This window comes from Larus michahellis, chromosome 10 (assembly GCF_964199755.1).
Source record: "Larus michahellis chromosome 10, bLarMic1.1, whole genome shotgun sequence".
NCBI classification, from domain to species: domain Eukaryota; kingdom Metazoa; phylum Chordata; class Aves; order Charadriiformes; family Laridae; genus Larus; species Larus michahellis.
In genome coordinates this window covers 24,531,803-24,815,887 of record NC_133905.1, presented here as the reverse complement: position 1 = coordinate 24,815,887, position 284,085 = coordinate 24,531,803, and the positions used below count along the sequence as shown (strand labels likewise).

The window sequence follows — 284,085 nt, the reverse complement described above, 5'->3', positions numbered from 1 at the left end:
GGTGAGCGAGTCTTGCTGATCACTCCTTGAACCTCTAGTTGACGAATCAGCTCATGGATGGGAATCAGAGAGTCTCGGTTAGTGCGATATTGCCGCCGATGCACCGTCGTGGTAGCAATTGGCACCTGCTGTTCTTCGACCCTCAACAACCCCACAACAGCAGAGTCCTCTGAGAGACCAGGCAAGGTAGACAACTGTTTAACTTCCTCCGTCTCCAAGGCAGCTATGCCAAAAGCCCAACGGTACCCTTTTGGGTCCTTAAAATACCCTCTCCTGAGGTAATCTATACCAAGGATGCATGGAGCCTCTGGGCCAGTCACAATGGGATGCTTTTGCCACTCATTCCCAGTTAGGCTCACTTCCGCCTCCAGTACAGTCAACTCTTGGGATCCCCCTGTCACCCCAGAAATACAAATGGGTTCTGCCCCTCTATAGCTTGATGGTATTAAAGTACACTGTGCACCCGTGTCCACTAGAGCCTTATACTCCTGTGGGTCTGATGTGCCAGGCCATCGAATCCACACCATCCAATAAACCCGGTTGTCCCTTTCCTCCACCTGGCCAGAGGCAGGGCCCCTCTAATACTGGTCATAGTGTCCATTACTCACTTCTTGCATAAATGACTTGGAAGTTCCTTCAAGAGGATCAGAAGCAAGATCAGGCCTTCTGCTCTGTCTGGGGAACTGCCCACTGGAAACTGGGGCGGCACTTTTCCTGGACGGATCCCCTTTTGTGGTTGTCCTTCCTTGCAACTCCTGTACCCGTGTCCGCAGGGTCGAAGTAGGTTGTCCATCCCACTTCCTCATGTCCTCTCCGTGGTCACGCAGGTAGAACCACAGGGTGCCTCATGGTGTGTACCCTCTGTACTCTCTCTCTTGAGTGGGGAAATGCCTGCTTCTAATAGCTGAGATGCTGGCCCGTACAGGTGGGGAGTAGGACATATTCTCTTCAAGTTGCTGGACCTTCCGTGACAGTTTCTCCACAGCTGAGACAAGGGGGGAAGAGAGACTTTCTTCATATCTCCGGAGCCGGCCAGCTACCTCATCCACCGTTGGTCCCTCTTCACCTTTCCATTCCATTACTGCCAGGGAGTTGGCATATGACGATGGTGCGCTCCGTACAAACTTCCGCCACATGGGCCTTGTGCATCGCACCTCATCAGGGTCTGTGGGTAAGTCTGCATTGTCAAAGTCATAATAAATCATCTCCCGCACGGTTAATTCTCTCAGGTACTGGATACCTCTTTCCATGGTAGTCTACTTGCTTGGTTGACATACAACATCCTCACTGAAGGGGTACCTCTCCCTCACGCCTGACAGGAGTCGTTTCCAGAGGCTGAGGGCTTGGGTCTTCTCCCCTATTGCCTTGTCAATACCGCCTTCCCTAGACAGGGATCCCAGCTGCCTGGCCTCCCTACCCTCTAATTCCAGGCTACTGGCCCCGTTATCCCAGCACCGGAGCAGCCAGGTGACAATGTGCTCGCCTGAAAGTCGGCTAAAATCTTTTCGCATATCCCGCAGCTCACTCAAGGATAGGGATCGAGTAATTATCTCTGGTTCTGCCTCTTCCTCCTGCTCTCGTGATGGCCCTGGTTCATCATCATCTCTTACTAAGCGAACTGATTTCTTTGTGTACTTCTTCTTCTGTATGGGGGCAACTGATACTGGCACAGGTTGGTTCCCTGGTTCAGCGGCAGTGGCTGCCACAGGGGTTGGAGTAACTGCAGTGTCTACCACAGGGGTTGGAGTAACTGCAGTGGCTGCCACAGGGGTTGGAGTAACTGCAGTGGCTGCCACAGGGGTTGCAGTAGCCGCAGTGGCTGCCGCAGGGGTTGCAGTAGCCGCAGTGTCCGTCGCAGGGGTTGCAGCAGCCACAGTGGCTGCTGGTCTGGTCTCCATCTCTTCCCCCTGAGGGTGCTGCATAATTCTGAGCAGTGCCTGGTAGATGCTGGCCAGGGCCCAGCACAGCGCGGTGAGTTGTGCCTCTCTAGAATAGCCACAGCATTTTCCCTTCAAATATTCTACCACTTTATCAGGGTCCTGTAATTGTTCAGGGGTGAAGTCCCAGACCATTGGAGGTGAGTAGTTCTCTAGGTACCTGCCCATGTTCTCCCACATGCCATGCCACCCCTGACTACCCAGCCTCGGAGCAGATCTCCGGGTGGCAGTCTTAAATAGCTGTTTAACCTTAAACAGGACGTGGAACACATTCAGCAGACATAACAATAGGACCAGGCTGGTTTGAGTATCCCAAGGATATTCAAAATTCTCAAAAGCTGCCATACCTGACCCGAAGGAGAAAAGGGAGGCAAAAGAGCTGGGGAAAGTGTCCCCCCCCGTTTCCCCCACAGACTGGGTGTAATTATTAATAAATTCTGAGAGACGATGCCCAAGGTACAGACAGGACAGCAACATCACATAAAAGCCCCAAAGTAACTGTCTAACAAGTGATGTTATCATCTCATAAGCCGATATTGCACAGGACAACAAAATGATAATCCTCATCCCTCTCCCAGAAGTAACAAAAATCATCGGAAGGAGTACCTAAGACATATAGGAATTCACATAACACAGCCATGAGAACAAACCAAGCAACATGGTGACCAGCGACTATTTGCCTAATACAATAAACGCATAAAACACATTCGTTTTTTCAAGCTCTAGTTGAATTCTGTCGTTATCTCAACCCTTCGAGCCCCACGTTGGGCGCCAAAAAGGACTGTCGTGGTTTAGCCTCAGACGGCAACAAAGAACCACGTGCCACTCGCTCGGGCCTTCCTAATACAGGAAGAATCAGAAGAAAAGGCAAGACTCCTGGGTTGAGACAAAGGCAGTTTAACAGAACAGCAAAGGGAACAAGCAAACAACAACAATAACACGGACAGAGGCATATACAAACACGATTACGGGACCGCCGCTCCCCGCCGCTCACTGACTTCCTGCCCCCTCCCCCGGCAGCTCAGGGTGGGCATGGCTCACATGGCATGGAATACCAGGGAAAATTAACCCTATCCCCGCCGGAACCAGGACACCACCTATGTTCGAAAAACCCAAAGCCCTGCCTGTAACACCAGTCCCGGAGCCACAAGTTGATCTGTTGCCTCTTCCTATCAATTTCTTTATTCACAGTTGCCACTGGTGGGATAGAAGAGAAGACAACTTGTGTTCCTGACCCCTTGAGCTGCTGCCCTAAGGCTCTAAAATCTCTTTTAATTGATTTCGGCCTCCTCCTACCCATTTCATCACTACCCACCTGAAATACTAACAGGGGGTAATAATCAGTGGGGTTTACTAGGTCTGGGAGTTTGTTCGTCACATCCCTGACCCGTGCCCCAGGGAGGCAACAGACTTCCCTGTGTAGCGGGTCAGGGCGGCATATTGGTCCCTCTGCCCCCCTCAGCAGAGAGTCACCCACAACTATGACCTTTCTCCTTTTCCTTTTGGAGCTAGTAGTGAAGTTGGGTCCGCTGTGACGTGTACTTTCTGTCTTCTCTAGTCTTGGTGTGCCATCCTCCTCTCCATCGGCCAGTTCCTCCTGCAGGACCCCATACCTGTTCTGCAGGGGTAACTGGGAAGCTGGGAGAGGTTGGGAGGGGACTCGCCTGCTTCCTCGAGCAGGGACCTGTTTCCATTCCCCCTCTTCTCTGAGATCCTCTCCTGTTGCTTGGTGAGAAGAGGGGAGAGGGTCCTCCGATTTACACAGGGCCTCAACCTGTTCCCCTACTCTCAGGGAGTGGGCCCACCAGTCAATTTCTCTTTCACACTCCCTGATGCTCCTCAGCCTCTCCACTTCATCCTTCAGCTGGGCCACCAGGCTGAGCAGATCATTCACCTGTTCACATCTTATACAGGTGTTGTCTCCGCTACCCTCCATTGCCAGCGCCAGGCTCCGGCACTCTCTGCGCCCAGAGGCCTGCACGCCCATGTGTTTGCGTGGGGCCTCGGTCTGGGTGCCCACAGCTTTCCTAAACATAGCCTTCGATCTGGTAGCAACCACAGCTGAGTCCCCAGGAGCGACTGACCTTACCATGTACGCCAGTAGAGGCACTGGGCCCGGCCGGTACACACACCAGCTCTGGTTGCTCCCTCTGTGCTCTGTGGGCAGGGACTAGTCCTCCCTGACGCCTTTTATCCCCTGGAGGCGGGATAAACCGGGGGTGGTGGTGGCTCTGCCCAGGCTCGCTCAGCAGCACCGCCCCCCAGCTGACAGCCCCCAGGACAAGCAGAGGCCTTGTCCCGGCTTCATAAAAAGCCCCAAAAAGAGCTTCTCGTCGGCCTTTTTCGCTACAGATCCCTTCCCCAGCGCAGTCTTACCTGCCCTGAAGCTGGTCTCCGCGGCAATGACCTTGTGCTGCACAGGTACTCAACCCTGGTCTTGGCCAGCTGTGGCGTGGACCTCTCTTGCCGGTGAGACCCTGCCACCTGGGGCTGGGCTGGTGTTGGCTTGCCCCCTTACCAGCTCTGCTGCTGGCCACCGCTGGCGGCATGGGCACCTCAGCCTGCTGCTCCATCTGCAGGTCACTGCAGGCAACAGGGCTCTGCTGGCCTGTTGGCCATCGTACCTCCCCTGGGGCCTGGACAGGCATCTCCTGCCATACCTTGTGCTGCACAGACCCGTGCACCTGATTTCCCAGTGGCGCCATTGCTCTGGGTGCTGCAGCAGCACACAGCAGCCACAGGGAGCAGGGAGAGAAGACGAATAGCCATGAGGGTGCCCAGGTGCCCGCCGGTAGAGAGGCTGGGGGCAGCCCTGCTGCCGACCCTGTGGCTACCAGGGGCTTGCTGCTGTGCCCTGGTGGCCTGAAATACATGTGTGTGTGTGTGTCCCTGAGGAGCTGGTGCCTCCCTGGGTTCCCTTAGGGCAATCCAGTGCTCAAGAACCTCTGGGAGGAGCTGCTAGAGGGGCTCCAGCTGTCCCCCCCAGCCTCTGGGAACCCCTGGAGCCTTCCTGGGTGCCCACTGGGGATTGGGGAGTGATGACTGGTGCTGAGGGATGTGCGTGGGGATGTAAGTACCTGTGCAGGGCTGTGTGCAAGGGGAGGTGTGCGTCAGGTCAGCGTTCAAGAGGCATGTGGATTTTATAAGGAAGCGTGTGCTTTGAGGGGGACATGCATGCAGTGCAAGTGCTGAGTGTGTTCTGCTGGGGGGGGCGTGTGTTTCAGGGTACAAGTGTTCAACACATGGGTGTGCTGGAATGTGGCTGTTGAGGGACATAACTGTTTAGCATAAATAAGTAAATTTTAAGTAGAATAAATCATTTAGGATTATAATTTGGTGTGATTTGTGGTGATTGCTTAGCTCTAATTAGCATGAGTAGCTAGATTTGCTGAAACCTTTAGTCCATAAGAAATCTATTCTTGGTACTTTTCCTAGCAGATGGCACAATGTTGTTTAATTTTTAGCATGGGAAAGTACTGGATATCATACTGATGTTTCTCTCAGGTCCAGGACTTTTCAGTTCCCCATGTTCTGCCAACAAGGCAAGGTGCCCAAGGAATGTAAACCAGAAGATACGGAGGCTCCAACCCTTGACATAAACTGCAAACAGAAGGTAAGAGCCTGCCTGGACACAGAGGAGGAGCCCAATCTGATGTTAGAAGACCCCAGACCAAAAATCACCATTAAAGACACATGGCCAGCACATAAAGGGTGCGTGAGGGGCAGGTGTGCGGATCACAATGCAGGCGTCATTGCCCAGGGATTTCTTTGTGCAGGGTCCTTCTCTTCACAGGCACCCAGCCCAGGCTATTCTTGCTGCTGTACCTTCCAATTAAATCAATTATGTTATGAGATCCGACGCCTGAGACTCTGCTGCGGGACATTGAGGGTCGAGCCTGAAGAAGGAGGAAGCACCTGGGAGTAAGTGTGTGTGTGTGTGCGCAACACCATGAATGGTGTGTGAGTGCTCAGGCAACAGCTTCTCCTTACACAGTGGATGTGTGTTTCTGCTGCTGTTGCATGTGTTTCTGTGCTTGCATGCGTGCGCGAGCGTGTTGCATGGACAAGGTGTGCGCCTGGGCATGCAGGGGGCTCTGCCCACGCCGCACGGGCAGCAGGAGTGGCACCGGTGGTGGTGGGGGTCCGGCAGCAGGTAGGGTCCGGCCGGTGCCCCACGGAGGGCAGGGCAGGGGTGGGCGACGAGGGGAGCAGCTCCGGGGGCCGGGCATCCCCACGGGACGGCAGCAGCCATACCTGCCACAGAACAGGGCAGCGCTCGGGCTGCCCAACCCTGCCCGGTGCCGGGGAGGGGGCTGTGGCCAGGCAGGGAGCAGGCGGGGTGGGTGCCGGGCAGGATGCTGGAGCGGGGGCAGTGGCTCCCGGTCCATTCCCCCGAGCTGGCCAAGTGAGTGGGGGCTCTGCCTTGTCCCCTCGCAGAGCGAATGAGGCGCCCGATGGCAGCTTTGCTGCACCAGCGGGGAAGTGGAGGCACTCTACAGCAATGGCAGCAGCAGAACCAGCTGGCTCCCAAGCCCACTGAAACGGGGAGTTCAAACTGCCCGCTGCCTCTCCTCTCCCTGCTCCTGTCTGGCCAGACCAGCAGGGTCTGTGCTGTCCCCCCAGCACTGCTGTGTCTGTCCCCGTACCCTGACTCCTCCTGCCCTTCTTGGCCTTCCCTTGACACAGGAGCTGGCTACGCTGGCTCGCAGGCACCCTTGCCTTGACCTGCTGCCTGCCCCCACCAAGACTCAGTGTTGGTCCTTTCATCACCCCCACCAGACCTGTACTGAGAACCATTCTGCCCGCCAATCCTTTACCAAACCCTCATTAGAAAAATCAGGTCTCTTGAGTCCCAGCTTTGCCACTGACTGGGTCCTCATCCCTGGGAATATTACCTCCTCCATCACACTGCCTGTGCCCATGCTAACCCTGAGTAGCAGATGTGGGAGAGGAACCCTGTTGCCCATGCTCTTCGTTTTTCTTCTGCTGAGAGCAGATAGTCAAGGCTTATTCAGAGCCACGCGAAACTCAGAAGCACTGTCATAAATATGTTCACACAATGGTAGGGTGTGAAATGGTTGCAAAATGCTTCCAAGAAACAACAGAGGCGCAGGGGTGAGTGGCAGCTTCCTAAGAAGTTGTCTAATAGGGACTTGGAGACATCCCACTCTGCCAGAGATGCTCTGAATGACTCTGTGAGTCTCTGAGCATCTCAGTGCCCCAGCATCAGTGTCACAGTTTGTATATGTCACTTAAGAAACCCTGCTTTCACTCTGTGCCTATTCTATTGCTGTCCTGTCTGCAGGCAGGACTGTGCACAGAGGTGTGGATCAGAGCTAACCCAGCAGAGATAAAGATTTGTTTCTCTAATGCATCCATGAGTTCCCTGATCCACCTCGTCATGCTCACCATATCTCAACTGCCATCTGTAAAGGGGACTGAAGTACTACTTTGCCTTCATGTAGGCGGATCATGAACCACGGCTGACCAGTAAGAACCTCAAAGCTGTGGCAAGGGTACAATTACCAACCTACCACCACATCCTTCCTGGCACTCTGCTCCACATTTCCCCGTGAAATCCCCTCTGCTTCAGGATGGGTATGTGCTACGGGAGCAATCCACACGTTCATAAATGAGGTGCGGTGACCTTTGGGGTTCCAGAGAGCAGAGTCTAGCTCCCAGGCAGCAGCATGAGTTTCCTGCTGGCCGGACAGAGGAGAAACTGCCATGCCAAGTCAGGTATTTGACTTGTACCAACTGTTGTTGGGCGGGCCAACCAAAAGACCACAGCTTGCTTCCTAAATTTTATGAGCCTTTAGCACTCACCTCTGGGGATACTTGCAACTGTACAGGAATGGTCTCATTACAGCTGTGGCAGTGTTGAACAAGGCTCAGTGTGATTCCAGGCAGCTTGCTGGCATTCCCAAATCTGCACTGATACCAGGACCACTTGCAGGCAGGGACCCATGCTCACGTGTCCCTTGCAGTGTTTCCGCTTCAGGCACTCCCTTTGCCAGTGCTTCCCAGGGAGCAATTGCTAATTCCCCAACCTAAAAGAGAATACCAAAGCTATAGGTTGGTTCTTTCACAGACTGCGATCTCCATATTCTTGGTGAGCTGGCCTTGAGCCACACATCCCTACAAACACTGCAGGGGGGGGAAGAACACAAACCATGTGTTTATTCAAGGGAAGCTGTGCCTGTATATTGTGATATTCCCCCAGCTCCAGACCTCAAAAACATGCAGACACATTTCTATGCCTGTGACAGAGAAATTAGCGTTGGAACACACAACCTCACCTTCTGCTTTCAGTTCAAATACTTATTTTGGGGGCAGGGAAATGATACAAGAAGCCCAAGTCCTGCAGAGAGCTGCCCTGTGAGACTTAGAAAGAGCATATGTGTCTGGGTCACTGAAACCAAAGCAGGAGTGGTCCCATCAGAGCTGTCCTCCTCAGAAAGACCCCACAACATGGAGCTGTGTAGTAGCTGTCACTGCCAAAAGCATTTCCAGCCCTACCCCTAGAGTGTGCACGCTTTATTCTAGAAGTAGGTACCAAAAGAGATGGGAGCAGGGGAGGGTTAAAACTCTGCATGTCAGTACTGGGGGAGCAAAAATTTTGGCTTGTCCAGCTGGTTGCTTTGGGGCTGAAGCCCCATTACTGGGAATGAATGTCACACCCCTCCTGTCATCAGTTGGACCAGTTGGGAGGCAGAGATCCCGACTCCTTTCTCCAACAGAGGAGGAAGCTGGGGACAGATCCATCCTCTCCTCTCCCCCAAAACCTCACCTCATCAGTCCAAGGCAGCATCTGAACACGGGCTGTGGATTCATTCCTTAATTCCAACCTATCCCTGCCCATCCTCCAGGCCTGCAGTGTCCAGAGGAACCTGCTGAAAGGCATGTAGGTCACAGAGCTGAAAATGGGGCTCTATGTCTCCAGCAAGCCAACAGGCCCATCAGCCAAGCTAAGAGGCTAAGCAGTGTTACTCCAGTCTCTCACATCTCTCTGTGTTGTCCCAGGTTCCATCCCACCACAACACAGCATGACGGAGCACAAGGACTTCGTGAGCTTGGCTGGTTACTGGAACTCCTCCAACAGTTATTAGTTCAGCCCTGCCAGTGTCATTGTCCCTGTGGATTTCTCCTTCCTCATCCTCCTAGGCACAGTGGGTAATAGCCTGGTGCAGGCAATGCTGCTGCACAGTGGGCAAATGGGCTACAACACTACCACCCTCTTCATCCTCAACCTCAGCCTGGATGACTTCTTCGTTGTCTTCTGCATGCCTTTCCAGGCGACCATCTACTCCTTTGAGGGCTTGGTCTTTGTCTCCTTCATCTGCAAGGCTGTCCACTTCTTCATCTACCTCGCCATGTGTGCTAGCAGCTTTACTCTGGCTGCCATCTCTGTGGACACGTAACAGTCTAAAGACCGTTTGGGGAAGGAGGGCAGTCTGAGAAGCTCGGCTGAGTGAGGGCATGGGAAGATTGTGGTCCATCACCATTAGGCAGATGGTTTAAACCCCAGTGGTATCGATCCATGCCAAAGTCAGTTTGGGGACCAGTTGTGTTTCCCTTGCCCTAAGAATCCCCAAGCAGCGCTTCCAGATCTCTCAAGTGCAAAAATGGTGCTGCTACTGTCTGTGCTTTCTGCAGGAAAGACCTGCCTTGTGGTTAGATCCCTTGAGACCCCAAGCTCAGCTCCCCACTGTGCCACAGACTCCCACTGAGAGTCACCTAGCTCTGTATTAGAGATGCCACTCAGATGGTAATAGCTGTCCTCAAGCCACCTTTTCAGAAAAGCATTGTGTGCGGGCAGCAAGGTGAACATAGGGCACCGTAAGAGAATCCACATAAATACCCAAGAGAGATCCCAGTCCTGCAGTAAGCACATCTCTCCTTCCCCAGGGGCTGTCAGCCCAGCACAAAACCTGTCACCTAGCAATTCCTGTTCCCCCACCACCCCCAGCCCTCCCACATCCTGCGCAGAAAGGTACCTGCACCATGAGCCAAGTCCCTTCTTGGGAGGTCATCCGGGCCACTCTGGCCCCAATTGATGCCACCTGCATCGTTCCCAAGGGCTCTGTAAGACGACTGTGTCAGCTGCCCCACTTCTGACTGAGCCCACACTTACAGTCCAGGACGAGGAAGAGGTCCCCACTGGGGTGAGCTCCAGCCTTGACTGCCACAGAGAACGTGTCCTGGCCCGTCTTGCTCCTTGTGCTTGCTTCCAAGGTACCAAAACATGATAGGGCCAAACAGCCTTCTGCAATGAGGAGGTTCACAGCACCGCAGGGAGAAGGAAACTTCAGTACCAGGGAATATGGGGGATGGATTAAATCCCAGCAAAAAGCATGGTTGGACTATCTTCCAGCTCCCTTCCACTTCATCCTGCTCCCAGGTACCACCTGCAGAAACAGGCACCTGGAATCAAACAGTGATCTGACACTTCAGCAATTTGGCAGTTCAACCACCCGGAATGCCAGCATCCCCTGGTAGGGATGAGGCGGGTTGTGTGGAATCCCCAACAAAAATATCCCAGTCCTCTGGGATTCCAGTGGTTACACGGTTTGGCTGCTGTCACAACAAAGACTGGAGATTTTTCATAGTCTAAGCCTCTTATTTCTCTGCACCTACATCATGTGAGTGCAGCCAGCTGAGAAGTGGGTACAGTATCGCAAAAATAGGACATTTTGGTGACATGCTAGTGCCTGTGTTCCCTCCCTTTCTGGTGGCACTTGTGTGCTGTAGTGCGGTGCTCCACCAAGAGGTGGCTGCATTTCAGCATGTCATGAAGTGATTCTTGCAGAGCTGCCGGCAGCTTTCAGGATGACAGGACCAGCAAGCAACAAGAGTTTTTCACACATGTGACCCTTCACACCAAGCATGTGTCTTCTCAGCCTGCTCTGCTGGCCTTACAGTGCATCAAATGAGCATCCTTCTGTGGTTGCTGGCAGGCTGAGGCTGCAGCAGTTGCTCTCCTGTCTGTGCCGACAGCTTCTCTCCATCCCCTATGCACAAGCACCAAGCCACCTTATCTCCTTGCTGACATCTACATCTTTGCCTTATCATGTTGCCTGAAGGTGAGGGACCAGAGCTGGCCATCACACCATATCTGACCACTGTTGCTGCAGGGACCAGAAAGACCATCACTGCGTGCTTTTGGGCTGGCCTGAGAAAGCAAACAGTACCAGAAGGCAATGTCCCAAGTGGTCCCTTTGGTAGCAAGGTGGATGCAGCCACAGCTCCAGTGAGCAAATTTACCCCCTTAGGTTTATGGCACATTTAAACTCTATGTTTAGGATTCATGCCCTATCATTTTAGGCATTCATGGAAAACACACATAGGTGTCATTTTGCTTGTTTGACCAGATCTGTCTAGTGTGCTTCAGAAATGCCCTTGGCTATCTGGCAACTCTGCCTGAGGTGGAGAGGAACCTACAGGGAACACAGAATCGTAGAATCATAGAATCTTCATGGTTGGAAAGGACCTTTGAGGTCATCGAGTCCAACCAAACAACCTACAATCTCTGCCACTAGAGCATGCCCTGAAGGGCCACATCTGGTCGTTTCTTAAACGCCTCTAGGGATGGTGACTCAACCCCCTCCCTGGGCAGGCTGTTCCAGTGCCTGACCACTCTGTCAGTAAAGTCATTCTTCCTAATAGCTAATCTAAACCTCCCCTGCCGCAGCTTCAGACCATTTCCTCTGGTCCTGTCATTATTCCCCTGGGAGAAGAGGCCAACACCCACCTCTCTACACCCTCCTTTCAGGTAGTTGTAGAGGGCAATGAGGTCTCCCCTCAGCCTCCTCTTCTCCAAACTAAACATGCCCAGCTCCCTCAGCCTCTCCTCACATGACCCCACCAGCCTGGTAGCTCTCCTCTGGACACGCTCCAGCACCTCAATGTCCCTCTTGTACAGCGGGGCCCAGAACTGAACACAGCCCTCGAGGTGAGGCCTCACCACTGCCCGGTACAGAGGCACCATCACTTCCCTGCTCCTGCTGGCCACGCTATTCCTGATACGAGCCAGAATGCTGTTGGCCACCTTGGCCACCTGGGCACACTGCTGGCTCATGTTAAGCTGGCCATCCACCAGCACCCCCAGGTCCTTTTCTGCTGGGCAGCTTTCAAGCTACTCTTCCCCAAGCTTGAACTGCTTTGAAGCAGGAAAAAGATGCTGGATCACCTGAAATGGCATCGGACAACTCTAGCCTAGGGTCACAGCTCCATTGCTAACAGATGAGATGTATGAGACCAACCCTTCAGCAATTTCTTCACAAGATTTTAGAGGGGGTTTGACTCATTTGCCCGTGCACTGGTGCCTCGCACCACTTGAGATGTCCTTTGGTGTCCAAGGTAAGTGTGCGGGACTGGCAGAAAGGACATGTGAAACCTGGTCTTCTGCAGTAATAAGTCAAGACCATGCTCATAATCCTTGGGTGTGACAAATGTCTGCCGTTAGGAAATGGTTTGTACCTTTACAGTTAATATTCAGAAATAGTGACTTGAGGGGATGAATCTGTTCCCCAAGCTTTGAAGACCATGCTAATATGCGATGACTTGTGTCCTTGAAGTGAATGTTTCTTCCACTAAAGTAGCTCGGCTATAATCACCTACAATAAAGACTATGTTGTTTGGACAGACAATTCACGGCTACCAAGGTTCCTTTGACTAATATTGGGACTGCTAAGTGTACTCACCTATGGCTGTTATATGGGGGGAGGGAGGGGGGGGGCGCAGCCCGTTGTTACAGTTTATACTAAGACTTCAGCTCAGCCATCTGAAAAGCTAAAAGAAATCTTTATACATTACACCCATACTGCAATGTAACGTGGGAGGCAATGGATGTATTTGAGAAATTGAGAGTACGGGGGAGGCAAAAAGTCTACGTTGCTCCTTGATGCTAATTTATCCCTTGGGGTGTCTTTAATAACTGTGAAATATCCAACTTCTGTGTTTGTTCAGCAAATTTTAACCAAGAAATATGAGAGAAGCAATTAAGCATTGTATACTACCAAACCCATTCAAATTTTAGTAAGTGCAACTAAGAGAAACAGGGCAAGTTGTATCATTATGTGAAATCACCCACAGCAAGTTGCTCCACACTGAGGTGCTCTCTCTATACGAACAGATGAAAGGCTTCATTCAAAAACAAAACCAGGGAGAGGTGGAAACTAAGAGATTCATCTTCTGTACCAATAGGCACATTTGCATCTTGCACGGGTCTGATCACCTAGGCTCCATCGACACTTAGTGAAGAGAAGCAGGCAGTTCTCAGGTATGATTCATGCCGTTCTTGGGAAAAATAACTTTGAAAGTGCAAGGCTTCTCAGCCTAAAATTTATCAGTCGATCAAAGCCGATTTGACTAGTCGGACAGTTTACTTAATGGGATATAAAACCAGTTTATAGTTTGGATCACTTAAACCACTGAGAAAAATGTCTCATTTCACAAAAAGGACAAAATAACTTAGCATCACTGGGGACAAAGAATGAGGTCTTCAACTGATGTGAAACTGGTATAGCTCCAGCAAAGAGCAAGTGGCCAAGACTGACAAATAAATCATTCTTCACGTACAAAACCTCCCCAGGCAGTCCTAGGGTAAAACCACTGTATGCTCTTGACATACGTCAATGGTGTGTCCATGGTGTCAAGGACAGGCTGTTCTGCAAGGGAAGGTGAGCTAGGAACTGAGGGTGACAGCAAGGGAGTAAGGTTGTTACATCACCAACAAGGAGCCAGGAAGTCAAACCAGCAAACTGGGGGTAAGAATCAGGTTTGGAAATGGTAACCAGCATCAGCCGGGAGTCCAGTGATCACCCAGCAAATCTGAGGTGACAATTCAGATCCACTCAAGCCAATGGGACAGGACTGGTGTCAGGAATGGAGAAGTACAAGACTTGCAGCAGACAGAGCTGAAGCATAGCTCCTGTGTAGCTCCTACACAGATGGGAGCCAAGGACAAGATTCTCGGTTAAAAGCAGTTCCCAAGTGGAGGTGAGGTTATGACCAGGTTTCTTAATGACATCTGTCATCAGCAAGCCATCCTAAAGCTTAATTTGAAAGATGGAAGTGCACTGCAGTCCCTCATAAATGTAACTTCTATCTTACTATGGTGAATATGCACCAACCCCAATAAAACCTCAGACAAACAGTCATCCAGTTCAAGCCATTGTAGCTGTACTGCTGTAAAGAATTGTATTGGTGCCATTTCTGGGTCTGCCAGGCCACCACAGCATCCCTACTTCTCCATGGAGCAGCTCCACAGAAGGGAAGGGGTTTCCTTGTCTCCCCATGTCTGACTCAGTGTCATGGGATGCTGTAGCTCAGCCCGCAGCAGCCCCATATGGGGCTTCCCCATGTCCCCACCACAGCTGGGGACATCTGAGATGAAGACGTGGCGCGGGGACACCTTGGAGGGGTCACATGGCACCCTGCCACATTTCAGAGGGAACATCTCTGCCCTGGTTGTGTTTGGAGGTAATCAGGGCGTCCCATCTCAAACTTCCCCTTGGCTTCCCGTTTCAGTTCTGCCTTTGACCACAACATGGGCACCCCCAGGAAAGGGGAAGAGAAACTGCAGGGCGAGGGGATGCACCAGGGGACAGCCGGGGACGAGCGGTGGGTAGGGGACATTGTGGGGGTGAGACCAGCTCTGGTCACCCCATTGACCCTCCAGTGCTGAACACTGGTCACAACGGGGACAGAGTAGGGGGATGGACTCCACCATTCCTGTTCCCATGGCCATGGGGGGACAGGGTTCCCCACCAAAGGTGGTGGTAAGGAAAGGGGAGAGCCAGGCTGCAGCCCAGCCCCAGGCCCCCTCCTGGGGCCGTTTGCGGGAGAGTTGGAGCTCCCCAGCACTGTGGGGTGCAGTTCCCAGGCCCCATGGCATGGATGGAGCTCCGTGGAAATGGGGAGGCTGTTCATCCGCAGCAGCCCTCTGAAATGGGCCTCGGGGTGAGGGGGACCGTGAACCAATCCCTGTCCCAACTTGGGGATCCTGCCTGGCCAAGTGCCACTGCTCCAAGTGTCTGATGACTGTCCGTGGAAAACAGACCCTTCCAGGCCCCGCAGCCCATCTCTCCCCTTGGGGACCATCACACTACAGCTGCTCCAGCCCATCCTCTTCCTGCATCCCCAGAGGAATTCCTGCAGTGGCCGCTTCCTCCAGCCCTGCCTGCACCCGTCCCCAACCCTGCAGCCCTGGGCCTGGAACTACTCGTCACCTCCTTCCTGGGGAGCCCCTTCCCCAGCATCAGGGCAGCGGTGCTGAGCAGTCGGGGGATATCACCAGCACTCCTCACTCTTCCCCCCCAGAGCCGTCCATGGCCACGGTCTTCGCCCGCACACCTGGCCCAGCTTTGCTCCTGCTGGTTTGACACATCACCAGCTAGCTTCTCCCTGCATCCCATCATGCGGGACGGCCGGGAGGTGGCATGGGGCCAACACACAGCCTGGGGGCATGGGGAGCCCAGGCATGTGGCCAGGCTGTGGGAATAGCGTTTGTCTCCTCTGCAGGAAAGACAGCCACGTAGGGGTGAACCTGCCCGGTTGAGTAGGCATCACAGAACGGATGGAGATGTCTGTGCTATGCAGGGCCAGACATGCCAGGCCCAAGTGGCAGCAAGAAACATTCCTGTCAGGGACAGTGGATGCTAATGGCCAGGTGGGACCTCCACCTGTAGTGGGGTTAGAAAAGTGGGGGCCCGCCACACTGCCCTGATTGTCAAGGTGCTGCTGCAGCCATGAGGGACCCCTCCTGCAGCCAGCGGGATGGACTTACTCCCACGCAAGTTCCCCAGTACTCACAGCCATACTCGGGGTGTCGCAGCCCAGCCCACCCCACGCAGGAGCCTTGGGTCCTCCCCAAAACCTCAGTACCAGCCTCATTGGCTGCCAGGGACAGCAGCACCAGTGGTGCTGCCCAAACAGAGCCACCCTGACAAGAAGTGTGTGGTCACATCTCTCACACCCCCTTCCTCCTGTCGCTGCACCCTCTACTGCATGCTTGGGACCTCGCTGCTGACACCATGCAGCCCCCTCACCGCTGCCTCCTCCTCCTTCTGCTCTACCTCCTCCTCTCTGGGACATGGGCAGACCTGGAGGGTAAGTGGGAGCCCTGGCTCATCCACATCTTCTCCCATGCCCCCATAGAACCCCATGGATGAGGGGCTTCCTGCTCCCCACCAGCCTTGGGCACTTGCCTCCTCACCCCTCCTTGTCCCCTGGTTTTAAACCTCCTCTCTGGTAGGGATGCAGCCACTGCAGCTGGGTGCAGGGGGTGGGAGCTGGGGCTGCCAAGGATGCAGGGGGCTTACTGTGGCCCACAGATCCCTGCAACCTCAAGGACCCGTCCCTCAGCCCCTCCACTTTCCCCAGCCCTCTCCTCTCACTCCCATCTCCCCCGGTCAACCTCTCTCTCATGTAGGAACCTTCACTGTCCGCCTGCTCCAAACGTCCACCTTCCAAAACACCTCCTTCGTGGACACAGAAGGGCTGGGGCTGCTGGAGGACATTGAGCTTGGTTCTATTGATAAGCACACCTGGACCATCCGCTTCCACCAGCCCTGGGTGCGCCCAGCCCTGCCCCGCAGTGACTGGGACACCATTCAGAACATGATCAGGATCTATTTGCAGAAGTTCAACCACCTGGTCAATGAAGGTGCCATGCAGAAGGATGTGCCCTGTGAGTACCTGATGTTCTCTGTGTCCCCTCTTCGAACAGTATCTGGGAAGCGGGGAAGGACCCAGCAGTGCTGGCACTGCACAGGAGATGCTGATCACGTCTGCAGGAAGGCAGTGCCAGCCCCTTATGCAAACTCTCCCTCCTCTCTGCTCCTCCAGACCCTTTCGTGGCCCAATGCGTGGCGGGCTGTGTGCTCTACCCCAACAGGACCTCCCGGGCCTTCGCCTATGTGGGCTACAATGGCCAGGACTTCCTCAGCTTCAACACGGACAATGTTACATGGCTGCTGTCCCAAGACACCGACCTGTCGCGCTACGTCCAGGCTGTTCTCCAGAACTATACTGCCTTTACTGAGATGGTGGAAGTCCTCTTCAACGATACCTGTGTTGACGACATGGAGGTGTTACTGGCCCATGGGAAGGCAGCTCTGGAGAGACAAGGTGAGACACCCCCCCTGACCCTGGCACGGCCACCGCAAAGCCCCCCACTCACTGGGGACAAAAGTGGTGCCCCACCAGGGCTCCCCCCACCCCTTTGCTCTCACACCCCAGAGATGCCCGTGGCCACGGTCTTCGCCCGCACACCCAGACCAGACCAGCTCCTGCTGGTTTGCCATGTCACCGGCTTCTACCCGCGGCCCATCAGCGTGGCCTGGCTGCGGGACGGCCAGGAGGTGCCACCAGGCCCGACGCTCAACACCAGCGCCATCCTGCCCAACGCCGACCTCACCTACCAGCTCCGCAGCATCCTGGCCGTGGCCCCCCGTGATGGGCACAGCTACGCCTGCCGCGTGCGGCACAGCAGCCTGGGCACGCGCAGCCTCCTCATCCCTTGGGGTAGGTGCCACCCACGGGGACAGGGATAGGACTCCTGAGCTGCCCTGCCCCACGGAATGGAGCAAAGCTGGGAAAGCTCATGGCAGCCTCTGCTTGTGTTTCTCAGGGAACTCGGAGGTGGTGCTGATCGCAGGGCTCGGGGCCGGGCTGCTGGCAGCTGTGGCTGCTATCACAGCGCTTTGGGTGTGGAGACGCAGGTGAGGCCCTTTCTGCCCCGTGGAGCTGCAGTGGGAGAGGAGGGGAGGAAATGCCCCAGGGGATGGCTGCACTTAGCAGCGAAGCTCCTGCTCCAACCCTGCCAGCTGCTGTCTGCACCCCATGAAACCTCTTGCATGGAGTACCTATGAGCAATCCCCCTCTCATTTCAGAAAGCACCAGCAGATGGAGGAATCGGAGTCCAGGAACTCCATCCTGAGCAAAGAAGCTTAGCCTGGAAGGGAGTCAACAGCCCCCGTTTCCTTCCACCACCCTCACAGGGACAAAAACTCTACCTTTTTCTGCTTCAGCAAAATTCTGGACACTGCTGAGTGCGAGATCAGCTCGACTCAGAGATGCAGGGGGGGAACCTGGGGGTATCCTGACCAGCTTCGATTTGCTAAGCAGACAAGGATGCAAGTCTGAGACCTTCTCACTCGTTACACATGATCACTTCTTACCTCGTGGCACTGTCCCATACACTCATGGAGGCTCTTTAGGGCACCCCAGTGCCCAGTTGCAATTTCTTCCAGTTCTGGTACAATAACACATTTATCCATAGGCAGTAAGCTGTGCCCTTCTACTGTCACTTTCTAGCGTTTTTTCCTAAAAGCTGCCTTTATTAACCATATTCCAGAACTTTTCCACACAGACTAACAACACCTGGCCACAAACCAGTGCTGAGTAACACTGAAGCTCTGATGTAATCTGTGGGAATTGCAGATGTGTATAAAATGAAATTAAAATGTTGATGTTTTCACTAAGAACGCGTGCCTTTCCTCAGGATTTGGATGGGCTTGGGGATATTTTGACCAGCTGCAAATGGAAGCTGGAGAACCACTGAATCATTTGGGCTAATTGCAGGAAACACCAAAGGAAAAAAAAGGATAAAAGAGTATTTGTGCATATACAAACACGTTCTTACATATTTCATGGAAATAAGCAACTGTGTACATGGGGGTAAAGTGCCCCCAAGCCTCCCAATTAAGGAGAAGAAGGAAGTGAATCTCCCATCAGAGACAGTGGAATTCAGACAGGCATAGGAAGGAAGTTAGTTCGTGCTCCCAATCAACCACACTCTTGAATGTTCTTCAAAAGGCTTGGTTTCACAGGACAACTTCCTGGCAAAGTTGCACGGGAAAAGTCTCTGGCAGCTACGTGTGAGCCAACTATCTACTGAGTCAGAAGAAAACCTGGCTGGCCTATGGCCACATCCACCACAACTCCGCTGGGGCGGCTTCTCCCCTGGCCAAACCCTATGACCCACAGTGCTGCAGGCAGGACTGGATTTCCCTGACGCTCAGAGTCAACCGCCGGCACTGCAGGGCTCAAGGGTCTCCCTGCAGGAGAAGGGATGCTGCATCTCTCCCAGACCTCGCTGAGCTAGGACAGACAGATGAATCTTTCAGCTGCAGGTAGGGCTCACCTCGGGGCTGGGAGCCCGCAGTCTCAGCATCAACAGGGCACATGGGGCAATTCGTCTCCCAGATGGAGGGAAACACCCTGCAGCACTCATGGGACGTGGCAGGATGAAGCTCACCCAACAAACCTGGAGAGCGGATGCAGCCGGTGAGCAAACATGGTAAGAAAAGGTGGTCATGTGTATGATCTCCCAAGAGAACCTACAATAACACTGTCACGGTTTGGTCTCAGATGGTGACAAAGAACCACGTGCCGCTCGCTCGAACTCCCCCCCTCCACGGGGAAGGATCAGAAGAAAAAGGCAAAACTCATGGGTTGAGACAAAGGCAGTTAAACACAACAGCAGAGGGAACAAGAAAACAACAACAATAACACGAATAGAGGAATGTACAAACACGAACCGCTCACCGACTGGACCCTGAACGCCCCAGCCCGCTCCCCCCGGCAGCTCACACTGGGCATGGCTCCCATGGGATGGAATACCTGTGTCCCTGCCAGAGCCTGGGGGGAATTAACCCTGTCCCTGCCGGAACCAGGACAAACACACACAAACACCCGGGCATTTCGAGAGGTCTGTTTATGCGTTTCGTCCCAGCCCTAGAGACACTGCAGCCCTGCCCACCCCACCCCAACTCACCCAGGCATGGCTCTGGGGGTGTGGAATTTGGATAACGAGGTGGAGTCTCTGTGCTCAAAGAGCAATTCAGACTGGCTTTGCTATCTCTTGTGCAGCCCAGGGGAGTGAAGCCTTGTCTGGCTCCCACAGGAAATACAAATAACGGTAGTCTCGGGGAGCCAGGACAGCCCTGCTTTTTGTCAGCAAAGACCATAAAATCAAGATAACAGAGACTTTGTGTAGTTCTTTGTTTCTCCGATAATTGACCTTTGCCTCATTACCTGTGGAATGCATATGAAAGTTGACACCCCTGTATATGCTAATGAAGATTTTAGAGATCACGCTAAACGTACATGACCACAGCACTCATCTCTCTACCCAAGGCATACTACAGATCACCTAGGGGAGGGAAACCTCATAATTTTGGGGATGAAAGGATGGAGAAAATGCCTGTTAAACTGGGAGAGACGAAACTTGATACCTGACACACCAGTCGACGGGCTGCGTTCTCTTCCTCCACCCCAGGCAGGGACGCCTTTCGGGGTAAGCGCTGCGCCCTTCACCCTCTGGGGAATGTTACCGCAGGTTGTTGTACTATCGTTATTTTTGCTAGCAATATCAACTTTAACTAATTAGCGCCGTTGTAGTCAGTGAATTCTTTAATGACGATCTCAAGTCTGTTTCTGTCGCTCTCAACAAAATAACTTATTATGATTACTTGTGAATCTGATTCAGTGGAAGTCCTTTGGTGGGACTCTGACAGACAGATATCGGAACTGTTATTATTTTTGCTACACTAATTTTGATTATTTTCAAATCTGACTCAGTGAAAGTCCTTTGATGGGACTCTGATAGCAAATCAGTGAAAGTCCTGGGAGTCTGTCAGACAAATATCAAAACTTTTAATGCGACAGGGGGTTACAGCCCTCACCCGAGGGGAGACCAGAGATTCATTGGGTATGTGAGGACCAATGGTCACATGAAGTGTTACTGCAAAGTGCTACAGTCATCTCGGGAGGGACAGTGAGGACCAGTGGTCACCTGTGAGGACTGTAAGAACCAATGTCACCTGACGGGACTGTGAGGACCAATGATCTGTGTGGACAAACAGTCCCCTGCCCCCTTTGGCCATCTGCTGACCAAAGGAAGTGACGATATCAAGGAGGAGAAAGTTGAGACCTCTGCTATAGCAAGGAAGAAAGTGCAAAAAGCCAACAAAAACATGAGGACAAGTACATTCAATAGAGATGAGGAAGAGCTAAAGAAGAACTTCTGGTCCACTGCAACAGTGGGAGATATCTGGAGAAAATTTGGAGTGGGTTGAACACATCATGAGCACCTGCAAAAACAGATGCTTGCTCCTGCCCCATCAGGTACTCAGCTACCAGTGACCCCCACATGCACCTGCAGAAGCCAGAGGCCTGCTAATGGCCTATCAGCTGCTCAGCAAGAAGTGACAGTCATCCTAGGGGGAACCGTGAGGACAAATGGTCACCTCATAAGACTGCATGGACAAATATCCCCCTACCCCTTCCCTCACTGGCCACGCCATGGCTGCGCTTTGTCATCCCACCAGATAAACACTCTCCTCTAACACCAGCACTGGTGGAACCGCTGGGAGGGATGTGGACATTGTGGTGGCATGGCCGGATATCCCCTGAGTGATGCCAAGGTGACCTGCTGGGGAAGTGGGACTGTTGGTGCCATTTCTGGGCCTGCCAAGCCACCAGAGCATCTCCACTTCTTCATGGGACAGCTCCATGGAAGGGAAGGGGTTCAGTGTTAGGAGGTTAGCGGAGCACGCCCCCTCAAACTTCCCCTTGGCTGTGGTTTCAGTTCTGCCTTTGACCACAACATGGGCACCCCAAGAAAGGGGAAGAGAAACTGCAGGGCGAGGGGATGCACCAGGGGACAGCCGGGGACGAGCGGTGGGTAGGGGACATTGTGGGGGTGAGACCAGCTCTGGTCACCCCGTTGACCCTCCAGTGCTGAACACTGGTCACAATGGGGACAGAGTAGGGGGAGGGACTCCACCATTCCTGTTCCCATGGCCATGGGGGGACAGGGTTCCCCACCAAAGGTGGTGGTAAGGAAAGGGGAGAGCCAGGCTGCAGCCCAGCCCCAGGCCCTCTCCTGGGGCCGTTTGCGGGAGAGTTGGAGCTCCCCAGCAGTGTTCCCGCAGCCATGGGCTCGGCAGGAACTGCTTGTCACCTCCTCCCTGGGGAGCCCCGTTGCAGGAGGAGCCTGAGCTGGAGGTGCTGGGGCAGAGCGAGGGGGAAAGCAGTTCTTCTCCCCACGTGGGGCTGAGAGGACAGCGGCTCTCTTTCTCCAGTCAGGGCTGAAACCCAAAAGCCACCATCACCTCCTTTGGAGCTGGTACATCCCACAAGAATGGGGATACGGACGAGGTACCATCGGTGGGGAGGGGGAGTCGGGGGACCCAGCTCAGGTCCTTGAGCAGCCGTTTTCTCCCAGTGTGATTCCTCCCTTTCTATGCCCTCTCCTCCTGGCCGGACTCTCCCCAGCCCCAGCCTTTCACAGCACTTCAGGCTCAAGACCTTATTTCAGCTTTCCTCCCTGCCACTCATCCCCAGCCCCCTGCCTGGGGCCTCTGGGGCCCTCCCTGACACATCTGCACTGGTTTCATTGGCGGAGAGCCACCGCCGTGGCTGCTGGGATGGGTTGACGCGTGGGACCCAACGGGTGCTTCCTCCTCCTGCAGTCACTGCTGCTGCTGCTGCTTCAGCCTTGCTGTGTGCACCATGCAGCCCCCTCACCTCCTCCTCTTCCTCTTTCTCACCCTTCTCCTCCCTGGGACGTGGGCAGACCCAGAGGGTAAGTGGGAGCACTGGCTCACCCCAACCGCTCTTGCCCCCCTGGCAGAGGACCCCACAGGTTCCTCAGGGGAGGCATGGCCAGGCCACAGTCCCCTGCTTGGGGGGGATGGTCCCCAGCATCAAAGGGCCACCCTCCCCTCCATGATGCAGCACCCAAAGGTGCCCTGTCCCTGCCCACCCTCTCTGTTCCTGCCTCCAGCTCCGGGCTTCATGCCCCACCGGCTCCAGCACAGAGGTTCAGGCACCCAAGCAGAAGTGGGACCAGGGGTCCCCAGCGAGGCCTGGGGTGTTGGGGTTCTCCCAAAGTTGCCTTCCTCCTACAAGGAGCCCGTGGGTGCTGGGGGGGGTCTCAGCTCCATGTGGTGCTGTGGGCCCCTTCCAGCATCCCCATTTGTTGGGGAACTGCACCTGCGAGAGGGCGTTTTGCATGATGCCATTGCACAGAGCATTTCCCCACAACCCCGTGAGACCTCAGGTTTCTTAGGGGAGAAGCAGCAGCAGACATTGAAATGCGGGATTGATCTCTGGGCTGGGCTACTCTCCTGCCCCTGTCAGGGTTTGGTCTCCTTGAGTTGCCGATGCTGCCGAATCTGGATGAAATGCCCTTTCTCCTCCTCTGTCCTCCATGTCCTCTGTGCCGTGTGCAGGTCTAGGTCCTGGCATGGGCGCTTCTTCTGGGGGAAGCATCACCCCAGATAAGCACTGAGGTGCCCACCACACAGACAGACAGCAGACGCCGGGCAGGACGGAGGCAGGGAGGGGACAAGCTGCCTGAAATGCTGTACGGCAGAGAAATACCTCACTGAAAGTAAAATAGAGAAGAACAAAGAGCATCGGGGACAGAGGAAGTTCAGACAGGAAAGCAACCCTGAGCGGGCGAGGAGGTGAGAGTCCAGAGAAGACATGCCTGAGTGCAGGCCGATGGGGATCCCTGGGGTGTGGGGTGAAGAGCGTAGAATCATAGAATGGTTTGGTTTAGAAGGGACCTTTAAAGGTCATCTAGCCCAATCTCCCTGCAGTGAGCAGGGACATCTTCAGGTTGCTCAGAGCCTTGTCCAGCCTGATCTTGAATGTTACCAGGGATGGGGCATCTACCACCTCTCTGGGCAACCTGGGCCAGTGCTTCACCACCCTCAGTGTAAAAAAATGTCTTCCTTATACCTAGTCTGAACCCCATTTCCCCTCCAGCCCCCGCACTCCTCTCCTCTTTCCTGCATCCCTTTCCATCCCCATCCTCTTTCCCAGCAGAGACACAGGTTCTCCAGTTGCTCCAGACCATCCTCTTCACCAATGTCAGCTCTGCTGAGGTGTTCGGGGTGACTCTCCTGGGGGATGTGCCCATCTATGCGCTGGATCCTGCCGACCGGAGCCTCCGCTTCCACTGGCCGTGGTCCCGACAGGCTGCAACCGAGGGTGATATGGGGAAGATAAAGTCACATTTAAAAGTCGCTCTGCGCAATATGGTCCGATACGTGCATGAAGTGGCGCAGAAGGTGCAACTGGACTGTGAGTACGGGGACAATCCAAGCCAGAGCCCCAGTCCCTTTCCCCGGGTTCCAGGTGTGCCCTCTTCCCCACCACGCTGGCATTTGTAGGGTCTCATAGGGTCCAACAGCTCCTGAAAGGGCAATGGGAAATGCTGTGGCTGACAGGGCACAGGGCTAGCGGGGGTGGGGAGAGCAGCGCACCAAAAACAACCCTCAGGGCTGCTGCCATCTGGCACAGGGGAACCCGTCTGCACACTGGGGAGCTGCGACCAAATTTATGGGGGCTGCAGGACCTGTACAGCGCAGATTAGGGAAAAGGAAAGTTGGGTGACTTTTGGGAAAGAGAAATATTTTGGGGGGCAACGTTCTGTTTGAGCAATTGCCCTGTGATAACTGGTCCCATATCCACTCCAGCCTTCCAAGGGGACTGAAGCCATGCAGGGTGTCCCGGGGCTCCCTGAAGCATGGCCCCATGCCCCGCTGCCCATTTCACCCTGCTGCCCATAGCACCCCCTCATGCGCCTCCAGTCAAATCCTGCCTTGTGCCACCCATGTTCCACACACTCACGGGATTTCTCCACCGGCTCTGCCTTTGGCAGACCCATTGGTGATACAGAGCCGTGCGGGCTGTGTGCTGCACCCCAATAGGACAAGCTGGGGTTTCATGGATGTTGGGGAGGGTGGCAGAGACCTCATAGCTTTTGAGGTGGAGAGGCAGCGCTGGGAGCCCCGGCAGATGTCCTCGCTAGCAGAGCTGATCAGCAAGTCCCTCAACAGCAAAAAGGCAGTCACGAGTCTCCTGGAGCACCTCCTCTCCATCTCCTGCCAGAGCCACATCCTCGCCCTGTGCAGGTACGGGAGGGCTGATCTGGAAAGACAAGGTGAGACACCCCCCCCGATCTTGTCACGGCCACCGCAAAGCCCCCCACTCACTGGGGACAAAAGTGGTGCCCCACCAGGGCTCCCCCCACCCCTTTGCTCTCACACCCCAGAGATGCCCGTGGCCACGGTCTTCGCCCGCACGCCCAGACCAGACCAGCTCCTGCTGGTTTGCCATGTCACCGGCTTCTACCCGCGGCCCATCAGCGTGGCCTGGCTGCGGGACGGCCAGGAGGTGCCACCAGGCCCGACGCTCAACACCAGCGCCATCCTGCCCAACGCCGACCTCACCTACCAGCTCCGCAGCGTCCTGGCCGTGGCCCCCCGTGATGGGCACAGCTACGCCTGCCGCGTGCGGCACCGCAGCCTGGGCACGCGCAGCCTCCTCATCCCTTGGGGTAGGTGCCACCCATGGGGATGGGGCACAGGGTGCAGGTAGCAGCCACTGGCCCTGCAAGGGGCAGCTCCTGCCTGGTGCTGCCACACTCACATGCCCACCCTCTTCTCTCCCTGTTCCAGAAAACCACAGTGGAGCTCCAACCACCAGCATCACCATCGCAGTGCTTCTTCTTGTGGCTGCAGCCTCTGCTGGGGGATTTTGGTGGTGGAAGCGCAGGTGAGGTCTCCCTCCCACCATCCCCTCTCAGGTTTCTGGGCAGATGGATCAGGCCAGGGACTGCAGCAGCAGCAGCTGATGCAGCAATGAATTCCCCGGCCCTGAGCGTGGCTCACTGTGGACCCCCTTGCAGAAAAGGTGATGAGACCACATGGGAGACCCAGGAATTCATGATTTGACGCCTGGCTGCCTCCCCACCAATGAGCTCCCTTGCCACCAGCTCTCCTGGCTCATCTCATCTCCCATCCCTGACCACCAGCACCTACAGGCGTTTGCTCTGGAAAACCACCGCATTAAACAGCTACAAACCTCCCTAGCTGCAAGTGGCTCCTGTGGTTCTCACCCTCCTTCCCCCTCAGGAGGTCCCCCCAGGAAGCACCGCCAGCGCACTGCAGAATCCCCACACTGCGGCCAGGAAGACTTTCCCTTTTCCTGGACACTGGCCCATGTCCCTGGCATGTCAGGAGAAGCAATGCCTCCCCCAGCCTCTCCCACCTCTCGGCATCTCCATGGCCAGTGTCCGTCCCTGGCAGAAGGGCAGTGACAACCTGGGGCCAGACCAGCGTGGGGCTGCTGAGTGGGATGGAGGATGGAGCAGTCCACAAACCAGGGAGAGATGGAGCGATTTGAGCTGTTTTGCTGAGGAGAAAGGGGAAGGGAGGACCCAAGTGACCTCTCCAATCCCCTGACACCAGGAGCCATTTCGAGCAGGTGCGAAGCCGCTCTGGCTCCAGTGCTGATCTCCCCCTCTGTCTGGGATGGGTTTGGATCAGGATCTCCTCCCCTCCTGACTCCTGCCCCCACACCCGACTCCTGCCCCTGCAAAAGCTGGAGGGATTGGGGGCCAGTCACCCTCCGAATAAGGGAGATCGCTCAGCAATTATCGTCATGAGCAAAACAGACTCAGCTTTAGGAAATTAATCAAATTTATTGCCAATCAAAATCAGGTACGATAATGAGAAATAAAATGTCTAAAAGCATCTTCCCCCAACCCCTCCCTTCTTCCTGGGCTGCACTTCACTCTTGACTTCTCTGCCTCCTACTCACAGGTGGCACAGCGTGATGGGGAATGGGGACTGCCATCAGTTTATTATGCATTGTCTCTGTTGCTCCTTCCTCCTCACCCTGCTCCAGCATGGGGTCCCACCCACAGGAGACAGTCCTTCACAAACTGCTCCAGCATGGGTCCTTCCCATTGGCTGCAGTTCTTCACAAACTGCTCCAGCGTGGGTGTTTTCTACAGGGTGCAGTCCCTCCGGGAACAGACTGCTCCAGCACGGGTCCCACATGGGGTCACAAGTCCTGCCAGGAGCCTGCTCCAGCATAGGCTCTCCACGGGATCACAGCCACCTTCAGGCACATCCACCTGCTCCAGCGCGGGGTGCTCCATGGGCACCATGGTCCTTCACCATGGGCTGCACAGGCACCACGCCTGGAGCATCTCCGCCTCCTCCTTCGTCGCTGACTTTGGTGTCTCCATAGTTTTTTCTGTCACATATTCTCACTTCTCTCTCCCAGCTGCTGTTGTGCAGCAGTTTTTACCCCTTCTTAAATATGCTATCGCAGAGGAACTACCAACATCGCTGACTGGCTCATCCTCGGCCAGCGGCGAGTGTGTCTTGCAGCTGTCTGGAACTGGTTCTGTTGGACATGGGGGCAGCTTCTGGCATCTTCTCCCAGAAGCCACCCCAGCAGGCTTCCTGCTACCAAAACCTTGCCGCATAAACCCAGTGCTCTCTGCCAGGGGTCTACAGAGTAAAGTCCTGGGCGGTACCATGGGAGAAGGCAAAGGCCACTATGGGCTGGACTCAGACTACATCTCCTTGGGTGCCAGGGTGCTGTTGTAGCTGGGAGGGATGCCCACTGCAGCTGACTTTGCACCCACGCAAATCCCCTGGCAGTCACAGCCACTGGCCAGAGCGTCCCAGCCCTCCACCAGCCACACCATCTCTCCCTGGGGAACACACCCAGCCAGGCCCTCCCCAAAACCTCAGCACCAGCCTCATTGGCTACAGGAGCCACGCAATGACACTGCCACTGCCAGAGCTGCACAGGCAGAGCAGCCCTGGGGAGAAGTAGGCAGTCACGGCTTCCGTGGCCCCTTCCTCCTCTTGCTTCATTTGCTCCTGCACACCTGCTGCCGGCACCATGCAGCCTCCTCGCCGCCTCCTCCTCCTCCTCCTCTTTCTCCTGCTTCTTCCTGCGATGTGGGCAGATCCAGAGGGTAAGTGAGAGCCCTGCCTCACCCCCACCTGCTCCCATTGCTGCACTGCGGGACCCCACAGAGCTGGCAGGGGGTGGGCACAGACAGGCCACTGGCCCCATCATCAGTGGGACAACCCCCACCCCACAGCACCCAAAGCTGCCCCATCCTTGCCCACCTGCTTGGCATTCCCTGCCCCACACCATCCTGCCCAGCCCAGCACCACCGGCACGGGAGTTCAGCCGCCTGAGCAGCCATGGGGCAAGGAGTCCCTAAGCCAGGCCTGGGGTGCCGGGGTGCCCCCAAAGATGCCTTCCTCCTGCAAGGAGCCTGCAGGCAGCAGGCGTTCTCAGCCCTTCACGGCACAACAGCCCTGCACTGGGCTCCAACCCCTTGAGCAGGTCCTGGGCATCGCCCTTTGCCTGCAGGAGCATTTCTCTTGCATTCAAAGGGTCCCTGAATCCTCTACATTCTCCCCCTGTGAAACAGCTGAAAGGTTCCTCCTGCAGCTACAACCAGCCCTGCACGCCCAGCCTGGGCTTGCCATTCCAGGGGCAGGCACTCCCCACACCCTGGCCAGGGGGGCACCCACTGCTCCAAAGCAGGCTTCATTCTGCCCTGCTTATTCTGCCAGATCCTCATTCAGCGCTGCAGCATCGAACTCAGTCCCCTGCCTCCTGTTAGGGTTCACCCTTGAGCATTTCCTGGGAGCCCTAAGCAGCGGTGAAATGCCCTTCCCTCCCAGCCCCCCAAGCCCCCGCAGCGTGTGCAGGTCTCCAGTGGATCCAGTTCCTGGCATGGGCACTCCTTGCCAGGGGAGGCATCAACCCAAACCGTCACCAAGGTTCCCCCTACCATCCCTGCCATGCGGCTAAGTGACAGCTTAGAGAGAGGGACAGACCCTGGGGAGGTGGGTGGCTAAAAAAAGGAAAGTAGAGGAGAAGCGGGGAGAGGCTGAGAGAGCCTGCCGAAGGAAACTGCAAACTGAGTAAAAACAGGGGATTTCCCCCGCCCTGCCCGTCTGCCCCATCTTGCCTTGCCTGTCCCCAGGGACACTATAAACCACCGTTCTTCCTAGGGCTGCCCACCAGCACTGGAACTGGCAGTCCCCGATCTCCTCCTTCATCCTCATGTACCCCAACGCTGCTTCCTCTCTCACCTCTCTCCACAGGCTCTTATAAACTCCACCTTTTCCAAACCTCCATCTTCCACAACACCAGCTTTGTGGACATTTCGGCCTGGGGCACTCTGGAGGACATTGTCTTTGTTACCCTGGAGAAATACACCTGGAACATCCTCTACCTATACCCATGGGTTTACCCATCCCTGCCTGCAGTAGAGTGGGAGAACCTCGAAAACCTGTTCAGGACCTATGTGCACAACTTCCCTCTGTCCCTGTCCAGTGACGCCAGGATGTTCCAGGCACCCTGTGAGTACCAGGTGCTCAGCACCTCCTCATCTATCGCAGGGAGCTGTGAGAATGAGCTCAGAGCCACCGCCAACGGCTTTCCAAAACCGGGGCTGCAGGAGGGAAGGGACTGGGGCTTCATCCTGCACCAGCAAAACCCCCGAACCACCCTGTCCTGTGCAGGGGTCACACGGGGCCATCCTGGGCCCCCACACAAACCTTGGCCGTGTTTAGCTTCACTTACACCCTCACACCAGCCGCACCTATTCCTCTCCAAGCACCCCAAATCCCACCGGAGAAGTCATCTGAGAAATGCAGTGGAGGGGCCTCTCCACTCCTGTCTGTGGGATGGGACACACAGAGCAAGCGCCTGGCCCTACAGGCTGGTGCAGTGCTGGATAACCAAGGGCAAGGTACCCTGCAGAGCGCCACAGTCCTCTTACTCGCCCAAACCCCACACCAACAACCCCTCTCAACAACACCCACCCCAACCCCGTGTCCTGTCACTCCCCCAGAGCAGTGCTCTGTGCTCGGCCAGGGCTCTCAACCCTGTTGTGGGCAGGGGGCAGCTTGAGGACAATGAGCTACAGGGTTAGGACAGGTTTCTCACACGCAGTTTCTACCGGGCGTAAAGCAGAGCAGTGACATGGGAGAATAGAATATAGAATACAGAATACAGAATATAGAACATAGAATGTAGACTAGTTCAGTTTAGTTCAGTTGGAAGGGACCTACAACGATCATCTAGTCCAACGGCCTGACCAATTCAGGGTTGACCAAAAGTTAATGCAAATTATTAAGGGCATTGTTCAAATGCCTCTTCAACACTGACGGGCTTGGGGCATCAACCACCTCTGTAAAGAAAAGTTTCCTCATGTCGAGTCTGAACCTACCCTGACGCAGTTTGAACCATTCTCATGCATCAAGTCCTTGGATCCCAAGGAGAAGAGATCAGCACCTCCCTCTCCACATCTCCTCCTCAGAAAGCTGTAGACATCAATGAGGTCGTCCCTCAGCCTTCTCTTCTCCAAACTAGACAAGCCCAGGGCCCTCAGCCACTCCTCATAGGATGGGCCTTCCAGCCCCTTCACCAGCTTTGTTGCCCTCCTCTGGGTGCATTCAAGGACCTTCACATCTCTCTTAAAGGGTGGGGCCCAGAACTGCACACAGTGCTCAAGGTGAGGCCGTACCAACACTAACTACAACATGGCAATCCCCTCTCTTGACCCGCTGGTTATACTGTGTTTGGTGCACCCCAGGATGTGGTTTGCCCTCTTGGGTCCTGCGGCTGGCTCAAACTGAACCTGCTCTTAGCCAGCACCCCCGGATACCTTTCTGCACTGTTGCTCAAAAAAGCATCGAATGCCCCCACTTTCTCTTCATCCCTGTTAGTCAGTTGACAATCTTCAACAAGTATCGGTCCAATATTTTCTTTAGACCTCTTGCTATTAATGCACTTTAAAAAAAACCCTTCTTCTTGCCTGACAGCCTGAAACACTGGCCAGTTTCAGCTGTAATTGAGCTTTGGCCTTTCGTGTCTTCTCCCTGGGGAGAATGACTTGGGGTGCAGAGGGAGTGGGAAAAGGGTTGTGCTCAAAGAAGCAGGTGCAATTTAGGGCTCCAGCTGCACTCATGATGACCATTGTTCCCCCCAGACCCCTTTGTGTTCCAGTGCACGGCCGGCTGCGACTTGTATCCCAATGGCTCCTATACCAAATTCTACCATGTCGCCTACAACGCCCATAACTTCCTCAGCTTCAATGCAGATAAGAGCCGCTGGGAGAGACAGCAGGAGAGCGAGCTGGCGGCACAAGTTGAGGGGCAGTTCAACAACTTCACCGTCTTCTCTGACACCCTGCAGCACCTTCTCAATGTCACCTGTGTTGACCACATGAAGAAATTCATCGAGTATGGGAAGGCATCTCTGGAGAGACAAGGTGAGACACCCCCCCTGACCCTGGCACGGCCACTGCAGAGCCCCCCACTCACTGGGGACAAAAGTGGTGCCCCACCAGGGCTCCCCCCACCCCTTTGCTCTCACACCCCAGAGATGCCCGTGGCCACGGTCTTCGCCCGCACACCCAGACCAGACCAGCTCCTGCTGGTTTGCCATGTCACCGGCTTCTACCCGCGGCCCATCAGCGTGGCCTGGCTGCGGGACGGCCAGGAGGTGCCACCAGGCCCGACGCTCAACACCAGCGCCATCCTGCCCAACGCCGACCTCACCTACCAGCTCCGCAGCGTCCTGGCCGTGGCCCCCCGTGATGGGCACAGCTACGCCTGCCGCGTGCGGCACCGCAGCCTGGGCACGCGCAGCCTCCTCATCCCTTGGGGTAGGTGCCACCCACGGGGATGGGGCACAGGGTGCAGACAGAGGCCCGTGACCCCATGCAGGTGCCTGGAGGATGGTGGGTCAGGCTCCTATGGCAGCTCCAGCCATAGCCTCCTGTGCACCTGTACCTCTCGCTCTCCTCTCTCCTCCAGGCAGCTCCAAGGTAGCTCTCAGTGTCGGCATCACCATTGTGGTCCTGCTGGCCATTGCTGCAGCCCTCGCTGGGGCCATCTGGCACTACAGGCGCAGGTGAGGTCTCCTCCTCGCACAGCTGCACCAGCCCCATCAGCTCCAGACCATGGCAGGTGGGAGCTGCCTGGCCAGGTCTGCCTGCTCTTGTCCAGCCTCACTCACCTCCTCCTCTCCTGCAGGAGCTGAGAGCACGGGACACACCACACCAGGGATTCCCCAGTGCCACACTGGCCCCCGACATCTCCCTGATAATAAATAGCTAATTAACACCACCATGCAATGTGGAAACTCCTGGTGTGCCATGCCCAGCGCCCGCAAGCACAGGGCATCACACAGCTCCTGACCACCCCAGGACAGATGGGAAGAGCCTCAGTGCAGCGCAGGGGCATGCCTGCGCTCCTCATCCAAGGGCGAACCACTGGAACAGCCCCCCCAACACCAGCAGGGTGTCCCTGGCCCCAGCCCCTAATCCTGGAGGGCATCAGGCTCCCCACGAGGCAGCAGGACTCAGACATTGCCGACGCAGGCTGGGGCAGGGATGCAGCAGGGCGAAGGAGCACCGTCTTCCCCCCACTCACCCTCCTGGGGGCACGTCAGCGCCTCTGCACCAGATCCCAGGCCCTGCTGACAGCAGGCGTGGGGCCAGCACACAGCCTGGGGGCACGGGGAGCCCAGGCACATGTCAGGCTGTGGGAACGGGGTTTGCCTCCCCCATGGGACATACCGCCACACTGGGGCAAATCCACCCAGTTCAGTGCTGGGGGCAGCAGCACGGAGGGGACAGAGATGTCTGTGCCACGCAGGGCCAGGCTCTCTGGGCACGAGTGGCAGCAAAGGACCTTCCCATCAGGGACAGCGGAGGCAGCCCGTAGCCAGGCAGCGACCCACCTGCACCGAGGGCAGGAAAGAGGGGCCGGGTCACCCGCACCGCCCCAGGTGCCAGGGTGCCGCCGTGGCCATGGGGGACCCCACCTCTAGCCAGGCGGATGGCCTTGCTCCCACCCTAATTCCCCGAGCACTTGTGGCCACAGGCCAGGGTTCTCCAGCCCGGCCTTCCCCTCCTGCTGTGTGACCCCACGGGCCAGGGACACCCCCTCACCCGCCCACCCAGGCACTCGCCCTCACCCCCCTCCTCACCCCGCTTCCAACCCCGCCCCCGTCCCTCCCCCCACCCTCAGCACCCTTCCCTCTCGCCCCCCCACCGCCGGTCCTGGCGCTGGCTGCCTTCCTCACCCCAAACCGCCCCTTCCCACTTCCCCTTCCACAGCCCCACCCGTCCCTCCTCTGTCCCCACGGGTCCCTTCCTCCTCCCCACAAGTCCCCGTGCCCCCACCCCATGGCGCGAAGCCCAGACGGGGACTGCGCCCGAGCGTCCCGCCAATGGCGACCCGTACTGCACCTGACGTCATCAGGCACCGGGCGGACGAGGGGTGAGTGTGGCGGGGGTGGGGAAGAGGGCTGCGGGAAGCCCCCCGGCCTGACCCAGACCCAGACCCACCCCCCGGATCCCTCCAGCAGCCCCCGGCTCCATCCAAACCCCAGCGCCCCACGACAAGCAACCCCAGGGCTTCCCCCTCTCCCTCCACCCCTTCACGCCCGCGTCCAGCCCTCAGCTTCCCCCAGCACTCCGGGGCCACGGATGATCCCCGGGGGTTTCCATCCCGGTCCTCCTTGTTGGCTCTCTGTGTGTTCCTCCGTCCCATAGCCCAGTATCCTCTGCCAGGCAGGGGTGAAGGCAGCAGGGATGACTGCACTGCCTTTAGGTCTGCGGGGACGCCTTCCTCCCTTCCCGAGGAGCCCTGGCTCCAGCACGGGGACACCCTCCTTCCCTGAGCAGGATGAGCACAGCCCACCCTGACTGACCACAGGGCTCTCCCGCCATGGAGGACAAGCACGGCAGGCACCATGTGGGAGATCCCGGGGGCGTGGGGCAATCATGTCAGCAGTCCCTGAAACAGGTGAGCAGAGCGACAGCAGGAGAAGCTCCATGCAATTGCTCACCCTTGGAGGACAGACCAGCAGCATCTGGTCCCTGGTGCTCGCACACGTGCTCAGCGAGCTTGACTGCGACATTGGCTTCTTCAAGCAAACGTTTGGACAGATTGTGCACGCCTTCATAATCAATAGGTGATAACTTAAACTTGACCTTCTTGAACATGCCCAGCACAAGGTCCTCCAGTGCTTCCAAAAGGATGTCCTAGGAATTCACCTCTCCTGCTGTCCCATGATGAAAAAAATACCCTGGAAAAAGGCAGGACTTTAAAAATTAATTCTCTCCCAAGACCGCAGAGCTGCTTTGAGCCCTTTCCTGCAGCCCCTGCTGTTGTCCCTACATGAGGGTTCTCCGCCTGCGGTGCAAGAGCCAATCCGCACACTGAGTCGAGATACTTGGTTTTGTTCCAGTTCTGCAGAATTGGGTGCCGGCCATTTAACAACAGCCAGCACACCTCACATTTCAAACCACCCAATAGTCATAACGATAAAATACAGCTGATTGGTCAATAATGATTCATTCGCCACTCCTAACTCTACATATGCATCTAGAGCTCATTTTTAAAACGTTTCGGGAGGTTACCTCATTAGCATGCTCATTATTCACAAAGGGGGATGTATTTTAGCATCATAATTACCCAAGGTTAGTTCTGAATACGCTCTTGGCTCAAATTTGGTCCAGAAGTTCTCATTTTGCTGTCTTCTGTCTAAGTCAGCAACTGCAAAAGAACACGTAAGACACATTTGTTCCGTTTCACAGCCTAGTCAAGGTTAAGTACATTCCTCGATGCCTCAACCATGTCCCCACCCAAACTTCTTGATCAACTTCTAACTTTGTTCTTTAGACATCACTGCCTCAGTGGAAGGGCTGACGCACGGAGTCAGGCTGTGATGGAGCTGCAGCAGCACCCCGCCATGCCATGCATATAAACCAGAGAGAGGAGCACCCAAGGAACCTCCGGGTCCTTCTGCAGGGACAGTCACTGTGGCAGGGCCGGGGCTGTACCCTCCATGGTTCTGGAGGCCGCGCTTAGCCCAGGAATAGCAGCGTGTCTCTAGGACCCTTACATACAGCATCTTTCCCAGCCAAGGGGCAGCAGCAGTGCTCAGGGAGCCTTGAACACAGCAGCATGCCAATCAGCCAGGAGAGCGGTGGAGATCAGAGACACGTGCCCAGAGCAGTCGGGCTCCAGTCGCGCACAGCATTCCCACTGACAGTACAACAGCCAGGCCCTGGGGTGCAGGCACACGGCTGTGTGCTCAACCTGCGTGCTCACTGGTGGAGCTCCATGGAGCAGTGGCTCCATCCCCAGGAGGCTGCAGCCCTCACCCAAAGCAGCATTCCTCCCTGGGGTAGCCCTGGGCATGCTGGCTCACAGCAGTGGAACCAGGCACGGCGCACCAGAGGGGCTTGGGGATGCACACCCCCAGCAGCGTTCATTTCCATCATGGGAGCACCAGCGGGATTCGGAGCCCTCGTACACAGAAGCTCTCCCATCCCTGCAAGGCAAGATGGCTCGAGGACTTTGCATTGCATATCGTTTTCCTCAACAACACTGCAACAGCAGGCCTCAGGAAGCCTCAGTGATCCCATCAGCATGAGACCAGTGGTGACTGAGGACCTGGGGACTGGCTTGTGCAGGTGATTGTGATGTCACTGGTGGGTGAGCAGCTGATAGGTCAGGTGTGGGAACTTGGCTTGTGAAGGTTCTTGTGGTGTCACTGGTGGGTGAGCAGCTGATAGGTCAGGTGTGGGAACTTGGCTTGTGAAGGTTCTTGTGGTGTCACTGGTGGGTGAGCAGCTGATAGGTCAGGTGTGGGAACTTGGCTTGTGAAGGTTCTTGTGATGTCACTGGTGGGTGAGCAGCTAAGAGGGCAGGAGCAAGCCCCTATCTCGTGTCATGCTTATGAGGTCACTGACGGATGAGTAGCTTTTAGAGCAGGAGCAGGCGCCTGGCTTTTGTAGATGCTTGTGAGTTCACCAGTGGCTGAGTAGATGATAAGAGCAGGCCCCGGCTTGGGCGGGTTCTTGCGAGGTCACTGGTGGCTGAGGAGCTTTGCAGGTTGGGAGAACTCTTGCATGTCCGCTTCCAGTCTGGCCACTTCTGCAGGTGCGGTAATTCTGCAGGAATCCCATTTCTTATACCAATGCTTGGGGAAATTTTTATTGTACCTCTTGCGGTGAATTAAACACACTTTTGTGCTTAAGTTTAGAAAGATTTAATGAGCAATGCATTGGACAGAGTCCTACCACCTTAAGCTGTTCCACAAGGAACAACCCTGCCTTAAAGACGCTTGTGTGCATGTCTCAGCACTTATCATGAGAGAAAGGCCTAACAAATGCAAAAAATACGCTGCCTTTTTCAAGCTGGTTCAGTGCAACATTGCTTTGGGCAGTATGCCTGTGGATCCCAGTTTGACGCTTCAAACCCACCTTGGGTCAAAGCTTATCCTACAGCAACCAAATTCTATTTTGTACTGTCCAATACCCTAAATGTGTAATTGTCATTGCAGACTTGCCGATCAGAGTGTTCCTTTCAAATCTGGAAAAATGCTTTTTGCATCAAAATTTATCATATTTTCAGGACTGAATTAAGGACTATCTCTCCTGAACTGGAAGGAATGCGGGGACTTGACTGGGGTAGTCCTGCACGACCCATTACAGGAGACAACACCAAGCAGCTGTGATTCTGGCTGGCTGTGGAGAGAAGCAAACGCTATGGATGCAGATGGGCTCGTAGAGATGGGCTGTGTCCTTGGAGGCAAGTCTCTGTCTCCAGGATGCTCTGCTGTCTGCTCAGAGTATGCAGGGAAGGACCTGATGGCTTTCCCTGCGCGGCATTTAGCTCTGATCGCTCTCCGTGTGGATTGTGTCTTGTCCTCAGCCAGGCGTGCAGTAGCTTTCAGATGAGGAATGGGACTATTCCAGGGCAAAGCGAACAGTCGGGATCCCAAGCCCGTGTCGTTCAAGACAATCAGGCGAAAATGTGCTCTTAGAGCTGTCCGCATTGTGGAATAAATACTAAATTGGCTAAAAATACAAAAGTACAGCATTGTTCACACATTAAGGAAAAGTATAAAATCAAGAGGCTTCTGAGGTAGAAAATAGCCACAGCTGGCATGAAGGACACAACATCTGTGGTTCCCTGATAAGCTACATGAGGTACGGGGCAGGATGGCATTATTCCGCGGCTTTACCTTATGATGTATAGCGGATACGGGAATGGGATGATACCATGAAACAGATAAGCTGCCAATTAGCTGCCCACTCGATACTCGGAGCCAACATTTTGTCAAATTTTGATGAAATGCTGTCCTTTGTGCGAACTTTGCTCATTATAATGTCATTATAATACCAAAACACACCTCCATCCCGAAGGCTACCCGCCTCCAAGGTGCGACCAGTCCTCCTTGAGTCTGCGCCCTGAATTTCTCGTAAACTATACCTTTAATTGTGAAGCGAGAGAAATTTACACCAATCATAGTAAAAGTATGTCTGACTAAAGTCACTCAAACTCCACCTTGAAGATAACAAATAGTATAAAAATAGCCCGAGGGAGGGGGGATACCCAGGGAAGACACCATCGCGAAGAATTCCATCGCTGATTTCCGGGATCAGTCGATGGGCTGAGCCTCTCTTCCCCCACATAGGGACGCCTTTGGGTAAGACTTCGATTATACCGAGTGTTTTCTTGGGGACTTAGAAATTTCTCTAGAGAATCTCTTTCCTACATTTAGAGCCAGGCTGTATCTTTTATAACTTTGTCGCGCGTTTTGTATATGTCACCATACTTTCATTTGCACGTGCTTTGCAGACAGTGTATTTATCACCGGCAATCCTAAGAACCTATATATCTATTGTTTAAATAAACCGCACTGTTTAAGTAGCTAGTCGTTTTGGTTTCTCACTGAACGCGACCAAAGACGGGAGAGTGGCCGCGCTAGTTCATGAGCACGACGAGACTGAAGGTGCAGTCCACTATTAGTGTATCCAAATCGTAACAGTTTAATACATATTAAACGCGATTGGACTGATAGTGGTGAACTGGGCATCACTCAGAACTTAAACCCAGCCGCACCCGGCCTCCCGCCTCGGTGAGGAGTGTTAGAACGCAAGGGGGTTTATCTTCTGCCAAAACCGCTTTGCCCCTTTTCACGCAACACGCATTGCTTACAATTTTGGTTCCAGTGCTCTCGTATAGTTCTAATCTTGCAATGTTTTTGCTGCAGCATAGACATTAAATCGAGAAAGAAGGTCTTCCTCACCTACGCGCAGCCCTTCCCCACAGCTCAAGGTGAACAAACAAACTGGTCGGAAGGCGCAGATGGGGTTCGAACCCCTGATCTTCAGTTTATGAACTGTCCTCTGCTTGGGGGAAAGAAGGAGCAAGGGGGGCGCTTTCAGAGTGATGGCGCTCGTCTCCTGGAATCACCGCTCTGCGTAATGGAGCCCTGCTTTCCTGGAGATGGCTGAACGCCTGCCTGCTGATGGGAAACAGTGAATTAATTCCTTATCTTGCTTTGCTTGCACATGCAGCTTTTGCTTTACCTATTAAACTGTCTTTACCTCAACCCATGAGTTTTTCCACTTTTCTCCTTCTGACGCTTCTCCCCATCCCCCTAGGTGGCAGTGAGCTAGCGGGTGCATAGGGCTGAGCTGCCGGCCGGGGCTAAAGCCAAACGGTGTCTGTCTCTGTCCTGTGTTTGGACTAGGAGTGCTTTAGAAAGGAGCTTTCTGCTGGGATCTGTGCAGCTCAGGATAGCTGCCTCTGTGACTACCACACAGGTTTCACTCTGTCAAGCCAAGCTGTGATACAAGGGCTTTGGTCTCCCCTGTGTCCCGAGCAAAGCCAGAAATAGCGTTACATGATCAAGCTCCGGTGGGACATAGAGGAAGCTTGTAAGGAAACCATTGTGTCCTGCTGCGTAGGCTTTGAACTAGCCCTGGTGAAAAAGCTGACCAGCAGATTGTCACGAGAGGACGCTCGGGATGCAAGGGCATGTATTTCCCAGAGCTCGCTTGCCTGGTGGGACGTGTGCTTTGGTGGTCCCATGCCAAAAGAACGTGGACTGCACAGCCAGGCATTTATAGATGTATCTCTTGTACTTCCCAGTGGAATAATCACCTAAGGCAGAGGAGACCGGCGCAGAAGCAGTGAAGTTCTGGCCTTTTTCTCAAGCCAAGGAGGCAATTTCACCAGGAGATGGCTCTCCTTAACAGCTGCAGGCAGCTGCCAGCTGTCTGAAAACATTACAGCTCTTTCCAGGGGTGAGCTGATTGTTTTGTACCCGCTAATGGAAGGCAAAAAGAAAGCATGTTTGTCTTGGCTGAATGAATGGCTGGAGAAATGTTACTCACGCGGACAGGGGCGATCTTGGTGTTTGTCTTCGGAAGTCTGCAGATGGGATATGCTGGAGCCACATCCTTCCCATTCCTGGTCACGGAGGGCTTCACACTGTCACGAGGACCCGGAGAGCAGATGTCTTCCGTGGGACGTTTTGCCCCTTTAACTTGTGTAAGTGGCGGCTTTGGTTTTGGAGGGACTGTGATTCAGGTAAGCTAGGAAGAAAAGCATGTGAAAGGACACCTGCATGCAACTGCATATTTAAAGCTCCTTTGTAACTGAAGGAGTTTGAATTTCCAGCCTCATGAAATTCCCTTCATGGGTGACTTTTTCCTCCATGAATAATATACGTGAGTTACACAGTGCCTTGTAGTGCCAAAGAGTAAAATGCTAAGCACGAAAGGTTTTGCAACTGCATTGCTAAATTATCTTGAAAAGAAAGTGGCTCTCCTGCCAGCAGGGTTCCTAAAACAACAATGGAGGCACTAAATAGTTAATGGTAATGTCAACAATATTTTATTGTGCTGAAGTATTCTAACCCCATAAGTAGCTGCTAAGCTGACTTGAAGCAAATGTAAAGAACGATTCTGTGATTATTTTCTTTTTTTCTTTTCCAGGAGTCCAGATAGGAAGATCCCCAGCAAATGCTGCACAGTCACTAGCTGTTATTGATAGGAAAACGGCACCTTCCTAGCCACGGCAAAGCAGAGCTTCATAATGAAATAAAGTCCGTGTGTGCCACAGAAGATCTCAAGTTGGAAGGGACCCATAAGGACCATCTAGTCCAACTCCCCACTCCTCGTAGGACTGCCTAAAACTAAACCACATGACTAAGTCTTGTCCAGACACCCGGTGAACTCTGACAGGCTTGGTGCCGTGACCACTTCCCTGGGAAGCCTGTCCCAGTGACTGACCACCCTCTCAGTGAAGAACTTTTTCCCAATGTCCAATCTGAACTTCCTCTGACAGAGCTCCTTTCCATTTCCTCGTGTCCTGTCGCTGGTCACCAGAGAGGAGATCAGCAGGAGATCAGCACCACCCCCTCCGCTGCCCTCCTTGAGGACGGTGTAGACTCTGATGAGGGCACCCCTCAGCCTTCTCTTCTCCAAGATGAACTACCCAAGTCACCTCGGCTGCTCCTTGGAAGTCTTGCCCTGCAGACCTTTCACCATCTTGGTGACCCTCCTCTGGACACACTCTGGTAGTTTGCTGCCCTTCTTATATTGAGGTGCCCAAAACTGCACCTCATACTCGAGGTGGGGCTGCATTAGTGCAGCGTAGAATGGGATGATCACCCGCCTCGACTGGCTCACGATATTGTGCTTGATGCACCCCAGGACACCGTTGGCCCCTTTGGCTGCCAGGGCACACTGTTGACTCCAATCCAACTTGCCATCAACCAAACCCCAGATCTCTTTCTGCGGGGCTGCTCTCCAGGCTCTTGTCCCCCAGTTTGTATGTGTAACCAGGATTACCCTTTTCCAGGTGGAGAATCCGGCACTTGCTCTTGTTAAATTTCATACAGCTGGTGATTGCCCAGCTGTCTAGTCTATCCAGATCTCTCTGTAAGGTCTCTCCACCCTCCAGGGATTCCACAGCTCCCCGTAGTTCAGTATGATTTGCAAACTGACTTAACCTACATTTGACTCCTGTATCCAGATCATTTACAAAAAAAAACATTAAAGAGCATTAAGGTGGTAGAAAATCTCTTCCTTACTAGGCACCACACACACCTTTCAGACACAGTTGTCAGTCATTTACACATTATGTAGTCATTCAATGATTCAAAAAAGAAAACATAGCTTAGAACGTAGTTTCATATAGCTCACGGCATATGTCTGGCCCTTGAGCTCCTCATACTGACTGAACTTTATACCCTCCTAATTGCTGACATTTGAAAATGTAATGTACTGATAGCCCATTTCTTTCTAATCTCACAATTTTAGATCATGATTTGTGTATTCTGAAAACCTATGTTGCTGCATTACTTTACTGAGCACATCCTACACTGTTTAAATTTCTACATTACAAAAATTAGAACTCATCAGAAATATGCAGCTCTCCTGCAGAAACCAACATCCATTATTTTTACTGGTAGGATACCCATGAACTAGAACATAGCTCTGGATAGGATTATTAATGCTTTGATGCAGAGGGAGTAAAAATCTCCTTGGCATTCATTTAAATGATCAGATAGCCCATAGTAGCAAAGCTACATCATTTGACAGTAGCATTAAAATCACCCAACTGATGTAATTGAAAATGTGCGGTAACTCCTTCAAGAAGAAAGAGTAGCAGTGGTCAACAGTTTCTACTGCTTTTTAAAAAGATATGTTTATGTGTGGATGTCGCGTTAAAAGGACTGTAGTTCTGATATTTGTCTGACGGAGTCCCAGGACTTTCACTGATTTGCTATCAGAGTCCCATCAAAGGACTTTCACTGAGTCAGATTTGAAAATAATCAAAATTAGTGTAGCAAAAATAATAACAGTTCCGATATCTGTCTGTCAGAGTCCCACCAAAGGACTTCCACTGAATCAGATTCACAAGTAATCATAATAAGTTATTTTGTTGAGAGCGACAGAAACAGACTTGAGATCGTCATTAAAGAATTCACTGACTACAACGGCGCTAATTAGTTAAAGTTGATATTGCTAGCAAAAATAACGATAGTACAACAACCTGCGGTAACATTCCCCAGAGGGTGAAGGGCGCAGCGCTTACCCCGAAAGGCGTCCCTGCCTGGGGTGGAGGAAGAGAACGCAGCCCGTCGACTGGTGTGTCAGGTATCAAGTTTCGTCTCTCCCAGTTTAACAGGCATTTTCTCCATCCTTTCATCCCCAAAATTATGAGGTTTCCCTCCCCTAGGTGATCTGTAGTATGCCTTGGGTAGAGAGATGAGTGCTGTGGTCATGTACGTTTAGCGTGATCTCTAAAATCTTCATTAGCATATACAGGGGTGTCAACTTTCATATGCATTCCACAGGTAATGAGGCAAAGGCCAATTATCGGAGAAACAAAGAACTACACAAAGTCTCTGTTATCTTGATTTTATGGTCTTTGCTGACAAAAAGCAGGGCTGTCCTGGCTCCCCGAGACTACCGTTATTTGTATTTCCTGTGGGAGCCAGACAAGGCTTCACTCCCCTGGGCTGCACAAGAGATAGCAAAGCCAGTCTGAATTGCTCTTTGAGCACAGAGACTCCACCTCGTTATCCAAATTCCACACCCCCAGAGCCATGCCTGGGTGAGTTGGGGTGGGGTGGGCAGGGCTGCAGTGTCTCTAGGGCTGGGACGAAACGCATAAACAGACCTCTCGAAATGCCCGGGTGTTTGTGTGTGTTTGTCCTGGTTCCGGCAGGGACAGGGTTAATTCCCCCCAGGCTCTGGCAGGGACACAGGTATTCCATCCCATGGGAGCCATGCCCAGTGTGAGCTGCCGGGGGGAGCGGGCTGGGGCGTTCAGGGTCCAGTCGGTGAGCGGTTCGTGTTTGTACATTCCTCTATTCGTGTTATTGTTGTTGTTTTCTTGTTCCCTCTGCTGTTGTGTTTAACTGCCTTTGTCTCAACCCATGAGTTTTGCCTTTTTCTTCTGATCCTTCCCCGTGGAGGGGGGGAGTTCGAGCGAGCGGCACGTGGTTCTTTGTCACCATCTGAGACCAAACCGTGACAGTGTTATTGTAGGTTCTCTTGGGAGATCATACACATGACCACCTTTTCTTACCATGTTTGCTCACCGGCTGCATCCGCTCTCCAGGTTTGTTGGGTGAGCTTCATCCTGCCACGTCCCATGAGTGCTGCAGGGTGTTTCCCTCCATCTGGGAGACGAATTGCCCCATGTGCCCTGTTGATGCTGAGACTGCGGGCTCCCAGCCCCGAGGTGAGCCCTACCTGCAGCTGAAAGGTTCATCTGTCTGTCCTAGCTCAGCGAGGTCTGGGAGAGATGCAGCATCCCTTCTCCTGCAGGGAGACCCTTGAGCCCTGCAGTGCCGGCGGTTGACTCTGAGCGTCAGGGAAATCCAGTCCTGCCTGCAGCACTGTGGGTCATAGGGTTTGGCCAGGGGAGAAGCCGCCCCAGCGGAGTTGTGGTGGATGTGGCCATAGGCCAGCCAGGTTTTCTTCTGACTCAGTAGATAGTTGGCTCACACGTAGCTGCCAGAGACTTTTCCCGTGCAACTTTGCCAGGAAGTTGTCCTGTGAAACCAAGCCTTTTGAAGAACATTCAAGAGTGTGGTTGATTGGGAGCACGAACTAACTTCCTTCCTATGCCTGTCTGAATTCCACTGTCTCTGATGGGAGATTCACTTCCTTCTTCTCCTTAATTGGGAGGCTTGGGGGCACTTTACCCCCATGTACACAGTTGCTTATTTCCATGAAATATGTAAGAACGTGTTTGTATATGCACAAATACTCTTTTATCCTTTTTTTTCCTTTGGTGTTTCCTGCAATTAGCCCAAATGATTCAGTGGTTCTCCAGCTTCCATTTGCAGCTGGTCAAAATATCCCCAAGCCCATCCAAATCCTGAGGAAAGGCACGCGTTCTTAGTGAAAACATCAACATTTTAATTTCATTTTATACACATCTGCAATTCCCACAGATTACATCAGAGCTTCAGTGTTACTCAGCACTGGTTTGTGGCCAGGTGTTGTTAGTCTGTGTGGAAAAGTTCTGGAATATGGTTAATAAAGGCAGCTTTTAGGAAAAAACGCTAGAAAGTGACAGTAGAAGGGCACAGCTTACTGCCTATGGATAAATGTGTTATTGTACCAGAACTGGAAGAAATTGCAACTGGGCACTGGGGTGCCCTAAAGAGCCTCCATGAGTGTATGGGACAGTGCCACGAGGTAAGAAGTGATCATGTGTAACGAGTGAGAAGGTCTCAGACTTGCATCCTTGTCTGCTTAGCAAATCGAAGCTGGTCAGGATACCCCCAGGTTCCCCCCCTGCATCTCTGAGTCGAGCTGATCTCGCACTCAGCAGTGTCCAGAATTTTGCTGAAGCAGAAAAAGGTAGAGTTTTTGTCCCTGTGAGGGTGGTGGAAGGAAACGGGGGCTGTTGACTCCCTTCCAGGCTAAGCTTCTTTGCTCAGGATGGAGTTCCTGGACTCCGATTCCTCCATCTGCTGGTGCTTTCTGAAATGAGAGGGGGATTGCTCATAGGTACTCCATGCAAGAGGTTTCATGGGGTGCAGACAGCTGCTGGCAGGGTTGGAGCAGGAGCTTCGCTGCTAAGTGCAGCCATCCCCTGGGGCATTTCCTCCCCTCCTCTCCCACTGCAGCTCCACGGGGCAGAAAGGGCCTCACCTGCGTCTCCACACCCAAAGCGCTGTGATAGCAGCCACAGCTGCCAGCAGCCCGGCCCCGAGCCCTGCGATCAGCACCACCTCCGAGTTCCCTGAGAAACACAAGCAGAGGCTGCCATGAGCTTTCCCAGCTTTGCTCCATTCCGTGGGGCAGGGCAGCTCAGGAGTCCTATCCCTGTCCCCGTGGGTGGCACCTACCCCAAGGGATGAGGAGGCTGCGCGTGCCCAGGCTGCTGTGCCGCACGCGGCAGGCGTAGCTGTGCCCATCACGGGGGGCCACGGCCAGGACGCTGCGGAGCTGGTAGGTGAGGTCGGCGTTGGGCAGGATGGCGCTGGTGTTGAGCGTCGGGCCTGGTGGCACCTCCTGGCCGTCCCGCAGCCAGGCCACGCTGATGGGCCGCGGGTAGAAGCCGGTGACATGGCAAACCAGCAGGAGCTGGTCTGGTCTGGGTGTGCGGGCGAAGACCGTGGCCACGGGCATCTCTGGGGTGTGAGAGCAAAGGGGTGGGGGAAGCCCTGGTGGGGCACCACTTTTGTCCCCAGTGAGTGGGGGGCTTTGCGGTGGCCGTGCCAGGCTCAGGGGGGGTGTCTCACCTTGTCTCTCCAGAGCTGCCTTCCCATGGGCCAGTAACACCTCCATGTCGTCAACACAGGTATCGTTGAAGAGGACTTCCACCATCTCAGTAAAGGCAGTATAGTTCTGGAGAACAGCCTGGACGTAGCGCGACAGGTCGGTGTCTTGGGACAGCAGCCATGTAACATTGTCCGTGTTGAAGCTGAGGAAGTCCTGGCCATTGTAGCCCACATAGGCGAAGGCCCGGGAGGTCCTGTTGGGGTAGAGCACACAGCCCGCCACGCATTGGGCACAGAGACTCCACCTCATTACCAAAATTCCACATTATCCACCCTGTGATTATAGTCACTTGAATTGAAATCCAAATCACACACTCATAAAACCAATTTTGGGGTTATCCCTTACATATATCGCTCTGGCACTTCAGGTCATGCTCTAGCGGCAGAGATTGTAGGGGTTTGGGGTTTTTTTGTATGGTTGGACTTGATGATCTCAAAGGTCCTTTCCAACCATGAAGATTCTATGATTACATGATTAGACTTCTCTTCCTCCACTTCAGGACTCACCTTCAATTCTGTCCTGCCAGAGATCATACACACCTGATGAATTAAACACGCGGGTCAACATAGATTTGACACAAGCCAATATCACACAAAAAACAATGACTGCAATGACTGCAATAATCACAGATTGCAATAAAGAAGCAAGCCATCCTGATAGTGAAAATCCCAGTCTGTGTAACAGCTTATTCAACCATGTTATTTCCATCCCTTGTCTCAGTCACGCGCTTTATGTGTTGTTCATCAAGATGTTTAGTCACATTTGGTATATGAACACATCAGGTGTCATTTACTAAGTCTGAATATCCACACACTCCATTTTCATGCAGTAATAGCAGATCTAATACCAGTCCGTTTTGCAATGTCGTTGCAGCTGTTAATTTAATTTTCCCAGTCCACTCGGGTCACACTAGCCAATGCCTTGATTTGTCCCATAAGTTTCTACAGCATCATGCGATTCTGGAAAGCCATTATCTGGGGTGTAAAGATGGATTCCAAAGTCCATCCAACTACAGTTCCTGTGTTCAGATACTGCCAAGGGTCTCCTGCTTCCCGTTTGATCCGGCCCCATAGAGGTGGCACAAGGGGTTGTTTTTGCCAGAGAGGACAGAGTGTCAACAATCCCAATATGTGTCGGTGTCATGGGCCTTCCACTGGAAAATCGGTAGTCCACATTCCATGACTACTAACCCAAACAGTGCGTCCCATAGAAGGCAATGTTAGCTTTTCAAAATTTATATGGGCATCCTTAACTGTCAAACGCGACCAGGTGTCTCTGATAGGAGTGGTATATTTACAGCAAATACAACCCGGGTGAAGGGCTCGAGCTATCGGGCCCAATTTCTGAATTTCACTCTCATTGCTAGGGCAATTGTAAACTTTGGTACAATTCCATTTATAGCATTTTGGTTTAATAGAACAAGAAATCTTAAAATCGGTCCCCTGCTCCCATCCCAATCAATGCACCAGTCAGTAGTCTGCATGTAATGCCAGTCACCTGTTTGGGGTTCTTCACATGTTTTGGGTAAGTGCATTCCCCAGGGAAATTTGTCACATGTCATTTTGATTGTTGCATGGGAATATTTACCTTCCCAGCAGGTTTCTTTCTGGCCAGCGTACAACCAGCTGAGAGAATATATTGTAGTGTTTCCAAACTTCATCTTGCCTACGCTAGTTTTTGTCATGGCCGTAAAGGTTCAATTTAGATGAAGGGTTAAAATTCCCCAGTCCAAAGGTGAAGCAGCGGACTTCGGTAGCGGCAAACACGTTAATCGACTGACATTATGTGTATGCCCAAAAGCACGGATCAGTTGCAATACAAGGTTTGAGGAAAAACTCCATCCACAGGTAGACAACAATAGAATACCCAAACTATAACGGTGGTTAAAATTTCAGTTGCCAAACTATTATCAACACAATGAAAGCAAGTCAGATTGTTACAGCTATTAGCAAGCCTTGAGGACACTCCAACTAGGTGTAGGATAGGCCGTGGTCCCAGGTGAAATTTGTTGTTGTCAGTGTTTCTGCAAAGTAAAACAAAAGAGAATGCTTGGTCATATTCTGATCAGCAAAGTTAAAAGGTAGGTACCACCCATCTGCTACTAATTCAGTGTATTTTCCCAGAACTGTCCTTTGCTTCCCAAGCCTAGAGATTCTTTGGAGTTGTTAACGCCATTGCCACTGTTCCAATCTGGGGCATTTTGACCATTACTGGTTGGCCCGCATAAAATCCTGTAGGATATTTCCCTGGTTTAGTATGTACTTTAGGGACAATGGTGTAGGCTGATACACAAAAAGCTTTCATCCTCGGGCATCCATCTGCACTCCACCAATTATTTAACTGATAGGTGGCATCAGACAATCATGAGCGCCACCCAGGTTCATAGGTTTTAGAGAACTGTTTGACCAACACATTTGTTCCCTCAGCAATACCATTAGCTTGGGGATAGTAGGGAGTACGGAATACCCCCCGATAGGGACGCCTTTGGGTAAGACTTAGATTATACCAAGTGTTTCTTCTGGGAACTTAGAAATTTCTCTAGAGAATCTCTGTCCTACATTTATAGCCAGGCTGTATCGTTTATAACTTTGTCACGCGTTTTGTATATTCAACAATATCTTTATTTTCACGTGCTTTGCAGACAGTGTATTTATCACCAGAAATCCTAAGAACCTGTATATCTGTTGTTTAAATAAACCGCACTGTTTCAGTAGCTGGTCATTTCAGTTTCTCACTGAACGTGACCAAAGACTGGAGAGTGGCCGTGCTGGTTCATGAGCGCGACTAGACTGAAGGCGCAGCCCACTATTAGTGTATCCAAATCGTAACAGTTTAATATATTAAACGTGACTGGACTGATAGTGGTGAACAGGGCATCACTCAGAACTTAAACCCAGCCGCACCCGGCCTCCCGCCTCGGTGAGGAGTGTTAGAACGCAAGGGGGTTTATTTTCTGCCAAAACCACTTTGTCCCTTTCACACAACATCCATATACGGTGTTATTAACTTCTTATTTTGCTGTAAAAGTCACAGGAAAAGAGAATTGGATTCATCACTCCCACGTTAAACAAATTCCTAAGGAACAGCACTTAAATGAACAACTCCCAGCAACCAAAAACCCCACCAATCCTTTGGGGAGATTAAAGCTTGGACCATTCTAATTCCCTAAGGAGGAACTAAAACAATTGTGCCAAAATGAGTGGTGACCTTAAGAACCATAGGTCAGCCCCAAGAGCCATATATTCCCTGGGGTTCTTCTATTGCTTAACACTTTTTAGTGATACTACAGTAGCTAGCTCTATTTTGGCTATTGACTCCATACAAACAATTGTGGACCAACTCAATTTTTCCTCCCCTAATGCCTCTGCTTGCAATCATTAGTTTCCCGCCTATACCCAGGCCCCTCAAAAGATTGGTGGGAAACACAGTTCAGCCACTGGGGACTTAACTCTTGGTTATCAAGCCTATTAGCCACTCTTATTAAGATTTTACTTCCTGTAGTTGTTACGCTTTTGTCATTCTGTTTATTTTCTCAATGTGTTCAGACTAGTCGGACAAACATAAGAGTATGCAAGGGTATAGATGTACCCTTCTTGATGACCCTGTATAAAGTAGGTATGTCTATAAAAACAAAAGGAGTCCTGTTGAGAATTGCTAGGATTAACAGCTTTGTGTAGCACTAGAAGCTAAAGCAGTTGAAGCCTTAGGCCACAAGAGCTGACCGAGAGCAAACTTTTTCATAAAACCTATGCTGCAAACGCAGAACTAGCTGCAACCGGCAGATGCGAGCAGAATGAAGCAATTCCAAGAGAAGCAGGTAATTTCAGAAAAAGGCCAGCCCAGTGATCAAGAAAACCGATAAGAAATCAATAGACCAATGACAAGCATTAAGTGACTGGACTTGGGGATTGCCTGATGGGTGGTACGGGTATGAATGGGGTGTGTGATCTGCAGTAGAGGTCCTTCTTTGAGGGCACCCAGATCAAGATGCTCTGCATGTCGGATAAGTAAACTATTTATTTACTCAGCAGATCGGTGACTCATCTTCTTCAAGCAGGAACCTAGGGCCGAGCCCTGTAGAGGTGAAAGAACATATAAGAGACAAAAGAATTCATGTCTTGGACGTGCAGGTAGCCAGAATGTCTACGTGTCAGCTGTTCATCCTTGGTTCCTTCCAAAACTGGTGGAGAACCAGTCAAGGACCTGCCCTGCCAAATGCAGTAGCCTAAAACAGAGCAGTGGAATGGCACACCTAGGTGTCAGTTTCTTTGGGCACCTTTTCTACACGTGCCTAGAAGGTGTCTCAAGTTAGATAAGGTGAATGCCAGTCTAAAATGTATGAATAACCGTATTTCTGAGATATCAAAGAGAAAACAAGATACGAACTGTTTATCCCAAAGGCTCGTATTGCAGGCATCTTACTTCTCTCTGATTCAGCTGTGTCTAGTTGGTCATATACATACATCCCTGGGTGGACTATCACCATGAATATGGCAAAGCACATACAGTCAAGAAAGGAAAACATACTTCATCTCTACCCAGAATTTTCTTCTAAAAAGCATGCACAACCCCTGATGCTATTGCCCTTACAGACCATAGGAAAGTCATGGAAAGTCCTAGCTCCCCAGCACAGTTTATCATCCTGGGACTTCCCAGCTCTCGAGACATACAACTTTCACTCTTCTTTCTCTTCTTAGTTTTTTATCTCATCAGTATAATAGCCAACATTATCATCATCGTGGCTTTACATCTAGTATGTCATCTCCAACACCCAGGTATTTTTCCCTGGGGTTGTCCTTCCTGCATATAACGTATACCTCAGTGTCGTGGTTTAGCCTCAGACAGCAACAAAGAACCACGTGCCGCTCGCTCGCCCCTTCCTAATACAGGAAGAATCGTAAGAAAAGGCAAGACTCTTGGGTTGAGACAAAGGCAGTTTAACAGGACAGTAAAGGGAACAGGCAAACAACAACAACAACACGGATAGGGGAATACACAAACGCGATTACGGAACCGCCGCTCCCCACCGCTCGCCGGCCGGACCCGGGACGCCCCCGCCCGCTTTTAAGCAGCAACTTCCTGCCCCCTCCCCCGGCAGCTCAGGGTGGGCGTGGCTCACATGGCATGGAATACCAGGAAAAATTAACCCTATCCCCACCGGAACCAGGACACTCAGTCACAGTCCCCAAGTTGCTCTCCATGCTAGTAAGTTGGAATCAGACTATCTGTTTTGCCATCTGAGTCTCGCAGTCTTATTTCTTCTTTATCCTTGGGATAGCTGAGCGTGTCCTACTTGCAGTGGTGGCCTGTGACAGATACATAGCCATCTGCTACTCCCTCAGGTTAATGTTACAAGTAGAAAAACAAGCACCCAGATCATCCTCCTTTGCTGGATTGGAGGCTGTCTGTCACCTTTGATGCCTGCTGTTTTACTGACTGATTTACCTTCTTGTGGCTCCAGTGTAGTTAACCACTTCTGTGATACGCTACCGCTGCTGCAATTGGCACGTGTGGGCAAGTATGTGATGAAAAAGATGATATCGATACTTTCTTCTCTGGTGACCTTTGGGCATCTTCCTCTCTGTTGCTATGTCTTAGGTCTATATTGTCATCACTGTCCTGAAGACCCCTTCTACTGAAACCTTCTCCACTTGCGTTTCCCATCTCATGATTCTCTCATTGCTTTGTGGGGCAGGAATTTTCATGTGTTTGCATCCAACAGCAAGGACTTCCTTGAATATGAAACACACTGAGACAGTGGTATACAGTGTGGCCATTCCCAGGTTGAATCCAATGATCTGCAGCCTGAGAAATCAAGATCTGAAGAAGGTTTTGAGGACAATCCTCATAAAAAGAAAGTTGGGAACTAGATCGTTTGTGTAGCCAATTAGAGAACAAAAGAAGAAACACTTCCTTAAATAAAGGGTAGATAACTTGTGTTTCTTATTCATTTGGTAGCAGGATTTTCCAGAACAGTGCTTTAATTTCCAGACAACCAGACAACATCAGATGAAAGTCCCCAAGGGGAAAGGACCACCATATTCTCCAGGCTTGAGGACAAGTTGTTATCACTCACTGCGTTAGACTGAACTGAAGTCTTGGTCGTTTTCAGTGGCATTCCTTTTTTTTTTTACCATTGCTACTTGAGCTACTTGAAGAGCCTCAGTCACCCTGCAACACAGATGGATTGGTCCTGAAATTTCTCCCCTTAGGTTTATGGCATGTTTAAAGCCCATGTTTAGGAATCACCCCCTATCATTTTAGGCATTCATGGAAAACACACATAGGTGTCATTTTGCTTGTTTGACCAGATCTGTCTAGTGTGCTTCAGAAATGCCCCTGGCTATCTGGCAACTCTGCCTGAGGTGGAGAGGAACCTACAGGGAACTTGAACTGCTTTGAAGCAGGAAAAAGATGCTGGATCACCTGAAATGGCATTGGACAACTCTAGCCTAGGGTCACAGCTCCATTGCTAACAGATGAGATGTATGAGACCAACCCTTCAGCAATTTCTTCACAAGATTTTAGAGGGGGTTTGACTCATTTGCCCGTGCACTGGTGCCTCGCACCACTTGAGATGTCCTTTGGTGTCCAAGGTAAGTGTGCGGGACTGGCAGAAAGGACATGTGAAACCTGGTCTTCTGCAGTAATAAGTCAAGACCATGCTCATAATCCTTGGGTGTGACAAATGTCTGCCGTTAGGAAATGGTTTGTACCTTTACAGTTAATATTCAGAAATAGTGACTTGAGGGGATGAATCTGTTCCCCAAGCTTTGAAGACCATGCTAATATGCGATGACTTGTGTCCTTGAAGTGAATGTTTCTTCCACTAAAGTAGCTCGGCTATAATCACCTACAATAAAGACTATGTTGTTTGGACAGACAATTCACGGCTACCAAGGTTCCTTTGACTAATATTGGGACTGCTAAGTGTACTCACCTATGGCTGTTATATGGGGGGAGGGAGGGGGGGGGCGCAGCCCGTTGTTACAGTTTATACTAAGACTTCAGCTCAGCCATCTGAAAAGCTAAAAGAAATCTTTATACATTACACCCATACTGCAATGTAACGTGGGAGGCAATGGATGTATTTGAGAAATTGAGAGTACGGGGGAGGCAAAAAGTCTACGTTGCTCCTTGATGCTAATTTATCCCTTGGGGTGTCTTTAATAACTGTGAAATATCCAACTTCTGTGTTTGTTCAGCAAATTTTAACCAAGAAATATGAGAGAAGCAATTAAGCATTGTATACTACCAAACCCATTCAAATTTTAGTAAGTGCAACTAAGAGAAACAGGGCAAGTTGTATCATTATGTGAAATCACCCACAGCAAGTTGCTCCACACTGAGGTGCTCTCTCTATACGAACAGATGAAAGGCTTCATTCAAAAACAAAACCAGGGAGAGGTGGAAACTAAGAGATTCATCTTCTGTACCAATAGGCACATTTGCATCTTGCACGGGTCTGATCACCTAGGCTCCATCGACACTTAGTGAAGAGAAGCAGGCAGTTCTCAGGTATGATTCATGCCGTTCTTGGGAAAAATAACTTTGAAAGTGCAAGGCTTCTCAGCCTAAAATTTATCAGTCGATCAAAGCCGATTTGACTAGTCGGACAGTTTACTTAATGGGATATAAAACCAGTTTATAGTTTGGATCACTTAAACCACTGAGAAAAATGTCTCATTTCACAAAAAGGACAAAATAACTTAGCATCACTGGGGACAAAGAATGAGGTCTTCAACTGATGTGAAACTGGTATAGCTCCAGCAAAGAGCAAGTGGCCAAGACTGACAAATAAATCATTCTTCACGTACAAAACCTCCCCAGGCAGTCCTAGGGTAAAACCACTGTATGCTCTTGACATACGTCAATGGTGTGTCCATGGTGTCAAGGACAGGCTGTTCTGCAAGGGAAGGTGAGCTAGGAACTGAGGGTGACAGCAAGGGAGTAAGGTTGTTACATCACCAACAAGGAGCCAGGAAGTCAAACCAGCAAACTGGGGGTAAGAATCAGGTTTGGAAATGGTAACCAGCATCAGCCGGGAGTCCAGTGATCACCCAGCAAATCTGAGGTGACAATTCAGATCCACTCAAGCCAATGGGACAGGACTGGTGTCAGGAATGGAGAAGTACAAGACTTGCAGCAGACAGAGCTGAAGCATAGCTCCTGTGTAGCTCCTACACAGATGGGAGCCAAGGACAAGATTCTCGGTTAAAAGCAGTTCCCAAGTGGAGGTGAGGTTATGACCAGGTTTCTTAATGACATCTGTCATCAGCAAGCCATCCTAAAGCTTAATTTGAAAGATGGAAGTGCACTGCAGTCCCTCATAAATGTAACTTCTATCTTACTATGGTGAATATGCACCAACCCCAATAAAACCTCAGACAAACAGTCATCCAGTTCAAGCCATTGTAGCTGTACTGCTGTAAAGAATTGTATTGGTGCCATTTCTGGGTCTGCCAGGCCACCACAGCATCCCTACTTCTCCATGGAGCAGCTCCACAGAAGGGAAGGGGTTTCCTTGTCTCCCCATGTCTGACTCAGTGTCATGGGATGCTGTAGCTCAGCCCGCAGCAGCCCCATATGGGGCTTCCCCATGTCCCCACCACAGCTGGGGACATCTGAGATGAAGACGTGGCGCGGGGACACCTTGGAGGGGTCACATGGCACCCTGCCACATTTCAGAGGGAACATCTCTGCCCTGGTTGTGTTTGGAGGTAATCAGGGCGTCCCATCTCAAACTTCCCCTTGGCTTCCCGTTTCAGTTCTGCCTTTGACCACAACATGGGCACCCCCAGGAAAGGGGAAGAGAAACTGCAGGGCGAGGGGATGCACCAGGGGACAGCCGGGGACGAGCGGTGGGTAGGGGACATTGTGGGGGTGAGACCAGCTCTGGTCACCCCATTGACCCTCCAGTGCTGAACACTGGTCACAATGGGGACAGAGTAGGGGGATGGACTCCACCATTCCTGTTCCCATGGCCATGGGGGGACAGGGTTCCCCACCAAAGGTGGTGGTAAGGAAAGGGGAGAGCCAGGCTGCAGCCCAGCCCCAGGCCCCCTCCTGGGGCCGTTTGCGGGAGAGTTGGAGCTCCCCAGCACTGTGGGGTGCAGTTCCCAGGCCCCATGGCATGGATGGAGCTCCGTGGAAATGGGGAGGCTGTTCATCCGCAGCAGCCCTCTGAAATGGGCCTCGGGGTGAGGGGGACCGTGGACCCATCCCTGTCCCAACTTGGTGATCCTGCCTGGCCAAGTGCCACTGCTCCAAGTGTCTGATGACTGTCCGTGGAAAACAGACCCTTCCAGGCCCCGCAGCCCATCTCTCCCCTTGGGGACCATCACACTACAGCTGCTCCAGCCCATCCTCTTCCTGCATCCCCAGAGGAATTCCTGCAGTGGCCGCTTCCTCCAGCCCTGCCTGCACCCGTCCCCAACCCTGCAGCCCTGGGCCTGGAACTACTCGTCACCTCCTTCCTGGGGAGCCCCTTCCCCAGCATCAGGGCAGCGGTGCTGAGCAGTCGGGGGATATCACCAGCACTCCTCACTCTTCCCCCCCAGAGCCGTCCATGGCCACGGTCTTCGCCCGCACACCTGGCCCAGCTTTGCTCCTGCTGGTTTGACACATCACCAGCTAGCTTCTCCCTGCATCCCATCATGCGGGACGGCCGGGAGGTGGCATGGGGCCAACACACAGCCTGGGGGCATGGGGAGCCCAGGCATGTGGCCAGGCTGTGGGAATGGCGTTTGTCTCCTCTGCAGGAAAGACAGCCACGTAGGGGTGAACCTAGCTGCAAGTGGCTCCTGTGGTTCTCACCCTCCTTCCCCCTCAGGAGGTCCCCCCAGGAAGCACCGCAGCGCACTGCAGAATCCCCACACTGCGGCCAGGAAGACTTTCCCTTTTCCTGGACACTGGCCCATGTCCCTGGCATGTCAGGAGAAGCAATGCCTCCCCCAGCCTCTCCCACCTCTCGGCATCTCCATGGCCAGTGTCCGTCCCTGGCAGAAGGGCAGTGACAACCTGGGGCCAGACCAGCGTGGGGCTGCTGAGTGGGATGGAGGATGGAGCAGTCCACAAACCAGGGAGAGATGGAGCGATTTGAGCTGTTTTGCTGAGGAGAAAGGGGAAGGGAGGACCCAAGTGACCTCTCCAATCCCCTGACACCAGGAGCCATTTCGAGCAGGTGCGAAGCCGCTCTGGCTCCAGTGCTGATCTCCCCCTCTGTCTGGGATGGGTTTGGATCAGGATCTCCTCCCCTCCTGACTCCTGCCCCCACACCCGACTCCTGCCCCTGCAAAAGCTGGAGGGATTGGGGGCCAGTCACCCTCCGAATAAGGGAGATCGCTCAGCAATTATCGTCATGAGCAAAACAGACTCAGCTTTAGGAAATTAATCAAATTTATTGCCAATCAAAATCAGGTACGATAATGAGAAATAAAATGTCTAAAAGCATCTTCCCCCAACCCCTCCCTTCTTCCTGGGCTGCACTTCACTCTTGACTTCTCTGCCTCCTACTCACAAGTGGCACAGCGTGATGGGGAATGGGGACTGCCATCAGTTTATTATGCATTGTCTCTGTTGCTCCTTCCTCCTCACCCTGCTCCAGCATGGGGTCCCACCCACAGGAGACAGTCCTTCACAAACTGCTCCAGCATGGGTCCTTCCCATTGGCTGCAGTTCTTCACAAACTGCTCCAGCGTGGGTGTTTTCTACAGGGTGCAGTCCCTCCGGGAACAGACTGCTCCAGCACGGGTCCCACATGGGGTCACAAGTCCTGCCAGGAGCCTGCTCCAGCATAGGCTCTCCACGGGATCACAGCCACCTTCAGGCACATCCACCTGCTCCAGCGCGGGGTGCTCCATGGGCACCATGGTCCTTCACCATGGGCTGCACAGGCACCACGCCTGGAGCATCTCCGCCTCCTCCTTCGTCGCTGACTTTGGTGTCTCCATAGTTTTTTCTGTCACATATTCTCACTTCTCTCTCCCAGCTGCTGTTGTGCAGCAGTTTTTACCCCTTCTTAAATATGCTATCGCAGAGGAACTACCAACATCGCTGACTGGCTCATCCTCGGCCAGCGGCGAGTGTGTCTTGCAGCCGTCTGGAACTGGTTCTGTTGGACATGGGGGCAGCTTCTGGCATCTTCTCCCAGAAGCCACCCCAGCAGGCTTCCTGCTACCAAAACCTTGCCGCATAAACCCAGTGCTCTCTGCCAGGGGTCTACAGAGTAAAGTCCTGGGCGGTACCATGGGAGAAGGCAAAGGCCACTATGGGCTGGACTCAGACTACATCTCCTTGGGTGCCAGGGTGCTGTTGTAGCCGGGAGGGATGCCCACTGCAGCTGACTTTGCACCCACGCAAATCCCCTGGCAGTCACAGCCACTGGCCAGAGCGTCCCAGCCCTCCACCAGCCACACCATCTCTCCCTGGGGAACACACCCAGCCAGGCCCTCCCCAAAACCTCAGCACCAGCCTCATTGGCTACAGGAGCCACGCAATGACACTGCCACTGCCAGAGCTGCACAGGCAGAGCAGCCCTGGGGAGAAGTAGGCGGTCACGGCTTCCGTGGCCCCTTCCTCCTCTTGCTTCATTTGCTCCTGCACACCTGCTGCCGGCACCATGCAGCCTCCTCGCCGCCTCCTCCTCCTCCTCCTCTTTCTCCTGCTTCTTCCTGCGATGTGGGCAGATCCAGAGGGTAAGTGAGAGCCCTGCCTCACCCCCACCTGCTCCCATTGCTGCACTGCGGGACCCCACAGAGCTGGCAGGGGGTGGGCACAGACAGGCCACTGGCCCCATCATCAGTGGGACAACCCCCACCCCACAGCACCCAAAGCTGCCCCATCCTTGCCCACCTGCTTGGCATTCCCTGCCCCACACCATCCTGCCCAGCCCAGCACCACCGGCACGGGAGTTCAGCCGCCTGAGCAGCCATGGGGCAAGGGGTCCCTAAGCCAGGCCTGGGGTGCCGGGGTGCCCCCAAAGATGCCTTCCTCCTGCAAGGAGCCTGCAGGCAGCAGGCGTTCTCAGCCCTTCACGGCACAACAGCCCTGCACTGGGCTCCAACCCCTTGAGCAGGTCCTGGGCATCGCCCTTTGCCTGCAGGAGCATTTCTCTTGCATTCAAAGGGTCCCTGAATCCTCTACATTCTCCCCCTGTGAAACAGCTGAAAGGTTCCTCCTGCAGCTACAACCAGCCCTGCACGCCCAGCCTGTGCTTGCCATTCCAGGGGCAGGCACTCCCCACACCCTGGCCAGGGGGGCACCCACTGCTCCAAAGCAGGCTTCACTCTGCCCTGCTAATTCTGCCAGATCCTCATTCAGCGCTGCAGCATCGAACTCAGTCCCCTGCCTCCTGTTAGGGTTCACCCTTGAGCCAGTCAGTCTGACCTCGGTGCCTGGGAAGGTCATGGAACAGATCCTCCTCAGTGCCATTGCACGGCACATGCAGGAGAACAGGGTGATCAGGCCCAGTCAGCATGGGTTTGTGAAAGGCAGGTCATGCCTATCAAACCTAATATCCTTCTATGATAAGGTGACCCACTTAGTGGATGAGGGAAAAGCTGTGGATGTTATCTACTTGGATTTTTGCAAAGCTTTTGACACTGTTTCCCACAGCATTCTCCTGGAGAAACTGGCTGCTCATGGCCTGGACAGGTGTACTCTTCGCTGGGTAAAAAACTGGCTGGATGGCCGTGCCCAGAGAGTGGTGGTAAATGGAGTTAAATCCAGTTGGTGTCCAGTCACAAGTGGTGTCCCCCAGGGTTCGGTGCTGGGGCCGGTTCTCTTTAATATCTTTATCAATGATCTGGATGAAGGGATTGAATGCACCCTCAGTAAGTTCACAGATGACACTAAACTGGGCGGGCGTGTTGATCTGCTTGAGGGTAGGTTGGCTCTGCAGAGGGATCTGGACAGGCTGGACCGATGGGCTGAGACCAATGGTATGAGGTTCAACAAGGCCAAGTGTCGGGTCCTGCACTTGGGTCACAACAACCCCATGCAGCGCTACAGGACTGGGGCAGAGTGGCTTGAAAGCAGCTCGACAGAAAAGGACTTGGGAGTGTTGGTTGACAGCCGGCTGAATATGAGCCAGCAGTGTGCCCAGGTGGCCAAGAAGGCCAACAGCATCCTAGCCTGTATCAGGAATAGTGTGGTGAGCCGGACTAGGGAAGTGATCATCCCCCTGTACTCGGCACTGGTGAGGCCCCACCTCGAGTACTGCGTTCAGTTTTGGGCCCCTCGCTACAGGAGGGACATTGAGGTGTTGGAGAGTGTCCAGAGAAGGGCTACAAAGCTGGTGAGGGGCCTGGAGGACAAACCTTATGAGGAACGACTGAGGGAGCTGGGGTTGTTTAGCCTGGAGAAGAGGAGGCTGAGGGGAGACCTTATCACCCTCTACAACTACCTGAAAGGAGGTTGTAGAGAGATGGGGGCTGACCTCTTCTCCCTGGTGACAAGTGATAGGACGAGGGGAAACGGGTTCAAGTTACGTCAGGGGAGGTTTAGATTAGATATTAGGAGACATTTTTTCACTGAAAGGGTTATTAAACATTGGAATAGGTTGCCCAGGGAGGTGGTGGATTCACCATCTCTGGAGGTGTTTAAAAAAAGAGTAGATGGGGCACTGAGGGACATGGTTTAGAAGTGGCTCTTGTCAGGGTAGGCTAAAGGTTGGACTCGATGACCTTAAGGGCCCTTCCAACCTCAACAATTCTATGATTCTATGATTCTATGATTTCCTGGGAGCCCTAAGCAGCGGTGAAATGCCCTTCCCTCCCAGCCCCCCAAGCCCCCGCAGCGTGTGCAGGTCTCCAGTGGATCCAGTTCCTGGCATGGGCACTCCTTGCCAGGGGAAGCATCAACCCAAACCGTCACCAAGGTTCCCCCTACCATCCCTGCCATGCGGCTAAGTGACAGCTTAGAGAGAGGGACAGACCCTGGGGAGGTGGGTGGCTAAAAAAAGGAAAGTAGAGGAGAAGCGGGGAGAGGCTGAGAGAGCCTGCCGAAGGAAACTGCAAACTGAGTAAAAACAGGGGATTTCCCCCGCCCTGCCCGTCTGCCCCATCTTGCCTTGCCTGTCCCCAGGGACACTATAAACCACCGTTCTTCCTAGGGCTGCCCACCAGCACTGGAACTGGCAGTCCCCGATCTCCTCCTTCATCCTCATGTACCCCAACGCTGCTTCCTCTCTCACCTCTCCCCACAGGCTCTTATAAACTCCACCTTTTCCAAACCTCCATCTTCCACAACACCAGCTTTGTGGACATTTCGGCCTGGGGCACTCTGGAGGACATTGTCTTTCTTACCTTTGAGAAATACACCTGGAACATCCTCTACCTATACCCATGGGTTTACCCATCCCTGCCTGCAGTAGAGTGGGAGAGCCTGCAAAATCTCTTCAGGACCTATGTGCACAACTTCCCTCTGTCCCTGTCCAGTGACGCCAGGATGTTCCAGGCACCCTGTGAGTACCAGGTGCTCAGCACCTCCTCATCTATCGCAGGGAGCTGTGAGAATGAGCTCAGAGCCACCGCCAACGGCTTTCCAAAACCGGGGCTGCAGGAGGGAAGGGACTGGGGCTTCATCCTGCACCAGCAAAACCCCCGAACCACCCTGTCCTGTGCAGGGGTCACACGGGGCCATCCTGGGCCCCCACACAAACCTTGGCCGTGTTTAGCTCCACTTACACCCTCACACCAGCCGCACCTATTCCTCTCCAAGCACCCCAAATCCCACCGGAGAAGTCATCTGAGAAATGCAGTGGAGGGGCCTCTCCACTCCTGTCTGTGGGATGGGACACACAGAGCAAGCGCCTGGCCCTACAGGCTGGTGCAGTGCTGGATAACCAAGGGCAAGGTACCCTGCAGAGCGCCACAGTCCTCTTACTCGCCCAAACCCCACACCAACAACCCCTCTCAACAACACCCACCCCAACCCCGTGTCCTGTCACTCCCCCAGAGCAGTGCTCTGTGCTCGGCCAGGGCTCTCAACCCTGTTGTGGGCAGGGGGCAGCTTGAGGACAATGAGCTACAGGGTTAGGACAGGTTTCTCACACGCAGTTTCTACCGGGCGTAAAGCAGAGCAGTGACATGGGAGAATAGAATATAGAATACAGAATACAGAACATAGAACATAGAATGTAGACTAGTTCAGTTTAGTTCAGTTGGAAGGGACCTACAACGATCATCTAGTCCAACGGCCTGACCAATTCAGGGTTGACCAAAAGTTAATGCAAATTATTAAGGGCATTGTTCAAATGCCTCTTCAACACTGACGGGCTTGGGGCATCAACCACCTCTGTAAAGAAAAGTTTCCTCATGTCGAGTCTGAACCTACCCTGACGCAGTTTGAACCATTCTCATGCATCAAGTCCCTGGATCCCAAGGAGAAGAGATCAGCACCTCCCTCTCCACATCTCCTCCTCAGAAAGCTGTAGACATCAATGAGGTCGTCCCTCAGCCTTCTCTTCTCCAAACTAGACAAGCCCAGGGCCCTCAGCCACTCCTCATAGGATGGGCCTTCCAGCCCCTTCACCAGCTTTGTTGCCCTCCTCTGGGTGCATTCAAGGACCTTCACATCTCTCTTAAAGGGTGGGGCCCAGAACTGCACACAGTGCTCAAGGTGAGGCCGTACCAACACTAACTACAACATGGCAATCCCCTCTCTTGACCCGCTGGTTATACTGTGTTTGGTGCACCCCAGGATGTGGTTTGCCCTCTTGGGTCCTGCGGCTGGCTCAAACTGAACCTGCTCTTAGCCAGCACCCCCGGATACCTTTCTGCACTGTTGCTCAAAAAAGCATCGAATGCCCCCACTTTCTCTTCATCCCTGTTAGTCAGTTGACAATCTTCAACAAGTATCGGTCCAATATTTTCTTTAGACCTCTTGCTATTAATGCACTTTAAAAAAAACCCTTCTTCTTGCCTGACAGCCTGAAACACTGGCCAGTTTCAGCTGTAATTGAGCTTTGGCCTTTCGTGTCTTCTCCCTGGGGAGAATGACTTGGGGTGCAGAGGGAGTGGGAAAAGGGTTGCACTCAAAGAAGCAGGTGCAATTTAGGGCTCCAGCTCCAGCTGCACTCATGATGACCATTGTTCCCCCCAGACCCCTTTGTGTTCCAGTGCATGGCCGGCTGCGACTTGTATCCCAATGGCTCCTATACCAAATTCTACCATGTCGCCTACAACGCCCATAACTTCCTCAGCTTCAATGCAGATAAGAGCCGCTGGGAGAGACAGCAGGAGAGCGAGCTGGCGGCACAAGTTGAGGGGCAGTTCAACAACTTCACCGTCTTCTCTGACACCCTGCAGCACCTTCTCAATGTCACCTGTGTTGACCACATGAAGAAATTCATCAAGTATGGGAAGGCATCTCTGGAGAGGCAAGGTGAGACACCCCCCCTGACCCTGGCATGGCCACCGCAAAGCCCCCTACTCACTGGGGACAAAAGTGGTGCCCCACCAGGGCTCCCCCCACCCCTTTGCTCTCACACCCCAGAGATGCCCGTGGCCACGGTCTTCGCCCGCACGCCCAGACCAGACCAGCTCCTGCTGGTTTGCCATGTCACCGGCTTCTACCCGCGACCCATCAGCGTGGCCTGGCTGCGGGACGGCCAGGAGGTGCCACCAGGCCCGACGCTCAACACCAGCGCCATCCTGCCCAACGCCGACCTCACCTACCAGCTCCGCAGCGTCCTGGCCGTGGCCCCCCGTGATGGGCACAGCTACGCCTGCCGCGTGCGGCACCGCAGCCTGGGCACGCGCAGCCTCCTCATCCCTTGGGGTAGGTGCCACCCACGGGGATGGGGCACAGGGTGCAGACAGAGGCCCGTGACCCCATGCAGGTGCCTGGAGGATGGTGGGTCAGGCTCCTATGGCAGCTCCAGCCATAGCCTCCTGTGCACCTGTACCTCTCGCTCTCCTCTCTCCTCCAGGCAGCTCCAAGGTAGCTCTCAGTGTCGGCATCACCATTGTGGTCCTGCTGGCCATTGCTGCAGCCCTCGCTGGGGCCATCTGGCACTACAGGCGCAGGTGAGGTCTCCTCCTCGCACAGCTGCACCAGCCCCATCAGCTCCAGACCATGGCAGGTGGGAGCTGCCTGGCCCGGTCTGCCTGCTCTTGTCCAGCCTCACTCACCTCCTCCTCTCCTGCAGGAGCTGAGAGCACGGGACACACCACACCAGGGATTCCCCAGTGCCACACTGGCCCCCGACATCTCCCTGATAATAAATAGCTAATTAACACCACCGTGCAATGTGGAAACTCCTGGTGTGCCATGCCCAGCGCCCGCAAGCACAGGGCATCACACAGCTCCTGACCACCCCAGGACAGATGGGAAGAGCCTCAGTGCAGCGCAGGGGCATGCCTGCGCTCCTCATCCAAGGGCGAACCACTGGAACAGCCCCCCCAACACCAGCAGGGTGTCCCTGGCCCCAGCCCCTAATCCTGGAGGGCATCAGGCTCCCCACGAGGCAGCAGGACTCAGACATTGCCGACGCAGGCTGGGGCAGGGATGCAGCAGGGCGAAGGAGCACCGTCTTCCCCCCACTCACCCTCCTGGGGGCACGTCAGCGCCTCTGCACCAGATCCCAGGCCCTGCTGACAGCAGGCGTGGGGCCAGCACACAGCCTGGGGGCACGAGGAGCCCAGGCACATGTCAGGCTGTGGGAACGGGGTTTGCCTCCCCCATGGGACATACCGCCACACTGGGGCAAATCCACCCAGTTCAGTGCTGGGGGCAGCAGCACGGAGGGGACAGAGATGTCTGTGCCACGCAGGGCCAGGCTCTCTGGGCACGAGTGGCAGCAAAGGACCTTCCCATCAGGGACAGCGGAGGCAGCCCGTAGCCAGGCAGCGACCCACCTGCACCGAGGGCAGGAAAGAGGGGCCGGGTCACCCGCACCGCCCCAGGTGCCAGGGTGCCGCCGTGGCCATGGGGGACCCCACCTCTAGCCAGGCGGATGGCCTTGCTCCCACCCTAATTCCCCGAGCACTTGTGGCCACAGGCCAGGGTTCTCCAGCCCGGCCTTCCCCTCCTGCTGTGTGACCCCACGGGCCAGGGACACCCCCTCACCCGCCCACCCAGGCACTCGCCCTCACCCCCCTCCTCACCCCGCTTCCAACCCCGCCCCCGTCCCTCCCCCCACCCTCAGCACCCTTCCCTCTCGCCCCCCCACCGCCGGTCCTGGCGCTGGCTGCCTTCCTCACCCCAAACCGCCCCTTCCCACTTCCCCTTCCACAGCCCCACCCGTCCCTCCTCTGTCCCCACGGGTCCCTTCCTCCTCCCCACAAGTCCCCGTGCCCCCACCCCATGGCGCGAAGCCCAGACGGGGACTGCGCCCGAGCGTCCCGCCAATGGCGACCCGTACTGCACCTGACGTCATCAGGCACCGGGCGGACGAGGGGTGAGTGTGGCGGGGGTGGGGAAGAGGGCTGCGGGAAGCCCCCCGGCCTGACCCAGACCCAGACCCACCCCCCGGATCCCTCCAGCAGCCCCCGGCTCCATCCAAACCCCAGCGCCCCACGACAAGCAACCCCAGGGCTTCCCCCTCTCCCTCCACCCCTTCACGCCCGCGTCCAGCCCTCAGCTTCCCCCAGCACTCCGGGGCCACGGATGATCCCCGGGGGTTTCCATCCCGGTCCTCCTTGTTGGCTCTCTGTGTGTTCCTCCGTCCCATAGCCCAGTATCCTCTGCCAGGCAGGGGTGAAGGCAGCAGGGATGACTGCACTGCCTTTAGGTCTGCGGGGACGCCTTCCTCCCTTCCCGAGGAGCCCTGGCTCCAGCACGGGGACACCCTCCTTCCCTGAGCAGGATGAGCACAGCCCACCCTGACTGACCACAGGGCTCTCCCGCCATGGAGGACAAGCACGGCAGGCACCATGTGGGAGATCCCGGGGGCGTGGGGCAATCATGTCAGCAGTCCCTGAAACAGGTGAGCAGAGCGACAGCAGGAGAAGCTCCATGCAATTGCTCACCCTTGGAGGACAGACCAGCAGCATCTGGTCCCTGGTGCTCGCACACGTGCTCAGCGAGCTTGACTGCGACATTGGCTTCTTCAAGCAAACGTTTGGACAGATTGTGCACGCCTTCATAATCAATAGGTGATAACTTAAACTTGACCTTCTTGAACATGCCCAGCACAAGGTCCTCCAGTGCTTCCAAAAGGATGTCCTAGGAATTCACCTCTCCTGCTGTCCCATGATGAAAAAAATACCCTGGAAAAAGGCAGGACTTTAAAAATTAATTCTCTCCCAAGACCGCAGAGCTGCTTTGAGCCCTTTCCTGCAGCCCCTGCTGTTGTCCCTACATGAGGGTTCTCCGCCTGCGGTGCAAGAGCCAATCCGCACACTGAGTCGAGATACTTGGTTTTGTTCCAGTTCTGCAGAATTGGGTGCCGGCCATTTAACAACAGCCAGCACACCTCACATTTCAAACCACCCAATAGTCATAACGATAAAATACAGCTGATTGGTCAATAATGATTCATTCGCCACTCCTAACTCTACATATGCATCTAGAGCTCATTTTTAAAACGTTTCGGGAGGTTACCTCATTAGCATGCTCATTATTCACAAAGGGGGATGTATTTTAGCATCATAATTACCCAAGGTTAGTTCTGAATACGCTCTTGGCTCAAATTTGGTCCAGAAGTTCTCATTTTGCTGTCTTCTGTCTAAGTCAGCAACTGCAAAAGAACACGTAAGACACATTTGTTCCGTTTCACAGCCTAGTCAAGGTTAAGTACATTCCTCGATGCCTCAACCATGTCCCCACCCAAACTTCTTGATCAACTTCTAACTTTGTTCTTTAGACATCACTGCCTCAGTGGAAGGGCTGACGCACGGAGTCAGGCTGTGATGGAGCTGCAGCAGCACCCCGCCATGCCATGCATATAAACCAGAGAGAGGAGCACCCAAGGAACCTCCGGGTCCTTCTGCAGGGACAGTCACTGTGGCAGGGCCGGGGCTGTACCCTCCATGGTTCTGGAGGCCGCGCTTAGCCCAGGAATAGCAGCGTGTCTCTAGGACCCTTACATACAGCATCTTTCCCAGCCAAGGGGCAGCAGCAGTGCTCAGGGAGCCTTGAACACAGCAGCATGCCAATCAGCCAGGAGAGCGGTGGAGATCAGAGACACGTGCCCAGAGCAGTCGGGCTCCAGTCGCGCACAGCATTCCCACTGACAGTACAACAGCCAGGCCCTGGGGTGCAGGCACACGGCTGTGTGCTCAACCTGCGTGCTCACTGGTGGAGCTCCATGGAGCAGTGGCTCCATCCCCAGGAGGCTGCAGCCCTCACCCAAAGCAGCATTCCTCCCTGGGGTAGCCCTGGGCATGCTGGCTCACAGCAGTGGAACCAGGCACGGCGCACCAGAGGGGCTTGGGGATGCACACCCCCAGCAGCGTTCATTTCCATCATGGGAGCACCAGCGGGATTCGGAGCCCTCGTACACAGAAGCTCTCCCATCCCTGCAAGGCAAGATGGCTCGAGGACTTTGCATTGCATATCGTTTTCCTCAACAACACTGCAACAGCAGGCCTCAGGAAGCCTCAGTGATCCCATCAGCATGAGACCAGTGGTGACTGAGGACCTGGGGACTGGCTTGTGCAGGTGATTGCGATGTCACTGGTGGGTGAGCAGCTGATAGGTCAGGTGTGGGAACTTGGCTTGTGAAGGTTCTTGTGGTGTCACTGGTGGGTGAGCAGCTGATAGGTCAGGTGTGGGAACTTGGCTTGTGAAGGTTCTTGTGATGTCACTGGTGGGTGAGCAGCTAAGAGGGCAGGAGCAAGCCCCTATCTCGTGTCATGCTTATGAGGTCACTGACGGATGAGTAGCTTTTAGAGCAGGAGCAGGCGCCTGGCTTTTGTAGATGCTTGTGAGTTCACCAGTGGCTGAGTAGATGATAAGAGCAGGCCCCGGCTTGGGCGGGTTCTTGCGAGGTCACTGGTGGCTGAGGAGCTTTGCAGGTTGGGAGAACTCTTGCATGTCCGCTTCCAGTCTGGCCACTTCTGCAGGTGCGGTAATTCTGCAGGAATCCCATTTCTTATACCAATGCTTGGGGAAATTTTTATTGTACCTCTTGCGGTGAATTAAACACACTTTTGTGCTTAAGTTTAGAAAGATTTAATGAGCAATGCATTGGACAGAGTCCTACCACCTTAAGCTGTTCCACAAGGAACAACCCTGCCTTAAAGACGCTTGTGTGCATGTCTCAGCACTTATCATGAGAGAAAGGCCTAACAAATGCAAAAAATACGCTGCCTTTTTCAAGCTGGTTCAGTGCAACATTGCTTTGGGCAGTATGCCTGTGGATCCCAGTTTGACGCTTCAAACCCACCTTGGGTCAAAGCTTATCCTACAGCAACCAAATTCTATTTTGTACTGTCCAATACCCTAAATGTGTAATTGTCATTGCAGACTTGCCGATCAGAGTGTTCCTTTCAAATCTGGAAAAATGCTTTTTGCATCAAAATTTATCATATTTTCAGGACTGAATTAAGGACTGTCTCTCCTGAACTGGAAGGAATGCGGGGACTTGACTGGGGTAGTCCTGCACGACCCATTACAGGAGACAACACCAAGCAGCTGTGATTCTGGCTGGCTGTGGAGAGAAGCAAACGCTATGGATGCAGATGGGCTCGTAGAGATGGGCTGTGTCCTTGGAGGCAAGTCTCTGTCTCCAGGATGCTCTGCTGTCTGCTCAGAGTATGCAGGGAAGGACCTGATGGCTTTCCCTGCGCGGCATTTAGCTCTGATCGCTCTCCGTGTGGATTGTGTCTTGTCCTCAGCCAGGCGTGCAGTAGCTTTCAGATGAGGAATGGGACTATTCCAGGGCAAAGCGAACAGTCGGGATCCCAAGCCCGTGTCGTTCAAGACAATCAGGCGAAAATGTGCTCTTAGAGCTGTCCGCATTGTGGAATAAATACTAAATTGGCTAAAAATACAAAAGTACAGCATTGTTCACACATTAAGGAAAAGTATAAAATCAAGAGGCTTCTGAGGTAGAAAATAGCCACAGCTGGCATGAAGGACACAACATCTGTGGTTCCCTGATAAGCTACATGAGGTACGGGGCAGGATGGCATTATTCCGCGGCTTTACCTTATGATGTATAGCGGATACGGGAATGGGATGATACCATGAAACAGATAAGCTGCCAATTAGCTGCCCACTCGATACTCGGAGCCAACATTTTGTCAAATTTTGATGAAATGCTGTCCTTTGTGCGAACTTTGCTCATTATAATGTCATTATAATACCAAAACACACCTCCATCCCGAAGGCTACCCGCCTCCAAGGTGCGACCAGTCCTCCTTGAGTCTGCGCCCTGAATTTCTCGTAAACTATACCTTTAATTGTGAAGCGAGAGAAATTTACACCAATCATAGTAAAAGTATGTCTGACTAAAGTCACTCAAACTCCACCTTGAAGATAACAAATAGTATAAAAATAGCCCGAGGGAGGGGGGATACCCAGGGAAGACACCATCGCGAAGAATTCCATCGCTGATTTCCGGGATCAGTCGATGGGCTGAGCCTCTCTTCCCCCACATAGGGACGCCTTTGGGTAAGACTTCGATTATACCGAGTGTTTTCTTGGGGACTTAGAAATTTCTCTAGAGAATCTCTTTCCTACATTTAGAGCCAGGCTGTATCTTTTATAACTTTGTCGCGCGTTTTGTATATGTCACCATACTTTCATTTGCACGTGCTTTGCAGACAGTGTATTTATCACCGGCAATCCTAAGAACCTATATATCTATTGTTTAAATAAACCGCACTGTTTAAGTAGCTAGTCGTTTTGGTTTCTCACTGAACGCGACCAAAGACGGGAGAGTGGCCGCGCTAGTTCATGAGCACGACGAGACTGAAGGTGCAGTCCACTATTAGTGTATCCAAATCGTAACAGTTTAATACATATTAAACGCGATTGGACTGATAGTGGTGAACTGGGCATCACTCAGAACTTAAACCCAGCCGCACCCGGCCTCCCGCCTCGGTGAGGAGTGTTAGAACGCAAGGGGGTTTATCTTCTGCCAAAACCGCTTTGCCCCTTTTCACGCAACACGCATTGCTTACAATTTTGGTTCCAGTGCTCTCGTATAGTTCTAATCTTGCAATGTTTTTGCTGCAGCATAGACATTAAATCGAGAAAGAAGGTCTTCCTCACCTACGCGCAGCCCTTCCCCACAGCTCAAGGTGAACAAACAAACTGGTCGGAAGGCGCAGATGGGGTTCGAACCCCTGATCTTCAGTTTATGAACTGTCCTCTGCTTGGGGGAAAGAAGGAGCAAGGGGGGCGCTTTCAGAGTGATGGCGCTCGTCTCCTGGAATCACCGCTCTGCGTAATGGAGCCCTGCTTTCCTGGAGATGGCTGAACGCCTGCCTGCTGATGGGAAACAGTGAATTAATTCCTTATCTTGCTTTGCTTGCACATGCAGCTTTTGCTTTACCTATTAAACTGTCTTTACCTCAACCCATGAGTTTTTCCACTTTTCTCCTTCTGACGCTTCTCCCCATCCCCCTAGGTGGCAGTGAGCTAGCGGGTGCATAGGGCTGAGCTGCCGGCCGGGGCTAAAGCCAAACGGTGTCTGTCTCTGTCCTGTGTTTGGACTAGGAGTGCTTTAGAAAGGAGCTTTCTGCTGGGATCTGTGCAGCTCAGGATAGCTGCGTCTGTGACTACCACACAGGTTTCACTCTGTCAAGCCAAGCTGTGATACAAGGGCTTTGGTCTCCCCTGTGTCCCGAGCAAAGCCAGAAATAGCGTTACATGATCAAGCTCCGGTGGGACATAGAGGAAGCTTGTAAGGAAACCATTGTGTCCTGCTGCGTAGGCTTTGAACTAGCCCTGGTGAAAAAGCTGACCAGCAGATTGTCACGAGAGGACGCTCGGGATGCAAGGGCATGTATTTCCCAGAGCTCGCTTGCCTGGTGGGACGTGTGCTTTGGTGGTCCCATGCCAAAAGAACGTGGACTGCACAGCCAGGCATTTATAGATGTATCTCTTGTACTTCCCAGTGGAATAATCACCTAAGGCAGAGGAGACCGGCGCAGAAGCAGTGAAGTTCTGGCCTTTTTCTCAAGCCAAGGAGGCAATTTCACCAGGAGATGGCTCTCCTTAACAGCTGCAGGCAGCTGCCAGCTGTCTGAAAACATTACAGCTCTTTCCAGGGGTGAGCTGATTGTTTTGTACCCGCTAATGGAAGGCAAAAAGAAAGCATGTTTGTCTTGGCTGAATGAATGGCTGGAGAAATGTTACTCACGCGGACAGGGGCGATCTTGGTGTTTGTCTTCGGAAGTCTGCAGATGGGATATGCTGGAGCCACATCCTTCCCATTCCTGGTCACGGAGGGCTTCACACTGTCACGAGGACCCGGAGAGCAGATGTCTTCCGTGGGACGTTTTGCCCCTTTAACTTGTGTAAGTGGCGGCTTTGGTTTTGGAGGGACTGTGATTCAGGTAAGCTAGGAAGAAAAGCATGTGAAAGGACACCTGCATGCAACTGCATATTTAAAGCTCCTTTGTAACTGAAGGAGTTTGAATTTCCAGCCTCATGAAATTCCCTTCATGGGTGACTTTTTCCTCCATGAATAATATACGTGAGTTACACAGTGCCTTGTAGTGCCAAAGAGTAAAATGCTAAGCACGAAAGGTTTTGCAACTGCATTGCTAAATTATCTTGAAAAGAAAGTGGCTCTCCTGCCAGCAGGGTTCCTGAAACAACAATGGAGGCACTAAATAGTTAATGGTAATGTCAACAATATTTTATTGTGCTGAAGTATTCTAACCCCATAAGTAGCAGCTAAGCTGACTTGAAGCAAATGTAAAGAACGATTCTGTGATTATTTTCGTTTTTTTCTTTTCCAGGAGTCCAGATAGGAAGATCCCCAGCAAATGCTGCACAGTCACTAGCTGTTATTGATAGGAAAACGGCACCTTCCTAGCCACGGCAAAGCAGAGCTTCATAATGAAATAAAGTCCGTGTGTGCCACAGAAGATCTCAAGTTGGAAGGGACCCATAAGGACCATCTAGTCCAACTCCCCACTCCTCGTAGGACTGCCTAAAACTAAACCACATGACTAAGTCTTGTCCAGACACCCGGTGAACTCTGACAGGCTTGGTGCCGTGACCACTTCCCTGGGAAGCCTGTCCCAGTGACTGACCACCCTCTCAGTGAAGAACTTTTTCCCAATGTCCAATCTGAACTTCCTCTGACAGAGCTCCTTTCCATTTCCTCGTGTCCTGTCGCTGGTCACCAGAGAGGAGATCAGCAGGAGATCAGCACCACCCCCTCCGCTGCCCTCCTTGAGGACGGTGTAGACTCTGATGAGGGCACCCCTCAGCCTTCTCTTCTCCAAGATGAACTACCCAAGTCACCTCGGCTGCTCCTTGGAAGTCTTGCCCTGCAGACCTTTCACCATCTTGGTGACCCTCCTCTGGACACACTCTGGTAGTTTGCTGCCCTTCTTATATTGAGGTGCCCAAAACTGCACCTCATACTCGAGGTGGGGCTGCATTAGTGCAGCGTAGAGTGGGATGATCACCTGCTTCGACTGGCTCACGATATTGTGCTTGATGCACCCCAGGACACCGTTGGCCCCTTTGGCTGCCAGGGCACACTGTTGACTCCAATCCAACTTGCCATCAACCCAAACCCCAGATCTCTTTCTGCGGGGCTGCTCTCCAGGCTCTTGTCCCCCAGTTTGTATGTGTAACCAGGATTACCCTTTTCCAGGTGGAGAATCCGGCACTTGCTCTTGTTAAATTTCATACAGCTGGTGATTGCCCAGCTGTCTAGTCTATCCAGATCTCTCTGTAAGGTCTCTCTACCCTCCAGGGATTCCACAGCTCCCCATAGTTTAGGATGATTTGCAAACTGACTTAACCTACATTTGACTCCTGTATCCAGATCATTTATAAAAACTTTAAAGACCACTGGCCCTAAAATGGACCCCTGGGGAACCCCACTGATGACTGGCTCCCAGGGTTAGGGTTTGGGTTAGGGTTACCTGATGTAACCCCATTTACTATAACTCTTTGAGCCCAACCCATCAGCCAATTGCTCACTCAATGTATTATGGACTTGTCTAGCCATGCACCGAACATTTTGTCCAGAAGGATACTGTGAGAGACAGTATCAAAAGCTTTGCTAAAATCCAAAAAACCTACGTTTTCTGGCTTCCATTGGTCAACGAGGTGTGTGACCTTGTCATAAAAAGGAAATTAAGTTCATTAAACAGGACTTTCCCTGCATGAACCCGTGCTCACTATGACCAATGACTGCGTTGTGTCTCAAGTGTTCTTCAATAACTCCCAAAATAACCTTCTCCATGACTTTACCAGGCACTGAAGTGGAACTGACAGGCCTGTAATTACCAGGGTCTTCCTTCTTTCCCTTTTTGAAAACTGGGACAACATTTGCCAGCTTCAAGTTGACTGGCACCTCTCCAGACTCCCAAGACCACTGAAAAATAAAGGAGAGAGGTCCCCCTATAACATCCGCCATCTCTTTCAGTACCCTGGGATGAATTCCATCGGGCACCATATGCAGCAATGCACACCCAGCTAAAGCAGCAAGTCTCGAACAAGTTCAGGGTCAGCTGAGAGTTTATCATCCCCCCAGTCACGGTCTTCCAATACAGGGCTCCACAGGTCCCAGGGCCCATCATTACTGTTAAAGACAGAGGCAAAGAAAGCATTAAACATCTCTGCTTTGTCTATGTCCCTAGGCACGTGAGGTGACCCCACACAACTTCATCAAGTAACAGACCAATGTTTTTTCTTATCTTCCTTTTGCTGTTAACATATTTTTAAAAGCCCTTTTTGTTTTCCTTCACAGTGCTGGCCAGCTTGAATTCTAATTGAGCTTTGGCTGCACAAATTTTCTCCCTACAGCAAAGTGACCAGCATTCATGGACCCCATTAACTTCAAAAGCATATTCCCAGGGGTCCTTACTAACCAGCTCCTTCAGCAGCCCCGAGTCTGCTCTCATATATCCAGGGACAAAGTTTTGCTGGCAGTTTTTCTCCCATCACCAACAATTTGAAACTTGGCTACTTCATGGTCACTGTGACCAAGACAGCCCCCAGTCACCACTTCCCCCATGGGTGCCTCGCTGTTTACAAACAACAAATCTAGGAGGGCACCTTTCCTAGTCAGCTCCCTTAATACCTGCACCAAGAAGTCATCTGCAATGTGCTTCAGGAATTTCCTGGGCCTGTTTGTGTCCGCAGTATGCTATTCCCAGTTGACAACTGGGAAGTTAAAATCACCCATAAGGACAAGGGCAGCTGATCTAGAGATATCCCTTAATTCCTTGTAGAATAATTCAACAGTGCTGTTGTCCTGTCTATGTGGTCGATAGTAGACTCCCACAACAACATCTGCTTTATTTGCTTTCCCCTTAATCCTTACCCAGAGACTCTCAACCATGTCATTGCCAACTGCAAGTGCCATACAATCCAACCCCTGCCTTACATCCAGCGCCACCTCCCCCGACGTTGCCTGCCTTGCCTATCCTCCCTGAAGAGCCTATAACCATCCAGCACAGCAACCCTGCCAGAGAACTCATCCCACCAGGTTTTGCTAATGCCAATGGTGTCATAGCTCCGTAACCAGGCCAACGCTTCTTGCTTCTCTTGTTTATTCCTCATGCTGCACACATTAGTATAGAGGCATTTCAAATGTGCTCTGGTGTAGTCAGCACATTGTGGACCAGGCTGAAGGCCCTCGCTAGCACACTGTCCCTCAAACATTGATGTGTCGCCCCCAGGCTTATCTCTAGCGAGCCTGGTTTTACCTCTTCCCTCCCTTCAAATCTAGTTTAAAGCTTTTTCAATGATCCCTGCTAACCCTTGTGCAAAGATTCTTTTCCCCCATTGAGAAAGGTGTACCCTGTCTGTAGCCTGCAGGCCTGCTGTCGTGTAGACATGATCAAAAAACCCAAAATTCTATCAGTGAGCCCAGTCATGGAGCCAGGGATTGATCAGCTGTATCTTCTTATTTCTTCCCTCTTTGTTCCCTGCAAATGGAAGGATAGAGGAAAAGACTACTTGTGCTCTTGATCCCTTAACCAGTCATTCCAAGGTCCTGAAATCTCTTTCGATTGCCCTCAGACTTATTGCAACACCATCACTGCTTACATGAAAAAGCAATAATGGATAATCATCTGAGGGCTGTGCCAGGGTAGGAAGTTTTCTCGTCACATCTTTAACCTGGGCCCCAGGGAGGCAGCAGACTTCCCTAAGAAGTGTGTCAGGCCAACATATGTATTATGTTTATACAACTTATGTTTCATATGTATTATGAAAGTAATTTTAATAATATGTAGTCAGGAAATTGAAACTTTACTCCTATTGCAAAGAAGAAGAAAACGATGAGGTGGGAGCAACGAGTTAAGTGCAAAGATGCAAGACAAGATTCATCCTGTGAAAGCCTTTGTTTAATTTCACACGCAAGGGAGTTATACAGTCAGGCCTGTCTTTAGCTGTCTGGAGAGCAATGGCTCTTGATCTTGAGCACCGAGGCTGACCCCAGCTCCCCACAGCAGAACTGAGCAGAGGCATTTCTGAGTTCCCCTGGTGCATCTGTCCTGAGCGCTGAACAGGGAAACTACCCAGCCTGGGTGCGGCAGTGGCGTTTTGAGTAGCAAGGTGTTAAGGGGTAGCTGAGGTTCCTCCTTCCTTCCTTCCTTCCTTCCTTCCTTCCTTCCTTCCTTCCTTCCTTCCTTCCTTCCTTCCTCCCTCCCTCCCTCCCTCCCTCCCTCCCTCCCTTCCTCTTTGTTGTCCGAACAGTCATGAAGTCTGACAACATATTATAAACAAAGCTTTATTGAGGGCAGTAAAAAAGAGGATCAACAATGCGCGCATTGTTGATCCTCTTTCTTACTGCCCTCAATAAAGCCACTCACCCAGTCACCAATAGTAAACACAAGATCACAAACGATGGCTGCAGTGGACTGCCAGGTACATAGAATCATAGAATCACAAAATGGTTTGGGTTGTAAGGGACCTTCAAAGATCACCTAGTTGAACGCCCCTGCCTTGGGCAGGGACATCTTCCACTAGACCAGGTTGCTCAAAGTCCCATCCAACCTGATCTTGAACACTTCCAATGATGGGAAGTGTGCGCTTCCACTGAGCCCAGGCTGCCACCAATTTTGACTTCTCTAATTAGTTCGTCTGTGTTGGTAACACAGATCCAGTTATGCTTCTTCTCTGGTTGGGCTGTCATATCAACTGGATTAAGAAAGTATCCTCGATGTATTCCCAAGGATCTCCTGGACTGCTTACAGCTTGCTGTGGTGCTTTTCCAGCAGATGTCAGGGGGATTAAAAACTCACCTTTTTAGAGGAACATGCCATAATTCCTTTTAGACTTTTCACAGGTGTTTCCTATTGGTTTCTAATACATCAGCAGCCCTTAGCTCTTTGTAACTACTCAAAACTCCATACCCTCCCCCCACTAAATCTAGTTTAAAGCTCCCCTTATAGGTCTGGCTGGCTTGTTGGCAAAGACCCTCTTGCCCCGCTTGGTCAAGTGAATCCCGTCAGCTCCCAACAGATCTGGCTTCTGAAAGGTAGATTCATGATCGTAGAAACCAAATTCTTGAGTATGGCACCAGCCATGCAGCTGAGCATTCACCTGTTCAATTTGTCTCTTCCTTCCTGATCCCCTTACTCTGACTAGGAGGATGGAGAATACCACCTATGCCCTGATCCTTTCAACATTGCTCTCTTTGAATGGTTTTAAGTTGCCTTGTTGCAGTGTCATTAAACCCTACATGGAACAGTAGGAGCAAATGATAATCTGTAGGGTTCACCAGGCTTGGAAGTGAACTGCGAATGTGAATGAGAGGTCTTTCTAGGCAGCAAACTTCTCTAGAAAAACTGTCTGGACAGCAAATGGGTGCTTTGTTGCCTCTCAGCAAGGAATCTGCAATTGCTAACACTTTAACATGCTTTTCTGGTAGCACTGGTTCTAATGCAGATGGGTGGATGGATCAACTTTGTACAGTCAGTTTTTCCTGGATCCTGTCCATTGCTCATGTGCTCTTCATTCTCCAACACCAGAGCATCCTACCTGTTACAGAGGGGCACTTCAGGGGGAGGGGGAAGGGTCTTTCTGTTCTGAGCAGAAACAAGGTACCTGTCTCCTCCATCTCATGAATTACTTGTGTCAGTCAGCTTGAGGTTGATTTCAGGTTTACCTTCCCCTTGCACAGCCTTAAGACTGTCACTCAGCCTGGGACAGTGAACAATACTGCGTATCAGTCTCCTGTTCGCATTCCCAGATATACTGCGTCGCCTGTTGAGCTTCTCTTGTAACGTAGCCACTTGTTTGAAGAATTCTTCTAGCTGGGCACACTTGCAGGTGTGACTGCTGCCTTCAGGTAGCAAAGGTAGAGAAGCTTTACAGAGAGATCTTGAGATATAAGAGCACTGAGCAATCATCAACCATATGGAATTTAACAAGGACAATCACTGGATTCTGCTCCTGGGACGGTATAAACCTGGATGTACATATAGACTGGAAGACAAGTAGCTGGAATGTAGCCCTGCAGAAAGGGATCTGGGGGTTTTGGTTGATGTTAAACTATGTGAGTCAACAATGTGCCCTGGCAGGCAAAAGGTCCAACTGTGTCTTGCGGTACATTAAGCATAGTACAGCTAACCATTTGGAAAAAGTGATTGTCCCACTCTACTCAGCATTGGTGCGGCCTCATCTTGAGTACTGTGTGCAGTTTTAGGGCTCCACAATATAAGAAGGATATAAAAATATTAGAATATGTCCAAAGGAGGGCAGCAAAGATGGCAAATGGACTAGAGGGCATGACTTAGGAGGAGTAACTGAGGATAGTAGGTCTGTTCAGAACAGAGCAGAGGAAACTGACAGGTGATCTCATTGCTCTCTACAACTTCCTTATGAGGGGGAGCAGAGAGGGAGGCGTTGATGTCTTCTCTCAGGGAATGGCTTAAAGCTGTATTGGAGAAGTTCAGATTGGCTATCAGGAAAAAGTTCTTCATTGAGAGGGTGGTCAAGCACTGGAACAAGCTCTCCAGGGAAGCGGTCATGGCCCCTAGCCTGTCCATGTTCAAGAAGTGTTTGGACAACACTCTTCAATACACTCTTCTTGTACATCGCCCTGTGTGGAGTCAGGAGTTGGACTTGGTGATCCTCGTGACTCCCTTCCAACTCAGGATATTCTATGATTCTATGACAAGCCTCCACAACAGCCAGGTGCCTGTTTTTGTGCTGTCATCTACTCAGCCACATATGGCATCACAAGAACCTGAACAAGCCAAGTTCTGGGTCCTGCCCAATCAGCTACCAGGGACATCACGAGCACCTGTACAAGACAGGTTTTCCTCCTGAGCTATCAGTTATCAGCAGCTTGTTCAAACGGTGAAATGCTGACACGAGCAGCAGCAGTTGAAGTGCTGAGAGGAGTGCAAGGCTTGTGAGCTTGCCAGGAGAGGTCTGAGGGTGTTTCTGTGCCCCTGAAACCCTTGGGCTGTGTGAGTGGGGAGGGACCAGGCAGCAGCAAAGATGACCAGCTGCTGGAGGACACCAAGATGCTGGGGAACTGCGGCTTCACCAACCAGACCACATGCTCCCAGTCTCTCATCACTGGTCATAATTCATCCACTCCCCCCAGGCACCTGACAGAAAGCTATGTCCTCTGCATCCTCTGTGGTATTATCAACCACTGGGTCCAGTGCAGCTACTGAGACAGAGCTCCCAAGGGAACATGCAGCCATCCAGATCTCCAGCTGCAGGTTGTGCCCAAGGTTTCTACTGGTGTAGAAACTGGGCAGTAGCAAGAACGTCTGTGGGAGACGTGCATCCATGTAGAAGAACTGCTGAGCTTGTTGGCCAAGCTGAGGTTGACTGGTGGAACCATACTCAGCCCTCATTGGAACAGAAATGTCAACTAGGCTTTACACATGACAAAGGAGATCCTGCACTCCACCAGGCAGAACGCAGTGAGCTGAGCAATAGTGGTGAATGGAAACAATTCTCTGCTCAGGGCAGTGGGAGAAGCTCCTCCTTGTCTACCTTGCCTTCCTAGGTGCCCTTATGCAACACATACAAGGCTCTAGAATTGGAAGGACAAGGACATGATGAGGTAGATGACAATCCATCTATGCTAGAGGAGTCACCGAGGTCAGGACAGCCTATCCCCTGCGTCATGACCTCCATGAAGTCAAAATGGCCAGTTTTTCCAACTGATCCTACCCTATCATCTGCACAGCTACCAGAAACACCACAGGCACCTGCAGAAGCCAAGTGCCTGCTCCTGCCCTATCATCTGTCTATTTGGGAACATGTGACATCACACGAACTTGAACCAGCCATGGAAAACAGGTGCAAAGTGGATGTAAAGTCTTACACTTTTTCTATAACTAGAGATCCAGCACGTATTTTAGGGACTTCTCTGGGTGTTGCTGCAAAGAAATGTCTCTTAGTGGCTGGCACGACAGGAAGGTCTGACTCTACCTCTACATCAACCATGTAGAGCACCAGCTTGTCAGGGCCTTCGCGCTTCCTTTATTGTGCTGGGCCCCCCCAGCCCCCTGGGGCCCCGCCGCTGGTTGGAGGAGCCTGTGCCTGGCTCCTGCCCACCGACACTGTGGGCAGCCACGGCTGCGCCCGGCTGTGGAGCTCAGCCAGTGCTGGTGCCTTGCAGAGTTTGCTGTTGGTATGAGCCAGACACTTGCAAGACAGCTCTATGTCACACTCTGTCACACACTTTTGTGTCGCACAGTGGCTTCATTTGGAGAGAAACGACTGATCCTCAAAGCTGTCAGTAGGGTTTCTGCCACTGCACTCCCAGCCCGTACCTCATGCAGAAGAGCCAGAGAAGTGGGTGCTGGGGACAAGGGAGCCATTTCAGTTTCAGCTTGCAGCTACAGGGTGGCCAGGGTCAGGCCAGGGAGTGCAGGGGCTGGGGACAGGCAGGGCATGCTGGCTTTCCTGGCATGAGCTGCAGCTGATGACATTGGGTCCAGCTCTCAGGGCTGCCAGGGCGGCTGGTCCGGCTGTCTAGGTGCGAGGGCCAGCCACTGCTGTCGATCAGGGTGACCAAAGCTGCGCAGAGAGCGCAGCTCTGCGCAGCTCCCTGTGGAGCGAGAAAGCTACTGAGACCCTTGGCTGTGGGTGGGATGCAGCGACTCTCTGGACTAGAAATGCTTTGTGGCTCTGAGTAGCCATCTAAGAAAGCAGTGGAGGGGAAAGCAGCAACTCGTTATTCTCTCCTCCTCCTCTGCCATTTCACTGCACAAGCAGCAAGAAAACCAGGAATGACACTGTGCCTGTCATACAGCGCCTTTGTACATCTTGGGGATGCGAAACCCTTGTGCTTCTCTTGCCGACCACATCTGGAGGAGCAACTTGGGGCGTTACTCAGTCCTGTGCACCACAGATAACCTCACAGCAGGTTTGATAGGGCCAGGAATTCTCTTTTTCCCTCTGTTAGCAGCTCTGCAACGCCTCCTGGCTTGCAGCAGAAGTAAAGAGAACTCCCCAAGCCAGTGCACATCAGTATGCTTGGGAGCCTCTCCTTCGCCTCTCAGCCTTCTTTACATGCTGGGATGTCCATAATCCAGTTTTCCCAGATAAGCACTGTCACCCCCATCATCTAGAGGCAAGCACAGATGAGAAACATTTCCATAGCATGTTAGGCTCCTTGTCTGTCTTAGTGAACTGTAGGCACTGGAAAGGGATTAGGTAACAACATGGGAGCCAGACATAGGTACGGCTTATCAGCCTTCTAGCTGCTTGTGAACAGAGACAGTGGGATCTTTCAGTGTGTATGTACCCATGCAGGAGGAACAGAACTGTAAAGCTCCCTGTGTGAAGCCAGAAAGGTACTTTGAGCTAAAACGACTTTTATGATCATTACATCTCTTGGTGAGACTATTTCTGTTTGCTCCGAGCAGCAGGTAAGCACTGAAACTTGTCTGAAAGCCTGCACTACAGGGCCCAAATGGAGGTATAATTTAAATAGATACTAAAAAACTAATGCTAGTAAAGGCTGCTGATTTGCTAATGTTGAAGATGAAGGCTCAGTGCAGAGGTTCATTACGAAGTACCAAAGAGGTTCATTCGAACAGCCGTGCTTGGAACACTCTGGAGCCAAGTCCCTGTTTCCTCTTTGCAGCATCTCCATCTTCACAAGGCTCTTAACTCACAGTAGTGCCTGGGGTGCGCTGTTATGCTGGGGTGTATCACCGGCGTCACAATGGTGAATGTTCATGTAAAGGATTGCTAGGGCTTTTTTCAACCGCATCGACAGCCCTGCAGAAAGAATAAAGGGCCAACATGGTGTAAAGAAACCCAGTAACTGTTTGCCCTTGCCCCCCTTACCCTCATGTTTGCGTTGATTCTACGACAAGGCAGGAGGCTTTGCGGTGCAGTGAAAACAGAGCTGGTAGTGCTAATTTCACCCAAGACCAGGACATTCTTGAAGCAGTAGAATGTCTGCTGTTTTGTTTTATCCATGAGAGGATTTTCAGATTCCGTTTTTGCTCTCGATTGACTGTACCTTGTGCCCTGACATGGATTTACTGGGATGTTGTGGAGTTGAAGCCTCCTCTCCAGCATGCCAAGCCCTCGGGTGGGAGAGAAGCAGCACAACCCCCAGTTAACAAACACGCAATGCACTAAAGGAGCTTCAGTGCCGTGCTCTAGGATTTGGGTCGTTTCCAGAGAAATTAACAAGTCAAACCAAAAGAAAAAAGGGAAAGGGCACAGATGCTCTCAGGGTATTTGAGATGCAGTTCATCAGACCCGTTCCATCAAAAGTGAAACCAAGTGTGAATCGGCATGATGATTCGGTATCATTTATTTCTGGTTTTGAAAACCCCAAAAAGACATCTGAGCAGTTTGTTTCTCTTTCCATATTTCTAAATAGATGCAGGGTAAGAGTGAGTCACTGACTAAAAATAAAGCCAAGCCTCTTATTTTTTCATATCCTGAAGTAGAAAGTGGGATGTGCTGCATTAATCAAGCCTTGATTGGAAGTCCTGTGTAGGTTGGGTGTACTGAAAAAGGGGACTTGATAAAGCTTCCCTTTCTTGGGCAATTTTCCCCCTCTTGGGAATTCTTCATCAAGAAACAGAAATGATACAAAACTGTCACAGGGAATATCTTTGATAGGCTCTTACTTTCTATGTACACATGTGTCAAATTGTGATTTGAGAAGGGTTCCTTGAGACAGTTCCTAACTTTGTGGGTACCTAGTTGTTGCGGTTTGGCCTCAGACGGTAACAAAGAACCACCTGCCGCTCTCTCGAGCTTCTTCCCCCACGGGGAAGAATCGGAAGGAAAAGGCAAAACTCGTGGGTTGAGACCAAGGCAGTTTAACACAACAGCAAAGGGAAGAAGAAAACAACAACAGTAACGCGGACAGAGGAATGTACAAGCACGATTACAGAACCACTGCTCACCGACCGGACCCAGGATGCCCCCACCTGCTCCAAGCGGTGGCGACTTCCAGCCCCCTCCCCCAGCAGCTCAGAGTGGGCATGGCTCACATGGGGTGGGATACCTGTGTCCCTGATGGAGCCTGTGGAAAATTTACCCTATCCCCACCGGAACCAGGACATTATCCACCCCTTATTCCATACCATCTATGCCATGCCCACATCTTACAGGTTCCAATAAATTGCCACCACTTTCCCCTGTCTTACATAATATATATATATTTATGTACATATATATTCATGCAGATATAATGCCCTTAGCCTATGGGCCATCCCTCTAAAACGTCTGTTGAGTTCATTTAATCCATGGCTTTGGGGTCCATCTGTTAGAACACGCTCTCAGGGCAGGTGAGATGGTGTGTGGTGCTGACTGTTCAATGCTGTATTTTCGGAGCTTGCGGCTGGTGTATCCAGTGTGGCTCATGCCCACAGTCCGTGGGCTGAAGATGTAGATCTCAAGGAAGTTGCTGGGCGCCAGCTGCTGAGGTCAGGTCTGATCCCATCACCGCTGTGCTTTACTCAGTTTTTCCTCAAAGTCCATCTGTCCTAAATTTGGGTGATTCTCACTGTAGTACAGCTGATAGCAATTATAGTAATGAGGACATACAGTGACAGGGTTACTTAGCAATTAACATCATACCATATGATTCGTTGGCTATTCTCGCCCAAAATCAGATCCCCATGAGGTACACATCGGACCTTCCCATCCTTCCACATCACCCACCAAGTGCACCGAGGTCCTTGGGAAAAGAAATCCCACAGATGGATTTGCCTTTGCCTGAGGCAGGACTAACCCCCACTGTCTTCCCTAACACGTTCTTCACGTGCACTACGGGGACTTTATCCCCTTCTATGGTACGTGGAAGTTTTGATTGGGTAGGGCCTGCCCGATTGGTAGATCCCCTGGGGTTAACTAGCCAGGTGGCCTTTGCTAAATGTGTATCCCAGTGTTTTAAAGTCCCACCACCCATTGCTCTCAGTGTAGTTTTTAACAATTCATGGTATCGTTCTGTCTTCCCAGAGGCTGGTGTGTGATAGGGGATGTGATACACCCACTCAATGCCATGCTCTTTGGCCCAGGTGTCTATGAGGCTGTTTCGGAAATGAGTCCCGCTGTCCGACTCAATTCTCTCTGGGGTGCCATGTCGCCACAGGACTTGCTTTTCAAGGCCCAGGATAGTGTTCCGGGCAGTGGCATGGGGCACAGGGTATGTTTCCAGCCATCCGGTGGTTGCTTCCACCATTGTGAGCATATAGCGCTTGCCTTGATGGGTTTGTGGCAGTGTGATATAATCAATCTGCCAGGCCTCCCCAGATTTATATTTCAGCCATCGCCCTCCATACCAAAGAGGCTTCAAACGCTTGGCTTGTCTGATTGCAGCGCATGTCTCACATTCATGGATGACCTGTGCAATAGTGTCCATGGTCAAGTCCACCCCTCGGTCACGAGCCCGTCTATATGTCGCATCTCTTCCTTGATGGCCTGAGGAGTCATGGGCCCACCAAGCCATGAAGAGTTCACCCTTATGTTGCCAGTCCAGATCCACCTGAGCCACTTCAATCCTAGCAGCCCGATCCACCTGCTGGTTGTTCTAATGTTCCTCAGTGTCCCGATTCTTGGGTATATGGGCATCTACATGGCGTACTTTCACAACCAGATTCTCTATCCGGGCAGCAATATCTTTCCACAGTTCAGCAGCCCAGATGGGTTTGCCCCTGCGCTGCCGGTTGCCCTGCTTCCACTGCTGTAGCCACCCCCACAGAGCATTTGCCACCATCCATAACTATCCAGCCTCTGAGCAGATCTCTGGGTGGTAGTCTTAAATAGTCGTTTAACCCTAAACAAGACCTGGAACACATTCAGGAGACATAACACTAGGAACATGCTGGTTTGAGCATTCAAGGATATTAAAAATTCTCAAAAGCTGTCACACCTGGCCCGAAGGAAAAAAGGGAGGCAAAAGAGCTGGGGAAAATGTTCCCTCCTGTTTCCCCCATAGACTAGGTGTGATTATTAATAAATGCTGAGAGATGATGCCCAAGGTACAGACAGGTCAGCAATACCACATAAACACCCCAAAATAAATGTCTGAGCAGTGATGTTATCATATCATAAGCTGATATCGCACAGGACAGCAAAATGATAATCCTGATCCCTCTCCCAGAGGTGATAAACAGCATCGCGGGGAGTACATAAATCGTATAGGAAATCACGTAACATAGCCACGAGAACAAACCGAGCAACATGGTGACCAGCAACTATTTACCTAGTACAATAAATGCACACAACAAATTTGTTTTTACAAGCTCTAGTTTGATTTTGTCATTATCTCAACCCTTCGAGCTCCACGTTGGGTGCCAAAAAGGATTGTCGTGGTTTGGCCTCAGACAGCAACAAAGAACCACGTGCCACTCTCTTGAGCTTCCCCCACCATGGGGAAGAATTGGAAGAAAAAGGCAAAACTCGTGAGTTGAGACAAAGGCAGTTTATCAGAACAGCAAAAGGGAACAAGAAAACAACAACAATAACACGAACAGAGGAAGGTACAAACGTGATTACGGAACCACCGCTCACCGACTGGGACCCAGGACGCCCCCAGCAGCTCCCAAGAGACAACTTCTAGCCCCCTCCCCCAGCAGCTCAGAGTGGGCATGGGTCCCATGGGATGGAATACCTGTGTCTCTGCCAGAGCCTGGGGAGGATTAACCCTGTTGCCACCCATTAGAGTTTTTTGGCCCTACTGGTCACGGCCTGCTGTCAAGAGCCATTAGAGTTAACAGAAATTGCAAAAGAGCAGAGGAGTTGACAGACTGTATGTCATCTGCCTCACAACCTGCAAAGCACCGTACTTGTGTACCGTCCACCAAGGCAGCTCAGGGGTCCTGTTGCCTGGATTTGCCTATACCATGGTAAGCCACAGCAAGCCTTCTAACTATTTGAGGAAACCAAGTATGAGTCCTGATTATCTGTGTCTTTTCTCCTCGCTTCCCTCAACGCTGTGCCACTATCAACCACATAAACAAAGCATCAAGATTAAACCAGCTTTGGGGAGAATCCTTCCTCAGTCCCTATGATCCCTCTCGCAAGGCGTCATACATAGGGGATGTTTGTGCACTAGCCACCATTTAACTGCACGCAGTGGTTTGTCTGTCATCTAGTGTCCAATAAAACATGCTGGTGAGATTAGTCTATTATAGCTGCCAAGTGACACTCAGGAGTCTGCAATTTTAAGAATGCTTCCGGCGTTTGGCTTTACCAGTTTCTACAGCGAGACCAGTATGACTTGCTTGTTTAACATGGACCCTATGACTTAGTGAGATGCTCCAACATCATCCGACTTCGTAATTTTGAAAGTATCACAGCATCACATGGCCTTATTTGGGGATGTTGTAACCTATTATGCTCTTTGTGGTCTGATCAGTAATAGATCCTTAACCTTAATACAGAGATAGATCTTATTAGGTCTTAATACAGAGCCTCTGCAGTTCGAGTTGTAATTAATCAATCACATTTTTCAGGTATGGAGGTCACTAATTCATTTTTAAGAAGGGTAGAAAGGAGGACCCTGGGAACTAACAATCTGTCGGACTCACCTCTGTGCCTGGGAAGATCATGGAACAGATCTTCTTAGAAGCTATGCTAAGGCATGTGGAGGGCAGGGAGGTGATTTGAGACAGCCAGCATGGCTTCATCAGGGGCAAGTCCTGCCTGACCAACCTCGTGGCCTTCTATGATGGATTGAATGCATCAGTGGACAAGGGAAGAACTAGGGATGTTGTCTATCTGGACTTCTGTAAGGTCTTTGTCACGATCACCCACAACATCCTTCTCTCTAAATTGGAGAGAGATGGATTTGATGGGTGGACTGTTCAGTGAATGAGAAATTGGTTGGATAGTTGCATCCACAGGGTAGTGGTCAATGTCTCAATGTCTGAATGGAGATCAGTGATGAGTGGTGTCTCTCAGAGGTCCGCACTGGGACCAGTACTGTTCAATATCTTCATCAATGACATAGACAGTGGGATCGAGTGCACCCTCAGCAAGTTTGCAGAGCTGGGTGAGTGATGGGGCTGATATGCCTGAGGGATGGGATGCCACCCAGAGGGACCTGGGCAAGCCCAAGAGGTGGGCCCATGTGAATCTCATGGTGTTCAACAAGGCCAAGTGCAGGGTCCTCCACCTGGGTCAGGGCAACTCCCAGTATCAATACAGGCTGGGGGGTGAAGACATTGAGAGCAGCCTGGCCAAGAAGGACTTGGGGGTACTGGAGGATGAAAAGCTGTACATGAGACGGCAATGTGCACTGGCAGCCCAGAAACCACCTGCATCCTGGGCTCATCCCCAGCAGCGTGGGCAGCAGGGTGAGGGGGGAGATTCTGCCCCTCTCCTCCGCTCTGGGGACACCCCACTGCAGGGCTGCCTCCAGCTCTGGGGCACCAACATCAGAAGGACACAGAGCTGCTGGAGCGGGACCAGAGGAGGCCATGAAGATGATCAGAGGGCGGGAGCCCCTCTGCTGTGAGGACAGGCTGAGAGAGCTGGGGGGGTTCAGCCTGGAGAAGAGAAGGCTCCAGAAAGACCTTATTGTAGCCTTCCAATATTTAAAGGGGGCTTATAAGAAAGATGGGGACAAAGATTTTAGCAGCATCTGTTGCAATAGGACAAGGGGTGGTGGTTTTAAACACAAAGAGGGTAGATTTAGAAAGACATTTTTTATGATGAGGGTGGTGAGACACTGGCCCAGGTTGCCCAGAGAGCAGGTCGATGCCCCATCCCTTGAAACATTCAAGGTCAGGTTGGATCGGGCTCTGAGCAACCCGATCTAGTCAAAGCTGTCCCTGCTTACTGCAGGGGTGTTGGACTAGCTGGCCTTTAAGTGTCCCTTCCAACCCAAACTATTCTATGATTCCATGTGTTTCTGTCTGTCTCTTGGCACAGCAGGACAGTGAGGCTGTAACCCAGCCTCAGGCAAATCACTGATGTTGGTGGTGCCAGTGGAGACCTGAGAAAAGAGTCTGAAACTGCTGGTGTTTCAAAACGCTGCACACAACTGGGTATCCTTATGCAAATATCTGAGATAATTTATTAAATATGGGCTTATAGTAAGGGCTCTAGAAAGCTATTTTTGCTTCAACACAGACTTCTGTTTTTCAACTAATGTAATGCAAATCTGTGACTGAAATAGGAGTCCAAATATTCTGTCCCTTGTTCTGTTTTTTCTAAGAGTCTGTGATTTCTAGCTACCTTTTTTTGTGCACCACTGCATCTTAGGGCTGGAAAGGGCCCAAGTGATCAAATTCCAACTGAGTCGGGAGAAACATGAGCTTCAAGAGGGCGTAAGTGACACACTCATAGGGCTAGACTTGGGTTCTGATCTCCTCCTCTGCAATAATTTCATACCAAAGACAGAAACCTGAATCAGCATATGCAAGAGTTCACCTCTTCTGTTATTTAAAAGTGTACAGGCAAGCAACGGCAGCACAGACCCCGCAGTGGAGATCTGCAGCAGAGCAGTAGCTTGGTCTTCACCTCCTTCTACTTCAGAAGAAAGGTCCAAGACACACCAGGGAGAGAGTAACGCACGTGCGCCATGTGAGAACTGAATGAAGGGCCATAGTTAAAGCACGCTATTGGGGAGGCACTAGCCAATTTTTGCCAAAACTGGTTTTGTCAGATAGATGACACTAGGCATATCTGCTAGATGTTTCGGTTCCTTGCTTACCTCTCCTTGATAAGATGCTCTCTCTTAAAATATCAAATCCTTAATATAAACCAAGCAATTTTAATGGATAGGCATTTTTATGATCCATAAAAGGGGTGACTATTTTGCTATCCATGTTTATGTATACATGCCTTTGAACAGAACCTATGGCCAGCTAGATAAACAGAAGTACATGCCACTTGATAATTAAAAAGAGAGAATCTTCTGCACTATCTTTGGTGCTTCCCTTTAACCACAGTTCCTGGGTTACTAACCTTGGCAAAATTTAATTAGAACAACACAATAGCCACAGAATAAGCTTATCAAAGGGCACGCGGGCATTATAAAGTGCCGTTCCCCTTTGTGAGTCACAGTCCCTATAAAACTTGCAAATAACTGTGCTACAGTGCTTAAAGATCAGCTTTGCATATCCTAAAAGAAGGAGCATTTTATATTAATTCAAGCTCGTGTGTTATATTGATATATATGTGAATATTATATATCCAAGCTCTTGTGGCTAACCAGGTTAATTCAAGCAACGGTTTAAGGCCATTGAGTTAATAATGATGGGTCATCTGCAATTACCATCTTGAATATTCCTGCTTAGAAAGACCTCAATTATGTCTGCTCAACTTCAGAATAACTAACTGAACAAAGCTAAAATCAGGGCTTGAACTGCTTCATTCTCTGCCCTTACACAGCAGCACATCAGCTCTGCAGCTAGTGCTGGGCTACTTAGGATTAGTCCAGCGCTTCTCCCTTTGACTCCAGCCAGCCATATGAGCAAACGCGAGTTGCTCTGTGTCTCGGTGGCTGTGCCTACAGGTCAGTGCTTTGACCACAAATAGAGAGCAAGGATCGAAAAGGAAGAAAAAAAGAGGTGGTTTGCTATTCTTATTTATGTTACAATAACACACAGACTTTTACTATTATTTGATGCGCTCAATATAAAGAAATAAAAGCTCCAGAACATTACGGGTTTTTCACTTGTAGCAATTGCATTTGTCACAAATTAATGTGACTGCTTTAAGCGTAGTGTCAGTGCAATTTAGGATGTTACAGGCAAACAGAGCTCTCTGAAAGCGTGCAGGCTGGCAGGGATGACTGAGGCCTTGATGTAGCAGACAAGATATAAAGAGACAAAGCATAAGATCTTCTTCTGGCAGGATCTGGGAAATAGGTGTTAGCTATGTTAGCTTATGTTCTTAGAACAAAGGTATTTATTTATAGAAAAAAAAAAGATACAGAACGGAAATTTAATATCAGGCATTCAGAAAGAAAATTACTTGCTGCAATTTTCTATGCTTAGTTGAATAGCTACAATCTCGCTCAGCCCATAAAGACGATGGCTGGAAAAAATCCACTTGAAACAATGGGAATTTTTGATGTATGTTTCACTGGGGCCAGGATGCGTCCCGGGGGAGGAGGGATGGGGAGATGTTTTGCTTATTTGTATTACTGTTTGCCCTTTCTCCTCCTTTCTGCTTTTACTTCTAAAGACCTTTAGCAAACAATCGAAATAAAAATGAGAAAAATAATCTAATATTGAAATTAATCGTCTATTTGGTTTACCAGGTTTATAACTGGTAGCACAACAATAAATGCTATTTGTGTTCAGCAGCCTCGTGGAGAAATGGAGCATAATCGTGAAGGGTTTTGGCTAAGCCTTTAAGGGTTTTAGGACATACACTATACATTAAAGGAGACAATATTTAAACAGGCCTATGGACATATGCCCAACACTCAGATTATCTGATAACAAAACCTTGCCACCAGTGAAAGATGCTGGTCCCCACCCCCTGAGCACGACCTGCCCGCAAGTGGCCTTATCAGGCACTGGGAATTACCGTTGTGTTCGACAGTTCGACAGTAGCTGGGCTTTACTGAAAGGTCCTGGATTTTAAACACTTCAAGTCATGTACTTTTGCGAAGTAATCATAGAAGAATTTTTCAATGTCTAGGCAAACACTGGCAAGGGAAGACCAGAGCGAATAACGAGGGGGGCGGATGCTAGCTGAATGCGTTGCTTGGGCTTAAGACCAGACTTGCCTGTACCTAGAGGTTGGAGCCAAATAATGGACAAATACACACTTTACTGAAGTCTGGATCTAATTAAAAGTCAATTGATCATTTCTGCTGTGAAAAAAAAAAATAGGTTTAGAGAATTTGTTTTGTATGTGATCCATTATTATCTCTCAAACCACTACTGCTTCCGATCAAGCAGAAATGGGATCTAAATATGTCATATTACCCAGCTGCTTACAACTTGAGCAAAAGTAAGTTAAAAATGTTGGGGAGCCTTATTATTCACTTTGCTCAGCCACGCTTTCTTCACTGGTATGGACAGTGGGTTTGTTCAGTCTGCACATGCAAAAGTGCATGAAAACCCACATGATAGTGGGTTTGTTCAGTCTACACAACTGCTGGAGAGGGGACAGCAAAGGGCTACCAAGATGCTGAGGGGACTGGAACACCTCTCTGATGAAGAAAGGCTGAGGGATTTGGGTCTCTTCAGTCTGGAAAAAAGATGGCTGAGGGGGGATCTTATCAACGCTTATAAATACTGAAAGGGTGGGTGTCAGGAGGATGGGGCCAGGCTCTTTTCAGTGGTGCCCAGGGACAGGACAAGAGGTAACGGGCACAAACTTGAGCATGGGAAGTTCCACCTAAACCTGAGGAGGAACTTCTTTGCTGTGAGGGTGGCAGAGCCCTGGCACAGGCTGCCCAGAGAGGTGGTGGAGTCTCCGTCTCTGGAGACATCCCAACCCCGCCTGGACGCGTTCCTGTGCCACCTGCTCTGGGTGACCCTGCTCTGGCAGGGGGTTGGACGGGATGATCTCCAAAGGGCCCTTCCAACCCTACAATTCTGTGATTCTGTGATTTTGGCAGGCGCTAGCAGATGGGAGTTAATGAGGTTTAACTGCTGTCAACCCTCCTGGCAATGGTCAAGTTTCATACTTCCAGTTCGGAACTTCTTACTGGTTCAGGACTCTGCTGTGCAGTGTGGATGGGCAGTGCCCCATAGTGGCCCTGCCTGTGGGGAGGGCAAGGTGAAACACTTCTGAAATAAAATTCTGAGTGACAAAATAGAAGACAAAGGGCAAAGGAATAATAATAATTTTAAAAAAACCCCATATTTTGATTAAAAAAACCCAGAACTTGGAACATTGCCTGACTGGAAGCAATTGAGGGACAAAAAGTCACGTCAAAAGCAATTTCAGGTATTTTCTGGAGAGTCCTGCTGGGATGAACTAATTCGGTGGCTCAGTTAATGCAGCATGCGATGAACAGAGGCAGCTGAAAAGGCAGAGCATATTCATTTCAGCTAATTCTATTATGGAAAGGGGAATAAGAGGTCTAATCTCCATCAGGATGGGAAGGGCAGCTGAGGGAACTCATCTGCCCTCATAAACACCTCCAGAAATTTTTTGGAGCACCCTAATGAAGCAGAGGAGCTCAGGACCAGAGGGAGAGCCTCAGCAGCTTTGTACCACACGTCTGTACGCCAGAGCAGAGATCCCCACACACCGGTCAGTCGAGAGCTGAGGATAGAGACACAAAATGACATAAAACTGAGGTTAGTTAAGGATGGAACAGCTACAGAGCTATATTAGCCAGGCACTGGGTGGCACATGACTTCCATTTGGTGAACAGTTCTTAGTGTAGGTTGGAAGGACAGAACTGACACACACACATTAGGGGTTTCTATGCCAACAGGCATGAGAAAAGATGTGGGCCTCAGCTTATGTACATGAAAGAAAAAAAATGAAAAAATGAAAAAAACCTTACAGCCCCATGAAACATTTTGCTTCCTACTGCCAAACGTATGAGACCTCCAGAGATGGAGAGGCAAAATTATTTATAGCTAGTTTTAGAAATACATGCATGACAGAGAGTAAGAACTAATACTAAGTTCAGAAAGGAACTGGTGTAATTTTTTTTCCTTGATTCAGATTTCAAGACAAGGCAAGGAAACAGGAAGAAGATGTTTGTAATTGTTGAGCCTATTTGAAAATGCCTGTCTCAAGAACATGATAACGTAATCTAACCATTTTGTAAGGTACAGAATGATCAGACCTCTGTGGGCCTTATTGTCATCACATCATTTCTCTCTTCCTCTGTCTTTCTGTATGGATGGATGTATGTGTCTATATATAAAGTGTGTGTATAAAAATATTGAAAATACAAGCCTTCCAATTTCATGCCAAAGCAAGAAAATGTTGCCTTTTGGGTGGGTTATCCTGCAATTCCCACATTTTTTGTGAAACATCTCTTGCTGGCAGGTACGGCAGGCAGAACTCTGAGACGCCACGGTACTAGCACGCCTGGGGGCTGACACCAGCAAAATAGCTGCGTATGAGCTCAAGGGAAAAACCTTTATTGTAAAACAAGTTAACCGATGGAGATTACAAACTGAAAAGACTAAAATGCACCCGACCTGTGAACTTCTTAACCCTCATTCAAACACTGGTTTCTGAACGCTTCCAAAACCTCACCAGTATCAGTTTATCAGCAGCTGCTGTGAACCGCAAGTTGCAGACCCAGGCATAAACTCCTCAGAGTTTGGAGGGGAGCATCCGAATGGGCATTTGGGCTCTGATCCAGCCAAACCCTGCAGCTGTACTAATGACCTTGAGAAAGGAGAAGCCCCAAACACTAATAATCAGGGTTTCCTAGGCCATCGGTTTCTCACAGATGGTCATTAATCCCCAGAAAACGCGTGCTGTGCCTCAATTGTTAATGCCTAATTAACCCCATAATGGCCACACCTCTGCCATAGCTACAGGTTTTCTGTTCCCCCTTAAATGTATTGAAGACCCTGATACTACTCAATCAAGGCATGTGCTTTCCAAGAGGCACAGCAGACTGTATCCTATCAATTACACTCCAATTACTGGGAAAAAAAGATCCCCATGGAGTATAGATATGTCAGATGACACTTTGTACTGCTGCAAGAAACGCATTAGCCATTAAAAACCTGCTGATCCCAGGACTGTATGTGCATTCCAGATCCCTACATACAATATTCCCTTGGAAATTATAGTGCAGAGGATGGCTGTCAGCTTTAGTAACTTTTCTTGCAAAATACCCTTTTCCCAGGACTTCCTTCAGCTGTTGCACGTTGTGTGACTTTCCTGAGAACGGTGGCTGTCGCTGAACCTATCAGAGCAGCAGTGAGCAGCCGTGACTAAACAGTTAATAATTTATTTTCTCTTCACTAGCAGCGGGTGACTCGAGTCTTACCTCCTGCATCCACGATGACGGTTGAGAATTACCAAATCCTCCCAGCTGTGGTGTACGGTAAAGGCATTGGTGCTTCATGACATCTTATTTTCAGCCCTGGGAGGGCAGGGGATATTTTAACCCACGTTTTAGAGAGAATCATAGAATCATAGAATCATAGAATCTTCATGGTTGGAAAGGACCTTCGAGATCATCGAGTCCAACCATACACACACAAAAAAACCCCGACAATCTCTGCCACTAGAGCATGCCCTGAAGGGCCACATCTGGTCGTTTCTTAAACACCTCTAGGGATGGTGACTCAACCACCTCCCTGGGCAGGCTGTTCCAGTGCCTGACCACTCTGTCAGTAAAGTCATTCTTCCTGATATCTAATCTAAACCTCCCCTGCCGCAACTTCAGACCATTTCCTCTGGTCCTGTCATTATTCCCCTGGGAGAAGAGGCCAACACCCACCTCTCGCCACCCTCCTTTCAGGTAGTTGTAGAGGGCAATGAGGTCTCCCCTCAGCCTCCTCTTCTCCAAGCTAAACATGCCCAGCTCCCTCAGCCTCTCCTCACATGACCTGGTCTCCAGACCCCTCACCAGCCTGGTAGCTCTCCCCTGGACACGCTCCAGCACCTCAATGTCCCTCTTGTACAGCAGGGCCCAGAACTGAACACAGCCCTCGAGGTGAGGCCTCACCACTGCCCAGTATAGAGGCACCATCACTTCCCTGCTCCTGCTGGCCACGCTGTTCCTGATACAGGCCAGGATGCTATTGGCCTTCTTGGCCACCTGAGCACACTGCTGGCTCATGTTAAGCTGGCCATCCACCAGCACCCCCAGGTCCTGTTCTGCTGGGCAGCTTTCCAGCCACTCTGCCCCAAGCCTGTAGTGTTGCTTGGGGTTGTTGTGACCGAAATCCAGGACCCGGCACTTGGCCTTATTAAACCTCCTAGAGTTGGCCTTGGCCCATGGATCCAGCCTGTCCAGGTCCCTCTGTAGAGCCTTCCTACCCTCCAGCAGATCAAATCTGCCACCTAGTTTGGTGTCGTCTGCGAACTTACTGAGGGTGCATTCAATCCCCTCATCCAGATCATTGATAAAGATATTAAACAAAATTGGCCCCAAAACTGAGCCCTGAGGGACACCACTGGTGACTGGCCACCAAGAGGATTTCACCCCATTGATCACAACTCTCTGGGCACGGCCAGCCAGACAGTTTTTAACCCAGTGAAGAGTACACTTGTCCATGCCATGATTCACCAGCTTCTCCAGGAGAATGCTGTGGGGGACAGTGTCAAAGGCCTTACCAAAGTCCAGACAGACAACATCCACAGCCTTCCCCGCATCCAGGAGGTGGGTCACATGGTCATAGAAAGAGATCAGGTTGGTTAAGCAGGACCTCCCCTTCCTAAACCCCTGCTGGCTGGCCCTGATCCCTTGGCTGCCCTGCACTTGCTGTGAGAGCTCATTCAAGATGATCCTCTCCATGATCTTTCCTGGTACCGAGGTCAGGCTGACAGGCCTGTAGTTTCCCAGATCCTCCTTCCGACCCTTCTTGTAATGGGTGTCACATTTGCCACCCTCCAGTCATCTGGTACCTGCCCTGTTGACCAGGATTGTTGATAAATGATGGAGAGAGGCTTGGGGAGCTTCCATTCCTCCCCATCCTCTCCTAGTTCCCCTCCTTCTGCCTGGTGACAAGAAGGCAGGTGATCCTCTGCCTCTCAGAGAAGGAGATAAAGCAGAGGGACATCTCAATCGTCTCTCATTTTGGATGCCCATGTCAAATAATCTCTGACCAGATTTTTCAGAACACGTTAATAGGATGTAGGTGACCCTCCCACTGCTCCTCATATGCTGGGGCGGGGAGTGACAGCCCATGCACCTCTGCCAGCAAGGTGTTAAGCTTCTCACCTGATGTCAGCTCCTCCAGACCCTCTTGTTAAACTTTTCTGTCTTGGGCTATTTCTCCAGCATCTCTTGAGCGATGCCTGCCTTATTCCTGGTCAGCAAAAGTGAGTCATCAGTCTCCCTCCCATGCTCACTGCAGTTGTTCATCAGAGTGGGAAGGGTTGTTTGCCTCCACAGTTTATGACAGAGAAGCAGAAATTGTGTCTCTCCAAGCTTCTTACTGTTTGGAGCAAACATATTTAAAGAAGGAGGGAGAGCTATCTTTGTGTCATTTGATTCCTACAGATCATCTGAACTTGGTTAATTCTCGCTTGGATTTTGGAAGCTCATCCATGCTGGCCAAATTACCACTCTCTTTATTGCCATCTCTATTTCATTGTTGTCTGGTCCTCTTGAAATCTTTCTGAGAGATCTCCTGAGCTGATGTTCTTTGCTTGCACGGGCTGTGTGCAGCACGACCTGGGAGCTGAAGTGCTGGGAAAAGATACAGGAGCTGTTTCAATCATGCTTTAAAATGACTTGTTCCAGATTTTTGCTTTTGTAAACAGCCTTCAAAATTTTAATAATCAACTCAAAATTTGACAAGAGATAATTCCTTTCTTAAAGATATGCTAAATATATACTGTTCCTATTTTTCCCACCAGTGGAGAAATTGGTGTAAAAATGCTCAAAACACCCAGCAAGTTACTCCAGCCAGCATGATCCCCATTTGTCCTCTCGGGCTTTCCTCGCTTATTTTGAAGGTAGAATAAGAAGCTCCTAAACTCTATGCTCAAGCCCACAGCAATTTTTGGGACCATCTTCATACATACCGGAGAAAGAAGGGTCAGGAATCTGCACGGAACCTGTTACTCCTTTGCCATTGCCATTTACCTCAGTTTAGCCATTTTTTGTTTTAAACCCTAGATGGTACCAGCCCACCCGTCTGAAACATTACTATGTTTATTTTAGCTTGCAGCGATCTGGCAGCTGGAATCACTCAGCCCCATGCACCCCATCACCTACCACCAGCTCAGACCCATAAACACGGTCCATACAGCTTGCTCGGGGTGTTTCCATGTTTATAGCTGGGACTGAGGTCTCTTTTTGCTGGGGGCAGCAGCTTGCCACCTGGAAGTTGGTTTTGCTTTGCCGTAGCCACTTCCTGGCTTTCACATACTGCTGGAAAGAGCAGTGACTGTCTGCAAAGGAAAGGGCAGCATTTGAAATGTCAGTGGTCAAAATGAAAGAGAGTAGCAGCTGTAGCAACTGTAATTTTGAGGGCTACATAGATAGATTTGAATAGCAGAGTAAAGCTGAAATATGAAGATATTTCTTTCTTTCTCTCTCTCACTCCACTCCCTCCCTTTCCCCTCTTCACCCCAAGCCACAGTAATCTGAGCGTTTTTGCTAATTCACCAGCTGATTCAGCTCTTTGCTTGGGAATTTCCCTTGCAGATGATAGAGGTCACCTTAAGAAAACTGTCACATTCACTCTGGTAAAAGGCATTTGAGAAGCAGAGGATGCAGACGTTAGCTCCCTTGAGGGACTGGGACGTGGGTATTTGGGGGTTTCATTTGGTTTTTTTCGTAATTTCTTTTGACAAGCTGTGTACCAGAGGCTTGAAACAGAAGAGGACTTCAGAAAGATATCCTGTACCTAGCAACAGCATGTTAAATTTAAATCCTCACGGCTGTGATAAACAGGGAAAGAACATCCAACTCATTCTTGCAATCTGCAGCTGACAGGCTGTTTCTCAGGAATTTACTGTGGTTGTTTTGTAGAAGAGATAGGAAAAACGTCTCTCCTCCTAAAACCCCTTCTGGGGATTTCCAGGTGATCAGGCAGTTCCTTCTTTCTCCAGAATGAGTTTTAACACTTTGGCAAATAGGTGGGTTTTTTTCTCTGACATTATACTGAATAGCATGGAATATTTTAAGTTCGTTTTTACCTAGCCTGTAGGTCATGAATTTTCCTTGATCTACTTGTTCATCTAAATTTTGAATTAGCTTCAGTGGAACTGGAATTAGGTTTGGAAACAATCTAGCTTAAGTTTAAAACGTATTCAAGCCTATCAGCCCTACCTAAACTCCATCTTAGTGTTCCTGGATGGATGGATCTGTGTTACAAGGCATCACATCCATGGCGACCTACGCTATCAAGTCGAACTTTTCGAATTTGGATATCCAGGTAGAAACCTGAGAGCTTTTCTCCCAGATGAGCTGACCCCCACCATACTGATGTAGAAGAATTGGATACCACCATTTAAAGGAACTTTTTATAAAACGGCGAGAAGTCAAAGACAGCCTGTGGCCCAGACCTTGGTACAAAATAGCATAGATCTGCCAGACTGTCCACTAGATGGAAGTGTTATCCGGTCCTTGTGCAGGGGATGTACAGGATCGCCCTTGCAAGGACAGAAATGTCACATGGACTTGAAAGGCCACAAAAATCCATGTGGAAGACCCTTGCGGTCCGCCTTTCCCTGCCACCTGCGCACTCAGCCCCAGTTTGAGCAGAGCCGAGTGAGGGGGACCTGCAGAGCACTTAAGGGTCCTTGTTTGCCTGCAGTTGGCAACCACAGGACTTTTTGTCCTGGTATTATAAGAGCTGCAGAGAGGCTCAGTAGTGCTGCCTGACAGAGAGGGCAGGGAATGACAACAGTCAGCAAAAACCAAACAGAAGACAGTATTTGTTTCAGCTTTTCTTGCCACAGTCATGACCTGAAATCCAAGAGACAGTTTTTTCCCTTTTATCTGTTTCTGCCATCCCCTCCCCAATTATTTCCTTATTCCTGCCTTCTTTGTTTTCTTGTCTTCCAAAAGATCAAGTACTGTATAAACATTATCTCCATCATTACAACCACCTCTGGGAACTGCCCAGTTGTCACAAGTGCCCTGCGCTCTCCTGGTGTGTTCTGCACTCCAACACTTAAATTATTTTTCATTTTTGATAATCCTGTCAGAAAAGCTCGGCTCTTTGAGCAATTGCTCTTACCATTGTTTCCTTGTTAATAACCTCCACACCCTCTTTTTCCTACGCTCTTGTCTCAGGTCCGATCACGCTTACCTTCAACTGGAAATGCCCTCAGGCTAGGGAGTGTGTGTAATTATGAAAGGGATGATTAAATCTCATTACTCTGAAGAAATTACTGTTAATAATGGTCTTAAGAATCCAGGTGAATGTGTATTGAATCAATGATGCTATAGGGAGAGGGAAGAATTACTACATGACCTCTTTGCCTTTACAAAATCAGTCTCAAATAAAGCTTATTTTTGTCCAAAACCTGGAAAAAGCCCTTATAATCTTATGCTGTCTTTATTCTAGGAAAGAAAAATCTCTGCTTGCGGCAAGCTGCTGCATCGCATTCTTTACTAGAGAAGAACTGCTAAAACTCTACTTGAAATAATAAAATATAAGTGTTGTGATTGGAAAAAAATGATAGGATCAAGAGCCATACCCATGTACAATTGACACCATCATCAGTCGAAGGCAGCCTTCTTGTTATAGCTACTATTTCCTTAGTCATTGGCAGAACACACGCAGCTGTCTGAAAGAGAAGCGTTAAGCAATGGGCCAAAAATGTTAGCAAAACACTTTCAAGGCTCACAACGTACTGGTAAAAGAGGCTTGTCTTCATTGCAGCTGGTAAGGATTAACTTCAGCGACTTTGCTCCGAAGTACCTTGCACCTACAAATATTTTTTTTTTCTTGGATTTATTTTTTTTCAATAACTAAGTATTTGGAGTAATCATTCGGCACTTGAACATATGATTAAGCCCATTTATGGTGACGCAAGACCTGCTGGCTTCCAACAAAGTAGGTGTGGAAGCATCTCCGTTCCAACGCAGCTGTTGCTCACAGGTCAGGTCCTCCCGCTTCCCTGCTGCTCTGCTGAGCCCCGTCTTTTCACCCGTGTTCCCTCTGTGATGACAGGTCTTCCCTCTCCCAGCGTGCAGCACCAGGGTTCGTCCTCTCTGACAGACTCCCTGTTTGCTTCCCCACCTTCTCATACTTTGGGTTACCCGGCAGTTTCAGGGAGACCTGTTCTGGCAGCTGGGGCTGGCTGGTCTCAGGGAGACAGGAACTGCCATCGCTCCACCTCTGTCTCCAAATAGATGTCATAACAAATACAGGATAGTGTGTGAGTGGGCTTTAGCTGGAATAACAGTGAAGCAAAGAAGCTCTGGCGCCAGCAACAAGAATGTTAACAGCACAAAAGGGTTTTAGGAGCATACGCAAGGCACGCGGTTACAGAAACAGGTGAGATCCCACCACCAGCTGCTACATTTTGTAGATTTCCTAATTACTGCCCAAACTCTCAGGCCACACAATTTGCACGAAAAAATGTTGTCATCTGTCTTTTTTTTTCCTCATTTTTCCTACTGTAACATCAGCACAATGAAAAGGGGGGCCGAAGTGCAGAGTGGGAAATGGCCGCCATGTCACAAGGAGAGATGTGACATGAGCTCCCAGGAGCACAGAGCTTTGAAAACCTGACTTTGTCCACGTACACAAGTCCAAAAGGTCTCACTGCACATAGCACGGTGCAGCAATCCTCTCCTGTGCTGCCCAAGCAAAGCACTGAGGATGTATTTCAAAATCCCATGGTGCTGCCAGGCTGCGGTGATCCCCAGGGAAAGCAGGCTGGGGCAGATGAGCCCCGCACGCCCAGCTGCTCCTGCTGATCCGGTGACAGGGAGACAGAAAACCTGCAAAAAATGAGCACACCCTGAGATATTTATATAGCCTAGGTATGGTAACAAAGCTGGGGTCATAAAGCGAAGTGTTTGAAGTGGGGATATGAGGAATGTAACCATACAGGAGAAAGAATTACAGCAGGAGTTGAACTAAGGGCTTTGATGGCAAAGCTCTAGTACAGGAGGTTGTGGTCATCTGCAAGTGTTTAATCTAAAGGTGGGGTTGGGCCTTTTAAAGGTTTACTGGACAGGCAAGCAGCATGCGGAAGTGGCAGGAAAAAAAAAAATACCTGAACAGAAGAGAAATTCAACCCCACAAGTACAGCTGCACAGGATCAGTCCCACTGGAAACATCATCTATCTGCCGGGAGTGGAGAAAGAGGAAAGGGCAACCTCAGAATATGTTTCTCAAAACACTCTGGTTCCACTCATTCTTAGTTTACGTAGAGTGTAAATAGTTCCGTAGAGTACAGACTCTTGAAGTAGGGGAACAAGGAGGCCACGCTATAAAGTCTCATTCAGATGTCTCCAAGGGTGCCTCACAAATCTCAGTTTTCTAATTGACCTTCTTAATTGTCACTCTAACCTCAGTTCTTCTCATTGGGAAATTACACTGTAGCCAGTGCCTGCTGCAGAACTAGGCTGGAAAAGTGGGGATAACGATCCCTTTCTTTTGATGTTTATTTTATCAATATTTGTGGAAATGTGGAAGTTTTGGTTCTGTCCAAGCTGAATCACTGGTGTAGAAAAATCTGTAACAGTGATGTGCAGACGTAGCTGTCTATAGCCAGCATGTATACTCCTGGGAGCTTGGGGTTGACAATGTATTTGCTTATTTACTGAAGCCGTAAAAACAAACAGACTCTTCATTTCACCCCACAAATGTTTTATTTGAGTGTAGAGTACGGCACATGGTAAGTGTTTGGACCACGTAATAAATACAGCTTATGTTCCCATTTTTATATTTTATCCTAACTTTCTGTATAAAAGCCGTGGGGTTTATATTTTTTCAATCGTCTCCTTCTACCTCATCCTTCATTATTTCCTTCAGAGCGACATTGGTTCCCAAACTGAAGATGTTCATGATTCAATTATCTCTTTTCTAAAGGGAATAAATGCAAACATCTCTATGCAAATTGCAACCTTCTGGCGGGTATCTTCTAAGTCAGCAGAAGAACACAAGATACCTAATTACAGGTCCTGTATAGGCTAGTTTGTTAAAATGTGTACAAATCTTCTAGAAGTAGGATCCTCCGGGCTTTGCCTTACCTTCCAAGACTTGAGTGGGGAATCCATTCCCCTTCCTCCTTCCCACACTGACACTTCAGTATTTCCTTTCTGTTTGCTTGTGCAGCAGCATCAGGATAACAGCCGCAGCCACATGAGTAAATGATTTAGGGGATATCTGGGCTTTATTCTGCTGGAAAGAAGCTGTGGAGAACAAGATATAGAAGCCATATGTGCCAGGCTCTGGATGATGCTCTCTTTCCTCTGTTTGCTCTTTCCTGTTAGGTCAACAGGCAGCAGAGTTGGCTGGCAAGAGCTGTTGAAGCAAGGTCACCTGTGATGTTCCAGCCTGGCGTGCCTCTTCGCTAATGGCCAGAGCTCATCTTGTGCGTGGGGGCAGGTTTGCTCATCTGAGGGGCCAGTTTGGGGTGGTGGGGTGGCAAGTTTCTACACAGTGCAAGCTGAAGAAATTAAACGTGCTCTCTGAGGGCGCCTTTAACGATGCCTTTAATGATCTCTAATCACAGTTGGGCAATTGGTAGAGAGGCCATTGCATGCTAGCAATTCTGCCTAAACAGGGGGAAGGAGCAAAGTGGGAGATGTTACCAGGAGAGGCTGGGAGTAGCTGCACCAAGCTATGGGAGACCTGATCTTCCAGTGTCCCCCCAGGTGCGACCTTCCAACCTGCCCTTCCATGTCCTGGAGCTAGGCGCAGGTCTTGTGTCCACAGGAGAGGCTAGAGGGGCGGCCCGTGCCCCAGAGACCCCCTGTCTGTACAATCCTCTATCCCTGGACCGGTCAGTCTCCTCCAGCCTCTTCAGGTATCTTCGTGCACAGCCATTTGGTGCGAGCCTTTCAGCCCACCGCACTCAGGGAGAAACAATCCTCCTCCCAGGGCACAGCATCTGCGCTGGTTACGTGCAAAGCTCTGTGAGAAGCTGTAAAACTGATGTGGTGTCCGAGGAATTGGAGCCGCAGTTAGCCTCTGTGGGGAGTGCCTGTGCTGGCCCCCTTCTTCTTTCTTTTGCACTTGTAGGAAAGAATATATTGAGTTCCTGCTCCTGATGCTGCAATCCATTAACTGCCTTCCATTTCACAGCCGGGTGCTATTTTCCTCAGGGAAAGTGCTGCAATAAACATGCTTCGAATAATGAAAGCTCTCTACCCCATTAATGGCTTTTTGAGTTATGCCTGGAGGGAGAGATTTTCAAAGGTACTGCATGAGGTCCTATTTCTCCCTCTGCTTTTGAAACCTTTCTCTGTTACTGTACAGGCTCCAGGGGTGTCTGGGTCACCCAGTACAAACAAGAGCAAGGTCTTGGCTTTGGCCAGCTTTCCCCTCAGGTAAGTGGGTTGCAGTGCCCGGGTGGGTGGGTTGCTGGTGAGCACCACCTTGAGTTACTACTGCTTGACTGTTTACACCAGACCAAAATCATAGTAGGTAAAAAATCTCTCTGTGTGGGGAATATGTTGTGCTGTAGAGAAGGGAAAGGAGGTATTTTTCCTTCTCCAGAATGCAGTTATCCAACTAGTAGAGAGGATAGCGGACATGTTATTTGAACGGATAGGGGATATAGTATTTGAAGTGTTCAATGAAATTAAATTTTAGTCTTGTCTTTGAAACAAGTCACTTTTTTTTTTTTTAATACAACACATTTATTGATGAGAAGAATATTCTAGAGATTAGAATGTGAAATTGTGATTTTCCTGGATCTCCTCCTGGCTGAGGGCATTGCGACTACCCGCCAAAAAGCAGTTTCAAAGCGTGTTCTCCATACCTGGCTTACGGGTGCATGTCCCTACATTCGCTGGATTTACTGCATCTCCCACTGGCTTTAGCACTGCTGAACATCCAGAGCAGACGTGGAAATTCCAAACACACAGCACCTAGAATCCAGAGCCATTCCCAGAAATTAATACATACCTCTACGTGAAAGGTGTTATACTTCATAGCTGTTACATGGCTATCCCTGCAGATATCAAGCCATATAAATAGTAGTTATCTATATCAAACATTCAAATAATCATTATGTAGTTCTGGGAATGTTATCTGAAGACTGTCACACAAAGGCAAGGCATACCTTTCAGCAGATCAATTGCTTTCAGGGCTTTTTTTACCTGCAGTTTGTATTTCATGGGACTGACTCACCTTTTCCACAAAAGACCAAATGTACTTACTGGCCACTCTCAAACCCAGATTTCCTATGTGGTATGAGGGACTCTTGCGTGCTTTTAAAGAAGAATAACGCCTTCCCTGTATAGGTACCTTATACGAAAGCAGAATGTACAGGACACGCTGTGAAGCACACAAGGGTTAGCATCCGCACAATAAAAAGCCGGTCCTGCAGTGACATTTCATTTGGGTGTGCGACGTAACAAAAGAAGGTACACTGAGGTATACAATTTCCTTTAGGCTGGTTTAGGTTTAAGTTAAATGTCGTGACGTATGTCCAGTTAATGTGCTTTTATCTGGTTATGTCGAACCAGGAGATGGTATCCCCTTCCTCACTGGACTAGCAATAGTTAAGGAGCAAAATAAAACATTTCTCCAGCCCTCCTGGCTCCTGCATGGTCATACAGACACTCAGGTAAGGAATTTTACTCATGTCAATAAGATCTTTGGAGTTATTCAAATACAGAACTGTTTGCAGAAGTTGGCCTGTGGTTTGCCTAAGCAGTGTTGCAGTTTGAGGCAGATAGTCGGGGTCAAAGCTCTGCTTTCTTTGTTCCTAGCTTTGCCCTCATTTCTGACATCTCCTTATTCCTAAATCCATGTTCAAAGCCCAACTTGATGATTCCAGTTGGTTTATTTAATTTTTCTTAATGTTTATTTCTTTGCACTGAATTATACTGTCAAGCATTGGAACAGGCTGCCCAGGGAAGCGGTGGAGTCGTCATCCCTGGAGGTATTTAAAAGATGGGTAGACGTGGCACTGAGGGACATAGTTTAGTGGTTCACTTGGCAGTGGCAGGTTTATGGTTGGACTCAATGATCTTAACGGTCTTTTCCAACGTAAATGATCCTATGCTTAGAATAAATTGCCATTTTAAAGATGTTACATAGCAGTACATAATCAGCTGGCCAAGTAAAACATTTGGTTTACTCTTTTCTCCGTAAGGATGACTTCAGGAAGCAATGTGACTTGCCCATCTGCAAAAGGTCTACCACAGTAGGAGTTTAATATTCAGTGCTAACAGGTAAAGATGGGGATGATGGATTTAGAAACATTGTAAGTGGCACTGCACTGTGCTGGGGACCATGCACCTTTGGGACAAAGAGAAGCTTTCCAGGTGACTGAAACCTGGTCCCTTGCGCTCAGCTGAGCAGGGGAACATGGGAAGTAAGAAGAGCTTGGAAAGATGGGAAAGAAACAGAGCAAAACATATGGGTAAAATACTGATAAATGCTGCACTCTTAAAAACTAATAGCCGCAGCGACGTAAAAAATACAGCTAGTTTCAGTGAAGTGACAAATATGGGGAGCATCTTTTTCAAATGTGACAGATCTGGGATATGTATGGGATATCCGCATGGAAGGGATGCTTAGATGGAAACAGGAGAATGCCGGTTATGTTCTTGGCATCGTGGGCTTTCCATTCTGGTAGCACTTTATCAGTGGACCTTCTAATTGTAATGATGTGCTACAATGACGATACAATTTGCATTTGTTAACCCCACAAGAATTGCAGTTATTCCAGTCAAGAACAGGACCAGTAACATTTCTTTTATTTGTGCTACGTGTTGAATGGTGTTACCTGTATAATAGTGTGAATTTCTTCACGACAGGGTGACAGAGGGTTGCGGTTCTTTGGACGTGGTTTCACATCAGGCAGTCTCCGGGTTCTAGCTCCTCCCCTCCGACTGCAAGTCTTTTTCCAGATATGGTGATGAAAGACATAGATAATGCTTTGGCCAGCTTACAGCCTTTCCTGACAGAAGAAGAAAGCAAAAGTCTAATTCTATTTTTGTTTGTATTTTTGCCCACCACTTTCTTTTTTTATGCGTTATTGGCAGCCCACCATCACATGGGGAGCTACCAAAAGAAACAGGGCATGTGCTCAGAAAAAAGCTCACCTCTTTCTGTGCACAGTCCTAGTGGCCAGTCTGGTGAGCTGACACTATGGATGGAGGCATCAACTCCCACTGACAGTGCTTAGGAAAAGCGGTGGTGCATCTGCTTTTACCTTTCATAGAATCATAGAATCATAGGGTTGGAAGGGACCTCTGGAGATCATCCCATCCAACCCCCTGCCAGAGCAGGGTCACCCAGAGCAGGTGGCACAGGAACGCGTCCAGGCAGGGTTGGAATGTCTCCAGAGACGGAGACTCCACCACCTCTCTGGGCAGCCTGTGCCAGGGCTCTGCCACCCTCACAGCAAAGAAGTTCCTCCTCAGGTTTAGGTGGAACTTCCCATGCTCAAGTTTGTGCCCGTTACCCCTTGTCCTGTCCCCGGGCACCACTGAAAAGAGCCTGGCCCCATCCTCCTGACACCCACCCTTTCGGTATTTATAAGGGTTGATAAGATCCCCCCTCAGTCGTCTTTTTTCCAGACTGAAGAGACCCAAATCCCTCAGCCTTTCTTCATCAGAGAGGTGTTCCAGTCCCCTCAGCATCTTGGTAGCCCTTTGCTGTCCCCTCTCCAGCAGTTCCCTGTCCCTCTTGACCCGGGGAGCCCAGAACTGGACACAGTGCTCCAGACGTGGCCTCCCCAGGGCAGAGCAGAGGGGGAGGATGACCTCCCTCCACCTGCTGGCCACACTCTTCTTGATGCCCCCCAGGATGCCATTGGCCTTCTTGGCCACAAGGGCCCATTGCTGGCTCATGGTCACCCTGTTGTCCACCAGGACTCCCAGGTCTCTTTCCACCGAGCTGCTCTCCAGCAGGTCCCCCCCAACCTGTCCTGGTGCAGGGGGTTATTCCTCCCCAGCTGCAGCACCCTACACTTGCCCTGGTTGAATTTCACAAGGTTCCTCTCTGCCCAACTCTCCAGCTTGTCCAGGTCTCTCTGGATGGCAGCACAGCCTTCTGGTGTGTCAGCCACCCCCCCCAGCTTTGTGTCATCGCCAAACTTGCTGAGGGGGCACTCTGTCCCCCCATCCAAGTCATTGATGAATACTTTCTGTGGACTTAGCTTTGCTTATAGCAGCAAAGAATTTGACCGTTGGGTACACGCACATGCCTTTGAAGTACTGCACCCCTGGGGTTTTGTCAGTGTCAATGTAGGCTCATTCTTTTTAAGCAAGTCTCTCTGTAGAAGGGACCTGCCTTGCTGTGCACCGGTAGTATCTCCGGTGAAGACAGTACAGCCACGTTTGTCTGTAAGCAGTGTTACAGCCACCTGCCACACAGCCTGTGAGCGTATACCCTGAACCAATACACCCCTGCGTCTGCTTTGCAGATACACAAAAGCCACTTTGGAAAATAGTTCAGACATATAAAACTGCTGTAGCTATAGAAAGTAGCCCATTAAGGCCTAGTTGTCTCAATGGTTACATTTAACAAGGCGCAATTAACTTGGCACTCCGTTTCCTTGTTTGACTGCACCCTCCCATGGGGTCTCTGAACCGAGCAGTGAAGCATTTTATTATATTTTAATTGTAGATTTTATAATACCCAGTGAAACACTGCCCATACCAACACATTAGTGTTAGCCCTTTTTATACATCTGATTTTTTTAGTTGCCTGGGGTTGCCTTCTTATGGATTTTGGAGTTTGATTGGGTTGGTTTTTTTTTTTGATAACAGATATTTTTAATCAGTTCTGGAAAGGCAGCATTATCTGAAGGCCAGAGCAGAGGGATAGACATCAAAGGACAAAGACTAAGGTATAAGTCTGTTTATTTCTAACCAGATGTATAAAATAGGAGCCTACTGTTACGATCTTAAAACCACACAGGATCTTAAAACCACAGGCTGAAGTTGAGCCCTGCCTCAGTTATCAGCTGCTGACATTGACCACAACGATACATTTTCCTTTCACAACATTTTTAATTAGAAATAAGAGGAATTTAACAGGCATTCAAGTTGTCGCAGACGTCAGTGAAATCTGTGAATTCCCAAAACACGTAAGTGGAAATAACGTTCTCCAAAACCCAGCACCTTTCTGTTCCATAACTCGTTAGCGCAGTGCTAAAGGCACAGACTAATTCAGCTGGGTTCTGGATCACACCCTGTTTCCCTTACGGTACCGCTGCCGGTGAGCTGGCTGGCTGGCAGCTTTGTCCCGGCACGCTGTGACCTCTCCGTGTGCTTCTGCTTCTTTCCAAAATGCACTAACTTTGCTCCGCTACCAGTCTACGCAACTTCACCAGCCTTGTGATTTTTCTTTGTTTAAACCTGATGCTCTTGTCAGCGAGGGCCCTTATAGGACAGAGGAAAATAACGTCAAGCTCAGACCAATTGTGAATTATTTAGTTGATCAGCTTTTAAATGAATGAAATGAATGCCACAGCTAGGTTTTGGGTGTTTGGGGTTTTTTTTAAGTTTTTCCTTAATCTAATCTAGAAAACTGGCACTGCGGAATGCTACGTTTAGAACAGGGCAAAGTGAACAGAGAAGGACCAACAGCCATTTCCCACTTTGTTGAGCTACTCAGCAGCGCAATGGGCATGTGAATGCATCAGCGCAAGATGTAAGTTACAGCTTAACTTCCCTGATGTGGGGAAAATGCTCTATTTTAAACTCATGCGTCATCTATTGAGTGACATTAAGTCATTCAAAATAGATCAAATTCTGGCCAAGAGGTGAGATGCCACAGAAGCGCGTTTCTTGGAAGCAGAGAGAAACTTTTGAAAGTGACTTTTACGTGAGCTTTGTCTTGAATCTAAAGCAGATCTGACGCACTTCCCAGAGGCTTGCTTTATATTAAGAAAACAGGCATTGCCAGGACGATATTCTAGCAGTGAGAAAATTATCCAGCTGCAGAAATGCTGCCTCACTGTTTCTCCCAGATTAGCTCTTCAGCGAAAATGATGGAGAAGGTGCCAGCAGCATCCTGGGACTCTGGCACGTTGCCGGGGTTTGCAGAAACACTCTTCAAAGGCACCAAAGCTGCTGTATCCCATTGGTGTTTTAAGAGCGTCCTCTCTGGGGCCAAACCCCCGACCCACTGATTTCAGGCACATCACATCAATTTGGAGTAATTCAACTGACTTCAGTGAAATTCCTGATGCGTGTAACAACGCAGCCAAAAAGCAGGCTCTGGCTGTGCCAGACTCGCTTCAGAGCTTATGAGAAGAGGGAAAACATACAAACGTCTTTTCTAACACTGGCGGAAGTAAGTAGAAATATTTCTTACTTGTACAGAGAAAAGCAAAATCTGTCCCTGCCAAAATACATGCCGCATTTCTGCGTGTCCATCTAATATATAACTATATTACGCCCCTGGAGGTGACCTTTGACACCTGAGGCCCTTCTGAGTTACAGTAGGAAAATGAAGAGGGGAAAAAAAAAAATGAGAGAGAGAAATAGCGTTGCAATGATCCACTTGGTTATACTGGTACACCCCGCTGTGCGGGCTCTAGTTTTGCTTCAGTTTAAACATGTGCCTAAATGATTTATCTAAAATGGAACAGGCTTGGTTTAAATCCAAATAAGGGCGTGTTTACCTCATCAAAAGAGAATGAGTAATGGCCGTTCGTTTACTGCTTGACGGTCAGATTTGCAAAGATGTTGTAAAAGGGAACATTTTCAGCAGTGTGAAGCATAAACATGGTCCTTTCCTGCAGCTCAGTTGAAGAGGTCAACCACTTGGGATGACTTGGCCCTTTCTGCAGACCTACAGGAGGGGCTTCCTCAGGTGAATGAGACCAAGGAAGGAAAACACTGAAGAGCGAGAGGATGCAGCATGGTCTAGAGAAGCTGTCAGTGGCTCTGAGGGAGGTGCTGGGCTTGCAGTACAGGCGGGAGGAGGAGGAAACGGAGATGTTTGAGGGGGGGGGAAATCCTCCCTTCCTCTCTGGCTTGTTCCCTCCTGGCAGAGTAAGGAAGTATCCTGAGCATCTGCTCCCTGCTGCGCCTCGCAGATGGTATGCCAGGCATACCATTATTTGGACCCTCCAGCCACACCTTCTTCGGAGCTCCTGGCAGTGGGCCAGGCGCTTATCAGGCTGCACATCTAACCGCTCGGGCCAAGGCGCAATCCCCGCCGTTGTTGTATGCTCTCAAATCCAGCCCAGGCATTCCATCAAACGTCCAAAGTCAAGGCACCTCTTTCTCCTGATGCTTAGACATCTCAAGAATTCAGTTTCGTGACAACCAGCTCTTAATTCCTCTTCTCATTTCTTGCATGCCCATGTTACCTCCAGCAGCTTTGTCAGCCAGTTCAGCCAGGAACTCACCAAACTCTTGAAAATAAATATTTACAAGCCACCTGAGCCTTTCAGGTTCTTATTTTGAAGCATGTTTAAGACCAGTCAATGCCATACCTTACCCAAACATCTAGCTAGTCACAAAGTGTTCTTGCCCCTAAAGTAATTCTTTTTTCTTAAATAGAAAACAAGAGTAGGAACTGGGGACCGCTTGTCAGGGTTTCTTACGGTTGTTTCACGGTCACTTTAAAGATTTTTGGTTCTGGTGTTTGCTATGGCTGAGCTGCACACAAATGCAGTGGATAAAAGGAGAATGAAACAATGTCGTGCTGTACCACCTCATTTGGGTACACTTCAACTAATCCAAAGGAAGATATAAAAATAAGGGCATTTTTAAAGATTCTCATGTCTGCAGTCATCCCAATTTTAGGCACAGGTTAGGTTGGCTTTCCACATTCATTCAGCAGGGTTTATCAGAAAATTCAGCTTGTTCCAAGCTGGTCGTGCCTGCAGATACCTGAACGTTTAGAAGCGTTGGATTAGAGTGCCTACACGCTTTGGGGGTTGGACTCAGGTTGAATAAAACTAGCATTGCAGGGCTTTGCCTTTGCTGCGATCTTTCAATCCGGGAAAAATTTTTCTATGGGTAAACTCCCACAAGGAGAAACACTACCCGACTTTATTTTAGTATTCGAGATGGCACCACCTTGTGCTCCGTGGTTAGCTTTAAAATCTCAGCAGGAAAAAAAAACCGACAGTCTGCCTTCTCCATCTATTGTGTAAGGCTTACAGCACCGTAAACACACTCGGCCGCGACACCTTCAGTCGGTGGGGTAACAGCTGAGCCTTTGCATTAGTGGCATTTGGGGGCAGTGAACAGTGCCGAAACGGGCAGCGGACCCTGGCTGTGCCCAGGAGGAGGCGATGGGCACAGGCCAGGCCGTGCTCATGCACTCATTGCGAGCTTTTATTACGCTGCATCGTTAGAGCGAACAGTGACGGGAACCTGAGCTGCGACAAGGCCACTCCAGTTTTCTGAAACTGTGCAGAAATGCTTTTGAAATAGCTATTGCCGTATTTATAATTGCTGCTGGATATTTGCCTTTGCGTCTTGGGCAGTTTATCAAAATAACAAAGCGTGCAACCTAGCAACAGATCTTACTTTTAAGAATGACCTAGAAAACAAGTAATTACCCAATGAAGTCACTTTCACTATGATGAGTTGATCAGCTCGTCTGTATTAATCCCCAAAACTGTTCAGGTCTCACAATTTACTCAGGATGTGAACCGAAGCTCTGTGTCCTGAGAGCAAGTACTTACGTGCAGATTTCAGCTTTGGAAAGGGAGGAGCACCAAAGGGCAGCTAATTTTGTTCAAGCCCGGGCTTGCAGAGAAAAACCTGAGCACAGTGAAGGCTCAGAAAGTATAAGGCAAAAGAAAACAAGCCAGTATTTATAAATTAAAAATATCTTATTGATGAATGAGTTGCAGATGGGTAAGATGAGCAATGCTACCTAGCAGAGGCAGACAAAAGAAAAACATAAAAGGCAACAGATTTGAGAAGAAATCCTAATACTTAAAAACAGTGTGTGGAGGTGAATCTGAGAGACAATGTTTTTATTTTCCTTGCTTTGGTTTAAAAAAGAATCAGGAAGTTTAAACCCCCTAAAAATGGTCTAGGTTGCACGGTGACAGTCATGGTGGTACAGCAGCATAAATAATAAATAGAGTGAAGACGCCTTTACACGAGGATTCAGCATTATGGAAACGGCCTCAAGTTGCGCCAGGGGAGGTTTGGGTTGGATATTAGGAAAATTTTTTTCACTGAAAGGGTTATCAAACATTGGAACAGGCTGCCCAGGGCAGTGGTGGAATGGCCATCCCTGGAGGTGTAGACATGCTACAGAGGGACATGGGTTAGTGGTGGTTTTGGCAGTGTTGGGTTAACGGTTAGACTCGATGATCTTGAAGTTCCCTTCCCACCTAGACAATTCTATGATTCTATAAATAGCATTACACTTTTTTTGTTTTCCACATTAATTTCATCTGAAAACAGTGAGTTGCAGCTACTGCCATTTTAATGTGGGCATTTCTCGATAAATGCATGGGGGGGACACTCTTTGAAAGCCACCAGAGCTTGAGCAGACAGGAGCAGGAGACAGCTCTGCCACAGCTGAGTGTGCCTGGAGCAGGATTTTAGGAGGTGAGGTCCAATCATAGAATCATAGGGTTGGAAGAGACCTCTGGAGATGATCCCATCCAACCCCCTGCCAGAGCAGGGTCACCCAGAGCAGGTGGCACAGGAACGCCTCCAGGCAGGGTTGGAATGTCTCCAGAGATGGAGACTCCACCACCTCTCTGGGCAGCCTGTGCCAGGGCTCTGCCACCCTCACAGCAAAGAAGTTCCTCCTCAGGTTTAGGTGGAACTTCCCATGCTCAAGTTTGTGCCCGTTACCCCTTGTCCTGTCCCCGGGCACCACTGAAAAGAGCCTGGCCCCATCCTCCTGACACCCACCCTTTCAGTATTTATAAGCGCTGATAAGATCCCCCCTCAGCCATCTTTTTTCCAGACTGAAGAGACCCAAATCCCTCAGCCTTTCTTCATCAGAGAGGGTTCCAGTCCCCTAATCCCCAGTGAAGGTCGCCTCCCAGGCCAATGGCTGCCTCTGCATCATACACCCTTCTGATGGGTTTCAAGGTATTCTGAGATGGTGCAAGATTCCCACCACAGAGCTGTGGTATGGTTTGAGTCGGAAGAGTTGTTAATTTACGCCTCATTTATGATATATTTTTCCGCCTTCCTAGTGCGTTGGCTACAGCATGTTAACTCCCAGGGACACCTGTGTTGAGGGATTAAAAGTAACTCTGAGGAAGTGTTACTGACTTTAAGATGCACCTTCTCCCTCTGAGGACACCTGTTAGAGGCACCTCTCAGTATCCAAAACCAAATCTGCATGATTCGTGATGAACTACCTACCTGGATTTTAACGATCCCTTTGGGGTGTAATACTAGAATTTGCCAACGTAGCACATTCCTTGAAAAAAAAAAGGTGAAAAAAACCCCTACGTTTCTAAAAGGAAAGCCGATGCGACTGCTGCGCCTGCCAGCCGTCCCTCTTCTCCATCAGTCCATGGTGGGGCCAGTGTAAGGCAGAGACGCTCCTGTGCCGCCAGCCTCCCAGTTCTCTTAGGGAGTAATGGAGGAGAAGCAGATTCCCACAGTTTCACACGAAATGCGGTTGCCTGAAGGTTTTGCAGTCCGGCGGCCGTTGGTCCAAACCGACAATGGTGTCTTTTGCACCAGCTGGAAATGATGCAAGATCACAGGCAGCCCCAGGTAGTGCCTAAAAGTAACAGGTGCTCAAAGGTAACGAGCTTTGGCATGTGCGGCTGACGTGGCTTCAGAGGAACACCGAAACCCGACACCGCGCCAATGCCAGCGTATTCATTACAGAGTGAGTATGTGAGTATTTTCTGGCTTAGGCCAACCAGATATGTGTCTGCTATTAGAAAAAGAACTTTCCCGCGGAATTCTGAAAATAAAAAGCTAAAGCGATTTCACATACAACAACGTAGGCTGAGGACATCGACCTGCGACTTCTTAGATCCAGGTGACTGAGTGTTGCATTGGTGCTCGTGGGACAAATACATCCCTGCACGTGAGGCACGGGGAGCTCCAGGCAGCGTCGAGGCCCTTCAGAAAAAATTGTCTGAGGCAGTTTCATGACTAAGAGGCAGTGTTCAGATATTACACAGTTTATTCAAGGGACAAGGGTTTATATCTACCAGGACAGAGTGTGATGAACACACGCAGAAGTTGAAAGTAGCTTGAAAAAACCCTGCAGCTGTGAGCAAATACGTCGCTTTATGTTCTAGACCTTGTGGGGCACTCAAACCTGTAATTGTTTTTATCATGTTTGGCATTTGCTTACCAGTTCATTACCAATTATTTTTGACACTGGAAGAAACCCTGAGCTGCATGTGCTGCCCTAAAGGAGAGTGAAGCAGCGGGGGAGCCAGGCCCCCATCTCCCCCGCCCTGGTGTAAAGCAGGGGCACATTCACACCGCCTTTATAGAGCTGCTTAGGAATTACAACGGTCCAACTAAGAGAGGCGTCAGCCTTCATTATGTTTTAGAAATTAATTCTACGCAACTTCTGTGCCTTTGCCACCACACTTGCCCAATGGTGTAACCTGTAGCAACAGCTGATTACATTTTCCTACCAGACTGACAACTCCTTTTTCAAGCGGTATGGTGAGGTTGCCCAAGTATTACCGTCTCACCATTATTTGTGCTGGCTGAACTTGCTGCGACGTTTCCTTCCTTCTATCGGGCAGTCCGGCAGTATGTGAGCACCCTGTGGGTGCTCATCCTCAGTGTTATGGTCTGATAAATCCACAACAATTTACTGTTGTTGAGACACTTATTCTGTCACCTGATGACCCCTCCCCACTCGAGAAGGGGAACTGGGGAAAAACAAGGAAACACAAGGATTGAAATATAAATAGATGTAATAGGATAAGACTAAATAATCAACATTCGTAATACTAAAGAGCCAGTATTGATCCTGATGCCAGTATAAAATACGCACGGACTGTTCCCAGCCCGTTCCATCAGCAGGAGCCGTGCACTCCCCGTGGGGACACCCAGTGTGGGACCCCGCGAGCGCTGGGGCTGCAGGAGGAAGGGAAGGGCTCGGGGCTCTGTCACCGGGGCAAGGAGTGCTCAGGGTGGCAGCCATCGAGGGAGAGAGAGAGAACTCCTCAGCAAACTTTCTAATTTATATTGAGTGTGCCGTTTGTGGTATGAAAGAACCCTGGTGGCCAGCCTGGGTCAAATGCCCGGGTCTCGCTGCTCCTCGTCCCTGCACCTCCAAGGCTTGAAAACACTGAGACCCTGAATCCCACATGCCACAGCTGGCTATAAAGTAAGTATTTTCACAAATTCAAACACTAGAGTCTTCTAAAAGTGCGGTTCTCCCAAGCATTAGAAGGGAAATCAAGAAGAGTCGCTCAAGCCAGGATGCTCGGGACGGCGCTGGGGAAGAGGGTCTGCTCCCCCCCGGCGGACTGAGCACTGCTCGAAGTGGGAACGGATGTCAAACACCAGAAACAAATGCGACGCTCGCAGCCCTGGCGCGGGCTCGACGCCAGTGCGTGGCACGTTAACCTTCCATTCCGTCCGTGCTGGTGGGGCCTACCACACCCTCCCTTCTGGCAACGGGAGCCATCCCGCCGCAGCCCCGTGACTTTGCCCCCACGCGTGGCTGCTGTCAGACCTCCCTGGCGCAGCCCTCGCCCTTCCATGCTCCGAGGCCTCCTGACTCCCGCCCGTCCGGGATGCGGGGTGTTTTTGACGCCGCGGCGGCTGAAGGCCGTACCAGCCCGACCCCCGGGCCCGCTCCCGCCCCGCCGCGCTGCCACCGCCGCCCGGCAGGGGCCGCTCTCTCCCCCCGCAGGCGCCCCCGCCGCCACCGCCCATCGCGGTGCATGCTGGGAGTTGTAGTCCAGCGGGCGGAGCGCCCCAGCCGGGCGGCGGCGGACGCGGACTACCGGCCCCAGCGTGCCGCGGGGCGCCGGGCCGGCCGTTCCTTTTGAATGATTTCACTACGGTCGGCGCTCGGGGCGAGTTCGGCGGCGGCGTGACGGGTTCGGCGGCGCGGCGCAGCGCAGCTCAGCGGGCGCGTCGCCCGTCGATGGCAGCACCAGCCGGCTCCGCCATGGCCGCCCGCCGGCCGCGCCGCTGTTAGGAGCGGCAGACGGGCTGCGCGTTCCCCCTTTCGCCCGGCCGGCTGGGACCCGGCGGCCGCCCCCGCCGACATGTCGCTGGCCATGGAGGAGGAGGAGTACGCCAGGCTGGTGATGGAGTCAGAGCCCGAGTGGCTGCGGAGCGAGATCAAGCGGCTCTTCCAGGAGCTGGGCGAGACCACCCGGGAGAAGATCCAGGCGGCGGAGTACGGGCTGGCCGTGCTGGAGGAGAAGCAGCAGCTGAAGCAGCAGTACGAGGAGCTGGAGCTGGAGTACGAGACCATCCGCACCGAGATGGAGCAGCTGAAGGAGGTGAGGCGGCGGTGGGGGGCCCGGCGGCAGGTGCCCGCCCTGCGGGCGGTTTGGGGACGGCGGGGGCGGGACAGATGGCCATCCCCGGAGCCCGGGGGTGGTGGGCTGCGGGGCCCCGGGGCTGCTGCGGGACGGCCGGAGGGTCAGCATTCCCCCCCCGCCCCCGCCGTTTCCTCGCAGAATTTGGAGGGGGTCGACCAGGCCTCGGCCTTGCTGCAGGCTGCCCGGTTAAAGCTTCCCTCTGCAGAATGACAGCTCTCGGGGGTGGGGGGCGGGAAGGAAAAAAAAAAAAATGGAGGCTTTTCTGCCCCAGCCCCTCTGCTGCGCCAGGGGGACGTGGGAGGGAAGCTGGCAGACGCTCTGTTTTCCCTTCCCGCCCCGCTTCCCCTCGGGCTCCGCAGCGGGGAGCGGAGCAGCCGGCCCCGGGCCGCAGCGGGGAGCGGAGCCTGCCGGGGAGCGGAGCCTGCCGGCCGCCCCTGGGGACAGCGGAGCGCGCCGCCGGCCCCGGGCACCGACCAAGCGATGCTGGGGGTCGGGGGGGGATCCGGGGTGCTGGGGGGGCCGCCACATGCCTGCTGTGGTGTGTGTAGGGAGAAACCTTGCGTTGGTGTCAATGGCTCCCTGATGCGGACCACCACCGAAAGGCTATTGCGGGCTTCAGCTCACACGGCTTTGTTTTGGTGCGTTTCCCTGTTCTTGGCCTTTTTGTTTTGTTTTTCTTTAAGGGGAACTTCAGATGTAATCTGTGCAGCGGAGCGAGGTTTGTCAAATCCTCTTTTCTTAGGTCAACTGGCGCATACGTCTTTCTCGTGCAAGACCTTCCCCAGGTCTCGACCACGGGAAAAGCGCTGCCTTGGGAAGAGTCCATGCGCAGGGCGGCACTGACTTGCCGGGATACTTGGACGCATGATTAGCTCTTCTGACGAGAGCATCGCTGATCCCCTGCCAGTCTACTGCATACTGTGTGTCCCAGGGGAACTTGCTTGCCTGCCTGTACCCTTGTTATTTTGGTGGCTGTTTCCGTGCAGGCAAACCCTGCGCTGCTTTTCAACTGATTTAGGCCTTGCCTTGATGGCAAAAGATCTGATGCAGCCTATAGAGGTGAATATGAATATACGTGGATTTATTTGTCCAGTGCAAACTGTATCCGGTGGGTCTTTGGTTTAGCTCATTCAGTTGGAAATGGACTTGAAGTAACATCAAAACGTGCTATTTCAAAGGGAAAGTAAATACTTGTAAATGGACTGGCACAAATTCAATTGAGTCTGTGGACACCCTCACTTCCTGTATCCCTTGTGTTTTTTGGTCTTGTAAACAAAGCTTTATTCTGCTTTTATTATGTTAAACAAGCATAAGCAAAAGAGGTTAATTACTTTAAATTACACGGCTCTGAACTTGTTAACTAAATATGCAACCTGAACTCGTGAACTGCTATAACTAAAGCCACTTGAGACCAACAGGGTTACGGCAGCGATGCTGTGTGAAAGTCAAGGGTACAAGCAGCCTTGAAAAGAAGGTGAGAGCCAATAGACTTGTGCTAAAGGGACAGAAAAGTCAGTAAACCCTTTTAGGGGGTGGGATGGGAGACACGGCCTCGAGGGGTGACGGGACTGGCCCAACCCCATTCAGCAAGCCAGCGCCTGACCCGTGAATGGAAGCCAGATTGCGTCAGTCACTGGTAGTGCTTTATTCACTGGGCTGCGCTGAGTACGCTTGGGCATTACATGTTTTGGCTTTCAGGTGGAAGAAGGCTTGAAGACAACTTTTTTTCATTCTTTTAGGGCTGCAACACTTCAGAAGATTGTAAAAGAGATTTAAAAAAAAAAAAAAGAAAATGGCAGGATCAACAATGATTCACTCCTTTTTGCTTTTAACTTTCTGAAGGATTTGCTTTGTGTGTACGTGTCCCGTTGTAATTAAGTCAAAACCTGTGAGGCAAACAATTCTGGGAATAGCTTGAGGACTCTGCTAGTTAGCCGACTAGCAGAGTAGGCTGGGGAAAATGGGGAAAAAGAATTGCTCCTCCAGCTTTCTCGTGATGCTTGTGGAGGAATCTGGTCTGCATTAGATCTTGTAAACCCCTAGCAGATGCATGAAGCATGCTCTCAGAGGAGGAGTTTGTCTTCTTTTTTGTTTATGCAACTCCTTGCTCTTCCCAGACACAGCTAGCGGAGCCTTGCGTACAAGGCTTGCCACATGTCAAGCTCCAATCTAAAGGGACTCCACCTTGGGTTACCTGAGGTTGTTCCTGGGGAAGGCATGGGATTGATGGTGGCATGTCTGACTCGAACAGGAGTGCTTTTCCATCTCTTGCTTCTGAACTATGACTTCACGCAGCCTTTTAAAATACAGCAATTCTAGCTTCTATAAATCTTGTTTTGTTATTCTCTACTACATCTGGAGACCTCAGTAGTGGCACAAGGCCACGTTATGCTGAGTGCTGTGTGGACACACTGCAGAGTTTCCTGTCCTGCTGGGTGTTGTAGGTTTGTGTAGGTTTTAATTTGTTTAATGTTATGAAGCACCCCATATCATGGTCTTGTTCATACCGTAGGTAAATGGGCTCCAAGCGTGGTAACTTTGTAATGCAGTCTGTTGAAAGTACAGGTTTTTCTGCTCCAATAATCAGATCTTCCGTAGCTTTCTGGCCAGGCTCTCCTACCTCCCTCCATCCCCGACTGTGGCAGAATTTCATAGCCTGAACCTCCGCAGTTTTATCCCTTCAGTAAGTGCAGATGGCATCCCCGGGGTGTACCCCATTTTGTAAAGGTGTCTGTGTACACCCAGTGTTTGCCATTCAGGTCCTCCTGGTGAAGCTGGGAAGCTGTCCTGTCCTTGCACTGCGGCTCCATGCCAGCCTCTCTTTACCCAGGGTCCTTGATAAATCGTCCATTTACTGGCTTGTGTGCTGACTTGATCTCATATCTTTTATGATAATTATTTGTGCTGCATTTCTTTTTTTGCTTTTGTTTGAGAGAACTAAATCTAAATACAAACCTCTCCCCAGGTACACTTATTGGTTATCTTGAATCTCACCTTTGCTTTTGTAAAAGGGAATTGATTTCAAACTTTTATAGATAAATAACACATTTTGTCCCTAGTTCAGAGAAAATAAGCTACTGGCTTTCTTGTGGTGAAGTACTACATCGCATTGTATACGTATAATTTTTATTGTTGTTTTTTCCCCTCTAGGAGATGAAGTAATAAAGAGTTGTTTCTGTAGGCTGTGTTCAACTAGTAAGTCTTCCTGCAAACCTTTGTCTGCAATGGCGCTAATTGTATAAATTGTAGGACTACCTACCTGTCTGAGCTGGGATTTCTGTACTTACGGGGAAGATATCTAGGATCAGCTCTTTGTGCGCTCCAGCTCCCAAAAGTGATTGTCTGGGGATTCGGTTACTGGCGTTCCCGATGATTTGTAGGGGAATGTGACATGGAAGGTTAGGTTAGAAAAGGGGTTATCTGGTTTACTTGCTACTTTCAAGTTGCTTTTGAGCTGTCAGTTAGATTTATAACTGTTGGTTCAGTTATGAAACCGGTGGCTCTCAAAAGCTCCTTTCTGTTTAGGTGGTTGTGTTGTATTGGTGGTTGTAGACTCGTGTTTAAATCCCTCAGAAAACATGGGTTATTATATTATGCACTATTTATTTCTGTAATAATGTAAAAGTATGCAAGTAGACTGTGGCTGTCATTAAAGTCTAAAAGCATGTGTCAGTACATCACAGTTAATGTGATGTATATGGTTTTTGAGGCGGGGGGAAGCTTACAAGGAAGCGTGGAAATGATCTGTACGTGCCTCTTGATTTCTTTGTAGGATAGCAATGGGTCTTGTTTCTTTTTTTTTTTTTTTCCTGCTTTTAAGGATCATATATTGACTTTATGCCGTGACGTGAATTCTCTCTAGAGGATTCCTAGATAGACTTGGAAGCTGTTGTTGAAAGAAAAACATTCAAATGACACCTTGCTGCTCCATTTCCTCTTTAAAGTGGGGCAGTACTGCGCAACTGAGGTGATACGTCCCGGGCTGGAGTATTTGTGCTGTTTATTTGAATGCGCTGCGCAGGTGGAGTGTACAGTATCTGTGATCACCGATGGAGGTTTTGCTTTGCCTAATTCACTTAAATACGTAACAGTTAATTGGATATGTGATACTTCATCCAGACTGGTCTAACATTTTAGCTGTGCACCTTCAAAAGTGAAGGAGGAATCGTACCCTTTCCTGTGCACCTTATATAAAACTGTATACCTTCGAGAGAGACGTATAAGGTGGTTAGTGAAGTAGCAGTGATTTTCCTCACTGGATTCATCTGCTTTCAAAGCACTTTACCAGTTGTGCTGCTGTCCTGCTGTGCTCACATTGTGTGTAGGAACATGGGAGCAAAGAGGGAAGAAATGGCTGGACTAAAGTCACCGAACAAGCTAGTGGCAAACTGGGATTAACTCCTCTGTGCTCCTAGTTCAGTGCTGGATTGACCAGGTCTTTCCATTTAATCCTAGTAAATAATGATATTCAGTAGTAATAACTCTAAGGCCTCAGGTACACCTCTGCAGCCTCCTGCTAACAAATATTCAGGTGTAGTACTGATTTCTGCTGCAGGGGAAGGACCTTAATGACACTTGAGATAACCTGTAACCTTCCAGCGCTGTTAAAACCAAAAGGTTTTGTGCACAAAATGAAGGAGATGTTTTTTTTAAACAGACCAGCTTAGGTGAAGTTTAATTCTGGTTATATGGTATGTAAATCTAGAATAAATATGATTACAAATTGATGTTGTGGAACTGATCCTGGTTTTGCCCATACTAATGGAAAATAGTTATATTTTTGTGAACCTGTCTTGTGGATTTAGTGGTGATTGTTAATTGGACTCCCACACCTGCCACGCTTGAAATCTAAGAAGAGAACAGAATTGTTGTCTCTAGTGTAAAATGAGTCTGAAAACTGTGGTTGGGGTAAGCAAAATACTCCTGTGTAAACTAAGCTTCTTATATTTTGATAAATCGTAGTTCATTTATGTTAAGAATAGAGCCACCTGTAACTTTGTGATGTCTGCAGTGGTAGAGACACTTAGTACTGTGTTTTGGAAAAGGTACTTTTCTTACAGATCCTTATTTTGGAAAAAACAAAGCCTGAAAAGTTAAACATTCCAGTTTTTCCTGCTATACTAGAAATAGTAACCTGTAAGGTTTCATGTTGCAAACTTCTTTTTCTTTGCCAGCGTTGCTTAAACTGCGTTTCTTAAAATTCATAAAAAAAACTAGTCTTAAAGTGATGACTTCAGATTATTTTCTTGTAAAATTGCTGAATTTTCTTGGGCTTTTTCTGATAAAATTCACTGTACCTTGTGTAATAGAACAGCCATGAATATTTGGATGAATAGTAAGGACCTTCTTGTGGAATTAAATTATTAAAAAAACCCTACGTTTCCAGAGTAGTGGTTTTCCTTAAACTGCTGTAGCCTCAGCTGAGAGCTGGGTTTTACTGAAACAGGATGTTTTATTTTTGTTTTGTGATGTTTGTCTGTACCTTGGCCCAGAATGACGGCTGTCCCTGACCCTCCAGCAAACATTAATTTTTAATAATTTCTAATTTTCTACATTAGATTAAACCCAAGGTTTCATTAAACGAAAGTTAGGCAGCAGTAGTGCCATTTACTACGTATTTTTCCCTGGAAGTATGGCAGCGCTGGGTGTTTGCTGTCCTGGTGGAGGGGGATACAGTGAACTGCACTGTGGAAGTGAGCCAAAACTTTCCTCTTTATTCGTTTTTCCTTTTTTTTGGTTTTTTTTTTGGTTTTTTTTTTTTTTGTTTGTTAGCAAATTTCTCTTTGTTTTCAAATGAGGTCAGTTCCCCGATTTGGGTCACCGGTGCGCTGCATGCGGTTGTGGTGGTACCGCCTCGCTGAGAGCCTGTTGGAGCAGCCGCAAATAGGTGATGAGAAGAGCATCTTAAGCCGGGCTTCTCGCTGCTGAGCTCAACGGAGAGACTGCTGCTGTGCAGCCCGCGTGGGTCCTTCTCGTCTGCCTGCTGGGAACTGGCCGTCCTGGGGATGCCGCAGTGGCGACAGCGTTATTGTCAGGCTGGCGTTATGGTAGGGGTCTGTACTGGGACGTAGTCTCTCCTGCAACACTCTTTGTCTTTACCCAAATAAACTGTTCCTCTTAGAGGCTGACATTTGGCATCCTTCAGCGTGCAGTCCCGGCCGAGGGCACTTTCGCGCCGAGGCTCTGCATGTGGGGTGGAGAGCGCGGCGGTGGGTTCCGCGGCAGGGGGCTGATGGTCTCGGCAGGAGGAACAGGACTCCTGCATGCCGGCAGCCTCTCTCTGCAGGTGCTGCAGGGGAAGGTTTCTTCAAAGCCGTATTGCTTAGGGCTCGGGTGAACCTGGAGGGCTTCTGACAGGCACCGCTACGTGGTTGCCGGCTGCGTCCTCCTGCCTCCCCGAAGCAGAAGTTTACGCAGCCCCTGAGGTGGAAACTAAAATCCTCACCCTGACTGGAAACTGGAAGTCTCAAACCTACAACCATCAGCGTTTTGTCGCATGGGGGTTTTTGTACAGCTCTGCTGTGGTGATACCTGCGGTTCACTCGTTTCAAATCACAATTCTTGCTTGCTATTTCAACATCGGCTGGAACAAACTCGCTAGTTTCAGGGGTGTTAATACCCAATTTATCCCTTTGAATTTAGGACCATTTTTCTTCTAATGTGAAAGAAAGTTCTAATGATTTGGAGAATTGCCTGGTTTCCCTAGGAGGGGGGCAAGTGTGTGGGAACAGCAGTTTTTAGGTCTGCGTGCTGCTCTGGAGTTAATGGATTCACCATTTCCTCTTTCGTTCTACTGTATGTGACGTTGTGACTAATCTGTAGCAGCGTGGGGCCATAAGATGACTTCCAGAGGGTGATGCATCCTCCAGGCATTCGTTTGCTTTCTTTCTTTGCTTTTGGCAGACTGCGGAGAATTGTTTGTTCAGATCTGGTAACCCAGCAACAGAGGAATATAACGTGGGTTTGAAATATGATCCACAAAAGCTTAGCAAAGGGAAGCGACATAAATAAACGTTGCCATCCAAATGAATGCAGGAGCCTCCATTTCAGAGAATAGCTGAAGTTTTAAGTGCAATAGCTGCAGAACTGTGACTTTTTTTCTTATTTTCCCCTTCTTCCAGCTCTTGCCTTCCTTCATCCCGCCTCCTGCTTTCCTTCCCTTCCTCTCTCCGGCTGTTTTCCCTGCTCCGGCTGAAATGCCCACCAGGCAGCGGAGCCTGCGTCCACATCCCAACTGGTGTCAGGCTCGTGCTGCAGACAGGCATCACTTTGGAGTGGGCAGACGGGACCTACCCGAAGAGTCGGCTAAAAGCCGTGCTCTGTCTTGCCCGTAAAGCAGATGGGTTTGCCACCAGGGTTCGGGGGAAGCAGGGACCCGCATAATGTCTAGAGGGTCCTTGAGTCATAAAACTGCTTGGCTCTGGGGTCTGTGTGCCTGAACATGGGCCTAATTGGGAATGTGTGGCCCAAACATAGTTGAAGCGTGGTGTGGGAATGGTTTCTCTGCAGTCCTGTGGCCACGTTCGGCACTGGGCTGGGCAGCGGCAGCGCCGTATCAGGACCTGTACAGCTCTCTCTGAAATTAATGGCATGTCTGGTGGTGTGCAGCGCTCCTGCTGCACAGCCTGGCCCCTGCGCTGTGCCGCACTCCTTTGTCTCTGTACGTCTTTTGTTTTCACCCCTTAATTGCTGCCTGGATTGCAGTCTGGATCTTAGCGAGCTTACGGAGTGGTGCTGTCGGCAGCGAGGCAGTATTAAGGTAAATTCATTAGAAGTCTCTCCACGTGTCCTGTCTGTCAGCGCTGCACAGAACTGGTCCTGCGGTTTAGCTCTGGCTCCAAGGCAGGGACGTGTGTTGACCTGATGGATGAATAACCTTATTTCTTCAATATTGCTACGAACGAAAAAGATGTTTGAACTGCCATCTAACCTGCCAAAGCCAAACAAGTTTAGTTGCTTCCTATGGACAAAGAGTTTGTTACATCTGCTTTTGGTCTCTTCCCAAGGCCAGAATCCTTTTTGTTTTCAAATGATCAAGGGATGATGTTTGTTTGGAGCTTGTTCTGTTGCATGAACAGATGACTCTGAAGTAGAAGGGCTTTTCTGGCACTCCCTGCACACAGGCTGTGTGTGTTCTGGGGGAGGGATCTGGTTGTGATGCCCAGCGCGCCGGGTATGGTGACCTGTGTAGTCCAGCCCAGCTCTCTCGCTCTTGCTGGAGCTCAGTAGCACGTGCCTGGCCAGGAGCAGTGAATGAAACTTTTCAACAGTAGGACGTCAGGAAGAAAACAGAGAGAATGCGTTTTCAAGCAGTCGGTATATAATTATTTTGTGGTTATCCCGGATGTCATTTGGAGGGGGTGTTCTGGCTTTGAAATGGGAGTTGGCTATTGTAGGGTGAACGTGGCTGTCCCTGAGAGGTGATGAGCAGAAGAAAGCGGTGTCATGTAGCACGTGCCCTCGGGTTTGGTACATGCTATCAAAAGAAGATCAAGATTATTTTGCCAATACATACTTCCCTAAATAAATTTTGGTCTCTGATTGAGCTGAAATCATTCAGCAGTGGTCCTGATCGAAACTTTTCGCTGGCAGGGTTTAATCTAGTAGCTTTCTGAGACCTGTACCTATGTGAATAAAGGCTCCAGTCTAACTCCTGTCTTAGTTCACTACGTTCAACAGCTGTGCAAGCAATCCCGCTTGGCTCTCTTTTGGTGATGCTTTCGTAAAGTGTTTGTTTTTAACCAAGAAGTGGTTAAAATCAAATATTCTCAGCTGTTTAAATCAGATAATCATTTTTCACATTAAATATTTCTCTTGAAATGAGGAACAGGGATTGATCGAGTAATTTCCAGCTCAAATTTTCTTCTGTCCCCTTCAAATCTATATAAATGTACATAATTTAACAGCTGTAATACCAATAACAGTGAGGGTTGACCTGTAACAAGAGGTGTCGTTTTTCCCTCCGTCAAATACCTATTCTTCCGTGTGGTTCCTTTTTCCCCTCCAACTTCTGTGGCTTCAATCTCTGGCATTTCTCATTGCAAAAGTCCATTTTACACATTTGGTAATGGTTTTCATTCTGTCATTTAGCAGTACTGGGATATTCTCCCACATCTTACAGCTGCGGTGGTAGGCAGAGGGTTTTAAAGGAGAATTTGCATTTTGAGTACGGCAGCATATTTAGCGTGACAAAATGTATAAGAAAATGCAAACCTTTGTGCCCCCTCTGAAGCGTTAGTGCCCTTACGAAGGCTTTGTCCTGACCTTGTTCTCTAGAAAAATACGCTGATTTTCTTTTCTTCCAATTATGATGGAATGATAAGCTTTGTGATCTTAAATAAATCTGACCGCTCTAGCTTTGGTTGGCCAGCTTTCTGGTCTTTTATAACAATATGGATGGTTGTTTTTAAATTTGAATGGCTAGTTGGTTTTTGAGGTGAATGAGACCCTGTCACGTAAAAATCTCTCTTATGTGTACGTACCAACTAAGCCTAATGTGAAAGTGGGATCTTTAGCATACTGTTTAGCTAGACGGAATCTGCATTTAAATAGTATAAATGACTTAACTCCAAGTCCGTGAAAACCAGAACATTTTGTTAAGTTGGAAAATCCCCTTGTTATGGCAGATTTATTAGGCGTTGCTTGTGTGTTTGTGGAGGCCTTTCTTTCCTGATGGGAAGGAGAATATGACTGACTTTTAATCTTTTATATATATATATCCTCTGACTTTTGTGTCATTAGTTTTTGGTAAGCGCTTCTGAATTTTTCAGTCTGCTTGTGTTAGGGTATAATGGTCTCTTCCTCCTGGTGTTTTTGTGATCAAAACCATTCCAGGTGGGCAGGAAGGTACTTACCTGTCCCCTCATCTCAACTGCAAAGGTTACAGTTACATTGAGCTGACGAGGGCAGAATTGTAATTTCCTTTTCCTAATTAGTAACATCCCTCTGATGAATCAGATGAAGTAATATCTGATTATTCAGTTGTGATGAGATCCTCTGGGATCTCATCCTGAGGTCCTGAGATGTCAGTGGAGCAGAGACCAGTCCAATATGACTTTGTTTCACAAGCGAGTTGTGGCAGTCCTGCCGGAACTAATTGAAGCAAGAGGGACATAAGAAAACATTAAGGCTTCTGTTCTGCCATGTGCTGGGGGGGACGTGCCGAGATCTGTGCCCGCCCTTGTGCAGCAAACTTGTTCAGGGGAGACAAACGAGAGAAAGCTGCCCCTCTAGCCTCAAATACAGTTTTTCATAGACAAAATCTTGGCTTTGCACACCTGCCTATTTATTGGCAGGGTTGCCAGTCTTAAATGCCAAGATATCAGGAATTGTGCCTTAAAAAAAAAAAAACAACCAGTCATGCCTATGGTTTTTTTTTTTTTGAAGTGAAGATAGCAGAAGGAGGAATTGAGAGTTGACTTGTTTCTTTTGTGCACCCATAGAGGCTAGAAAGTACCTGAACCGCCGTGGCATTTCACCCTTCCCTTCTCCCGAGGAGAGCAATTTCCGTGGCTCCAGTAGTTGTGTTTTAAATGCCAAATAATTTAAGACCTCTCATACTCATGAGACGGTTTTGTATTTGCATGTCTGAAGTGTTAACTGAGCATCTAACCTTGTACAGATGTTTGTACTCCTAAGCCCTTAATATAAACAAATGCATGCACAAAATCATGCCCTGAGCTCTGTAGCTGCTTTGAGTTTAATGTGAGTTAAGGCTTGTGCGCTCAAAGAGCCTTTGTTGCAACTTTTCTAAAAACAGCAGAAAAGTGTAGTCTGTGTTGTGCTCTAATTACTTACAAAATGGGAGATTTAATGGGAATGCAGACAGACCCTGAAACCTAATGACCACGACTGCAATGACCTTTCTTCCCCGCCAACAGGAAAATTATGTGCTGGCATTTCCTTGGAGCTGAGCCTCAGTGTTTGGTGGGAGAGCATGCACGCTGCAGCGGGGAAGTTCAGTGAGACACCCTCATAAATACTTGGATTTTGTTCTGCAGTTGCAGCACCAGATTTTTGTCTTGTTTTTCTCCCTCCTTTCTTTAAAATGGGTTGGGAATGTTTTATGGGCAGGAAATGGGAATGGCTGTTTTGTGAGCGCAGCTGTTTTAAATAAACTTAAACCAGTGGAAGGGTGTTGAACTCTCTCCTTTTGGAAATGGCCAAAAATTTCATGGAATTGGAGTTTTTGGAATAGCTCATTTGCTTTTTGAAACAGCAAACTCAGTTTTTAAACTGTCCTCTTGCATCCTTGGTTTACAGCATCACAAGTTTCCTGACTCCATCAATGAGGCTATTAAGGATGTTTTCCTCATTAAATTTGTGAGAAAGTAAATTGAAGGGAAGGGATTTTAGATTTTATGCTTTACTGCTGTTTAATGCTCTTTTATGCTGTTTAATCTGAAATTAATATTCTTTTCTTCTTTAATTCTGTTTAGGGTTTGAATTTCTAATTCTTGTTACCCTTGTTGAGAAAGGAAATACATCCTGAAATTCCAAAAGTCTGTTTTCAGGTAAAACTTAATGTGCTCAAGCAATTCTTGATAAAACTCCCTTAGCTACAGTCCATGAGATTAGTGCTTTCTTTCACCTTGGTGCTACAGTACAGGCAATTAAATACTGAATGGATGGACTTGGCTAATTTAATGTGAACTGCGTTGAGAAATCTCTTTGAAGACATCAAACCTAATTGTAAACACAAATTTCCCAATGACACGCAACTAACACAATGCAAATATCTGTATTACCTTGGAAGCTAATAAAGTATAGATGCGTACTGAGTATCTTGCAACAGGAGGCAGCTACTTGTATTTTTAGTCCTTACTTTCAGTGGGTACATATGCATACGTCTGGCAAATTCTAGCACTATGAGAAGACTGAAAAAGGTCAAATCTTTCTTTTTTGCATACATAGCTAAATACAAGAAGAAAAGACCTTAAATCTGCTGCTGTTTTTAAGAATGTATTTTGAAAGATGTTTATGATCTCTCACATTTTTTTATATATAATGAAAGGATGCGTAAATCATTCTCTTATGTAGATCTTGGCAGCTGCCAGTTAAGTAGGGGGAAAAGGTAAGGAGAGCAAAAATGAGATATGAGCTAGCAACTGAGCTTGTAACTGTAAATCCTTATTTATGCTGAGCATTATCAAAACATTCCCCATGACTACCCAAGCACTGTGTTCGACAGAAACCTCTTTCCTGGAGCTGTGGGGGTGGAGGACGTTGCAGCCCTGCCTGATGATTCCCTTCCCGATTCCCTTCGCCTTCCCTCAGTCTTCTAAAGTTTTGAAAAGGGTGTTGTGTCTGGTTTCCAAATAAACTTTCCTGGAGAGTTTAATTGGATCCGTGAAAGGATTTTTGAAGGCATTCCCAAAAGTGAGTTGGGCAGTTGTAGAGCTGCCTCTCTCATTTTCTGGCTCCTAGTCATTCAATGCTTGTCATTGCACGAAGGTTTGTCCCTTCTGTTCAGATCCATTCTGATTACAGGTGCGGAATTCAGTCTCCTAATTCAATATGCATCTTTTTGGTAATTCAGTTAGGTCTTAAAATTTCTTCGTGTTCAGAAGATAAAAGGAAATACATGGAAAAGTCAACAGATTTTTTTTTTTTTGGTATTTTTTTTTCCTCAACGGATGCTGCTTCTCTCACCCTCCTGCCTGTCCCTAGATGCATTGTGCGCTCAAGAGCCACTGTCGTCTTCATGAACTTGAAAGGGAATCTCTGAGGCTGGGGGTAATCTACGCTGGACAGGCGGGACGACTGGGTGGCGGCAGGTAGGTCTGTCTGAGCTCCACACAAGGAGAAACTGCAGTGGTTGATCGGACAGACGTCAGCCAGCTCCAGCTTCCCTCCGGCCGCCCCTCCTGTGTTCCTCTGTAAACCCAGGGGGCTTTGGTTTTGTTCTGTTACTGGTGCCGATTGTGAAATCACTGCAGTTGGAGAGCAGAGCACTTTACATAACGTTTTATAAAGTTTCTCCTTTTTCTCTTCGTGAAGGATTTTTTACTGAAAGGTCTTCAAAAGTGAAGGCTTAGAGTAAAATAAAAATTATTCGGAGTTTTATTTGAAACTTAACATTACTAATCTGTTACAAGCCAGCCATATTTTTCTTAAAATGTTACCAGTTACCATGTGTAACTGTTGCTTTCAGTTGTGTGGGTATGCCAGGTTTTGTCCTGCGTGGGTTTATTTGTATAATAAACATTACATGGTAATTTCTGTATTCACTACATTAGTGTTATAGCAATGCCAGGTGTACAAGTACGTGCACAGTTGGCTTAAAAAGAAAATAAGCCTTGTCCCAGGCTACTTTGTCTAAAGCACAGTCAGCAGGAAGGAATGTTGTTCTGCCCAGGGTCAGGTAATGTCCGGACGGCAGAGCTGTCTCTCTCTTGTGACTATCTCTAAATACCAGCCAACTTCAAATGAAAGTTTATCTTTGCAAGATAAGTAAGTTTGTCAGTGGTGGAGAGAGAGCTGATGGTGATCTTACAGCACATTTGCATGTTAATAACTTGGTGCTTCTGCGTCTTTTCTTGAGGAAGGGATGGTTTATCGGGGTGAGCATGCTGGGTGCCGCGATGGTGAGCAGCAGCGGCACAAGAAGGGGACATTCCACCAGGAAGCTGCCGTACGCCAGCACGAAGCTGACTGACGAACAGATGAGAGGCTGTACGTTCTGTGTGAGAATAAGAGAATAAGTGAGATTGACCTCGCGATGGCTGCAGGCTGGGGGGGATGGAACGGAGTCAGGCCATGCTGGTGAGGAGCATCCGCTGGTGGGAACGTGTCTGTGTGTCCACTGGACTCTTGTGGCTCTGGGGTGCAACTTGGGGGTTGGGATATCACATCTGCTCGCTCCCACCTGCAGCTTTGTTTGTGGCTTCGTTTCAGCCACACTTGACTCAGACATAATAGGTGAAATATAAGGCAGCTATTTTTGTAAGTTTCTTCTTTTAAGGGTAATTAGTACTTTTTTTTTTTTTTTTTTTTTTTGCATGAGTGCAGCCTATGTTCTCTACTGTGAGACCAATTCAGGAAGCTATTTAAAGGTCGGCTGAAGCCAAAATACCCAAATTAATCCCTGGGAAATGAGACCGCTTGCACTTAACTGGCTAAATTAGAGCAGTGTTTGGGGAGCAGGGGTGTTTTAAAACGTCGTGTCCCCCCCTCCGCCCCTTCCCCCCATGCTGGTTACAATGAAGTCTTGTTCTAAGATCCTTCAGTAATCATAGAAATATTTTAAGAGCACGTTTGAGTCACTTGGAACAAATCCAGCTGTGTAGCTGTTTAGCTCCAGCCTCTAGTGTATTTGTGTTGCTACAGAACAGTCCATAAAAAATAAAGACTGAACTACAGAACATACGTGAGTAACCACAGACACAATGTGCCATGTTTAACTTATTTTCTCTTTTGCTATTCTTTGCCCGTAACTTATGGAGCCTTCAACTTTGGAGGCATTCAAAACCCAACTGGACAATGTCCTGAGCAACCTGCTGTGGGTGGCCCTGCTTTAAGCAGGGAAGTTGGACTAGGTGATCTCCAGAGGTCCCTTCCAGCCTCAACTATTCTGTGACTCTGTTATTCTGCTGCTTTTTAAAATACATATATATGTGTGTGTGTGTGTGTGTGTTTTACATACTGTGCTTTATAGTATGCCCCATGGTTTGGGATACAGTTCTGAAGTTTGAACTCATTTTTATGATTTCCCCCTTCCAGCTATTTTTAGGCAGCGAATACTTGCTGAAGGATTGAGTAGCTGAATCTAGATTTTAGCAAGTGGAGCATGTGAGCTATGTTAGTTGTTTGACTGGATTTTGGGAGGGCTAAAGGAATGCTGTCTGCTGTGACACTTGCAGCATTACCTCTTAGGAAAGGAATGCAGAGATGTGTTGCCTTCTGTCAGTGTTGGGCCTTTCACAGGCTTCGTAGTTTCATTCCTGCATTTAGGTTTTTGCAGTGATCTTACTAATAGCTCTCATGTTCAGGAGTTTTGAAGCCCTCCTCTCATATGTTCTGTGTCATTCTACCCTCTATCCTTGCAAACTGCTATTTGATTCCTAGAACGGTGTGTATGAATCATGGTCACCTTTAACTTCTGTGGGGTTCTGGGATGGGAAAAATCCTGTATTCCAGGATTAATTGTGACTCAAGTGAGCCATGGTTGTCCTCCTGGGTCCCCAGTGGAGGTAAGCACAGTGGTGAACTGGAGGGAAACTGTACCTAGGACCGTCCACGGCCAGTAGAATCAGGCTTGAAGTATGTATTTTAGCTTGTGACTCCTCCTTTCTGAATTTTGGGAGGTTTTTAGGAAGATGAGAGAGTCTGTGAGGGCTGGGATGTAGGCTTTGCGTCAGGGCTGCTGGGACAGTGGACTCGAATGGTGAGCTGACCAGGAAGTTTGGAGGAAAACTTGCCCATCCAAATGTTCTTCATTTCAGTCTCTCATGGATATGTGGGAGGCTAGGGAAAGCATAGCTTTCCTGCCAGTTTCATGTTTGAGATACTCCCCACCCAAAGACTTACTAATAAATCAGCTTGATCTTATCCTCTGTGTGGAAGGAGGCAAGAAAGAGGAATGTCTCTAAAGATTCCTTGTCGCCTGCTCGTTTGACTTTGGAATCAGGTAGAAACCAAACAACAGGAGCACTGTAAGAAATGCGGTGACAGAGAACTGCTAATATCTGCAGATACATCTGCAAAGAATGAAAGCTGTGTAGATTTACACTAGCTACTGTACTGGTTTGTAGCTAGTTGTTCTAATCTAGCCTGTGTGGCCAAGTGCCCTAAAATATAAACAAGTTACTGGGACCGAAGCAAATAGACTCTTTTAACATGACACAATGCCTGTTAACATCAAAATTGGTCTGATGTTCCCTCTGACCCCCCCATTGTTAGGGTTTGCAGGGAGCATAGTAAGGCATTCATTCCTTTCATGCTCCTCAGCATGTGGGACTGCAGCTGGGGAACGTCTCTTGGAATTTGGCTTATCCAGGGAGCCTTTCGGGGCTGGTGAAGCCCCTGCAAGGTGTCTGTTTGCTTTTAAGGTTCTTGGCTCTGGGAACTGTGAGGACCGGCCTCAAAGAGCATTTATCGACCCGACCCTGTGGTCTGCCATGCCTTTTCTTCATCAGCGTGGTTGTGTATGTCCTTATCTTCACAACAGGCCTGTCCTGTACTGACTCACAATAGGCCTGAAATAGCATTATGGCTGACACTGTATTCCTATGTGTGCTTCACAAGGAATGTATTTTCTCGTCTTATTATCGTTGTTCTCTGGCAAGGTCATCTCCATAGAAAGTGATTAATTTTGATGAAAGTATTTCTCTTGCCCTGGGCTCCTCTGTTTGCTGCATAGTACCATGCTGTGTTAGTCATGTGTTCGCTTTGTCTTACTGCACATAATGTTAGGCTTTGTGTGAAGAACGTGGCCTTAATCTTCAGTGGGCACTGCTGTAAAAGGGAATAGAGCCTCCACGAGATATGGAGTTTATGCAGATCTCCGTTTTGTTCCATGGCGCTTGGTTCAGTGAGGTTCTAAATCCAGGTTTTACTTGTAAGAGATAGCCAGAGCTACCAAGAGCAGCCCAGTACTTGGTGTCGGTGGGCATGTGAATACTCTCCAGTTCACAGGCTTGGATTCTTTAACTCTTCCTCTTGTCTTTCAAGATAGGTCTTAATGCTGCCTTTATAACTGGTGTTCCAGCAGAGTAGTTACAGCGTTTTCCCATTGGATTTACTGATCCTAGTGTCTTGAAACTTCAGGACTATAGATTGTGTATATTTCTATCTTTCTTCGTGGAATGCAGAAAACCAGTCTAATAATGGAAAAGTTATGTTTGAGGAATTTGAATAACATCTGTGGAGAAAGCTAGAACTCCTCTTACTCCATTTATTTGGTTTTTCTTTAACTTTGAGGCCTTCGTGTGCCTGAAAATGGTGTCTCTTTATTATACAACAAAACAACTTGCTCAAATTCCAGCTCTAATTGTGAAACGAGCTCTTGGAGAGACAGAGAATTCTTCCTTGTAGTCTTAAAAATTAAACCTGATCTACTTCAGTATGTCACTGAGCGCAAGATGGGGTGCTCTGCTTCTCTCGGTTCGGTGTTGGGATCGTAGTTCGGTTTTGAATTAATCGTGCTTTAGGTGTTAGTCCTGTATAGATGCACCCAATGTTTTGTTTGAGAATGAACAGCAAGGGCAGCAGTGGTAGTGAATGCAAAGAAGTTTAATAATATCCAAGGAAATGGTGGGGTGGGTAGCATGCTATTAAGTGTGCCCTTAAGAAGAGCCACGTGTTTGATTCTGAAAGGCTGAAGAATGTAGCTTTAAAACTTATTTCGGTGTTGACTTTGCTCTTTACTACAGTCTCTTGCTTAGTCTTCTAAATCTAGGAAAATGTACTTTTCATCAATTACCTCTTTGTGACCAGGGTAGGGCAAACCTGAATGGAGATGTGCTACAGCAGCTCATGAAGCTGAACACTGAGGTGTAGTTAATGCACTCCATGGCTCTGTAAACATCACAGTGTATCTGCTGTGTCCCTGATGTGTGGCTGCATTAAATAAGTATTGCATATTTGGGGTCTGATTTCCTTCCAGGCCCACTCTCTGTCTACAGCACGCTACATCTTAAATGTAGTTAGATGCTTTCAATCATCTGTTGGCAGTAACTTCAGCGTCCGTGAGCTACGGAATTCCTTCACATTCGGTCCTGGGGAGAGTGGTAGGGCGATGAACTTCTTTTATCAGCGTGCCAAGATTGTGGTAGTTTGCAGTGATTTATTCAGTCAAATAATATTACACAAGCACCCTGAATATTTAACTGCAAAAATACATCCCTCATTAAAAAACAAAACCAAGCAAGTCAAAATCCCACTACTGTTTGTTCCTCTGAAGTGTCTTCCAAGGTATTTTTGAGTGCAGTGCCAGGCTACTTGGTGTTGAAGGGAACTTACATGTTTAGGGAATAATGTCCTGGGCAAATGACACAGTTATTCAAGTCAGGTATTGTTCTCACATAACCACTGTATTTCAAACTAGTATGTGCTTGCTCGCTGAAGCTGAAGTTTGGTCATCTGCTTTCTCCGCCGCAGCTGAAAGGTCAGAAATGGTCTGCTTGCATGTGTGAAAACTAGACAAAAACTGTAGTTCTTGCATACTGCTAAGTTTGAAGCAGCACTGTTCCTTGTCCTGGCTAGGGTGGTTTCCCTGTCCTATGTAAAGATTTAATCTGAAATAATGTCTTGAATAGACTTGTGTCTCTGGCAGTTGCTGGTTAGCTACATTTGGTCAATGTGTGATTTTTAAGGACTCTTACACAGCTCTGTTGGAGGCCATGCTTGTCGATCTTTACCTTGGGAGACCAGCACGGGAGACAAACTTTAGCCTTAGGCCAAGAAGTTGGAAGCGGTTACAGTGCAAAGTGGATGAGGACAGCTGGCTGCCCACTTGTATCTGAAGGGCAGTATGGTCGCGTCTCATCTTCCCCCTCCGACTTCCTCCTGCTCTTGGTTTTGTTCTTCCTCAGTTTCCTCCTGAACTCCATTGCAGCCTCTGCCCTGCAGGTTCCTTGATCTCCCTGTGCCATTGTCTTTACTGTCTTCTCTTATCTTTTCCCGTGGACACATGCTCTTTGCCTTCTCCTTATAAGATTGGCTTTCTCCCTTGAATCTAGTAGTTCTCATGGTTCCTCATCTAATCAGTCCTTTCCTGACAATTTTCTTCTCCAGCTCCCAGTCTCCTTGCTGAAGAGCCCCTTTCCCCCTTCCCTGCTTTCCAGGATGTTCATTCCCATGGCTCGGTCACTAGGCAGTAGCATCGTCTTTCAGGCCTGAGGCCTTCAGAAGTGCCAGGCGCTGCCAAGCACTCGTAAGAAGTGGAGGAGGAGGAGGTTTAATGTTGGCTTAAGGCCTTCTCTATGCATAGAAATTACTACCTTTCATTGAACTTTTAAAAATAAAGTTGGGTTGAGTTAAACTGTGCAGCAGGCTCCGGGATGTCCAATGCCAGCCTAAACTGGGATTATTCCAGTTTATTGTTCGAGCACAGCTGCAAGACAGGTGTTACTGCTGCAGCAAAATCTGTTTGAACAAGAGTTAGATTTTCCTGGACCCCGTTCTGGAAGAGCATTAGGATTGCCCCAAATTAGATAACATTTGTAACGGGCTCCCAGGTGGCTATGAGCTATTGGATCTTGGCAGGAATATGGCAACCCTACACCTGAGGCATGTTGTGCGTCTGCTCCGGCAGAGCTCTCGCTATCCAAAAATACAGCCCGGTGCCTGGCTCACCCTGTCACCAGGGAATGGCAGCGGCATGGCGAGCTGAGGTCTGTGGGGACATGCCCCTGACCTGGCCAGTCTGATGCCAAAATGGAAGAAATTGGCATCTCCCCTGGTATGTGGTCTCTGCCTGAACCAGTCGGGGCCCCGAGCTGAGCCCCTGCAGGCTGGGCCCTGTGCGTTATTTACATCCGAGCCCCTCTCAAGGCCGCCGCTCCTCCCCGTCCCTTGCGGCGCCTTCTCTGCCCCTCATCACCGCAGGCTCTGCCAGATTCACATGCCAATGAACGAGGGGTTTGTGTCTTCCTTCACACGCCATTGACCACAGAGCCACCAGCAGCTGCAGCGCCACCAGCTGCCCCTTGCCCTGCCAGCCCCCAGTGGCCAGCTGGGGACAGCCCGGGGTGGCCATCGTGCCTGGCCCAGTGGCTGGCTTGGGACATCCTGCCCAGCCAGGCTGGGGACAGCCAGGGGTGGCTGTCCTGCCTGGCCTGGTGGCCAGCTGGTGACAGCCCGGGATGGCGCTGAGCTTCTGGCTGTGGAGCTGTTGCTGGCTGGTTGGAAGCTTTGCAGGATAAACGCTTTTCATTGCTGCCTGTGTCTGCCAGCTCCTATTGCAATTAAAGGGTAATCTTTTCTAAATGGTGCTAAATTAAGGCTAAATCCCTCCCTCATGCCACATAAGAGGATGAATCCTCGGTTTTCTAAAAACAGCTTATTGTTTGGGCCACTGTCCAGCTGACCCGTACAACAATGGTCTGGATAATTCGTCTGTTGAGAGGACTCAAACTTTTTGGTCGGTCTGTCTGTGTAGATCGTAGTCAGACATTCCCTATGGGGGATTTGGAGAAGTAGAGGGGTTATTCACCATTTCCTTGTGCTGCATTTGCTTGGAAACTTGGGAGAAGTTTTTGTTTGCTGAAGTTCTTATCCTGGCTGCCGTGGCGGTGGGGAGATGGCTTTCCCCATGACCGGCCTGTGCCGGGCCCATGCTGGCAGCCGTCAGCTCGCTGCCCACTGGCTGTGCGGGGTGTGAGCCTCGTCTGTCAGAAAACAGCTTTGGCAGCATCGGTCAGGTTTTTTTAATCGAGGCAACTGTGTGTGTAAAACTGTAGCTTAAATGATGGTTGTTTGACACAAGGCCACTGCCAACACATAAATCAGTGAGGAGGGGGGTTAACTTTTGACCTCTCTTTTGGGTTTGCTGATCTGGATTAATAAACATGATATGCAACAAATTTCATCCTGGAGGAAAGGAGGAGACTGCCTTTTGATCACTTGGTAGCACTAGTCTTTTTTGCCTCTCTTTAGGTGTGAACTACTGTGTCTGCAATCAGAAGTTTATTTGCTTATAAATACATGGGCTTGTTTGTCAAAGGGTTCTTAAATAAGGAAATGCAGTTGAGTAATAAGGAGGGACGGGGCAAGAATGGGGGCAGAAATTGGTGCCCAACTCATCAGTGAACGTGCTGTTGTAAAACATCCAGAAGCTTGTTTTTATTCCATGTTTTAACACAGGTTCCTCAGGGAGAAGAAAATCATTTGGGGAATTTCAGTGATAGGATATGAAATCCTGCAGTATTATAAAGTATTATTATATAAAATCTTCTATTGTTATGTAAGATTTTCTCTTTTCCTTCCTGTTCGCTCTACAACCAGATGTATAAATGTCTGTAGTATTCCTACAAAGATCAGACCTGGTTTTGGCTTTCTCAGTGCGCATGCGGTCTCCAGGACTAGGTGACTCCTGAAGTGGTCTGATCTCACCAAAGTGTAAGAGTTGGTGGTTCTTGCTGGGGTGCTGGCAGGTGGGTTCAAAGGCATAACCTCAGGCGGGTGACCTTAGGCAGCTGAACCTTTATAGAGGTGTTTGGATTATAATTAATGGCAACGAAACCTGCATTACGTTCGTACTAAATGTGAGTTCAGAACGTGAGTAAAGATCACAGAATCACAGAATGGTTTGGGCTGGAAGGGACCTTAAAGATCATCTCATTAGAACCCCCTGCCCTGGGCAGGGACACCTCCCACCAGCCCAGGTCGCTCCAAGCCCCGTCCAACCTGGCCTTGAACCCCTCCAGGGATGGGGCAGCCGCAAATGATGTGTTTACTTGTTTAAAGATGGGGCTTCTATTAGCAGCCACCATCTGTAGGAAGTATTCGGAAAGCAGGCTGCACCCACGTGAAAGGCCTCTGGCTGGAGATACGGTAAAAATCTTTAATGGGCATCCCCTGTCTTGGAAAACAAAAACACAAACAAAACCGAAGAGCTGGCTCAACAGCAGCGCTGATCAAAAGTGGCCTTTGAATTAGTCCTTGCAGCAGTTAAAAAATGAAGCTCTCTCACACGTCCAAAGTCTTAAATGAAGTTTCCTGCATGCGTGTTTTTTTTTTTTTTTAAAGTTGATAATGACATTTGTTTCTTTTTAGCGGGAATGGAAGCCACTGAGAGCACTGCTGAGGAATGTAAACATTCCTCTGTCCTTCCTGCTGCTCAGCTTCACTGCAGTATCCTGCTCTGCTGCAGTCAGGGGTGTGATGAACTTGTGAGCAGAAGAAATAAAATTAGATTCATTCAGAGGAAGAAAAGTACTTCCTTTTTATTTTTAAACACTACTTTGCTGTCACTTCCTTAGTACTGCTTAAAAACCTGCTTAAAAACTTAGCCCTGACCTCTTTTTATTGGGTTTTTGTGTATGCGGTTATGTCCGGTGTTGTTTAATAAGCAATTTAGGATCTGCTGTTTGTGGTCAGGATTTTGCGTTTTTCATCAAGGCTGTATTTACTGTCTCCCGTGCAAACCACAGAGTTCTTCACACCTTTACACAGAAGACGTACAGTCATACCGGGTCAGCATGGGCAGTGCTTTGAGCCTAAGTGTACATTTGGAAACAGTTACCCATGGAGCAAGGCAGCAAAAATGAGATTCTTATCTCCTGAAATGATGAAACACACGTAATTATTTTTAAATTTGTCTGGAGGAGAGAGAAAATCAGTTGACTAGATGTATGTATGAAGTCTCAGTCTTCTTAGTTGGAAAATAATTCTTTAATGAAATACAAGATATATTTATGTTTTGACTTAGCTGTAAGCAGATGTATTTCACCATTTTAGGGCCTCCGACTGTGATGTGCTTTCAAGGACTCCGAAAATTCGCGGACTTAATTTACTGCCTTTTATTTCTGAATGTCTAGAGCTTTGGAATAAAGTAACAACATAGATTATTCAAGTTGCCCGTCTTTTGATAATCTTGAACGGATTGCTACAGCCTGATCCGCTCCTTTCCTTTGTAGTGTTTTCTGCAGTTTCTCGCTGTGTATACATCCATCGTGCTGTTTCAGCATCTTTGTTGCTCTTCCTTAGATTCTCTGGAGCACTAGTGCCATCTCAGGTTTCAGACCTTGGCTCTGGGCTCCCAAAACAGAGGTTTTCAAGACACTCTTCTTGAACTTGTTGTAATGCTTTATATATTTGTTGATTTCTAACTGTAGTTAAAATACCCTTTGCATGTAGTAAGTATCTGGGGAGCAATTCTCTGAAGAGTTTGGGAGTTCCATCTTTTCTGCGTTGAATCCTGAAAGTTTTGACGCATCTTTGAAGATTTATTTTTTGGTGTTTTGTGTTTGTCTTTTTGTTTGGTTGGGTTTTTGTCTGTTTGTTTTTTTTAACAGTTTGCTTTTCTGTTGTGCTTTACAGTTCAGCCAATAATTAAAAAACCTACATGAGTTTTCCTTTCATAGTTCTTTAATTAACAAAAAAAAAAAACCCCTTTGGCATTGCCAAAATGAGTCAGGCTCTTGTCCTGTTATCATTCGGTCATTTATTTTAAATAATTCTGGTCTCTTTTCAGTATCCTGTGATTGTGTACAACTAATTTGCAGTCTGAAGACAGCTTTTTCTTGACTCGTCCCTGTTGCTTGCTTGCTGCGGCATTGCCGGGAAGGACAGGCTGTTGGTTTGGTTTGCTTTGCTTTGCTTTTTTCCTGAAGGCCCATTTTGGGGTGTGTTTTTGTTTGTTTGTTTTAAATGACAATTCTTCTGGAATTTTTTTTTAAGTCAGGAACAGCCCGTGTTCAGAGGCTGTCTTGGGGTTTCTCAGGTTACATCCAATTTGGAGGATTTGGAGTTTATGCTGATTTTGGACACTGGCCTTGCTGTGATAAGGTAGCTAGACAAGGAGTCTCCCATTGCGTTTAGCAGCTTGGTCTCTCAAGTGGTGGGACTCATTCACTGCCTCCCCTTCCCTGGGCAACACTTAAATCTGTCCTGGTGGAACTGAGAAGCTTCAGTATGAGGAAAAAGTCTGTATTTTAAACTGTTCTTTTTGAAAATCTTGAAATATGTAACAGGCTTTCAGTTTTCTTAGAGCTGTAGTTCCTCTCGGGTAGAAGCTTAGACCATGCCTCCCATGTTAAAAAAGTCATTTACCATTCAGGCCTTGAACCTGATCAATTCTGGGCACCCCCAAATGTGGATGGGAACACGTAAATCCTTGTCTATGGCTGTCCTTAAATCACATTCCATAGTCAGCCACTTAGCAGTGGCAGTGGAAGTGGCACTGTTTGTCCAGGAGTCGGAACTGTGATGTCCTCATTGCCAACGGCATGATGTTTGGCACAGGAGCCCATCAGATGGAAGGTGTTCACTGTCTGACATGTGTGATCTGGCATTTAATCGGTTGAGGGCAAATCTGCAGTTTTGTCATCCATATAAACAAACTGTGCTGAGTGAACTCTGGAACTTACGATGCATGGACCATGCTGACTGGTCTCTTTTCTTTAAAAAAAAAAAATAAAATAAAAAATTAAAAAGGGAATTTGGAAAGCCATTGAGAAGATGCATTTCTTTTTTCCCACTGACATCTTTTGGTGGAAGGGGAAAGTATCTGAATGAACTAATTCTGCCTTGTAACTCATGCAGACACCGATGTTTGGCTGAGAAATTGGCCAGTTTTGAGGAATGGGATCTGTTGGGGTTTTTTCTTATCAGTTTTAATTATGGTGTTTAGTGCAATATGAGCAAAGACCGTTATTTGCAGCTGAAGTGCCAGAAATCACTTTTGTTATTTGCTATTTGTATTTATGGGACTGACCTTCAGGGAGACATGCCGTCATTTGTAAATATGGGGAAGAGCAACGCTGAAAAGCGGCTGCCAGGAATAATTGTAGCTCTGGTGATCTTTGTGCTGGCATGCAGCGTTTAATTCCTCTCGAAATCAAGATACTGTGGCCTTTGTCATGGAATTTCTACGAGTCTGTTGATTTTCATTTACCTTCTCCTTGTTTCCATGCTAACGTGTCTGTCACTTTTTTTTTTCTGCTCGTTTAACAGGGGCATTAAGACTGCGGAACTGATATTGAAGGGCTTTGTGCTTCTGATGTTCGCCAGCAGATTGCCATTGCACAAGGTTATTCCTGGTGTAGCTGTATTTCCTAAATAGAAATCAAATATCTATTAATAGAGTCTTTATTATTTTGTGCACCCTGCACCTTTGCTGTTCACCTGTATTTTTCCATTGTGTTTCCAACAACCTTATTCCCTCGCAGGTCAGGCAGGATACATAAAAAACCCGTAAGCTTTAATGTCTTAATGCAATCCATTTGGGTCGATGCCCTTGTGCTGCATCGTGAGGGAGGAGGCGGTATGGCAGGGGAGACTGCCTTTGGGCTATATTTGGCCGCTGACTGCACCGCGGTCGGCGCAGACTCTGCCGCAGGCATCCCGCCTGCAGAGCACGAGCTGGACGTTGTCTGCAGCCGGGGACTTGGCATGGCTTCGGCTTCGCTTTTGCAGTGGCTCTGTGCTAGCGAAGATCCCCTTTTCTTAACGATGGCAATTGCTTTTGCGCGTGCATGTTAGACTAAATAAAGCCTTGTGAGGAGACCCCTACACTTTCAGGGGCAACACAGAAGCTGAAAATTTGTAAGGCTGCCTGTGTTAAATTTAGATCTAATGGAAGAAAAATGAATTGGCCAGAGGGGCTGCAAGATTCTGTGAAGCAGCCTGGTTTCGGTCATTCGGAGAGTCCTAATTTAAGGAATGCTGAAAGTTTTAAACACAAGGGCCTTGCATAGCTGGAAGACTGACAAGGACTAAAGGATTGATGCTCTTAATGGGCATCTGTAATTCATAGCAGCAGGACCTCTGCCTGTGAGTGGTAATTTTTTATAACTCTAAGTAACACATGATGCTTATTAAAATCATTAAGAGCTGAAGAATGAAGACTTATTTTGATGAATTTTTTTTTAGCGCTGACCATAGAAGAAATTAGCATCTGTATTGAGTGAGTCTTCCTGGGTGTATTTAAGTTGTCTTACTAAAACCAGCAATGGCACAAAAAAGCGGCAAGAAATCAGTACTAGAATGGCATATTTGCAAATTTGTGAAAGATTTTAAATGTGTACTGAGTGCTTCTTTCTTTCTGTGATACAAACAGCAGTTAACTGGGTAGCATGTATGAAGACTAGGCATCTCTTCTGATATCAAAGAATCACGGAATAGCAGGGGTGGGAAGGGCCCTCTGGAGATGATCCCGTCCAACCCCCTGCCAGAGCAGGGTCACCCAGAGCAGGTGGCACAGGAACACGTCCAGGCGGGGTTGGAATGTCTCCAGAGACGGAGACTCCCCCACCTCTCTGGGCAGCCTGTGCCAGGGCTCTGCCACCCTCACAGTAAAGAAGTTCCTCCTCAGGTTTAGGTGGGACTTCCCATGCTCAAGTTTGTGCCCGTTACCCCTTGTCCTGTCCCCGGGCACCACTGAAAAGAGCCTGGCCCCATCCTCCTGACACCCCCCCTTTCGGTATTTATAAGGGTTGATAAGGTCCTCCCTCAGCCGTCTTTTTTCCAGACTGAAGAGACCCAAATCCCTCAGCCTTTCTTCATCAGAGAGGTGTTCCAGTCCCCTCAGCATCTTGGTAGCCCTTTGCTGTCCCCTCTCCAGCAGTTCCCTGTCCCTCTTGACCCGGGGAGCCCAGAACTGGACACAGTGCTCCAGACGTGGCCTCCCCAGGGCAGAGCAGAGGGGGAGGATGACCTCCCTCCACCTGCTGGCCACACTCTTCTTGATGCCCCCCAGGATGCCACTGGCCTTCTTGGGCACAAGGGCACATTGCTGGCTCATGGTCACCCTGTTGTCCGCCAGGACTCCCAGGTCTCTTTCCACCGAGCTGCTCTTCAGCAGGTCCCCCCCAACCTGTCCTGGTGCAGGGGGTTATTCCTCCCCAGGTGCAGCACCCTACACTTGCCCTGGTTGAATTTCATAAGGTTTCTCTCCGCCCAACTCTCCAGCTTGTCCAGGTCTCTCTGGATGGCGGCACGATCTTCTGGTGTGTCAGCCACCCCCCCACCCCAACTTTGTTTCATCAGCAAACTTGCTGAGGGGGCACTCTGTCCCTTCATCCAGGTCATTGATGAATATATTGAAGAGGACTGGACCCAGTACCAACCCCTGGGGAACACCACTATTTACGGACTGCCAACTAGACTCTGTGCCCCTAAGCACGACCCTCTGAGCTCTGTCTTTCAACTAGTTATCTATCCACCCCACTGTCCATTCATCCAACCTAAGCTTCCCTATGAGGATGCTGTGGGAGACCATGTCAAATGCCTTGCTGAAGTCAAGGTAGACAATGTCCAGTGCCCTCCCCTCATCTATCCATCCAGTCATGCCATCATAGAAGGCTATCAGGCTAGTCAGACATGATTTCCCCTTGGTGAATCCATGTTGAGTACTTCTGATAGCTTTCTTTTCCTCCACATGCCTTGAGATGACACCCAGAACGAGCTGTTCCATCATCTTTCCAGGGATGGAGGTGAGGCTGACGAGCCTGTAGTTCCCCGGCTCCTCCTTCTTGCCCCTTTTGAAGACTGGAGTGACATTGGCTTTCCTCCAGTCCTCAGGCACCTCGCCTGTTCTGCAGGACCTTTCAAAGATCATGGAGAGTGGCCCAGCAATGACATCTGCCAGCTCCCTCAGCACTCTCAGGTGTATCCCATCGGGACCCATGGACCTGTGGACATCTAATTGACCTAATTGATCTCTCACTTGATCCTCCTCAACCAAGGCGAAGTCTTCCTTCTATACTTGTTTTTATCAGTCCAAATCTTTACAATCTTCCACTTAACGTTCCTGTAAATGAAAGCAGAACTTAAGCCCTTGGTGTAAAAATTTAGGGCAGGAAGTGGGAACAGGAAAGACTTTGTCCTAAAGTTGCATTTTTGAGCCAGCAATTATGGGTGGAAATGGCAAGAATGGTATTTGTCAATAGTTAACTACAAAGGTCTTTAAATTGCTTCTGTAACTTCAGAGTTACTCAGTAGGCAGAAGAGAAATACCTTTCTCTCATACTGTGGCACAACTAGTTAACGTGTGGCTCTGGCATCCATTAGGAATTCACAAAGAAGGGAGGCAGACTAGCCATGCTTTAAAAAAAGACCTCAGGTTTTGTTTTGGAATGTCAAGGTGCTTAATGTCATGGATGCTTTTTGTTCAGGGTTCATGTGGAATTTTGTGTCTCCTTTTGATGCTGTTACGTATCAAGGTGTGGAAGTGTTGATGCCGACAAAATAAAAGAATGGGCTTGCGTTAATGTTGTTTTCATCAATGTATTAAAGTGTCTTGGTGTTCCCAGACAGTTCTGTCCAATTCTACAGAATTGCAGTTTTTTGTCATAACTGAAGAACTCAACGTCAGTGAGCAAAGCCCATTGCTAGAAGGTTGGATTGTTTGTGGTTGCCTGTGTGATAACAGGAATTGAGCCACCTCTTGTTATTTGGTGCCAAATGTGGACGTCTTCATTATTATGGATCCTGTGATAAAGTCTGAGCTCTGTATGCAAGGTAGGGGGGTACCTGATTATCATTCCTCAAGTAGTTGGAAAAGAGGTATGTGGAAATACAGTGATCGTGTGTCTACAAAACTAAGGAAAATGAATGTGAAACTGATGTAGTGTTTTTTTTTTTTTTTTTCTTTTTTAATTTATAGTACAGAATAAGTATTTACTTTCTAGCTATTCCAAGGAATGGCCCACGGGCATAAAAAGCAAGCTGGAATCTTTCTGATTATAGTAATTGCAGACATTCTCTAATTATTTAAACAATGTGGTGCTTGAAATAATCTACATAGGAGGTGCCAGAGCAGCCCGGGGTACTGTCAATCTGGGCTTTGGAGACTGTGGCCTTGCTCATAAGGTGAAAAACAAAAATTAACTTAAGTCACGAGAAGTATGAGAAATATTTAAATGCTTGAAGAGAAAGAGAGGGCATTCGCTTTGCTGCTGATGCAGTGTCATGAGAAATTGGTGATTCGGAACGCCTCAGGTGGCTACAGAGCAGTAACTGGGCCTGGGTGCCATCCCTTTGGGTACCGGGGATGCCGCTTCCACGCAGGTGTGGAACCCGTAATCGCTTCAGCACGTATGTGGTTGTGTTCAGGTCTGCCTTTTGTGCTACCCATTTTAGCAAAGCCTCTTGCTCTTTCTGTCTGCCGGCAAGAACAGTGTATGTTATTTCTTTATTTTGACAGGTGTTCTGCTCTGAAATAGGTGGCGACTGCGGCGACCCTGATGGGGCTGTGTGAAAACAGCCACCAGTGCGTTGGAGAGGTGCTGTGCTGGGCTGCTTCCTCCACACCAGCGTGGTTCGCTGCTGGGACCCGCGGGGAGCGATGGGGCTCGAGAGGAAGGAAGTCTGTGCTTCCTGTTTGCCGGTGTCTCAGCAACGCACTGGGACTTTGTTTCCTCCTGTAGTTTGCAGTTCTGTCTTCCCTAATCCTTCTCTCTCCTCCAGAAAGTGCCTCGTGGAGTCGTGTGCGTTGAAATGCATTTGTCCTCCTTTTTTTTTTTTTTTTTTTTAAGTCCCGGGAAAAGCCTGCCCTTGAACCGTTCCTGGCAGTGCTGTCCCTAGCAGCCAGCCGCCCATCCGAGCACGGTGGCAAGTCCCCCGGCAGCACTCCCTCGCGCGGGCTGAGCGCTGATTTGGCTGCATGTTTCAGGTGAAATGGCGCACGCCAGCGGCTTGGCCGCGTGTGCAAGCAGGGCTGGCAGTTCCTCACTAGCGTCTGGTTGTAGAAATTGTGTTACAAGGAGGAGGCTGGGGTTTTTTCACTCTCCCTTCTTGCTTTTTAACTCAAGCCTTGACATAAAGGCCCAAATGTGTCTGTGTATAATATTTTTTTTTTTTTTTAAACGACATACAACCATTATGGGCAATGGTAAGTAGATGTGCTGTGGGTCAGCGTGAAGCCTGGTGGATGTAGGCTGCAAGCAAAAAATGTGAAATGGAATCAAGAAACTCATCTGGAGTTTGCTGTAAATACATTATGTACTAGCTGGACACAAAAGATTATGCAACTGTAGTTGGATTAAATTCTCTGTGCCTTTGCGCAAGTTCCAAGCGTAAAATAAATTTGCTATTCAGGTTTAAGGAGTTCTTAATGAAAAGATAACAAGAAAAAGTCTGCTTTTGTAGTGCAGAAATTGCTACTAATGGTATATTTGACGATATGCCTTGTGCAGTCTTGTGTGCGTATGCCAGAATGATTGAAGACCACTATGACCAAGATGCCTGAGCAGGAGGTTTGGTTTTTAGAAAGCTCTCTGTGTACAAGGCAAATGAGCAACTGAGCTCACGTGGGCACAGGCAACTTTAACATATGTAGTAAGTGATTCCACAGTTATTATCATTCAGTCTCCTTTACTACTTCAGTGATTTAAAAGTGCGCTTAGGTATTTTAAATAATTAGCCTGAGGTTGATTTTTTTTTTTTTCTTTTATTTTCCCCCAAAGTGCCTCATGGCTTGGCTCATTCTGGCCCTGGCAGCTCACAGGTATTTACATCTGCTGGACTGTGTTTACACAATCGTATTTCTGACTCCTTGTGGACCAGGGTTTGTTCACGAAAGCCTCTATCATTGCCACATCAGAGGAAGCCACTATCCTGTTCAACGAGCAGCAGGGTGATGAGCTTTACATTAAATATGTTTTGCAGGATGCCACTTACTTCCTCTTGTTGTTTCTTGAGTGGGTGGCGCCCACTCAGCGGGCGAGCATTGCTCTTTGTCAGGAGGATTCCTCACGCAATGAGATGCTAATGGCCATTAACTACTATATTAAAAACACAAAAAAAAAAAAAAGGAAAAAAGTTACGTGAATATTACTGCAGAATTTCATGCTCACTGTTAGCTCGTGGTACGGATAAAAGATCATTTGCTGGGGAGTAAAGCTCTCCATAGTGCACCAAGTCTCAGTGCTGAAGAGAAGAGAATGAAGGCTTCTAATTCGGTACCCTGTGCGTGCGGGTGGTCCTTTGGTTACCAGTCATTAAAGAGTGAGTGGAAGCTGTGTCTTCTCATCCCTAAATGCTCAGACTTGCTCCCAGTTAAAACAGCAGTCTTCTCAGCTCTCCAGCTGCAAATGCTGGGTGTGGGCACAGGAGGTGAGAGGGGTTGAGTCTAATTTCTTGGGGCTGGGTGCTGCGCCAGGGAGCACTTCCCTCTACACTGACTCCAATTTTTGCTTGACGTTTTAGAAGTCTGCAATGAAATATTGGTTGCACAAGCAGGTTGTGTTCATATTCAATCAGTAATCTTTCTTGTGTGAGAATAAGGTGTTATACCTGGTATTTTATTTTTATGCTAACTTTATAGAAGAGTAGTTCTTAATACTGCAGCAGCATCTCTCCATTGTTAGGTTAGCCCATCGCGTTGGAGGACATCTATCAGGCTTTTATAGGAGCAGATGAGGAGCCTGATACCCTGAATTTCTGCAACGTCGGTTTGTTTCCTCACAGTTGCAGTCTATTACTTAACAGGCACCTAATGATAGGCAAGCTCTGCCGCAGAGTTGTGCTGCAGTCGTGTTCCAGAATGACTAATTCTGCTCCAACTCAAACCACAACATTTGATAGAAAGGCAATCTAGAATTATTTTGTGTATTAATTGGGCTTTCACTAAAAAAAGCACACACCATTATTTTAACAAAATCGAAGCCAGATTGTGGACTGGACTCTTTCCTGGAGTGTGCACAGATCTTCACTGTTGCATCCCCTCTTGGAAGATTTGGTGACCGTGTGTGGGGTGGGCTGGCATGATAGGAAGTGATGTGTTGTTTTGAAAAGCCTCATGACTTCCTGGTAGGTACGGGAGCGACAGTGAGCTGGTGGTTGTGAATCTGCTCTTGCTCCTTAGTCAAGGTCTGTGTTTGGCCCCTGGGGATATTGGAGTGTGGGAGAAAGAGCCTGCTCCCAAGCTTGTGGAAATGCGAGAGCTTTTGCAATGGGAAGGAACAAATGAGGAGCTGAGGTCTGTCCCTGTGGTTACACTGACACCCCCGTGGTGGCTGGCCGCAGTCTGAGCGTGGGCTGGGGCTCCCGAGGGAGCTGGTGTTGGTGCCGGGCTGGAGAGCAGAGCCTGCCATGGGGAGACTCGGACACTCCTGCTTCAACGGGGCCACACACGTTTGCACTGCACATGGCCCAGGCTGCAGTCAAACTGTTTGCAGATGTTCAAATATAAACAAAAAAGATTTTTTCTTTTTTAGGGGGGGTGTGTGTGGGGGGGGAGTAATTACACTGTTTCCATTTTGGTCTAATGTGAAGGACATAATCATAAAATCATAGAATCGTTTAGGTTGGAAAAGACCTTTGGGATCATCGAGTCCTGCTTTGTCAGATAAACATAACTTCTCCTAACTTTAAATACAGTTACACGTGTGACAACCAAGAGAACCGAGATCTCATTTTATTTTTCTTTTATCTACTTTGCAGAAGTTTTTAGTTGTAGCAAAAGTTCAACTGACTCTGTGGGAATAGCATCGTGGTACAGTACATTAGGCTAAACGTAAAAGAGCAAAAAGGCACATGCATGGGGGGGAACACTGGTGCTATGGTATTGAATATTACTTAATGCTTGTCCCCCTGCCAAGTTATGTTGTTAGGTTGAAGGTAAAGACAAGAAGCAATGCAATACTGTCAGCAGAGGTATCTCCGTGATGCATTTGCTCAGTTTCCAGGGATTTATTGATCAGGCGCTTGCTGGACAGCAATGGCTCTCTTTGTGTTTAACAGCACTTGATGAAAGATTTCTCTTGCATGAATTTTTATAACAAAGGCTGTGTGAGGCATGTGCTTAATAACCACCCACAGAACCACAGAATGGTAGGGTTGGAAGGAACCTCTGGAGATCACCTAGTCCGACGCCCCTGCCAGAGCAGGGTCATGACATGTATAATTTCAGTATGATTTTGTTGACTTTTAAGTAAAGAGCTAACATTTTAAGAAGGAATGGGCTTTTTCTAACATTTCTAGTGTCCGTTACAGCCTTGGAAAGTTCATCACATATCTTCTCAGGACTATTAATGGACTTCAGTTACTTACGCTTTGTGGTCAGCTGCCAGAGATCTACTGTAATGTTTATAGATCACTGATCTTGGTTTTCAGTTTTTAAAAATTATTTCATTGTACATAATACCTACATCAAATTTCTGCACTATTGTTGTTCTATGCGAGTCCTGACAATTGCTCAGCTCAAGTGCCTGTAGAAGAGCAACAGCCCAACCGGACAGTATTGTTCATAATCTGCTTGCAGGGCAAGATGAAGACCTGATATCCTACTTAACAGGATCAAACTGATGTTGTGAACTGACCTGTACAAGCAACGCATTCCGTCAAATTTAGCAGAAGGGTTTAAACATCAGCAATTGATGATAAAAATTCCCGCAATCGGGGAGTGAGTTTTAGCTGTGCTTTGGTTCCCCAGTGGGCAGTGAAGGGCACCCTTTGCACTCGTGAGTGGACGTTTATAGTCTCTTCTGCTCTCAAACTACTAAACAGAGCTGATGTTCAGCAGCATTAACTCCTTATCCCACACATCTCCATCCACGGCAGCATCTTTCATTTCTTTATGGCCTGGTCTTGAGCTGTGCAGATGTCTGCTGGCAGCAGACAAGACCATTGGTTCATTGATCTGTTATCATGCAGAGGAGAGAAAGATGCCTCAGGAGAGCTTTTTAAAATTTTTTTCCTTTATCCATCAGACTTGAAATTATCCTGAAAGGAGGGCTTTTTTGTGTTGACTTCTGTATTGCTCCCCTTCACATTCCTGCCCCCACATGCTCTCCTTTTCTTTATTTATAAGAAAGCACAAATGTATGCACACCAAAACCACCGTTCCTCTCTAACTTAAGCTCAGAAAAATGCATTTGGGGCCTTCTAATTTTCCTTCCCTGCTATGGATACAGTAATTTTTCTTAGGAAAAAAAACGACCAACCAACCGAAAAAAAAAAAAAAAAAACCCCAAAAAAAAAACCCCAAAAAACCCACCTTGGATGGATGCCCATTCCAGTTGCTGAGAACCACTAGCGCAGCTGCTGGTTAGCCACTTACTTGCAGGTGGGCTTTGAAGCCGGCCACTGGCCAGGTGGCTTTCCCAGGAAGATGTCTAATGGTGGAGGCAGCACCAGGTTCTGATCTGGTCATGGGGACATCGTCCCACAAACTGTCCCCAGGGCAGGACTCTGGGGGCTAGGAAAATGCTCCACGCTGTCATTAAGTGTATTTTTGATGTCAGTAGTCGCGTGTGCTTGTGAGTGACAGAGAACATATTTTGGGAAGGTATGAATACTGATTTCTAGCATGAGCAGCGAAACAAAACTAGTGTTTGCATCTTCAGGGACAGGGCGTTGTGGTGAGGGCGATGCTGGCAGGAGGGAACAGTAATGACTGAAATGCCTTGTGACTAGTGTCCTTTGGCTTTTAACCCCAAGCTCTCCAGTGCCTCCCCTTGGAAGTCAGAGCGGACAGTAATAAGCCCTGGCAGGGCTGGCTGTGCTCGCTGACGCCCAAGGGAGAGCGCGTGTGCGCTGAGCACGTTCTGGTGCCGCTAGTTGAAGGAGGGGAGGATGTGTGGTGTTCTCTGCTAACCGATACAAAGCCTTCTGGAGGGAAAAAAAAGCCTTCAATCTCTTTGAGCTGTTGTAAAGAACAACGGAAGGAAAACGCTTTCTCTGATTTTTTGATCTCGTGATTTTTACCCATCTTGATTAACTGTAGCTTTTTTAATTTTCTTGCTGGTTTGGGTTCTATTTAATTGTTGATGGATAACCCCCTTTTTCACTGGAAGCACAGCTAATGATAGCCTCCTAAAAGGGCAGTTTCTGCAAATCCTGCTTGATTTTCAGCAGAGAAGAAACCGAAACGCATCTACTAGAGTGCTCTCAACCTGCAAACAAGGACCTCTGTCGTGTGTTTGCTCTAGCGATGGTACGTACGTGATGCTGCTTTCCTGGAGCATGCACACACGCAGACATTGCTGTGCTTTTCAGACTTTATTGGGAAAGGCAAGGGATTATTTTCAATCAAGCTCTTTTATCACCTTTCCTCCCGTATTTATGCCTGCTTTTCTATTCAATGAGTTTGAAGCTAATTCCTCTTCTTTTTAACTTGCCTCTGGGAGGAACACATTGTGCATGTTCCAGGCGGCTTGTGATGGTGCATCATACACGGTAACGTGACTGTGATAACAAGCTTCAGCCCTTAAACGTCCCCGGGCGAGTGAAAGCAAGGGTTAATGCCTCATGTGGGTTCTTCGGCTGAGTAGAATTAGCTTCATCTAGTGGTGTTTCACTGCAGAGAAAAGGGCAGCATGGCATTTATTAAAGGCGGCCCCTCACTGCTTGACATCTCAGCATCACGTGCGGCTGGATGCACAGCCCGGAGAACGGGGAGAAATGTGCTTCTTGGCTGGGTGAACGCTGCTGTGGGACGTGCACCGACGATGGAGACTTCCCTCGAGCAGAAACGAGCACGAGGGATGCTTGCATCCAGTTTTCCCTGCACAATTCCTTTATGAGGTTAAAGGAGAAAAACACGCATGCTTTGGTGTGCAGGCCCCAGGCAGTCAGTGGTGCCCCGTCTCTCCCTTCCAACTGACCGTGCTTAATTAGGGCCCGCTGTGATGAGGCCTTCTGACTCCAGGGCGTTTGTGGTCGGGCAGGAGTTGCGTGGTTTGCTGCCAGCATGCTTTATCGTGTCGGATTGATCCTGTTTTCATTGTATTTTTCAAACCTCTCTTATGCTTTTGAAGATTACCTTTCGATCTCAGAAAAGCGGTCACTGAGGTAACTGTCTGAGGAATTAGGGAGGCTGGTGACTAGCAGAAATGCATTGGTTTTCATGAGCGTTGTGATGTTGTTTGCAGGACAGAAGATCAAATCGTAATGGAAAAAATACTCTCTCGTGTAACTGCTTTCCGTTTTGTCATCGGATTGTGTATGTAACAGTGTAAACGTGCTCCTTCTGTAGATGTTGATTCTGAAGAGATGGCCCTTGGCCAGTGATGTGATGATGTGGAAATACGTGGGAAATGCGAGTCGTGACCCAGGGTGCAAATCAGGAGTAAGCACAAGCTTCTCGCCTTCGTTATGAAGTCCACAAATAAGTGCTCTTCCTAGCAAACTGGGTTCACAACAAAGTTAAATGAAGAAAGCTTACTAATGCAAGGATTGCCTTTGAAAACTGCTGCCAAGCATAAAAGCGCTGGGGCGTTATCACGGATTAAGTTTGTCCTTCCTCCCGTGTTGTGTATGAATCTCTTCTTGAGACAAGGGCACTTTTGGACTAGAGCTTAGGTTGGTTTCATCTGCTCCTTCGTCCGCGAGAGTGCAAGAGGTGAAGTATAAACCCCAAACTTGGTTATTGGGTGCCTGCCCTCCTCTTTTGTAGATCTACTACTACGCTGTGCTTTACAGGGCATTGGGACTGTTGTTTCTGTACTCGAGGTCAGGAAACTGAAGCAAAAAGGGATGAAAACAGCAGTCCAAGTAGTCATACAAGAAACTTACTGAAGAGCTGGGAATTAAACCAGTCTCCTGGCGACATACAGCTTTTAATTCTTAACTTTCTTACTTAACAAAGACTGTCCGAAGGGAAGCCATTGCAAAAATTAGATTCCACATTTAGTATCAGCAAACATTTTATGGGCAAGGATGGTTTGGTTTTTGTTTGTTGTTTGGTTTTGGAGTTGTTTGTTGTTTTTTTTGTTTTTGTTTTTTTTTTTCTCAGGCGTGTTTCCTTTAATCTCTGGGAGGGATAAAATTGGGATGAGGACAGGAAAACTCTGATTTTTTTTTTTTTATTTTTTTTTTTTTTTGGGAGGACAGATGAAGCTTGTGAGTTTCCTCTGTGCCTGCAACTGACCAGGCTGGGAAAAAGGAGTCCCTAAACACAGCATGACCAGCATAGGAGAATTCTCCTCTCCATTCCTTTTTGCCCACTCTTTCTTTTTCTAGTGTAGATCTTTGTACCTGTGCTAATTTTGGGTTAGATTTGCGTTGGTGATCTTGTTTTATGGAAGTTGGTGTTGACCAGCCTTTTGACCTCTGAAGTGAAATCATCCTCCTGGCATCATTCTCTAATTCATTCTCTGTTCTTCAGCATCAGATTTGATGAACAAGGAAGACAAAAAAAAGACCCCCAAAAGCAATAGATAGGACTGAACTAGAGGGAGTGTGTGTAGGAAGAAAAATAGTTTTGGGGTTTTTTTTTGCTGGAACTCTTTATCAACCTATTTTGGAAAGGGCTTTTTTGGTTTGTATCCAAATTTGGATTGCCATGAACGTTGTATGTTTAGTTTAGGTTTAATTTAGTTTTATGGTGAGATCAGGCAACTCCTTCCCCCCTGTTTTTTCTTCTGAGATGTCTTTTTCTTCTTCTGAGATGTCTTTTTCTTCTTCTGAGATGTCTTTTTCTTCTTCTGAGATGTCTTTTTCTTCTTCTGAGATGTCTTTTTCTTCTTCTGAGATGTCTTTTTCTTCTTCTGAGATGTCTTTTTCTTCTTCTGAGATGTCTTTTTCTTCTTCTGAGATGTCTTTTTCTTCTTCTGAGATGTCTTTTTCTTCTTCTGAGATGTCTTTTTCTTCTTCTGAGATGTCTTTTTCTTCTTCTGAGATGTCTTTTTCTTCTTCTGAGATGTCTTTTTCTTCTTCTGAGATGTCTTTTTCTTCTTCTGAGATGTCTTTTTCTTCTTCTGAGATGTCTTTTTCTTCTTCTGAGATGTCTTTTTCTTCTTCTGAGATGTCTTTTTCTTCTTCTGAGATGTCTTTTTCTTCTTCTGAGATGTCTTTTTCTTCTTCTGAGATGTCTTTTTCTTCTTCTGAGATGTCTTTTTCTTCTTCTGAGATGTCTTTTTCTTCTTCTGAGATGTCTTTTTTTTTGAAGCGTATTGATTTAATTATGAAGAAACCTTTTTGATACTGTCTCACAGACACCTTGATATATCACCTTTTCTGCATGTTACGCACTGTTCAATGATGTGGTGACCAGGCATGAGCAGGATCACTAGATACTACTGTGCGATAAAGCGTGCCAGTAGGAATAAATTCTCAATGTGGGTATTTGCCTGTAGGGAGGCAGAGTAATGAAGCTGAAGGTTGTCTGGTCAGGAGACTTGGCAAGCTTTGGGTTTATTCCTTCTCTCATTGATTGATATTTAACCTTGGGTGAGGCATTTAACCTCCTTGTATCTCAAAAATGGGCTGTAACACTTCGTCCTTCCTGTGAGAGTTGAATTTCCAGCATGAGGAAGAGTGTAAAAATGTTACAGGTAACGTACAAAGCCTCGTTGCTTGTCACTACACTTCTTCCAGCATCTTCTAAGAGCGGCAGAAAGCAAGATGTATGTGTAAATCCTCACCTAGCGTTATGCGTGTATATTACAGTAGATGGAGACCCTTCTGTAGTTTAATGCAAGCATTGATCGTGCAGGTTTTCTCTCAGAAACCAGACCTGCGGTACTAAACTCTGCAGCATTAATTTGTTAGCTTGAGCTCATTTTTTTTTTTTTCTTCCCTGTGCCATCTCAGAGATGCTTAATGCTCCTGGTCTCTTACCTTGCATGAAATCCAAAAGCCTTTTCACGGAATCACGGAATCTTCAGAGTTGGAAGGGACCTCTAGAGATCATCTAGTCCAACTCCCCTGCTAGAGCAGGATTGCCTAAAGCACATCCCTCAGGGCTGCATCCAGGCGGGTCTTGAAAATCTCCAGAGAAGGGGACTCCACACCCTCCCTGGGCAGCCTGTTCTAGTGCTCTGTCACCCTCACTGTAAAGAAGTTTTTCCGTGTATTTGAACGGAACTTCCTATGTTCTAGCTTGTGCCCATTGCCCCTTGTCCTGTCACTGGGAACCATTGAAAAGAGCCTGGCTCCGTCCTCCTTAAACCCACCCTTTAGGTACTTGTAAACATTAATCAGGTCCCCCCTCAACCTTCTCTTCTCCAGGCTAAAGAGTCACAGCTCTTTCAGCCTTTCCTCATAAGGGAGGTGCTCCAGTCCCATAATCATTTCTTAAAATGTGTTTCATCACTTACCGCTCTGTTCAGCGTAGCGTTATACCTCACGCAATCCCTTACCGTCTCTGCACGGCTGTACACGTTGCAGGCGGAACGGTACCGTGTGACGAGTCAGCGACTGGTTTCTGATCTTATTCTTTGCAATAGCACAGAGCTGCCAGCTAGCAGCGCCTGCCTTATCCTGACAGATCATGGGGAAGCTCCCATGAATTATGCGGGATAGCCTGACCCGTTTGCGGGGCAGTCTGTTGGCCATTCCGGGCAGGCGAGTTGCTGGCTGTGGGATTGCCTTTGCCGTCAAGGATGATGGCTGCTCCAGGTGCCGGTCCTGCATGGTTTGCCTTACCAGCCTGCCTTTTGTGTCCCCCCACCAGGGAATGGTGGGGAAAGGGCTCCAGGCGTGTTTGGATTGCCTGCTCGCTAACGACCTGAAGGGGCAGTTCAGCTTGGTGGATCAGGGGTAGTTTAAAATAGCCGATGCGTGTTTTTCTCTGTGCTTGAGCAAGTGTTGCTCTATCCCTGTGATTCTAACGGGGCTGTTTTGTGGGACAACATGTTAAGCAGATGTTTTAAAAGACAGGGAGCAACCTTTCCCCCTCCTTAGTATGTTTTATCAGCGTACCGTAAAGGGGATAGGAGCTGCCTCAAATTTTAACTTGACAATGGGTTAACGGGATGGGACAGCCCAAGCGATTTCACCTTGGGTCAGTTGGGTCAAGAGTGTCCAGAAATAAATAAATAATTGCTGCTTCATATCTGATGTGTGGCCTTTATGAAAGAAAGGGATGGTTTTGGCATGGGCAGGTGTCCGTATCAGGAAAACTTTGAAATTAAGAAAGCAATCTGAATGTCTGAGACCAGCAGGGAATCAGCGCCAAAGGAGCACAGGTACAAGTGTCCAAAGAAATTTCTAGTTTCTTTCCTTGGAGAAAAAAAAAAAAAACAAAACATCTCAAAATTGTACTTTTCCAGTCCTGAAGTATCTAGCTGTTATCCTTTCTGCATAAAAAACAGTGAAAGAGTACGACTGGGTCATTTTGCAGTGCGATCTTCAGACTTTTTTGCTATATTTTTTGCATTGCGGGTTTGGTTGTGTTGTTCGCTGCTTTGTTTGGGTCTTTTTTTTTTTTCTTCCTCTCAAACAGCTGTCAGCCTGAACTTCTATACCTGGGGATGAATGTTTTATGAACAGACTTTGCGTTCACTGCTGCTGCCCGCCCTTGCTTAGCTCATGCTGTCTGACTCTGCCCGTGCTTATTAAGGTGGTCCCGGTTCGAACGCTTGGCCTGCTCATGGTGTCCAAGGTTTATTGCTGAATGAGGGAGCAGAAGGGCGAGAACTGGAATGGCTGAGAAAAATTTCCAGCTTGACTTCCCGGTGGGGCTGCTAGCCTTGCTGAGGAGAGAGTGGGCAGAAGAGCAGCTCCATCACACCTGAGCTGTGGTCCGCAGGGGAGGGTAGGCGAGGAGATAATGCTGCCGACGCTCCTCATGCTGGATCTTGTGTGCGTTTCTAAATCTCCTGATTCAAGAGCTGTCATGTTAACGCCTTTTCACATGAATTCACTTTGGAAGCAAACTGACTCTTTGCTGCTTCAGCAGTTTCCACCCTTGAAGCCAAACTCTCAGCTTCAGTAATCCCTTTGGAGCCTCTTGGTTCATGCCCGTAGGAGGATCCTACCTACCGAATCGTAAAAGCAATGGAAATGGAGCACTCCTGCCTGTGAACAAAAGCAGTCAAGTGCTGGTGATTTTAAGTGGAGTGTCTCCTGCCTTGCTCTGAGCCATTTCCACTGCCTTCATTCAGCCTGTGTTTTATCCCTCACATATTTTTTTTTTGTTGTTTTTTTTTTTTGGTGTATCGTGTCAAAGGAGTATTTATTGAGGGAGGAGAGGAGGCTACAGCCTCTTCCCAGCTGTGTCCGGCCAACATCTGGCCACTATCTCCTGTAACAGTATGTAGAGTTCCTGCTCAGTTATTGATTTAGGCACAATTGCATTTATCCCTCTGGACTGTGCAAGTTAATACAGTTTAAGCGTCTAGCTAACTAAGCTGACAGGCTAAATTAGACTTTTGTCATCAAATCCTTTCCTCCTAGGGGCAGTGCACTGAAGCAATATATTCTAAATATAGGCTCCAGTATATTTTTGCCATTCTAAAAAAAAAACAAAAACCCCAAACCAAACCTCTAAATCATCTGTGGAATGAATGTCTGTCTAGTCTGTGAGGGAGAACACTGCGATCTTTTAAGGCATTTGCATGTCTTCCTGCTGAACTTGAAATTTTGTTAAATCTTGCGTAAATCTGAGGGAAGCAAAGGAGCCCCGGAACCTGACCACGCCGCTGCTGGCCTGTCCCTCCTGGCTTGTCCTCTTCTGGCGCTGCCAGAGCATCCCTTCTGGTCTGCTGCGCCAGTCTGGGGTAGGGAAACTGGACGGCTGGCTTTGTATCTCTGAGGAGAACAAATAGGAGCCTGCACGAAATAACTCACGCAACACAAGACCCAGATGTCCTCTGAACCTTGTAGTGCGGTATCCAAACCTCACGTTTGGTTTTGGGAGGGTTTATTTTTGTTTGGTTGGTTGGTTTTTTTTGTTCTCTTAAAAAGTTCAGTCTTGTTCAGTTTCTTGAAAGCATCAACTCCTGTACAGCGCTTTTTTCTGGGGATGTGATGGCACAAAACGCCTCTCCTGTTTGGGCTGGAGCTTCCCCGGTGCTGCCGAGGGTTTAACAGCAGCGAGGTCTGCGAAATGAAGCAAGGCTCCAGGTAAAGGTACTGGAGCGGGTTAGAAGAAATGTGAAGGAGCTCGGTAGCCTTGCTGGTGTTAAGGACAGTGGGGCAGCGGAGCTGGCTGTTGCTGGAAGGAGCGATGAGCATCTTCTGGCCCTGGTTCGTGCCCCTCCATCCATCCATCCATCCATCCATCCATGCCCTCCGCCATGCCAGTGCTGCCGTCGGCCCTGGTCACCCAGCTGAAGGCGCTGGGAGCAGAGAGGGACCGAGTCTGTGGGAGCGCAGGATCAGGTCACGCTCAAAGGATTACGATGTTTATGGGAGCGCGTGAAAACGCTTGTGTCGCTGCAGCTTTTGGCTTCTGATACAAGTCTGGTGTGTTTGTTTAAGGACTTGGCTGAGAAGCTGTTAGAGCGCGGGTCTATTAACTGAACAGTGCATAAATGGCCACTTTACAAGAAAATTTAAAATGAAAATATGTGAATGCAATGCACAAGAGGAATGTAATACCACCTTTTATTAAATCTCTTCCTCCCTGTAAAGAGGCATCAGTCTCTTCAGACAGTGTTTTTGCACTTCGTTATTGCTATTTTACATCATTATGGTCATAAGGAATTTGCTATTATGAAAAACATGCAATGCTTGGTGAAGCCATGGAAAACATCTTTGATTTTGAATAATAATGAATAATAAGCAGAAAGAATTAGGAGCTGAACTGGTGGTAAAATTCTCTAATTCAGACAGACCATGCAGAAAAATGAACAAAAATTTAAATGGCTTTAAGTGCTCATTAATCTTCTCATGCATATTAACATATCCTGATTAGTTTAATGTTGATGAGACATATTGATGATTAAAATGAAGTTTCTAGGAGCAAAATACGAAAACGTGGGATTTTCATGAGGGAGGACTAGAATACTAGTATTACCTGGTGCCATTTGAAGCCTGCTTGCAAAGGTGCCGGCAGCTTGCCTGTCACTGGAGGAGGAACGCGCTTCAGAATAAGAGTGAGAGGCGCATTTAAATTCAGATTGCAAGCTGGTTTCAGAAAAGCCGCAGTCTGCGCTTCTGAAGGTGAAACTGCCCAATACAGATTAAATTCTCCCCAAAATCACAAAATGGGGGGGGGGGGAGGGGCAGGAGGGCTAGAGGCTGGGGAGAGGTGGGAGGCTTCTCGTGCAGATGGTGCCCTTGGGCGGCTGATGTCACCATGGGCCTGTTTGCAGGATGGGTGGCTTGATTCAAGCGTTTCTCCTCTCATGCTTTCTTGTGCCTGTTTTGCGGGATTTGGGGTATGAGACTTTAAGAGCAGCTGGTCACTGACCGAAAAAAAGCCACGGTTGCTGTTGAGGGTGGGAGGGGGTAAGGGAGTATGAATAAGTTGCCGTATTGAATCAGATCTGCCATCTCTTCAGTCCAGCGTGTTTCCGCTGATGGCCAGCAGCTGAAAAGAGGCATTAGGAAGATGCAGAATTATCCTACCAGCACGAGGTAGCAATCCCTAACGACTAGAGACCATCTTAAGCCCCGACGCCTGAACGTTAACAACTTTTCCAAAATGTTTTGACCTTTACTTCTGTGTCATGCAAAATGTTTATGTGCAAAAATGGCCAATGTCTTGCTGGTATTTTCATGCCAGTGGTCTGATTCTCTGTCCTGTAGCATTGCACTATGGTTTATTCTTTGTATTTTTATTGAAACACTTCTCTCTTCCTTTTTTTAATCAGTTAGGCATTTGGTAAAAACAAATCCCTAGTCACCCCAGAAAGGCACATAACTTTCATTCCAAGCTGGATATAAAAAGTTAATTGCTTTACTACAAATACCTTACTAACATCTTGACTATCCTTCAGTTGAAGGTTTTGTGGTTAAACGTTGACTTGAAGCTAGCATTTCTTTGTCTTTTCCATTGCAGTGATAGGTCTGTTTTCCCGGATTCGTTTTCAGTTACAGATAACTGGCAGGATTGAAGATTTGATCTTTGACTTCTTTTTTTAAGTCTCTTCTTGCTTTTTTGTTATCATACCAGGTTTGTGGAATAAGCAGCGAAACATCCTCAAAATTCAGTATCAATAGCAAGAAATGTCTACAAGAGACTTACGATTTTTATATGCTGTTGATCTTATCCAGAGCTTGTATATCGAACATTAATGCTGGCTGGGAATCTGTGATAAGCAGAGAGCATATTAACTCCGTCTGTCTTCCTAGCTCTCTCTTTCTGTGAATAAAGCAATCTGGTAGCAAAATACCCTACAGTACAACGAAGAAGGCTCAAACAGAGCAGTCTGGAGAACAAAGGAAGGTTCGCCACCTCTAGGTTTAGGCTCTCTATAGCGGGGAAAATTAAGTCTTGGCCTCTAAAATAGATACTCTTGAAAACTGCAGTACTAGAGTTTTGTCATGTCTAAAGCAAGCTGGACCTTGAAGTTGCTGCGTGGTTTGTAATCTGGATGCTGTTTGTAATGCGTGTCCGTGAAGGTTTTCTGAAAAACCAGGACTGCTGGAGGTAGCGCCCTGCCTGTCAGCAGGGGATGCCAGGGCAAGGCATCGTTACTATTATGCATTATAAAAAAAGGGAAATAAAAACTTTTATTACTACCAAAGGCATCCGGTTACTCAACATTTTGAAAAATGGTATGAATCCTAAAAGGACAGTGGTGTTTTGTCATGTCCCGAGCAGTTTCAGGTGACTTCATTTGCATGGCTCCTTCTGTGTCCCTGATCCTAGCGTGAAGGCTTTGGGTTAGATTTTTTTTTTTTTTTTTTTTTTTTTTTCCCCCCCCTATCTGAGATGACTTGGGGACAACGCTAGTGGTCTTTGGCACAGTCTTGTTTTCCTATTGACTGCTTCTCTGTTGTCTCTGCCCAGCTCGGAGCGTTGCAGCTGTAAAGCCGGCGTCTGTCCGCTGCTCCTAGCATTATGCTCAGAGTTTTATTTTCCCATTTCTTCCATATGTCTACAGATACATAAGCAGCTGCAACCGGTGACTCCTTTTACATCCCGTATTTGTAGTCAGTATTAGTGAACCCCTTGGCCCAGGCAACTCTAGTTCTGGACTGGCAATGCCACAGGCTTATTGCTTTGGGCAGGAAATTGTTAAGGGGACACAAAGTGGCACAAAAGTGCCTCTTTCTTTTATCCCATATGGAGGGTGGGCTGTGCACCCTCAGTTCTAACCAGGTTTGTGACTGATCAATGCACAGGTCAAAGACTAGCCGGATGGCCATCGTCTACCTTCTGGTACTGCTTCCTACTTGCTCTCTCCATTGTGATGCTGTCGCATGCAAAATCACCTCTCCTTTTGAGGCTTTTGGTAGCCAAATCCCACTGAAACATGTGTTTGTAAACCAATGAAGGTTTTTTGAAGTGCAAGGTTTTGCACGTGCGTTTGATTTTTAGTGACATCACCATATGATCCACCTCTGTCGCTGCGATGCAGGGTCACTTGCTTGCCCATAGCCCTCTGTCTCGTGAATTTATGTTTGGAGCCTGTAGGTCTCTGCCTCCGGAGCCCGGGACTCAGACCTTTCAGCTGAGCTGAATTATGCCTCTGCCCACCTGCTAATGCCATTGTGCTTGAATATTGCCACTTTGCTCTTTCTGATGTTCTTGATTCAAAAGTTAATTGATATTTTCTGTGTTGGTATTTTTCAAGCTTTCTTTATCCTTGATTAGAAACAGCAGCTTAATTTTTAGATCCGTGAAGCATCAGGAGCAAAAATACATTGTATTTTAGGTGGTGTTTTTTGGTTTTTTTTTTCCCCTTCCTGTCCCTTGGTGGATGTGTACAGCTTGGTTGGCAGGAGCGTCCTGCTTCTCAACACTGGGCATGTACTACACGTATGTGACTGTGGAGTACCTAAGGATTTTGTAAATACTGTAATGCAACACCCCCCAACCCACCACCCCCCATGCCCTCCCCCCGCCCAAGACCAAAAAACCCAACCCCGTCATTCAGGCTCTGCTCCGTGTCTGTTTCCACCAACTCAGAAATCGATGTGCTCCAAGGACTGCATGCAAGCAGGAGCTGTGCTCAGGGGAAAAAATGGGCGATTTACTTGAATTTTACCTTATTCCCCGTTTTCTTTGACCTTGAACTGCTTTCACTTAAGGAAGGAACTGGTGTGTAGTATGAAAATTTGGCAGCATACGTGTAATTCACTGGAAGATGTGCTACTGTCTCTGTTCACCGAGGCATCTGTCCTTCCCTCTATCTGCAGATGGAGAGGAAAATTTTAGAAACACTCAAAACTTGTGTTTATCGAAGAAAGGTTTGACGTTCTTGACATGCTGAAGAAGAGGTGTGGTAACCTCCCTGAACGTTGCACAGCAGGAGGATTTATTAAAATTGGGAGCTTCATCTCTCAAGCCCCCCCCAGCCTTAACCTGCCCAGGAGATGGTGGGGGTGATGCGCGGGTTGTCTCGGGCTCCCTACGAGGAGCTGGTTTTCAGTCAGGGGATGCAACTTGAGCACAGTGTTAGAGCCACTTGGAGCTGAAAATATCCTTGGCTGGCATTCATGTAGAAGTGCTAAAAGCAGTGGGCTGTTGTATGTGGGGTTTCATGTGCGCCCTCGTTAGGACTTTTGTAGACTAAGAAGGATGGATTTAAATTTGCAAGTGCTTTCACTTCATGAGGGCATGTAAATGCAAATTTTAAGCAGTTACAGAGTAGATGTTAAAATCACTAATAGTTTTAATGCTATCATTTATTTAGTAACTCTATGCTATTATTATTTAGTAACTCAGGACCGATTGGGGTGAGCAATTAGTACGTGAAAGTTTGGGGTTTTTTCAAAGAATAATCTATGTACGTCAGCGTTTTGACGAAAGAGCAGACAGCTTGTCTCAGAAAGGACGAAATGATCCTTTATGGTCCTGTGGATGAAGAGGCATTAGCAAGCTCAGTGGGGTTGTCTCCGAATGATAACTAATGCCCGGTGTTGGCCCTAGGCTGTGTGCAAACAGGTTAACCAAGTACCTGCACCTCTTTGAAAATCTGACCTTGGTTTCTGATGTGTGTTTTAGAATATGTGAGGTTTTTCTTTTGTTAGTTCTCAACTGTTTCTACCATAGCAACCAAAGAATGTGAGATAAGCTGACCAAAGGAGGAAAAAAAAAAAAAAAAAAAAAAAAAGGAAAAATAGCAGATTTTTTTTCTTTAAAAAGATCATTTAGGCTTGTGTTCAGGCTAAAGAATTACATCAGCAAAACATTTATTGGTGGGGGGATAAGTTTTTCATGCTTGTTGCAAGCCAAAGTCCTTTTTATTTTGTGTTGTTCGTTTGTTTGGTTTTTTTTAATCTGAAGGAGTCAAATTTTGCATGTTACTAGGATGACACATACTGTCCAAAAGCTGATTTGTATTGTGGAGTCCTGAGCTCCTTCAAGATTTTCCTTCCTCTTTCTTAATCCTCAAAATCATTGTCTTTCCCTGCTCCCCTGGTTCTTTAAATGGAAACCACTTTATTTCAGTTGTAGATGACAAATGGATTTGTAAGCCATTTATCTTATGAAACCCCTTCACTGAAATATTTTTGTTGGTCTCTGTTTTCTCGGATGTGTTCTTTCATGGTGCAGGAACCTCCCCATCATTTTGACGGAGCAAAAGGGAGATCTTATTTTACTGTTTGCTCTGTAACGTCTCAGGGGGCGGGGGGGGGGACTCCATCCTTGTCGGTGCATCTGCTTTAAGGAGCTCTGGGGCTTTTTCTTTGCTTTTCCATTCTTGCCGTGGTTCAGCGTGTGCCTCAGCTCACACACCGGGTAAGAAGACGGGTAGAGATGGAAGTGTAGTGCCTAGGGAGGCGTGAAGGTCTGGAATGGTCCCTGTGCAGCACGTGGACTAGCGTCAGATCTCTGCAGACCTTTAGGGACACCAGCTCTTTGCAGAAGTCGTAGAGGATTTGCTCTAGCTCAAAGACCTCTCCCCAGCATAATTTATTTTTTTTTGGGTAGTGTTTGGTAGTCCAAGAAGTGTGTTTCAGAGATTCTTCGCGTTTCATGTGAACATCTGCACATGAAGGAACTTTTTGAAAAAGATTAGGTAAAAGGTCAGGTTTAAAATCTTGTTAAGAAGTATTTGATGTGATGGGTTTCATCTAAAAACTGTTCGCTCATCTATAAGATGACTGGGATCAGATTCCTCCTGTAAAATACACAGATGAATCTCTGTAATCATCAAATGTAGAGGAAACTTTACCTTTTTCTGAGTCTGTCTTTTGAAAATTGGCACTTTAAACCCAGTTTGAAATGCAGTTTGATCCAGGGCTTCATCGGAGCTGGTTTGGGCCATTTTGTGTAACACCTCAGTTATTGGATGTGCCTCATCCTTTTGCTGTCCAAATTCCTTTTCCCATTTGTAAAATTACTGTGGAGAGTTTTGAATTCTTGAGATTTAAGGCAGCGTTGGCTTAAGACTAAGTTTGTAGAAATCTCCTTGATTTTTAGCAGTTAGATTTTCTGGGCTATTTAAGAATATGATGCGCGCGTTCTCTAATTGCTTTGAGTCTGCTGATGTAGGTAATGCCACAAGCAAGAAAGTTGATTCAATAGCATTTTGGTCGATGATATTTATTCTGGCAAACCTTCATCAGCTCATTTTGGTAAATTTCTCGCTGGCTTCAGGGGTGCCATAATTAGCCTTTGGGCAGCATTCCCTAGCGTATGTGTGGGAGGAAGGCTGAAGGACTACATGTACTGGCGTGGCTGGTAGGGGATGGCAGCTCGGCAAGCGAAAAACTGTCTGGGTTTCAGTTGATCTGCAGCTTCGCAGCAGCTGCGGCAGCAGGTTATTAGCAATAAGCAATAATTAGCATCTGAATGATTTGGTGCATTTCTCAGGGCTCAGCACGTGCTCCTTGCAGGGTGCGCTGCCCTCGTAAGGGCGAGAACCCTGGCTGGGAAGTGTTCCACGTTCACGTGATCCGGGGAGAAACAGCTATACAGAATTGGAGGCTGCGCGTGGAGGTGGAGGTTGGTTTTGGTTAGTTTCACATAGTGCTAAAGCCAAAGGAGGGCTTTCGATCGGTCTCTCGTGCAGCTTTCTGAAGAGATGGATCAAACCTGATCAAACCTTTGTCCAGCAGCGTATAAAGCGTTTTCCAATGTACCGATGAGCACATCTAGCTGGGGAAATAGCAGGATTGCGTTTTGGTTCATGAACTCTTTGATCTTGCTTTTGACCTGACCTTGGGAAATCTGGAAGAAGGGAACTTTGACAGTCCCTTAATGACTTGTTTTAATTCCTTGAGGCAGCTTTTCAGCAGAACACGATGCTTTGCAGCCCTTGTGTCCAGCAAGGTGTGTGCAAATGAGTTGTCAGAAACTCATTTATTTTGTGAAGAGACTATACTCCAATGGGCAGTTATTCTGCTATAACTGTGAATGCTTTTCTTCCCTATTTTGGTACCTTAGTAGATAGAGGTTTAGGAAGAGGAGGAAGAACAGAATAACTTTGACTTCTATTTCTGTGTTTTATATAACTGTTAAAGCAAAGGTGGATGTGGGACTTCTGGGTACGTGAAGGTTTATGGGTTTCATGCGTATCAGTAAGAAGTCAGTTTCCCTTTTTAATACCTTGATTTAAAACAGGCCTGGGTTGTAGCCGTGGAAAGTAATTGCATTGCCCCTGTAATTTTGCACAATTTTGTTAAATGTCCTGTTCCACACAGGCTGTTGCAGTTATGAAAATGGCTTGTAACATGAATGTATGACGTCCTTTCTAAGTACGTACAAGAAATAACGAAGCTTGATTGGAATGGAGGTGCTTTTTAAGTGGTCCCTTATAAATCGACCCAGATGGAATTGTTCCAGGCTGCCTGTCCTGATGACCGTGCCTGTTAAGGTGGTTTCTTGTGTTCTGTGTAGTGTCAGAGATGGTTTACTCACAGTTCTGTACCCATCTTCCTGACCCTTGACAGTAATACCGTCGAGGTAGTGGCAGGGTTTCTGCTGACGCTTCACAAGCTTGCTGGTTGAGAGCAAACGGAGAAATAACTGGGGCCCGCAAAGAATAGCAGCATCCTTCGGGGGTGACCCATGAGCTCACGTCCGCGGTTGGTCTGGGTGAGCTGGCACCTGCAGGTCTCGTTTGGCTGAGTTAGTCTTGCAATTTGGGACAAGCCATCATAAAAGGCAGTTTCTAAAAAGGGAGCCCGACTGTCTTAGGGCACGGAAAAAAACTCTCAAACATAAAAGTGAGGTTCACGGAATAACAACACACCTTCAGGTCTCCTAACAAAAATAGGTTCTCTTTTATGAAAATGTGGGAAACTTGTAAACTGACCAAAAACTGTCATGTGCGAGTATGATTTAAAACACGTAATTTATTGCTATACAATTTTATCAAGGCCAAAAATGCATAAAACCATGAAAAATAAGGTGGTATTTTACAAGGGTAACTAAATGTTAATAGCTCTTCTAAATTTACATTAAGCATTCTGCTTCAAGGCTTAAGGCAATCCCCAACTCTGGGAGATTACGGGGTTTCTTGCACCTTTCTCTGAAGCATCTGGCATTAGCCTCTATAGAAGACAGGATATTGGATTAAAAAAAAAGCCCAGTCTCATCCACTCTGCCAGTTTTTGTGTTCAAATACTCCCTGTCAACAGTGGTGTCTGCGAAATGATGACATTCTCTTCTCAGCTGTTAAAGAAAACCAAGGCCTAGCGCCTGCATCGAAAGTTTTAAGAGCAAATTAGTCGTTATTCTCAAGAATTTCTCCCTTAGCGGTACTGCTGAGCGCCTCGATTGAATCATGCTTGGGCTCTGCTGTCGGGCTGATGAGATGTGGCTTTGAGTATCCTGAGCTTCAGCGTGTGCTCTGCGTTGGCATCCCGCTGCTGAGAAATGGGTGCCACTTCCCTGGGCAAACGGATGCCCGCAGTCCCTTTCTCTGTGTCAGAGATTTGTAAAAAATGCAGGTCTAGAAAAGGTGGGTCTTAATTCTTCATGGAAAAAAGATAGCATATTTGAGAGGCTTGCGTGTTTTTTGCTATCCCTTTAACATTTATGGACATCTTAGGTATTAGGCTTTTAAGCTGCTTTGTTGAAACTCATTTGACAAGGACTTGCACAGATGGTGCTTTACTTTCTGTCTGAAATGTGACGCTTTTTCATTTCCCTTGGGTCATCTCAGTGAATCTGGCTAGAATTTTTTTTCCAATGGATATTTGTCTCCTGTATCTTTGACGTACTTGCTTATCTGAAATAAGATTTGATCTGATAGGAGCGATATGTGGGTGTCTTTCAACTGTAGGAAGAGCTAACACCTTCAATCATCTGTTTCAGCCTGGTGCATTCAATAATTACTGTACTATTAATGCATCTGCTGTAATATACAGAAGTAATAAAATACTGAAATCTGCTTCTCTTCAAAGCAGATTTTTTTTTTTCTGTGCCGACAGTATATTTCTGAGGAGCTAGCAAAAGATGATTAATTGAAAATGTAATGCACAACTAGACAAGGAGTTTTATGACATGCTGATCTGTCCTTGACCTGGCTTAACGCCTGGTATTAATGTTGGCTATGAAAATCTGCCGTATGGATATGGGCATCCCTAAAGATGCTGTGGCACCTGAAAGCTCCAAATATGTATGTATTGGGTTGTGGTGCGCGCACACGCAGCAGTTAAAAAGATATCATTCGTTAATCTCATTGACTTTGGTCCATCTGCCAGGCCTTGTGTTACAAATATATACCTACTTAAAATGTTAAACTCTGTACTTTATAACGTCTGTTAGCGAAAGCCACTGGCGGCTTTCTTAAATGCTGCAGCTGGGGTGTCGGGAAGGGCTGCTTGCGCGCGTGCTGGAGAGCAGTGCCGCGAGGAGCATTGCCTGGTAGAGTTTCAAGCAAAATGCAAACCTCCAAAAAGAAACGGGAGGAGGTAAAAAACGAGAACGTCGGGTCTAAACAGAGGCGCGCGATGCTGAAGAGGTTAGATTCCTGTGACCTGCCTCTAAGTCCTTTCGCTGGCGCGCTGCTAGAGGTGACGTCCCTAGACCAGGCGGCAGCGCTGGTTGGGCGAGCGTCCGCTGACCTACTTCAGCCGGAATGACCACGTTGGCTTAACCTGGTTCGGGAGTAGCCCTGCTAACCTCGCGTGCTTGTGGCTGCGGTGGGTTAGCAGGTTCGAGGGGGCAGTAATCTCCTGCAATGAGCAGGTGGTGATGTGTTCCTTTGGTGTAGCTGGATCACGAAGAGTAAGCACGCTCCCAGCTTAAGAAATGGAACAAGCTGCTGATACTAAATCTGTTTTCAGTGATTCATTTTTTGTGGAAGTAAGTCTGACCCGACTATAGAGACTGCGTGCACGCAAAAGTGTCTGCTCGTCTTGCCGGGTGTCTTGTTGAAAACCAAAGTCTTGCTTTAAGAGCAGACTCAAATAAATAAACTGTTGTTCCCTCCCACAAGGGTTTGTATGAGGTTCTATCCTGTGCACCGTCGCAAAACACTGTTTGGGTGCTGCGTGTTACTTTCAAAAGCCCCATGTGGCCGCTTGATAGTATTTAAAGGTCTCATCCCAGAAGAGGGGGGTGTAGGAAAAGGTTGCATTGGTTTGCATCAAAGAAATACGAGGGTAGATAGTTTCAACTCCTTAAAATGAAAGTTACTTATGCAAAATTCTGAGTTTAGTAATAAAAGACTTTTTTTCCTGACTCTCCTAGGCTTTTGGGCAGGCCCATACCAACCACAAGAAGGTAGCAGCAGATGGAGAAAGCAGAGAGGAGACCTTGATTCAGGAATCGGCTACCAAGGAGGAGTACTACATGAAGAAGGTTATGGAGCTGCAGACAGAACTGAAGCAGCTCAGAAATGTCCTTGCCAACACCCAGTCTGAAAATGAACGCCTTAATTCTGTTGCACAGGAACTGAAAGAGGTGAGTGAAGGCGCTCAGTGCGCGCCGCGGCGTGTATTGTGGTTATGTTGTCTTGTGCTGCGTAACCAAAATAAGGAAGATTCTTGAGCTGATCGTTAACCTGCTTAATACTGGCAGCTGCTAAGCTGGGTCGCCTCTCGGAGACTTCAGCAAGGCATTACATCCAGCCGAAGCCGTAATTCAGCAGTACGGTAAATCCAGCTTTCTGGTTCCATCCATTCAACCCAGCCTGTCGTGGCCACAAGAGTTCTGACCCAGTGCGAATTCACCCTGCCTTGTTGAAATACCTACTAGTTCTGCAGTGACCACGGCATTGTGTCCCCAGCTCGTTTGACAGACACGGGCCACGCTGGGGCTGTGCGTGCTGCGCATCAGTACTTCCAGTCCGGGAACTGCTGCCTTAAAAAGCAGAGGAACGTGTTTAGTCCAAGCACAGAGATGCTTTGGAGGTACTTTTTCTGCCTCACTCCCCATACAGATTTTCTTGTTGCACAATATTTGGGACATCATTTCCCCTTTTATTACTTTTTCCACCCTACGCTTCTAAGGATGCGTGAACATAACAAAACACTGAATTGCACAGAAGGAGTAATAGTGAAGTTTATAGGTTTTTTTCTCATTGAAACGATGGCTCTTACTTTTTCGTAGGTTGCTTAACTTACTATCTTGAAGTACCTTTGACTTTTTATTGTTTTGGTATTGAAACTACCTGTTTCTGAAGGGAAATAATCGCTGAGAAATTGCCCTTAAAAGCTTAATTACTTAAGAAATCTGTAGCTCAGGAGGAGTCTCTGTGGCACGGATGCAGAAAAGACTGTTTTGAGAGCTCAAACTCTTGCTTATATTCAGACTGGGTAAAAGATAGAGACTGTAAACCACAGTCGGACATGGTAAACAATCAGCGATTATTACTCATGAGCTTTCGTGCACCTTCCTGTGAAGCATTGGGTACTCGTCTTATGTGGCCCGGAGATAATCGACAGGCCTCCCCTGCCAGGAGAGGAGCCAGCTGAGATCCCACGTCTTAATCTCTGCATACTCCACATGACCACGGCTGAAAATCACAAGTGTTCCATTTAATTTCTTTAGGACGTAGTAACAAATGTGTGGATAATATTTGGTGGTAAAATTCATGAGGAAACGTGGGTTGGTTACTTCTGTGGAGAAGTGGGGTTCAATAGTACCCCTCTTTGGGGTATGACAGAGGAGATTTGTGGGGCAAACTGTCCCGGGTGATCAAACAGGCCAGTCAAGCTCTCGTTTAATTTCGTGGGTCCTGGCTGTGGGATACCAGGGCTGGAATCAGTCCATGTGCTCTGCTTGGGCAAGGAACCGGTCCCTGCAAGCGCACACACACACAACTCTTGCCTTCATTTCCTAACCTTTAAGACCAGCTTAAAAGAAAAGCTCCCCACCCCAGAGGCAGCATCATGTCCGTAACGGATTACAAACGCTCAAGAGCATGCTGAGTGGCAGATTTCAATCCAGCTCCCTGCGCCGCTGCAGCTGAAGGTGATTTTTCCTTCTAGATGATGCCATGTTGCGGCCACCTTTGCTGGGAGATGCATTTTGCTTTGTACAACCCTCTGCTGAGCTGTCGGTTTGCAAGGTTTTAGGGTGTTTTTTTCCTTGTGCTTTGTCCTTCCACCTTGGCCACGCTCCCTTTTGCACAAACGCACTTGTGTGAAATGGGCTCCAGTGAGAACTGAAGAGTGCAGGAAGGGGGGAAGTGGGTGACGTCGTGTTTCTTGGGAAGATTTTAATTTTTTCAACGATTTTTTTATTTTATTTTGGGGTCTCTTCCGCTGAACAGGGGAAGATGCATTTAGTTAGTTGACTAAAGGCTGATGATGATTCACTGGATGTGACTGATTTTTAAACTTTGAATGGAAACTGAACTCAGTGAAAGAAAAATAAAAATCAAAACCTAATGCGATAAATAACTGGAACCTTGGAGTTAGGGGTTTCTCTGCCTGTCACTCTGTGTCCTCTCAGTGTGTGTGTGTGTGCTTCTTTCCTTGCCTTTTTTTTAGCCTAGCTGTTCCTTCTGCTGCTGGCAAATTGTGGTGGGGTGAAGAGGTGAGGAGGAGAAAAAGAAATGGCATTAAAGCTTTAGTGTTAAAATGAAAACACCTGAACCATTTGGCCATTTGTGGCTTGGGATTCTTTTCCTCTGAAGATGTCTCTGTGTGTTTTGCGTTTTGGTTTGAATTGCCTGATAATTACTGGTAGGGAATAGTGAGGTGGGGTGTGTGAACAGAGATACCGGCCTTCCCCTGGCCCACGAAAAAGCCCAAGTCAACACGACCATCTTGAGGGACTTGGCTTTTCTTTTGTCGGTGCATCAGAAAGTGGCAGAAGTTCAAGTAGTTCCTGTGTCACCGTTGTCCGGGTAAGTGGAAACAGGAGGATACGCACAAGCCTCCTGTGATGATTTGTAGATCTAAGAAAATTTAACGTGAAAGCATTGTGTGAGAGAAATCAAGAGGAACGTGTTGTGTCCCTTGTAAGCTCGGGAGCAAGATGGAGCAGTGTGCTTTTCCCCAGTCCCTGCTGCCGCGCTTAGCTTTAGCCTGCCTCATGGTAAAAGTTTTACGTTGATGTTAGTCCAAGGAGACTCTGTGCTGTGAAGAATGCTGCAGCAGCCTGAAGGTGTTGGGGATGGGGGGGGAACGTGATCTACTGTTTTATACTGCAGAGATGGAGTAGAAATTCCTCCCTTTTCTCTGGCGGCTGAAGAAAGAAAAACTGCTGTGGCTCTTCTCCATCTTGTTGTAGAGAACGTTTGTAGGCAGATCTAGTCTTTGTAGTGTGTGTTTTGGAAGTCAGGTATTATTGCCTATCAAGAGAACTGACTTGCAAGACGTCAGGGGAACAGGAAACTTTACTTCCATTGCAACTGTTCTGAATTTGGTAAAGGTAAGAGGAAGGATGTGGGAAATGCTTGATTGTGTGTCCTCTGGCCAGGCAGAGGCTGCCTCCTGTCAAAACTAAAAGGACGTTTAAAAGATAAAAAAGAAAAAAAAAAAAAGTAAAAGGTCAGGAAATCAACTGAGGCTGCATCTCTGCTTTATTTTATTATTATTTTTGCTTGTCAGGGCTGGCTGCAAAAGTGTTTACCTGCTGTTTTGTATCTATCTGATAGGATACAGAGTTTTACTGTTGCTGGGGCTTTTTCGAAAAAAACTTGTTTGGCCCTTAATGGCGGCAGAAGGAAGATGGTTGAGTGTATCTGGCAGCAGCTCCTCTTGGGATGATGCTGGTAGCAGCGGTGGCGGTGGGTTGAAGCCAGACGTTGACCCGCATCAGTTGGCAGCACGCTCAAGACTGCGCGTTTAAGATGATGTCATTCCTTCCGTGTCTTCTCAGGACACTCACACAGACGCGATGAGCTGTATTTGGAAGGAGAAGAGTGACATTTGGTACACCTGGAGGTGCTGTAGCAGACACAAGTGGTTTTGACGCTTTCTGTTGCGTTATCTAACTTTGGCCTGTTGAGACAGGCTGACGGGGCGGTTACAGATTACAAGTTTTACTGCTGTCATTAGCTAGCTCAGCAGCTCCTGTGGCCTGGAAAAGCCACTGGAAGAAGTAATTGCTCCTGAGTAATCGGTAATTGCTGTTTCTTTTTAATCTTCTTTCATCTCTCCTATGTTTTAGCGGCACCAAAACAGATTTCATAGGGTGATGTGGCTGTGAAGTCATAAGCCAGCCGTGCTCAGTATAGAGAAGCTGAAAAATAAATAAGCAATTCTTTCCCAGGAAAGTAAAAGGTGTTCTGATTATCTAAACTAAAGAAAGAAATATAAAAGCACACACATTAAATTATATGTTAGTTAAGAAAAACAGTTGACGTGCATGGTGCAATATAATACGTACTGAATAACTTGTGGGGTTTTTAAAACACGCTACAGCAATGTATGAGTAATTTCATTCCTCCAAGGCTATACAATACAAGCTGGTTTTCTGAGGTTTGTTCTGAAGAAACTTTCTCGTTCTGCATTATCGGCTGATAGACTTCATCAAGAAAGTGTATGTCAATCTAAAGGATAACGAACAGCATGCGGTGACCCAGCCCTGTATGCACAGGGGACTTTCTCTTTTTCCTGTTGGGATTTTCAAGTCCGTCTCAAACACGGACACACAACTGTTTATTCTGGGGGGTTTTTTTGTTCGTCTGTTTTTAACCTTAGAGAAAAGGAATACCCAGCACAGAGGTCTCTGCGAAGATCTGTCATTTTTATCCCTCTGTCCTATTCTCTTGCCTGACGTTGGAGGAATGGTCATCGGTTTGTTTTTCAAGAATTTCAAGTGACTCTGACAACCCTCGTGCTCTGGTCCTGTTGATAATTTCCTTCCCTAAGTTTACGGCTTATGAAGTTCACCCATACTGTCAGAGTAAACCTTAAAAAACCAACCAGCCCTGACATCTTCATTCTTCAGTGGAGACCTAGACCTTGGTTCCTGGCTGTGGGCAGCTGAATGCTTCACTGAAGGACACACAGAAATTGCCGGCGCTCTGGTTAGAGCAGCTTCAAGTGGAAGCTGATCTTCAGTCACTGGAAACATAAGACGCACTGCGTTAGATCAGGCCACTTTGACCACGACTGCCTTACGCGTGCTGGAACGTCATCGCTTGCAGTCATCTCCCCGTGTCCTTGGACACAGCACTATTACAGATGCTTGTATCGGCTTTCTGGGCCTTGCAATTAAAAATACGTGAACCGAGGTGGAAGAGACATTCCCGGGAAGCCCAGGACACGGTCTGTTCACAATAGTTGACTGTTTTAATTGCTAGCAAGCATTTATTTTTCAGAGCCAGTGTTTTCACCATGTTAGGCCGTTGTTTGTTAGACGTGGCCCTATCCGCTCAGAGCAATGGTGGCTGGTAATTCTTCTGTGAATACACCGTAATCTGATTGCTGAAGTTCTTCACGTTTCCTTAACATTATCAGTGAAGGAAGAGTTTTCCTGAAGTTATGATTACAATTCTCTTTCCCACTAGGATTTACAGCTGAGATGCAGAATAGTCCATTGTGTTGCTTTCTCTTTCTCCCTCTTGGATGCTCTGGTAACCCCCACAGGAACATGCACAACACATCTCCCCTGCAGCCAAGGAAGGAAACCCTCTGTGTGCTGCTAAAACCTTTTTTTCTTTTTTTTTTTTTTAAATGGGTTTTTATTATGTTTCAAATGGATACAAACACAATGCTGTACTTCCTTGCCTTTCCTAAAAGCTGTATCAGGAGCCATGTTTAAAGAAGGCGTGGGTTTCGCTATAGCAGAGAATAAGTGGAAGCAACACTTTATTGTGCTCTATATTACAGCCTGCACACTACTGCTGAGTGTGTTCAAGTAGTTTATTACATTTTATTCTAGATTTGAAGTCCTGTGGTTCATGTAGTCTGACCTGTATTTCTGTGTCTAATCAAGATGGCTCTTTCTTCCCTTTTTAAATAAAATGCTTTTTTTGATGAAACAAAATTATATAAAATTCTCAATGTTATCGCCTTAGTATTTCTGGATATATTGCAACAAAGGTCAAAGAAACTTGAAGTAATGTTAGTTACATAGCAAAAATATGCACGTAGAACATACTTGTACACGCTTGTATGGTGTAGAGTAAACCACCTTCCCCATGCTGGTAGTGTCTCCTCTGTCATGCCGCACGTGTAGGTGAACAGCTCAGAGAAGGGAAAGTGCTGGGAGGTTTATTGTCTTTCATAAGAATAATCTTGGAAACGAAAGGAAGAAAAAATTGCTTGATCCCTAGAGGAGTTCTTTCCAAGCAGAAAGGCAGCAGAGGAGGATTTGCAGCTTTTGGAAGCAGAAGCATGAAGAATGGAAAAAAAAAAAAAGAAGTCAGAGATGTGAATGGCATTAAAATGGTGTCAAATGCAGAAAGCGGGGGGAAAAAGGCACGTTTTTCATGGAGAATATGACTTAGGAAGGAAGATGGCTTTAGTGCTAATATTTGGATTAATTGGAGCGAAGGAGGCTGAAGAGCTGTGAAAGTTGATGGTAGAATTGGTTGCTGTGGAGCAACAGAGCTTGGAGTTCTGGCAGTGTAAGGTTTGTGGTTGCGCTGAAGGAAGGTGTAAATACAGGCTTTTCTAGAAAGCTTGCCTCGAGGAGGTACAGAGAGTTGGAGACCCCGTGGAGGCAGAATGAGCTGAGAGAGAAACTCGTCGTGGTCACCAAAGGAATGGGAGCAAGACTGTTGATCCTAGCGAAAGACGCAAGAAGAAAATGGAGGGTTAGGGTAGGATGTTGATAAAGAGCAAGGAGCAAACTCCTTTCGTTTAAGGCACTAAACCAAAAAAAAGTCATGTCTTCATTGCGGAATATGATGAGCTTTGCGAGAAGGCCTCTGTAGCATGGCTTTGTGGGTGGCTTCAGCCTTATGTACCCAAGGAAGCTGCCTGGGTGCTGGGATTACTCCCAGAGGGAGCCGGCGAGGTGTATGTGGGGGCAGGCAGACCAGTTACACGAGTTGCTGGAGAAAAAAAAAATAATACAAGAAAGCAGAATTGTGTAAGAGAGCCGAGCGCTTTGCATAAACTTTTATAAAGCCAAATTGCAGGCTGGTGAGTTGTGGGGAAAAGGATATTTTGGTTTTTAAAAAAAAAAAAAAAAAAAAAAAAGTAAAAAGCAGAGTTTCCCCTGCTCTGGCTGATGAGTGTCAAAGTGTGACCACCTGAGGTGGCTGTGCTGGGGGTGGTGTGGTTGTCCTCTCCGCTGCAGGGTTGGTACGACTCATCCCTCCCTGCCAGTCCCGCACCACGTATGGGGAACGCTGCTGGCGGTGGGGGCATTTGCACGTTGTCTTTTCCGCCCTGAAAGCTTGTAGAAATGGATGTGAATTAGCGCTGAATGAGGGAGCGCGGCAGCAGCGTGACACGGCTTTCAGTGCAATGCTCGGGGATAAAGATGGTTCTCCCGCATTTCTTGTTCAAGGATCCCGTGGCAACCCTTAACTTCTAACGGAAAAGCCGCAGAGCACAAAGGCTTTTTCAGGGCTGATTACCTGTGGATTTTTAGGTCCCTTCTGGGCCCAGGTGTAGTGCTCAAATAATACCCCACAGCAGCGTATAGAAGATATTCCTTGATTCATTGCTGGTTTTTTTTCAGCTGTGCATATGGAAGCACATTTAAATCATGCTAAAATACACTGAGAGTTACCTCTGAAGTGAGCAGTGTGGCTGGAAATCTGCTGATAAACGTGCTCCCAATGTAAAAGTGGCTGTTTCCAGATGGGTAAAGCTCCGTTTCCAAAAGCCAGGCAGTGACGAGCCTCTGCCTCGAGGGTACTGAGCCCATCAGATTTACCGTGCGGGACTGGATTTCTTGTCCTCTAACGTGTTGAAAGAATTAGAAGGGTCACAGTGTGACTAGTATTGTGGGTTTTGGTTTGTTTTTTTTTTAAAAAAAAGGAAAAAAAAACAAAACAACAAAACAACCGTCTCTTGTCCAGTGCAGGAAGTTCAAAGGCGGCGATTAACAGTACGATAGCGGCGCGCCGCTGCGTGCTGGCTCAGCACATTGCGGATGGCTGCAGATGGCAGCTGGTTTCTTCCCACCTTTTTATTTTCATTGAAGTTGATTTTTTTATTTTTTATTTTTTTTTAATACCGACAGAGCGCATTTGTGTTTGTTTTGTTTTGGTTTTTTTGAAGAATGACGACAGATGAATATTTTTACAGAAAGGAAGTACTGCAGAGTGTTTGTATCCATTTGAAACATAACAGAAATCCATCCCAAAGAAGGCGAATTGTCATGGAAATTCAGCTGATGTGCTTTGCGCTTATTCAAGGAGGCATCTGCTCGTGATTTCTCTTTTGTTGTTGTGCACTGATATATTCAGAGGAAAGATGTTAACTACCGTGTTTCTCTTGCTGTGGTGGCAGCTGCCTAGAGACTCAATGGCCAAAAATCAATTAAGAATGAAAATGGGGGCGTTGAAAGTCACTATTTGAACTCTGTGTTTTTTCATTTTTTTAAAGAACTATTCAAATAAATCCGTGTTCTTCTGACAGTATAAAACTCTAAATATGATTCTCAAAGGTTCGGTTATTAGTTAAGATTCCACGAGATGCTGTTTTTGGGGGATGGATTAACCTTGTAGTACGCTTGCGGGGGGGATCTCTTCGTTGTTCCGTTGCAGTTAAATCGCTGGGTGCCTGGCGGTGCTGCAGGAATAGCAGGATGAGTCCCGTCAGGCACGGCTCCTCGCCACCCTCCTGACCACCTTTTGTCTACCCAGGGTTTCCGACTGGCATGAGCAGCAGAGGGAGAAAGTCTCTTCTGTGCATCTGTAATCTTTTAACAGATGTAAAATAAATACGCACGATTGAAAGAGTAGCTGGAAGGGCTCTAACTGGTGAAACAACGGCTTGAAGTTCCTTTGCAAGCTGTTAATTAAAGAGGGTTTGGGGTTTTTTTTTTGTTTTGTTTTGGTTGTTTTTGTGTTTTTTGTGTTTTTTTTCTTTGATGCTGAGTGAAAACTTGCACTTTGCCTGTAGTGTGATTTTTTTAAGACGCCGAAGCAGGCAGATTGCTTTGTGTCAGTGCTTGGCACCGCTTCTGTTAAAGCAGGTGGCCCTTGGCAGTCTGTCCAAGTAACATTTGTTTGGGTCAGATTGGTTGGTTTTGGGTGGGGTTTTTTTTGAAAATAGGGAAGAGCGTGTACTACAGTATGCCTCAAAGCAGTACTGTAATATGCTTGGGGAAAAAAAAATCTTTTTTTTTTTCTAGCTGGTAATTCTGTACTGATGCACTGACTCAGAACTGCACCCTGAGACAGATTTTCAAGGCACATACAGTGTGTTTTGAGAACGTGGCTTGTGACAAACCACCACTCGGGCAGAAGCACAAAGAGCCAGCCAGGGGATGCGCCTGTAGAATCAGAAATAACACATTGCTGTGCTGTTGCTGCTTTTGCAACTGTGTTAAAATTCTTTTTTTTTACCCTATGTTGCGATTTTCAAGTATAGGTTTGGTGTACTTTACTGCAATTCCTCTTTATCCCCCTTTTTTTAGGTGAAGTGGATTTGGGGTGGTAATGTATCGAGTCTCCCTGGCCAGCTCCCCATAAACGCCCACTGGAACATCTGGAGGTGAAGGAGGGGGTCCGGATTTTTTTTAAGTGACGTTGATTAGTATTCTCCCCGTTTTTTTGCTTAGTGAGCGTAGCTACCTCATTAACGCCTGCTACTTTTTTAGCATTTGATTGCCCAAAACGAGGTGTCCGCTAATCTAAAAGTTGAGCGGATGAGAGAAACCGGGGGCAGCTGGCATTTTCCTGAACCAAAGCTCCCTGTCCTCTGTCAGACTGGCCCTGGTCTGAGCTGTTCCTGACATAGCCAGGACTGAAGGGGAAATACCGAATGGAATAACCAGCTACAATGAAATCCAAGCTGCTTCTGCGTCGGGTAGCTTAGGTCTGGAAGCCAGAGAGGTATCCTCGGCTTTTCTTATCTGGGGTATCCCGACCCTCCGTTGCTGCGGAGATTGAAAAGGTGACGCATTTCAACCTGATAAATAACTGGTTCGGATCTGGTTTTTGAGAATAGCTAAGGAAGTTCGTGGTGTTACAGTTGTGTGGCCAATGTGAAAACAGTCAGCAGCTCTAGGAGCAATATTTGTTCGGACAAATGGCTAACTAGCAGTACAGGCACTGGCAACTGCTTCGGAGAGTGGGATGCCACCACTTCCACTGTCGTGGTATTTTGCCTTAGAAATGCAGTATCTAGAATGGAGACTTGCCCTTTTCGTGTCTTAATGGTGGCGTTGTATGTTCCGGTGGTTACTCTAACAGAGCTGTTCGACCTTCACAATTTCTCAGCCATTCGAGCTCAGAGGAACTTAGACAAAAGCTCTTGCGGGAGGAAAAGCTAGCATGGGGTCAATGAACACAGCTTTTTTCACGACAAAGGGACTCTTCTGTTCTGCTGTTGCCAGTTTTGTCTACATGTAGATTTCTTTGTACAGTATAATTTTAGTGTGATCTACCAAAACGGTTCTTAGGAAAATATTCTTTTTTTTTTTATATATAGAAAGAGGGCAGTGCATTACTTTTATTTGGCCAGAGATTGACTTTTTTTTTTCCTTGCTTTATGAAAATATAGGTCAATGGCCTTATAATAGGCACAGCGCATGCACTTGGAGTGCGAATGGTTGTGAACAAAACAGTATCTTGCTAATTACTGGTATAGAACTTCAGTGTACCGTATCCCGCATGCAGAACTCGGCCACTCTCTCCAAAGCGTGTCCTGCAAGGAAGGGGCTGCTGTGGTGTACATAAATTCAGAACAACTGACACAGTGGTGGCTTTGGCTTTTCAAAGCCTCTTGTAGCTGTAAGACAACAGTCAGGAGACAAAAGAAACCTCTGGAAATGGCATTTAGTCATTGTTTGACGAAGATCTAATTTGCTGTGTCCCCACATCTGTTTATTTCTGTAGAATCCAGGCTAGATGTAATGCAGTGTCTGGAGTACCGCTCTGAAAAGGGAAGCAGATTTCATCATTTGCTCATAATACATATGAAGTAGTCGTATTAGGTCATCAGAAGGTTATTAAAGTCTGTTCTGCTAAGTGGTAAACAAGGCTGCTGAAAGAAAATCTGAGCTCCTTGGGTCCTGTTGTAACCTGCGGTTTGTCTGTTTGAAAACAGAGATGCCGGCTGTGATACAGCAGGAGCTGGGGTTATGCCCCTGTGGATCTCCCTCTACTCCATTCTCGCTTTCCATCCCTCCTCGCCTGATCCTCTTCTCTCACCAGAGGTTCTACCTCTAGTTTAATGCAAGTTAACACGTGACAGCTTCATTAAAAAAAAAAGTTTCACTGGAGACACTTGCAGTTCACGCAGTCCGTGTGCAAGTGGGTGTGTTGTGTGTGAAGCGTTACTAGAAAATGTTGCTGGTGAATTGGAAAACGACTTTGAAGTGGGAATGCTGAGTGATCCCGGCTTGGCAGCATGAACCGTGCTAGAGCCTGAGGATGCCGGCGTGAGAGCTGTTCCTGCAGCCGGAGACGAGGACCTGGCTGAAGTTGGCTGTCGAGCGTCAGTGAAGACTGGCAGGGCTACGCCATTAGCAGAGCAGGACTATGCCGTGAGCAGGAGCCCGGGAAAAGGAAGAGCTATGATGCTTTTTATCCAGAATCTCAGTGTAGAGCTTACTGCGTCCGTTGGTTGCGTGGTTTCCTACAGCTGACGAGTGCTGGAGCCCCTCACTGCCCCGGGCAGCAGAGGGAAGGCTGCTGCGTCCAAGGACACGTGGCTGGACCTGGTGGGTGTTGCTGTGAGTTGGACCGGGGTTTGGTGTCACTCCGTGACTTGTGCCATGTAGTCTGGGCCTTTGGAGCTGCTAAGCATCTGCTTCACCTCTGCTGTACTCCAGAAGGAGTACTATGCCTGTAAAGGGAAAAATCTCGATTTTTTTTTTTTATTATTTTTACTTTTTTTTTAATCCAGCCTCCATAAGGCTCCCATATGATATTGTTCAATATTACAGCATTTTCCTTTATTCCATGACGTTTTCTGTTAATAAGTACCACTTTCATAATCTAAATGTAAGCAGAATCTTTCGTATACCTCCGCTAGTTGTAAAGCGGTATAATAGGTATCATTAATGTAGACAGATAACTCCTTCGAGATTTAGTTTGTTAAAATTGCTTGAAGGAGTGATGGAGCTCTAAGCCGGTGGTTTTGGGATGATTGTATCTCGGTAGGATTGGGTGGTGTAAACTAAGCACTTTCCACATCCAGGAGGTGGGGCACCTTGTGAAAATAGGCCACTAATGCTGGGAGTATAAATTCAGCCAAAGCTTTCATCTCGTGCTTTACATATAAATTAGTTATGGCCAAAGTCAGTTGGTAGGAGACCTCTAATCTTTGATAGCCATACTAACTCAACATTTTGTCAATTTTATTTTTACTGTAAATTCTTCTAAGTCTGACCAATTTGTGGCATCTAGTGCTGAAGTACCGCAGACTCGCTCGTGCCGCAGCGTGCTAGGGTTAAACTGCCCGAGAGAGGCTGTCGCCGCTGGAAACGGTTAATGGAAACTTTAACACAGGCCTCTAATATTAGAGTAAGAAATATGAGTAAGAAAATAAATGGGCCTTCAAAAGACCTTGTAACAGAGGAGGGCAGGCTTTAATTAACCAGAGAAACTTGTACTTAAGATGACTGAAAATATGTGGTTTGTGGACATTTCTGATGAAGCAAACTTAACATGGATTTGCAAAGGCACATAATAGAGTGAAACTGCAGTTTTGGACTGCAGGCATGAAGCACGGAGCACAGCGCAGAGTAGATCTTCTCTAATATCATTGAAGGGGGAGATTTTTGGTCATTAATTGTCACTGATTAATAGAAGGATGTTAAAATCAAGAAACAACAAAACAAGTAACAACAACAAAAAAAACCTAGACCAGGGAGAAAAGTGTTTAGAAGTTATCAGCGGGCTGGAAAAAGTGGTTTATAGAAATACTAAAACATTAGACTTGTTTTAGCTTGGTTAGGGACAAGCGAGGCTATTCAGGACATCGACTGCAGTGACGACGAGGAAAGGCGTAATGGGGTTAGACGGGGTTCCCGGGCACTTCCCCCCACGGGGGGCAGCTCCTGGCTGCGGCTGTCCCCAGGTCGTCTGGTGCCTGGGGACATCGGCCGCAGCTGCTCTGGGGGCTGTCCTGGCTTGGCCAGGGCTGGGGCACCCGCGGGCCCTCGGGGCCAGGGCTGGGGCAGCTCACGGGGTGGTTGACCACAGGCAGGGCCACCAGACAGTGAACTGTCACCTCACCGAAGACAGTCCCCGTCCGGACAAGGGCTATGGGATGTATTGTGAGCCGTGTTCCAGCAGCATGGCTGGTCTTGAGATGAGGAGTGTCTTCCTGAAACCAGAGATGTAGGCCAATTTCTAGACAGGGAAGTTGGTCCGTTTTGAGTTTGCTACCAAATTATCGCTGTGGATTGCGCGTGTTTGACCCTCCTAAGACACCTGTGCATTAAAGGAGTCCAGACTATATCCTTCAGTTGGGAAATGAAACCCTGAGAGCTTTCAAGGATCTGAAATCCATTTCAGCAAATTACTGTCTCAAAATTTGCTTTGTGATCTCTTGTTCTGTAACTCCTTAGAGCCACCACAGCTTTTCCAGGCAGAGCAATATCTCACTTGTAGGTTTTATTGCTGTTTTCTGCTAAGAAGTGCAGGTATTGGGGGTGAAAATATATCCGAAATACAAAAAACTATGTTTGATGTCACAGTATACTCTTGTTTAAAAAAAATTAAATGTGAATTAGAGCGAGGAATTGAAATCCATCTTTGGTACTACTTTATTCCGCTGAGAGTGCGCTACAGACAAAAACACAGAAGAGGCAGCAAAGGCTCTTTATGCTTTTTGTGTAAGTCTAGCTGGTTTATTGTTCATTTTGTTTTCCTGGAAGTGTGCTTCGTCTTTCCAGTCCCCTGCTAGTTTGCATCCATAGAGAGAATTACTGTACTTGGAGCTCGGTTTCAGGTACTCCTGAGGTATACCTGAGCTCAGCTGTCCCCCAGGGGACGGCATCCCTGTGCCCTCCCAAAGGTGGGGGAACAATGGGCATGACACTGGATGCAGAGGGCTGTTGTCTCCGTCACCGAGCTCTTTTCCTCCTTCTCCTTTCAGATTGAAGGAGATTTGCTGAAACAACCTTGAGCTTGTTTCGCTACCATCTGAAAATACAAACACAGCGCACAGAAAACCCTTCAAAACCTGCCAGTTGAGGCGGCAGGCGTGCGGCTGGCGCTGGGTGCAGTAGTGAGCGTCGCCTGTCTCTGCGGGCGGGGGGCTGGGAACACTTTGGGTTGCAGGGACCCTTCTTAGGGCTGGGCTTGGCTCCACCAGCCCTTCCGGAGGTCAAAGACGACAGCTACCGCAAAGCTTATTGTGAGGTCTTGGAAGGGTTAAATGTTTTCTTTGTGGCAGTGAAGGACGTGGAACAATGCCAGGCATTTAGATTTGAGATTTGAAAAGCAGCTGGAGTTTAACCTCTCTTAGCAAGCAATTCAGTGCAGGAAGGGGGAGACAGTAGTAATGTTACACAGTGCCATTCATAACGCTGTCGTCGAGTTTGGGTCAAAGTTTTCCATCCGGACTCCCAGGCTTGGCTGGAGCCTTGGTGCAGAGCCCAGGCCCACCCGGTGCTGCAGGAGGACAAGCCGGGGTCTCCTGAGGGGCAGCGTGTCTGGGAAGGCACAGAGCGAGCGGGGTCCCCTGTTCTGCTCCTGGAGCTCAAAAATGGCTCCGTTTTATAGGTGATGAGAAATGTGTGGAAACGAGACCATGAACAGTAACTGACTTATTCCAGTTTTAAAAAGGGTTATTTCGGATGAACTTAAAAAGTTATCCTCTGATCTCGGAGATTTGTCGGTGTCCCCAGCTTCTGATCCCGGGGCTCATTGCAGTCCTCCCAGCTGCTTCTACACCATGGGTCTCTTTGTTTCTGTGAGGGCATTGCACCACTGCTGCTGCCTGTGTGGGCTTGCGCCAGTGCCAGACACCTCGTGTTTAGAGCCCAGTGGGCTGCCGGGGAAAGGCCACCGGTTTGGGTGGGCAGCTAAAGCCTGCGGTCAGGGGGAGGTGAGTTTATCCTTGCCTGAATTATAAGGTTGCAGCTGGAGAGCATCACTGGAGCAGGGCTGGATGCTTACACAAGGAACTGAAACAGGAGTAGGAGAGACTCCCAGCCGTGTGTGCACAGGTGTAAACCCTCCCCATGACAAAGAAAGGGTTTGGAGGATGTGCTTGGGATTTGTTTCTTTAAAGCTTCAGAGCTGTGGGAGCATTATGTACAAACGATGATAAATAGCTAGTGCACCCTTTCTGCAGGGGGGTGAGTGTGCCGCGAGTTGTGCGCATACCGCTTCCTCCCTGTCATCTCTTATTTTTGGTCCCTGCGGGATGTTTGTCATGGAGTTGAACCTGACTGTGCTGGGGAACACTGGGCACGTCTCACCTGAATTAGAGAGCTTCAGATCTTGTCTCCTAGTCCAAAAAATAAAAAGTAAGATTGCAACTTCTGCTAGGAAAGAGAAATCAGGTCAGATTTGCTCAGTGGCTCCAAATGCATAAAATGAGCATACACCTGGCCCAGGTGTAGGAGAAACCTCGAAAGGGGTGAGGTGAGGAGCCTTTTTTAGTGTGTTCTTTTAGTGTGTGTTAGAGAACAACTCCAGGCGCTCCCCCGGCGCTGTGTCCTGGGGGCTGGCGTCATGCTGCTGAGCCGTGCCAGCGGCGCAGAGCTGCCAGAGTGGCGGCTGAGCGTGGGGGTTCAGGTTCCTGGGAGAGCGCCGGGGACGAGCGCTGCACTGGTGGGCTTGGGGCTTCCCTCCTGCTTTTGACTGCAGGCGCTGCTGATGGGGTTTGAGGTTTTTTTTTGTTGTTGTTCTTCTCCCTGCCTCATTCCCAGAGCGAAATCATATTTCGGAGGAACCTGGGAAGGGAGACTTTGACTGGGATATGAGTCAGGTCTCTCTTGGGGTTTTTTTGGCTCAGTAGTTTTTTCTGCATGAAAAGTGATTAAAACTTGACTTTGCTTTTGAAAACACACCGATGAAACACTATTTCTTCTGCTCCTAAGTGACCATAGTGCTCCGTCTCCCTCTTTCCTTCCCTGTTTGTATCTGCCTCTGTCTGCAGTCACACCAAGGCTTAGAAAGCTGAGCAGCTTTTCAGCAGATAGACCGTGTCACGGCATGACTTGCAACAAAAGAATGCAGAAGAGCCCAAACTGCAGTTTAGCATAATATCTACTTTATTTCTCTCCAGTGGGCTTGTGTGAACACGACACCAAAAGTACTTGCTATACAAATAAAGTCTGACTGGTGCAGACAGTGACTTTCTCAGCTGGTTGTGTGGTCTGTCTTTTGCGATGTTTCTTTTGAATGCGTTTGTCTTGTAGAATGCTGCTGAGAGCACACTAGTTTTTCTGTCGCTTATTAGAACCATTTTCTTAGTAATTTCACAAACAATGTTTGGAGAATAGGACACAGGCGCTGGATACAATTAGAAAAACCAAAGGTCTGTATCCACAGGACGGTCCGTTCCTGTTGTGCAGGGCCGGAGCCGTGTGTCTGTGGCTCATGAATGGAACCGAAGTATAAACGCTATGATAGTGACATTTGAGCGACTGGGTGACTGTCGTATGTCACTGAGCATAGGTGAATGCTGAACAAATGTCATAAACACGAGTTTTATGGTTTTACATATATAAAAAACAGCTACAGGTATAGCAGTGCCTGCCTCTCAGCTTTCACCAGACTTGTTTTCCTTTCCCGGCATTCACTGTGTGCGTATTAGGATATAGCCTGACTTTTGTAGAGGAGTTGTATGGGAAGTAAAACTGCTTCTTTTCCCAACTTGAGGTTGCCTGAGCCATGGTACCTACAGGTCTTTTATTTATAAATCTTTCCCCATACAAAGGAGCATCTTACGCTGCAGCAGCGCGTGTGCACACACGATATCGCAGGTGCAGGTGCAGATGAGGAAGCAGAGACAGGCCACCATGGTATTTCTCCTTTGCATAAATAAGTAAATACATGTTTTAATACTATTTTATGGGCAAATTTTTAAAAACAAGAAGCTCGTGTAGCTCCAACATCTGAGGAAGACGAGAGAGAGAAGGGCCTGGTCAGGAGGTGCTGCTGGGCCACGCATGGCTGCTGGGCCACCTGCCACCCCCGGGGCCTTTGTCCGATGCCGGGGGCTGCAGCCAGCCTTGTGACACAGGAGATCTTTGCTGCAGTACTGAATGATTATTTTTGGTTTCTTATGCAATCTTAATTTGGCGCTGTTCTAGGGGTGTTTTCTATCCCAGCCCTTAATTACGCAGTTATGTGATACTTTGCCACAGCACCCCACTCCTCGCATGTGCAAAGGAAACGCAATTAAAATCAGGTGGGCAGCTGGGAATTTCACACACAACTTGCAACTGCTGGTTTTTGTAGCCTAAATGACGTAACTTCTTAGCTGTGTTAATGTCTAGTGATTGACTTGAAATTTTCTTTTTGGGCCTAGAAAAACTTTATGGTCCGTATTTTGAGTAATTGGTGTCACCAGCGGTACCTGCGGTAGGTGGTGTGGCTTTGAGGTCGGCTCTTCTGGAGTGAGAGCTGTGGGTATGAGACATGTTCAGAAAAACACTGGCTGAAGCGCCTGCTTCAAAAAAGTGCTGAGGAAGGCACTAAGTTACGTAAATGTCCAAGGATTAGTCTTCCCAATTTTCATGCTGATATTTAATAAAATCTTGAAGAAATGACGTTTTATTGATTTTTTTGATGGACTTGGTAGTGTTAGGTTAACGGTTGGACTTGATGATCCTTAAGGGTTTTTTCTAACGTAAATGACTGTGATTTTCTCCTCCCCACAGAAACAGAATATTTATGAGTTGCAGTCCTTTCTGACTGCAGTGTGTTTCTTCCAGAGAGTCTGCATCCATTGTTGGATGCATTCCTTCCTATGAAGAACACAAGAGGGAATTATCATATGTAGAAATATTTATTGCATGAAGCATTAAATCTAATCCTAGAATTAGTAATAAATTTGGGCAAGCTAAGTTTTGACTCTGGATGATAACAATGTTGCGTAAAATTAGGTGTGAGCATGTTCACTGCAGCGGGGAACTCGAACTGAGCCGTGAGCTCAGGAGCTGGTGGAATTCAGGGTGACAGAAACTGTGCTAATGACACGCTTCGCTTGCACGACCAGCCTCTCACCGTGTCCAGGTTGTGCAATGCCTAAAAGAAAGGAGGGAATGACTGAGATACCTTGAGATTTTTTTAATTGATTATTTTAATTCTCAGGGTCAAGTTATACGTACCTTTATGTGCTGGGGTGTGCTAGAAAAGTAGGTGCTAAGGAGCAGACTTTTGGCATGGATGGAGGGCAGTAGTTGTGGTTTTGATAGGCAGGCAAGGGTGGATTCAAACTGCTCCTGAGGAAATCCCTGCCATTTCTAGGAGAAACCCCACGCAGAACTCTTTGAGGCAAAGCTGAGAGGATGAAAACGCTGAAGACAAGCTCTCTAGCAGCAGGAGCAGAGTAGTCAATGGCCTTCAGATCAGGTGAAATCACGGCCTTTTCCTGGGCAGGGTGGATGAGAGGCCTCTGCGTAGCAGCAATATTCTCTAGATTGAGAAGTTGAGGGGTTTTGTCAGGCAGATCACAGACATATAGAATGGTTTGGGTTGGAAGGGACCTTAAAGATCACCCAGTGCCACCCCCTGCCCTGGGCAGGGACACCTCCCACCAGCCCAGGTCACTCAAAGCCCTGTCCAACCTGGCCTTGAACACTCAATGGGATTTTATGGCCACAAATTCTCCACACAGTGGTAGTGATGTTTTATAAGTGCTGTATGATTCGCTTTGGGTGGAGACGAGGCCTCTCGAACAGCTGAGAGCCTGGCCAGGCATGCTCTTGTGTTCCAGCTCCCCCTTCTCCCCTGCGCCCGCGGTTGCCCAGGGCAGAGGAGGAAGGACAAAGCCACTGAAGAAGCAAGACCCAGAGAAAGGTTCAAACCCATCTGTAGCTCTGCTAGCTTTTTCTGTGTGCTTGAGGAGCTATAAAACACCACTCATGCAATCTGTGTGTGTCTGTCTTCCAATACATGGCTGCCACCTTCTTGATGGGTAATAGAAGAACCTGATGAAGGAAGGATGCAGTAGCTTCTCTTCCCTGCAGCAAAAGATTCCGCCTTTTGGTCAGTTAGATAGCACGGCACTCGACATAACCTTGCAGCTTGCAAGCATGCACGTTTATTTGACCAGAAAACGCTAAGAGCAAACTGAATGTACAGCTTGTTAAACAGCCAGTAAATCTAGGTTTTATCTTCCTTCCCCAGTCAGGAAACAAGGGAGCTATTTTTAAACCTGGCCTTCCTGTACACACTGAAATAGAATGACTTTTTCTTGTGCTAGACAGAGCATGACAATACTTTCACATTAAATGGGTTCTTACTGTTGCTCTGAATTAAACGGGCAGGATTGGACAGAAACCAAAAAAGCCCAGCTCCAATGATTTATCCAAGCATTGACCTCTGCAAAGAGACAGATTAGATCATCCAGGGAAGAAGAGGAGCAAAGCAACCTGAACGGTGGGGAGAGAAGCTTGCTGGTAGCTTTGTGGGAGGTCTTCCATTGCATTTCACTTACTCGGGAAGGGGGAAAATTACAGATAAGATCTCCGACTTCATATGAAACTCGGTGTGATGCAAGAGCCTTTTGCAGTTCCATCAAACAGTTTGGATTGTCTGACTGGAGGCCGTTTCTGCCAAAGGCAAGAGGTCTTCATTGCAGTTGTTAAGCAGAAGAAGTTAAGATGCGAATTCATGTCAGCCTGTAGCCTCCAGCTGCCTGCGGTGCATCTTCCCCTGTGGCCCTGGGTCTGTTAGAGCCAACGCTTGCTCAGGCGTGGAGTATGGGATGTAGCAACTCTTCATTTGCGTTGTTGCGCTGTAGTGTCTGGTTTCAGCAATTAACATTTATTTTAGCTTCTCAGTGTGCGGGGAAGTAGTAGTGCTCTTCTCTTCATTGCTAAAAATAAGCAGACAAGTTTATATAGTCTAATCTCCACCTGACATGTAAGGGAGCTATTATTTAAATTTATTGGCCTTAACACTTGCAAGTGATGCTGTGTTTGCGTTCAGGACGTGCCAGATTCAAGTCTTGGCATATGCTCCTGCCACAAACATCTCCTTTATCTCTTAGCTTTCTGTAGGTGCCTGCTGATACCTGTTGTGTTCCTGCCGCACGCTCACAAGAGGACTAAGACCGTACTTTATTCATTGCCAACGCTCTTGTTTCTATCCAGGAGCCGAGAACTCTAAGGGACTCTGTATACCAGAGGATGCAGCTTTCTTGGCTAGGCTGATGGATAGATGAAAACAGAAATAAGATACCAGAACCTGCCTAGCCGAATTGTTTAGCTGTCTCTTTCATGAACTCGCGTTTGTTTTGAGCTGATTTAGAACTGTTGGGAAAACCATCCTGTCACTTCACAGGTACAGCTGCTAAAATATCAGGATGCTATTTTTATAGGCAACTACACTGCCTATTTGACTATCTCTGAAGCTATTCCTACTAACGTTTTAGAACATTTTTTTTCCACTTTGTTTTAACTAAGTATTTAAGGATGTGGCTTGAAGGAAAATAATGTTGGGAAAAAAACAGAGCTAAGTACAGTGAGCCATTCACTTAGCTGGATATGTGTTAGCTCAATTTATTTAAGTGTCTATGTATATTCATGAAAGATCTAAAGGTCGTACTACTCCAATATATCGAGTCAACCACAGTTGCTATTTCTTTCTACCAGGGATCTTGGATTTCATTTGAGCCCTAACTCAGTGTCTCCCTCCAAAAGGATTCATTGGAACATAAATCAAAATTACTGCACTGGGCATAAAGAAAAGGTCTGTTGAAAAGCAACAGCAAATACATGTCCGAACAAGAATCTGTCTTTCTCTTGTGAAAAGGCCCTTCTTGTTTAAGTGTTCACAGATCCAGGCATTGACTTCTGATCTGGAAAACTCTTGTCTGTTGCTTTCAGCCGGTGAGACAACATTGGTGTGAATGCTGCTTTCCCTGCTTGCTCATTAACTTCTGAGTCAAAAATCTTACATTTGAGTTAATACGTCTCAGCGTTTGTAAGAGAAGCAAGAAAACAAAATCTAATTATTGTGTAAATGACTTGGTTTTCTGTAATTTCATTCTGTAATTTCATTCGGGAGGAGTTTCTGTTTGAATAGAATCTAATTGATTAGCACACGTAAGGAAAGATTAAATTTTGAAGTTTAATTGCAGCTGACCAAATCACCATGATTTTGGGGTTTGTTTGGTTTTCCAGGTCAATCAGAATGTGGAGATCCAAAGGGCCCGTCTGCGAGATGATATTAAAGAATATAAATTCCGAGAAGCACGTTTGCTGCAAGACTACACTGAGCTCGAAGAGGAAAACATCTGTCTCCAGAAACAAGTGTCCGTCCTGAAGCAAAATCAGGCAAGCTTTTAAAAATAGTAACCATTGCTTTGGCAGCACCAGTTAATTCCTGTGTTGTGGCGTTGTTCTGTCTCGTTTGAACATCTAATCACTTCTTTTCTATGTTTGTGCTGCTTTTAAGGCTACAAGCTCTATCTTTAAGTACCGAGAGTTGTCCCAAAACGTTTAAGACCTTTCTGACTGTTTATGCACAGTCATAAGACTTTATTGCTTCTGCTTTGACCTCCAGGTCCTTCCATTTTCTTCTCTCTCTTTGATGGAAATGAAATCTCTACCAGTCTGCTTTGTTATGTGGTTTAGTCTTTTTGCTACAGTAGTTCTTCAAAGCTTCTTTGCAATACTTTCCATCCATCCAGCTGTCCATCCTCTTCTACGGTATCTCTAACTAGGTCTATTTCTGAACGTATGTTTTTATTTCTACTTAGTGCTTACATTTATCTCTCCGGTTATGTACTGCTCCTTTCTTCTCACTACTTTCTTTAAACTTGGACTACTGTTACAGTAGCTCCATGCTGTCAGACCTGTGTGACTGCTTATCTGAAAAGTCATGTTTAATTGCGCACTCCCGGCTATTATCAGAAGTTTAGAAAACTGCACTTTTGTAAAAACTCAAGAATTTCCCTGAGTTATCATTTGCAGAGGTAATTGGATTAGACGTGGTCTTTGGCATGGCTCGCTCACCTTCATTTATCAATTGAGGACTTGCCAGTTTTATTCTCCAGGTACCTGCCAGCCTCATTGTATAAATAAAACTCAAGGTTCAATTGAGAAAATTGTATAACGTTCCTGAAATATCAGCTCTTGAGGAAAATAGCGGTGCTCATACCATCTCTTGCAGTGAGCACGTAGCAAAAGCTTATTAGGGTTTGCTTCAGATCTCCTTCAGTGTTTCGAACGAAAGCTGCACTGCCAGGCGAGGTATTTGGGATACTGGATGTATTTCATTTGTCTCCAGGTGAAACTCATTGGCCTCACTGATATGCCCAAAAGGGGGCTCCGGGTTGGACCTGTTCTCACCTGAATATATTTGGTCTAATTACACTGGTTTGGGTGCCCCGACATGCGGGTAGGGATGAAGGGACTATTTCACTCTAGATGCAAGCTGGAAGAGATAGTGAACTGGTAAAATCCAACCTGTGGAGTTGGCTACTTCTGGTTTTTACCTTTCTTTGTCTCATTCGTTGTATTCAGAGGAGCAAGTGACAGTTCCCAGCTCCATGTTCGCATTCTAAAATAACGATATTCAACAAGCCATTCTGGGCTGTGCCAAATTTAACCTCAGATGCTATCTTGTCAGTTGCTAGTAATTATTGACTACTGTGTTTGTATTCGGGAACCTTTGAAAATAGACCTTCGCAAAAAAAAAAAAAAAAAAAAACCCCAACCTTTGCAATCTGAACTATTTGAACTCAGGGGACATATATAGAACCAAGAGCTAATTCTTTTCATGGCAATGGATTATTTCATTTTCTACGATGTCCTAATCCTACGCGATGAGTTTTATTAAGCTTTAATTATCCCACTGACATAACTAGAAGAAGCCATCAAATTTTCCCAGGCTTAACTTGCAAAACTGAATTACAAAGCTTGTAATTGTGCAGAAATAATAAAACATTTTATTTTGGATGTAGAAGAGCAGAGTTTGGTAGCTAGGTGTATCCCAACAGTTTTAAGCGCAGTGGCATATTTCTAAGAGCAGTGCAGCGGTGTCAGAAGCATAGCTTTGCAATGCTGGCTTTTGGAAACGTTGAGCTTGAATTTGTGGGAAGATTGGCCAAGGAATTTGTTAATCAAACAGAGAAAGAGTTTGCATAATGTGCTAGGAAAGCCTGTTTTGTGATGCCTCTGTATCACACGCTGTATCTCCCACCTGGCTTAACTGAGCTAGAATAAATCAGCTCATTCAACAATTTGCTTAGAAATTTTATTCCGTGGCCTCTGTGAAGGTAAATTATGTAAACAGTGTTGGCAGTCATAGTGCCAAAGCTAGACTCCAGAACTGAAAAAAATTATTCTATTCTCACCATATTTGGTGAAATCAAACATTCAGAAGTAAAATTACTTGGTGCCTTGCAGGCAGACATTTTCATGAGAGGTTGTTTGGTTTTTTCCCCTCCATTTGTGTATCTCCAGGTGGAGTTCGAAGGCCTGAAACATGAAATCAAAAGGCTCGAAGAGGAAACAGAATTTCTCAACAGCCAGCTAGAAGATGCCATACGGCTGAAGGAAATCTCTGAACGCCAGCTTGAGGAGGCCTTAGAGACGCTGAAGACAGAGCGGGAGCAGAAGAACAATCTTCGTAAGGAGCTCTCTCACTACATGAACATCAATGACTCCATGTACAACAGCCACCTGAACATCTCTTTGGATGGACTGAAGTTCAGCGATGAAGCCACAGAGCCCAATAATGATGAAATCATGAATGGATTTGAACAGAACTGCCTCAGCAAACTCAGCAATGGCAAGAATAGTACATCAACGCCCAAGAAAAACGAAAGCTTCCCTCCAGCCCCAAGTCTGGTTTCAGATCTTCTGAGTGAATTAAACATTTCTGAAATCCAGAAGCTGAAACAACAGCTTGTACAGGTAAATGAGTTTCCTAAACAACTGTGCACTTCCAAATAGCTGCTAGAGTTTATTCAGGTTGTAATTGCAGTCTTCTTCCATATCTCATGTGACCATCATACAGTATGAACTATATTTGTAAAGGCTCTGATTGATTTAGAATTTGAGGATGTTAAATGTTTGTCAGTGGAAAACCATAGCTCTCTTTTTTTTGGGTTTTGGTTTTTTTTTTGGATGCAAAGAAGCTAGCAGTCATGTCCTGTGTTTGGAGGAAAGTTGCAGAGCATCTTCTGTGCAGTACATGCCGTGTCTACTTCCTTATGGCGCTAGTGAGAAAGACAGTATTTTGTTTAAAAATGGATAGTTACTCCAGTCATCTTCATGAAACGGAGTTTTGTACACCATAGCTCTTTTCTGTAATTAGTTGGAAGAACATGAAGTTTTAATCAGTACCAAGCATTTCTGTCTTACATTTGTGCTATTGGGAGGTTGGCGAGTTTGAAACAAGGTACATGTTTGTGTTGCATAGGAATGTTTTCAAGTTAGTTTGTCAAGCATTTTTAAGCGTTCTATAAGAAAAAGCCTTTGTGGGGGGAAAAAAAAATACTGTATTTTTTCAAAAGAAGACCTTTCAGAGAAGAAACTTTAAAAGTTTCAGTATTTCCGAGTCTTTCATGAAGCTCTAATCTTCTACCGTGGACTAGCTGTATGTTTTCTAATATTTACTTGATAATTTGCAAGATAACAGTAAACTTCAGCTTATCTTCAGCTGAAAGGATGTTTTCACAATGAGACCATCAGCTATGAAAGAATTGTGTAAAAATGTGCATTTTGGAGTGGAAATGAGAAAGAATTGGCAAGGAACGCTGCACTTGAGATAGTTTTAGAATAAATTAAATAGTCTTTTCCATAACGTGCAAGTGACTGGATTTCTGTAACCATATGGACCTTGGCTAAGTTGCCGTCTCATACAGTAAAACCATTTAAGTGATAGTTTCCTTTACATAGATATCTGTGTTCGTGCATTTCAGATGGAAAGAGAAAAGGTGAACTTGTTAACAACGCTACAGGAGTCTCAGAAACAGCTGGAAAATACACGGGGGGCCCTCTCAGAGCAGCATGAGAAAGTTGGCAGACTCACAGAAAACCTAAATGCAATGAAGAAGCTCCAGGTCAGCAAGGAACGTCAGTCTGCCCTTGACAATGAGAAGGACCGAGACAGTCATGAGGATGGAGACTATTATGAAGTTGACATCAATGGGCCAGAGATCCTGGAGTGCAAGTACAAAGTGGCTGTGGCAGAGATTACTGACCTAAAAGAAGAGCTTAAAAATCTTAAGGCCAAGTACAAAGAATGTGAGTCTAAGTATGAGGAAGAGAAGAGCAGATATGAGACTGAGAGCCAAGCTCTCACCGAAAAGATCACCTCGCTAGAAAAATCCAGTAGGCATGATAGAGAACAGGTGGCCAGATTGGAGAAGGAGCTGAAGAAAGTCAGTGATGTTGCCGGAGAAACACAGGGCAGCCTCAGTGTGGCCCAAGATGAACTAGTCACCTTCAGTGAAGAACTGGCCAATTTATACCACCACGTCTGCATGTGCAACAATGAAACTCCAAACAGAGTGATGCTGGATTACTACAAGGAAGGTAAAGGTGGACGCAGTAGCCCAGAGACCAAGGGAAGAAGGTCTCCCATTCTTCTTTCTAAAGGGCTGCTGACTATAGAGCTAGGAAAGGCAGAGAGCGGAAGCGGTGACAGCAGCCCATCTCCAGTGTCATCTTTGCCGTCTCCTGTGTCAGATCCTCGGAAGGAACCAATGAACATCTACAACTTGATCGCTATAATCCGGGATCAGATCAAACACCTGCAAGCTGCTGTGGACAGAACAACCGAATTGTCCAGACAACGTGTTGCCACTCAAGAACTTGGGCCAGTGGTGGACAAAGACAAGGAAGCTCTCATGGAAGAAATCCTGAAGCTGAAGTCCCTGCTGAGCACCAAGAGAGAACAGATAGCAACTCTGAGAACTGTGCTGAAGGCCAACAAACAGGTAACCAGGTCTTAGAGACGTGAAGGCTATGAGCTAATTCATAAACACGAGAGAATTTGGCTTTGAGGTCACCCTGCCTGTACCCTCAGCTCAGGGGGGCTTTTGTTGCTGATGCGTGTTTAGTCTAAGGCTGAAGCAAGTTGTTTCATTAGAGACACACAACTGTCCTACTGTATGGCTGAGTGCTGGGGCTTTAACTGGCGTTCGCTTGTCACGTACTCATGGGACATTTTATTACGCTTAAGATATCTTGAATCTACTACCTCTCTGAATTATTTCAGTTTATATTAAATGTAAGACAGCGAAAATGAAGAGGTAAATCTTATTTTCTACTTGAAAGAATTCTAGTAGTTGCCCTTAAAAGAGTTCTTAAACTTATATACTCTTCTCTCTCAAACTGCAAAATAAAAGAAAGCCTTCCAAGACGAGGATGTAGTATAAGAATGTGGTCAAAATAACAGGGGTGAAAGGTAAAATTAGTCTCTGGGGATTGGGCTCTCCCATGTGATACACATTAGCAACGCCGCAGATGGAAATAACTGCCATTAAGACACCACGTGACATCCTTCGTTGTCCCCTCTAAAGTTAAAAGTAATGCGAATTGAAGTTTTCTTCCAAAAAAAAAAAAAAAAGTAGTGTTTACGAAACATATACATACTTTTGAGTTTTCTTTTGCAAATTTTAATAAAGGTGTCCCGAAGTGTAAGATCAGCAAAACGCTGTAAGGGTTAGAGAACTGTGCAAGTGATTGATGAATGCCTTTAAATCTAGAGATGCTATATAGGCTATTTTGTTCTTTGTGTTGAGAATAACTTACGTAAAGTGTTTTCTTTCAGTAGTTGGAGACGGGTGTCACTAAATGTATATTCTGTAACTTCCTAGATCCTGCTGCGTGGTTAATGGGAGTGGGAGACCCATATGTCTGATTTGTTTCCAGTGTTCAAAAAAGAAATTTTATTTCATTTGTACAAGAAAAGTTGACCAGAATTTTAACGTTCCAGTTAAGTTAACGAAGTAAATGTTTCCGTATGTGAGTAGTGATTAGAAATCATTACTCTTAGCTCTTAGCCAGCCACTTTAAGAAGAATTTCATTAACTGGTACGTTTCTGTTCTTCTTGGTAAACAACAGACTGCAGAGGTAGCCCTTGCCAACTTAAAAAGCAAGTATGAAAATGAGAAAGCTATGGTTACGGAGACAATGATGAAGCTGCGAAATGAGCTGAAAGCTTTGAAGGAGGACGCTGCTACTTTCTCTTCCCTGAGAGCAATGTTTGCTACAAGGTAAAGAACACATGAACTCCGTAAAATGTCATTCCTTGTGCGTGGGAAGAGCTGAACAGCCTGCCCACGTGGAGGGCGGCGGGGTGGGGTGCCTTGTCCCAAGTTGGTTGCTTACAGTGTTTGGCTGCGATACGTTCCAACTGATGAGGAAAATGGCAGGGATGTAGTATGTTGCCACAAACCAAGAAGTTGTTGTGGTGGTATTTATTTAAATCATGTGCGAGATTATCTCTGGTGCTTTAGAAGCCATTAACTCTCTGAAGAGTGACACTTATCAATGCAAAAATGAGCGTTTGTTACACAATGAAGATGTGACTCTGCTTGACCTGTAAGGATCCAGAAAAAAGTAAAAGGTGTTGCAAGCATTATTATTCTTAGGTTGTCCATTGTGCAGTTGGCACCTGTCATTTCATTTCCTCGTGTGAGCTGATTTGGGTTGCGTATGTCTTTGGAACTTGCATCTGCTTCGTAGCTGTGCTTCGTGGTGTTAACAGACAAAAATACCTGCTGGCACGTCACGTGCCGGAGAAGTGATAAACGCTATTTCGATATGCATGTTGCTTACTGCTGCTGCTATTGATTTCTCCTTTGAGTCTATGCATTTCTTCTGAGGAAAGTTGAGGCAGCAACATCGTGTTAGACAATCCAGACCTGCTTCACAGCTAAGGAACGTTCTGTTGGCTCCTGCGTGGAGATAGCCCTGGAAAACAGGAAAAGAAAAAGCTATTATCTAAAAGTTGTCAGTTCTGGCTTGGTGGGATTCACAGGGGCAGCCCTGGCAATGTTCCTTTGCCTGTGTATTCCGTGTGTCGCTTGAAGAAGATGGAGAAGAGAGATTGTAAAGGATGCTGTTTAATGTAACCTAGACACTTGCTTTTAAGCTACCCCAACGGGACGGGGGAGTCCCCATGTGCCGTATGCTGCTTTGTTCTCGGCCTTCTCTGGACACTTCAAAACAAAAAAATCCCAGAAAAGGTTTTCTTTTTGTCATCTGCTAAAAAGTACCAGAGTAAGGAAGCATGAGGGTGCTTATGAGAATTCCTGAGGCTTTTCTGAATGGTCTTTTGTGAGGGTGGTTCTGCAGCAGCTCTCGCGTTCCTTGAGTAACCTTAGGCTTCCTGGTGATTCAGCCTTTCTCAGCAGCAACGGAGCGTGTGGGTAAGCGTGGAAAGGAGAAATGGATACCAAGGAATGCTAAAGGTTGAATTGTGGCAGCTCATTTATGCCAGAGAAAGGAATGCCCTGTACAGTGTGGATTTGTCCTACTTTCTTGCCTTTCTGTCTCCTTTTCTGGAGTGTAATTAATATGCAGAAATTGCAGTCGCTTTGTTAGTTGTAGGTAAGCCTGAAGCTGAGAGGAAAGGGAAAAAGCATACTGTTAACTTTCAGTTGTTTTTCCTAGATACAGATAGCTAGCTGTCTAAATTACATGTCGTGACAGTGTGTTTTCCTGCCTCAGTGAGGAAGTGAGAGAGTGACCGTGAGCTGGTTTGGCGAGGAGGAATTGTCAGCGGGGTGACTCTCTCTCTGCCTTTCTCTGCGTGTCTAGAGGTCAGTCTCGTCCTTTTACTGGGAAGGCAATAATGAGGATTCCTTGGCATGGGGAAATGGGAGGCAGAATAAAAGTTCTTCTGAAAGCAGCAGACTGAAGAGCTCCGACCTGGAGGAGCAGTTGTGGGTTGGAGGCAGGAGCGAGCCCTGGCTGGGGAGGCACAACAGACTCTCCTGCCTAAATGAGAAATGGTAATTTATGAACTTATGCTTTACTTAATAACTGTAGTGGGGGGAAAGAAAAAGGGGGGGGGAGGCCAAGAGGACTCAAAAAGATGAGGATGGAGTGAGTGGAGATGTGTCGCGCTGAGCCTTTCATCTTGTGAGCACTTTCATTCCTGACCGTGGCATGGCAGATAAGCAGCTGGGCCTTACACTTGGCATCTAGCCTGTGACAGTTGCGCAGAATGTGAAGAATTGCTTCTTTCTCCCAGCGTGCCCACTGTTTCAGATGCCGCAATCACTATCAGGACCTGTAGGTCTTGACAGTAGGGTACAGTCGCCCTTCTCCCCCTGATCCCCGGTCAGAGAGGATTAGCACCTTGGTGGCCGGCTGAGCACGTTCCTCGGTCAGGGGCTGCTTCGCCTCCATCTCTGTTTCAGGTGAGGTAGGTTTGGAAGGGGTGATCCTAGGTGCTTCGGTGAAGATAACCTCAAAAACTCTTTTGGAGTCTGATTTTTTTTTTTTTTTTAGGTGTGTTTCAAAATATCAGAAGAATGTAACCATGCAGTTTGTCTTCACCATCGCAAACAAGCTGCTGATGGAGCACCTCTCTACAGAGTTGTGTTTCTCCTCTGGCCAAGAGGTTTGCATCAGCAGAGACTAATGACGAGTGCTGGGGCCGTTACCTGGCTGTGGTTGTTTCGGTGTGGGATGAAGCAGACTGCTGCACGCAGCTCTGCGTTTTCCACGGGAAACTGCCCGTTTTGTAGGATGCAAGAGGGTTGAAGGCTGGGCGTGAATATAGTAACTGACCTAATTTCCTTTTTAAAGTAGGCTAATCCCACTAATTTGACAATGCTACCAGCTATTTTTAATAAGTAGTGAAAATACAATAAGACCTCAGCCTGGAGACAAAGGGAGGCTTGCAAAACACAGATGAACAGCTTCCAGCCCTGAGGGGCTGCTGCAGCACTCTAAGCAATGCTGTGCGCCTCAAATTATGCTGTCGTACAAAGGAATAAATCAAGATATGCATAATGTACTATAGACGCACATGCAGTAGCTGTCCTGTTAAAGTCCAGATTTTCTTAATCAACACACACATCCCTGTTGTATGCAGAAACAGACTGGAAGCCAGATTGAAATCTGCCCTGTAGAGCCGAAAAGGGAGTTTATCTGCTTAATTAGGCTGTAACAGGTATTTATGTAACACTGTATTACAATCAAACATTTTGATGTCTCATTAGTAAACTCCCTCTTCACCAGAAAAAAAAAAAAAAAAAGATGCAATCACTTCCCCATTTAATGTCCAAAGAGAAGCTGAACATCTTTTCTTGTTTTACTTTGCCAGGTAGGTTTGCGTTTGCTAACACGCAGTTTGGGGGCTGCAAAACGTAAATACAAGGCCTGACGATGGTGCAGCAAATGTTCATTAGGGTGCAGCCTTCAGCTTTATTCCAAGGTGTGAAGTGGTACTTCTTTCTCTTTATGGGTACCATCTGGCCCCTGTACTTTACCTGCTATGTGGAGCAACTGTTTGAAAGAGTATATCCCCAAAATAATCTTTCTCAAAATTCATCGTACAAAACGCACGACTGTGGTTACTGTTTTGAGGGGGTTATGAATGTCTTTACGTAGGAATTTAACAGATTCACATGATGAGATTGAACATTGTAAAGAAAGCAGTCATTTTTAATGTACACTTGCAACATTGAACTACAATAATATATGGGGTGGGGATGTTCTGTATTTTAAAGAATAAATCCTTGCAAATTGTCAAAAGAACACGCAGCTTCACACCAACCATTCACGTTAGAATTTTTACCTTGGACAGTTATAAACTAATAACTAGTTTGTTTTCAAATATAATCTTCAATGGAAATTTCCAAAAGGCAGAATAAGTCTTTAAAATGCAACGCTTACTCTCAGAGTTTGAACTGTCTCTGAGTTTTAATTGCATCTCTGTAACAAAAAAAAAAAGTATAAAGAGCACATATTTGCAGTTAACTCATTTCACTCAGGTCTTTGTTTAAGTATATAGAATCACAGAACGTGTTGGGTCGGAAGGGACCTCTAAAGGCCATCTAGTCCAACCCCTGCAGTGAGCAGGGACATCTGTAACTAGATCAGGTTGCTCAGAGCCTCATCCAGCCTGGCCTTGAATGTCTCCAGGGATGGGGCCTCCACCCCCTCTCTGGGCAACCTGGTCCAGTGCCTCACCACCCTCAGTGTAAAGAACTTCTTCCCAATGTCTCATCTAACCCTGCCCTGCTCTAGTTTAAACCATTGTCCCTCGTCCTATCGCTACCTGCCCTTGCCAACAGCCCCTCCTCAGCTTTCCTGTAGGCCCCCTTCAGGGACTGGACGGGGCTCTAAGGTCTCTCCGGAGCCTTCTCTTCTCCAGGCTGAACCCCCCCAGCTCTCTCAGCCCGTCCTCACAGCAGAGGGGCTCCGGCCCTTGGATCATCTTTGTGGCCTCCTCTGGACTTGCTCCAACAGGTCCATGTCCTTCTTGTGCTGAGGGCTCCAGAGCTGGACACAGTGTTCCAGGTGGGGTCTCAGGAGAGCGGAGTAGAGGGGCAGAATCCCCTCTCTGGATCTGCTGGCCACGGTTCTTCTGATGCAGCCCAGGATGCGATTGGCCTTCTGGGCTGCAAGCGCACGTTGTTGGCTCATGCCCAGCTTTTCATCCACCAGCACCCCCAAGTCCTTTTCCGCAGGGCTGCTCTCTATCACCTCATCCCCCAGCCTGTATTGGTAATGAGGGTTGTCCCGACCCAAGTGTAGGACCTTGCACTTGGCCTTAATATGAAGGCCATATGATATATGAATCAAGGGATCACTTTCGAAGTGTTTATTGAGTATTTATTGAGTTCGATGTGACCAACGCCCTATGTTAACAGCACCAAGTAAGGAAAAAGCAGTGAGTGAGAACAGGAGTTCCCAGTCTAGAGGTAGATACCACTGGTGGTATTCAGGTCGCTTCAAGGTGGTGCATAGGGAGAACAGAGAGCCAGGAGCTGCTACTATTTTTTCCTGGCAAAAATATTTAACCTCCAAAAATATTTTATGGTAGGCTTAATTTTTTTTTTAACTCTCATTTAGTGGGTTAAGAAAACTGAAAGATTTTATACACATATATATATATGTATATATATATATACACACACACACACAGAGAACAATAGAAATCCCTACTTAAGTGTGAGGAGGGGGGCTAGTGGAAAATTAGAGATAAATTAATTAATCTTCCTCTAAAATATTGTCAGAAGAAAGACTGACTCCTTTCTTTGCTAGACAAAGAGCCTCTGCCAAGTGCTTTGAGAGAACTTGAAGTGAATATGTCCCGTTTTCTAATTATTTGGGTGGGAGTAAAGCACGATTTCCTTGTCTTGTAGGTCATGCTATGTTTCTAGACTGCCTGTAAGCAATTTGTCATTCAAACTTGCAAGCGCATTGGAGCTCAGGTTTCTTAAAATTCATTTTGGGAGGGGAAAAATATTATATCAAAACATATGAGAAAAATCCAGCTTGGAATTTAAGCGCGAGGCTCGTTTAGCTTAATTTTTCAGTAAGGAAGGAGGGAGGTAGAAGACTGTAGGTTTCTGCTAGTTGTTTGGAGAACACTTCCGAATCTGCAATTTCCAGAGCACACCGCAAGGGATAATGAAGCACAGGTACGCAGATTCATCAACTGCCAATTCAAGGCAAAGTCCTTAAAGGATGGTTAGATGAAGAGCAGGACACCAATGTGGCCATCACTTCACAGCCAGGAAAAGAATGTACTAAGAAACGCTTGTCACGGATTCAGAGTTTAAACACAATTTTGCATTTTAAAAAGCAAAGGTTATTTTATTTTGTTATGCTACTCTGTTCCTTGCCTTTGATTTACTAGAATTTGAGTAAGCATCCTTCCAAAAATTCTACTAAATATAAAAAAGGGGAGAAGCCATACACAGTGAAAGCACAACATGGTTTTTCACCTTTCTCTTACCTCTGGTTTTTTTTTCCTGCTGTTTTTCTGTCTTTTGATATAGCCTGAAGTCTCTTGTCTCCTTAACCTGCATGTTAAGTACTACGTGCACTCGTGGGAAGACACTGTAATAGCTTCTCTCTAGAAGTACCTGCCGAGTGACAGGTTACAGGCAAACTCTTGCAGTGGAGGGAGCAAAGCCAGGCTAAAACCAGCCGAGCTGGCTCCTCGCTGCCTTGTTTGCTCAGGGTCAGGCAACAAAACCAAAAAACTAGATGAAGTTGCATTTTTCCTAATAAATCCTGAAAGACTTGAACAGGCTGAGATGTGACGTAGGCTACATCTTTACTCCTCTGATTAAAGACACACGTTTCTCAACTTTGCTCCTCATGTATTTTTGGTTTCTTTTCCAGAGCCTGAGAACAAGCAAGGATAGAAAGAGAACAGGCATTTCTCACCGCTCTAAAATAAACATAGAACAGTAATTAACAAATATAGCAGAAGCAGAAGGCTTTGAAAAGCAGAGAACAAATATGCCTGGATGTCAATCATGGCTATCCTCGTGTTCCAGTGTTTCATAAATTGTAAATAAAGGGAGAGACAAACTCTGCAACAAGTCAGCAAGGGGACAAGCGGCAAGCGTTAGAACATACTGGAAAGCCTGATGGCATGTAACAGGAGATTAAATTACACGATAGTGCTTGTGATAAAGAAACAAAATCATGATTACACACAAGAAACCAGCAGCTAGCTATTGTTCATTAATGGAGAAAAAGTGTTTCAATTGAATACACGTGTCAGTTCAGTCATACAAGCTCTGTCAGTTTTCCAAGTATCCAAAGCATTTGGGAAAATATTCTTGCGTTCATGGACATCAAAAGCCTGCAGAATATAAAGGAGTTGAAACTCATGCAAAGAACAGTGCAGTCCTTACGGGATTGAGAACTGTAGCCAAAGGGTCTTCATACTGGACTCCACACACTAGAAGTATTCGACTTCTCTAAAAATATCCCATAGGATAAATGCTCAGAAGAGCCAGACACAGAAAATGTGACTTTGAAAATTTCCAGAATGGGATTCCCAGACAGGAGTGGCGGTATTTGCCTCCTATTCCTGGTGCTAGATCTACAGGTGATGAATGATGTCTGGAGAGAGAAATGTCTGGGCTGCCAGCACTCACGTGAAAGCAGGGAGACGTCCAGGCAGGACGAAGGCATTTGACTCTCCTATGGACACGCTGAAAAAATGTCTTGGGCATAGTCATATTTTTAACACTGATGTGCCTGCTCTGGACTCTAAATGTGCCTGGCAGTTGGAATGTCTACTACAAGCAATGCTGGAATATTGAGGCTCAACCTTGGTGAAGGTGCCCCTTGTAGACAGATGCTGGGCCTGGGTTGCAACAACGAGTTCACACTCTTTTCCCAGATATTTTTCGCGGTAGCCGTGTCCACACCGGTTCCTGTGTGCTGTGTTTGAACGCCGGCCGTTAGGGAGAGTAAAGCACAGGAGGTGTTCCTGTGGTATAACAGCGGTGCTGGAGAAATACTCAGACTAAAGACAGTAACAGCTCTCGTTACGTAGCTTGTCTCCCCTTTTGGTTTTAATCAAAATGAAAAATGAGTTACTTCAGAATACCTCATATGGGAGACTGCTGCAGCAGCAGTTACTTGTATCTGTAGTCTTTTAGATAGGCAAGTCTTGGTTTCCTTCGGCATTAATAAGTGTCAGTGCCCCAAACCAAAGCACGTGCGCAGCTGCAGCGGTGTAGGGTAGAGAGGGCTGGAGAGTTCGGGATTAGATCCTCCACCCCTTGCCGTCCCCTTTGGTGAAGAACTGGGAAAAATGTCCTGCCTGTGTGACAGCTTTATGATTGCTCCTAATCTAGTGTCATAGGATTGTTAATTTCAACCTTGAAATACAAAAAAAAAGAGTTTTCTTTTGAATTCTAGGAAGAGGGAATTTGCTGTAGAAGTTCATGTTCGCTCTGTGAGAATTTTTACCAGTGGAAATTCAGAAGAGCTGTAGTGTCCAGCAGCGTGGGGCTGGCTGTTCCCTCTCAGTGCAGGAGGTAATTCTTCCCATATGTTTCAAACTACAGGAGAGATTCATGGTCTGATTACTTCCTTTAATAGCTCTTACTAATGGGCATTGATTACACAGGGCTGATTATAAACGTTCTGGAAAACTACAGCTAGTTATAAACTGTTCTCTGTTCTTAGTGAAAATCACGATTTATACAAATAAAGGCCACAGCATTAATTCCTTTCAAATATATGACTCAGATGAGCTTTTGGTGCAAGGTATTGAGGAAGCAATTACAAATTAGCTAGGGTTTCCCTAGATTCTCCCTTGAACTTGCTCATCTATAATGATAAACTGCCTAAATCTGGTGTGTCCTTTCTCCTGCCTTCTTCAGGATTTGTGCTTTATTTGGTTCTTCAGGAATTCTTGAAGAACACGGTACTGGAGTGTGGATCTGCCCAGTTTACAACCGTGCAAACCAAGGCAAGAAATGGGCTTAGATCACTTTCTAAAACTGCCTCCGGGACTCTAATGCGGCAAGGGCTTGGTCCTGCAGCCGGGGCCGTGCGAGCTCTGCTGCGGCCGCGCTTGCACAGGACACGGGGCAAACTCACCTGGCCTGGGGCTGGGGCTAAGCTTTTTAATACTGCCACCTCAACGGCTTTTTAAAAAGCAAGTGCATTTGTTTTTGTGGATATGTAAAAGCATCCAGCGCGAGTTCCTTCAGAGGAAACCAGCTCAGACAGATTGTGTGAGACAATCGTTATGACGTGGTTTCAGAAGGCATGCCTGTCTTCTGCTGGCAGTCCCCAGTAACAGCCTTCTGTGTTCTTCCACTTCAAAACACAAATGGCGTATGGTCTGGCTCTCAGTCCTGCCCTTGGTGCTGAGGAGCACAGCTCTGCGGTGCATCATGGGGCTCGTCTCTGGTTGCCATACAACACAGGTGGAAGACCACCGTGTGAGGGGGAATTCAGTAGCTTTATTCATAGAATCATGGGGTTGGAAGGGACCTCTGGAGATCATCCCCTCCCACCCCTGGCCAGAGCAGGGTCACCCAGAGCAGGTGGCACAGGAACGCATCCAGGCGGGGTTGGAATGTCTCCAGAGACGGAGACTCCACCACCTCTCTGGGCAGCCTGTGCCAGGGCTCTGCCACCCTCACAGCAAAGAAGTTCCTCCTCAGGTTTAGGTGGAACTTCCCATGCTCAAGTTTGTGCCCGTTACCCCTTGTCCTGTCCCCGGGCACCACGGAGAAGAGCCTGGCCCCATCCTCCTGACACCCACCCTTTCAGTATTTATAAGCGTTGATAAGGTCCTCCCTCAGTCGTCTTCTTTCCAGACTGAAGAGACCCAAATCCCTCAGCCTTTCTTCATCAGAGAGGTGTTCCAGTCCCCTCAGCATCTTGGTAGCCCTTTGCTGTCCCCTCTCCAGCAGTTCCCTGTCCCTCTTGAACCAGGGAGCCCGGAACTGGACACAGCGCTCCAGACGTGGCCTCCCCAGGGCAGAGCAGAGGGGGAGGATGACCTCCCTCCACCTGCTGGCCACGCTCTTCTTGATGCACCCCAGGATGCCATTGGCCTTCTTGGGCACAAGGGCACATTGCTGGCTCATGGTCACCCTGTTGTCTGCCAGGACTCCCAGGTCTCTTTCCACCGAGCTGCTCTCCAGCAGGTCCCCCCCAACCTGTCCTGGTGCAGGGGGTTATTCCTCCCCAGGTGCAGCACCCTGCACTTGCCCTGGTTGAATTTCATAAGGTTTCTCTCTGCCCAGATCTCCGGCCTCTCCAGGTCTCTCTATTCCTAACATAATTGTCGCTTTCTCTGTAGATCAGCTGGTTCTCACCAGGGGTTGGGGCAAAGGGAAGGTGGGGGGAAGGTGTTAAAATTCAGTCTTTAACACTAATCACTAATATAAAGATTCAGTTTGAAATAGCAGGTGGCTAATATCCCTTATAGCCGAACGCAGTCAGCGCTCATTTACATGTCGTTTTAACTGCTTCACTGCTAGTATGTTTCCCGGCTTTAACAAAGTGATTTTAATCCTCCATATTTTAATTTCTCACGTAGGTTGACAATTTACTCTCTCAAGGTGGAACTTAAAGTAGTTGATGCTTCTCTCAAGAGGCCTCCTTCAGTCACATCTGTCTCGCCTCTTGGAAGTTGTCACACGGTCCTGGCGCTGATTGCACAGGAGGGAGGACAAGTGTAATTACACCCACGAGCATTTGGTTACGTTAGGTGGTTTTTTTTCCCCGGAACACATCTTGATTCAGTAGTGAACTTAGCTATAGATGTTATTAAATATAGCACATGCTAAAGCCTAAATAAAACGGTACCCAGAAATAAGGCACAGCTGGTATTTGTGGGAAGCAGGGGTGTGCAACTCGAAAATGAGACAACCAGTTGTTATATTCTTCAATAATTTGGCTTCAGATAGTGTTTTAGAGGGTTTGGGTTGTATTTCTCATAATTCTATTTAACATTAAGGGTAATTATTTCGTCTGTGTAGATGTTTGTTGTAACTAGCGTTGTTTTTAAAAATCTAGTTGATGTTTCCTTAAGCTCCTCTTTCTGTTGTTGTTAATTACCAGTCCTAAGACAAGAGGCAACATCAAAGCCTTCTGTTCACCATCCTCTTAAAACTGTGGATGTGTAAATGTACAACAGGCTTATGCTAATTGATATTCTTCTTTAAAGCATGGAAGCTCAATTATTTTCTTTCAAAGGTGCTTTTAAAAGGGAGACGTCTTGTTTTCTGGCCTTCTAATGATTTTTGCATTGAACATTACAGCTGGGAAGTCGCTCAGCCCGTGGCAGATGAAATTGTGAGAGGAAAGGATTGTTATATCTGCAAAGCAGCGAAAATATAGATATACACACCACAAAAATACGCTGCCGTAGCTACTGCCAGTAGCTGTGCGTTCAGCTGAAGGAGTGCTAGGGCGCTGTGTCATCTCGTATGCTTAAGGGAGGCTAATTTTTTTATTTTTTTTTTTTTACTGAGAAAATCAAACTGGGAGATGGTGAACAGCAGGAGTGAAGGACAGAAGTAGGGTAGATCCCAGTTAGATCCCAGTCCAGCTGTGCACGCGATGGCTACAGTAAAGGCTATAGTCAATGCCTTGTAATTTCTAAGGACGTTCATTTGCTGTTTTAAACATTTGTGCTAGCAGAAAGCTGGATGAGATGATGACTTGCTACAATGACCTTTTGGAGTCAAAATCAGGGCTTTAATTATAGCTTGGCTCACGTGCAAACGACTTTACTGCCTTTTAGACTCTGACAAGCCTTCATCTGTGTTAGCAGCCAGCTGTCAGTTTTGGCACAACTGACCGTTTGATGGAGAGGCATTTGAGTGACACCAAAAACGTCCAGAGAAGAGGATTAAGGGATGTTAGCGAGACCCTGTGGGAAGCTCCTACTCTGCTTTACTGCGGTGGTTTTGTTTCCTTTTCATCATCTCTTTTGTTTCTGGATGGGGCAGGGGGAGCAGAGAGACCTGCCCCTCTTGCCTTGGCTGGCTTTGATTAGTCCTTCCCTGGGGGTAACCAGACCGCAACCACCCCTGGCACGGCTTCACTCAGCTGAAAACGTTAGAGCTAAACTAACTTCTTGTTCTGTACCCAAAAAAAAAAGTGGACGCATTTTGTTTTGCAAGAAAAGAACTGGGAAAAGCAGGGGGGAACCCAAAAACCTCCCTGTAATTTCACTTTGCCCCAATCTCTCGGCAGCGTAATACTGAGAATGAAACAAGGGTAATGGGGACAGGTCACCCCAGTGCCGGGTCACGTTTGGCTGAAGCGATCGCATTACATTCCTCAAGGAATTGGTAACGTTTTCCGGACATTCCCCTGGTTTGTGGAGCTCTGAAGGAATCAGGTTGGAGGCATGGGTAGAAAAGAAAGCAGCGAGGTAAACTGGCGGTAGAACCAGACTCGCGCGGCTCACGTAGTGGCCCTAAACTCGGAACCTTCTGGTTTGCTAAGCCACGTTGTGGTTGTAGTTCACATGGGTTTTATATGAATATTGCTGGGTTATGGCTTAATCGCCACGTGTATTCAAAAATAAAATTCTATTTTTTTTCCTTACCCTTCCCCCCGCCCCCAAGCAAATATAATTAGGAATATGGGCCTAATCCTGCTGTTGGAAGTCAGGGAGAGCAGAATTCAGGACTTGATAGTGTAAGCACAGCTGATGAATCTGCATGTGAATGCAGTTGTGTTCTGGGCAATCATTATTTAGTGATGATAAATGTCCCTTAAAGTCAGGGGCCTTTCCATTTTCATGTTAAAAGGAACTTCTCTGATAATGTTTTTGCGTCTCTGAAGAAGCTCCATTTTACAGATGTGGCCATTGTAAATGCCGGCTGGTACCTATGAATACTTCTTTTTCTACCCAAACACAGAATTGGTCTTCTATGTGCAGCAAATATGCATCTACATGTAAAGACGTTAATTTTTTAAATCGTTCAAGATGCAGTGTGCAAGTTTAAGTAGCTTCTGAGCTCAGTGACAGTGGCTGTAGGTGGGACAGCTTGCAGGCACATTCCCCCGCAGGCTTCCCAGTAACGCTCAGTTCCTTTGCTTAATTGTTTTTAAATTAATTTTGATGGTGAAAACAATTATGTAAAGGCCCCTTGCTATAGAAAAAACAGTAATGAAGTACTATTTGTAGAATTTTTACATCAGGAATCGGAGTAGGTTAAAGTAGAATTATGAAAGATGCTTATTTTTAACAAGGCTCTTCAGTCACCACTGGAAACTTGTTATTTGGACTCCGTGCGTAAAGTAACAAACTGCGAAGTTCAGGTGCTTCTCCAAAACGGTACCGATGGCCATTTCAGTAATGGCCATTTTACAGCGCTCCTGCTGTTCCCCTCGGGCTCCCGTTCCAGCCTAAAGCTTTACAGCCGTTGTGGTCTCTGTGTAAGCACGGACAAAAGTAACTTGACTGCACTGTGTCTGTTCCCTACGGAAGGACACCTCGCTAATCTTTGCACGTGCCTCCTTTGGTATCAGACTCCGTCCTTCTCTTAGCCGAGGATGCTGTTCGTTGTACTACATCTCGAAAGGCGTGATCGGAAGTGCCGAGTGTGGGGTTGTGAGAACCCCAGTGAAAAGTAATTGTGATTTTTCTACAGGTTTGGTTGAAGTTCCTATTTAAAAGAGTGTGTATGCAAGCACCTGCAAAGCTATCGCTCTGCTAATATCGGCCGGACACAAGGGATTCATGTTTTACAGGTGGAAATAGGATCGCTAAAGATTGATGTATTTCATTGCAGATGTGACGAATACGTCACACAGTTGGATGAAATGCAGCGGCAGCTCGCGGCGGCTGAGGACGAGAAGAAGACTCTGAACTCCTTGCTTCGGATGGCTATCCAGCAGAAACTGGCACTGACCCAGCGCTTGGAACATTTGGAGCTAGACCATGAGCAGTCCAAAAGGGTGCGCACAAAATCTGCTTCCAAAGCCAAGAGCAGTAACCCTAGCGTAAGTCACATTCGGTCCTGCGGAGACAGGCCTGAAGGATCTGTCCTTAACAACCAGGTTTTTTGTAGTGAGAAATACAAAATCTATTGTGACTAGGACAGGCGTGTAGAAAAATCGTATTATGCATCTTATTTTATGCTGTAACTGTCAGCGCAAATCCCCACTATCTAATGTCGCAGTGAGTTGACTTGTACTAGTATGTCGTTGAACCAGGTAATACAAATTGTATTATGGTGGTCTTAACTGTAACTCATTCGTAAGTACGGGGATGCTATTAACAAGTTAATAGTGGAAAGGAAATTAGCTTTTTCCACAATTAACATGTATGGGTTTTGCTGTTTATGGTAAGTGTTAAGAGAGTACACCTGGTATAGTATATCTGGTGCTACTAACTGTAGTTCGTATAGCACAAAGGTGATCCTTCCTCCAGGGTTGCAGCATGCTTCGATAAATGCTTTCACGGGCAGCAACAGAAAACCTTCCTTGTTATCGTGGCTTCAGAAGTGGTGAAAAGCAAATGTTAAAATTAGAGACGTGTCTTGAAAGTGCAGAGCATTTGGAAACTGGAACCAAAATTAATGAATCTGCCTGTCGTGGCAGGTATGAAGAAGTTGCTGTCACATCACCACTGACCAAAGTCCTAAGGCTTTTATAGGTGATAAAAGCTAGACAAAAAACTCGGTAGGGTACCTTCTTTACACTCTGCTTCCCTCTCTTCAGAGGGTGAACCAGAAAAAACTTGCACATTTATATTAAAAATATGCAATATTTAACCCCGTCTGATATAAAACTTAGAATTTTAAGAATTGGGATCCTACCTGGTAGACAGTTCCACTTTAAGAAGTTATGCTGTGGAAAAGCGTCACGTCCTGAAAGGATCTTTGTGGTCTCGTGTTGCTCCTTGCAAGCGTAACACTTTGGAAAGAACTTGTTTTCTATATTACTGTAACCAACACAACATGTATGTGTAGAATTAATGTGACTGTGCTCTAGTATTGTCAGTCACAGAAAAGTTTTTCTCAGCTTTCAGTATTAAGCTAAATAGGGTAGTATTTCAGAGCTCTGATCATTTTTTTTATTATTTTCTTTTTTAAAGACACAAAAGATATTGCATTCCTTATGCAAGCACATGTTTCACAGGGCTCTACATTATAGGCAGAGGAAACTGAACCAGATCATCCTGCTAATAATGACTTATAAGTAGCTTAGTATACGTATTAATCTTTAAAAACAAACCTTTTGTCTGCTACCAATCTTTTAAGGGGCCTTTTTAGCCGCTTAATTACAATGTGTTTGATAATATAAAAGTGTACTTCATAATTGGTGCCTATATAAGAGAAAAAGATTGAAAACGTCGTTTCTAAAATTGCGGAAGATCTGTGGAGCACAAGAAGGCACGCTTTTTTCTTTAAACCAGAGTTTCGAAGTGCCTCGCCTCAAGCTTTATTTTAATGTAAAGCCCTGTTCATTTTGTACTCCTTCAAATAATTTTGTATGCCTATAGTATTACTAAAAAGCAATGCGAGACTGCGCAGTTGTCTGCTCGATAGCGGTGTTTTATGAAGCCGTTCTAATACTCCTGGTGTGGTACCGCCTCATCTCACTGCCATTTCTTATAGATGGTCAGCAGCTTGCTTCCCGCGCATTGCCGCTCTGCCTATAAGTAGTCAGGAGATCTCACAGTGCTAATACGAGGTAATAAGGAGCACAGCTCGTTTTCCCGGTGAGGGGAAACCACCTGGGATTTTGGCTTCCCAGGTATTAGCGGGGGCGGGGGGGGGCGGGGTGCGTGTGGAGGGAAGAGGCTCCTAAATTCATACGGTGAGTCTTGAAGCAAATGGAGCTGTAGGAACCTTGCCGCGAAGCTGGGAAACATCAAAATGCCACAGTCCAGTGCCGGAATTGCATTGACCGATATTGAGAGGAAGGGAAAAAAAAAAACAAAACAAACCAAACCCAAGGGATTTCAGGCTTAACACGTTGCTCAAGCATCAGCGTGTGAGGAGGTTAAGCAAACAGCAATTCTGGCTTGAGAAACTAGGCCCTGTGCGTCTATTATTACTTTTTTTTAGAAAACACTGAATTCTCCTGAATTTGAGCTTTAATATTGCTAAATAGCAGGTTTGATATTTTAGAAGCAAGACACCTTTTAACTTTTTGCAACCCTGCTTTCACTTCTTTGCTGCACAATCTTCCAAAAGGCCTTTATTCTTCTCATTCCTGCATTAAGTGTAATTTAAAAATAACTTGTAAAAGCAGGCGTTTGAGTGCTAACTTTCTTTGCACCAATAGAAACGGTTACAATTTTGCTTCCGCTGTGGTAGGGAGCTTTAATACAGTTTTCACTGCTTCCATGTCTCTAATGGCAGTACTTTTGCAAAGTACTGATGGGAAAAAGGTAAATTGGAGAAACTAATTGAATGCGTTGTTATGGTTTTTTCACATTAACTGGAACTTTATAGAAAGATGTCCGTGTTAGCAGCCAGTGACTGTCACCGTCGGTCTTGCCTCACACTTTCAGTTCCAAGTATGAACAATTTTGCTGTTGGCCCCGTAGTCTTAGTAGTCGTTTCCATCTTCATTCGTTTCTGTGGATCTTTGAAACAAAACAAAAAAGCCAAGAAACCTGACTGCTGGTTGAGCTTGTCAAGGTTATGGTTTAACTTATTTTAGCACCTGTTCTAAAAAGAAATGACAAATGGTGGTAAGGTGACTTGATCCTGCTGTTTGTATTTTTAGATAATATTTCAGGTTGAGTCTTGTAATTGACGATTAACAATTTCTTGACATGTACGTTTGCTGTAAGTCTTTCATATCGCTTTCAATGGGTTGGGATAAAGCATGGAAAATTCCTTAAGCTGTCACCTACCTCTGGAAGCAGGCTCTTCTTCCGAGCACTTTTCTCCGCGTTGGCCTGCATGATCTCCTGACCCGCATGTTTCTGAAGAACCTAAAGCTTCATTGAAAATGTTTCTTGCACATTCGTTGTGGTTAACTTGTGCTCGAACGGCAAAGCTTCATTCAGTACTTGTAAGAAACTTTCTGCAAAGCTATTGCTTCCGGGCTAAACCCATAAAGCATCGTTTCACCGGCTTGGAAAGCGTCTATGAGCTAAAGCGGCTGCTTCTACCCCAGTAACCTAACAGACACCCTCAACCAACTAACCTGCTTTTGCAGCACGTTATTTAAGTTCTTTCATTGAGAAATAAACGCTGATTTTTCTTTTTTTTTTTTTTTCTAATGCTATTTTATTTTTCCATTTTTCAGCTGTAGAGTAGTCCCTGGAGAAGGCCTGTACAACAGTGCAACAGCATTTCTTAGCCTCTTTCATTGTGGTTAAAAGTGGTAGCCCATTGCACAAAGAATGAAACCACTGACCTGATCCTAACTTTTGAAAACACCTTTTCCTATATACTACCTGAAACTTTTGTGTCTGAAGCTCTAAAACAAACAAGCTTTACCTGTAAGTGCTGCTGCAGTAAGAAAACTTACAAGTGCTGAAGAAACCTACTTCAAATGTAATAATCGCCACATTAGTTCATGATCTACTAGAAATGTTCAGACGGGAGAATTTCTTATTTCATTGCATACGCTCATTTTTTTATGTCATTGTTAAACCTGTGCACTTTTGATATTTTTCTTTAGCTTCTTTAATTCCTTATGTAGAAGAGTTTATACAAATGCAGTAGTTTGTGCTCATAGTCTCTCTCCGATTTGGGCTTGTGATTTTTGGATTCTACGTCAGCGTGTGGCAGAGATTTTGGGGGGGGCTCTGGATTGTGATTAGAAAAGAGTTTCAACGAAAAACAGGAGCTCTGCTAAACTGTGTGCTGTGCTTCAGCAGCTTTTTTTTTTTTATTATTATTATAAAACGTTAAGCTTTATATGTTCAAATTACTGACTTTTTTTTTTTTAACTGCCATGTTCATTAAGAAATCCAGGGTATTCAAATTCTGGGGTTTTTTTCATATTGTATTATTATTCTTAGGAATAGTTCAATGTAACAAGAAGAAAACTTGACTTTGCTCTGGTTAAAACAGTAATAGGCACTTGAAAAATATTAAATAAGTAGTATTACCTATAAATTCCAGAATTCCTGGGTTTTAGGAAGTTGAAGTATTATTGATTAACAGAATTTTATACAACTATACCAGTTAAATTCCAAATTGGAATTGTTTTGTTACTTTTTCGTTTTATTGTGCCAAATTATGGTACATTTAGAAAGAAAAATTCTAAAGTTGTCAATGATAGGGTGTTATGTGTCAGCACCTTTCTGTCATTAATTATTGCCAGTAGTGCCTTTAAATCATTTTAAGGGAGACTCGTAGAATAGCTTAGTCTAAGTTCTGTGACTGAGGAGAAATGGAACGGCTGGTTTGGAATTTAGTCAAGACACGGAGCAATAAGTGCAAAGTGAACTCCCCTTTCGCACATTTTTAATGGGTAGTCTTACTATAGAGATTATATATTCAAGGAATTGTAAAAAATTCTGTTAGTCAATGATATTTCATCGTGCAAATCCTTGCAAATTCAGGGGTATAGAGAGAGAGAGAAAAAAAAAAAAAACAAAACAAAAAACACAAAAACAAACCAACAACAAACCTAAACAAACCCGAATACACTTTGGGAACCAAACGGACTCACGTTGAAGAAACGAGCAAGGTGTATTAACACAGTTGTGGTAACCGTACAGAGGGTGTATCAGGAATATTGATGTTATGTTAGCTTTGTATGGTGGTGGATGCAGTTAACCATAGTATTGTTTGCAAACGTGAACAACAAAACATTGGTGTCTTCTCTTGCATGTTGTATCTAATCATTGTAATTTCAGGAAACAGAAACGGAGAAGCGCATCAACAAGCCGTACCCATCTCTCTACCGTTTGTTGAGGCTCACGCGAATGATTAAATTGGTACTTGTTGGGGGGGAGCCTTTCCGCCCCTCAAAAAAAGTACAAATTGAAATAATATTGACAGCGGGGGGAAAAGATTTCTGTTTGCTGGAAAAAAAAGCATTATTATTCCTAGATGTGGGGACTTATATTTCCATCTTCTGTTACAGTATTGATTCATAAGAAATATTGTTGCATTTAAAATTACTACATTTGTATGTGGGTATTTATTTGAAATGATGTCGAAGTACTGTATTATGTTTCATGTGCATTACCTTTTAGTGGTGGATTGGTCTCCATTTAACATCGTATGCATGTATTCTTGCCAAGTAACCTTTACACAGATCCGGAAGGGGGGAAATCTTAAAGAGAAAATGTGGAAACTTCTTAAAGGTGTAACTGTGTGTTAATTGGATAACCTTAGGGAGGCACAGAGGGCCAAACGTTACTTCCAAATTAATAAAAAAGCGTTTAATGTAGGAAAGCAATCTGCCTGCGTAAAGGTAGTCACATTGGCAGTATCAATAAAAGAGAAAAGGAATCACGTTTTCTGCGTGTTGTTTTCGTGTTTTAAGAAGGTGCCGTTTTAATTAGTCTTCCTAAGCCATTTTAAGTGTGGGGCTACATAAATATTAATTTTTATCTGAGGGAAACGGAAAACTTAAAACCGCATTTGCTGCAGAACTAGACAGTTTATTATTTGAGCTCCTATTTGTGGAGCGCCATCCTCTGGGCTGTTCCACGAGATTTTCCCGGATTAGTTTTGGCCTCCATCGGACCGGTTTAATCTGTTTCACCAAGGAGCCGCGGGAACGCTTGCACCGGGACAGGAACGGGGAGGGCAGGACTAAAGCTTTTGGTGGCGGTAGTTGCAAGTCTTCGTGAAATTACAGCTTAATTTCTCATATACTCTCCAAAATGCATGAAGATGATGTTTATCTGTAGAACGAACAAACAAACTCACAAAGAAAACCCTGAAGGAGTGCGCTTAAAGTCTGAGGGCGAGGCGAAGGTTTGCCCCACCAATGCAAGGACATTCTTGGGTTGATGAATCAATGTTGTCCCCTGAAAATATCAACTATGGTTTTATACTACAGTTTAACAACTCTTACGCCCCCAGGTAGGATTGCTAGAACTGTTCCGCTCCTTGTTTGTACACCTGGCAGCAGTCGGTTGCGTTACACCAGCTAATCCCTTTGCGGTGTAACTGCAGAGCGACACGACAATTTCTAGTTAGGCACTGAAGATGCTGCTCGGATTGCGTGCAACAAACTAGCAAAGCGTATTCGCCAGGACGCTTGCGCGGACCGTATAGTTCCGCATTTGTTGTAACGGGGGCTTTATCTGCAGGGTGATCTAAGGGAGAAACATTTCATAAACAGAAATGCGTGCAAATGACAGACGAACAAGAACAGGCCTGTGGAAACAGCAAGACAGTGTGACTCCAAAATACGTTAGTAAGAAAATAAGAAAACAAGAGGAGGAGAATATTTAGCCTAAAAGCCTGTCTAGTGAGCGGCTATTAATTAAAAATATCAATTTCTTTGACTCTTTTTCTGTGTAGAAAAAAATGCAGTGCCTGGAGGGAATGTCGCCTGTGCCGTGTTGGGAGGGTGCGTCCCCGGCGACATTCCGTACGGCCGATGTTGCTGTCTTCAGTCTCCGGGCTAATCTGCCAGCTAACATAACGCTCCTGCTTGCCACGGCGTCAGGAGTTTAGTAGTGATCACTCGTTTCTTGCAAGTAAGGCTTGAAAACAAGCTACTAACTTTCCAGAGGAGGAAGAGGGCAGATTCCAGTAGACGTATTTAGATGCCTAAAGGTAAAGAGAAGTGGACCTGAAAGCCCCATGTGTCTAGTTTTGTGGGATGAAGGCAAAGAAAATTAAGACACGGGTGCTTTTCGGAGATCCCACTGGATAAGATGGTAAAATTGAGCGATGCAAATATTTACAGAAGTTGCAGTTTCAAAAATATACTACATCTTGTGATTTTTTAAAGGCTGATGAGGTACACGGACCTACAGGACCAGGAAAGGGTATTTTTCCACCCAGGACTTAGCAAGAACACTGAAAAACTATAAAGACCACTTCTGTGAGCTCAAAACCAAGCAAAGCAGCCAGTTAATATTATTTTGAGTATATGATTATTTTGAGTATTGTATTGAATGTTTATATAGAAAAGGTTCAAGCAAATATTCCTTAGTGGCTGCTGGGGAAAACACTCACATAGAAGCTCCTCAAAAGATGACTTCATCCTATTCCTTTCTTTTCTTCCAAGACGGTTGATGTCCTTTCCCAGTAAAGGAGGGGGGTTTGCTGCTTCTCGGTGCAAATTCCCCCAAGAAGGAGCTAGCACAGCTGCAGAGTGAACTTTTTTCCCCTTCTGTACGGAGCATGGTCCCTCCAAGGTAATCCCAGACCCGGTCTCTCCGATGTGGAGTCTGGGTCAGCCACCCTTCCCGCATCCCGCCCTGTGGCGCTGGGACGTGCCGCTCTTAACCACGTCATCAGGTTTGACAATTAGCAAGTGAAGTGTGGTAAAATGTCTGGGATTCACTAACTGTTTTTTAAAAAAGCCAATCAACAAAAAAGCTGGATCTCATTGGAGATACTAACGATGACTATTTCTGAAGTAACGATAATAGGACGAGTGGGGGGAGGGGGATGTAATGAAAGCTGATTTTTGCGATTTTGCTGGAGAAAACCTGAGAGGAAGTTTAAAATTTACTTAAAACCTAATTAATACTGATGTTTAACTAGGAGGATGTACGTAACGCAGTACTTGCCGATTAAGGCTACATACCCGAGGCAAAGCTTGCCCTCGCTGCGCACAGATGAGGTGACTTTAAGCTGGGGTGAAGTAGGCACACCCAGATTCCCACCATCCTGGCAAGTCAAGTGTCGAAGTTGGTTAACTAAACTGAAAATGACCTTATGGGTGGATCCCACAAGTGCTGCGGCTTTTTACTGAATGGGATGTTGGGTTAGAAGGACGCGCTGCGAAGGCCAAAAATGTACCTGCCCCGTTCTCTTCATGTTGCAAGCATTTTGAACAACTTCACATTTTTAAAATATCTCTGGGATTTTATTTTCAAAAACGTCAGCAGAGGGACCTTTGAGTTGTGACTGTCCTGTGCCGAAATACCGAAGGATGCTTAACAGGCAGGAGAACCTTTAAAACTTGATTATTTGTTAAACAGATCATACGTATTCAAAGAGCACAACTTTAAAAAATAAATTCTTGCTAGCACTTGCATAATCCATTATTCTCAATAACAATTATTTTTTTTTTTTGCTTTTTTGAAGCGGATTAATTCTGCTTTCCAAACAGTAACATATTTGAGGAATTACAAATCTCCATATTTAAGTGTAAGGAGAGAAGGAAAAAGAACTGTTCATTTTAGTATTTGCTGCTTCACGTTGCTTGACATTAAGAAAATATTTTCTCCTTTGTCTTCTCCTTGAAACCTTGCTGCCTATTTTTTACACAGAAATTTTAGGTTAAAACAGTATCCCAGTATTCAGGTGGTGCACGCTAACTCAAAACTAAGGAAAACGCTCGGTTTGGCCATTTCATAATCAGAAATATTTTTCCCTTAATTTCTGGTGATGAGGCTGTTCCTAACTAGGACAGTTGGTATACTTATTGCAAATCATATTGAGTAAACATTCAGGTAGCTTCTACTAATCCCAAACGTTATTATCTTATTTTCCTGGATGGCTTCCACCCTGGAATTCAAATTAATGCAGCTCAAGGCTTTATCAAGGGATAAAGAGTAAAGTATTTGATCCAGCGGCAGAACATTAGCTCCCTGTTATCGCCAGATGAACAATGAGCCTTTATTAAGCCAATTATTAAGTCTTCGGAGCATTAAGATCTCCCTTTAGAACAGCGACGTCGCTGTCGGGTTAACGCCCCGGTGCTGTTGACGGCTCGGCAAGGAGGGGTGTAGAGCGGGATCTTACCTGCATCTAAAGAAGAGCTTCAACTTGTGCCTTATTATGATGGGGAAAGCACTAATTCTTTTTAGCTGGTAGTCAGGTGGTTATTTAGTAACAGGTCTCAAAAATAAGGCTAGATTTTGTAAAAGCGAGTTCCTTGTCGTTTTCCATTTCTCCATAGGGACAGGATTCCCGGCTATCAGCTACCCCCAGTATGCACGCGCTTTTCACGCTTAGGGTGTTAAGTTGGTTCGGGTTTGGGGTTTTTTTGTTTGGTTTTTTTTTTTGGTTAGTGCAAATACTTGAGTCAAAGAGCAGAAAGCTCAAGGAGAACAGCCAAAGCGCAGGAACCTGCTGTCAGCGCGTCACCAGCAAGGTTTCCTCTGCGGGTACTGCCGGTGAGGTTAGCAGAGCTGTGCACCACCGCAGCCTCCCCTGCCGGAGGTTTGCTGTGCCTCAGATCTGTTGGCAAAACGTTGGTGTTTGCTCTTTCCTGACTCCAGCTGCTTCAACCTGAATAACCAGCCAGGGAACCGAGCGGGCTCAGCATAGCGTGCGTATCGCTGTCAGCGGCTCTGAAGGTGCTGCCGTGTTGCAGGATGAAGCAGCTGCCCAGGTGAGCTGAAGTAGCGCATCTGATGGTGCTCCGAGAGCTGGGCCAAAAGAAAACTGTGCCACCACTGTAAAGTGTCAGACCAAGCTCCCTGTCTTCCTTCTGTTCTCCATGACAAGGGAGTCTTGGGCCTTCAGATCTCTCCACGAACAAGAGCGCTGCTTTTCTCTGGCAGCTTCTTGTCCTGCTGTTGGGTCTGTGGAAACTGCTGAGCAGCCATTAGAACCATAGAATCATAGGGTTGGAAGGGCCCTCTGGAGATGATCCCATCCAACCCCCTGCCAGAGCAGGGTCACCCAGAGCAGGTGGCACAGGAACGCATCCAGGCGGGGTTGGGATGTCTCCAGAGACGGAGACTCCCCCACCTCTCTGGGCAGCCTGTGCCAGGGCTCTGCCACCCTCACAGCAAAGAAGTTCCTCCTCAGGTTTAGGTGGAACTTCCCACGCTCAAGTTTGTGCCCGTTACCCCTTGTCCTGTCCCCGGGCACCACTGAGAAGAGCCTGGTCCCATCCTCCTGACACCCACCCTTTCAGTATTTATAAGCGTTGATAAGATCCCCCCTCAGCCATCTTTTTTCCAGACTGAAGAGACCCAAATCCCTCAGCCTTTCTTCATCAGAGAGGTGTTCCAGTCCCCATAGCATCGTGGTAGCCATTACGTATCAATTTTGGTCTTTGCTGACATTACATTAGGAACCAGCAGACACAAGAATGAATCCAATTTTCAGGCACAGTGTAATTTGTTTTTCAGTTGCGGAAACAAAGCCATCTGAACTCTGCAGGACCTGCTGGGGGTTCTGCCGGGCGGTTCACTGGGGCTGGCACCTTCTGTTACGCTGCCGGCAATTCATCAGAGAGAGTGGCACCTTCTAGATGTCTCTGAATTGCACCTTTCTACGGGCTGCCAATGAAACTACATGCCTGACTTTGCATCACTGATAGTGGTTTTTAGGGTTTGTGGTTTTCTTAAGTTACCACTTTTAGGTACAGCACTAGAATGGTAGGGGAAGAGAAAATGTTGCATCCTCGACTTCTACCTTTTTTCCTTTATGCTATATGGATGAAAGCCTGGGCATATTTTTTTTCCTTTACATAACACAGGAATATATATATATATATATATATATATATATATCTTTTCTGATTGAATGTTTACCTTCTTCAAAAAAGAAGTTTGCTAAAAGTTTGTTCAGCCTTTAATTGGAACAATGAGGACGTGGAATAGCTGAGAACACTTCTTCCACAAGCTCAGTTATGCAGAGGCTTAAAGCGTATTTCATCAACTCAGTCAAATACGCAGTTAAGCTCTCGGTGATGTTCACAACCCCCCTAGTTATCAACTGTCCACAGCAGAACTGGAATCACAGCCCAGAGAAGGGCTTGTGGTTCTGTCTTTCTAATCTAGTTGCAGAAGCTGGTTGGGCAGTGGAAAATACATGCCTTTTTTGTCCCCCCTTTGTTTCTTATAACCCTTAGAGTCATTATTATCGTGAGGTTTCACGATTCCTCTTCTGACTTGAGTTCAGACTCTTCATTCTTCTTGGGAATGACTTTTTATTCTCACCTGGAAGGCTCTTCCCAGAGGTGTGGTTAGACTCACTTTTCCTGCTTCATCATATCTACGGAGCTCAGGAGTCTTCTGAGAAACCTGACAGAACATCTCCTAGCAAAAGAGCAACACATATATCTCCTTCCATTTCTCTATCATTAGTAGGAGGCGAAATTGTCGTTGCTGCTTCTCCCATCCCTCTGAAGGCCAGCTTTCACCAGTGTCCCATTTCAGAAGGGATGTTACTCCCACAGAGGCAGAAAAAAGCTAGCAAAAGCAGCCACTGGTCCAATCCCAAATATCTATTCCTACAAAAACTGATGCGTTTCAGTGGGGGTGAGGAGAAGGGGAATCACAGAATGGTTCGGGATGGAAGGGACCTTAAAGATCACCCAGTGGCACCCCCTGCCCTGGGCAGGGACACCTCCCACCAGCCCAGGTTGCTCCAAGCCCCGTCCAACCTGGCCTTGAACCCCTCCAGGGATGGGGCAGCCACAGCTTCTCTGGGCACCCTGGGCCAGGGGCTCACCGCCCTCACAGCCAAGAATTTCTTCCTGATATCTCGTCTAAATCTCCCCTCTTCCAGTTAAACCATTACCCCTCGTCCATCCCCATCTTTCCTGTAGCACTTTTAGGTACTGGAAAGGGCTCTAAGGTCTCCCCTGAGCCTCCTGCCCTGGAACTGGCAGGAGGAGAAACAAGAAAGTGTGGGGAAACTGTGTATGCATGAAGCTGATTTTTTAAAAAAACAGTGAAAAATGAGAGGTAGGTATGCAAGAACATAAAAGAGGCAGCAAGGAAAAAATGGCAGCAATGAGGTAGGATGGACTACGGAGCAACTCGAAGCAGCTGGATCTGCTGCGGGCAGGGATTGTTTGGCATAAAGCCTAGGAACAACTCAATTCCAAAAAAGCAGCTGGCAATTTAGTGTAGTCTGGTAGTACAGACTGCGCAGTGTGCATTTCCCCGTCTTAAAGGGATCGGCTAGCACATTTATTGGCCATCAGGGGCTAGGAAGAGGCATATGAGACTACAGGAAGAAGGCACAGTGCAAGAAAAGGAGGAGAATGTGTGGGAGAGGACGATGTTCCCTGGCACATTTCAGTGGTTTTGTGTGTGGTTTCAGACCCTCTCATGCAAGTCTCCTGGGCTGCAGCAATCCTCTTTGTTTAAGCTTCAGTTCATAGAATGATTTCCTATCAAAGTATACCAAGATATTTCTTCTAATTAATATCTGAGTCAGTCTCAGTACGGCTGTACTTAATGTCAATACCGAGCATAAGCAGATACATTTGACTAACCTCAGGGCAGGTTACTTTTAAACATGGTTTTAACTAAATTCTTTTCTAAGTTGTTTTAAGAGAACTAAGTTTGCTGCCCAGGCTACCTATGGAAAGCCAGTAGCCAAGACAGCGGCTGTGTCCGTACCAGCTTCCAAAGGTGAAATAGCCGAAACACTGTGATACCTTGTCCTAGTGATGGACACGCTCCTGGGGGGCGCTGCGGGCTCTGAACCTTCGGTACCCTCTGGAAATGGTGCGGAAAAGTCATGGATAGAGAGAAAGAGAAGGCCAGTTAGGCAGAGGCAAGAAAGCCGGGCAGCATAGGACAGGTCCACGGAGAGGGAGCCGCAAGGTTGTGTGGGTAAGGTGGCAGTGGGTCCCCGAGTGTTTTAGAACTTAATATTCACTGTGTGATAACCACGTAGTGCCCAGTTCTACCTTACTCATTTAGCGCCTGCATCTCTGCGACGGCCTCACTGGAAGTCCCTCCTTTAGCCCGCGGTCGTTGCGCGCAACTGACACGTGTAAGCGCAGATGCTGTTCTAAGTCTGCTGGGGTGGTCCGTGTCCAAAAAAAGCTTCCAGGTTTTGCGTGATGACAGACTACGAAGGCTCCCGACACAAATACACATATTCTGATGTGCAGTTGTTTCTACCGCACAGTCTAAAACTGGTTTTAAGCGTGGAGAAATCTTTTCCAAGACTAAAGGGCAGGCAAGAGTGCAAGTCCGTGCGAGGCAGTACACCTGTCCGTTGAAGACTTGACAGGAATTCTTGTCCTTTGACCTTTGCTGGCTGTGGTTTTCATTCTTAGTGCCCAGCAAATCAAGGCATACATTGGGACAGATGAGTTAAAATTTGTACCAGCAGATCAGTTTATGCAGCACGGCTGGAGGATCTGGCCAATAGGAAGGTGCCTCTTAAATCATATTCTTTACAAGTCTGGCCACCACTGACGATCTGAACTGTTTTTTCTTCCATGCGGCGTTTGCACGGAAAGCTCCACATTTCCAGTTCCGCCCCCTCCCGCTGACTACAGACCTGCTACATGCCTGGCCCAGCTCTCTTTGTAACCTCATCTCTGTGAAAATAAGATTGACTGTGGTCTGAGAGAAGGGAGGAGAATCCCCAATGGGAGGTAAATCTTGTTCACATCTTTCCAAAAACTCTTTTCCAGATATCGGGATACAAGGGGGAAAAAACAAACAAACAAACAAAAAAACTACAGAAGCCCAAATGCCAGTGCTTCAGTTTAGTGCCAGGGGCTGGTTTCGAGGTCTTGCCTCTATAACGTTATTATAAAAGTCATGAGCCATGAATAAGTTCACAGAAGCTCGCTGGGAGAAGGCGGGATGCCCTGTTCGTGCTTTCCTTCTCCCTGGCTTCCCGCAGCGTTGCAGGGAGTTGTTTCACCTTTGTTAGCTTTTTCGTTCCAGGTGCCGGTACGTTCCCGCGGAGAGCGCTGTCAAAGCTTTGTGTGGCGTTTGCAGATCCGCTCGTTGCGCTTGACCACCCGATGCCACTTGCCGCTCGCAGGCCCTGGGCTGCCGAAGGTTGGAGCGGTTCTGCCGAGCGAACAGGAGATGGCAGCTCGACACCGGTGGCGCGGGCGGCGCATGGCGTCCTCGGCTGCCAGCAGAGAAAGTGGGAGCCGGGAGCAAAGCAAAAATTGTCACGGTTCTTCCACGCTAAAGGATTTGCCTTCTGCCTCAAGAGTTCTCCTCCCTCCCCTCCCTCCCCTTACGCCACTTGGCTCTGCCAGTTGTTCCCCGTGGCTTCTCACAGCTCATCTTGAATGTATTTCTTGCTCTTCTGACACGTTGCTAGCTCGGCAGGTTTGGAACATAAAGCTTTATGAATGGTTACCATTGCTGCAACTGATTAGCCGAAGAATCACGTGACAGACAATAAATAGAACCACAAGTGTGAAGAAATTTTTCTACTTTTTTTTTTTTTTTTTTTTATCCCTCTGGTAACTCAGCTTGGTTCTTGAGTCTTTGCCATTTGTCAGCGTGCCACGTACATTTAGGCCTGTGCTGGACCTGCCGTGACCAGGAACCTGCCCTGCCTGCTAATTTTAATGCCCGGTAGCAATGGGTTGTGGGCCAGCAAAAGCCGTTTCCAGCCGCACGTTAGGTCAACAGGCTTGGCGGAGCGGGGGGTCAACCAGCAAGAGCTCAGCCTGCATCTGCCACTTTGCCCGTCCTTAACCCAGAGTCCAAGAGCGCTGTTTCAAACCAACGTGGCCAAGATTTCGTCACGGGCGAGTACAGCAGACTGCGGGCGGTTCTGCGGGAGGCGCCGGCAAATCGGTGAGCACTTCCACGTATTTTCTGCTCACCACGTACCGGTTTGTGCAGGGGCTTTGTGAAAGGTAAGAAGCCAGGCAAGCATTGCAGAGAGGTCGAGTCCCATAGTGCAGAGAGGTCGAGTCCCATAGTACAGAGAGGAACAAAGCGAAAACTATTGAAATAAATCATAAATCTCATTACCTAATGGATAGCATGGCCACATATGCCTGGCAGATAGAAGAAAATTAAATATGGAATTTTATAGAAGCTGTTGTGCTTTGGCTCTCTTCCCTGTCGTGCCATCACTGTTTGGGGTCGCATGCTATTTTTAGGAGTCAGAGAACCAGGAATCTGCTCTTGCTTTGCAACTGATCAGGAAAAGATTTAGGGCTGATGGGAGAAGTACGTTGGGCTTCCTGCCACCCCCAAGCTACTTTCCATTAAGGAGCAATGGTGAATTCCTGCATCTCTGGTCTCCTCATCAGTCGTTTCTTGCTGTTTCTGTTCTAGCTTGCTTCCACATGCATTTTGGGAAAGGTGGACCTGTCAGCTCAGGGCTCTGCAGTGCACAGAATCATCCGGAGATAGGATAGCTTTGCCTGTGTAACGTTACGTGCTTTGGTTTTGGTTGTGCGTCCTACTCATTATGCCTTCAGTGGCAATTTCCCTACTTACACATCTTCTTTTCCCCCTTCTTTCAATGGCTGCAGGAAAATCCGGTGTCTGGTCACAACATGATCAACTAGTCTGAAAAGTTATGAAGAAAGATGTGTCTAGCTGATTGATTGCTTTGTCCTGCACGGACCTGAATTCATGCTGCACCTTTTTTGGTTGCCATCACTCTTCGCATAAGAGAAATAACGTGATAGATGCTTTTACCATTCTGGTAAAAAACAACCCCTGGAGGCAAACAGCCCATCTCTGTGATAAGACTGAAGGAAAACCCAGACTTTAGCTGGCAGTATTAAGGTATCAAGGCAAGAAAAAAAGGATGGAACTTTGCTACTGAATCATGGTAAGATGTGGATGTCCATGGAGATGTTGGCAAAAATTAGCCCAAGAATGTTGCAAGGGAATTTGATACACAGAAAGGACCTACATTTAATGGCTTGCACTAACGCTGCCACCTTTTCCTTTTTTAATGGTTCAGTCTTCACAGAGGTGGAGTCTTCCTCTCATTTGCAGAAAGGATTAACACACAGACGTGTTTTGTTCCTTTCTGGACACTGGTGGAGAAAAGTCTGAGGTAGGGGAAGAAAAACAACGTGGAGCAAATTGAGGTCTAGATGACTGGCTTCGAAGTATTGAAACGAAAAGCCTAGTTTCATTGGTTTACGAAGTTTTGCTGCCTAGTGCTAATGCAGGAACTATGGTAATTAATTCCAGTGGCACACCTGCTAAAATGGGTGTCATTTCTTAACAGGAGATGGACCTACTACATCAAAAGTAGTAAAGAATTCTATTATTTAATCAACAACTAAAGGCTAATGGCACTCCAGGAAAGACTTGGTTTCTCAGATTTAAAGAAACTCCACCAGAAACTCCAGTCTTGGGTCTGTAGTTCCTCTTCAATTGTATTTTTTCCTTCGTGAGTAAAGCATGTGGGAGACTGGTTGGTGTGTTTAAGCCTCACAAATGGATTCCTGGTAAAGGTGATGCCCCTTAAAGCCTGTCTTTTCTCATTACAGTGACATCTAAGAAAATATAGGCATGAAGAAAAACAGATAGTCTAGCATCTCTTATCTCTTAAGTATATCCAAAATGTATGCACAAGGTAAAAATTACACCTGCTACATAATTCAGCAGATAAAGATCTAGGAATAAAGTCCTTTGGCTAAAAGCCACTCGTAGATTCTGACTTTGATGGAAGTCGAGGCTTTATACAAGTATATCAATTAGATTGGATTTTAAGAACTCTTTCTGAAGAGGTCACGTAAGATGTTTATGCTGATTCAGCCTACCCGATAAATTCTGTGAGAAAGTCAGTTGGCCATCCAACTCCTTGAAGACAGGAGCTGCAAACTGACTGTGCTTTAATAAGTCACGTTTACTCACCTGCTCTCCTGGGGACAGCGAACAGGATCTTCCACGCCACAGAAAACAGGCACATCATTGCAGGGCAGGAGCTACACGTAGACCTTTCTCTCCCCCCCCGCTTTCTGACTTAGCTAAGCTACGGGGCTGGCCAGAACGGTAATTATCACGATATTAGGATGTGGTTGTAAGGGGAGCTTTGAGGGCTGCAAGAGTAGGTTTGGGGTAATTTCTTGATGTTCCGGCATTCATCAGGATCCTGATAACACATAGACCAGGTCTAGGAGAAGAGCAATTCACGACGGCTGGTTTGAACCTTTTATACATAATCATTCAAGACTGTTATTGTATGAGGACCTTTTAATAATTTCATGAAGGGTCAAAGATAAGCTATTTTTAGAGGATACCTGTTTGTATTCTGGAGGATGTAGTAATAGATTACATAAACATTGTAGTAACCATTTTGGTTATTTTTTTTTCAGAGTAAAGAAGTTCTAAATATTTTGGCTTCGACTGATTTGCCGCATCACCCATAAGTCACGGAATAATTACATAATTGATGTGATGTATTTGGAGTAATATAAAAAAAAGAGATGAGAATGCCTTTCTCAAAATTCAAAATAAGTCATTGTTTGTTTCTGCACCGATTAACAGTGACCAGGATGACAAAAATCAAGTGCCTTAACTCTCTCTTCCTGTTTAAAGGCTAAACCTTATCGTCTGCCAGACCATTGGGGCATGTCTTAAAAGTCAGCATTTCTAGCCTCTTTCAGGCCGAAGCTGGAGTAAATTTCTAACCTAAAGGTGCCCAGAAAAACAGTATTTCCCTCTCTCGTTTGACAGAGATTCCAATTATAGTACCTCTCTAATCAAAGCAACAAGCCGACAGAATCTCAGTTTGGCTGATTTCAGGTTACTGAAAGCTTTGGGGTAAAGTCTACAATGCCCTTTAGATTATTTAAATATGCAACTAATAATTTGTGAAAAGGCGTAACCTAAATCCTGCTCAACACTAAGAGCATTTAGGTACCTCTGTCCTTTTCCTTTTGCATAATGGAGCTTATGTTTCTGAAAGACATTGACTTTTGAAAAGTATCGCCTTCAATGCATCCGCGCCACGTCAGATGACTCAATTCACAAAGCAAATCTTGGTTTTGAGGGTAGTATGAAAGTCAGTATTGTTTGGAAATGTTTAATCGAATGGTGACAAGCTGTAACTCCTCAATTACTTCATAATGTGATACAAAATAAATTATGAACGTGGGAGTTGAAAGCACCTTCTGGGTCACTGAGTTCATCCCCAATTCTGCAGACGAATGTACATGTCTGACAGGTCTACAGCTTTCAGTAACCTAAAAATATAAATGCAAACCCACAGTAAACAGAATCTAATATATGCACAGAGGTTTCTGTAACGCTACTGTGTTCTGTCCTAAGTTTAGCCTCGGCATTCTGGTTGCGGCTAGCAAACAGAGACGCACTCACTGAGAGATCAAGAGTCTGCTGGCTGCCACACATGTTGACTTTCAGCTAAAGAGGTCGGTAACACCTCCTCGTTCTCATCATCCTCTCCCGTGGGTGCAGACGGGCACAGATTAAGTGTAGCTTTTCTGGTCAGGATATTAGGAGTGCCCTAACAATCTAGGGTACTGCCCCCTTTTTACGCCAGGGGCACAGAGGAAGGCATGTGGATCCACCACCCTCGTAGCTCATTGTTATTTGTCAAGGAAGGGCAGCAGGATTATTGTTTTCCCCAGCCCAGCATTTAGAAGATGAAGAATGGCTCCGTTGCCCTCCTTGGGGACTCTAAGAAGAAGATTTTTTGTTGTGAAGATCAGGCTCTGGAACGAGGTGACACACTCTGTTCATCCGTCATCTGTGATAGGAACCAACTTCTGCTTTCAGGGAGTCCAGATAACAACTCTGATGTATATTATCTTAAGAGGATCTGAATCAATTCATATTAAAAAATGCTAAGCCGGTGTATAAAGAATACCAGCGAGATTAGAAAGTCCGAGATATGCAATGCCTCGGTGTTACGGAGCGTTAGCATTGATTCAGAATACAAGCCCTAATTTAAGTTGAACTCCATTACGAAGCGGGGATAAAACACAGAGTATTCCACTCTGCGATAAAAATCTTATGCCAGATAGAAAACCTGCTGATGGGACTTGTGCCCTGAATGGAGGACTGCTGTACTTTTTTCTGCAGTTCCTTATTTTTGTCTCTGTTTTTCTGTTGTTTTTTTTTTTCCCCTGGATTCCTGGCTGCTCTGGGAACTGGTGTTGGTGAATATGGCAACTTGCTTTTGCCTAAGGTATCATTAAAAAAACCCAAACCCTACGTCCGTAGGGTTTCAGCTTAAAAATATTTCCCCTTGCAAGCTACCTTTGATGAATCATTTTTTCTACTTATTTTTTTTTTTTTTGCAAATTTAAAGTGAACCACACAGAATCCGTCTCAGTGCTGCTGTAGATTTTATTCTTTTTATTGCAATTGCTAGTTTAATCTCATTGTGAATGCAAAATAAAGCAGTACTTCTTTCTCTGCAATTGGAAAGGCTCGGTTTCAAATTCATGAAAATGAGATTGCGTAAATACTCAAAAGGCACGTTACCGTAACCTTCAAATCGTCATCTTCAAAAGCAAAGTAGTCTCTCCAGAAAGGGAAAAGAAGCTCTGATCAAAATTCTGAGAGTTATAAATAAGGACTCTGTACACAAAGGAACTTTGTATATTCAGTAGCGTGTCATATGATGGCAAAAGCACATGAGGGTCACCCCAAGGATTACATCATCCGGAAGAACACAACATGCATCTCTTACATGAAAAGCACGTCAGACAAAACCCCTGTATTTGCCAAGTCTTAGCTTCTTGGTCTCCAATGTCTCATTAAATGTATAAGAGGTTATTTTTACCCTCTTTAGATTTATCTTTCCTGGACATGCGCTGGTAATCCTCATTTAACTGCAAAGCCTACCATGAGGGAGAATTAATTTGTGTTGAGGGAGCTCTTCATGTAAAGGAATTTTAATATGATATGACAGGCAACTTTTTTCTTTTGGGGAGGAGAAAGAATGAGTATTTGTGTGAACTTCACTAACTGCGTACACTGCGTTTATTGACCCTCTTCTCTTACCCTTGCATACAAGCGCAGTAGACATCAAGGGTTTGAAAACAATAAAAAATATCCCACGATAAAGACCATATTCAACGGTCATTGCCCGATGCTTCAAAGCTTAAAAGAAAGAAGTACATTGCACTGGGTACAAAGTGCAATTTGCATTTGCAAATAAGGTTTAATAAACCCAAGACCTTAAGGTGCTCAGCAAGGTCCAGTTCAATGCAGGAGATGATCGCCAATCGCTTTCTGTTCTCCTCAGCAGAAGCTTTGACTTCTTTGAGGTTAAGGCTGAGAAGGGCAGAAGTGACGGAAATGTTAACAAGGCGACCTTATTCCTATTACGACTTCCTTCACTGAAGGGGAAGAGCTTGGGTGCCTGAGACAGGCAGGTTAGGAGGAAAGGACCTAACGGAGTTGGATGTGGCTCTACAGCCTGCAACGCAATAAAAGGCTGAGTCCTGTGCTTTGCCTCAGGAGTCGTAAACTGTGCCACAAAGCACAATCCCGGCTTTCGTTCCCTACGCTTTTAAAGGATTGGATGCCTCTCCATTCAGGGGGAAAAGAATTGCAATATTCAGAGGAAGTGTCCCTGCAAACACCTTCCTGTTCTAGAACCAGCTCTGCACTGTTCTGCTTTTTTGCTGGTAGCGTCAGGCGACCTTCTCGGCAGCTGTCATTCCTTCAGCTCCCTAGCAGAGTTGGAAAAAAGAGCCCTTCTTTTCTTTGTTGCTTATCTACCGAAACTGCTCTCCGACTCCAAATTTACTTACCTTGGTTGAAGAAATGGCTTATTCTTAGATGTGAAGAAACTTATACTGGCCCTTTGTTACAGTCTTAGCTGGCCAAAAGTAATGGCTGCAATTTAATGTTTGCTTAAATTGTAAAGTCCTCCAGAATTACTCTTGAATATAACTGGGTCTGGTCAGAGATGCAAATTAAATTCTGCAAATGCCCGGACTGTATGAGTTGGGAGCATCTACAATTAAAAATGCTCTAATTCTCTAGGGAAACAAACAAACAAACGAACAAACCAACCGCCAAATCAAACCAAAATGCGGGCTCGGGTGGGGAAAGAACTGGACAGGCAATAAAACGATCCTTTCAAAGAGCGCTGGTTATTTGGTGTTCTGGTGCGGTATCAGATATGCTTAGCTGCTTAAAACAAACAGTTATTTGTCCCAGCTTTATAGTTCAGAGCAGAGACCTTGCTTTCTTGAGAGCAAAAAAACCTGGATAATTTTCAACAATTTTCGAGTTTGTGTCTGCTGCTGGACACCCGTTGTACCTGATAGCCATGTAGCAATAGTTGGTAAGCTCAGATCTGCCTGGTGAAAGCGCGTTAGAAATGATCTGCCTCGTCCCAAAGGACGGGGCTAATCTCCGGGAGCTATAACCGTGTCGTACCGCAATAAATGTGGGGTGTCCCATCTCCGAAATGGTTTAGTTGTATGTTAAATTTGTATACGTATATTAATGCTTTGAGGTAGGATTTCAAAAGTAACATCAAGAAATCCAGGTTGGTTCATTACTGATAAACGTACTTTCTTACTCTGGTTTAACTAGACCCTATTCATAGAGTTACTGTAGAACGGCTACTCTTTTTATCCTGTAATAATTAGTCCAAGGAAATCCATTTTATGAATTTAATTACGAGAAATATTCTTCCATTCCACCACGCTATTGAAGTTACCCCAACGTGTGTTCCCATAACAGGGCCTACATCAAAGCCGGACGTTTCAGGGGAAAGGTACGGAGCAATGACTGATTACCGGGTAATAAAAGATAGACGAAAGCTCCATGTAGTTAACTTTTGAATTTACTGTTTTGCATTTTTCCCTGAAGGTAAATACCTTTGTGAAGACAGTTTTACACAGTTTTATTCTTTCAGAGATAGATTACTTGATACACGTTTTGAAGTCGAAGACGTTTGTTGTGCCCGGTGTGACCGGCTCCCCCCAACGAGGAGCCGCTCCCCGCTCCCAGAAGGCTCTCCTTTTGCCACCCACCTCACCTCAAGGGCAGGGTTTCCCCCCGGCTGCAGCACACCCTCTGCCGCAGGGGCGCTTCACGGGCGCCGTGTCACAGGTACGGTGAAGGAAGGAGCACATCGCCCCCGGGCTCGGCTGCGGTGGCTCCGGCCGCGCCCTGTCCCAGGCGCCCCGGGGACACCCCTTCGCCCGACTTTTCCGCAAGCCCCGAAAGACCTCAGGGCTCGGGGTGGGTTTCTGGGAGGTGGGACGCGGTCGGTCGTCTGAGGGGACTAAACAACAGGGCTCGCAGCTGGATCGCCCTCCCACACTACCTGGCGGAGAGGACGCCGGTGCGGGCAGCCACCGTGGCCCCGGGGGCGCGGCTGGGCCTCGCCACATGCCCCACGGCCGCCCCCGGCAGCTGCAGCAGGAGCGTTTCGCTCCGAGGGCGACAGCTGGCGCGGGAGCCCGTCGCCCAGCGAAGCCGCCCTTTCTGTCGCTTTTGACGTGAATTTGGGCTTTGCCCTGCAGACGCCTCCCGCTTCTGGACCGGGGAGACGGGCAGAGCCGGCCCTGGGGGCTTGCGCCCCCCTCCCTCTGGCGGCGCGTCCCGTGAGGGGAGCGGGCGGCCCGGGGGACGCAAGCGCTGGCCGTTCCCCTCCCCTCAGCCGCTCGGCGGGACGGGGGCAGGGAACGGGGCGGGGGGGGTCTTCCCCTCCCGCCGCAGCGGCCTGCAGTGGGGCCCCCGCCCCTACCGAAGTGCTAGGCCGGCCGGGCGCTCTCCTCCCCCAGGCCGGGAGCAGCATCTGGTCCACCGGCAGCCGGCGGGTCCGTCCCGCGGGCCGCCTGGGCCGGGCCGGGCCGTGCCGAGCCGGGGCGGGCGGCGCGGGGCCGAGCGGCGGCGGGAGCCCCTCCCGCCTCCGCCGCCTTTGGGGGCGCCTCGTCCCGCTGGCGGCGCCTCACGGCGCGATGCAGCTGCAGGGGGAGGGAGAGGAAACCCACCCCCATCGCTCAGCGGCCGCCTTTGTAACCGCTCAGCCCGGCCCAGCTCGCAGCAGCTCGGGGAGCGCCGGAGCGCGGCGGCGGGAGCAGATGGAGCCGGAGGGTAAGGCTGCGCCCCCCGCGCCGCGCCGGAGGCTGGGCCGGGCCCCGCTGCCCGCCCGGGGAGCTGCCCCGGCGGCGGCGGCACCGCAGCCGCCCCCCGCCCCTGGGGAGAGACTTCTGTGCGAGCTCCGCGCTCGCCCGCCAAGTTTCCTCCTCAGCGGAGGCCGGGGCGGCCAGGGGCCGCGGGGAGCCCGGGCTGGGCGGGGGGCGCGGGGTCTCTCCGGCGGGAGCGGGGGGAGGCCGGTCCCGGTCCGGCCCAGCTCCAGGTGTGAGAGGGGCCGGAGGGGCAGCGCGGTGCCGGCGGCAGGGGCCGGAGGGGCAGCGCGGTGCCGGCGGCAGGGCCCTCCTCTGCCCGCCCCTCCGCGGGCAGCCCCGGGCGGCGGCGCCCGGGGGTCAGGCGGGGGTGGGAGCCCGGCCCGGAGCGGAGCAGCCTGAGCAGATCCGGGGTGACGGCTTAACTTCTTTTTTTAATTTTTATTTTTTTTTCCTCCCCCCCTCCCCCCGTGAGCGGGCTGGCGCGTTTCTAAGGCAAACCCATTGTCAGCGGTGTCCCAGCCAGCCCGCTCTAGGCCCGAGCTCCGCCGCCGGGGTGGCGCTGCCCGGGGCTGCCGCCGGCGCGGGGGGCAGCGCCGGGTGCCCGGGCAGGCGCGGGGGGTGTCTGCGGGCACTGCGGGGAGCCCCGGCCCGGCCGCCCGGCTGACAATGCTCAGAGGCTGCGCCTTTGAGTAAATACAGTACTAAGCTGTGTAAATATATTTTTAGTTCTCCTAAAACCACATAAAACCAGTTCTGTTAAACACTTATTTTGGTAAGACTATTATTAACTGCATAGATCAAATTTATTTCCTGCCAGTCCATATTTAGGCACTTATGAAATGCCAAGTTTTTCTCCACTCTCTCCTTTTTAAATACCTTTTGGAGCTGTTAGTACTTATAATGTAAACCGTTTCTAGTTGCAAATTGGAAACCTCTGAGCCATAATGGTCTGTTGCATTTAGCTGGCTGTTTCTTGCAAGCCATACATTCTCATGCAAAAAAAGAAAGGGCGGGGGGAAAAGCCCTAAAAAACCTTATGAGATTCATGTTTAGAAAATTGGCTGCATACATCGTAGCTGTTTGTTAAACCTCAGTACCTAAGTCACATTTTCCATTCTGAGTATTAAGAGTAGTTAAACTATGTTAAAGGGATATACGCTACCTTAGTTCCCTTGCAAGCTTTAGGGAATTTTAACACAAAGGAAAATGGCTCTACAATTTAAAAGAACCTGGGACTAACCACTTCTTGCAGTGCCTGATATGCAGCAGCACCAAAGAGACTATTGGCAATTGTTAATGACCAGAATTGGTTTTGTTGTGCAAGCAGAGAAGTAGGCAGAATGTAAAGTTATGTATGGTGATAAATACATTGATAAAAGTATTCTTGCATTCTTTACAAGAAGTTTATTTTTAACAGGTATCTAGTTTTCACAATGCTATTAGGGTGTTTTAGTTACACAGTTCATACTCAAACTAGTGGAGCTGTGTTTATAAAATCATACCCTGAAATAAGCAAGCTGGTGTTGTTCCTGATTTAGCTCATTTATGACCCGGTTCTTTTTATTGTACGTCTCCTTACCGTAATAAAGCTAGAGAAAAATTATAAAAATGAAATTGAGTTTAAAGGAATTTCTGCTTTTTTTTAAAAATGGAAGTCCTCTGCCCTACTTCTTGGGTAGGTAAAGGCTGGATCAACCCAAGGAAGATGATGGTGAGTTGCAGACCTGCTGAGGTTCCCCATCTGCCCTGGATCCAGGGATATGCAGGCAGTCTGACTTCTGGCACCTCCTGAACTACTTGGGTACCAATCTTTGGTATGTTACGATTGGAGACAGGGCCTCCCGCATGGAATCAGGCCTGCAGGAGCTGGAATACCTGTGTCAGCAGCCTCACTCTCCATTAGCTATAGAAGGAGCTGGGGCTCTCACAGTAGACACTTGTAGATAGGTGCTATACGTATCCCACTGTACGTGTGAATATGTAGTTTTGTTGACTGTGGTTGTCTCTAGTGAGTTATTTCTCTTTACCAAGTTACAGCACCTGGAGTGTGGTGATCTCATGGAAGTCCGTAGAGGCTGAGCTTGCTTGCTCTTATGACTTGGATCAAATGTGCCGTGCATGTGTAGTCCTCGCTCAAATTATTCTTGAGTAGAGCTGACATTGCCATTGTCCAGTCCCCTTTAGTGCAGCTCCTTGCTGAAAGTGAAGCCAGGACTCTTTCTTCACAGAGGAGGTTTGCCTCTTTCCAAATGTGCAGATGAAGCCCTGTCAGGTGCCTTCCACAGAGACAGGGAAGAAGTACGGGGGGTTGGTACTAGGTTGCCCTTTCCTTAAGGAAATCCAGTGTCGTCTAGGAATGCCATGGGAAATATCGACCCACACAGTTCTTGTGGTTGTCCCCCAAACTCCAGACGTCGACTGAGGTGATTATGTGTGAGGAGGTTGGGACTTCAGAGCTTCTTTGGTCTTGAACTGTCTCAGAGATGCAAGAGAGGATGTTATGTTCAAACCAATAAAAATGGTGGAATCAAAATAGAGTGGTGATGGTCCTCATGGCTTCTTGTGTGGGATGAGCTTCCAATAGCATGACCCAGAATGAGGAAGACCATCTTAGGTCAGTAGCAGTGGAAGCAGGTTGTCAAAATCCCGGGACACTGTGAGGGAAGGACTTGGGAAGTCAGAATCCAAGGTGATGGTTTTTCACTGGTGCGTTGTTTGCATTGCAGTGTTTTCAAGACAGGCTTTGTGGCTGGGTTTTCCAAAGCATCCCAAGGATTTTATACTGTGAGCTCCCTGATCAGGTTGCTATGTGTTTGGTTTTGGGGAAGCCCTCTTCTCAAACAAGCTGTGTGAGATGAGGTGATTTGGGGACTACCGTCCTCTGAAATGCTGTCTAAAATCCCTGTGTTTCCTACTGGTTTTCAATGAAAAATGAACAACTAACTTCTGTAGGAGGTCTTTGGGAACAGTTTTGTCTTCTGTGTGTGTCCGTAAAGTGTCCAGCTGAACGGACACTGGATGTTCCTGACTGAAGCTTGTCTACCTGCCCAGCTCAGTAACAATGAATGTATGTTTTTTTCAAATTGTTGGTACCTTCTTTTATTTTAGGGATCTTGTTAAGATTATTTGACATCAGTAATATTGGTGCAAATGGTCCTGTTTGGTTTGTGAGTGTGACCGAGTGGCCTATAAGAGAATTGAAAGGGCAGAGAGTATAAATGCAACAGTGATGTAATTAATGCTTTGTTTCCTCTCTGACTGTGCACCAGTTTCTACTAAAGCTATAACCTTATAAAATGCTCTTGAGTAAGATTCACGTTCTTCTTCGAGCTTTTTTATAAACATTTAAAATATTTTTAATTTACTATATACTGAAAACTCTAAGAATTCGAAACTATTTGAAAGACGTGTCTGGTAAAACCTAAGTAATAAATATCTCTAGCTCCCAGGACTGGATACAGATACCGTGTTAGAGATTTGAGCTATTGATTGTGTAGATGTTAACTTGTCTGAATGGTGTAAATAGTGTGGCAGATTAAAAGTAGTAATAACTACCGCGGTGTTCATTGTTGTTGGCGTTATCAAATTTTAATGTGAAAGTGAATGTTTCACTTGAGAGACCTTGGTTTACGATTCTTGTATAATGATGAATATTGACACTGTTTGCAAAATATGTCTCTCGTTCCAAATTCTCTGAACTAGTTGAAAGTTCATTTTAAGTAAAAAAAATAACTTCATATATTTTTCAGATGTGGAAACAGAGAATTTGAGATAGCCTGAGACAAGGTGGACTAAGGTACAAGTGAGTGAGAGAGAGAAATTACGAAGTATTGCTGAACTCCTCAGCCAGTTCTTTCCATGAAGTGGCAGCTGTCAAGCCGCACTGCTTACCCACCACCAGCTCTCAGGTCTCTCATTTTCTTGTCCTCTGCCAACCCCTTCAAACTTCCCGCTGAGCACCGAGCCCAGTTCCCCCGAACACAGGACCCTGGCCCTCCACCGTGAAAATCCACCATGAAATTGGGAATAGATGTTTGCAGATCAGTGTTGCATTCTCTGGAGCGTACGGTAATTGGAGGCCGTCAGTCACGACATGAAATTCTGGCTGGTTTGGAGGTTATGAGTAGTGAAACTTGAGAAGGCCTTTGTTGGTGGAACAATAGTGGAGGTACACTGGAAAGTGCTTCCACTGAAACTTTTTGCCCCTCCCTCTACACCCCCCCCCATTCCCCAGCCATCTCTTAAAAGTGAGGTTTAGTGTAACTGTATTTGCATTTTACACTTTGCAATGTCTTAAAAGGTTATGGGTCTTTGAATTCTATTTCACAGTTCGTGGCTTTTCACTTTATCTGTACTGGCTGTCATGAGGAGTTTCTGGTGCTGAAGTACTGCGTGTTTGCTTTACCTTGGTACTGGGCGAATGCTGTACCAGCCAGTGCAGAGAAGAAATGCAATGCATGGTGTCCTCTCCTGCAGTGCTAAATGGAAAAAACAGCCTGATGTTCATCTCCGTTCCCTCGTTGGTATGGCCATTGCTTTTTCTGGCAGTAGTCACCATATCACCTGGCTTCTCGGGGTTAAGTTGCTGAATTTAAATGGCATTTATTTAAAGCACGTTGCTTTTGTGGTCCCTGGCAGCTACCTTTCAAAATGCTGTTCTTGCTGCTTTTTCTTCTGGCGTCACTGACTTCTGTTGCTATTTTGGTCTTTCTGTGAAACGCAATTGTATTTCAGAGTTTATCGGTATTACCCGCTTCCTTGTTTTCTGGGTTGCATTTTTCTTATTATTTGACCAGGCTTAAGACCCTGGTGTGGGACAGAAAGCCGGTGATTCAGTTGCTGTGGGAGGGCTGGGTGGGGAACCAGGCAGGAAGGTTGGGGAGAGGAGGTGGTTTACAGAGCATAACCTTAGTTGTCTCATGCAGGATTCCCTGCGGGGTCTTTGAGGGGCTCAGAGAGATGATATCATCAACTCATCACCTCCAGAAGCTCCATTAACAGAGGGTTGAGGTTCCTACCTCGGAGCTGGGCTGTCTGAATAACCCTTCAGATATCGTCAGGATACTTTTCTCCCTCTTAGTAGGATTGGTGTTTTGGTTATGAACTCTAGAACCCCATGGCTCTTTGACAGTCAACTGTCAGCATAAAAAAGTTGCAGCAGTGCTAAAATGGCATTTTTCTCCTGCATTAAGACACTTGGAACTGCCTAAATGATGTAATGTGCATTGGTGGTGAGACTGGGAAGGCCAGGCTTACTGTTGCATGACATCCCCAAGAGGCTGTTCAGATGGACCTTTGTGGGTCCCACTCTACTTGTGTTGGGCAGTAATGGCCTGGAGAAGGAGCTTTTTTATCTTGAAGAATTCTGTCAAGTGTTACCAACTTTTGTGTCTTTCTTAAATGCTGGTGGCTTTCTGGGGAGCTCAGTTTTATTAAAAGCAAGAATAACCATTTCTAAGTTTTTTAATTGCGCAGGCTTTTATGTATGTTTAAATGTGTTGGAAGTACTGATTGGTGTTCTGAAGCAAGTTCTTGATGTTGGGTAAGAAGCTGTCATCAGGCAGTGAACAGAGTAATGTACAATTCATGGTCTTCAAATTTGTTGTTAGTAGTAGGAAAAGGCATCTCGGGATGACAGAATCTTCAGTGCATTAACAGAGAGGGATGGAGCAGATGACTGGCAACTGCTGTGAGAGGCGAGGAACTGCTAAACATGGTAGGTCCTCAAGAATTTCAGTACGGCCATGAATAATTATATTCCTGAAATTATATTTTAAAGGGATGAAGCATCTCCTTTTGAAAGCTAGTTCTAGTTCTTGAGTTTCTTCAGAGATTGATTTGATGCTGCTTCTTAGAAATTCTTTGGCTTAATATTCAAGGAGAGAATATTTTTATGCTGGACTGATGAATGAATCAATTTTGCATTATATTTGCCATTTTTCTCACTTCAAGCATTTTGAATATTCTGTTGCTGAAGTATACAGTCACTGCTTTAAGTGTAGCTACCTCTGCTGTTAAATTATGGTGCTCGTTGAGCTGGTTAATTAATGTGGAAGGCTAAAACAGTGACACTTTGGTTAGATGTCAGCCTCTTATTGGAAGCCCAACCACCATCCTTTGGAGGGAGCATTTGGGTACAGTGTATGCATGCAGCATACACGTTTGTACACATCGTCCTGGCAATCTGGATGGAGATTTTTGGAGCCTACCAGCCTTCATAATTAAAGAATCTGATTTCTAAAAGTCCAAAGAGCCTTGTAGTCTCATTGGTTTTTTGGAAAGCAGGAAGGCATCTAAATATTGCTTGGATGTCAGAGGTTTCTCCTGTTTATTTTAGACTTCTGAAAAGCAGGCAGGTGTCTGACTATAATGAAGGAATTTAACACTGGGCTCTAGTTTTCTTAAACTCTTGGCCTCTTTTTATTCTTTCTTTTTGAGCTTGCAGGCTCTGAGCAAAAATTCTTTCTAGGTAACTTAACTCTGAGCAAATATTTACATTCATGAGATTCTTGCTACTTCAGCAATCGTTTTGGGCTTTGAGGTTGGAACAGGGGGAAAGTTACTGTACCAAACATTGGGGCTGGGGAAGGAGTGGGGAAAGGGAGGCTGAAGAAGTCTCCAGATACGGTTTTACCATGTTAGGAAGGAATCACCTGTTCAGTTTATTTTGGTTGTCACTCCACGATCATTGTCGTATTCCAGAATGAGATTTGCAGAGATGTCGTATTTCCTGCCACTTGCCCTATGTATCTGATGGGTGCTTGTGATCTGAACTTCACCCATGCCTTCAAAATGCTGAATAAAAACGTTTGTGTAAAAACTGAAATGAATGCAGTAGCAGAAAAAAGACTGAGATGGAAAAGAAGGAAAAAGCAGCGAGTACAATGCAAAAAATATTGAAAGGGGCATAGGAAGAGATTTTGAAGAAAGAGTTCTAAAGTCAAAATTACTTAAGAAATCTGAAATTTGTAGAAGAGGAAACCTGTACAAAACATCGATTGAAAACAACCTGTGGATGCTGCAGAAATAAAGGAAAGGTTCTCCAGGGTACAGAACAACAGAGAGCTGAATAAATTAGGCAAAGGAGGGAGTGATCTCCCCCAAAACCAATGGATGAAAATACCACCAGGTCTCAGCCTCCTGTGTTTTAGTTTTCTACATTTTACCATTGTCATCCAACAGCATGCCCTGTGCTGGCAGCACCGCTGCTGGGAAAGAAAGAGGATGAGAGGGAACTCGGTTTTCACTCCCTTTGTGGGAGAAACAGGCAGGTTTCTCATGAGGGTTCTCAGCAGAGGCTGAAAGCTGATGTAGCTTCCTCCCCGCAGCCTGTCTCTGATGCACTGCTTGGGGCTATGTTTGGAGCCCCACCGTAGTCGTCTGGCCCTTGGGCTGCTGCTGCTGCAGTGTTGCTGACGGCAAGCTGCCGGCAGCACAGTGGAGCACGCGCTGGCATAGGAGAGCTGAACGAATGAAGCCAGCACAAGCTGTCTATTGTATTCCCTCTTAAATTTGTCAGAAAAAGGGGTTGTGCCCCTGCAGATAAATGTGTACTGTTGGTTGACACGGTTCTACTGGAGCCGTGGCTGAATCTACAATAACTTACGCCGATTAAAGGTCTAGCCCCCAGGCTGCAACAGCATATAGCTGCATGTTGGAACTGTTACGGTTTGCATTGAACTAGCGTGTATGGTTTTTCTGTTTAATTTTTTTTTCCCCCTGTTTGTTGAATATCTATCTGCAAAGCCCTGGATTGGGGGTGGATGAATTTTGCCAGGAGAAAAATCTCAGCCGTTCCAATTTCCTGTTGGAGCCAGGTGTGCCACCTCTGTGCATCGCTCCCACCGGCTGGCGGCGGGGGCCGTTCGCTCGCAGGGAAGTTTCCCAGGGAGGAACAAACAGTGCTGCCTGCTGAGCCCTCCTGGACCTGTTTTACTAATTGCTGTTGAAATTCTCACAGCCCGTTTCTCGGCTGTAAAAATGCAGAGCCAAATATCAAAGTTGGGGGGAACAGTCCCCCCCTCATTATTATGCAGTTCAGAAATTAATTTCTTAAATTTTTTTTTCAATTTAAGCAAATAATACATGTCTTGCCTTGCCATTCCTAGTTTACTAATGGAGTGTTCACAAGTGTTCACAGCTAGGAGAGAGTAAGATTTCCTCAAAACAATAAAATAATAAAAGTAGTAAAAAAAGCCTGTCTCATCCATACTGTCTGGTGTTGTTGGAATTGGGTCGCCGGTTTGGGTTACGGCTGCTTGATTTTAATGGTTGTGCAGTTGAAAAAGTTGCTTCACTTGGAATAGAGAACAGATGCTTTGCTTATTCATTTGAAAGGATGGTCTAATTTTTTTTTTGTTTTATTTCCCAGACAGCGCAAGTACGAAAAGTTGTTTTAAAAATTGCTAATCCTCTTGTTAGGACAAAGAAACTGTGGGAGTGAATTTTGAGACTGAAGGAACTGTTGTGTTAATCGTCCATCTATTCCAGGGTTCAAGCTCTGCTCCCAGCAGCTGCTGCTTCACCCTTGAAAAACTTCGTAGCAAACAGTTATGGAATAGCTGGCATCAAGAATTGGTTTGGGTTTTTTTGTTTTGTTTTGTTTTTTCCTTCCCCCCACACCCAGTTGTTTAAAAATTGGATTGTGTCGTAAAGCAGGAGGGTTCATAAACGCGCCAAACTCATGGCCTCCACTGAAATAGAAATTTTCTTATGGATGGTAGTGGATTTAAGGTACATATTTAAAAAAAAAAAAAAAAGTTCATTTCTCCTTGTTGAGATAGTAGTACAGGGTGGTGCCACTGTTCCACTTGTATGTTCAAAGTGTTAAAACATTGTATTTTGACAATAAACTCAGGGAGGTGGGGGATGTTCAGCCCTGTTGCTGTGTGCACAGGCAAAGTGTTGCATTTTGAATTTAAGCTGGCTGTCCCAAAGCGGTGAGAAAGCTGCAGATAAGTCGGTTCCAGCTGGAGCAGAGCACGCACCGTTTTGGTGCTCCCTTTTCTCTCCGTCCTCCTTGTTCAGTTAGATTTCAAACAAAACCACCATTGAAAATCGAGTGGGATCATGCTTAAGGATTAGCTATGGCAGCGGAGCCTCCATAGCGGGGTGTTTTGTTTTCTGTTCGATGGAGGGTCGGAAACCCAGGAGCCATAGGTGGTGCCTGTAATTTGGGAATGGCTTGGTAAAATGTGCTTAAAAATCTTAAACCTTGAGAGCACGGGCTTTAAACTTGGCTATTGGATTTCTGCTACATCTGTTTTTGCACCTGCCTTGCTTGGGTCTTCCAACCCCACAGGTATCAGCCTCTAAGAGTATAATCCAAATCTGCCAAACTCATTAGATTATCCTGGCTCCTGTTTCCTGATTTATTCCGTCAGCTTCATTGGATGAACCTAAAACTCCTCTTGAACCCAGGTCACCTCTTTGTCCCACCCCAGGACTATTGAGGGGCCCTCATGTGCTACCAGTGAAGCTCAGCATCAGCTTCCCACGTGCTTTTTCCATTTCTCGCTGTTGTTGGTCTCTCACCTCTCCTGATGTCTTGCAGTTCTGTGGTACCTTCAGGATACTCCTATCGACATGTCTTTCGAGATACGCTTCTGTTGTGGCATCTGCTTGGCAGAGAGTCTGTCACAAAAATTAATAAACCCCAGGTTGCTACAGTTGTAGGCTATCTTAGCATTGATCTTCGGATCCTTCTGGTGGCCAGATTGCAAAAACGCACCTTTGTGCTTTCAGCCCTCTGAAACTTTTGGTTTTAAATCCAGAACCTTGGGGTTTAGATGAATCACGTGCATGCAGTTTTGATAGCTGCAGAATGGTGCTGCTGCTTCCCTGGTGGTTTTTTTTTTTTGGTGTCCGTCTGTGTCCCGTCCCATTCCGTCTGGCCCCTCCTCTTCCCCACCCCCCGCCGAGAATTCATGTTCTGATATCTTGCAATGGAAAAAAATGATCTTATATATTAAATCAGACTTTTGAGCGTGTCAACTCTGGGTGTAGCTTGCAGAATTCTGGGTGTGGTGATATGATAAATAATGAAATTGGTCATCGTTGTCATTCCCTAGAACCGTGCATCCTACGGAGAATCCCCCAGGCGCCCTACCGAGGAGGCGCTTCGCACTGAACATGGGCTTTTTAAATTTCACTCTGTAGTGAGGGAAACAAGATGAGGCTTTATCCAATACCCATTTGATTAGTAAATTGATATCTCATATTGATCTACCTTTTAAAATGCATTAAAGATGTCTGAACCTCATGTGACTTATTTTGTAAAAATACTGCAAAATTATCCTCTGCACTGAAGGCCTTAGAAGACTTTTTTGTGGTATATAATTGAAGTTTTGCTTTTTAAAATGTTTGGGATTTTCAAAGGAAGCACAGTTGTGAAAGGGGAGCAGTTCAAATGTAACTCGATTCTGTAACTTCCCTTTTGATTTAGTTAGTTTTTTTTTTTTTTAAGACTCAAAAATCTGTGGTGGTTTAAGTTTTTGGTTTGGTTTGGTTTAAGTTGATGATGATGACTGTAGTGGTGTCCCCTTGCTGAAAAGGCATATGGCAGACCTTAAAATCGTTATTTTGTCAATCTGGCATAATGATGCAAGAGAGAAGACGGTCATTCATTTCAATTAGAAGCAGAGTACGCAGAGTGCTCTGGTTTTTGGTTTTTCAGCAACTTTGGTGTGAAAAGACATGACCCAAAGGAATTTTACGTTTTTACCCCTGACCTGACACCTCTGCTGCCAGATAGTGAGGGGAGGTCACACTTAAAGTGATTAACTGAGGATGGAGCAAGATAAAGCCTTGTCTGAACAGCCAGATAGGCAGTACTTTGCATGGGTATTGATTCTTCTTGGATGTCTTATAATGTCAGTGGACAGACAGTACGGGACTCGAGTCAGTCATCCATGTCGCATGCCTATAGAGAAAGGGAATCTGTTTGAAAAATGCTTTTCCGAAAGGGAACCTGGACTGGAAATATTGGTGGTGATGTTCAAGTTACCGTTAGATTTATATGCAGAGTTCTACTTAAAATGCTGCGTCTTTATTGTATGTATTTTTAGGTGGTGTTATGGCTGGGTAATAGACTCATGGAAATATGTCTCTTGAATGAATGTGTAATTAACGCTTTATATTATGTCCAGAATAAAGAAAATATAAATCACAAGATTTTTATTCATAAGGACTGCATTTAGAATCATAGAATAGAACCGTAGGATCATTAGGTTGGAAAAGACCCTTGCGATCATCGAGTCCAACCATCAACCCCATTGTAGAAAGTTCTCCCCTACACCATATCCCCTAACACCACATCGAAACGACCTATTTAGCAAATAGGTTTGATTTTTCTTACTTAGGAATATGCAGAAACTGGATGTGGATTGTTACACTTTCTTGTTTGGGCTCTGATTTTTATTGGTTTTGTTTTTAGTGATGAAAAGGTGTTGTCCTGTGTTTACCTGATGCTTCAGCTGACTCTGAGTTTGTCCCCACTCCCTGCATACAGGTGGTGTATTCAAAATGGTGTGTAGATCTTGAGAGTGTAGATCTATCTACAATAGAGCTGGTATTGATGCTTGGATTAAACTGTTCTATCTGATATTTTTTTTTCCCCCTCCTTTTAAAATATGTTAAATGTATTTTTAAGAGCTCCATGCTGGATCTCACAATTGCAGGATTTGAGCTAGTTTGTTTAAACAAAAAAAACAACAAAAACTGGAAGTCTGCATTTTTTCTGCATTGTTATTTTTACACTTCTTTAATGGCAGTCATGATAAAGTCTGATTTATGCAGGGTTTGTGGCACAGACTCAGCTGTGGATTTCTACAAGCAGAATTTTAGAGAGCTTAGAAGTGTTTGCAGAAGTTAGATAATGGCAGTATTTGGTGCTGTGCCCTGGCTGAAGTATGTAGCATATTAAGTAAAGATATCGACGTATCTGTTCTCGTCCTTCGGGCTGGTCTAAATGGGTCAGTGTTGCTCCTCTCTCTTCAGGCCCGCTCATTAAATCTGTTCTGTGTGGTCCGAATGTAAGGGCTAAAATCAAGATAAATGCATTTTCAGGTTTTTTTGACTGTTGAAATTAAATCTTGCATGTTTTTTGGTTTGGATTTTGTTTCGTAGTTTGGGGTTTTTTTTAATATATTAATTGCAGCACAGTCCCTTCTTGAGAGCAATCAGGAATATGACTTCCTTCCTTCCAGGCTGTTTTTCAGTGCTGACAATTGTCTTCTAAATATTTGGTCCGAACTGGCAGATTCACGCTCCATCAGGCAGACCTGCTTCCGAATCCATTCCTGGCACAGTAACTTTTCCAGAAGGTTAATGCAAACACTTACAGTTTCTTCCTTCCCTCAACTTCTGTCATACTGACCATGTAAAAATAACTATTTGTTTTTAAATTTGAATTATTTTCTTTTGCTAGGCTCCAAATTTGGGAGTGCTCTTTAACCTCTCTTCTGCTAAGCCAACTTGTAGGTATCAGGACCTGGCTCTTTGGGGCTGAACATGTAAACTAGGCTGAGGTGTGGCCAGGGTAGCTGAGGGTCTGCTGGCTGGGAAGACAGCAAAATCTTTGTTATAAGTACTGTTTTGCAGGCGGGGGAGTGGGGGAATGGGGTTGTGTGTGTTTTTTAAGCAGGTCTTTGAAGAAGGGAGACCCTATAGCAGCTTTCTAGCATCTGAAGGGAGTCTACAAGAAAGCTGGAGAGGGACTTTTTACATGGGCATGCAGTGATAGGATGAGGGGTAATGGCTTCAAACTGAAAGAGGGGAGGTTTAGATGAGATATTAGGAAGAAATTTTTCACTCTGAGGGTGGTGAGCCCCTGGCCCAGGGTGCCCGGAGAAGCTGTGGCTGCCCTATCCCTGGAGGGGTTCAAGGCCAGGTTGGACGGGGCTTGGAGCAACCTGGTCTAGTGGGAGGTGTCCGTGCCCAGGGCAGGGGGTGGCACTGGGTGATCTTTAAGGTCCCTTCCAACCCAAACCATTCTGTGATTTTCTGAAAATAACATCGTCTGTTGTACACATGATGAAATACCTCCGTCCCAGTTGAGGCAAACAGCAGATCCTTGGCTATTGCCAAGGTTCAGCTTTAGTTTGCATTATATGTTGCCAGATCCTTGGATGGGTTTGCCACTAGAAAAGGAATATTATCTTCCGAATTCAGGTTGGCTAACCCACTCTTAAAAGTGGTTTTTACTTACAACCAACAAAATGGTTGTAAGTTAGGGCACACCGTAGTCTTATATCATGTACCCAGGATTGTTATAAACAGTGAAATGCTTTCTGGTCTCTACACAGTCATGTTGAGTTTCATGGCTTTTAGGATGACACTTCAAAAACAAGCACCGATACTCGATTTTTAGTGCCATAGGCAGCCTACAATGCTAAGCAGACCCAGTACAGCAGAAGATAAAATATTTACCAGTGTCTTGTCAGGGAAGAAAAAGATTCTTCTGATTTCATGGGGATTCAGTATATTCCCTTGCAATTATATCCAGCTTTGTAAGAAAATTGGTATTTATTTTGCTGAGCTTTAGGTCATAAGTACGCTCAGAGATCTCTCTGAACCAACCTTGGAGTTTCCTGCAAGTCATGGCATGGGTTTTCTCTCTTTCACGTTCAAATGTTGGGTAATCCTTAGGTTGTTTTTAAAAGTGTTTGAGGATACAGATTATAAAGTCATGTCAGTGTTTAGGATCTGTGGTGCTTAACAGTTAGTGATTCTCTTCAGCACATCAGTATCATTAGGAAAAAGCCCAAGCTATTATAAGTTCTTTTTCTATTATCTTTTCCACTCTCTAATGACAGGCTCATTTAATGGGCTTTATCATTTAGGTGGCATGACGGACATTGGTCAATAAGAGCAGGAAATGACGGGGAGAAATGTTTACTGTGTGCTACACCCCTCTGTTCCAATGGGAAAATAAAAGTAGGAGCAAAACTGTTTTATTTTTTTCCCTTCGTTTTCCTCTTAGTCAGATGGGTGCAAGTTCATTACAGTGGAAATCAGTCGAAGAAGCTCCGTTTGCGGTTCTGCTTATGAAGAACATGGGTCCATCTAGAAAGACTAGATTTCTTTGAACTTGGGAGACAAGGCAAAATTGCAGCAGCCAAAGGTGTCTGGTGTTCTTGTGGTGAATATAAGATGTTTTATGATCAGCGGCTCAGGGGGTTAAATATATACTTAGGAGGGCAGTGGGAAAAGTGAGATGCTGGATGCTGAAAAGTGGGGGGATTGGGGTTCGGTCAAAAAAAGGAGCTTTGCAATAGTCTTACTCAGCGGGGAGTGCTCTAAACCGTTGACGACTCTGCAGCAATTCTGAGCGTCTTGCAGGGGGTCACCGCGGTAGCGGGGATTGTCTTGGCATCTTGTAATGGCTAATCAAGTCTGAGAGAAGAAAAGCATTTTCTGCATTTCTGCAGCTGCTCACCGGTGCTCCACTGGTGCTGCAGGAAAGCCCTAATTGCTAACATTGTTAGGGATTCTCTCCCCCCCACCCCCTTCCCACCCCCCCATCCCATTGCAATTCTGAGTTAGTACTGTGCTGGCAGACAGCATACTTGGCACCAACAATAAAGGCAACACTAGAAAGAAGTGCGTTTAAGGAATCTGTAACATGTATGTCAGGAGAAGATTTCTTTAGTTGGAAACTGGTGCCGTGGTGGAGTTCTGTCTGTTTGTATTGAATAAACTGGCATTTAATTAAGTCCTCAGAAGACCACAGATCTCTACTGGAAAAAGTGGGTGTTGTAGGAAATTCTAGATATAGCCATGCTAATTCTCGTAAATCTCTCAGCTTCTTTCCATGCCCCTAAACATAGGGTTTGCAATCCCTAATGGGGTATGAAGACACCGTATTGAAGTGGCTTTACTTGGCACTGTGTTAAGACATTCTGGGGCCTTGAGCCGTAACACAACTTGATTCTGGCACCGTTGTTGCACTGCAGTTTGTGCAGGAGGGCTCCTCTTATCATATATGCAGAGTCAGGAGCTTTTAATCCTCCTAGATCTAATGGCAAGACCATATCTTCACCTCGTGGCACCAGGGGTACACGCATGGGGCTGTATACTGATTATTGTTCTTTTTGTGTTGTTTTTTAATAAATATTTTAACCTCCTTAGTTACCTTAAGTGTTTTTACATTTTGCCCAAAACAACTGGGCATGGAATTAGGAGGTTACTGGGAGGCGAGGTGCTGCTCGCATGACTGTTGTTTCAGCTTTTTGTGCAGTTAGGCAGGCCGTGTTTTGCGCTTAGTCGCCTGACAGTTTTGAATCAGGAGAACCAGAAACTTGTCCTGTTTCAGGTACTGACTTGGACTGTATAATTTAAACCACTGAACCTTTAGTTGTTAGTATAGAGTACTTGCACTTTAATCTAACTGGGAGTCAGCTACCTTTGAATTGAGCCTTGAGGTAATCTTTTTGGTCTTCGTCAGCTCAGTTGGACTTCTGACAGCTCTTGAGAAAGTCGAGAGGAGGACTGGCTTTGTTTCCTCTGATCTATTGAAGCTTTTTGTCTCCTTCTTACCTCATCTGGGGCAGTTGAAGACTTTATTTGGAGTCTGAAAAAAGAGGGTTAGATTATTTTGAACTGACTGGAAAACACTGCTGGACTTGGGAGCTTCAGCTTTAAGGCTGCCCAAAGGCTTGGACTGGATCTAGGCCAGCTTGTTATTGGCAAGGCAGCTCTTTGCATGAAGAGCTGGGTCTCCTAGTGTTTTGGATACCTTTAAGGTTTCAACTTGATTTGGAGTGTCATTTAGTGATTTAGAGCCGCATAGTCTCCCTTGCAATCAGATGGATCAGCTCTCCAGCCATGGCGTCAGCATCTATCAACGGCAGCTGTGACTTGGGATGTGGAGGTGAGCAGTCCCGTGGGTGCTGCCTGGTAGAAATCCCTGCTGAGAAGCTTTCTTTCTCTCACCTCCTGAACAGCCTGGACTTTGTTTAAAAAAAAAAATGCTGCAGTGGTTGGCTTCTCTCTTGTGTCAGGTTTGGGGGAAGACTGGATTTGGCTAGTACAGGAAGGCATTTAAACCGTTCCTGGAGTATTTTTCTTTCTGGTTCAGGAGTGGGAAGCAGTTCCATTTGGTATTGCCCTTGTTAGGGTGTATTCTTAGGTTTTAATGTTTAGCAATAGGTTTTGCTTAGGTAAAACATTTATTTTTAGGTTTAAAATATCAAAGAAAGGGAAAATAGCTCATGTCGGCTAAGTCTCCATCAGCAATAAATGCAGCCTGTAGAAGTGGATCTGTGTAAGGAAGCTGGTGCTGAGGACTGCCCTGTGTGTGTCTGAAGGGCTCTTACATTAAATCAGCTCTAGATAGGCCCTATGGACCCAATGCCTGTTAGCTGCTGTTGGGTGCTAGGTGCACTCCTTGAATGCCTCTTCTAATTTCATTTCCTCCAAAGGGAGTCCGGGTCGTATGCTCCCAGGCTGTGCTGAGCTACAAACCAAACACAGTAGGGTGAGGCGAGGTGGGAGACTGGCTTCAAAGGAGCTCTCTGGTCAGAACTAAAATGGGGACGGTGACACATCCATCGTTAGCCCTGCTGAAATCCTGCACGGCGGGGTTGGACGGCTGGCTTGGTGGGGCCATGCTCCACAGCTCAGATTGAGTGTTGGCTGGTATTCTCTGCCCAACGTTTGATCCCGCGCAGGGAAGGAGTGTCAGAGCGTGGATTGATTCTGTATCCAAAAGGCGTACTTTGCTCATCAAGTTAACTTTGGATTAATACTCGAGCTTGATGGAGTCTAACGTCTGTAGACCTTGACAAACAGAACCATGTTGTGAAGGCTGGGTTGCCTTCTCTGGCAATCAGATTTTGCAGTGGTTTCAAACAGTTAAAGTTGCTTTAGTGCCATCGATAGCCATGATCTTCCATAGTAAGTGATGAAATTGTTTGAAAGGCCAGGAAGATACTGCTGATCTTTCTGCCTTGTAACATGATGAACACTCATCATCTTCCTAACAGCTTGAGTGTTTCCCAAAGGTATCTGCACCATGGTTTGCTTATCAAGTTTGCTAAACGATGTATTTCAAAATAGATGTCTTTAAAGTAATATATTTGGTGGAGTGGGGGGGAGGAGTTACTTTTAGGGTGGAAGCATTAAAACTGATAGAAGTTAATATTTTGGTGGTGATCCTGGCAAAGACTTTTCTTTCTCTTTTTTAATCTTCGTAGCTTGGTTAGAAGTTTATTGTAGTTGCTCTTCTGGCTCTGCATCCTCTTCGGTGATAAGAAAGGAGAAGTATATTTTTTTAAATCATCATGTCAGAGGTAGCTCGTCTTGGTGTAGAGAGAGGAGACCAGAACGTGTGTTGAAATGCACAGAAAGAAATAGGAAGTTTCGTTTCTAGCTTGTATTTGCTTTTTTATTTAAAGCGTTACAGCTTACCTGTTGGCCTTGGTTAAGGCATCTGATTTTTTTATTCTTTTTCCTCATGAGGGGAAACAGTTTGACATACCACTGAAGTTGATTGTTTTCTTTTAAAGCTCCAGTTCCTGATTCAGGTAGTTACGTACGGATCTCAGATTACATTTTTTAAAAAAGTCAGTCATTTGACCAAGGGTTTTTTAGTGTCTTTGCTGGAGACCTATAGCTTTCTGAATGCTTTTTAGTAGCTTTCAGATAGTAAGTCGTAAATAACTGGAGTTTCCTGAACTTCAGTGAGGTAAGTCCATCAGATCCCCAGGTGTGTTATGAGAGTCTTATGGCCGATCCTCTTCTAAACACCTGTACCTGATAGAGGTTTGCACTTCTGTTTGCGTCTCTGAGGTCACAGGTAAATGTTCTCTCTGCTTAGTTTGTTTATTTTTACTTCCGTAGTAAAATTTGCTCTAAGGAAAGGTTACTTTCAGTGCAGTTCTGTATCAATCCACCAGATGACACTTGATGCTTACAGATGAAAAGATGAGTGGTCTTGCATTAAAAATTCTGTATTCCTTTGTTGATTTAGAAAAAGAAAAATTGAGAACATTTTGTTTCCAAAATGTTTTCATATGGTACTTGTAAAATTTTAAGTGTGCATATCAGAAATGCTTATATGATCAGAATTGCTTATATGCTCTACTTGGGCTTTTCCTACGTGCCCATAAGAAAGAAAAATAAAAATTGAGGGTAGACGTTTTCATAAAGGCTTTGAACAAAACTGTGCAGAAGGTAAAACCACAGTCATAGTTACCTTCTGATGAACTGCTGTCAGAAATTATACTCTTGTTGAATGAGAGGTTAGTGGTGGGAGCAAGGACACTCGGAAGGGTTTACGCTGTTAGGCCCATCGGAAGGGGAGTCTTTTTGTAGTCCGTTTCTGCGGTGGAGTCCTGGTGACTTTGCAGGCTTTACCACAATACGGACACTAATTACAAATACGTAGGTGGTTCAGACGCAGCTTTGTCAGTGCACAATGCTGTTGAACACATACTCGTCCGTGCAAGCCAAGCTGTGATGAGAAACCAAGGGAAGGTCGCTCTGTTTTGTACCAACGCAGAGCTGAACTCACTGAACAGCAGCGGTGTGTTAAGACAGAGGATTAAAATCCGGTGTTAGCGTACAGCTCCTGTGTGTATTTTTGTGTGCGTAGGAAACCGGGTAGACAAATGAGCCAGAAAATTTTGCTGTAGTAATACTTCTTTTCTTAAGTCAATAAAATAATGTGATGTAAAGGGCTCTGGGTGGTGGTTTTTATCAACTTGGACTCACACCATCAGATACTGAACTCAGGGTGAGTACCAGAAGGCCCCCAAGTGCTGGGGAAATGGGGCTCCATCCCTTTGCGACAGATCCTGGAGGCACATTACGTCCCCAGCTTGGTGGTCGTGCCGTATTTATCTCAGCGGTACTTTTGTACACCTCTGACAGTTTCTCACGGCTGCTCATCCTGAGAAGCAGTTGATAATTAGGGAGAGGGAAGTACGAAATGGGTTGCATTTAGCTGTTGCAGTTCAAACTATGTAGTATTAGGAGACTTAGAGACGTGTAGAAAGGGTCGGTAGCTGGTTTGTAAGTAAAATGCTTAATTTTATATGAAGTAGTCCCCCTCCTGCCCAAAAACTTATTTTCTTGCAGTTTTTGCTCTCCTCATGTCTTTATGCTCTGCTGAACATTTTATTAAGGTACTGTGCCTAAGTGATATGAGCAATTACATTGTGATTTTGGCAGTAACGTGCCTCACTGGTGTTTTTAATCAAAAGCTTTAAAATTACTCTAACATTTTATCGATACTATCTTTGAAATAATGCAACTTGAGTAGCCAGCACATGAACTATGTTTCTTTTCCCAATGGCAAACATAAATCTGTGGCTGTGCCTTGCTTGTTTTCCAAGGTAACTTACTTGTGTTTCCTGTTTTATTTATGAAGCAGCTGGTTTGCATTGCTCAGCAAAGTGTCTGCTTTGAGGCCCTCAGTCCTGGGAAGCGTTTTGCTTTGCGTGGCTGTGACCTGGCATTCGTGCTTCAACGGGCGTCCTCTGAGACACTTTGACATCCTTGTTCCTCTTAATGCCGTTCCTGATGATGAGAGAAGGCACAGCGAGCACAGACGTTTGAGAGACGTTTCCAATCTGAGACATCAGAGTATGGTCCGAGGATTTGGCGATTGTACTGGATTGACTGAAATGTAAACTGGGCATTTCCTGAGGGATATTTTTTTATTTTTTATTTTTTATTTTGGCCTGGTTGGAAAATACCAAATCATGGCACCTGATGTAGCTCCTGCAGAATGCTTTGCGCTTAAACATACTCAGCATCCACGGTGCAGGCAAGGGGGTGGTGGCGGCACCACGGAGGTCACCCGTGCTGGCTTTGCTGCTGGAGCTGGGAGATTGCAAACCGCGAGATGTCCTTGCAGTCCTGAGTGCTCGGTGCTGTGTTTTGCTCTTTGAAATTAGCTTTTCTGATGAGCAATATAAAGTCTGAAGAACTTAGGGTTTTATGGGGAAATTTTGAAACCTCAAATTCAATGCCAGTATTTTTGTTTGGTTGTCTGGTTTTTTTTTTTAGTAAAAATGAATCAAAAAAACTACCCCCACCTGATAAACCTTGTCTATTTTAATGCACTAGAACGTATTACTCTCTCTCTGGACAACTAGTACAGGGCAAAAAGTCTGCAGGACAGGAGAAGTGAAGGAGAATGATATTTGTTGCGGAAGACGTGGGAATCATCTGCTTAGCAGATGTTTAAAATAAGTCTTGCAACTGTTCTGCTTATAGATTTGTGTGTGTACATGGTTTTATGTACGTTCTTGGTATAAAGACAGAGTTCCCCTGAAAATACCCCTGATCAGTTAGTGATATGGCAGTATATATGTTGTCAAGTCCACCTGTGTTTGAAATCTGTCCCAATATAAATCTTGGGGAAAATTCAGGATGGATCGTTTCCATTAGTGGACCCTTGCCCAGGAATTTAGTTCGCTCTGCGTAGCTGGAAAGATTGGGTTGTTTGTCTGTTCCCGACTGCTATTTTTAAGGAGCTGCAGATCTATGCTATGTGGCCCACCTTGTACGTTTCCACTGCCTTTTTTTTTTATATATTTTTTTTTAATTTTTTTTCCCCTTTCCTCAAGTTGAAGAGAATGCAGAGAAGGCTTGAAGAATTGCTTGTGGATATTGACCTGGCCTAGTGATAGGTTTCTTTCTAACTTTGTAGGAAAAAAAAAAAAAGGAGAGGGGAAAGATTGGACACGTGGAGCTGCAGGCACCTCCTGAGAGCAGACCAGCGCCAGACGTATGGGTGTCTTCTGGAGAGCTGCTGCTCAGAGCTGGACTGAGAGCCGCTGGAGCTGAAGGGCCGCGGGCATGCGTAGCGGTGTTGTCTGTCAGCCTAGCAATTCCTTTAGCTAAGGTCCAGGTTTTTAACGTTCAATGTAAATGAACAATATTTTATTTATGGTTGCAGGATTTAAGCTGACTTTTGCAAATCTACAATTCTACTTTTTTCAGGTCTTATACACTCTCTTTAGCCCAGGCAGAAGTTTGGATGTTGTCTAAGTCAGTCAAAGGGTCAGTCCGGGATCAATTCGGGAATACTGTAAGAACGGCTCACTTGCGAAGCTCTGTGGTCTCCCTGGGTGAGATGCTGCAAGACCTGACCGTAGGGGTACCTCCATTTAGATGAGAGGTGGACAGTCCTAAACACAGCTTGGAAAGCTCTTAAGTGTCAGGAAGAACATTAAAGTTTATGTTTGGGGGGTTGGCGAAATCGAGTTCAATAACTGGTACCCTTTATAAATGGGTCTGAGTTTCCCTTTGTCTTTTATCCTGTGCACACACTGAAAACGCATCCTCACCCCTTCCCCTTTCGCTTCCTTCACCCCTCACACCTAGGCAGTATACTAAAATAGAGCAATTCCACTTCTGATCTCACGAAAGCTAAGCTGGGATGAAATAGTTTACAGGCCATAGTATGTCCCTCCTCCCCTCCCTCTTCCCTTTCCGTCTGTTATCCAAATCCTTTCTTTTTCACTTTCACTCTTTTTTTTTTTTCCTTGTATTGTTTACGGCCAACTCTTTTGTTACTCTTTTCTTCATTTTTGTCTCAAAGCCCCATAAAAGAATTATACTGAAAAATAAAGCAGTAATTCTCAGCCAAGATGAACTTTTAAACTGTTCAAAGGAGATTTGAAATTAGGCAGTGGGAGTTTATGCATCCCTAATTAGAAGCAAAACTAAACAAGCACGACAAATTTATTGATGATAAACCTCAGCCCTGATTAAACATCTGTTGAAGCTCAATTTAATAAATTACAGCAGATTATTGCTGCCTGAGATGCAGTTACTGGGTGTTTGCCGGCCTCTGGAGGAGCCGCATCGCGATGTGTTTGTGGGAACAGTAAGGGCAAACCTGGGGCTCTGTCTGCTGCGCGCGGCTTGCTGCAAGAGTTAAGAAAGTCCCTTGTTGTTCTTAAAATCAAAGTAATTTGTTTCATTAAAAAAAAAAAACAAAATCCAGAATCTTCTCAAGGTATACTACTGAAGGGGACAAAAGGTAGCACATAAAACTTAATTTTCTTTTTCATTAAAGAGGATCTGAGCAGATCCTGAAGGCAAGCAGAGGTTCCTCAGAGGAACTTTACCTAGGGCAACAAGACATTTAGCTTAATATAAACTTGAGCTTACTCGTGCGGAAAATCGTGTTTTACAGGTTGGAGAAGAGTACAGCAGGACAGCAGTCACGAGGCGGTTCAGTGAAGCTCTGGTTTAGCGCTGTTGGAACTAACCCAGGGGCACGGGTGGTTGGTTTGACTCCCGGCACGCACGTTTTCCCACTGTGGGAAACCTGGGCATTTCTTGAATATGGTGGTTCGCCTCTCCTCGCTTCACTTGTGCCCTACTTCGTTTTTTTTTTCTCCTACAGTCCAACAGGTCTGCATTTTGGGGTTTTTTTTGTAACTGGTACGGTCTTTTCCCACCTCTTCCATACAGGGATACTCTTTTTTCGTATTCATTTAGCAATACCGAAAGATATTTCCTCGAGAAAATGGGTTTCTTGAGCCAAGAATGTATTTCCAAGTGTTTGTCTAAAGCATGTCATTAGTATGGACAAAACAAACGATAACCAGCCCAAATCCAAACCTCTTGGCAGCAAACTAGAACAAAGAACTCTTTTGACTGTCTTGTGCCAGATATTTAAACCCAGGCAAGAGACTGTGCTTAAAAGAACAACATTCAAAATAGAAGCCCTGGGTGCCGTAAAATAGGCAAGTTAGTGCAAGAGAAGAGGGCCTGGTAACGTTATTCCTCCAGCCAGGATGTAGTTTCATGGCTATTTGAAAAATAAGAGAACAAAAGTAAATCCTTCTCCTGCAAATGCTGCGTTTTTTCTGGGTCCAAAGCGTCTCAGGCTAAGCTCCTGTCATGGAGCAGAGCTCCTCCGAATAGCCCTGCTCGGCGCCCCAAAAGGATGCTGCAAAATAGCAGCTGGCAAAAATCAAAGAATTCAGTCTGTTGATTTGTATTCCTTTGTCTGGTTCCCTTCAGCAAAAACCTGCGAAATCTCAGCTGGGAGGTGTCTGAATTTTTGTAATTGATAGATTATTCCGTGTCAATAGAAATGTTACTTCATAAAGTGCTTTGGGATTTTTTTTTATTATTTTTTTTTTTAAAGTCTTTTGTGGAATAAGATTATCATTAAGTCTGATTAATTATGATTGAACGCGTTCCAGAATCCAAGATGAAGGCTCTAGAAACTACAGGCTTGAGTTGATTGTAATTTTACAGATCTTTGTACAGGCACTGATTTTTGATCGATGCAATATAGAAATTCATAGGAATGCCCAGATTTTTTTTATTATTTATTTATTTATTAAATTTGCATGAATACAGTTTTAACTTTTCCCTTGGTGTAGGAAGATGCACTGATTTGCCATGCCAGGCAAGTGTGCTGCTGCCAGTTCCTGGCAAGGAAACTAGGTCATTTGTACCTCTTAAGCCTGGTAGACAAATGAGCAATTGAGTGAATTGTAACCTTTCTCTTTACAGCAAAGGATAAAATGAAGGGGAAAATTAAAGAAAGACCTTTGCTTTGTTTTACATGAAAGCATACACATGTACAGATAATTGCAAAAGCTGCGGAATAAAGCTTTGAATGCAAAAGCTTTTTTCATAAATCAGAAGTAGAGTAATAGGCTGTGCTACAGTTGCTAATATAATCATGGTCTCTTTGTTACTGTGCAAATTTCTGCGAGTAATTAGTCTAACACCATTTTTGTTGTTTCTGAATCAATTTGAAAACGGAGCAAGAGCAAGCAGAAGACCTCTGGTGCCAGTTGGGTGTTTAAGTAGAGGAAAGCAACGTAGCGTTCTGCCTGCCCCAGTGGGAGACGCGTGCGCCAAGCCTGAAACCAGCGCAGAGGAGAAGACTCTCCTATTGCAGGGTGCTGTCACCTTCGCTCGTGAAAAATGGCTCTTTATTCAATTACATTAATGAAATTAAACCTTTCAATTTCTTTGGCTAAGGCTGCTGTATTTTGGCATGTGGATGAGAACTGGTCCCTGTTTAGAGCATCCCAGATCTACGTATAGATCCTTACAAAAATACAGTTTCTGTTTTGTATAATATTACTTTAATATAAATTGATATATGCCTCTTTCCATGTGCCAACGGATACCTTTTTAATAGAGTTGTGAAAGCGAATCCAATGCTCTTCTACTTGTGGAGGAGAAGACCTTTCCAACGTTAAACCTTGTAGTGGCAGCTGTGGAATGACCCTGCTTCAGCGTAGCATGAAGAGGAAGGATGCTCTTTGCAAGACTTGAAGTTTTGCTTGGAAGCACTAATTTAAATCTTTTAAGGGAACGATCTCTTTGCGAGTATACTTTGCAAGTACTCTGGTGCAAATGAATCTCTATGGTAGGATACTGGGTTCTTTTTACTGCTTCTTGCATGAAATGCTATTATGGTACTGACTTCTTTGCATGGTGTCGGTTCTCTGTGTGCTCCTTTACAGGTTTTTTTTCTGCAGAATTGCATATTCTGCTTGCATTGGACCGTGACTAATGTACGGATTTGCTTTCTCTAGTGCCAGTGATGTTCTGCCAGTGTTTTAGCAGGGGATTCCCTCAAGAATTCCCCGGCTTCTCCCATGTGGCCAGGAGTTGTGTGCATCAAGAATACATGTACTGCGTTTATTTACTTTGGGGAGTGGGAAAACAAAGGCTCCCGTTTACTTTTTTCTTTTCTGTTTTTTCTGAAAAGATACCACCAGCTCAACAGCTGGTGCCGGAGGGGGCGGCAGCCCTGTCACGGGAGCTGGGTAGGACGCCCTGGCCAGGAGTTCGTGCTCCAGTTCTGTTCCCGCTGTGAAACCTTGGCAACACTTTCCTTTTTTTTTTTTTTAGTTCTTTTTTTTTTCCTTCCTTTTCTTTCATTTTCAAGCATTCTTTGTTTGGACTGTGAACAAAGACTGGTTTTAATACGTACTTGTACAGTGCCTATCTTGCTGGGCTCTGCTTTCCTTTGGGATTGTTAGGAGTAATAATAAAATTAAAACTAGACACTGGTCAAACAAGCTGCTATCAAAATGCTCTCACCAAGAGCAAGGGCTGTCGTTCCACGTCCAAAAAACACGTGAAAGCCACAGAAATGCAGGTGATGGCTTACCTTACATCAGGCGTATACGCCTGTTGAGCTAATTGCAGAAATTCATTCTCTTCACTGCCGCTTCCCCTCCTCTCCTTCTCCCCACGCCCTCCTGCACCCCCTGAAGCACATCCAAACGCTGCGGCCAGCGCTAGTGTTGTGTGGAGAGACCATGACCACCCACCAGGGCACCGGGGGGGGCTCGGGGAGACCTCTGTGTCCTGGTGGTGGGGGGGTTATCTTTTTTTTTTTTTTTTTTTTTTCTTTTTTTTAGTATGGGGAGGATGATATGCTCCTGAGATCCTGTAGGATGACTGTGTCCGGGATTTGGCAAGAGGATGAGTAAAAGTAGCTTTAGAAAACGCAGCCTCTAATGAAGGTGTCTGTGTGCGGTTTGCTGTTTCGGGAAGGATCTATGGATTAAGTGCCCCTTTTTCATACTTGGCAAAATAAGCAAATGTGAGCATTTTTCAGCCTGTCTTTACTGCTGGACGTTTTTCTAGTACCGGATTTCAGAACTTCACAGACCCGAGCGCTAACAGTGTGCTGCTCTCTGGCACTGTCTGCTATGGCAGCAGAGATTAGAGGTTTGGGAAGAAAATTACTCGCTGGTGTGTTGTTTGTGAATAATTTTTTATTCCCGTTGCTCTTAAAGAGTCGATGCATAAAATGAATCGGGGAAAATTACTGTAACAGCAGCAAACTACCTCTTTGTAAGTTTGTAGTTATTAAAGGGAATGATTGTCAAGGTGTATACACATACACGTATACACATATACGTAAAATATATGCACATGCGTGTGTATATATATAAAATTAAGAATTATATATATAAAATTAAGAATTATATATATAAAAATTTAAAAAGAATTGACCCGACTCACGCTCTTGCTAAAGCCGTTCAGAGTACACAACTGTGGTTCCCTTTGTACAAAGGCTATCTTTGTTTTTCATGTGAAGTCATAGTCTATTTAAAACTCTTGTGTTTTAATAATGGATTTTGCTGGAAACTGGAGGAAATGAGTCCGTGGGGTTTTGTCCTGATAAAAACCAAATTGGAAATTGCCAAGTCAACTGTGAATAAATACGAATGTCTTATTTTGTTGTTTCTGCTTTCCGGTTTTGTTCCTCTTTTCTCAATGTTTTGGAAAAAAATTATAAAGCTCACATCAGTGACTTCATACAAGTAAGTTCTACTTAACTTTCAAAGCGTATACTGACAACGGAAATAAAATGAGCATGGCAAAAAGGCACTTCACACCTTTCACATTCATTTCTGATGCAGGTTTGCTGCTGAAGGCAGGTACTAGCACTGCCTGGCTGTTGGGTGATGATGGTGATAATCATCCATTACCAGTACAACGAAATGTAGTACTTATTGAACACGTGAAATGGAAGTAGCAAAGATTTTTTTATACGAAGACACATTCATCTGGTTTTATTGCTGAATAATTTTTTTCCTTTTAGAAGAAAAATTAGCAAGCTTAAGTAGCTGAAGTTATTTGGGCGTTTAACCTTCTTTTGACACCAGTTATACCCTTCAAGTGACTTAAACTTCTCTCTTTCTTTTTCCTGCAGGATCTTAAGGGGAACTGTCTAAAATAAGTTGCAGAAGTCCATATGACCAGGGCAGAATTTTCTCTTCAGTTTGTTTGAGCCTAAAAAAGCAAAGATGCAGAGTCCTTAAAGGAATCTTATCTTTGCAGCAGAGGTGACTGACAGCAAAGCTAGTTCCATTTTCTCAAAACTTATTTGGTTTTCAAAAACTTATCTACCAGCTGAGCAGTGATAAAACACCATTGCTGGCTTAATACCACCAAGGAAGCTCCAAGTGTACTGAACAATCATGCTGTAAAGTTGCAGCGCCCCTGTAGTAACTGCAGATTTGGTGAGGGGGGTATAATTGATAAACACTGTTTCATGAGAAAAAACTTTATTGATATTTTAAACCAGCCTTAGTTTTCAGGCTAGCAACTCTAAGCCGTATTAGCATGTACGAGGAACATTTCTGCTGGTGTATGAGAAGGAAATGCCAGCCATCGGCAGAGATAGGTTTTAAAATGCTTAAAAAAAATCATTTCAGCATCCTTTCTTGTGACTCGGACTAGGTGAGAATACGTGGGAAACCTGCATGGCTCACAGAAAGCATCCTGAGTTGACCCCAGTCAGCTCTGCGCAGGGGAAAATTGTAAAAGTGCATATTGCAAACCACAGCCCACCCCTGGATACAACAGATACCTCTGTAAATCCATTTTCAAGAGCTGCTGCGCCATTTCAGTTTGAGTTGTTTTACTTGGGAAGCCGTAGCGTATTTGCGTGGCGCACTTGTGTAGCTCTCAGACAAGTCAATAGTTGTACATTTTTGTTGGTTATTTAAAAGTTAGCACTCCATTCAAAAGAACGGCTCTTTTGCGTAATGTTACCGTATGGCTCAAGTGATTCAGTGCATCCTCTGGGTTTTTTGGTGGTGTTTTTGCCCCATGCAACTACTGATATGATTAATACACAGCAGTTGAAGCGTCTGCATCAGGTACGTAGTGTGCAGTTAGGGAAGCTGCCAGCGTTTCCCTTTGTTTCGTACACAGGTGAACGTAGTTGTCAGTATTAAATAAAGGGTAGACAAATAACGGGTATCTCCTTGTTGCCTGTGTACATGATTTGAAGTGTTAGTTTATCCTTAACCATGGCCTTTTTTTTTTTTTTTTTTTCAATTATACCTCTATTTTCTTCTTCCAGCGAGAGGTTATCAATAATCTAAAAGCTACTAGCAACTGAGAGATTAATTCTTCATTTCGTTGCCTGCGAACAATTCTAATAAAAAGCTTCCAAGATTCCAGGAGGATCACATAGTAATGAATAGCCATCCACCTGTCATTCGTGTTCCAGTTACTCTTTCTCGATAAAAGACTGAAGTCTGTTTTTTCCCTTAGCTTTGCCCATCTGATATCTTGCCTTTTTCCTAGGAGACGTGGTATGATATGTTGTGTTACGTTCCTCAAGCCCAGTGGTATTCGCCACTTAAGCACAGGAGTGTAGGCTGGTAAGGATCCGTTGCTATTTAGCTGTTAGAAAGTCTAAAACAGTAATGCTTTTTTATTTGTTCAGCGAGTCTTTGAAGAAACCTCCTGGCTATCCTTTCTGGCCACACCTGGCTACATGTGATTTTTATATACATATAAAAATATATGTGTTCTTCGATTTTTGATGATCCACAGATGCTATTCCTGTAATTTCTTGGCCTTCAGCTGTGCCTCAGTTGTTACCTTTGTCTCTCCCTGGCAGGCTACCTTCCAAAGAGCAGGATAATACAGCTGAACTGCTCCCATGTGAATTCCCCTGCTCTTGCGGAGCTTCCTCGGTAGTCAACAGCGTGGCTTTTTAATCTGGTTTCCTGAGGAAGTGGGGTTTATGCAATTGTGCTGTCTGTCCTTCCTTGCTCTTGCGACTGCAGGCTCATTCCAGAGCAGGCTGATGAAAGGGGTAAAGAGCTCCAGAATACGATGGTTTTTTTTTTTTCTCTTTTTCATTTCAGCTTTTCCAAAATCCATTATTCGAATAGACAGGTTGCTAGAGAGGAGGAGACAAGTGGGCAAAACCATCGGGCTGGCACCTGCCAGCTGGGCGATGGACACATGGGTTGCTCCAGACTAGCCCCGTCCCGCGCGGGTGGGTGCCTGCTGGGGACGTGAGGGGCACGCCGTGGAAAGCTGGCGTCGCTGGGAAGGGACACGGCCAGAACCGTGTGGGCCTGGGCTGGGTGGGCCACGCAGAGCTGCTCCTCGCCTTTCGGCTGCAGCCGTGGCTGGGCTGCTCTGGTTTCTGGCTGTTTGGATTTTTAAGCCTCGTCAGCCCTTCCCCATGGCTTGCTTCTAGCAGTGGGTGTTCGGTGGCGTTTTGCCGCGTTTGCGTTGGCAGATTTAGTTCTGCTCTTCCCCGAGTTTGTGTAGGAATTGTGATTTTGCTTTGAGTGAAACTTTGCTATTAGTGGTCATAAAGACGTGATGGTGGGGGCAGCTGTGGGAGCACAGGAAAGCACAGAGTATCGTGCTCTGTGCGAGTCTCTGTGTACCATGTAATCAGCAGAACTTACTTCTATTGCGATGTCATAAAATAAATAACATGCGCATTTTATTTGTATTAGGCTTTTTTGATTTGTGGCCTAGTGAAGAAACACTGAAATCCTGTTTGGGGAGGAAAATGGGTGGAAATACGTGGATTAGGCTGTTTGCTCTCTGCCTCGCGGGAACATAGACTACCTTCCCTCTGGGGTTTCTCCACTCCTGTACCAGCAGTATGTCTTCTAGGGATGGTATATGTATGAACGTAATATTGCTTCATCTTCCTGCTGGGAGATGTTCTTGGGGAAGACATCTTTTCATACAATTTGGGGGTTTTTTTTCCCATCTCTCAAAGAAAAGGTGCTCTTCCACAAGCTGCATGTTGAAAAAGCCTTTAGTAATTCCTGTGTGTTCAGAGACAGCGCGTGGGGACTTTTTTCACGTGGAAAATTTAAATACGTTAGTAAGAGCTGATGGTCAGCTGAGGTCTGTGGAAGTTGCTGTTGCTTTGTGGGAAATACTGGGCAGTGAGTATTGCGCTTCTGTCGCATTGCATTGATGTCCCTGCACCCAGCAGCTCTTGAGCTGAATCAAACGAAATTTGTATCAAATCTAATCAGTTTGATGAAACTGTATTGACCGTCCTTGCCGGGATTTTGGTGCCAGGCTTCAGTTTAACGTGGATTATTTTTGGTTGGCTTTTAATGGGCGCTCGTTGACAAGACCCAAGGAGGGGGAGCGCGGCATTGGTGTGGAGCCGGGGTCTCGCCGCAGCAGCCGCCGTGGAGCGGTGCGTGGCAGTGCCCGCCCTGCTTTTGCGGATGGGCTCTTCTCAGTTCTGCAAGCGACAGCAAAATCATTGAGGTGATCTGTTTCATACTACATGTGATAATTGTCCGTAACAGAAATGCTACCTTGCATTTGAACGATAAGCTGACGATGCTCCTTATCGAGCCTTCCTGAAACTAGTCATCCTTGCTACAGCCTCAGCTCTGCAACAGGTTCATCCTTGTCATGCAATTTTTGATTGCAATTGAGCATTAATTACCATCTGCGCAAATTCCAATATGTAAATAAAATTCCAGTTCCCCAGCTCCTCCTTGTAAGGCTCTTACACCACGCTTGTTTCAGGCAGCGTCCCCCCAGCATCTCTGAGAAGTTCCCTGCTTTTCAGCTGTATGAAATTCAGTGAAAATGAAAGTAAGTTGAGATAAAATTGTAGTGGTAGTAGTAAAACACATTTTCTTCTCCTGGTGTAGTCCCACGCAGCCTGGCTTTAAAGCATCTCCAGCGAGTAGCAGCGTTACCATCAGCGAAGCCCCCTCCCCTTCCCACATTTATTTCCATGGTAACCCGGGGAAGGCATTCTGCAGCCTCAAAACTACTTTTGCTCTTTCATCATGCAAGCTGGCATTGTCAAGGGCTGAGTGTATTCCTACAGCTTTGAATGAATATAAAAAAAAAAAAAAAAAAAAAAGGCTGAATTTGGATGGGCAGTTGTTATTTGGGAGGCCCTACAGCAGGAAAGAACGGGCAACCTTCAAGTGACCTAGTGTCCGTACGCTGCTTAGTAAGGAAAAAACAGTCTTGCTTCATTAATTGATTAACTTGGAGGGTGGGGGTTATCAGAATGATCCGTCTGTGAAGTGAATGCGGCGATTTCCTGAATCAGCTTGGAGGTAGGGGGGAAAGGGGCAGATGGCTGGCCAGGCTGTGCTGGTGAGCCGCCGGTAAGCTCGCATGCTGGGATCTGTTGCAAATCTTGCTTTCTCGTGGAGTCTTTAATGTCTTTTCAGGTATCATTTAGAAAATGGTGTCTTAACAGATGCCTGCTCTTTGACTGTATTATGCATTTGCCTTTTATTGGTGTAGAAGCGGAGATGTTTAGCGGCATTTGGCAACGCGTGCTCTGTGTGAGCAATTTAGGAGCTGGTAGTAAAGTGTTTGCTGTGTTTCCTGCCATAATGAGCTGGATTGATTATATGATCTCTACAGTGCATGCTTTCTAAAATCCGTATTTATGCAGCATTTGCGTGTAGATGTTGGGAGAATGTCATTATATTTGAGCAGGCTAAGGCTATTTGATTGCTATGTGTGATAAGAGTAGCATGTGGAACTGGTAGGACGCGGTGAAAGAATTGCAATTGCTTGCAAGCAGTAGCTGCAAACAAGGAGGAATGAAATGATGTTGTAAGTAATTATTTTTAAAACATTCTGAAAGTGGAAACCTGTCTTAATACAAGCATGGTCAGAAGCGTTTCAAACGGTATCCTTATCTTGTATGATAAACGGATTGGACAGATTATTGTTTTTAATTTTCTGCCTGTTTGCAGAAAAATGTCTGTTTCGATGTTGTCCGAGTACATGAATCGCAGTGCAGTAATAGTATTGATTAAAATATTTCAGGGCTTCTGCCTGATCAAAGGATTAGATTGCCATTCGATTGGCTTGTGACAAGCCGGGAGGATTTTTGTTTTTCCTTCCTTGCATTATTTGGTTGGGGAGGGGTAAAAATGTAGCTTTCTTCTAAATGTGTCTGAAGTACATAATGGCTGTGAAGTCACCATGACAACACAGGGACCTGCATCAGATATTTCCTCCACCCCTTCTCTGTTTTGTTGTTTTCTAAATATTTGTTATTTATGCATTCTCTGAGATGTTTGAGGGGAGTATCTTAAAGCTCCCATTGGTATGGGACTTATAATGATACCCAGCTCTTAAAGTAAATCGTGTTTGCAGGGTTTTCTTTGATTAAGTTCAGTCCAATGTATAGAACTGTACAGCTAAGGTGGGGTCTAATCAAGAACATGAGCGCTTCCAGCAGGAGCTAAGGGTCTGCCTTTCCCACAGTTCCAGCATTGGAGCCCTGAAGACTTGTGTTGAGCTCTTTGCATGGTCCTGGAGCTTCCAGTGTTCCCATGGCATTGCCATGTGGGACGTGGGGCCTAGGGACTTCTGGCAGTTTCGTATGAGCTGAGGTGTAACAAACAGCATCTTTTTTCAGGCATGACTGGAGTTTGGGGCAAGCTTGGGGACAGCAAGGAAAAAGTCTGATCGTGGTCAAGAAACAAACAGTTCTTACACTCTTCTTTGCTAAGGGGGGCTGAATGCACCTCCCAGGCAGAAAGAGGGTGGAGGTTTTTGCAAGATGCGGTGCCAGACGTTCTTCCCACTTGTTGGGAATTTCTAAAGATGCGCTGCCTGGGGTGGAACGATACTTGTCTTCGGTTCCCCTCTTGGTCTGAGGCACTCAAATTGCACCACTCAACAATTTTCCCAGCCTGCCGAGGGTTAGACCGTACAGGGCGCATCAAGCTCTTCTGAAGAGCTTGAAGAGAATTATTAGATCGCCGGGTTAGAGAGGGTGTTCAAGAAAGGCAGTCACTGCAGCACGATGCTTAAGAGGCTTTGTTGGGGAGTGGTGGTGGGAGAGCATCTGGCTTCTGATCTCCACTCCCACAGCTGTGGGCACACGCGTGGAGTTAGATGGGTGCTTAATTTGTGGTTAGTGTTTTGGGGTGACCAAACTCCGGAATCCTCTAGGTGAGTATTTACTTTGGGGAGTAGACGTCTTACCTGGAGGTCTCTCCCTAGTGCCGCCATCTGCCTCCTTTTGGCAGGATTTGTAGGATGGGAGGGAAGGTGTTTGTTTCACACTTGTAACAGCAACCCGCGTAATTCAGAGTGAAGTTAGTGGAATGATGCGTAGTAGCAGGTGTTCTGTGGAGATGGTGTTTCAATGTCAGAGAAGGGTAATGATGTACTTCGAAGTTAACGTTATACTTCTTGATGGAAAAAAAACACTGTAATTTGGGTAAATGGAAGGTAAAACTCATTGTAGTTGTTGTCGCTTGTAGTATCTGTGTGTGTAGTATCTGTGACGTCTTCTGAGAACATACGGATTTACTTGCCCTTGTGGCAGAGTTGTGAGCATGTTTCAGTAGTGAGGCAATTAAAAAGCAAATACAACACAACGGTGGCTTTTGTCTTTGTCTTATTACCCTGCGTGCTTGTTGACACGAGGAGATGAAAATCTGTGCATTTTCCTCTCCACTCACATCAACCTGATGTTTCGCTTGCTACCACATGAATAATATGACTTCTTTTTAATTTGGAAAAGTGTTGAGTTCTGTCTAATACTGGAGCAGAAGTTCCAAGTAACGTTTAACAGGAATTATCTGGAGCTGGGTAGGATTGTGTCCTTTGAAGAACCGCGTGTCTACGTGATACAGCCGATTTCCTCTTCTCCTGAATGTTACTTGATGTTATCATTTCAAATATAGCAACTGTGTAGAAAATCCAGTCCTATGGAAATTCATCTCGAGTGTATGGGAAAAGATTTCATTTGAGCCAGAGGCTAAAAGCAAGGAGATAAATCAGTGATGAGAACAACAAGTAAGAGCACGAGTCTGATGGAGTTAGGTTATACAGATTTTTGTGGTTACGTACCTTGCTTTCAAGATCCATAAAGTTAGGAAACATACCATAAACACTAGAGGCAAAAACTTGAAAGTCATGAATTTAGGAGTAGTTCAAAACCAAACCAAACGAAACCTAACCCTCCCCCCAGCGACAAACAAGGAAACAAACCCCCTCGTCTTCCCAAGGTTCGAGCCAAGCTGGGTGCTGTAAGGAAACCCAAACCAGAAGAAATCCCTGTAGATGTATGAAGGTCCACTGGGGATAGGGCAGATTGGCATGAAGATGGCATTACAGCATTCTTAAGGTACTTAAGGGTCCTGGGAATTGAAAGGATGCGTTTTACTCCATCTGATGTTAGCAGTAGTGCTTTAAGAGCCCACTGACACTCACCTGAAATCAAGGCATTTGGCTTTTTTTTTTTCTTATTAATTTTGTCCTATTAATTTACTAAGTTGGGAAGGGAAAGACTTGGTTTCAGTCCTGCAGAATAGGATTACATTCGTTTGCAGTATTTTATTAGGAATGACCTGGTTTTGTCCTGTGTCGGAGACTGGCGCTAGCTTGTAGCGTAACACCTCTTCTTGCTCTTTCCCAGCACACGGGGACTGTTGGCATATGGACTGCCATGAAGAACTGCAGCCAAGGTCTAAAAATTCTTTCCAATTTATAGGGTCCTTTCCCCAGACCCCCACAAAAAAAGTGAAGAATTCACCATAGCGGATAAATTCACACTTCACTGTTAAAATGGAATCCTGTTTTTATAGAGCTGTTTTCCTTTGCCTTCCCCCTGAAAGAAAACCCCAAAAGTTTCTGCGTTTGCAAGTTGCACCAGGAAACCAAAATTGAGCATTCTCACTTAAGCATGGGATCAGTTCAAGTTTCATTTCCCCTATAAATGCAGATATGGCATTAAATAACCCTTGCCACAAAAATGACAGAGGTCTGGGAAAAATGCTTCACTGAAAATTCTAAAGCTCTCAACCTCTTTGGTTATCAAAGACAGGCTGGTTTTAACTTGAGTTAAACGTATTGAATGACTGGCCAGAATGCCATGGTCTGGGAGGGTGGGAAGATGAAACTGTTGTTACTTTGCTTGTAAAGGTGATTTTGTTTTTAAGAAGAAAGAAAAGTGTCAATTTTTGCATACTTCTTTCAATACTGCTGACTCCTGTGAAAGTATTTTGTTGCAGAGCAAGAGGTTTCCATATTCTTTTCCATGCCATTATGCAAAAATAATTGAGACGCAATACTTCTGCCTGCTGGCCAGTTGAATTGCTGTAGCCCGTGTCGTTCACAGGGTTTTGCAGAGCGCAGGACCTGTCAAAATAGCTGCCCTATCTGTTGCTTGATACGCTGGCGTGGAAATAGATGACACACGGAGAGGTCGTGGAGCTCCCGCGACTTGAGTCTCCCGTCCAGAGGAGCTGCCCAGTGCTCCTGCGTTCCCTCCGAGCAGCCTGGATAGAGAAATACGAAGGGCTTCGGGACTGGGTCCTTAAAGAGTTAAGTGCAGAGAAGTACTAACCAGTGAATATTTAGGTCATGGAGGACTGAGACTGGAGAAGGGCTGCACATTCGCGACAGCTGGTGGGTTTTGTGTTGGTAATAAACTGGAGAATATCTTCTGTCTTGTCTTAACACTGGGTTTTGAGTTTCTAATTGTACTTTCTTTTGCATTTGTGTTCTTCGTTGCATTTGCGTTGCTTTGCAAGAGGTGAGGTGTGCAATGGGTCTCTAAATGGACTTTCTAGAACTATTACTTGTGTCTTCCGTCATGTCCTACATCCCGAGTTGGAGCTGATTTCCCAAGAATAGTAAATGTTTTGAAGATGAAATAGGGGTAATTTGTTGTCTTTTCTGAGGCAATGCTTCCAAAATTCAGTGTCTTCCCGACTTTCTGCAGGGCTCTGACCCATAAACCACTTCTCAACCGTACGGGTAGTCCTGGCTTTGAACACTGCGGGTGAGTGTTTGGGTGACACGTGTTGTAACTGTAGTCGTGTGAGCAGTACCCCTGAAATCCGTGGGATTACTCCTGCGTCTGGCCACGGCCACGTTCGGGCTTGAAAAACTTTAATTTAGCATCCTGGGTAAGGCCTGCAGGAGTTTGTTGTGTTTGTTGTGTTCCCTCTCTGCTCTGGGCCAGACGCACCCCTAGAAGCTCGGTATGACGGCGCTTGCCTGCAGCTGAACCTGTGTGAAACAGTTCTGCTCAGGGAGACTTTTATCCAAGCACAGCCGTGCTAACGTGGCTGGAAAATAAAAGAAGTTGGATTAGCACAGAATTTTTAATAGTCTTGCGAGAAGGGCTGGGTGTTAGTGGTTTGGAGAAAAGTCCACTGAATAAAGCTTACTGAAAACACTACATTAATGGGGCTTCTTTTATGGTTAGTGTCTGTATTTACATGGGAAAAGTAGGGTGAGGATGAGTAAGGGACACTGAAACACTTGCTGATGTAGCAAAAAAGTGACCATGTTTCCGAAAGGGTAAGATTCACTTTTGGAAATGGAATTATTTCATGCCTTTGTTCATGGTTCTAGAATTTGTAAATTGTCATTCAGTGAAAATAACTCGCGGTAATTGATTTTTGCTTTTTTTCTTATCAATGGACTTGGTGTTTCTGATTAGTTTCTTGTCTACTTCAGGAGAGGGTTATCTGTATTTGGGAATGAATTGGGTTTTTTGCTTGGCATTGTTGAGAATTGCTCAAACTATACTATTACCATCGACGTCCACAAGAAATGAAATGCAACGTTAGTATAGGTGTAAACCCTGAGTAGCCCCCACACCCCCTGCACTCATGATTAGAAAGGTAACTTTAAAATGTTAAGAAAAGACAGGCAAACATTCCCATTAATATGGTATTCTCTCCTGGTTTCTTATATTTCCAGGGAAGTGGAATTACATGCTTTTTTTAAACGTTAAGGTAAAAATAGGTAGCGTATACTTTGCTGTGTACAATAGAACTTCCATCTCTTCCTACTTTCATAATAATTTTGTTTGGCAATAATTTTAGTGTGGGTAGATCAAGGCAGGGGCATTGCTGGTGGCACAAAGCTGGGAGGGGTGGCTGACACCCCAGAAGGCCGTGCCGCCGTCCCGAGAGACCTGGACAGGCCGGAGATCTGGGCAGAGAGAAACCTTATGAAATTCAACCAGGGCAAGTGCAGGGTGCTGCAGCTGGGGAGGAATAACCCCCTGCACCAGGACAGGTTGGGGGGGACCTGCTGGAGAGCAGCTCGGTGGAAAGAGACCTGGGAGTCCTGATGGACAACAGGGTGACCATGAGCCAGCAATGTGCCCTCATGGCCAGGAAGGCCAATGGCATCGTGGTGTGCATCAAGAAGAGTGTGGCCAGCAGGTGGAGGGAGGTCATCCTCCCCCTCTGCTCTGCCCTGGGGAGGCCACGTCTGGAGCACTGTATCCAGTTCTGGGCTCCCCGGGTCAAGAGGGACAGGGAACTGCTGGAGAGGGGACAGCAAAGGGCTGCCAAGATGCTGAGGGGACTGGAACACCTCTCTGATGAAGAAAGGCTGAGGGATTTGAGGGCTGAGGGATTCTTCAGTCTGGAAAGAAGACGGCTGAGGGGGAACCTCATCAACGCTTATAAATACTGAAAGGGTGGGTGTCAGGAGGATGGGGCCAGGCTCTTCTCAGTGGTGCCCGGGGACAGGACAAGGGGTAACGGGCACAAACTTGAGCATGGGAAGTTCCACCTAAACCTGAGGAGGAACTTCTTTGCTGTGAGGGTGGCAGAGCCCTGGCACAGGCTGCCCAGAGAGGTGGGGGAGTCTCCGTCTCTGGAGACATCCCAACCCCGCCTGGACGCGTTCCTGTGCCACCTGCTCTGGGTGACCCTGCTCTGGCAGGGGGTTGGATGGGATCATCTCCAGAGGTCCCTTCCCACCCCTGCCATTCTGTGATTCTGTGATTAAATGGTGGCATCTTTGCAATTGAGAGACAAAATGTTCACAAAATTCAAATGTAGCTGTGTCTAGTGCTCTCGAAACAATGAGCTTTGAGGCAGTATCTGTAGCCTTGATCTGAAATATTGTTCTGACTTTTACATGAAAATAAATAATTTCTACCTTATGCGTTTTCTGAGCTGCAGTCTCTTGCGCTTGTTCTGAGCAGGTTATTCTGATGGCAACGTTCCATTAACTTTTTTCTGCTATTATTTTTAAAAAGTAGAAATTGAATCTGACAGTCTGGTGCCCTGAAGTATTCAGCTGACAGCGAAATTATCTAAATGATACGTGCTCGTTTATTCCTGCACTTGCCCTGTGTTGTGTGCCCGAAGTACAGCAGTTTGGATGAATGTTCGTTTTTATGCTGCGGTAGTGCAAGAGAACACTAAGAAAATATTTCAAAGTAGGGAAAATCGTGGGGTTTTTTTTTTCATCCTTATGTACTTGGAAACCGACTAAAGAGCTCTCTCAAATAGTATGTGAATGTGTTTATTAAATTAACGTGAAATGGGTTTATTTCTAAGCCACTTAATTAAATCTAGGGGGACATGCAATGCAAGTCTCTCGGGCTACGCGTTGCTGCCGGTCTGGAGCGTGCTCAGAGAGAAGGGATGAACTCGGTGGGGTCAGGCAGCGATGTGGCACGCTGGGTGCTTTGGTCCGAATGCTGGTGGAGTGGTGGAGAGAAAGTTGTCTTGACCTTAAAGAAAAAAAAATAATTGAAAAAGGTCAGAAGAAAAGCGTATTGGGAACTTTCTACAGACGCGTTTTCTGCCTAAAACAGTGGTGTCCAACATTGGTTTACCTGTTGGCTCAGTTACTGAATGGAGCTAATAGAGGAAAAACAGTGTACTGTACTCCCTTCGTTGACTTCAGCTTCGGTTAAAAAAATTTTTTTGCTACATCATGTTGTCACCATGGTGTTGCTCGTGGTTTTAATGAATCCTTCAGAATAACTGATTGAGAGCCTACACTAGAAGTGCGTCATGTTTCCATCCTTGCCTAATTTGTATTGTGTCTATGGATCAAAAACCACACTTCCATGGACACAAAAGATAGCTGTGCTGTGCAAATTAAGAGTCATCCTGCCGAAAGCAGTGGCGCTGCCCTCCTACCCCTGTTCCCGTGATCTGTGGTGTGTGCCCACGTGGTGTGTTTGGAGTGCAGCTGAGGAAAGCAGAGAAAAGGAAAGTGAGGGCCAAGAACACAAGTTTAACATGTCACCAACTTATAAATGGCTTCAGCAGTGAGGCAAAAATTCTGGTGGGAGAATAATTCCTCTGATGGGTATGGACGGATCTATTGCTACATGTAAAGTAGCTCCCAGCAATACTTTGAATCATAATTAGGGGAAAAAACAGAGGCGTATTCAGTATGTAAAGTACAGCAGGTGTGACCATCGGTTCTCTTTAATGTAGAGGAATTTTCCTGTCAACAGAAGGAGTATCTCAGACGGGACCTGCAGTAGTTGAAGTGTTTTTCCACCAGCAGGGCTGGCTGGTAGTTATTACAGGGCTACTGGCTGCAAGTTGCACGGTTGCATTAGTCCAACACAGGTTCAGTGCTGCCAGATCTGCTGAGTTTTCTGGGTTAAAATTTGGATGAGGGAAGTCAAAACGTAGGGAGGATTCAGATGAACCTGTATCTTTTGGAGACAAGAGTTAAAAATACTTCTGCCGCAGTTTACATGTAATAAGAACAATGAGAATTAGACTGCTATCGGTGGGTGGGCTAATGATAGCCACCTAAGGATACCAGATTTCATGTGGTTTCGTTAAGCCCTGGACTGTCCACCTCCCTTCGTAATGAGTTTTCCACCAAAGTACTTGCTGTTTCTCGACACAGCTATGCACAGTGCAGGCACTTGGGTTTTGCAGATCAGTACTGTTGTGTCATGCAACGATAAAATATTGCTTCCTTGTTTATCCTTTGCTGATCATACCACCATTAATACTTTCTTTGGTGGTATAGATTACGTTCCTTTCAAGCTTGGTAATTACATTGTCTTCAATGTGTGGTGAAATTTAAGCCATTGTCCACCCTGTGAGGACCGTCTGCTGATGAATAGCTGCATTCGCTGGTACTCACACTCGCTCCAATTCATCTGGCGAAGAATTGGGTTTTGGATGTTAATTATCCAGACAAATCAGCAATCGATTTAAAGCATTGTTAAGGACAAAGAAAAGAATAAATAGCTTCTGCAAAATATGGCATTGTGAATGGTACTGATAGTATCTGCTGTAATTTGTCTGTCTGCCTTTGAAAGCACTGTGCAGAAAAGATGAGCTTAGCTTTTTGAGGTGATTGCCCATAGTGAGTATGAACATTAGCCTGTTCCTTCCTTGGTATCAAAAAGACAAAAGGCAAATTCATCATGTGCTTTTTGTAAAAATAAACAAACCAAAACAAGCTACTTAAAACTGGGCCTGAATCTTGCAGTCCTCCTGCGAAGCGTCCCTGGTTTCAGTATCTGTTCATGCTTTCGTGCTCCAGGAGAGGCGTTGGCAGGGTGGGAGATGGGTGCTGAGAACTGTGCTGAAGCACGCGGCACGTTGGAACGAGTTTGGGAGCTGATTTGGGTCAGATGAGGGGGATGGCTGTGTATGCACACGCGGTATTTAAGCTACGGTAACACCACCAATGAATCGATGCTGCTGGGTGGCTGGTGCCCCACTGGGGGGACTGTCGGCGTCTCTGTGAAGTGGTGCAAAGTGCCACCCACAGATTGATTCTGATGATGAGAAAGGAGGTGAATGCACGTATAAAATAGAGTTTCACCTCATAAATACCGTGTTGTGCTGCCTCATAGCCAGTGAACGCGCTCTCGCTTGAGGTGCGTTTTCTAACACAACAACTTGAAAAGCTTGCTCGTCTAAGAAATGCACGTGAATGGTTGTGTGACGCACACAAAGGCTTTAAACCAGTTTTACCATTACCCTTTATAGTTTAATAAGAAAGACTAGGGCCTGAATTATTTAGGAATACCTTTCTGCCAAGGCACCTCTCTACCCACGTTGTCTTGCTTCGTCTGATGTGCTGCTGTATCCAGGTACCTACGAACTAAAGTGGGTTCAGAAATAGGGAAGTGTTGATTCTCTCTTGGTTGTGGATGAGTGCTGCTTAGGAGAGTTTTATTTTTGCTTAATGGGACTTCCCTCCGTTAAGTTTTGAAAGAAATTCTCATTTTTTTAGTGGAAAACAGAACGTTTGAAAAATCTCCAGGAATGATTTCCACTCCTCCCTCCCAGTTTTAACTTCTGAGCCAAGTGAGAAGAGAGGATTAAACGCAGCTTCTGCAGTGCAAGATACAGAATCCCTTTGTGCTGTTAGGCTTGAGTCTCTTCTCAGGTAGCCTGAAAATGTTAATTGAATTGAAGTAGTTAAGGGACCAGTACTGGCCTTTGATATGCTCCTACTGAAGTTTGGGGTTTTTTGGGTTGGTTTTTTGTTTTTCCCCTGTTCTTTTCCATTTGTCCTAAATTAAGGAATGCCCTAAACCAAAAGAAGAATTTTAACCTTATAAGAATCCAGGAATACAACCGTTTGCGACCAAATTATGGCAGAACAGTAAGTTACTGTCTTATCAGCTCAGATCCTTGGTGGTTAACGTGCGAGCTCTTAGCTTGCCCCAGTTTTGAGGTAAAGCGTGTCAGTTTGAGGTTTCTCGTTCTCTGCGCTCACCCAGGCACGGATGGCAGGTCTTCGGAGGAGGCAGCAGTTTGCTAAGCTGTGGTAACTGGGGGTGCCGCGTCCCTCCCGCCTGGAGGCAGCAGCAGTCGGGGAAGGAGGACAGTTATTTTTCTTGGTGGAAAATGTTTACGGGCATTTCTTCCCATTGCTTGCCGGCTTCTGGAAGGCTTATTGCCGATATCCATCTTACGATGCAATGTCGGGCGGAATATGGATTTGCACCTAATGAAAATAGAGTGAAAAAATTATCTTTGCTGCTCGATGGCTGGTACCCCACTGGGGTGGCTGTCTGCATCTCTGTGAAATGGTGCAAAGTGCCACCCACAGGCAAATTAAAATACTAATTTCTACAGCCATCTTGCAAGGGAAGCTAAAAGCCATCAAAGAAGGTTAAACAGGAGTAGAGTATTTCATGTTGTTGCTGGTTCTACTCATGCCTCTCTGTTAGTCAAAGGCTGACCTTCCTTTTCCTCAGTTTGACACCGTTATAACTTGCAGTTATTAGCTCTTTGTCATTGTAGTGTCTGAGATTTTCCAGCGCATCATCTGCTTATTCCAGAGAGTTCCCAGTTTTCTGGTCTCCTTCCTTCATCAAACAAGGAAAAAGTAGACACGGGGCAAAAAACTGACCTTCAGTTCAAGCCAGAATAAATTTCTAGACTTCTTTGCTCACAATTCTCCCTGCCGTTACTACGGATCTGGTCCTCCCCAGCTCGCAGGGAGGACCACGCAGCTTTCTCTGTGGATCCCTCCTCCCCTCCCCAGCGCAGCCCAAGCTCTTTGTGGTGCACAATGAGTCGAACGAGGTAGGAAGAAGCGTCCTGACGGTGTCCTCTGCGCTTGCTGCTGCAGATGTGCCAAAGGGATGGATTGCAACGTGTGCATGGTGTGGTTGGCCTTGTTCAAAAACGCTTATGGGAGTTCTGCTCACAGGGCTCTGCCTCTGTCCTAGTAGGTTTTGGTTCCCAAGGGCAGGGCTTTCTAGTCTTTCATCCGTCTGTCATTGAACATCTATGGCAGGGCGTAAATAACAATGGTAATGACGGTCTTGCAACCTGGCGTGTTTCCCTGGGGAGAGCAGCGACTCCTGCCCCGCTGTTCCCAGGCCCCGATGCCCAGATGGTGGTGGCTCTTAATAGACTTGTGTGCATCCTGTCTGAACACCAGAACTACTTAATTTGGCAGCCTTTGTCAGTTTATACACAGTCGTTATGAATCCCGCAATCTGCCTTTCAGGTGACTTTTTCTTTTTTTAATGTTAAAAATGATTATTTTTTTTTTTTTTCCCAAGTACCGAAGCCCAGTCGTTTTAATTTAACGTTATCATCTGTATTTCCAACAGATTGCTGAGTGGATTAGAGTTTTATGCTGTTAAATGTAATTACAATTTAAGTTCTATGTTCAAAGAAACTAATGTGTAGTTATGGCTCTAGCTTTTATATTTATAATTCTGAAAATGTTTTTGAATAAAATATATCCTATTGTATAGAAGAATGAGGAACCCCATCATATAATACAGTTTAGAATATGCAATAAATTGAATTTCAGTTGATATGAAAAGGTTTATATAGTTTTCATGGCTAGAATGAATTCTTTGCTTTAACTGTAATCTAACCATTGTAACTCCGCCACCAAAGGAGATCAGTGACCTGAAGTATTTGGGGAACGTCTCTGATTGAGTCACCTATTTTGAAAACTGCGTGTACTTTGTGTATGCTCTGCACTCTGGCATTCAGATATTATTTAACGTTTTTAAATGACATGTACAGAATACTAAGATTACTAAAACATGGGCTGGGTATCCGCTAAATTAAACTTGTCAACACAAAAAGAACCGATGATTAACGCACTTCATGTTTGTGCCACTTAGGGCAGTCGTGCTTTTCTGTTACCTGATGCATCCACCTGTTTGAGGAATTGGAAGACGGACGTAGTGTTCTCAGCTCCACATCTTGTGCTCTGGGCCTTTCCCTCAACATAAGCCCGTTGCAAGGCACGGTGCCTTTTTGTGCGCCTGCGGATGCTGAAGTGCTTAGCGGGGAGGAAGGAGTATGTCTTCAGTCGAAGAATGGTTTTCCTAGATGCTTGGCTAGGGAAATTAGGCTGTAGGGTTGCATTCCTGGATCTAGCCAGGCGGAGGAGGCGCAGCACGGTGAGAAACAAGTTCGCTCTGAAAATTGGAGAAATTAAGTAGAATTTTTTCCGTTTGTCTCTAGTTTTACTCTGGTTGTTTTGTCAGCAACTGTGTGTCTTGCAGTGAACAAAACGCAGAATCCTTCCTCATCGTTAGCACAAACGAGCTTTTAAATTAAAAACCGCCTCTAAGCAATTACTTTGCAGTTCTGGTTTTTCCTCTGCTACAGTCCATAATAAAACCCGACCGGAGTTTTTCCATTTCGAGAGCCCAGCTTCAGCCAAGGCAGCCCGGAGCCGAGGGCTGGTTCCCGCGGGGTGCCTGCAGGACGGGCGAGGGGCAGCGTGGTGGGGGGACGCGCCGGTGGCCCCGCCGGAGTGAGCAGCGGGGGGGAAGCGGGGCTGGGGGTGCTGGCAGTGCCTTGCCGTAGCCTTCGGAATCGCCTGCGGCTGCAGGCTGCCTCTTCGGGTTTCTCCAAAGAGAACTGTCACTCCCTAACGAGGGAGGTGGGAATGGCTGATGCAGGCTTTGCATGTATTTGTGAATGCCAGATTTGGATAGGGAGGGGATGCCACCTAAGCTCTGACCATCTCCTCGTTAGCCACAGTTTATTTATGAGCAGGATAACATGGCTTAAGGCACCTTCTGAGCACTAACTTTGGTGACAATCACCATGTCATTTTGCTCATCAGATGCAAAAGCAGAGCTCTGGTGCCACGGGGCAGCAGTGGGTCCGCGGCCAGTCGGTGTCAGTCACTTGTGAAGCGGATCGTGCTCAAGCGTAAGGGCGTGATCAGGCGCTATTGCAGTTCATGGGCGCATGTGCTTTGGGGGTTGGGTTTTTTGTTTGGTTGGGTTTTTTTGGAAGGGCTTTGGAGGGCTCGCAGTGCCTGCTGAGCAGGGTGCTGCCAAGGAAGCAGAAAGGGGAGTAGGGAATTTGCAGAAGTACTGGTATTACTGGTTTATTGTTTATTGATTGATGCTAACTCAGGTCCTCACTTTAGGTGTAAAGATACTGCTCTAAAAGGTGTCTCATTCCTCGCCTTGCCATGTGGCGTTTGCAGCAGGTAAGGCTGGCTGAAGCCAATACTCCTCAGATCTGAAAAAACCCAAACCAAACAAAAAATCATTCATCCATGGCCCATTCTAAGGAACTGACACAATTCTGATGATATAAATAAATTATACTTTCACTGTCAATGATTGTAAGAGCTTAGAATTACAAATTCATTACAAGAGTCATTCATTATCTGAAATAATCTTGTAATGATCTCTTTTCTCTGGTTTTCTTCTACAATGAAAATTCCTTGCATTTTTCGTAATAGCTTCTAAATTTCTGTAATCGTTTTTATTTTTAAATCCCTGCGTTATTTCCAGTCATCCTTTCTCCTTAATAATGCAGCTTTGCCAGCAAGCATACGTTGTGTGCATTGCGTATTCTCCATCAATAAAAGGACAATGTGGAATAATGATGCAGAATTTTCATGAAAACCAGCAATTATTGAAACAGTGACTGCCATACAGTAAATGCTGGTTTATGCAATATAATTTTAAACACATTTATATTTGAAAATGGTAGTTGCCAGTTACGTTTAATGTGACGATAGATCAAAGTCTTCCTTAGTTTATTTCAGGATTGAAAGCTATCACCTAAGCAAGGGAGAACGTGCGCTATTTTCAAGGTGTTAATTTGAATATATATTTGGGGTTAATGATCCAATTCTGAAGTTGCCACCTGTTTGTGTTCATCTTGAGCTTCAGATGTCTTCAGTTTTCTTTAAAATCATTACTGGCAGAATTGTAATGCGATTTTGAGATTATGCGTGATACGGCTTTTTCTTTCGAATGAAGATTTGGCAGTCCGTCACGAGGATTTTATTGCTTGTGGTTTATAACTGTTGTCCCAAATAATCACCTAGGTGCTTACAAAACGTCCTTATTGTCTCATCTGGCAGTTACTGATTTGGTGAAAGTGTGGTTATAGATAACAGGAGAGATGAAATGGTTGCTGCGGATAGAATAAATGAACTGGGGCTTTGTTGGGGAAACTCATGCTGGTTCCTTTCAGTGCAGTGTTTTTCTGTAGTCTGTGGTACAGGCCTTTGGGCTGCTGTTACTTTCTTTGGAGCTTGCCAGGCTGAGGTAAATACAAAGGATGCTTTATACTATCCTGCCTCTCCCCTGGGATCCAAAATACCGGACCTGGTTCGGCGGTTTTCAGTCTCTTCCAATTTATTTATCTGTGTGTTGTTTCCATGGAACACCTTTAACCTTTCCCGGTTCTTTTCCTTGCTCTTGCTTTAGCCCTGTGGATCACAGGGTGAAGAAGCGTTGCTCTAGGCTAAGGAGACATTAGTACAAGGGAAATAATGCTCTGCTCTCGGTTCCTTCATCTGCAAAGTACAGAACGCTTGTGTAGCCCCTCGGAGTTGGAAGCGACGTGGAGTTTGACATGGAATAACGTGTCAGGCTCGTCTCTGCTGTGTGTGCCCAGCCGGGGGCTGCACGGGCGGTGGTAAGCATTGTGCTTTCTAGTTAGCTGAGAGACCGGCGCAGTGGAGCATGAACCTTTGGTCATTGCTGTTGGCTGCCCAAAGTCTCCCAAAAGTGGGGTCTGGGCTCTCGGTGGCTGGACCCCTCTGAGGCTTCCGCCGCGACGGCTTTGCGGTAGCCACGGGGGATTGCTTTGGCTGTGGTAGAAGCACGGGCGTGAGGAAGCGGCACAGAACGAGGAATGCCTTTGCTTTTAGCCCCTCAGTGCTGTACAGGCCCTTAAAGGCTTCTCTGAACCGTGATTACGGTTGTGGCCCAGCGTGGCACTCGATCTTCCAGCGTGCAGCAGGGTGTACCACGGTGACCTGTTTGCTCCTCTCCAGTTCCTGCCTGTGTTCAACCTCATCAGACAGAAACAAACCGTTTTCTTCTGACTCCTTTTCTCAGTAGGGTGCGTCTTTATTGAGAAAGAACCATTTATGTTGTTCTTTCATTACATTTGTATTAAATAGGAAGGAAAACAATTTCTTTTATCATTATAGATGTCGTACCATTGTATGTCTGTCCATCCTTGGAGATAGTCAAAGCGGGTTCTGAGCAACCTGCTCCACGTGACCCTGCTGTGAGCAGAGGGCTTGGGCTGGAGGATGCACAGCCCCTTCCAGCCTCAAAGACTCTGCAGCTTTGTCGTTCTCCGTAAAGGCAGTAACCTTCAAGTAGAGAGTTACCGAGCCAGCGCTATGGGCTGGAACATGTTCTCCTTTAATGATTATTGTGAACTGCTGGAAATACGCTACTGTGAAATTCCTCTGTATTTTGCCATGTGCAGCTCTGCTACCAAAATAGCGCATCAGTGTGTAAAATCAGTAAAAATACTCATTATGCTTTTCAATAATGAAGTTGAATTTTCTTAGCCTCTACAGTATGGAGTGCCAGCACGTGGTGGTAACACGGAAAAGCTAGTTCTGTGCTGCAGAGCTCCATAGCAGAACATCGGCACTCAGTTTTACCTTCTTTTATTTGGTACCTAAATAGACTTTTACATGAGCAGCAGCTAATTATTGGTTTACTAAAACTAATAAAACAATTCAAGATTAAAAAAGAAAGACAGTTGGTTCGGACACTGTTGGAGAGGCATTATACTGTCTTAAGTGAAGGATAATTTTTACTCTCCTCATCGGTTCAACGAGAGTTTGCGCGTTGGAATGTGTGCCACTAAGAAGATTCACAAGCAAATCAACTGGGCAGCGTGAGAGGCTCTTGGCGTGCTGCTTTTGCCATTAGCAAAAAAATTCAATAAGCTTCTAGTAAAAGGAGAAGTGAAGCCCGTGGAGCCTTTTTTTAATGACACGGTTTTAAATGAAGGCTGGAATCTTGCTTACAGGGACTAGCACCTGGCTGTTTCTCTCCTTTGGGTAGAATAGTCTTTTAAATCGCTGGAAGGTGGGCAGTGTAATGCTTTTCCCTCCTTTTCTTTCCTCCCTTCTCACCATATAGACAATTCTGGGAATTGCAGATCTGCTGTCTCCCTCTTTGCCCTTGTGAGAGAATCCCCGAGACAGTAAATCACCCAGACGCAGGTAATCTGAAAGGAACAAACCGAAATGGCTTTAGCTGGGATGATTTGTTTGTGTCTAACTGGTACAAAATCTCTTTAGGTTTTTACAGTAATGGATTGCTCTGGCGTTACGATTCCTGTGTTAAAGCGGTACAGATGCGAAGTCCCAGGAGTGTTATTAGCTTGAAATATGTTCTTTGATTTGCATAATCAGTGTAATTATAAATCAGGACTCTTCCATCGTAACGAAAAACCTGTTACCCGTCAAGGGAAACAGGAAAAAAAAAGAAAGTTCTGTGCTCATCGAAGAGGAAAGTCTCAGGAACACTGAATTAACGGTTCTGCCCCCGTCCCGTCCGCGGGGGTCCAGCGTGTGCATCTTCGCAGGGGAGAGGCCGCGTTGCAGGCACCTGGCATCAGCCAGGGCTCCAAGGCTGTCAGACAGACACGGTGAAAATGCGTTTATAGCTGCAGCTGCGTACCGCACTTCGCCCTTGGTGGCCCTTCGCCTGATAGCCGAGGACACTGCGTATAGGGATCAAAGACAGTTTCGTGCGGGGTGTTCCTGTCGGGGGGGCCGGGGGTGGTCCCTGGGTAAGCATCCTCATGGTGTGCAAGAAACATCCGGGCTCAGTCTCGAGAGCAGAGCTAAACGGAGCTAATAACCAGAAGAAGGTGGGATGAGAAGCCGGTTTGAACTGTGAGGATGGAAGGGGAGGGAAAGGTAAGCTGTAACACCGCTGCCCTGCTGCAGGACACCGCGGTGGTGGGACTCGGCCCCTGAGTTGGAGAAATGCCCCTTCTTCTGGTCACCTTGCTAGAACAACGTGGTGAAATTATGATGAGAAATGCTTGTCTATCAATAAGTCTATCAATAAGACTTCCTTCCAGAGTGCTCTAGTCTGTGTCAAGTGCTTACCTTAGTTTTTTTCTCCAGGCATGTTGTCTGCCCAATACTATATAATACCGCTGAACTTTTTTGTAATAACAAATCAGGAATAAATTAGGGAGAAGGGAGCATTTTCTTCCGTTTTTAATGAATCTTTCTGCAAAAGAGAAAAACGAGGTCTTATGAATTAACGAGTTCTGGGTTTCATTGTAATTGTAATGAAATATAGGAATGAAAATCAAGTCCTCCCTCCCTCTTCTAAATCAGGCACCTGCAGCAACTTAAACTGGACTTTTGATATCTGGACCTTACCTGCTGCGGGAATTAAGTGCGACATCTAGCACTGAAGTTAAACAAGTTGGTTTGCGCTTCAGAAGGCAAAAACTAGGCAAGACTTGTACGCACCAAAGAGACGGGTCCGGCTGCTCATCTCTCCTTGCCGGCCTTACTGTTGTAGAGGACCGTCACTTGACGTCCCCGCTCGCTGGCCGAGTCTCCTGATGTGCGTTGGGAGCAGCGTTACTGGCAGGGCGGTTGTCACCCGCAACGCCAGGCTGGCTGCTATCTGCCCCAGGCTACTTCTTTACTTCGTCGCTCTTTATGCCGCGATCTTTATATGTCATTTAACCTGCTTTCCTTACTAGATGGAAGAGTCTCAGGGTTTTTTTTCTTCTCCCGTAGATCTTGGTGTCACAGAAAGTTCCTGTGCTTATTGTTTTAGCCTAGAGTAAATCAATTATGCCATTTTGGGGGAAGAGTCAGCTAAATGCTTCCTCCAGAAGAATGAGTTTTTTGTAGCCTGTCCATTTTACTTTGTTAAATCCTAAAAGTTCACAACTGCCTTCCAGTTTTGGAGATTTGGTGTTCAGTGTCCCCCAACGTTTAGACTGAAAAAAGCAGTCTAAGTGTAAATTTTGAGAAAACAATAGCTAAATTCCAGAATTGACTTATAGTCAATAATAGTCAGAATAGCCAGAAACATAATAATATTAAATATTATTATATATATAATATATATAATATATAAAATATAATAGTCAGAAATACTCTGGTGTCAGAATAGTCTCTGACACTAGAGTAAGGGATTATTTTTAATTGAAAATCTGTTTCCCGTGTCACTTGCATGAACGTCTCTTGAGGCTTGAAATTATATTGCCAAAGTCCGGGACCAGATGTGGTCAGATGTGTCCACAGTCTGAGCTGTGACAGAAATGCTATTGCACTGAAAAGGTTCCTGGCAGGCACCTGTGTCAGAGTCATCTGCGGCGATGAAAGCAAAGGGCAGACCAATATTCTCCGGAGGGGCACAAAACATAGGCAAAATAAGACAGAATTATGCTGGCACAGTTTTTTTTACGAATTAGCAAGAAAGAGCTTGAGAGTTGCCACTTAGATAACGTGGAGGAGCACGCTTTTGGACGCTGGCATCGATGGGGTCACTGACTGCGTGGTTTGTTGTCGTAGCTCAGACAGCAGCATTCCGGATGCAGGAACAGAAATCGGAGCTAGAAATTAAAATACTTTAATTAAGCCACAGGAGAGAGAGCATACACGACTACTTAAAAAAAGCCCCCCCGAACCCAAAAAATCCAACAGCCCCCCACCTAAAATCCAGCAGGAGTTTAAATAAATTGATTTAGAAACATATCAGCCAAGAGACAATGACACGTGGTTTGCCACTCTCGAGACTCGCATCCGTGCGGTGCTTGGGTGACGTCGGTGTGCAGTTAGGAGAGGCTTCCCCACGGTCCCTCGTCCTCTGGGGCAGATGGGGTGAGGGCAGTCGGGGTCCCTGGGGTGCCAGCCCGGAGGAGCCGGGGCGCCTTCCGCGGAGGTTCCGTCCAACCCTGGCGTTCGGGGTTGACTCCTGTGACTGAAGGGAGGTCGGGGCTGTGCGGCGTGGCCAGCCGTGTCCTCCGTGTCCCTGCAGATGTTAACGGAGGGCTCAGTTTGGTTTAAAAAGACGACAGCTTTCTTTGGTTTTCGTGTCACTAATAACTTCAGGAAACGAAGGTGAGAGATTGCTGACTGCGATACCACATCCTGTTTCGCACAGGAAAAGAAAATATTTTTGGTTTGGTGCTTTAATGTCTTGATGGGGAATGTATTCTCTGGTGCATTATTTTGGTTTCTTTCTCATTTTCCTTTTAAGTGAGTGTATTTTTATTCTGTTGTCAGTATGCTTTTTCTGGTCGCCGCTTCCACTCCTATAGCCCCCTTGGAATCACCAGGGTCGGCAGCTGGTCCTTGCTCCCTTTCAGCTGCTGGTTTTTTCCCTTTGCCTTGTTTTCGGTGAGAATTGGCTTGGCAGCCTGCTATAAAATAATATCACTTTTTTGCTAGGGAAAAATGGCCTTCCGTACAGTTAATGGTAGATTCTGCCTTTTTGCCTGGGAAGTCATTTAAATTTTCTCCGTCGGCAGCAAGTTGAGCTGATCCTGTATTACACTCCTGCAGATACTGTCATTCCCACGTTGGTGGCAGCGTGGAATATCTGAACGGTCTCTTAAGGCTCCTTGCTTTGTGTTGCCGGGGCGTGCTGCGGTGGCCGGTGGGGTTTGGAGCAACGTAAAAAGCCTAAAACCAGAAGGGAGTTCCTGCTTGGTTTCTTGCCTGGTTTTTGACCTGTCCCAGTGTGAGGTTGTGTGTAATGGCTTTATGGCAGCAGGGTTTCTACGACGTGCTCGTGTTTTGGCCTTTTCTTTACCTTACCATGTAGTAAGTATATCGATCTCGGCAGCCCTATGTTGAGTAGCGCTGTAATACGGAATTAGTCATGGAGCTCCTCATTTCTGTCACTCACAGATCTTCTCCTGGCTGTTGTACATTATATAAACGTGTATAAATTATATACATACATGTAAATGTAGAGCAAACGCTTAAGAATCGCTTTTGTAGCCAATTTTTAATAGCAGTGTGCCAGCTAACCATGTCTTAAGGGAGAAGCCCTAGTGACCAAGCTGCACCCAGCGCTCCTGGGAGGTCGGAGAGCCCGTGCTGACACCCGTGGTCCTGCCTTCCGTGCTGATCGAACAATCCCAGCAGTGTTTCTTCCTGCCCAAGTGTGGGTCTGGGGCGTGAGTTTTCTTAATTTACACACAGGCTAGAAAATGAGGACTGTGCTGCCGTACCCTGTCTGGGCAGCGTGGAGTGGGACGAGAAGTGTGCTTTAGTGTTGTGAGACAAGGGCGGATGTCGGGCTGTTGAAAAGCTAATTCTCTAAATGAAATCAAATCAGATCAAAAGAACCATGAAAATTCTGTAATGATTTCTTTAAAGCAGTTGTGGAGTAATCCCTGGTGGCGTGATCAAGTGTGAAAAGTCCCAGAGGCAGAGGACAGTTTGAGTGGCATTGCACAGGGATGCCATGCTGTTCTGGATGGGGCGATACCAACAAGATTGTAACGAGAGATACGGAGACTGCACCGAAATAAGCATGTAAAACCAGAAAGAGTTATAAAATCAACAGTGAAATCTCAGCCCCTTCTGAAGACAGTTGTGAAATAGTCGGGGGTCAGATAATATCCTTAATTTCAATGGAAGCCGTGTCGCTGCCTCTCGCTGCGGCTCTCCAGCGCACGTGGGGAGCTCACTGCTGGGAGCGACGCTCGGCAAAGCCACAGACCTTCGGGACAGGCTTCAAGAAGGACAGAAAAAGTCGGAGCTGAAGAGTGATTTCTCAAGAATATGTCCGTTGTGATTCAGATCACGAGAGGCATAAGGTGTATGCGAGCGCCGGCGTAAGCGTGGTCTCGAATTGTTTGGATTCGTGTGCAGGAACTTGCTTTAAAAGAATCTGATGAGGTTAAAGGTGGGAAATCTTATTGCAAGTTTATGGAAAATCCTATGACAGCGATGTTCAGTAGTGACCCTTGGGATGCTATGGAAATGTGTGTTAAAGGAAGTGTCCTCACATAAGGCATTTAAAAGTAGTCAGAACAGGATAAAAGTACACCAAATCCCCAAATCCCAAATCCTAGCACTACAGGCCTCGGGAAGCTGCTGGTTCTTCTTGTGCTTTACACGCACAAATTTGTTTATTTTAGCTATTTAGTTCTCTCCGTGAAAAGTCCTCTCTTTTTTTCCGGGGTGTATTTCTGTGTTGTTGAGCGTTACACTGAACATACCGGATTTCTCGTAGCCCTTCTCAGACCGAGCGGCTTGGCGAGGTTCGCAGGCTCCGTGTTTTTCTTGTAAGGATGCAAACCAGCAGCCCTTCTGTGGCTCCCCGGGGACGGCGCTTGCCCCGAAAGGAAGCATTTAATTTGAAAATTTTACATTTTGTCCGTTCCTTTATCGTTTCCCATGGTAGGATTCTGCTGGGAGAGCAGGAGGAGGGGGGAGAAAGAGCGTTGAAAATTTTCAGGACTTCTGATGGAAGTCTCTTAACCAGCTCCTGCTGAATTGCATTTACTATCACTTCTGTGGGCTGCTTCCTAGCAGAGCTTTGTGCCTTTACCTTCGGAAGGCTCTCTAGACACCCCGATCCAACCGTTTGGGGAAGACTATGTGTGGTTGCACTCTGGCGCTTCATTTCCCAGAGGAGCCGTGGAGCAGCCTGAGAGTTTCAGTGCCGAGAACAGGGATTTTCTTGGTTTCCGTGGCATGTCGCTGCTGTCACCGGCCGTTCTTGCATTAATATTGAACTGTATCTAAGCCCAAAGCTTTTTAAAGAGATGTAGCTTTCTCTTCTTTCCTACTTCAGAAAGATTCCGGCTCCCAAGCCACCCACTTCCTATGCCTTACATTTCGGACATGTATGAAACTTAAAACCAAGGAGCGTTTTTCTGCCAGCTCTTCCTGTGAGTTGTGCTTAGGAAAGCTCCTCCGCGGGCGTTTGCCACGTCCGTGCTCTTTGAGTCACCTAACCGCGCTGGTGGTGGGAAGCGGGAGGGGGGAGGCCGGTTCCTCTCGGCATGGCAGTTTAAGCCGTGGGGTGAGAGCTGCAGCAGGAGCTGATCTCCCTTATTTTTGGTTGTCTTATAGCTGGAGCAAATACGGAAAAATGCAGGGGTCTCTGCTCGAACACAAGTAAGTGACTGATGTACTTCTCTTTTGATAGAGAATTGCCAGATTCTCGCTCGCTTTCAAACAGAATTTTTTCTGGATTGTGTCTGTTTCTGAAAGGTTATGGTGGTAACTTTGCTGTCACTCGTTTTACTGAAGCTGATGTTTTGGAATACCAGAAAAATAGGTGTCACGTGAAAGAACCATTGTCAGTGTCATTGAGGTGGGTCTGACAGAAGGCCGTGTGTACGGCTCCAGCTGCTTTACCACCCCCATCAGAGGGCCTCAGGGTGCACGGGCAGGAGGAAGAGGTGAGTTTTTAAGTGGGTTTGAGGAAAATGCTGGAGTTAATGAAGCAACGTGAGGGGTAAAAGAAGGGTATGCCCGGTGGCAGGGGGGGAAAGGCTTTGCTTCCCCCTGCTCTCAGGAGGGCGTTAGGAGCTGGTCTAGAGCAGGGTAAAGTTGGAGAGGTGAGGAAGAACACAGGCTCCGGAGCCGGCGGTCCTCGACCACTCTGAGGATGGTGTTGGGTGCGTCGTGGCTGACTGGAACAAGCAGGATAACGTTGTGCCATTACCGGAGCTGCCGCCATGAGGTAAATGCCATCGCAGTGCGCGGCGGGTAAGGCTGTCAACGCTGGATTTTCCCGCAAGTGTAGCGAGTGCTGTAGCGCCCTGAAAGAATCCTTTACCCAGCTGTGTCTGTAACACAGCCTGCGCACGAAGGGCACAGTATTACACCACTTGCCGCATTCCTGCTGACACAAGGAAGACGAACGCAGCACCTTTTAATTGGTGTCAGAGTTCCTCTTAGCAGGGTGGGTTTTTTATTCAGATACATACATTAGCTCTGCCCTTGAAGCCTTCTGCTTTCTGGCAGTAAGTTTCTGCCTTAAGAGCAGCCTCTCCTCCTTGAAAGGCTTTTCCTAAGGAGGGAGGGATGAAGAGAGAGAGAACTTCGCTATCAGTGACAGCGTTAGGGAATGCCCAAAGTGGATGTTTCAGTTGGAAATAACAGGGATGCTTCAACTGGGCATAATGAAACCTGTCAGCGCCCGCTCAGTCTGTAGCCAAACCTTGGGAAGAGCGAAGTTCCCGTTAACACGTCTATTAAGATATCTAGGCAAGAAGTAGCTTTCAAAATAACTCTACATGCTAACAGCTGAGGGTTTTGTCGTCGTTATTTTTCAAGCTGCTCAGTTCTGGGCACATGCTTAGTTGTCCAGACTCCAGTTAGCTTCAAAAATGTCTTTTACTATTATATCGATTCTAGTTCATTTATCTCTGTGTATTTTCCTGCAGACAGGTTTTTAATCAGGCTGGTGATGGTTGCGTGTCCATTTGATGTGCATGACGCATGTTACGAAACAGCGTTAGAAACGGACACCACTGCTGGATGCGTTTCTGGACGCAACAGCCAGTTTCCGTCTGGAATATTTTCCCTTTCAGACACTTGAAGAAGGAGCAGAGAATTGTAATGCCTTCCTGTGCTTAGAGTTGTACCTGATGGGTCACATTACGCCGAATTGCCTTTTGTAGCTGTTGACTTCACTGATGTTGCAGAGAGCCTAAATCGGCAAAAAAATCGGGAAGCTCCCGGAGGTTAACTTGTGGGCAAGGGGAGTGGGTGATAGCAGTCGTGGCAGGAGCAGGAAAGCCCTTCCACTGGTCACTAAGGCTATTGTCTCTTCCCTCGAGGTGGCAGGGAAGGTTTCCCTGAGGAGGAGCAGCAGGGCCCCCGTGGCCGGGGTCGTGCTGCCTGCGGGGCAGCTGGGAGCCCTGGTGTGCTGGTTTGAATGGCACAAGACGAATTCCTAATGCTTGGGAAAACGGGACTTTTAGAAGACTCTAGTGTCTGAATTTGTGAAAATGTTTACTTTATAGCCAGCTGTGGCATGTGGGATTCAAGGTCTCAGTGTTTTCAAGCCTTGCCAGGGATGAGGAGCAGCGAGACCTGGGCACTTGACCCAAGCTGC

General features: G+C 47.1%; 7 protein-coding genes across 16 annotated transcripts in view; 6 read left to right on the top strand and 1 right to left on the bottom strand.

Moving 5' to 3' along the window:
* The first annotated feature begins 15,841 nt into the window (after positions 1-15,841).
* Positions 15,842-18,422, top strand: LOC141749385 (antigen-presenting glycoprotein CD1d-like). Its single transcript, XM_074602774.1, has 6 exons — positions 15,842-16,049; positions 16,372-16,629; positions 16,788-17,069; positions 17,181-17,465; positions 17,572-17,662; positions 17,834-18,422. Exons 1-6 carry the CDS (start codon positions 15,974-15,976, stop codon positions 17,892-17,894), a joined length of 1,053 nt encoding a protein of 350 aa, XP_074458875.1. The 5' UTR covers positions 15,842-15,973; the 3' UTR covers positions 17,895-18,422.
* Positions 18,423-22,372: 3,950 nt separating this feature from the next.
* On the top strand, positions 22,373-26,133 carry LOC141749493 (T-cell surface glycoprotein CD1b-3-like). 5 transcript variants are annotated; one of them, XM_074603065.1, is made up of 6 exons: positions 22,373-22,533; positions 23,183-23,419; positions 23,781-24,041; positions 24,622-25,299; positions 25,421-25,517; positions 25,651-25,834. In XM_074603065.1, exons 3-6 carry the CDS (start codon positions 23,954-23,956, stop codon positions 25,694-25,696), a joined length of 909 nt encoding a protein of 302 aa, XP_074459166.1. In that variant the 5' UTR covers positions 22,373-22,533; positions 23,183-23,419; positions 23,781-23,953; the 3' UTR covers positions 25,697-25,834. The 5 variants fall into 5 exon arrangements, with proteins under 5 accessions (XP_074459166.1, XP_074459165.1, XP_074459164.1 ...); XM_074603064.1 differs by lacking the exon at positions 23,183-23,419 and having other exon boundaries at positions 22,410-22,533; positions 23,784-24,041; positions 24,622-24,903; positions 25,015-25,299; positions 25,651-26,133; XM_074603063.1 differs by lacking the exon at positions 23,183-23,419 and having other exon boundaries at positions 22,428-22,533; positions 24,622-24,903; positions 25,015-25,299; positions 25,651-26,133.
* On the top strand, positions 26,103-31,926 carry LOC141749494 (antigen-presenting glycoprotein CD1d-like). The gene is made up of 6 exons (XM_074603066.1): positions 26,103-27,741; positions 28,892-29,149; positions 30,784-31,065; positions 31,177-31,461; positions 31,613-31,709; positions 31,832-31,926. Exons 1-6 carry the CDS (start codon positions 27,666-27,668, stop codon positions 31,836-31,838), a joined length of 1,005 nt encoding a protein of 334 aa, XP_074459167.1. The 5' UTR covers positions 26,103-27,665; the 3' UTR covers positions 31,839-31,926.
* Positions 31,927-44,060: 12,134 nt separating this feature from the next.
* LOC141749192 (T-cell surface glycoprotein CD1b-1-like) lies at positions 44,061-45,174 on the bottom strand. The gene is made up of 4 exons (XM_074602260.1): positions 44,886-45,174; positions 44,490-44,774; positions 44,293-44,383; positions 44,061-44,121 (listed from the first exon to the last, which is right to left on the bottom strand). The coding sequence occupies exons 1-4, from the start codon at positions 45,172-45,174 to the stop codon at positions 44,061-44,063; spliced, it is 726 nt and encodes a 241-aa protein (XP_074458361.1).
* Positions 45,175-56,389: 11,215 nt separating this feature from the next.
* LOC141749383 (antigen-presenting glycoprotein CD1d-like) lies at positions 56,390-62,168 on the top strand. Its single transcript, XM_074602770.1, has 6 exons — positions 56,390-56,621; positions 59,132-59,389; positions 61,030-61,311; positions 61,423-61,707; positions 61,859-61,955; positions 62,078-62,168. The coding sequence occupies exons 1-6, from the start codon at positions 56,546-56,548 to the stop codon at positions 62,082-62,084; spliced, it is 1,005 nt and encodes a 334-aa protein (XP_074458871.1). The 5' UTR covers positions 56,390-56,545; the 3' UTR covers positions 62,085-62,168.
* Positions 62,169-113,044: 50,876 nt separating this feature from the next.
* On the top strand, positions 113,045-210,550 carry BICD2 (BICD cargo adaptor 2). 4 transcript variants are annotated; one of them, XM_074602990.1, is made up of 8 exons: positions 113,045-113,529; positions 165,608-165,820; positions 186,707-186,859; positions 188,993-189,445; positions 190,456-191,475; positions 192,606-192,757; positions 205,754-205,919; positions 209,232-210,550. In XM_074602990.1, exons 1-8 carry the CDS (start codon positions 113,290-113,292, stop codon positions 209,235-209,237), a joined length of 2,403 nt encoding a protein of 800 aa, XP_074459091.1. In that variant the 5' UTR covers positions 113,045-113,289; the 3' UTR covers positions 209,238-210,550. The 4 variants fall into 4 exon arrangements, with proteins under 4 accessions (XP_074459091.1, XP_074459088.1, XP_074459090.1 ...); XM_074602987.1 differs by having other exon boundaries at positions 205,754-205,964; XM_074602989.1 differs by lacking the exon at positions 209,232-210,550 and adding an exon at positions 207,584-207,730.
* A 17,818-nt stretch (positions 210,551-228,368) lies between these two features.
* FGD3 (FYVE, RhoGEF and PH domain containing 3) overlaps positions 228,369-284,085 on the top strand; it is a 113,913-nt gene continuing 58,196 nt past the window's right edge. Inside the window, exon 1 of one of the 3 annotated variants that reach the window (XM_074602607.1) lies at positions 228,369-228,765. In XM_074602607.1, coding sequence (XP_074458708.1) covers positions 228,630-228,765 — 136 coding nt within the window. In that variant the 5' untranslated portion in view covers positions 228,369-228,629. Of the gene's footprint in view, positions 228,766-259,317; positions 259,519-284,085 lie in introns of those variants that run through there. The other 2 variants (XM_074602605.1, XM_074602606.1) reach the window with 2 other exon arrangements.

Excerpts from the sequence above, each read along its gene's own strand:
- LOC141749385 (XM_074602774.1), top strand. The coding sequence starts at position 15,974 with ATGCAGCCCCCTCACCGCTGCCTCCTCCTCCTTCTGCTCTACCTCCTC. Across the intron at positions 16,050-16,371 it reads GACATGGGCAGACCTGGAGG|GAACCTTCACTGTCCGCCTG; the intron begins GTAAGTGGGAGC and ends TCTCTCATGTAG. Across the intron at positions 17,663-17,833 it reads CTTTGGGTGTGGAGACGCAG|AAAGCACCAGCAGATGGAGG; the intron begins GTGAGGCCCTTT and ends CTCTCATTTCAG.
- LOC141749192 (XM_074602260.1), bottom strand. The coding sequence starts at position 45,174 with ATGAGGTGGAGTCTCTGTGCCCAATGCGTGGCGGGCTGTGTGCTCTAC. Across the intron at positions 44,775-44,885 it reads GGCAGCTCTGGAGAGACAAG|AGATGCCCGTGGCCACGGTC; the intron begins GTGAGACACCCC and ends CTCACACCCCAG. Across the intron at positions 44,122-44,292 it reads CTTTGGGTGTGGAGACGCAG|AAAGCACCAGCAGATGGAGG; the intron begins GTGAGGCCCTTT and ends CTCTCATTTCAG.
- BICD2 (XM_074602986.1), top strand. The coding sequence starts at position 113,290 with ATGTCGCTGGCCATGGAGGAGGAGGAGTACGCCAGGCTGGTGATGGAG. Across the intron at positions 165,821-186,706 it reads TTGCACAGGAACTGAAAGAG|GTCAATCAGAATGTGGAGAT; the intron begins GTGAGTGAAGGC and ends TTGGTTTTCCAG. Across the intron at positions 192,758-205,753 it reads AGAGCAATGTTTGCTACAAG|ATGTGACGAATACGTCACAC; the intron begins GTAAAGAACACA and ends ATTTCATTGCAG.
- LOC141749494 (XM_074603066.1), top strand. The coding sequence starts at position 27,666 with ATGCAGCCTCCTCGCCGCCTCCTCCTCCTCCTCCTCTTTCTCCTGCTT. Across the intron at positions 27,742-28,891 it reads GATGTGGGCAGATCCAGAGG|GCTCTTATAAACTCCACCTT; the intron begins GTAAGTGAGAGC and ends CTCTCTCCACAG. Across the intron at positions 31,462-31,612 it reads CAGCCTCCTCATCCCTTGGG|GCAGCTCCAAGGTAGCTCTC; the intron begins GTAGGTGCCACC and ends TCTCTCCTCCAG.
- LOC141749383 (XM_074602770.1), top strand. The coding sequence starts at position 56,546 with ATGCAGCCTCCTCGCCGCCTCCTCCTCCTCCTCCTCTTTCTCCTGCTT. Across the intron at positions 56,622-59,131 it reads GATGTGGGCAGATCCAGAGG|GCTCTTATAAACTCCACCTT; the intron begins GTAAGTGAGAGC and ends CTCTCCCCACAG. Across the intron at positions 61,312-61,422 it reads GGCATCTCTGGAGAGGCAAG|AGATGCCCGTGGCCACGGTC; the intron begins GTGAGACACCCC and ends CTCACACCCCAG.
- LOC141749493 (XM_074603060.1), top strand. The coding sequence starts at position 22,461 with ATGCAGCCCCCTCACCTCCTCCTCTTCCTCTTTCTCACCCTTCTCCTC. Across the intron at positions 24,042-24,621 it reads GCAGAAGGTGCAACTGGACT|ACCCATTGGTGATACAGAGC; the intron begins GTGAGTACGGGG and ends TGCCTTTGGCAG. Across the intron at positions 25,300-25,420 it reads CAGCCTCCTCATCCCTTGGG|AAAACCACAGTGGAGCTCCA; the intron begins GTAGGTGCCACC and ends TCCCTGTTCCAG.